General features: G+C 40.6%; 8 protein-coding genes and 6 long non-coding RNA genes across 19 annotated transcripts in view; 6 read left to right on the forward strand and 8 right to left on the reverse strand.

Moving 5' to 3' along the window:
* LOC124278934 overlaps nt 1-2,235 on the reverse strand; it is a 9,175-nt gene extending 6,940 nt beyond the window's left edge. The window contains exon 1 of the long non-coding RNA XR_006899226.1: nt 2,048-2,235. This is a non-coding gene — a long non-coding RNA (uncharacterized LOC124278934). The remainder of the gene's footprint in view (nt 1-2,047) is intronic.
* Nucleotides 2,236-23,149: 20,914 nt separating this feature from the next.
* LOC124278834 lies at nt 23,150-24,013 on the reverse strand. The gene is made up of 4 exons (XR_006899196.1): nt 23,919-24,013; nt 23,770-23,798; nt 23,326-23,649; nt 23,150-23,179 (listed from the first exon to the last, which is right to left on the reverse strand). It is a non-coding gene; the product is annotated as an uncharacterized LOC124278834 (long non-coding RNA).
* Nucleotides 24,014-24,606: 593 nt separating this feature from the next.
* LOC124278825 lies at nt 24,607-27,439 on the reverse strand. 2 transcript variants are annotated; one of them, XR_006899195.1, is made up of 6 exons: nt 27,321-27,439; nt 27,144-27,172; nt 26,608-26,965; nt 25,570-25,746; nt 25,130-25,276; nt 24,607-24,865 (listed from the first exon to the last, which is right to left on the reverse strand). It is a non-coding gene; the product is annotated as an uncharacterized LOC124278825 (long non-coding RNA). The 2 variants fall into 2 exon arrangements; XR_006899194.1 differs by lacking the exons at nt 25,570-25,746; nt 26,608-26,965; nt 27,144-27,172; nt 27,321-27,439 and adding an exon at nt 25,452-25,527 and having other exon boundaries at nt 25,130-25,305.
* A 3,821-nt stretch (nt 27,440-31,260) lies between these two features.
* LOC124278815 lies at nt 31,261-76,851 on the reverse strand. Its single transcript, XM_046714589.1, has 6 exons — nt 76,548-76,851; nt 35,888-36,028; nt 35,609-35,696; nt 32,888-35,155; nt 31,498-31,663; nt 31,261-31,291 (listed from the first exon to the last, which is right to left on the reverse strand). Exons 3-6 carry the CDS (start codon nt 35,664-35,666, stop codon nt 31,261-31,263), a joined length of 2,523 nt encoding a protein of 840 aa, XP_046570545.1. The 5' UTR covers nt 35,667-35,696; nt 35,888-36,028; nt 76,548-76,851.
* Nucleotides 76,852-83,182: 6,331 nt separating this feature from the next.
* LOC124278841 (L-ascorbate oxidase-like) lies at nt 83,183-91,038 on the reverse strand. Of its 3 annotated transcripts, none has more exons than XM_046714636.1 (3): nt 90,913-91,038; nt 87,063-89,122; nt 83,183-85,335 (listed from the first exon to the last, which is right to left on the reverse strand). In XM_046714636.1, the coding sequence occupies exons 2-3, from the start codon at nt 89,095-89,097 to the stop codon at nt 85,187-85,189; spliced, it is 2,184 nt and encodes a 727-aa protein (XP_046570592.1). In that variant the 5' UTR covers nt 89,098-89,122; nt 90,913-91,038; the 3' UTR covers nt 83,183-85,186. The 3 variants fall into 3 exon arrangements, with proteins under 3 accessions (XP_046570592.1, XP_046570576.1, XP_046570584.1); XM_046714620.1 differs by having other exon boundaries at nt 90,908-91,038; XM_046714628.1 differs by having other exon boundaries at nt 90,846-91,038.
* A 12,021-nt stretch (nt 91,039-103,059) lies between these two features.
* LOC124278859 lies at nt 103,060-115,794 on the forward strand. Its single transcript, XM_046714646.1, has 9 exons — nt 103,060-103,223; nt 103,461-103,664; nt 106,213-106,374; nt 107,050-107,214; nt 109,031-109,135; nt 109,873-110,074; nt 111,460-111,722; nt 113,942-114,090; nt 115,610-115,794. The coding sequence occupies exons 1-9, from the start codon at nt 103,194-103,196 to the stop codon at nt 115,710-115,712; spliced, it is 1,383 nt and encodes a 460-aa protein (XP_046570602.1). The 5' UTR covers nt 103,060-103,193; the 3' UTR covers nt 115,713-115,794.
* A 16,107-nt stretch (nt 115,795-131,901) lies between these two features.
* On the forward strand, nt 131,902-156,318 carry LOC124278867. 3 transcript variants are annotated; one of them, XM_046714666.1, is made up of 13 exons: nt 131,903-132,207; nt 147,170-147,287; nt 147,604-147,655; nt 148,745-148,867; nt 149,689-149,765; nt 150,613-150,729; nt 151,313-151,561; nt 151,792-151,854; nt 152,209-152,284; nt 153,451-153,591; nt 153,728-153,775; nt 154,340-154,786; nt 155,088-156,318. In XM_046714666.1, the coding sequence occupies exons 4-13, from the start codon at nt 148,789-148,791 to the stop codon at nt 155,735-155,737; spliced, it is 1,947 nt and encodes a 648-aa protein (XP_046570622.1). In that variant the 5' UTR covers nt 131,903-132,207; nt 147,170-147,287; nt 147,604-147,655; nt 148,745-148,788; the 3' UTR covers nt 155,738-156,318. The 3 variants fall into 3 exon arrangements, with proteins under 3 accessions (XP_046570609.1, XP_046570622.1, XP_046570613.1); XM_046714653.1 differs by lacking the exon at nt 147,170-147,287 and having other exon boundaries at nt 131,902-132,207; XM_046714657.1 differs by lacking the exon at nt 147,170-147,287 and having other exon boundaries at nt 131,903-132,202.
* Nucleotides 156,319-176,777: 20,459 nt separating this feature from the next.
* Nucleotides 176,778-195,655, forward strand: LOC124278906. Its single transcript, XR_006899215.1, has 3 exons — nt 176,778-176,918; nt 189,959-189,966; nt 195,645-195,655. It is a non-coding gene; the product is annotated as an uncharacterized LOC124278906 (long non-coding RNA).
* LOC124278887 (protein rolling stone-like) lies at nt 192,552-214,106 on the reverse strand. The gene is made up of 3 exons (XM_046714676.1): nt 213,970-214,106; nt 195,082-195,200; nt 192,552-194,620 (listed from the first exon to the last, which is right to left on the reverse strand). Exons 2-3 carry the CDS (start codon nt 195,166-195,168, stop codon nt 193,811-193,813), a joined length of 897 nt encoding a protein of 298 aa, XP_046570632.1. The 5' UTR covers nt 195,169-195,200; nt 213,970-214,106; the 3' UTR covers nt 192,552-193,810.
* Nucleotides 201,818-203,833, reverse strand: LOC124278890 (protein rolling stone-like). Its single transcript, XM_046714691.1, has one exon. It carries the CDS (start codon nt 203,818-203,820, stop codon nt 203,098-203,100), a length of 723 nt encoding a protein of 240 aa, XP_046570647.1. The 5' UTR covers nt 203,821-203,833; the 3' UTR covers nt 201,818-203,097.
* LOC124278902 lies at nt 202,161-222,290 on the forward strand. The gene is made up of 3 exons (XR_006899214.1): nt 202,161-202,171; nt 218,032-218,041; nt 222,191-222,290. It is a non-coding gene; the product is annotated as an uncharacterized LOC124278902 (long non-coding RNA).
* Nucleotides 222,291-239,120: 16,830 nt separating this feature from the next.
* On the reverse strand, nt 239,121-243,045 carry LOC124278945. Its single transcript, XR_006899237.1, has 4 exons — nt 242,908-243,045; nt 241,560-241,646; nt 240,342-240,412; nt 239,121-239,235 (listed from the first exon to the last, which is right to left on the reverse strand). It is a non-coding gene; the product is annotated as an uncharacterized LOC124278945 (long non-coding RNA).
* A 20,660-nt stretch (nt 243,046-263,705) lies between these two features.
* LOC124278911 lies at nt 263,706-264,569 on the forward strand. The gene is made up of 2 exons (XM_046714746.1): nt 263,706-263,818; nt 263,920-264,569. The coding sequence occupies exons 1-2, from the start codon at nt 263,710-263,712 to the stop codon at nt 264,567-264,569; spliced, it is 759 nt and encodes a 252-aa protein (XP_046570702.1). The 5' UTR covers nt 263,706-263,709.
* A 175-nt stretch (nt 264,570-264,744) lies between these two features.
* LOC124278923 lies at nt 264,745-265,406 on the forward strand. Its single transcript, XM_046714756.1, has 2 exons — nt 264,745-264,777; nt 264,962-265,406. Exons 1-2 carry the CDS (start codon nt 264,745-264,747, stop codon nt 265,355-265,357), a joined length of 429 nt encoding a protein of 142 aa, XP_046570712.1. The 3' UTR covers nt 265,358-265,406.
* Nucleotides 265,407-282,459: the final 17,053 nt, after the last annotated feature.

Here is a 282,459-nt window from a genome sequence, read left to right on the forward strand (position 1 = left end):
TGGAATGAATAAGAATCATTCGAGGTGGGTTCGAAGAGCATTGCAAGTATTCAATAGCCTAAGCTTCTTACAAAGCTTGAAAAAATTGTTTATTTTGATATTCTCTCTCGGCTGATTCTCCTTGATTCCTGTCGATTCGAAATAAGTGGAAAGAGGCATTTAAGCATTAAATAAAGCATTACCGTTCATCACTTATCAATGATCGTGAATTCGAAACGTTAAACACTGCCATCTAAAACAAAACAAAAGTCCAATAATCGAAGGTGCCGTGCTGAATCGCTCACTGACGATGACATTAACTCTATGAAACAAAACTTGGTCCTCACGATCCCGAATCCATTTTGAACACTGTGTGATGGAACAACAACACCCATTATGGGATCCGTAGTGTCAAACCACACACTGACATGAGAATTGGGGAAGTTGCGCTTAAAACTGACACAGATGGTAGAGAATTTCTTGAGGGGCAGTCGAGGAACATGCCAAGGGGATAATCCTTTGGGTATCGCTCGTTAGATACGTTTTGAAACAACGTACTCGTTGTAAGATAAATGGTATCTGACAGACACTCGTTTAGTAATCTCTATAGAATATTATATTGTAACATAGACACGTAATATCGAACATGTTTGTTTGTTCAGCTTCAGATGCCTCGGTTATATAACTGTTGCAGACTGCAGTTACGACGTTTGCCGTTTGTCATTCTCCTGAATTGGCAAGGACGCGTGAGACCTCAACAGTTACTTTTTGCTTATTTATTTGTCTGTAAACAATGGCGTCTGGACCACAAAATCCAGTGATCAACATTGTGAGCGTCGATCTACGTAACTGGAATACAAAAGACATGTGTCAACCAAGTCAGCGAGTCTGACCATTTGATCCCGTTAGTCGCCTCTTACGACAAGCATGGGATGTTCTAGACCAATTCTAACCCGGATCTTCACGTCTATCAACTGTTACTGCTCAACCTTATCCATAAATAAACAATATTCAGGAACAGCGCTAGAACTCAGGGCTGAGGGTCATTGTTATCTTAGATATAAACTGCAACAAATAAAAACAACTCGATAATGGAATACATCTGATTTATATTTCCAAGGTTTACGAGGATATGCACATATCACAAATTTCTGTATACACAACATATACCACCCATCAAAAGTCTAGACTCACTAGTTTTCATGCAGCCACTTACTTTTCAGGCAACTGTTCTAAACTAGATTGTGCGAAATAGTCCATGGTGTTTGAAGGTACTGTTTACACATGAACTGATGTATTTTAAAACAAATTCGTAACGCTGAAAAGATTATTGTCATGAGTTCAATAAATGATGAAATTCAGTGTATATTCAGAAAATTGGCAAATTCTTAACAAAACATTTCACCAAACACGCAGCTATTAACATGTACGATATTTGCACATGCGTTTCGGCAATTTGATGCATGATCCTCGAGCAATTCATCTGCATTTGGTTTGCAGTTGGTTCCCAAGTAAGTGGAGAATTCATCTTCGATAGAACCACATATATATCCATAACGTATAGTGAGTGCTTTAAGTGAATCTAAACTTTGATGGGTAGTATATATAACAAAGCACAAAATCACTCTGAAGGATATGAGGAATAATATGCACAATTTGATATTGACTAATGTTATAGCGTCACCCTTTCACGTAGTGTATACACTAATCAACGACAAAACCACGTCAGTTCGGGTGTAGCTCTTTCACTGTATATCCAATATGTTGATGACATTCTCAGATCTACCAATAGCTGTTGCCTTGTGCTGAGCAGCAGCAATAGCCTTAAATCTATCGGGGCAAAAGGCAAGGCACGACAGAGGCTAAAACTCGTCCATAATCTGCGAAGAAAAGGTCCATCCGTATTTCAATATCATTAAACTTGGAGTGTTTTTTTCCTGAGCACAGGAATATATTTCAGTCACATCGCTATTCCTAACAGAACAAATCAAACCTTACATCTTTAATGAAAGACAACCTAATAATGTCTGAAATGCAATGGCTAGTGTAGAAAACACACAGTACTCACGTCCGACTGATGAAGTCCAATAAGCGTCATCCGATAGCATCACAGGTAAGTCCTCACACCTGATAATCACAAATGTTATTGATGGTTATATTCGGTTATTCGTATATCAGCGTCGTCAGTCCGAGGTCGGTGCATGCAGCGTAATGCAGGCATACTCAGGTGACTGCTGCAACTGCGTAGAAGCCACCTAATTGTACAACATCGATCCCATAAGCGGGAAGTCATTGCGTCATCCAATGTATTGTCGCGTATTGAGTGTCACCAAGACAACAGCCTTCACGGTGGGTTGTTAACTGAACACCCATATATAGTAACGTTCCTGACAAGTGGATGTCGTTAGCTTGGGCTGGGTAAGGCAGAAAGGATAGGCCATAATTTAGGGCTAGGCCTAGGGTCAGAACAGTTGGGCCTTTGGTAATGTGCGGGTCTGAGATCAAGGCTTAGGAGTTAGGTATTTAGGTATATCTAGGCCTAATGTCAGCTTTATGAAGTAGAGGCGTGGGTCGAGAGACAGGATGAGGAGGAAAACACAAAGGGGAGTCCAACAGACACCTGACACAGGTGGGCTGCCAACAGACACATTACACAGGTCGGCTGCCAACAGATACGTGACACAGGTGGGTGGAAAACAGACACATGACCCAGGTTCGTAGCCAACAGACACATGGGTGGATAAAAGACACATAACACGGGTCGGCTGCCAACAGATTCGTGACACACATTGTGGCGGCCAACAAACACATGACCCACTTCCGTAGCCAACAGACACATAACACAGGTCGGCTGCCAAAAGACACAAGACACAGATCCGTAGCCAACAGACACATGACACAGATGGGTGGGCCAAAAGACACATGACACAGGTGGGTGGCCAACAGACACATGACACAGGTGGGTGGCCAACAGACACATGACTCACTTCCGCAGCCAACAGACACATGACACAGGTCGGCTGCCAACAGACACATGACACAGGTTCGTAGCCAACAGACACTAGGCACAGGTCGGTGGATAACAGACATTATGACACAGGTGGGTGGCCAACAGACACATGACACAGGTGGGTGACCAACAGACACATGACTCACTTCCGCAGCCAACAGACACATAACACAGGTCGGTTGATAACAGACACATGACACAGGTTCGTAGCCAACAGACACATAATACAGGTCGGCTGCCAAAAGAGACACATGACACAGGTCGGTGGAAAACAGACACATTACCCGGGTGGGTGGCCAACAGACACATGACACAGGTGGATGGCCAACAGGCACATGACTCACTTCCGCAGCCAACATACACACATAACACAGGTCGGCTGCCAACTGACACATCACACTGGTCGGTGGCCAATAGACACATGACACAGGTGGGTGGCCAACTCCACACATGACTCCAGGGTCTCCTATCACAGCCTCGGCCAAGGTGAGAAATCTTCGAGACCAGCAGCTCAGCATGAAACATCATATAACCATGTGGTCCTGTACACAGAGCCTGTGGGTCACGAAGCAATTGAATTCAAGCAATGTCGAGCTCGGACAGTCCTTGGATGGGTGACCTTGTTTGGCAGATTGACTCCTTCGTAAGCGTAAACTATGTGTAGCAAATGGTTATGGTTTTGTATGGTTAAGTCAGTCAGTTGGTGATGCAAGTTTGTTTTAACTCAGTTTCGAGAAAGAAGTCTTAACATGTTTAATCAAGAATGTAAAAGATAATACTTCACGGTATGACTCTTATAGAATATACAAATCACTACTCCAGCCGGAGAAATATCTCGTTTTAACATCAAAGAAATTAAGATATCCATTTATACGTTTTAGGTTAGGTTTGATCAACATAATGGTAAACGAAGGAAGGCGTTTTCATATTGAACGATGTAAGAGAATGTGCCCTATGTGTAATATAGATGTGGAAAATGAAATCCATTTTAACTTGAATGTCCTTTTCATAAAGATTTGCGTACGGAATATATACTAGCTGAATATTATCTATGTAAGCCACCTTCATAAGCTTTTAAACTATTTCCTTCATCAACTGACCAGCATGTAATAATAAAGCTGTCGTACTATATCAAGTATGCTCTCATTAAACGTAACAATCTGATAAAAGGTTTTGTAGACCCACCGTATTTCACTACTTGTACATAATTTACTGCCTGTATCATGATTTACTGTTTGGATCACTAATTACTACTTATTGCACCATATGTATAATGTATATGTATAACTCCAATGTATATGGGCCGGAGGCTTTTGTACAATAAACATCTTTGACTTTGACTTGACTCTTGAGAGTTTCTAGGACTTCATTTTCCCCACAACGCAGCACATGTGATACATGTGGTCTCACCTTAGGCAAATGAGTTTGTTAAGAAATTGCCTCTGTTCACCCAGCAGACAATGATTACCCGGTTGGATAAAGTCATGCGACTATAACCTTCTAGCGCCTAACAGGCAGCTTGGTTATCCGGGATAACAAGAATCAGATTTTGATTAAGCGCCGCGGACGATCACTTGGTGTTTGGAGACTGTGCGCTATAGTAGACTGACTTACTGACTGAGTTTGGTTTTACGCCGCTTTTAGCAATATTCCAGCAACATCATGGCGGGGAACACCAGAAATGGGCTTCACATATTGTACCCATGTGGGATTCGAACACGTGTCTTCGGCGTGACGAGCCAACGCTTTAACCACTAGGCTACCCCACCGCCCCTCGTACGCTATAGAAGATGACGTATTATTATTATTATATGTCATCTGCCAACTTTCACTTAAGAAACATCGCCATGCTTCGACCATACCTAACCACTACATCACAGAAGCGGTCGATTCACTTTAAGGTTCTCCTGTACACCTACAAGTGCTACAACAATCTAGCCACGGCCTACTTGTGTGACCTTCTGAAATCCCACACACCTCCAAGGACTCTATGATCCCCAAATAAACATCTACTGACAGTTCAATCTGTAAGAACGGGCACCTTTGGAAAAAGGACGTTCTGTTCAATTTGCATGTTCACTCATACTACTTTATGACATATGTAATAATACGTAACCGGGTTTTAGGCGACTGGCAAACAGGCAAATTACCCCTGTTAATGCCTCTCCCCACATAATATGAAACAAACACACGCAGACATAACACGTTGATTAAACCAAAACTTAACCCTTAATAATGATGCACATTCTTGATGATGAGTACCGAGTGAATAGCTTTGGAGTTTGACCATGTATATAAAAGTGATAATAACAGCTCAGTCTTAATAGAGTAGTTTAATAACGTTGTTAGGTTTTATTTATTAGTGAATCGGTTTGTTTCTTGAATGTAATTGTGGACTGATGTTGCTAGTTTATAAGTTTCAGTATCATTCAATAGGCTCTCACTGTATAGAATAGTTTTCATATCAAATCCTTTGATGTAGAAATATTTTTTATGTCTTAAATGATTACAACTAGGGCACAAAAATATCATGTAATGGATCCTCTGTGGAATGGCCACAAGGACAGGAGGATATTTCAGTCCATCCGCTTATAATGCACTCCTCCACTAAACGGTTTCTTCTCATTTACCCGCCACCTACTGTTCTAGGTGGGAAAACCACTGACAATAGATGTCTCTGAAATTTTCATCCCTGTGAATTAAGATCCCCCAATAGTATTCAACATCAAGTATCACATAACGTATACAAAATTATTACCTACGACGGCGAAAATATCGGAGTTCATATTTTTCATACGATGCTCTAGGGCAAAATATCATGGTCATGATATCATATCATTTGTCATGGTGACGTGACGTCATGAACAATGGTATGACGTTGCGTTCTACATGCGGCGATGGCGGCCAGCCAGCCTATGTTTGAAAGTAGATTTGGGGTTATTTTCCTCCATTTGACGGCTTCGGTAATGAACAGAATTTATCATCTAATGGAGGGTATTATCGGTGCAATAATGCAATCTGATAAACTTGGTATGCAATTTACGCCAATCCACGAACTACTTTCACAAATCTCCATACACGGCATGCGAATCCTAATATTTCATTGTAAACAAAAAGTGACTGTGTTCTTTGATCTGATTGGTTGAAAAACGTGATCAAATGCTATTCGATTCCCGGAAATTTGCTGCGTATTAATACATACAAACATCTCTCACACCATTGTATTGTTACGTCGTCAGCTGTGATGACGTAATTAAAATCATATTGTGACGTAAAGTCCGAATGACGTCACAAATGAGCAGTTCCAGATGCTACCATGGGAGACAGCCGAAACGACCGTCTGATGACATTTCACTGCTGTACCCGTACACGATGTCAATGAGTGCAGACACAAAAACATGTGTGGACCTTTTGGTTTACTTTTGTGTTTACAATGTCGATAATCATCATGTGTCATCACGTCGTCGCGAGTTTACATTGTTTGTAAACAAACATGGCTGCCCCCATTCTCAAAATTGGTGATTCTGTACGAATTGATGACCGAGGTTCTGGAGTCGTTACAGCAGTAATTGACTTTGAAAAACATGAAATGGAGTACTTCGTTCAAATTGAAGGTACGGATTATGAGGTACGACTGAAAGGCAATCTTCTAAGAAAGGTACCAACCAAGGAGTTAGCTATAGGTTTGCACTGCATTAGCGACTAGTCACAACTATATGCCGCCGTCATGAACTACCGTCACCTTGCTGTACCGCTAAAGTGTTCTTACGCGAATGACATTATATGATAAAGATATTAACCTCGTTTGCTTCAGTATCATTAATATCATATTAAGAATAAAGATTATGCATTATGCTCGTCAAAGGCTCGCATAATACAATTTTATTCCTAATATATGATACTAATGATACGGAAACACACTCGGTTAATAATCTCTATATCATATTCGTGCCCATATCATATATATGTTTACGACACTCGTGCCTAAATATCGGTATATCCCTCGCCTCGCTTGGGAAATACCAACATTTAGGCACTCGTGTCGTAAACATAGTATGACATGGGCACTCATATGATATCCTCTATGTAATCAACATTAAGTGTCACTTGGACATAAATAGTATTAAATACTCTTATGATCAGGTTTATTAGTTTATTTATCAGCACATATAAAATATACTGACTGACTGACTGACTGAGTATGGTTTTTACGCCGCTTTTTAGCAATATTCCAGCTATATCACGGCGTGGACACCAGAAATTGGCTTCACAAAATGTAGCCCATGTGAAGAATTCAACTGGCCTTCGGCGTGACGAGCGAACGTTTAACCACTAGGCTACCCCACCGCCCCTATAAATGATACAATAATACATGCAAATATGTGCACAATTCAATAGTCAGTTAAATGGGAAACGGCGATACAATGCACATTTGTGTTTCCTGCAGCAAGTTGCTCGTTAAGATCTACTATTCAAATGGAGATATTGATCTTCTTGCGTGGTGGATTTCGATTATTTACAGACCGCCGCCATATAGCTGGAATATTGCTGAGTGCGGCGTGAACTAAACTCACCCTTCCCCATCGAGAGAAATTGATTATTTACAGAAGATCAGTGTATATATATATGCTGTGCTGACGGGTATGAAGCAATTAAATAGTCAGCATTTTTTTATATAATAAGTACTTACTTTTCAAAATTGAAATATTGATTACATTTCGTTTTCTAAAATATTATTAGGATGTAGTATTGGTTAATTTGTCAAAACTCACAAAGCTCTTGTTTAAGTTAGTCAATGGCCCAACTCGCACTAGGCACCTAGGAATACCATGCTTGTCCAACACTGGACAAAACTATTTGAGCAAACTCAGCAGAAAAAGAATGCAACAAAATGCACCCAAGGACCTTCGCAATGAACAGACAAAATGTTGAATTTAACGTGCAAAACGTACGATTTTGAGTTGTGTGATATCATAGTACCAACATTTGCTTATGTTTCACCACAGTACGGGAATTTAGAATTAAAACGATGTGCTACAGCAAGTTTATTAGAAACAGAAGTTGACGTATAAAAGTGGACTTAATGCACAACTGGTGGGTAAAGTTGTTGAAATAGTAAATATTGTAGTTTTAAGAGCTGCATTAAAGGTTTAAAGTTGTTTTCAGAATGTTATTATTTGATTTATTTTTGTTTGTTGTTTAACGCCACGCTTAGCAATAATCCAGTTATATGGTGGCAGTGTGTAAATAATAGACCAGTCTCACCTATCACACGACTCAATTCGTCAACACTCGCATCTTTCCGTTATCGTCATTCGGCTGGTCTCGGAATGGCGAGAGCTGGTTGCGACATTCGTCACAACTAACCACTTTCCGTAACCTCCAAGAAGTCTCGTCCCCCACTCGATACTTGTTATGTGCGAAAATACGACAAACCAATCAGAACGCGCGTAAATGAGCGCGGTGCTTTGATAAAAATAATCCCGAGTACTTAAATCGTTTATGGCATTATGTCATTGTTTAAAAAATCATGCAAAAAAAAATATATCGTCATATTGAAAGTACGTCAAAGAACGTAGCTAAAAGGATTTTGCTGCCTATTATGAAGTTTTTAATAAGAACCATGCGAGTGACGGTGAGAGATTCAAATACACGCACGTGCGTTTGTTGATATAACTACTCTCATGGGTCCAACTGAGTGTATTTCTGACAATCTTGCGGGCTTGTTATGGAGATTATACGTGCGCTTCGACCAATTTTAGGAAATGTAATTATAATCGCTACCAGTTTCAAAACAATAATATCGTATTTGTATGTAACTAATCAACCTTAATCTTTAACATTGGGCTTATGTTTCATATCTCTGGGGATATTTTAGTCTGACTGTTTTTTGGTCATTCATATTTTTTTCAGCGAATTCATTTAAAATTCCACCAGGGGTGTGACAGCAAGGTTACACGAATGTTCAGTTTGAGAAATATTTTAAAGTCATTTTTGAGTATCTGCTTTGGGATTTAATGTAGCTGAATTTTTTTGTATCTGCTTTATTTTATTTGTATATTCAATAAAACAATTCCCAATTACATTAGAATATGTCTTTAACAAATATGTTTTTCTCCTTCTTTTAGTTGTATCAAGAGGTTTAATTCTTTAAAATAAATAAGTGAAAAAAACCCAAAACAACAACCTAGCAATACAATGTACATGTACTTCGGTGATTTTTAAAAACATTGAAATCAAACAGGGATAGAGTTATCGTTCTTGTTTAAAGTAGTTCTGATGTTCATGCGCCAATATTAAATCCTTCCAGAGGAGCTTGTCCCGGAGTTGGTCGCTATCTCTGAAGGTTTTGTGAGTGAGTAAGTGAGTGATAAGTTTGGTTTTACGCCGCACGAGTTATTCAACTATGTGGCGGCGGAATAATCGAGTCTGAAGACAATCCAGTGATCAACAGCATTAGCATCGATCTGATCAATTGGAAGTTCAACCAAAGAGTTTGAGCTGTTAGTCGCCCTCGACACGGGTCTGCAAGCATGGGTTGCTGAAAACACTCGTTCAGTAGTTTTAGTGAGTGAAGTGAGTGAGTGTTGTCCTCGACACGGGTCCCAAACTTCAGTGTGAGTGTGTGAGTGTAGTGTGTGTGTGTGTGTGAGTAGTTTAAGAAGGGGAGTTTGTAACTCTTCAGTACCTGTGCGATACTGGGACGACGTATGAACTCACAGCACGGTGAATTAAATGCTTACTGCAGTATCATTGTCTGGAGGTCTGGCGTGTGTGTCCTCAGTACCATGTAAATACGCCCATTATTGATGAAATGTTCACAATATCAGACTATCGTTATGAAGGGCTCCTGTACATTTTCTCTGATCACGTTTGAGCCTCGGCATATTTTAGGGTCCACTTCAGCGGATTATAACACACTTCCTTTCCGCATTGAGAGACATTTCTCAGAAGTCTAAGGCATTTAACTATTATGTGCTGACTTTAATAAAGCATTTAAATGGTTTTCCGATTTCTGTCTAATCTGCATATTGATATCATAAGTATGTATAATATAAGGACAAACTTTATGGATAAACAACTTCTTTATTCTGATGATGCGACGTTACAAGGATCTGTATCGAACGTCGCATCATCAGAACAAAGAAGTTATCAAAGAAGCATAAGTACGTACTTTTCAAAATTGACAAATTGATTAATTTCTTCTTTAAAATATAATTATGGTGTGGTCATTCATCAGGCGCATGTTTTAATGGCCCGAGTCGCCCTAGAACTCAAATACCATACCATGTCTGTCACACATTGGACAGGAGAACTATTTTAGCAAACTCAGCAAAAAGATCATACACCAAAATGCACGCATGGACCTTCGCAGTGAACACAAAAATGTTGAATTTAACGTGCAAAACGTATGGTTTTGAGTTACTTGTGTGATGTACTTGTTGGGTAGCAACATTTGCTTATGTTTCATCCCAGTACAGGATTGTACAATTGAAACGATGTGCTAAAGCAAGTTTATTAGAAATAGAAGTTCACATATATAACTGTTGAAAATTGTTGAAACAGTAAATGGTGTAGTGTTATGGGCTTCATTAAAGGTTGGAAATTGTTTCAGTTTCGAGTGTGATGTTTGGATTTTAGGTTTCTTGGTTTGTTGTGACGTTGCGCTCAGCAATATTCTGGCAATATGGCGGCGGCCTGTACATAATCGAGCTTGGATCTGGCAATCCAGTGATCAACGGCATGATCATCGATCTACGCAAAATGGGTACAATGACATGTGTCAACCGGGTCAGTGAGAGTGACCATCCGATTGAGTCAGTCGTCTCTTATGTCAAGCATGGCTGGCTGAAGTTCCAGCTCTAACCCGGATCTCAGTGGACGTTTTGATTTATAGGGATGATCCTTTACTCCACGCGTATTTTAATTTTCGCTCTTACTGTAACAACAATTACAGCTTGCTCGAGTTCAGATCATCTGCACTAATTGCCATCTCCTCATTGTAGGTTCAATCGTATCTTAACAAGGCTCTCTCTCTCTTGAAGTGAGTGAGTGAGTGAGTTTATTTTTACTTTACACTCAGCAATAGTCCAGCTATATGGCGGAGGTTTGTAAATAATTGAGACCACACAATCCAGTGATGAAGAGCCTGAGCAATTGGGAACCGATAACATGTGTCAACAAGTCAGCGAGCCTGAACCCCCGATCCCGTTAGTCGCCTCTTACGACAAGCATTGGTTACTGAAGGCCAATTCTAACCCGGGACCTTCACGAACACCACGTATATGATGAGGAAGCCACTGGTGATGTAAAATGCTGACGTCACTGAGTTGAAATAACGCCAACTTCTGGCCTCTTGGTAGATTCGGACAGCTCGGTTACCGGCAGTAAATACAGGAAGTAAACAACTCAACAAAAACAAGAATTTGTGTTGCAGTGTACGATGTAGGTTTTGTTTTGAAAGCTTACATATGTGATGGGTTCGTTACTCTTGCAGAATGACCTGTCATATTAAATCAAATGAAAATAGAAAAAGAACAGAATCTGATGGATTTTCGGTCGAGATCTAGAACGATATTCAACCTACTTAATGTAGACTATAAAATCACATCCGGTGTATTAGCCTACAGAATAGAACAAATACTTACTCATGTCACCAGTGAAACACAAACCGGCTTTTTGAAAAAAATTATTTTTTTTTTCTTCATTTGCGAAAATACAAAACTTCTCTGGGATTGAGTGCTAATTTTAACTCTGGTTATTTCTCAGAGTTGTCTTAATCTTGGCAGAGGCCTAGGGTGAGTAGACTAGTGGTTAAAGGGTTCTCTCGTCACACCAACAAACCGGTTCCATTCCCCAGGTGGTTACAATGTGAGACGTCTACTGTAGGTGCCCCCCGAGGTGCTATTGCATGAATATTGATAAAAGCGGCGTAAAACTAAAGTCACTCACTCACTAACCTTGGCAGATGTTTGCTTACAGGGGATCCAGTCTCTCCTAATAGTTTCATTATCTGTGCCAAATTGTTGTCAGTCTCGATGAAGCTAAAACAAAAGATCAAAGAATAGACATCAAAAGAGTAGACTTCTATATACTTCAAGATGGAGACCATAATAACTTTACATTAGGTGGCTCAGAGTTAAGCCTTTCAGAACTACCGGATGTTTTTAAAACGTTTGTAATTTACTAAACATTAGACATGAAAAAAGTATGGCGATTCTTATAGGAGAAGAGCTTTATTCAATATTTTGGACCACATGACCAAGAGTACAATTCAATAAACCAAATATAGCACATGGACAGGTGAACAAAATTACAATTTATACAGGTAAATATAGTTTACGATAAATTGCATTATTTTGTCGGAGTTTTACATTCTTTGTTGCAAGAAACTGATTAAACTTTGATCTGGTTGGATATATAAAGTCCGTTTGGCTCAAAAGTGGAGCGATGAATTGCAATCTAACTCGAAAACTAATAAACATAAAATACTCAATGAACGCTGATAATAATCAAAACATCAGACCAACTCTGCGAGGTTTTTGCAGAATTTATGTCCTAAAACTAAAAAGGTTGTTTAACAAACTATCATTAAAATATTGACACAGTTCACTATTTGTTACGATGGATGAATGCAGAGAAAGGGAAATATGTCACCTACGTGTCTGCCGTGATTATGATATTTTCGTTACAATTGCTCATTAGAAATTATATTTTATACTTACTTCTTCGACCTGTGAAGGTCCCGGGTTAGAATTGGCCTTCAGTAAGCCATGCTTGTCGTAAGAGGCGACTAACGGAATCGGGTGGTCAGGCTCGCTGACTTGGTTGACACATGTCATCGGTTCCCATTTGTGTAAATAGATGTTCATGTTGTTGATCACTGGACTGTCTGGTCCAGACTCGATTATTTACAGACCGCCGCCATATAGCTGTAATATTGCTGAGTGCGGCGTAAAACTAAACTCACTCATTCACCCCATCTTCATAGCTGCACTTTGAATCTCATCAGCAATATCACTGTTAAACATTCTACTTTTATTTGTGCATAAGAGGCGAAAGTGTCTCCTTGCTTCATTGTATCTGTTTAGATTTTAATTTGATCTGCATTTACGGAACATATTAAGCCAGTAAAACGTATATCTTCGAGAACTTTTCATCAAACCATTTAGGTTGAATATTCTTTGATTTCGGGAACTGAGCATCACGACATTGAAAGTCATTTCCCACATAGTGGAGAAACTCAACAAGTTTCTCGGTGGCGCCATTGATATCATAATACATTAGATCAAGAAACTCATCTAATATACATCTGGCTGCATTAGACGCTACAGACCTATTGAACTTGTCTAAACCACCATCATTTCACCTGAACTTTACCAGTTTTTCACACTCAACATGTCCATTACTGACTACTTGTCGATTTCCGACGCACACCTGTATAATACATGTACACGATAGAGGCAGGTGGTCATAGTGGACAAACATATCCATAATCAAGTAGAAACAATTAAAGGGGTACTGATCCAGAGCGATTAATGTTTCTAGCCAACAGTCCTGGCTGCAAGCTGGCAGTACCTGCATCCTAGACCGTGACGGACACGGGGACTTGGCTACTGTCCACCTTGCCGATCAGATGCCTTTTTTCAAAACATCCCCAGGAGTTCTTGTCTGATTGTAATAAAGTATCCCAGCAGTGTAGGCTTTTCGGAATTTCTAATGCCTCATGTGTTTTCTACCTCAATATTTAATCATGTCATGTAAAAATATGTCTATTACCTATGATATTAAAAACACACATTTGATTTCTTTCAATCCGTAAACTAAACAACCCCACTTTGCCATTGCTAGAAAAATCTAAAATTTACTTAGGTAAATAGGTATATACTTTTTTAAACTTAAGTACATAAAATATGCTTATATGTCTTTCTTATGCAACAATCAAGTTCCGTTCGTATCCTCAAAACAGTGTCGGTCCATAAGTTTGTTCAGCTAATTAAAATTGCATGCAATACAGCGATTACTACTCCCTTGCTGTAACCCGTGTTTGGTGGTATAAACCTACACATGCTATTTGTCATCATTCATTTGATGGTCAGTTAATGAATTTATAACAGGTATAATTAGTGGTAGCACCACTCAGATTACCCGACAAGGGTTCCCATTTGGCAGTTGTCGTGACTGGAGTAAATACTCATAATTATAAATTAAGGTCTGATGTGGCAAATGTATTACATGTTATGTAATATGTGCATGGAAGTGCAGCAAGAAGGATTTTCAACCGATAACACGCTGATTGATTAATTACTTTTATCTTACACAGCGGATTTGTCAAAAGGTAGTGTTTATGTATGTAGATTTATTAATCTATACTGAATACACCCTGTCGTAGTGCCCTTGTGGAAACGTCCTTCCTTCAAAGGATTAACCGCCAATACATTGATTGATTGCTCATTATTGGCTAACAGAATTATTTTTTTTAAAGAATGGCGGACCTCATGCACTTAGTTGCCAGGTGTGCTATTTTGGGTGACCAATGACTATACACCAATGTGAAAAATCTGAAACGATATTCATGTATCACTTTTACGCATATCAGACTATTGAAAGACACATGACATGGAACAGGATTCTATGTCAGCTGCAGATGAATGGCATATCGTTCCTTTATGTGGATATTGATGGATACATTCCTCGAACAAGGTAATACCCTGACAATGTTGCTATAACTTTTGTCTGTTTTAATTCTTATATTTGCATTTTGTCTTTATTCATTTGTTGTAGCATTCAACAGAATTTGTCGCCGTGAAGTGTAATGAGACAGACAACATACACTAGGTCGCACTTAGGTCGTGTGTGTGAAATATGATTCAACTATCTCTAAAATGTCTAGATATTACAGTCATGTTATAAATTCACTGTAAGTATAAGCAGATAGTGTGCTTGTTATTAAGTTTCAAAATGCATACAAATATGAAAATAAACTAATTTGGATTATAAGATAAAATATAAAGACGTACGTTGACTTGGTTATTTTTCAGTCCTAACATTTTTTACCACTGGCACATGGTTGAAGGGGCGGTGGGGTAGCCTAGTGGTTAAAGCGTTTGCTCGTCACGCCGAAGACCCGGGTTCGAATCCCCACATGGGCACAATGTGTGAAGCCCATTTCTGGTGTCCTCCGCCGTGATGTCAGTCGGTCAGTCAGTCAGACATGGTTGAACTTGTTTTTTTTACTTGTTATCATAATAATGAAGATAGAAATGTTATCGAGTAAAAATGATTTCATCTTTGTTGATCTACACTTATATTATCTATTGCGCTTGCGGTTGGCGCAGCAGAGATCAGGAACCAGTCAAGAATTCTTGGATATCATCCCGGTACTCACGGGAGAAAAACAATAACAAAAGCAACAACCAGTCTACGGAAATTGCTCTGGATCAGTGCCCTTTAAATCAACAAGTCTTGAACCATTGTGTGTAATACATTCTATGGTTGAAGCTTGTTGACAAGTTACATCCTCATTTTAGTTTTGTTAAATGTGTGTGTTACCTCCCACCTGAAAACTCCACAAGGCAAATAGATGCAATTGATCTTTATGATACCCTATTATTACAGATAGTCAAGTATTATTCTCCAGAAATTAATTTTATTTGTGGCGATTTTAACAGTAGATGTGGTAACCTGCTGGACTATGTAGAAGGTGTCGATTGCCTACCCCAGCGTGCAATAGTTGATTCAACAATCAACACCTATGGTAGACCTTTAGCAGACTTCTTAATATCAGCTAATTTATGCATGATAAATTTGAAGACAAAATGTTTGTAATGATTTTACGTACATATCCACTAGGGGTACATCTGTGGTTGATTACTGTCTTTGTCCCCATGACATGTTATATAAGATCGAGAATATGTGTGTTGTTAGGCCAAATGATGTAGCCATTAGGGCCGGGTGTGTTGGGCTGGTAAACCCACAGACGGTGTTAAAGATAGACCACTCAATGTTAACATAGTCTATACATTTAGATATGCCGCTCTGTGACCCTACACCATGTACTCGTCAGCAGCAGACTAGGGTGAAATGTGATACGTCTAATATACCTGATAGCTTTATGCAATCTGATGACAGTTATCGGTCACTTGTGGACATTGTTAATAAATTAGAGTCATCCCAATTTGTACAGGCTGATGTAGACATTGCTTTTAACTCGTTTGTGAATAGTGTGAAAAATGAAATGCACAGTATACTGCCGACAAAAACCATACTCCTTGATTCCCATGCTAGAAACAAAAAGCGTCGCCGTGCTAAGGAATGGTGGACTCCACGACTGGCATTGTTATGGAACGACATGAAAGGCGATGGTATGAGTGTAAGGGGATGGGTAGAGCGAATCTAAAACATGAGTATGTTCTAAAACGGGATCTGTTTGATAAGAAAGTTCAGAAAGCGAAGCGTGACTTCCAGAGAGGCACCTTACGTGAGTTAGAGAGTTTGTGTGAAAGGGATACTTCAGAGTTTTGGAGGAAGATAGGTAAAGTGGGCGTGGGTTTTCAGAGGAAAAGCCTATCCCCATGGAAGTTAAGCTGTCTGATGGCTCCGTAAGTTCAAATATAGACACTGTCTTAGGGACATGGAGAGATGCGTATGCGAATCTACTCAACACTGATTTTAGTTCTGACTGTACACGTGTGCCACGTGACACAAACAGTAGCAGTAACAGTGAGCTCAATATACCTATATCGTTGGGGGAGGTGCAGCGGGCTTTATTGACAGCAAAGGGAGGTAAATCGCCGGGTATCGATGCTATTCCAGTCAAAGTGCTGAAAAACTCTAATTGTTTGTTATTTCTACATAGCCTTTTTAATGTATGCTTTATCGAGGGTGTTGTCCCTTCCATGTGGGGTAAAGGCGTTATCACGCCAATCCCAAAGACCTCCACAGATGACCCCAGGGACCCGCTCGCATACAGGGGTATAACGTTAGCCAGTGCCAGTTATAAGCTTTACTGTGGGGTACTGAACAACAGACTGAGTGAATACATGGAAAGCAATGGCCTTTTACATGATAATCAAAACGGGTTTAGAAAGGGCAGATCTACCATAGATCATGTATATAGTGTTACATCTATAGAAACAAGAAAAAGTATGAAAAATCCACGTTTGCTGCTTTTATAGATTTTAGAAAAGCATATGATTGTATTGAGCGGAATATATTTATGGGGAAAACTCTCACAAAATGTTAGGGTAGGAATTTTTAATGCAGTTATGTCAATCTATGATCACGTCAAATGTTGTATCCGTTTGAATGGTTTTAATACCCCATGGTTTGATGTTAATTGCAGTCTTAAACAAGCTAAGGATGTTTACTTTCACCATTGTTATTCAATATGTATATAAATGATCTGTTGTTAGTTTTAGATAATATGAACGTAGTTGTGAATGTTGATGGTTTAAAGGTTGGTGTTTTAGCATATGCTGATGATTATTTTATTAGCTGAGAGTGAAACTGATCTTAATATTTTATTGGATTGTCTTAACACATGGTGTGATACGAACAAAATGTCTGTCAATGATAGTAAATCCAAAGTTATTCATTTTAGGAATCAGTCCGTTGACAGAACCAGCTGTACATTTATTTGTGGAAATCTAAATCTTGAAGTTGTTGATTCTTATTGTTATTTGGGCCTGTTACTTAATGAACATCTAGATTATTCTAGAATGGCAAAGGCCGCGGCAAGTTCAGCCAGCAGAGCCCTAGTTTTGTTAATCTCTAAGTTTAAGCTCATTGGTGGTATGGAGTACCCAATTTTTACCAAACTTTATGATTCCATGCTGTGGTCAGTTTTAGATTATGGCGCATGTATATGGGGACGCAAAACATGTCATGTGTGAACGCTGTGCAAAACCGTGCAATGCGGTTCTATTTGGGTGTGAAAAAGTTTGCACCCAACGCAGCTGTGAGCGGTGACATGGGTTGGACTCCCCCTATCGTGCGCCATTGGGGCAGTGTTGTCAGATTTTATAAACGTCTTTGTAACCTGGATCAATATCGACTAACGAGCAAAATCTTTCTTTCGGGTAACCACTGGGCTTTTAGAAGAAAAAGAAACCTTAATTTTAAAATTCACAAAAAGTTAGCCAATGTTGATCTTGAGCACTTTATTTCCCCCCACTAATAGTTTTAACTCCAGGTTTATTGTACAAAGCGTTATACAGAAATTATTTGATAGTTATAGACAGGAGTGGAAGGAATTGGTAGGGAATACCTGTGGTCCATCTAAACAGGGAGCAAATAAGCTACGCTTTTATGGTACTTTTAAGGATGTTTAAACCCCAGAATTTTACGTAACTCATCCCATGCCCCGCCCATACAGAAGTGCATATGCTAAGTTCAGATGCGGCACTGCACCAATTAATATTGAGCTGGGTAGATATAACAATATCCCACTTAACGACAGAAAATGTTTTTATTGTAAACACTGTGTTGCAGACGAAGTTCATGTTTTAATTAATTGTCCGGTTTATAGTGATGAACGTGTAAGTCTTTTAAATACTTGTGATAGCCTATGTCAGAATTTTAGTAAAATCTTACTGATATACAAAAAACTGCTTTTATCCTGTCCAATAGCAATATCTGTTTTATAGCTGCCAAAACCTGCCATGTTATTTTAAAAAAGGAGAAAAGCCGTATTATATAACTTTTAATTATTGTTACTCATAATACATGTACATGCAATTTTTTAAGAATTTTAGTCTCTCATAATTCCGTATGGAATGGCCCTCATGTAAATATATGTTCAATTAGTTTGTATATATGTATAACAGGGGTGAGACTTTAATAAATAACCTGTCTGTCTGTCTGTGATAGACCCAGTTTTGTCGCCTTTTTTTCCTACCGTTACCTATATGTATACCCCATAACACTTGTAGTAGAGCCAAGCCATTCATATTACCTGTAGTATCTTGTGTTGCTCTAGTCTCATTTAAACTGTCGGGAAGATACAAATCTGATAATGGCAAAGAGTTCAAATCCCTATCATCTTCCAACAAATAATCATCGTTTGAGCCCACCCTAGAACTGAAATCGTCGTTATGTCTTAAAAAAAGAACTGGGAGATGCTGGTTCGTGTTGCGGTTGTTACAGTGAGACAAAGCACAGTGAGTGTGTTTAGTTTCACGCCGCTTTTATCTATATTCAATATGGGGGGACACCAGAAATGGGCTTCACACACAGTAACCATGTGAGGAATCGAACCCGTGTCTTTGGTGTGATGAGCGAACACTTTAACCACTAGGCTACGCCACCTCCCCCTCAAAATATATTTAAGGTTCAGCACGTTGTAACATATGTCGACGATGTAATCTTTTGGAATTATAATGCAAAAATGCCAAATATGGTTTTTCCATTATTACTGATCATTAAAACGTCATGATGTAAAACAAGGGTTTATTCATCACAACAATACCGGTACAGTGGCCCTCATATCATTTGAAGTGACTGAGTTAAAATTCAAAGGTACATCGGCAGTATTTCAGCCATCTCGAGACCATGAGGGTCATAAATGAATAAAAACAAACTTATATAATATACTTAACTGTCTGCAAAGGACAGTAAAAATAACTAGGATGTCACAATTATAAATGTAAAACTAGTATGAAAATCTAAAACATCTTAACTATGAAAGAGAATACAATATAAAAATCAGGCTATATATTGCCAACAACTGAAGGTAGATCACCATACTAGGAACCATGGGGACTTACTTTTACTTCCTGCATGGGCCCTAGCTGGATTTGTAGCACCCCTATTGCCGTTGGCAAGTTGGACAATTCTAGCCATTATTCAAATGAACATATATTCTACGATTAAAATGTGATGAGATTAAATATACTTTGAAAGACATGCTCTTACATACCCTCTCAGGGGGACAATATTTTTACCATACTTACCACCCCTTTGAGGATACAGCTACTGCCAATCTCAGTTACGAATTGATCTGTTTACAAAACATATAATCAAACGTTTTGTATTCTTTTATTAAATGATAATATACTTTATAAAAAGAATCCTTAATTGGTTTGACATTCATTTATTTATCCCTTGTAATGGAAAAATCAATACAGTCAAGCAGGAGATGCTTGACCGTGATTCTTTCATCACAAGGGATACAAAACGGAGGATCTTCGCCTTTCAGTAAATATTCATGAGGTAAATATTCGTCAAAAGGTATAGACGTTGTCAAATCATTTACGGTCATGAGAGGTATGAAGTCAAAACTCATACAAACGATTAACTTATCATAAATGTACATGCTCATAAACCATTATAATCGTATTCCCTGAGTGAGTGAGTGAGTGAGATGGTTGCATCTCCGGTATATCGTATTTCAGATATAATATCAACGTGGGAACAAAGTGTCAAAGTGACGACGGTCGTACAGATATATTACTTCGATGAAACATACAAACATTGGAGTATTATGACGAGTCAAACTTCCTAATGGGTGAGAGACTATTCAAACCAATGTCAAACAGATCCTGCAGGTAGAAGAAAGTTACAGTTTTATAGTTATGGTCATTTTAAACCTTCTGCATATATTTGTGACAGTCAGATTGTGAAATCAGTCATTTCGCGAAATGGCTGACCCTCTTACCCTGACAAATACATAATAAATATATACACCAACAAATACACATTTATGCGAGCGCACGCACGCATACACACAGGCACACAGACACACGCACTCCCATCATGCCAAAAAAAAGACATAATACACATCTGGTCCACCACTTAACCAGAGACCCGTGAATAAGAACTAACGTTCAGTAACCCATGCCTGTCGTTAAAAGGCGACTAACGGGATCGGGTGACTTAGTTGACACACGTCATCGTATCCCAATTTTAGTAGATTGATGCTCATGATGTTGATCACTTGATTATCTGATCCACAATCGATTATTTACAGACCGACACCTTATAGCTGGAATATTGCTGAGTGCGTCGTAAAACTAAACTCACTCATTCACTTACTTAGCCAAAATACAAAAGATGCCATATTAACAACAACTGCTCAGTTCATTGCTGTACACACAATGCTGTCATTTATATTGATACAATGTTAGTTGGAGTGAGTGAGTTGAGTTTTACGGCGTTCTTAGCAATATTCCAACAATATCACGGCGGCAATGCAAGATGGAGGCAACAAACATTAGGTAACATCATATCCAAAGAGACATACAACCTATACAAGTTCAAGTGCAAGAATACGCACTACTATACGCACTACAATGCTCTATACACCAATACAAATCTATACAATGCTATATAGACAATGACTTAACAACACGATGCTGTCATTCATATTCATATAATGCCAGTTTTTATATACAATGAAGGCAAAACGGCCATATCATGTCATGTAGACACGACAACGAGATACTACAATGTGATACAATTCTGTATACATTGATACAACTCAAAAGTGCTGTATAGACAACGATTATACAACACAACGTTATACAGACAACGACTAAACCACTGCAACGCAGTGAACAGCTATATACAACTTTACAATGCTACACAAAAATATATACACCTTTACAAAACTATACAATGATATAAACATCGATAAAACACTATACAATGATATAAACATCGATACAACACTATACAATGATATAAACCTCGATACAACACTGTACATTGATATAAACATCGATACAACACTATACAATGATATAAACATCGATATAACACTATACAATAATATATATATTCATCATTCTAAGATGCCTCGGTGAAAGATCAAAGGCGTCGACAGTACTTTATCAGACGATAATGTGCACTTTTTTGCATTGCGTCACAATGTAACCGACGTCACGATGCATGTCAGTTGTCATCGCCTCGTACAGCTTATGTAAGTATACTACTCCGTTGCATCCCGTTTCTTGGTTTGCAGTTGCTTCACGCAGCTAACATCACTGGTGGAAACATTACACTTATGTTTCCGACGGTTAAAATGTCTCGATTCGCCTCACAAGTTTTCACCGACACGGTAACGTTCGCAATGTTTACATTCCCCCCAATGCAATCGTGGAATGTCGCTTTACTACTCAGCTTCATCTGGATGTACTGATCTAAACTTACGTTGGTAGTAGAAATGCGACGTTCATATTGCCCCATATGGTTTACGTAAATGACAGATTTAATTAAAATAATTTAGAGAAGTATTTAATCCGAACGTAAACTCTCATCAAACTGCTTATCATTTGTTTTTCTTTGGTAACGTTCGTCCAAACGTAGGGGGGTAGACACGTTAATAGAACAGTGCGTCAGTTAGCCCTGTGCGAGGATTCTTAATTTGGATCACCGACACCGTCGTTTGGTTTCTACCTTATATTAATCGTAATTATCCTTAGAAAGTATTAAATTTGGCATCTTAAAAAAGAAATACAGTTCGCTCTATCACCATATATAGTATAATAGAGCACACTATCGCCCTGAACTATTATAGTTGAAGCAGGAGGACGCTTTATTACACTATACATGGTGGTAGAGCGAACTGTATTTCTTAAATACAATACAAAACAATGTTGTAGACACTACAACGCAGTACACAGCAATATTCACCTTTATAACACATCAATGTTATAAAAAAATTACACCCGTGAAGATCCGGGTTAGAATTGATCTTCAGTAACCCATGCTTGTCGTAAGAGGCGGCTAACGGGAACGGGTGGTCAGGGTCGCTGACTTGGTTGACACAAGTCATTGTATCCCAATTGCGTAGATCGATGCTGATGCTGGTGATCACATGATTGTCTGGTCCATACCTGATTATTTATAGACCGCCGCCATATAGCTGGAATATTGTTGAGTGCGGCGTAAAACTAACCTCACTCACTCACATATACACCTTTTCAACACTATACAATGACAAATACAACACTAACAACGCAGTACACAGCTATATACGCCTTTACAATACTATACAATGATATATATACCTTTCAACACTATACTATGATATATAGACTTGTTAACTGTATACAACGATATGTTCATCAATGCAACACAAAACAATGTTGTATACACTAACAACGCAGTACACAGCTATATACACCTTTACAATACTATACAATGATATATACATGTATACCTTTCAACACTATACTATGATATATACACCTTGTCAACACTATACAACGATATGTTCATCAATACAACACAAAACAATGTTGCATACACTAACAACGCAGTACACAGCTATATACACGTTTGCAATACTATACAATGATATATTCACCTTGCCAACACTATACTATGATATACACCTTGTCAACACTATACAACGATATGTTCATCAATACAACCCAAAACAATGTTGTATACACTAACAACGCAGTACACAGCTATATACACCTTTACAATACTAAGCAATGACATATACACCTTTCAACACTACACTATGATATATACACCTTGCCAACACTATGCTATGATATATACACATTGTCAACACTATACAACGATATGTTCATCAATACTTCACAAAACAATGCTGTGTACAATACCAACGCAGTACACAGCTATATACACCTTTACAATACTATACAATGATATATACACCTTTCAACACTATACTATGATATCTACACCTTGTCAACTGTATACAACGATATGTTCATCAATGCAACACAAAACAATGTTGTATACACTAACAAACGCAGTACACAGCTATGTACACCTTTACACATATTATACAGTTATATATACACCTTTCAACACTATACTATGATATATACACCTTGCCAACACTATACTATGATATACACACGTTGCCAACACTATACAATGATATGTACACCTTGCCAACGTTATGTTATGATATATACACCTTGCCAACACTATACAATTATATATACACCTTGTCAACACTATACTATGATATATACACCTTGCGAACACTATACAACGATATGTTCATCAATACAACCCAAAACAATGTTGTATACACTAATAACGGAGTACACAGCTATATATACCTTTACAATACTATACAATGAAATATATACCTTGCCAACACTATACTATGATATATACACCTTGCCAACACTATACAATGATATGTACACCTTGCCAACACTATACTATGATATATACACCTTGCCAACACTATACAATGATATATACACCTTGTCAACACTATACTATGATATATACACCTTGTGAACATTATACAACGATATGTTCATCAATACAACCCAAAACAATGTTGTATACACTAACAACGCAGTACACAGCTATAAACACCTTTACAATACTATAGAATGAAATATATACCTTTCAACACTTTACTATGATATATACACCTTGCCAACACTATACAATGATATATACACCTTGTCAACACTATACTATGATATATACACCTTGCGAACACTATACAACGATATGTTCATCAATGCAACCCCAAACAATGTTGTATACACTAACAACACAGTACACAGCTATATACACCTTTACAATACTATAGAATGAAATATATACCTTTCAACACTATACAATGATATATACACATTCCCAACACTATGCTATGATATATACACCTTGTCAACACTATACAACGATATGTTCTTCAATACAACACAAAACAATGTTGTATACACTAACAACGCAGTACACAGCTATATGCACCTTTACAATACTATATAATGATATATACACCTTTCAACACTATACTATGATTTATACACCTTGTCAACACTATACAACGATATGTTCATCAATACAACACAAAACAATGTTGTATACACTAACAACGCAGTACACAGCTATATACACGTTTGCAATACTATACAATGATATATACACCTTGCCAACACTATACAACGATATGTTCATCAATACAACACAAAACAATGTTGCATACACTAACAACGCAGTACACAGCTATATACACGTTTGCAATACTATACAATGATATATTCACCTTGCCAACACTATACTATGATATACACCTTGTCAACACTATACAACGATATGTTCATCAATACAACCCAAAACAATGTTGTATACACTAACAACGCAGTACACAGCTATATACACCTTTACAATACTAAGCAATGACATATACACCTTTCAACACTATACTATGATATATACACCTTGTCAACTCTATACAACGATATGTTCATCAATACAACACAAAACAATGTTGTATACACTAACAACGCAGTACACAGCTATATGCACCTTTACAATACTATACAATGATATATACACCTTTCAACACTATACTATGATATATACACCTTGTCAACACTATACAACGATATGTTCATCAATACAACACAAAACAATGTTGCATACACTAACAACGCAGTACACAGCTATATACACGTTTGCAATACTATACAATGATATATTCACCTTGCCAACACTATACTATGATATACACCTTGTCAACACTATACAACGATATGTTCATCAATACAACCCAAAACAATGTTGTATACACTCACAACGCAGTACACAGATATATACACCTTTACAATACTAAGCAATGACATATACACCTTTCAACACTATACTATGATATATACACCTTGCCAACACTATGCTATGATATATACACATTGTCAACACTATACAACGATATGTTCATCAATACTTCACAAAACAATGCTGTGTACAATACCAACGCAGTACACAGCTATATACACCTTTACAATACTATACAATGATATATACACCTTTCAACACTATACTATGATATCTACACCTTGTCAACTGTATACAACGATATGTTCATCAATGCAACACAAAACAATGTTGTATACACTAACAAACGCAGTACACAGCTATGTACACCTTTACACATACTATACAGTTAGATATACACCTTTCAACACTATACTATGATATATACACCTTGCCAACACTATACTATGATATACACACGTTGCCAACACTATACAATGATATGTACACCTTGCCAACGTTATGTTATGATATATACAACTTGCCAACACTATACAATTATATATACATCTTGTCAACACTATACTATGATATATACACCTTGCGAACACTATACAACGATATGTTCATCAATACAACCCAAAACAATGTTGTATACACTAACAACGCAGTACACAGCTATATATACCTTTACAATACTATACAATGAAATATATACCTTGCCAACACTATACTATGATATATACACCTTGCCAACACTATACAATAATATGTACACCTTGCCAACACTATACTATGATATATACACCTTGCCAACACTATACAATGATATATACACCTTGTCAACACTATACTATGATATATACACCTTGTGAACATTATACAACGATATGTTCATCAATACAACCCAAAACAATGTTGTATACACTAACAACGCAGTACACAGCTATAAACACCTTTACAATACTATAGAATGAAATATATACCTTTCAACACTTTACTATGATATATACACCTTGCCAACACTCTGCTATGATATATACACCTTGTCAACATTATACAACGATATGTTCATCAATACAGCACAATTCAATGTTGTATACACTAACAACGCAGTACACAGCTATATGCACCTTTACAATACTATACAATGATATATACACCTTTACAATACTATACAATGATATATACACCCTGCCAACACTATACTATGATATATACACATTGCCAACACTATACAATGATATGTACACCTTGCCAACACTATACAATGATATATACACCTTTTCAACACTATACTATGTAATATACACCTTGCCAACACTATACAACGATATGTTCATCGATACAACCCAAAACGATGTTGCATACACTAACAACGCAGTACACAGCTATATACACCATTACAATACTATACAATGATATATACATCTTGCCAATACTATACTATGATATATACACATTGCCAACACTATACAATGATATGTACACCTTGCCAACACTATACAATGATATATACACCTTTTCAACACTATACTATGTAATATACACCTTGTCAACACTATACAACGATATGTTCATCAATACAACCCAAAACAATGTTGTATACATTAACAACGCAGTACACAGCTATATACACCTTTACAATACTACACAATGACATATACACCTTTCAACACTATACTATGATATATACACCTTGACAACACTATGCTATGATATATACACCTTGTCAACACTATACAACGATATGTTCATCAATACAACACAAAACAATGTTGTATGCACTAAAAACGCAGTACACAGCCATATACACCTTTACAATACTATACAATGATACATACACCTTTCAACACTATACTATGATATATACACCTTGTCAACTGTATACAACGATATGTTCATCAATGCAACCCAGGGCGGTGGGGTAGCCTAGTGGTTAAAGCGTTGGCTCGTCACGCCGAAGACCCGGGTTCGAATCCCCACATGGGTACAATGTGTGAAGCCCATTTCTGGTGTCCCCCGCCGTGATATTGCTGGAATATTGCTAAAAGTGGCGTAAAACCAAACTCAGTCAGGCAATGCAACCCAAAACAATGTTGTATACACTAACAACGCAGTACACAGCTATATACACCTTTACAGTACTATAGAATGATATATACACCTTGCCAACACTATACTATGATATATACACCTTGCCATCACTATACAACTATATGTTCATCAATACAACACAAAACAATGTTGTATACACTACAACTCAGTACACAGCTATATACACCTTTACACTACTATAGAATGATATATACACCTTGCCAACACTATACTATGATATATACACCTTGCCATCACTATACAACTATATGTTCATCAATACAACACAAAACAATGTTGTCTACACTACAACTCAGTACACAGCTATATATACCTTTACACCTGCGCCCTCAGACACAAGGCGATGATAAACGTCATAGTGTTTTCTTTCTAATGCCTTCATAATCGGTGTTTGGTAGTTTGTTTCTTTTGATACACACACCCGTCTGTTGATGTCACATGTTTTCATGGATAGAATGTGTTTCACAATATGTTACCTTCTTCACATGCCACCATCAGACAGTCATTGTTCTATTTTTAGTGTGGGTCAGATCGGCACCATCAGATACTAGGAGATGATAAACATATTAATATACTTAGTTCTCAAAGGAAACGCGACAAGTCCATTTGAATATGAACTGTTATCCCACATTAATATACTTAGTTCTCAAAGGAAACGCGACAAGTCCATTTGAATATGAACTGTTATCCCACATTCATACTTCCTGCCACTATATGCTTTACACAGAACGCTCCAAAGAAACATAAAAGACAATAGCAACGACAGTGGTTTTAAGATCTGATGAAGTTTTCATATTGTGTCCAACCTGAAGAGTCTGCGTTAGACACGTTTAGAAGCTTAAGCTGATAATCGATGTTATCAGTACCTGGTATGACCACCATTATTGTTTATCACATGAGTACACCGTCTTCCTATGGACATGAACAAACGTCGAATGAAAGCACGGGGAATGCTATTGTACTCATTCAACACTGCATTCTACAACTGCCGCCGACTTTGTGGAGGAACTGGTCTTTGACGAGGGCGTCGGTCCAACTCGTCCCAGAGATGTTCCACTGGATTCAAATCTTGACTAAGAGGTGGCCAAACCATTGTCTTGATATGTGATTGGACAAGAATTGTCCTATGATAATGGCGGCGTGCGCGCGGGCATTACCGTGTTGGAGCTGCAACTGTGGTCTGGGTCTAAAGAGCAGGACGACAACAGGCCAAAAATTTCGTCAATGTAGCGTCGTGCAGTTACACCCCGTCCACGACCTTGACCGTTGGTTTGGAAGATTACAGGTGGTACATGCTTTCCCCGGATTATTCCACCCTCACATCATAAGGGAAGGCCCACCCCAGTGGTCCCTTTCCAGAACACGTGGGTCTCTGAAACGTTCATTTCGTCGGCGCCATACTCTCACTCTCCACTCTGCAACGTGGACACAAAAACGACTCTCGTCTGAGAAAACAACGTTCTGCCACTGTGCATATCTCCAATGCTGATGTTGGCGAGCCCATGCTAAGCGCAGACAACGGTGCCGTGGCGTCAAAATCGGTCCAACACAGGTTCTCCTACAGTGTAGCCGGTGTGCTCTCAAACGTCGAAGCACAGTGTTTCCTGAAATTGGTCTGTTGTGAATCCCAATTGTCTGACGGGCTGTAACAGTAGCTGGAAGAAAACGGTTGCGAAGATGTGACGTTACGATGTAACGGTCTTGCCTGTGTGACGTCATTCGTGGCCTGCCATCTCTAGGTCGATCTCTCACCGAATTCGTTTGACTTTGGCGTTCAATCTGTCGGTAAATTGTCGTCCGATGTACTCCCATATGTTGTGCAACGCTGCAACGATGGAACCAGCATCAATCATCCCAAGAGCACGTAGACGTGCTTCATTGCGCTGCAACGATGGAACCAGCATCAATCATCCCAAGAGCACGTAGACGTGCTTCATTGCGCTGCAACGATGGAACCAGCATCAATCATCCCAAGAGCACGTAGACGTGCTTCATTGCTTAGACGAGGCATATTGAACAGCAACAGAAACTGCCCTCGCATCTTTTAAAGGGTTCTTTCTCTCGCGAAGAAAGCTGCGTTTCATTAAATTCACATGCACAACGCGCCGGGGCATGCGTTTATGTGATGCGTTTCTGTATTTTTTTCCATAAAAATGTTCATTAATTAGATTCAGTTGTTACGTCTTATCTAACGTTAAACGTCTTGTTTCAGAAGTTTAATTTCGAAAATTGGTTTCAAAGAACATTTAACATGCACATTCATTATGATTGTGAAGTAGATAAGATAATTTTGGAAATTTCAAAACAAACATGAATGTCGCGTTTCTTTTGGAACTTAGTATATTTTCCTCTTTAAATGTTGTCATGGTTCGTGTTTGGTTAGGCCATCCTCTTCGTCTGTTTTCTTGGATAGGATGTGTTTCACAATAGACATGTTACCTATATCACACGCCAACATCAGTCAATCAGTGTTGTTTGTATCAGTTATGGTCAGATCAGCACCCTCAGATACAAGGAGATGATACACATCATAGTGTTGTCTCTCTAATGCCATCATAATTGGTGTTTGTTTTGACTCTCCTCCTCGCCTGTTGATGTCACATGTTTTCATGGATAGGATGTGTTTCACAATAGAAATGTTACCTCCTTCACATGCCAACATCAGGCAGTCAGTTTTGTTTACATCAGTAATGGTCAGATCAGCACCCTTAGATACAAGGAGATGATACACATCATAGTGTCGTCTCTCTAATGCCATCATAATTGGTGTTTTTCCTGATAATCCTCCTTGTCTGTTGATGTCACATGTGTTCATGGATAGGATGTGTTTCACAATAGATATGTTACCTCCTTCACATGCCAACATGAGGCAGTCAGTGTTGTTTACATCCGTAATGGTCAGATCAGCGCCCTCAGATACAAGGAGATGATACACATCATAATGTCGTCTCTCTAATGTAATGCTAATTGGTGTTTTTCGTGATAATCCTCCTCGTCTGTTGATGTCACATTTTTTCATGGATAGGATGTGTTTCACAATATATATGTTACCTCCTTCACATGCCAACATCAGGCAGTCAGTGTTTTTTTTATTAGTAATGGTGAGATCAGCACCCTCAGATACAAGGAGATGATACACATCATAGTGTCCTCTTTCTAATGCCATCATAATTGGTGTTTTTCCTGATAACCCTCCTCGTCTGTTGATGTCACATGTTTTCATGGATAGGATGTGTTTAACCATAGTTATGTTACCTCCTTCACATGCCAACATCAGGCAGTCTCTGTTGTTTTTATCAGTAATGGTCAGATCAGCACCCTCAGACACAAGGAGATGATACACATCATAGTGTCGTCTCTCTAATGCCATCATAATTGGTGTTTTTCCTGATAATCCTCCTTGTCTGTTGATGTCACATGTGTTCATGGATAGGATGTGTTTCACAATAGATATGATACCTCCTTCACATGCCAACATCAGGCAGTCGTTATTGCACATATTAATAATGGTCAGATTTGCACCCTCAGATACAAGGAGATGATAAACATCATAGTGTCCTCTATCTAATGCCATCATAATTGGTGTTTTTCCTGATATTCCTCCCCGTCTGTTGATGTCACATGTGTTCATGGATAGGATGTGTTTCACAATAGATATGATACCTCCTTCACATGCCAACATCAGGCAGTCTCTGTTGTCTTTGTCAGATTTGGTCAGATGCGCGCCCTCGGATACAAGGAGATGATACACATCATAGTGTCCTCTATCTAATGCTATTATAATTGGTGTTATTCCTAATAATCGTCCTCGTCTGTTGATGTCACATGTTTTCATGGATAGGATGTGTTTCACAATAGATATGTTACCACCTTCACATGCCAGCATCAGGCAGTCTTTATCGTACCTATCAATAATGGTCAGATCAGCACCCTCAGATACAAGGAGATGATACACATTAAAGTGTCCTCTCTCTAATGCCATCATAATTGGTGTTTTTTCTGCGATTCCTCCTCGTCTGTTGATGTCACATGTTTTCATGGATAGGATGTGTTTCACAATAGATATGATACCTCCTTCACATGCGAACATGAGGCAGTCGTTATTGTACCTATCAATAATGGTCAGATCAGCGCCCTCAGATACAAGGAGATGATACACATTATAGTGTCCTCTCTCTAATGCCGTCATAATTGGTGTTTTTTCTGAGAATCCTCCTTGTCTGTTGATGTCACATGTTTTCATGGATAGGATATGTTTCACAATAGATATGTTACCTCCTTCACATGCCAACATGAGGCAGTCTCTGTTGTTTGCATCGGTAATGGTGAGATCAGCACCCTCAGATACAAGGAGATGATACACATCATAGTGTCCTTTCTCTAATGCCATCATAATTGGTGTTTGTTTTGACTCTCCTCCTCGTCTGTTGATGTCACATGTTACCATGGATAGGATGTGTTTCACAGCAGATATGATACCTCCTTCACATGCCAACATCAGGCAGTCGTTTTTGTACCTATCAATAATGGTCAGATCAGCGCCCTCAGATACAAGGAGATGATACACATCATAGTGTCCTTTCTCTAATGCCATCATAATTGGTGTTTGTTTTGACTCTCCTCCCCGTCTGTTGATGTCACATGTTTTCATGGATAGGAAGTGTTTCACAATAGATATGTTACCTCCTTCACATGCCAACATGAGGCAGTCAGTGTTGTTTACATCCGTAATGGTCAGATCAGCGCCCTCAGATACAAGGAGATGATACAAATCATAGTGTCCTCTCTCTAATGCCATCATAATTGGTGTTTTCCCTGATAATCCTCCTCGTCTGTTGATGTCACATGTTTTCATGGATAGTAAGTGTTTCACAATAGATATGTTACCTCCTTCACATGCCAACATGAGGCAGTCAGTGTTGTTTACATCCGTAATGGTCAGATCAGCGCCCTCAGATACAAGGAGATGATACACATCATAGTGTCCTCTATGTAATGCTATTATAATTGGTGTTTTTCCTGAGGATCCTCCTCGTTTGTTGATGTCACATGTTTTCATGGATAGGATGTGTTTCACAATAGATATGTTACCTCCTTCACATGCCAACATGAGGCAGTCTCTGTTGCATATATCAGTAATGGTCAGATCAGCGCCCTCAGATACAAGGAGATGATAGACATTATAGTGTCCTCTCTCTAATGCCATCATAATTGGTGTTTGTCGTGAAAATCCTCCTCGTCTGTTGATGTCACTTATTTTCATGGATATGATGTGTTTCACAATAGATATGATACCTCCTTCACATGCCAACATCAGGCAGTCTCTGTTGCTTGTGTCAGTAATGGTGAGATCAGCACCCTCAGATACAAGGAGATGATACACATTATAGTGTCCTCTTACTAATGCTGTCATAATTGGTGTTTTTCCTGAGGACCCTCCTCGTCTGTTGATGTCACATGTTTTCATGGATATGATGTGTTTCACAATAGATATGTTACCACCTTCACATGCCAGCATCAGGCAGTCTTTATTATGCCCGTCAGTTATGGTCAGATCAGCGCCCTCAGACAGCAGACGAAGATAAACATCTTCATGCCCTCCTTTTGCGGCAAACATAACTGCTGTTCGACTCAATGATGTTTCCTTCTTGTTCACATCGAATAGCTTCAGTGAAATTAAGAAGTTCACAGTTGAAAGATTACCATTTTCACTCGAAAAATGCAAACAGTCTTTCCCACCTGTTACTGTTAAATCGGCTCCTTTTTGTTTTAGGAACTTTAGAATATCAAGGCGACCTCTTTTGGTACAAATCACTGCAGGCGTTAAATTCTCATAACCCATCAAATTAATCAAGGCAGGCCATGTTTCAACCACCTTTGTTGTCAACGCCATGCTTCCTGATTCACACGCATAATGCAAACAGGTGTTTCCTTTCCTGTCCGTCACTGAAATATCAGCACCTTTCCGTATGAGAAAGTTGAACACCTTATGATTTCGGGACTTCGCAGCAATGAGCAGGAGGGTTGTCCCGTCGATGGCATATTCAACATCAAATCCTCCACGTTTACACATCACTGTAACGAGGTGTTCCAAATATTCCAGTTTGTCATGGGTAATACAGGCTACCACACATGTATATAGATCAGGTGCTGTGTCACCCAGTCTTACAGCAACTTCTAAAGACTTGGAGAATAGAAAGTAACTGTAAGATAGGGAAGCCAAATACAAAAAGCTTTCACCAGTTTCTATATCCCTTCGCAGGACAGTCTCACCAATATTATCATTAATCTCTGTCCATAGTAGAGAGGCAATCCTTTCATCCTGGAGAACGGGGTGTTTTACTGTCCAGATGAAGCACCCTTGTCGAATACCTTCCACCAGTCTGTTCACTACCACTGGGTGTAGTTGGGGCGTGATGGAGATCAGGTTTGTGACATCATCAATGTCTGATGACTGTAGACTAATACTTAGTCTCACTCGTTCATACAAGAACTTCAGTGAGCAGTGTTCCAGCAGCAACACGATATTGAGACATCCTACAGCACAGGCTGCAGCATCGTATATGGAGGGGTGGGAGAAAAATGCTATGTGATCCTCGATTGTACAGTAGATCCCAGTAAAGTTGTTGATCTCCTTGACAATGCCTGTCCTTGTACAAAAAGGAACTACATCCTTGACAGCGTCAAACATCACATGTCCAGCTTTCCGTGACTGCAAAGAAACAAGGTTCAGTTTTCCATCAGACAGGATGAGGATGATGATTGCTGCCGATCTATTGCTTTCTTCACGGACAATAGTGTCAAGGTCGCTTCTCAGGTAGGTCAGTGGATGGTTGAAGAATTCCAGCTTGTGCAACTGGAAAACAGCATTGGTGAAAAACAGTCTGCTGATAAGAGGGAATCCAAATATGTTGTGTTTTGAATCTGTGATGATACACATATCCTTTTCAGAGATATCGCATGCAGGATGTTTGGACTTGTAAGAACATAACACACGTTTCTTTTCTTCAGTCGTCAGACAGTCTTTAGCCATATCAAGAACAGCTTCTGCTCTAAGTAGATCCACTTTGTACTGACGTAGTCTGGAACATCCTTCTTTCCAGTTGTATGTCCTAGATGTGAACAAAAGTTTTAGTTTGTAAACAGGGGGTTCTTCTTTGGATTTGTCTTTCCCTTCTTCATCCTTCTTCTTCTTTGAAACCTCAGCATCTGCAGCAGTTTTAGCACGATCATCAACCAAAGCCCTAAACAGTTTATGTATTTTTTCCAAATTTAAACTGAATGTAACAGAGCCAAATATATCGTCAAAAACAACCAACATGTGTGATTGTCGTTTAGAAATTGTATCAACATCAAAGAGTTGAATGTCTTCCACAAACACTGTTTCGTATCCCTGTTGCTGATATTCCTCACAGATCATCAGAGCAATGCTGGTCTTCCCATCTCCTGGAGCTCCACAGATGCTGGCATGACCATACTTCTCAAGGAGTTGTTTAGCTGTCTGGAGGGCATGGATGTTCACAAAATACTTCTTTAGGTGTTCCACCTTGTGACAGAAACGTTCTGTGGGGAAATGGAAATGAAATTATTAGACAGTTAATGTGGTCGGTGTTTGGGTCTGATTCTGGCAATTGATACAAGTAATTGTGACATTTCCACCTTAAGCTCACTGCAGAGGATGAGAGTATCCTGTTACATCGGTCTATAACGAGAATACTCTAAATATTTTAGATCAACTGTACTTTGTTCAGGAAATCCATCATGTCTTCTGAGCAATTATTTTTACGATAAAAGCTGAGAGCAAATCTCCAGTCTATTTGAGAAGATTGTTATGGCTTTTCCAATTAATAAAAGCTTAGTCCCAGTGACCATGCGAAATTGTCCTCTTTTCATTTTCAGGACAAAATAGTTGTGCCCTTTCAGCGGCTACATAAGGGATGGAAAACAGCATAAGAGATGGGCTTTTCGTCATTATCCTCTCTATCAATTGATCAAGATGTTTGTGCAGCATCTCACCTTGTGACAGACATTCTAGTTCCTTGCTCCCCAACGGAGACAGAGACATTGGACGCATTGGTCAAGTCCACCTGAGACACTGGACCACCTGCAACAGAACAAGTTAACCTCTGGTCTCAATTTTCCTGTTATTCTCATACTGTCTAAGCATAAATTCAAACAAATTATTTCACTTGGATCAGTTCTTTCTCACTCAAGCCTATATTTATAGACCATCTGCTGCTAATACTCATGCTTATCTGCACTGCACGCGCGTGACTTTGAGTATGAAATGCTCACTGTAGTTGTGCTGTGTGGCTAATATAGAGGCTGGTTGTCTCCCTTGTTCATTCCTTCTCAGGACTTCAGCTGCTTCCTCAGTAAGCCTTCCGGTCATCTGATGGTCACTTGCGTCAGGATTTCCTTCCATTACTCACTGTCCTGAAGGTAAAGTACAGTTGTAACACCTGTCACATAATTATAACAGAGTACTTAGATCAACCTCAATCTTAATACACAATCAAGGGCTAAATGAGTGAGTGAGTTGAGTTTTATGCCGCGCTCAGCAATATTCCAGCTATATAGCGGAATCAAAGGCTAAAAGAACCATTTAGTGCAACATATAGTCTGTATTTTATTATTGTTTTGATTTGGTTTGTTATTTTCTTATAGTTTTCATGTCCAGCAAGAGAATAATAATAATAAGGGCATTTGTAATGTGTTGAATTCCGCACCACGGATGGGCACGCTCAAAGAGTTACAATTATTATTATTATTACCCCTGATAACCCAAGCTGAGGGTATCTTCAGATTATGACTAGTCCCAGTATGACCACTCCCAGTTTGGCTTCTCATGAACATAAACATATAATGGAGCACTGTACCTGTAGAGCTGATTACTCCCAATTTGTCTACTCTTTGAAATAAACCTATAAGGGAGACTCCCAAGGCCTACTTATGATGATTAGAAGCCAAATGAATCGGGGATCTTGTGATCATTCATTGATATTGGAGATAACTCCTCTACTCGGATTAAGACTTTGTAAACTTATAGTACAGGTTGTTTGTTTTCAAACTTGGACATAATCCCTCCACATTAGACTGACTGACTGGCTGAGTTTGGTTTTACGCCGCTTTTAGTAATATTCCAGCAACATCACGGCGGGGGACACCAGAAATGGGCTTCACACATTGTGCCCACGTGGGGATTCGAACCCGGGGTCTTCGGCGTGACGAGCCAACGCTTTAACCATTCGGCTACCCCACCGCCCCCTCCACATTAGAACCCAAGCTAAGTTTTGAAAACTGGACATAGTCGCATGACTTATCCCACCGTTGCCCGTTTTCTGCTGGGTGAACAGAGGCAATTTTGAACAAACTCACTTGCCTAAGATGAGACCACATGTATCACATGTGCTTCGTTGTGGGGCAGGACTGAAGTCCTAGAAACTCTCAGGAGTCAAGCTGCCAAACACGGTCACCCATTCAAGAGGTGTCCTCGACCAACATTGCTTAATTTCAACTGATTTGTTACTTGTGACCTGAACTCTATGCACAGGACCACACACGTTCATGGCCTACACAAAGAAACACGCAGGATAGCTGTATACTCTGAAACCTGACCTCTGATATTTCATACAGATATAACTATTCAAAGCCTTAGTCTCGTTGTTTAAGTTTACAATACATTTCTTTGTGAGGTTAGCATATTTGATTATCATCAGGAGATTGTCCGGTGACAGGGCATTACCCCAAATATAAGTATATCACTGGCTAATATGCTATACATAAGTGTCTAAGGTGTGATGTGTTTCATATCACCAGTTTGCCCCTTGAACCACTGCCTACTGGCATGGGACTCCAGGCATAATAGATCACTCAAGTGTGTCATAAACAAGGTTTCTTTCAAGTCACATTTGCATGTTCACAGACAAAAGTATTGTATGCACAGGGCATGACGTGACCAGCCCATTGATAGAATCAGTCCCATTGGAAGTGGTGTGTTGGGCAAAGGGAACACGGTTCCTGGCTCCTTTGTCCTCGACCACCAGAATCCCTTCCTCCACCGACACAAGGGCAAACAGGTTGCCCATTTGGTCGCCTTTTACGAACGACAATGGGGTGCTGTTGGCAGATTTTACCCCGGGTCCATGCAGGGGAGAGCTATTAGCCTTACCCAGCACTCACCACGAGTGCCAAAATGATCTCGGATTACTAATGTAAAAAAACAACATACGTTGCTCGAGGAATTCGCTGAGAATACATTATTTAATATGATTGTTCATTGTTATCTAACTAAATGAATTTGATGACCCGTGGATATCATGGACATTGATAGGTCATGTGTGCTATCTCAGCATCTGACTAATGGGGTTTAATTTGAAACACCTGAAACAAACTGACGTGAACAGTTGAGATAGGAACGCGTGTGATAATTTCCCAGTAAGCTATATGTACCTTAGAATATTAAATTGTATGATAACACGTAACATCGAACACGTTTGTTTGTTCAGCTTCAGATGTCTCGGTTATATAACTATTGAAGTCTGCAGTTACGCCGTTTGCCGTTTGTCATTCTCCTGAATTGACAAGGACGCGTAAGATATCAACAGTTACTTTGTTTGTTTCTTTGCTTGTCTGTAAGTAATGTAGTCTGGACCAGGCAATCCAGTGATCAACATTGTTAGCAGCTATCTACCTAAGTGGGATACGATGACAAATGTCAACCAAGTCAGTGAGCCTGACCACCCGATCCCGTGAATCGCCTGTTGCGACAAGCATAGGTTGCTGCAGACCAATTCTAACCCGGATCTTCACCGCTATCAACTGTTACTGTTCAACCTTATCAATAGGTAAACAATATTTAGGAACGCCTGGCTCTCAGGGCTAAGGGCTATTGTTGCTCAAATACAAACTACTACAACTATAACAACTCGACAATGGAATACATTATACATCTGAGGGTTTTTTCCGAGGTTTACCCGGATATACACACAGGGTGACTTTCTGCATATACAACGTATAACAAAGAGTAGTATATACAATAGCGGTACGAGATCAATTTAGAGCTTCATTTATGAAATAAAGCTTTTGTCAGGCCCTTATCTCTCTCCGCTATTGTATATACCATGGTTTGAACCCCCAGTTAACTTCCTGGTCACTATAACCGCGAACCAACACTTTCCTGATCACGTGATGCTATTGTGATCGCCCTATGTCGTGTTGACCTCTAGGAAACAGTTTAATGTGAATCGCCTATGAGCTCTTTGGTCTTCGTGATGAAGGCTTGCCGGGCTTGTTGTATGCCTTGTTCTATGTACTGAATTTTCTCGGCTTCGATGACGGCAGTTTAAGAGAATTGGTTCGAATCTCTTGTTTCATCTCATGGTACTTGGTGAGTTCAGAGAGGACCAAACGAAACTCCTCCTCCGAGATCTTGTTGTCTGTGAGGGCCGTGGAGATATGGTCACTTACCGTGTACAGCTTTGCTTCAGCTAGAACCCTGATCTCGTAGTGCTTCAATGCTTTACGATGCAGTCAGCGGGATGCAAACTTAAACACCAACCCCATCAACCCTGACACCCCAGCTGTTATCTCGATGCCCAGAACTATGGGTGCGGCCACGATGGTGGTCAACAACCCGACACCTACCGCCCCTAGTCCCATGCTGGTTGTCATAAGGGCGGTATCGGCCCCTCCACGAAATTGAAAGCCCTATGGTACTTCTTGCATAATGCTGCCTGTCTGTTGCGGTCTTGTTCTAGTTGGCGTTTTATGTCCCATAACTGCCTCAAGCGGAACCCGTCTACGGTGTCCAGGGTCTTCACTACTTCCTCTACGACTGGGTACAGCCCCATCCTGTGTGTATATAATATATTCAATGAAATATCTTTTAATTGTGTGCCATTTAATCCTTGCACAGTGAATTTGAGGCTTAAAAGGCTTAGATCATCGTACAGGGAAATAGGTGAGAGGCTACAAGGTAACTCTGCATCCACACGAACCCCATAGAGGCTTACTGAGTGGACTATAGAACCCGTTGAGGGGTCTGTTTGTTTGACGATACTGCAACGTTGTTTCCTGAGTATGGAGTAACAGTGTATTGTCACCCCGGGTAAAAGTTGTAGTCCTGTATCACCAAAAAGTACCCCGAGATAGACTTCTATGGCAAGTGTGGAGCCTGGTTTCATAGCCATAAGATTCAATTGGGAATCGGGGCCGTCAAACCTTAAGTCTGAATGGTGTGTCACTAACATGTTACCCGTGTGATCCGGTATTAGACGAGTACTTAGACGTACGAGGTGCCCTTCACGCCGGGCTGATCGAACCCCCTAGTGTCTCCTAGGTCCCCGAGTGTGATGTTGGGTCGATGATCGGCCATTGCCGCCCACCTATACACGTTGTCTTTCAAGTGCAGGACGTACACGGCGTCTTCCTCGTCAGGCAGATCGAACCCCTCCGTGTCTCCTAGGTCGATGGCGCGACGTTGGGGCGATGACTGGTCATTGTTACATTACTATCACAAGATAGTTTCCAACTGTTTTTCTAATAACTTCTCAGGGGTGCACTTCAACCCCATGAAGTGTATGTTGTCGGGTAGGAATATCTTGGTGAGTAATATCGTGTCTGCCACGGTCACAGTGACCCCCTGCAGACTGGTGTGGGAGTCGACACCCACCCGCACATAAACAGTGCAAACCTGATACTGGTGTTGTTTCACCCACCGGAGTTTGATCCCCTTCACGACTTCGACTTCGCGCTGTGGTTCACCTAGGTAGACTTGGATGACCAGCATGGAGTTCGCTGGTAGACTCTCCAGGATGTTGACCACGCCTACGAATTCAGACACCACCTGCAATGCCACTTTTTGCGCCCTGGGCTTACTCGATAGCATATGGGCTGCCATACTGGAGAGTGGGCTGATGACTATGCTACGCCTCTGCATCGGGACGTAAGCCACGAGCAGGGTTCCGTTGTTCATGACTTTGTTTAGGTAGTTGTCTTTGTTCTCTGTGAACACGTAGGGGGAGCCGAGACTAATGTTGAGAAACCAATCGACTCGAGAGGGTAACAACACTTGTCGTCGTCGGTGAACACGAGCGTATATGGCTTGTTTCTGGTGACGGTCGTCCTCTCAACGTCTTCTAAGTCGAACAGTTTGCCACCGAACGATGGGTATACCGACCATCTATCATCACCGATGTGGACTAGGTCAAGCCGAGTGTTGAGGGCCGCTCCTGAGGTATCGACTATATCGCCTAGGGTTCTACCGCTGGAGGGGACTTCAACGCGTTTGTAAATGCTGTTTTTTAAGCTGTAAGGCGTACAGCCTACCCTCTACCCCGGGGTCGTTGAGCCCGCGCGTGTCCCTGTGGTCGGAGATCCCTACATTGACGCATCTCTTCAACCTTCCGTGTCTTTGTGCGCTAGTCATCTTATGTGCAGCGTTATGCTGAGGTATCCTATATTAACACGATTATGCTTTATATCTAACACTGATATTGTCAACTCTGGGATAGTGCCCCGAGTAAACCTCTTGTACTGCCGTGATGAAAACGACTCAGTTCTGCCGTCGGTTCGGTTCTCAGCAGCGTTGAAGGGTGTTCGGCATGAATGTTGTCCGTCGTGCTCAGCTGGCCGAGATGAATGCACAGCTCACGGTACGGGACTAGGTCGGGTAACTTCGTACCCGTGACCGTCATTGTGGGTTTTATCTCGTCCAACGGCAGCCCAAGTGTCTTCGCCAATGGTCGACCGAGCCTCAAGGCCTTTACTCAGTTGTTGGTTAATACGACTGTGCCGTTTGAGTCGTTAATCTTCAGTTTGGTTCCCACGGGCTCGAAGACTTCATCGCTTAGCGAACACACGCTGTAGTAGTCGTCAGTTATGTGATTTGGGACACCACTGACGAACAGCTTGTTGTTGCTGTGATTGATGTTGGTCCACCGCGGCAGGTAGGTGATATCGCAGAGTGTGACTTTGAGGTGACCCGACATGTTATCGATTGCATGTAGCAGCTGAACGGCCTTACCGCTCGTTATCCCTGGAAGTGTCACGTACATATTAGAGAATATGTACCATGATATATTACTTTTAAAATGTACAACCCGGGAGTGTTTACCCTAAGATGGACATAGACTTCACGCACATGAAGATCGTGGTCGACGTGGCTGGGTTGCACTTTGGAGCCCATTTCATTGATGTGTTCGACACTTATAGGCTTTCGGTGACGAACGTCAAGGCAGTCCACGCCTGGTTCAACAACCCGATGCAGTTCTGGCAGAATCAACTCAACTTCTCCGTCTGGTGTGCGATGACTGGGTGTGGCTTGACGTTGACCGACACTCGGCGGGGACCCCTGAGTCAGTCTGTGTTCACGTTCCATGCATACTACCAGGTCAGGCGTATCCTCAAAGAAATCAGCGCCCCGCTTCCACAGGACAAAGCATGGGATGCGGTAAACAACCTGTACGATAGAGGAGCCTACGAACACTTTTGCAATGAATTCGAAGTAGACCCGAAGACGGATTGGTGTTTGCCAGGGCCGAACCACGGGTTTGGTATTTCGTATGATGGGGGGGCGACCCGTGAAAGAAGTCAGTGATGACTTACTGAAACGAGATGTAATACGCCAGGACTTTGCTTTGTCGAGTAATGAATGGCGATATGACCGCATGACCTTTAGAGGTGGTGTTGCTTTCACCGTCCAGAAAGTGGAGCAGCCCACCGCGGACGATTGGAAAATGTTCATGTTGGACACGTCGAAAGGGTTTACTCGTGCCGGTGTCACCAGATTGAACGACTTGATTCGAACGTACGTGTGGGCGCTTGTGGGTGCGCAGACGCAAACGCGTTCCAGCATCATCGGTAATGGGACTGCTTACGATGCTCAGAAACAGTTTGTTGCTAAAGTTGAGGATGCTATCGCCATCCCGGTCGATCTGCCGAGCACCATCCAACGCTACCAAAACGTATTGGAATACGCCCGGTCTAAAGTCGACTACGTGTTCGACGTGGGACTGTACATGGACCTGAGCGACATGCAACTGAGAGTCAATAAAGCAGTGGGCTACAACAATGAAATAGTCATAGCCACGACTGACCAGAAGTTGGGTATCAATGTTGGTATCAACGTGACTCACGTACAACCTCCCACGGCCCGTGAAACGGGCATAGTCGTATCACCCCCGGAGCCCAGTTTTCGGCCCGCACAGCCACAGCCCCTTCCATTACGTGAACTAGCTGAGAACAAGGAACATATCGATAGTAAAACCACGCTAGTCATGGCTGGGATCGCAATCGACCTCATTTGGTTAAAAATGCCTAAGCAGAGACGTACACCAGCACGGCCACGGCAACGATGGCTGCCCACAGGGTTTGCCCGAGCCAGGTGACAGTTTTAGCCAGCGTGCTCAGCAACCAAGAGAAGATGCTACCCAGGATGCCGGGCAGGGCTTCGGCGGCCAGGGCCTCCCTGAGGGATTTCCAGGTGTCTTCTCACCTGTTGGGGGCGTACCTCCACCACCTACACCCGTCAGCGATACAACCAGGGTTGATATGATGAAGCCCAGTGCTGTAAGAACGCTGGCGATGGTGATCCCTTGCTCTCGGAAGAGGATTTGGATCCTGTCAGCCAACGTGGTGTCCTCATTCAGGACTCGATCGATGGTTTCTTGCATGCGGTTGATCTGAGATCGAAGCTGTTTCCGGTTTGAGGAAGCGGATTTCCATCGGGTCCTTCTCTCGTTTTGTAAGTCGCGCAATCGTTCCTCGATGATGGTTTTCAGAGACTCGTCATCTTGCACCTGACTCAGTTTTATTTTCTCGCGAGCGATGTGGGCGTCGAGTTCATTCAGTTTCCCCATACTGTTCACGAGTTCTCCACGAACGGTTCGCAATGCCCTGTCTAGCCCTCGCAGTTCTCGAACAGGAAATTCGAAACCCGGCAAAGGCTTGTTCCAGTACGTGTCTAACAGTTTTTCAATGCTGTCCGACGTTTCTTTATCTCGTTGGGGTGCGTCTCCGGGTGAGGGTGAGTTCGACCCTGACGTTTTGCAGATCATGAACTACTTTGGGTGGAAGTTGTTTGAGTCGTGCCCTGCCGTAATCTCGCATGTTTAATTCATTGTGGATCAGTTGCCCACCATGGCGACTGGCTAGCGTAGACAAGGCAAGCGGTTTTCTCTCGTGTGTTTGCTCATGAGATCGATACTTGAATGAGCTTTCAATCGCAGTGTCCCTTCGTTGTCAATTTTGAACTTGGACTAGTCTAGTCCCAACGGTTCGACGTCATTTTTTATCTCGCCTCAATGAGTTGTAATATTCGTCTACGGTCTGCTTTAAAAGTTTGTTGCTAACGGTGTCGCCCATGAATTAGGTGTCTTCATCGTAATCCCCATCATCGAGCAACCAGCACCCAAATCATCCATCAGAATATCATCCATTATATTAATTATATTAAACCTATATATTTCATGTGTATAACAATGTCATATGGTAGGAAGCTAGACCCTTTCCGGAGATCAAGGGAGCCTCTAGGCATCAGAGCTGTGCGCCAGTCGGTGACAATCACCAACAATCCCAGCAAGATAGACCAGAACCAAATGCTGCTGGTTCGATTCCCCAACCTGGACGAGAACGACCTCATCGTGCCCGGCACGGTTCGACTGGCATTTAACATTACATTGACCTCTGACAACGACAAATGCGAGCTCGTGCGGAACGTTGGTCGGGCCATCGTCAAGAAGACCACCATCAAGATCAGCGGCAACGAGGTGCTGAGCATCAACGACAGCGACGTATTTTACTGCTACACTGACCTCTTGAAAAGCGAGGGAGAACGCGTCAATGGCGTCTACCAAGGCATCAGCAAGTCGACTAGGTTGCCCATCTCAGCGGGTGAAAAGGCCATCCCTGAAGCCTATGGGAACAAGTTCTGCGTGCTGCTCGACTTCGAGTTGCTAACTGGGCATGCGCCGTTTTACCAGGTCGGGCTGGGCGATAGGCTTGAATATGAACTCACGTTTAACGACTATGGCAAAGTCTTGCGTATGCCGAACGGTGATGAAGCCAGTTATGCCATCGACAACATCTCTCTCTGGAGTTCGACATGGTCACTAGCCCGGAGCTGGCCAGGCAGGTTCGAACCCAGTACTCGGGGAAGGTTGCCATCCTCTACGACCGCATACTGCGATATAGAATGGTCATACTGGACAAGAGCGACACGATGTGAAATATCAACCTAAATGTGCCGGCGCGATCGATGAAAGGCGACCTGATCATCCCCGTGGAGGATTACGAGCCCTTCCGAAGGCACAGTGAGAAGTTTTTCAACCCCGAGATCGCAAAGGTGGAAGTGACCATCGAGGGCATGCCCAACCAGCTATTCAGCACCTGTATGAGGGCACACCAGCAGTGGGACGAGATAATGAAGCTGCCGACTAAACATCACCACGTCATCAAGGACCTGGATCTAAGCTCCACGGACGACGATCATTTGCATGGTAGCGGACGCCGCGTCGACAACGGCAGCGAGGGGATAACCGTCCAGATTACTAAGAAGGCTCAACCAGCAGGCAAGTTGAAATTATATCTGTACGTGATTATGGACGCGCAGCTTAATATAGCCTGTATCGGTTATTATATCATTAGAGTTAAGAATCGCTTGTTACATTATATGGAGTGCAACGAACTGCTCGAACAACTGTTGGTTGAGGGTGATAAGCGACCTGATGACGACTAATGGCGACTAATGTAGGACCTGAAACTAATGGCGCTGGTGGTCGGCGGCAAGGCCAAACAATACTTTGGGGACTATGCTCCCGATAAGATTCAGAAACTACCCAAGGTCGATAAGCTGTACGCGAGATACGAGTCCCGGCTCGGTGCCGAGATGACGAAGACTATAGGCTCGACCATGGCACACATCTACACCGGCATAGTGTCGTATGTCCTCCCCATTCCCCCGGAACGCCGTCTATACCTGTGGGAGGACCTCGAGAAGGACCCCTTTATCCAACACGCTTTGAGCGCCATCAGCTGCCTGCTGTACCATAAATACGGTATGTTCTTAGCCCCGGTGACAGCGCCGATCATCACGGCGAAGCATTGCCAATTTAAAGAGGGGAATAATAATCTTAATAGTATACAAGATGGATGCTCCAGTGACGATAGAGGAAACCCCGACCCTGACACAAGTCACCAAGCAGAAGAACCCTAAAAGGGTCGCCGCCAGTAGAAAAGGTGGTTTAGCTAAGCACCACGAAAAAATTATACTCTGTGGATTGCAGGCACAGCGTCCGTGGCAACATTATTTATGTTATATCATAGGCCACAAGCACCAACCCCATCCCCAACCCTAGCCCCACAGGCACAAGTATGGGTAAACCCCCATATTATGTTGTAATTAAATATATGTTTCTATATCGAATACATCATGCCTGAGGGAAAAACGTTCGTTAACGAAGCATACCACGCCACCGTGATCGGCGGCCTAGCTGTAGTATACGCTCGGTTGACCAAGATGGTCCTCAAACAACCGACTATCAAGCTCGACTTCGACCTGCAGGATATGGGCATGCTCATCATGAATTTGGGTATGGCGAGGATGTACTCGTGAAGCAAGGGATCATACCGGGGAATATTTTGAAGTAAATATAGGCATATATAGGATGGCAACGATCACTATGATGGTCGGCAGGGCTTTAGTCAACACCCTGTCATTTTCCGGGAGTAATTACCTGTTCTCAAAATTACGGGAGTCGAACGCGGCCGAGGTAGAAGCGGAACGAAAACGCCATGATATAGCCGTGGAGAAATTACAAGCCGCTCTAACTGGCAAACAGCTCAAACCAATCGAGGAACCCACACTCTCCCAGTATTACGCACCCAGCCCGGGACAAAAGGATCGAGAATTGGCCTTCGTCGTGATAGGCCTAGCAGCGACTGCATTGATCACAAAGCAATTAAGCGAGGTACACATATGAGTATACAATGAGACCTGCCCCGTATCGATGTCAGTACGTGCTTATGGGGAAAACCGAGACCTGCGGTAGGAAATGTAGGATGGAGGGGTACTGTTGTTTCCACAGGAGGTGTTTCACGAACTACACGTGCCACGTGTGCGGTATCGGAGTTAAATGCCATTACTGTTTATGTTAAGCCCACGGGGCAAACGTCATCCGGCATCGACTTATCTACGAGAGGAAAAAGGACTACATAAACGAACGTAGGCGCTTCCTCAGGATGGAGCTGTAGCTCTCATTATTTTTTTACTTAGAGCTGGAGGAGTTACCTCCATTCCCTAGCCAGTGGCCCAATTAAAGACTGTGTGTACACCTAGGTATAATAATGACTGCTATTCAATTCATTCGAATTCCACCCCCGAAATCTTGAAAGCCTGAGAAGCTGGTTAATGTTTCCAGGTAAATGCAGTATTGACGACATCAGACCTCTGATCATTAGCAAACTCGAAGAGGAAATAAACGAACTGGGGCACATCAACTTTCAAATGACGGTTGTTACTACAATGGATGTCTTCAGAGAACAAGTATTGACTGAATCAGCTAATATATATATGTTTATCACCAACGATCTGGAAATAATAAAACGGGAAAGCTATCCTGAGCCCAGAATCGATACGGTTATTCCGAATATAGCGCTGGGCGGGGGACTAGATTCGTGGTGAAAAACTGTCATTTTTTGCCTCCCCTCCATAGCCGGTGACCAAATTAGAGATTGTATACACCTTGGTATAACAATGACTACTGTCCGAGAGCTCAAGCATATTGCGAGAGAACGAGGCATAGTGGGGTACTCTCGATTGAGGAAACCCCAGCTGTTTAGCTTACTAGCCATACAACCCCCACCCACGGTGAAACAACTCTTCAGCAAATACGGGAATATTTGGAACGCTTCACGCACAGGGGTTCCGGGTGGGCCGTGGATAAAATCAATAAACTCTATCTAGTCATAGCTAACTACCTACCGTTCAGAGGCGGATCGTACCTAGACTTGCCAGCCTACTTCAAGAAAAACAAGCCATAGTCAACGTCAAGAACAGAGGTGACGATTGCATGAGGTTAGCGATCAGGTCAGCCTTGTTTCCGGCCGACGTTAATTCAAACAGACCTACAAGCTAAAAAAGGAGCAATGCTAAGGTAACAAGTTTTTAACATTTCACTTGTTTCCAGTATATCCACCACAAAGTTTAAGAGAAAGATGGTAATGCTCTTTCATTACCACTTGTTTTGAATATTTGTGATAATGTTTGGTCTTTTTTGGTGATAATATTTGGTCTTTAGCTTCATTTATATATTAAGGTTGATCATGTAAGAGAATAATTTGACAATGATTTCTCCGGGAGATGTTTAGTTTAATGAGCACTCCCTCGCTTGGCGCCATATTGTTTTTCGCCCTAAAGAGCTGGATGCCAGATAGCACGCGAGAGGACAGACGTCATAAATTTAAAGAGATATATAGATGTTTATTGCTGGGAGACACACTCTTCGGGTATTTGGTCAGCTGTAGAATTTGAATATGATGTTTTTTTTATTATTGTCAAAGTGTAGGTTTTTCATTATTTTGCATTTAAATGTGTGTGCAGTGAAACATACTGAGATTTGGAAGAGTCCATTATTTAGAATACAGGTATTGTTAGACATCAGCATTTTATGTACATTTTCCCTTGTCAAGATCATCTATCGAGTATATTAGAGAGAAGGTGTATATTTGTAGTGTTTTAAATCAGAGTTATTTTCAGTGTATGACCTACATTTCAATATGTTTTGGCCACCTATCACCCCTTTGGTCAAATAGTGTAGCACTTCCATTTCTTGGGAATTGAGAGTCAGAGAAACACTGTTTCCAAGAATTTGCGTGTGCCAGCGATGTTTGTTTACGAGTACATTTAAGTCTTTTCGAGTGTAGATTGGATTTGTAAGAGATGTTATTCAATGTCTTATTATTCAGGGTATGATAGATTATTTCTGGCAGTGTAGAGTTTAATCTCATTATTTTATTGTTCATGATTCTGATCTAGAGAAGCATAGTTATGACGTCGCAGATATTATACCCACACATAATTCATTATATGAGAGATATTCTAAGCGTTCCTATAAGAGATTAAGTGTAAACATTTCTGAATTATAAAGAAGTTATTTATCTGAGTTTTATGAGTGTACAAATGACAAAGAGAGAGAGAGAGTAGATAATAGGGAATATATTGTATACTTATGAGAGATCATTATTGTTTTTAGAACTCCATGATCCATACTTCCTCGTGTTTGGGAACAAACGGTGTTGGAAGACCTCCCACAATAGACTTGTTCTTTGACCTGTGAACCACCACCCATTTTGTTTTCTTATCATTTAATGTAAAATGGCTTTTGTTACAATATATGGCTCCTGTTAGCAAAATTGCAACATCAGTACAACTCCTATTTAATTTGAAATAATCGTTTCCGAGAATCTCTAAAGAAAATTAAATCTGACAGAATAACAACAATCTTCCATTGTTTTGCAGGACAATGTCAAACAATTTGATGTCAAGAATGAATGTTGATGGGCAAAACGGCAAGTTTTCTTTTAAGAATACAAGGTTGTATTCAATCATCTCTGGTAAGTTAATTACCAAATGCAGCATTTTCATCATGACCATAGCAAATTATATATGACAGTAAAGCATCGTCTAATTCATCCTAATTCATAGTCTAATTGAATAACCAACTTGCAATTGAGGATTTTCTTTGCAAATTTTAAAGAAAACTTCCATTCCTTTAGTTGAAAATATAAATTGTTTACACTTTTCGTCATATTTTGTATTGATGCTGTTCATATGTTCACATGCCAAGTTACAGCAGTGAAATGAACCTTTCAAGTGATTGATTAAGCAAATACTTGAATCATTTAAGACAACATATCTTCCATATAAATTTTTCATGTATTTAAATATAAAATTTCAGAATGATGGGAATGCATCCGAAGCAAATTTCAAGAAAGAGTTAGGAACGTTTCTGAAGTATCCACCTGACCGCCAGGCAGGGAGTGGCAGAAAGAAGAGGAGCTGATAATTGTGTTTTTGGAGTTGTTAGTTATTGTGTTGAAAAATCTGAACTGTGGTATTGAAGTTGGTGGCGTAAATGTCAGTTTAATGCTATGTGCAGATGATATTGTGTTATTAGCACAACAGAGATCACCTACAGACTATTTCATGTGTGATGTTTTACATTATGCTTTAAACCACGTTTCTCTGTGTGTGTGTGTGTGTGTTCATAAAGATTTCATGAAAAGTGACTTGTTTTATATGTTGTCTTCAGGTATAGTTCCTGGTCATCTTGGATCCCTTTCATGGTGAAAGTTATTGCATTGTGTTTATTCAGGGGTCTGTCTAATAGCTGAAATTCAGACAAAATGTCTTCTCGGGACAATTTCCACCTTTTCAAGATAACAATACAACAGTAAATAGTTTTTATTAATTTGGAATACTCTTTTCTTCTTACTGGAATTATACCTCCAACTGACATAAAACTTAAATGAACATTATATTGAATGTGGAATTTTATCTAAGTATTTTATCAGGTAAATATTTTAACTGCAATTTTATGTTTGAACACTGTTTATTGCAGGTAGCTTTTGGGGTATTTTAGCTGGATGCATGAGTTTGGTGTTACTTTAGTGTAGTTTAAAGATGAAGTGCGAGTCTATTTACAAGAAAGTGTAATACCTCCCAGACAAAACCACGGAACAACCCATTTTCAACGTTAATAATATGTCAAACCTCAACGTTTATTCCACGTCGGATATCTACGTCTAAAAACACTTTCATATACAACCACGAAACAACCCATTTTCAACGTTAGTAGTAGATATAATGATAGTCCTGGATCAAGTCCAACAAAAGCCTCTGCAAAGCTTTATTTCACAAATAAAGCTTTTGTCATATCTACTACTTCCCGGCCACACGTGGCACTACTGTGTCGCACGTGATACTACTGTACCACTATGTTACGTTGACCTCGATGAAACAGTTTAATGTGAATCGCCTATGATCTCTTTGGTGTTCGTAATAAAGGCTTGCTGGGCTTTTCGTACTCCCTGTTCTATGTACTTTTTGTTCTCGTCCTCGCTGATAGCAGACTTATGAGACTTGGATCGAATCTCTTGTTTCATTTGTTATATTTTGTGAGTTCAGAGAGGATTGAACGAAACTCCTCCTCTGAGATCTTACTGTCAGTGAGTGCCGTGGAAATACGCTCACTTACCGTGTTCAGCTTTGCTTCGGCCAGAACCCTGATTTCATCGTGTTTCAATGCCTTACGATGCAATTTGCGTGATGCAAACTTAAGCACCAACCCTAACACCCCTGCCACCCCAGCTGTTATTTCAATGCCTAGCACTATAGGTGCGGCCACGATGGTGGCTAACAACCCAACACCTGCCGCCCCTAGCCCCATGCTGGTTGTCATAAGGGCAGTATCAGCCCTGTCCACGGCATTGAAAGCTCTATGGTACTTCTTATATAGTGCTTTTCGAGTGTCACGGTCTTGTTCTAGTTGGCATTTTACATCACATAACTGTCTCAAGCGGAACCCGTCTGCAGTTTCCAGGGTCTTCGCTACTTCCTCTACGACTGGGTATAGCCCCATTCTGTGTGCCTATAATATATCTGATGGAATATTTGGGCTTCATTTAATAGTTCATCAGTGTACTTGAGGCTTACAAGACTTAGATTCTCGTATGTGGAGATACGGGAAGGGTCAATAGGTAACTTCTGGTCTATATCAACATCTAAGCAGCTTAATAAGGGGGGTAGTAATCCCAGTGGGTTGCCACTCAATCGTATAGTGATACGGCAAGTTATGAAAACTGCCAATAGGGGGTCACCCCAACGTATTCCCAAGCCAGGTAAAAGTTGTAGGTGTGTTGATCGTAACGGGCTGCCCGGATCAACAAACTTACCCTTGCAAACGACTTCTATGATGAGTGTGGAGCCTGGGGCCATAGCCCTAACCCCTGCTATGGCATCGGGGTGGGTGGCTTTTAACTGGGACCGCCTGGATGAAACTAACATGTTGCCCCCCGGCCAATATGGTGTTTTAGAAACTATCATCCTTTCAAGAGTTGGAATGAAAGACGTGAGCAAGATACCGTTGTTCCTAATTTCAGAGACATAGCCATCTTTGTCTAGTGAGATATAAGGTGCGGTGAGGGTTATGTTGAAGGGCGTCTACCAGGGACTGCCGTATGTACACACCGTTTTTAAAGTGTAGGACGTACGAGGTGTTTTCCCAACCAGGCCGATCGAATCCCTCTATACCTCCTACACCCCCGATTGTGTGATTTTGGGTAGATGATCGACCATTGCCGCCCGCCTATACACGTTGTCTTTCAAGTGTAGGACATATAAGCCACCTTCCTTCACCAGGCTGATCGAATCCCTCCGTGTCCCCGAGGTCGTTAAGCGTAGCTTTGGGACGGGGCCTAGTCATTGCTATAATACTATTACGAGATAGTTTCCAATTGTTTTTCTGATAATCTCTCAGGGGTGCACTTCACCCCCATGAAGTGTATGTTGTCGGGTAGGAAGATCTTGGTTAGTGATATCGTGTCTTCCACGATCACGGTGACTCCCTGCAGACTGGTTTTGGAGTTGACACCCACCCGCACGTAAACAGTGCAAACGTGAAACTGGTGTCGTTTCCCCCACCGGAGTTTGACCCCCTTCACGATTTCGACTTCATCCTGCAGTGGTTCCCCTAGGTAGACTTTGATGATCAGAGTGGCGTTCTCCGGTAGGCTCGCCAGGACGTTGACCACGCCAGCAAATTCAGACACCAGCTGCAATGTCACGTCTTGCACTCCCGGTTTACTCGATAGCATGTGGGCTGCCATACTGGCGACTGGGCTGATGACGACTTTGTTTAGGTAGTTGTCTTTGTTATCCGTGAACACGTAGGGGGAGCTGAGCCTAATATTGGGAAACCAGTCGCCTTGATCGGGTAACAACACCCACTTGTTGCCGTCGGTGAAGACGAGCGTATATGGCTTGTTTCAGGCGACGGTAGTGCTCTCAACATCTTCTAAGTCAAACAGTTTGCCCCCGAACGATGGGTATATTATCCATTTATCATCACCGGTGTTGACTAGGGCGTACCGAGTGTTGACGTCAGCTCTTGAGGTATCTACTATATCACCTAGGGCTCCACCGGAGGGGACCTCAACGCGTTTGTAAATGTTGTTTTTCAGTTGCAAGGTGTACAATTTACCATCTATTCCGGGGTCGTCGAAACCGCGTGTGTCCCCGAGGTCGGAGATCCCCGCATTGATGCATTTTTTCAACCTCATCCCGGGGCCTTGTGCGCTGGTCATTTTATGTGCAGCGTTATGCTGAGGTATCCTATATTCACGGGATTATGATTTATATCTAACACCAATATTATCAGCTCAGGGATGTTGCCCCGGGTTAACCTCTTATACTGCTGCGGTGAAAACGACTCGGTTCTACCGTCGTTGTATTACAGCTTATTGTTGCTGGCGTTGATGTTAGTCCATCGCGGTAGGTAGGTGATATCGCAGAGTGCGACTTCAAGTTGACCCGATGTGTTATCGATCGCGTGCATCAGCTGAACGGCCTCGCCGCTCGTTATTCCTGGAAGTGTTATGTACATGTTAGAGTATATATGCTCATTATATAATAGTTTTAAAATGTACTCCCCGGGAGTGTTTTACCCTAAGCTGGACATAGATTTCCCACACAAGATCGGGGTCGTTGATGAGCTGTATTTCAACGCCCAGTTCATAGATGTGTGTTCAATCGGTATAGGTTTTCGGTGACTAACGCTAAGGTAGTTCATGCTTGGTTCAACAACCCGATGCAGTTCTGGCAAAATCAACTCAACTTCGCTGTGTGGTGCGCTACAACGGGGTGTGGTGTGACAGTGACCGACACTCGGCGTGGAACGCTGAGTCAGTCTGTGTTCACGTTCCACGTGTACTACCAGATCAGACGTATCCTCAATGAGATCAGCGCCCCGCTCCCACAGGACAAAGCATGGAACGCAGTAAACAACCAGTACGATAGACGGGCCTACGAACGTATTTGCAACGAATTTGAACTAAACCCGAAGACGGATTGGCGATTGCCGGGGCAGAACCACGGGTTGGGTATCCCCATCATCCACAACATGCCCCTCGTGGATGCCAGCGAGAAGATGAAAGAATGGGGGTACAAGTCGTATCATCACCTCACAACAAACGAGTGGGATGACCGTTACATGGCTTTCGACAACAGCAAGGATTACCGAGTCTGGAGGTTCGAGCAGGGGGCAGCAGATGACTGGAAAAAGTTCATGTTGGACACCTCGAGAGGGTTCCCTCGTGCCGATTGAACGACTCGATTCGAACGTACGTGTGGGCGCTGTTGGGTGCGCAGACGCAAACGCGTTCCAACATCCTCGGTAAGGGGACTGCTTACGACGCTCAGAAACAGTTCGTTGTTAACGTTGATAATGCTATCAATTCTCCAGTTGATCTCTCGAGTGCCATCAGACGCTACCAAGACGTGTTGGAATACGCCAGGTCGAAAGTCGACTACGTCTTCGATGTGGGACTGTACATAGCTCTGAGCGATATGCAACTGAGAGTAAAAAAAGTGGTGGGCTACAACAACGAAATAGTCATAGCCACGGCGGACCAAAAGTTGGGCGTCAACCCCGATGTTAACACCCCCCACGTCCCACCACCAACGACCGGTGAAACGGGTATAGTGGCGCCAGCCCCGGAACCCAGGGCTCAACCAACACCCCCACAGCCCCAGCCTGCACACGTTCAGGCGCCCAATCAGTAGCACATCGATCATAAAACAGCCCTGGTGGTTGGCGGGGTAGCGGTCAGTTTGGGGCTCATTTGGTTAAAAAATTCCTTAGCCGCTACGTACACCAAACCCACCACGGCGACGATGACTGCCCATAGGTTTTGGCAGAGCCACGTGGCAGTTTTAGCCAGAGCGCTCAGCAGCCATGAGACGATGCTACCCAGGATGCCGGGCAGGGCTTCGACAGCCTTACCAGCCAGTTTAGCCAGGGCCTCCCCGAGGGATTTCAGGTGTTTTTTTATCCAGTCTTTGACGCCACATGTGGGTGTTGGTGTGCCACTGCCGTGGGGGTACCCTCACTCAGTGACACCAATAGGGTTGATATAATGAAGCCCAATGCAGTCAGAATGCTGGCGATGGTGATCCCTTGCTCCCGGAACAGGATTGGGATCCTGTCAGCTAGCGTGGTGTCCTGGTAGAGGCCTCAAACAACAGTTTCCCGCACGGCTGATCTGTGATCGAAGCTGGTCTCGGAAGGAGGAGACCTTTCCAGCCGGGTCTTCCTTTCCTCTTCCAAATTACGTATTCGTTCCTCGATGGTGGCTTTCAGAGACTCGTTCTCCGTTTCACCAAGTTTGACCTTTTCATGGGCGATGTGGTCGTCTATCACGTCCAGTTTGGCCGTGTTGTTCACGAGATGTCCGCGAATGGTGTGCACGGAGAGGATATAACCCTCTCATTTTATGGGCGCCTTATTATTTTTTGATGGTTGGAAGAGTTACCTCCCTTGCCGGCGGCCTAATTAGAGATTGATATACTTAGGTGTGTATGCAACTATGTCTACTATTCGTGAGCTCAAGCAGATTGCGAGACAGCGGGGTGTAAGTGGTTACTCTAAAATGAGGAAATCAGCCTTGTTGAGGTTACTAGGCCTGCAAGCCCCTCCTACGGTAAAACAACTAAAACTCCAAGCAAAAGAGCTTGGGTTGACGGGTTATTCCCACCTGGGGAGAGCCGGGTTAGTCACATTATTATCACATGACCCGTAGCAAAGCCTCCCAATGTAAAACAATTAAAAGCCGAGGCACGCGATTTGGGGTTAGGTGGTTATTCCCGTATGAGGAAACCACAGCTTGTAGAACTATTACGTCAGAATAGAGCTATTGACCTACAGTTCATACCCACTGAGCGCGCTGTAGGTAACTGTTTGAGAGGCTGGCGCATGCATGTTTATAGGAACATAGACATCACCGATATCAAGCCTCTAATCGCTGATAAAGTCAATCAGGAACTAAAAATCTGGGAAGTATAAAGTTTCAAATCACAGTGAAAATGTCACTCGATAAACAGGTGAACGTAGGGGCTCGGGTCACTGAGTACGTTCAGCCTTACTTTCGAGGTAAACAAGAGGTCGTGACTCATACAGAGACTATAGACACATCAATCGATACCAGTTTTCAGCAGATACGAGAATACCTAGAACGCTACACACACATGGGGTCCGGGTGGGTTGTTGATAAAATCGATAATGTCTATCTAGACATAGCTAACTACGTGCCGTTCAGAGGCGGGTCGTACATAGACTTGCCCCCCTACTATAGGAAAAAACATGCCATGGTCAACGTCAAGAATAGAGGAGACGATTGCCTGAGGGTAGCTATGAGGTCAGCCTTGTTTCCAGCTGACACTAATTCAGACAGGCTTTCTAGCTATCCCCAAGATGATGGGCTCAACTGGGATGGTATAGATGAACCAACCCCCATATCCCAGATAACTAAAATAGAAAAAAAGAATGATATAGCCATAAACGTCTTAGGGCACGAAGGCAACACAACAATAGTACACAGGGTCAGTCCGTTGGGTCTGGGTCGCCGCGTTATCAATATATTCATGATCCAGCGAGGCGGAAAGTATCACTACACGTGGATAAAACATCTCAGTCGGCTGTTGCACGACCAGTCGAAACACGTTGGGAAACACTTTTGTGTACGATGCCTGCACGGTTTCAGCCGAGCTGATTTATTAGAATCCCACCGGGAGGATTGTCAAGGTGTGGGGCAGACGGCCATACGAGTCGACATGCCTAAGGAAGGTGACAATATCCTAAAATTCGACAACCACAAGAACCAAATGTGCCTTATGTCATCTACGCCGACTTCAAAGCCTTGGTCAAACCTGTTGAGGTTGCCGCCGGCGGGGCTGTTGGGGGTACCCCAACCACACAGAAAACACAAGAGCATGAGGCCTGTGGGTTTGGATACGTGGTCGTCCGATGCGACGGGGAAACGAAAGCTCCCGTAGTGTATAGGGGTCCCGACGCGGCTGAAAAGTTTCTAAAGTGTTTGCAGGAGGAAGAAAAAACTATCAGGAATGCACTGTATACAGTCGCTCCCATGCGTATGACCAAAGCCGACCGGCTAGCTCACGCCTGCAGCACTCACTGCCACGTGTGTGACTCACCACTGAACGGTGATTCGGTGAGAGATCACTGTGATGTCACCGGTAAGTATAGAGGTGCCTCAAGCTTAGAATCACCCCCAAGACAATAAACATCCGCGTGGTCTTCCACAACTTGAGAGGGTACGACTCTCATTTGATCATGCAGGCTATCGCGAAAGTCGACGGCAACCTGACGTGCATCCCCAACAACATGGAGAGATACATCTCCTTCAGCTTGAATGGCCTGAGGTTCATCGACTCGATTCAGTTCCTCCTGTCGTCAAACGACAGTCTGGTCAAGGCCAACGATACCTTCCCCATCACCGATCGATACACCGACGCCGAGACTCGACCCCTGCTGATGAGGTAGGATGTGTACCCCTACGAGTACATGGATGGCTTGGCCAAGTTCGCCGAGACCCAACCACCCCCCATCAGAGAATTTTACAGCAATCTGACCGACTCGACAATATCCCAAGACGATTACTCGCACGCGATTATCACGACCTGTACTTGAGGACAGATGTACTGCTGCTAGCCGATGTGTTTGAGACGTTTAGGCGGACATGTTTCAAGCAGTATAAACTCGACCCCGCATGGTATTACACCAGCCCAGGTCTGTCGTGGGATGCATTGCTGAAAAAGACCAGAGTTAAGTTGGAATTGCTCACCGATTACGACATGCACCTATTCATTGAGAAAGGCTTGCGAGGCGGGATTTCCATGGCAACCAAACGATACGCGAAAGCAAATAATCAATACGTGAAGGGCTACGACCCGAGCAAGCCAACCAATCATATTCTCTACCTGTACGGCTGGGCCATGAGCCAGTATCTCCCCACAGGGGGGATTCGAATGGGCACATTACGAGGTTGATGTTATGAGCATCGCACCGGATTCGAACAAAGGTTATATCCTCGAGGTGGACTTGGAATACCCCAAGGCATTACACACATCACACAACAGCTACCCCCCTGGCCCCCGAACGTATGAGGGTTAACCCAGACTGGTTGTCTGAGTACCAACATAACTTGTTAGGTGGGCGGGTGGCAGACGTGGAGAACTGGTAAGACTATGGAGAACCTGAGGAAACGTGTGACCGTGAAGCTGGTTCGGTCAAATGAGGAAGACAAGCTCAGGAGACTGATAACCAGCCCGGCATTCAACCGTAGGAAGATATTCACCGACGACCTGGTTGCCCTACACATGAAGAAAAGCCCATCAAATTCAACCGGTCTGTTTACGTGGGGATGAGCATCCTCAATTTATCCAAACACCTGATGTACGACTTTTACTACAACGAACTGCAAAAAAACAGTACGACGACAGGTGTGAAGTGCTGTACACTGACACGGATTCCCTGCTGATGGAGATTCGAACCGAGGACGTGTACGAGGACATGAAAAAACGCCTCGATTTGTATGACACCAGTGACTACCCCAAGGACCATGCCATACACAGCACGGTAAATAAAAAGGTCCTAGGTAAGATGAAGGACGAGTGTGATGGCACGCCCATAGCCGAGTACATAGGTTTGAGGCCTAAGATGTACGCCCATCCTGAAGGCCGACAATGGTGAGATCCGGAAGGCGAAGGGTGTTAAGAAGTACGTGGTGAAACAACACATCAAACACGCCAGATTCAAGGAAGCCCTGTTCAAGACCCGTACCTTCAGGCATAAAATGAACACGCTTAGAAGTGATGGGCATAGGATATATGGACTGACTATAAACAAGACGTCCCTGTCGCCGATGGACACTAAACGTTGGATAGCTATTGATGGGATAAACACGTACGCGTACGGGCATGAGAAAACTGAACCAAGAACATAGGTGTACATAAACACGATACCCTGCCGGGATGTCACGGAACCAAAGAAAGCTTGAGGCTATTTACTACAGCCCGCCGTACATAAGCTGGCTAAAATGGCGAGAGTACCCCCGGAGGAGGCCAAAGCGTGGCTTGAAAAACAAGGCCTGTGGCAGATCTATTTACCGGCACCACGCTACGTGCCTAGAAGGAAGTTCGGTATTAACGGCCAGTCGCTACAAGGAAGCCGGGTGTGGCCGGGAAGTAGTAGATATACTGGTGCGGAATCTAAGGACCTGACAAAAGCTTTATTTGTGAAATAAAGCTTTGCAGAGGCTTTTGTTGGACTTGATCCAGGACTATCATTATATCTACTACTACGTTAATAATATGTTAAACTTCAACGTTGATTCCACGTCGGATATCTACGTCTGAAAAACTTTCATATAAACTTTCATATAACTACTAACCAGGATGTCAAGAACGCTGCTGTTTCTCTGGTCAGGGGAGATAACTCTGTAGTATCACTGGGCAGGGGAGGTAACTCTCCACATTTTGTATGTTATGCGGTCGATAACGTTGATAATAGGTCAAACTTCAACGTTGATTCCACGTCGGATATCTACGTCTAAAAAACTTTCATATACAACCTATTTTCAATCTAATTTTAACGTTGAGGACCAACCTATTCTCAACGTTGAAACAACGTTGATGTACCTGCTGGGTTACTACAGCCCGCGTGGGTACTGGAAAGGAGTGAGCGCCATACATAAGCTTGCCAAAATGGCGAGAGTACCCCCGGACGAGGCCAAAGCGTGGCTTGAAAAACAAGCCCTGTGGCAGATCTATTTACCGGCACCACGCTACGTGCGTGGTGCATTGCCGTACCCAATAGCGTCCACCAGGCCGACCTCCTGTTCCTACCCCACGATAAGAGGTACAAGTATGCCCTAACTGTCGTGGACGTGGCCAGTCGCTACAAAGAAGCCGAACCCTTAACTGCGAAAGACTCGGCCCAGGTAGCCCGAGGATTCGAACGCATATACAAGCGCAGCCCGCTCACATGGCCCACGGAACTGCAAGTCGATCCCGGACGGGAGTTCATGGGTGCCGTGTCACAACTGCTAACTAAGCACGGCGTCCAGGCCAGGCGTGGCGCGGCCGGTGCTCATCGCAGTCAAGCCATAGTCGAGAGATTCAATAGGACTTTGGCCGAGCGCTTATTCGGGCATCAGTATGCGAGAGAGATGGCCAACCCGGGAAAACGATCCACGGAATGTGTAGCGCGGCTACCTCAGGTGGTGTCGGCTATCAACGAAATCACTCGGCTCACCGGCAAGAAACCGGCCGACGCTATCAAACTGAAATCGGTGACGGCCGAACCGTCTGCACCATCGCGTGGGAAGGAGAAACAGATACCCGACCGGGTCCTCGTGAGCACTACAAAATGACTTGGTTTCCTGAAACCTGGAAACCATCCGTATACTGGGTAATTTGGGAATCCAGTTGGTTTCCATTCACTGAAACTGAGTAACTGAGTTTCCAACTATATTCCATTTTGGATTCTTTGATTTTTGCATTTCTGTAAATGGAAACCAACAAAAAAATAAAATTAGATGTTTCTTGTTGGTTTCCATTACTGGAATTTGCAATTGAAGTTTCATTAAATGGAAACCAGCATAAAACCAGAATATGTAGTTTCATGTTGGTTTCCTGTGCACTGTTTTGAACTGAGTAACCTAAAATTTGCAAGTATTTGGCATGAAGTTACCAATCCTGGCATTTCATATGATGGGGAATTTTGAAAATCTAAATAGATGGATGATATTCTACGATGAGTAACAATTTTCACTGTAGTAATGAAAAATCTTAAAATTCAAAAAGTGAAATTTGAGGGAAAAATCGGTTTAATTATGTTTGCCTTAGAATGTGAAAGAGTATAAGCATTTAGGAAGTTTAGTATAATGTAATTCAAACAATTGTCAATCCGGTACATACATTACGGATTTTTCAATAACTAGAATATAAGGGAATTGTAGCCTACTATGAATAGAGGTTGTGAGTAATGTTTACCATTAAAAGCATTTAAAGTTAATATGCTTTGACAGTGAGTTCAAGTACTTGACAAACAATTAGTGTCATGTCATCTGTATGTCGGGGTCTGTGTGTCGGCTTCATTGGGGTTGTCTCGTCTTAACGGGCACCCATAATCAAAATTAAATTGCTGTAGAAGTAATGAGTCGGTAATCCGTGGGCACGCGCGAACTTGTGACATTTTATAAAAGCAATGGTTTTATGTACTGAAGTGGTCATTTTCGTCTTTTATGTCTTATAATCACAACCAAATTGGGTCAGATAATGTTTTCATACCTGCCAATCGAAATGGGATTAGGTATTTTGTTATTACCCACAATGCCCCTACACACAATTGCCGCCATTTTGGCACTTGATCTAATGAGAAGTTGTTTTGAAAGTGGGCCAAAGTGTCTCCCGTTATTAACACAATAGGGACCCAGCACAATGAATTATTCATTCGCTTGTCCATGTTATCTGAATCAAGAAAATGGCAATGCGAGTTACACTAGAAGCTTTGGAGGCTCGGTACGTGAAATCATGAAGACAGGAGCAGTCGTCGATCGCGGATGAAGACAGGAGCAGTCGTCGATCGCGGAGGGAGAAAGGGAACATTCCACGACCATTTCAGGTACAGTGTAAATTTCTTGAATTAAGCAATAGCTCATGTTATGTGTAACGTTTAATGTACATAAGTAGCTACGACAATAAATATGAAATTAAAATTTTAGACTTGATGGAACTCGATAAGCAATTGCGTGTCGAAATGTTGGCAAGAGATGTGGCTTCCTTTACTTAGTCAACTCAAGAACTCGATTGTGATTTCGATCAGGTCACATACGACTAAATGGTTCATGATCGAAATGTATGAAATATTATCTTTGCAAGAACAATATGAACCGGAAATATATCCAGCAATGTCACGACTCAAGACAACTTCCAAACGTATTTAGAAGTATTCAAATATTATTGCAAGAAATCCAATGATTGGAAGTACTATTTTAAAGTTTGTTATTGAAAATTGCTTTTTATATTTGTACCACTGAAAACAATACAGTGGGGGATAGTGAGTCATTTTGCAATTATAGGAATTCTCTGACCAGATTTGGTGCATGGTTAGAGTGAAGTTTCAAAATTCATTGTCTAGTTATTAGAGTTACAAGACAGCCTATGACCAAAAACAGTCGACAATATTTTTCAGCCAACTTTTAAGACATTTATCATGATACTATAATGCTGTTGAGTGGATAAATTGTCAACACAATATTTTTGGAAAATCTTTTTAAAAACAATTTTACACTTAGAATGTCAAGGTATTTAACTCTGAATGAAGATATGTGGATTTTGTTAGAACCACAAAAGAAGTTTGTAAAGAAAGTTGGATATATAGAACGTTTAATAGAATATGTTGGGAATACATCGATGTACATTGCCAACCTAAAATTATATGAACTTGCTAATTTTGCTTCTTTTCATATTAGCATATCTACACCTTGCAAACTGATATTTATTCTTCTATTTTCATGCCTTATTGCTATCAAGAGTACAATATCACTTAGATAGTTCCTGATTTTTCCCTTAATTTCTACATTTCCAGCATTCCATTGGGGCAGTGTTGGAAAAACTGAAGATGACTAACTGATCTTAACCTGCAACAGGTATGTGTAATCCAAACCCTTCAGTAAATGATGTACAAAAATTATCCAAATAATGTAAATCCTATGAATCAAGAAAAATACATAAAAATTACACAACCACTATTTTCGTAACTTCCAACTGGAAATATTTTCCACTTATACACATCTCCTTTCAGAAGCAGTTTGACGGTTTTGGACGAACAAGAGGGTTCGTTCACCTAGAAGAAAAAGAAGTGGGAAAGCAAAGGCCCTTGTCCGCAAAGAACAACAAAAAATTCAGATCTGTAAGTAAATTCTAGTCGTTATCAATTCTAATCTTACACAGGTTAAATTTAAGGAAAACCTTATTTGAAAAAAAAAATCAAGTTAATGTAATTTCTTGAAAATGTACACTGATATTCGAAAGAACTTTCAAAACAAACACTTGTTTAATACGTGCAATGTATAATTAGAAATATGCAGCTAAAAGAGTTTTAAATAGTACATAGTAAAGCGCCAATGTACATTATTTTTGGTCTGGACATATTTCATCTTGCACACATCAATTAACAATTTATTAACAACACCCCACTAAATAGTAGCTGCAAACACATTGTCAATAGCACTATGAGATATTAGTTATGGAGGTCCGCCTATGACCCCATTCAATTTCTTGTCTGTCAGAATGACCCCACATTATTTTTTAAACCCGAAAATTTATTTTCACAATACTTTCAAAATAATGGATGATTCGTAGTTCTATACATATAATATCAAAGCATAATGTATGTAACATTCAGAAAATAAGTTATAGCTTTCACATTAGAATTTCTGGGAAAAATAGGCAATGATAGTATGAATTTAGTGTGCATTCCTAAGAGATGTTATTAATTCAATGTCAATGTTTTCTATAAGTCACAACTGTTATTTAGTGAAAGAAAATCTTTTTTGTCATTCATCAAATGTCCAACCCAAGCTAAGGAAATATGTCCTTCTCTCGCTTGTCTCTCTACTCTTACAAATTTCACTAAGTTCTTCTGCGATTATCACTTTTCAGGTAAAATGATCAGTTTTGATTTATTGAACTTCGTGCTTATTGGACAGTGGTTACTGTTTATTTTTCCTCAAGCTTAAGGAACATTGGACAGTTTTCCTTTCTCCAGCTAGCGATATTGTTGACGAATGCTTGTTTGTACTGATGATTTATTGTTTTCTAACTTTCAGAAGCTGGAAAGCAGGAAGAAGGTCCTGACAACAATTGACTGTCCGGAGAAGAAGAAGCGGAAAGTTCTTTCTCTCTTGGGGAAAGAGTTAACATTTCTCAAATTGGAAAAACAAATAATATGGATTCATCTACATTGATGAGTTTAGGAAAACATTCCATACTCACTGCTATTTATTCCCTTATTGCTTTTAATTATCACAGCAAAAATAACTTGGTTTCCGCAATGCGGAAACCTGGTGGAAAGTGGACTGAAACTTAAGTTTCCACCTAGAATCCAGTGAGTTTCCGTTCTTTTACATTGAGTTTCCGCAATAACGGAAAATTACAATTACCCACTTTCTAAGGGTTTCCGCAAGGTTTCCGTTACCCACACTCCAACAGGTTTCCGCAAGGTATCCGTTACCCACACTCCGACAAGTTTCCGTTGAGTTTCATTAACTTTGAATCCATCAGGTTTCCGCAAGGTTTCAGTTATTTATAAGACTCCAACAGGTTTCCGCAGAGTTTCAGTTACCAACAATCCGACATAGTTTCCGCATAGTTTCAGTTACCAACAATTCGACATAGTTTCCGCATAGTTTCAGTTACCGGTTTCAATTTCAGGTTCACAGGTTTTCATATGCGTTTCAAAGAGCCAAATTTAAACATTCTTCTTTATTCATATCATAAACTCTTGTTAAAAACAATATAAGCAATTTGTTATCATGACATTTACTTAAAGAAAAACAGAATATATAATAAGATTCATTGTTTTATTTTCTCAACATGAATATGAATTAGCATTTAAGGCAAATAAAGATCATACATATAACTAGTAATATAGCACTAAAGGACAGGGCAAAACATTTTGGCATAACTCAATCAAGTTTAAGAAATCATATATCATTTATAACAAAGTAGTAATTTTTCATCAGTTAAACTTTCATTCACTTATTATCTTGAAATAGCATGTTAGATATGAAATTTATTTCTAAAATCATGCTAATGGTGAAAAATAACATTAACATACAGCTTAACACAGTAATAAAACATAGCTGCATCGGACATTTATTTGCACGCCTTGGCATTCAGCCACACACTCTATGTCACAACTATCGCCAAACATCCACTATGATATACATCATACAATAACACAACATACAGCTTACAATACAAAAATAAAATAAAAATTACATTACGAAATTGAAAATAAATTCAATTATATTGCAAGAGTTGGTCAGTTAGCCCAATAAGGGGCATCCCTGGGCGGAGATCCCTCCGGTTGATTGGATGCCTCATCCTCGTCCTCACGTTGGCCATGACGAGAGCAGTGGAGTTGTAGATTCTTTCCAAGTCCAGTGTCGTCGTGTATGCCCTAAGCTTGCTGGACTCCCAGACAAAGGGGACGGAATGCAACTAATTGACGTCATCTTCGTCACTCACGACTGGTGATGTCATGTCTATGGTGAGTGTTGTCGCTACATTTTTCTTTCGTCTATCTGGCCAATCGATAGATGCAAGTCTGTTTAGGCGTTGTGCAAGTTTCTGAAAATGGCAGGTAATAACGAATTACTGGGTTATTTTGATAAATTACTCAAACACCAATCAACAAGAAACTGACAATGCCAAGGATGATTTAAAATGAGTAATGCAAAAGGAAGTTTGAATAAAAGAGAACTAAATTGAACAATCACACTTTGCACTAGTTTTCTCAAAACTCAAATTATGCAAGTCATCACACTTCATTGACCGAATGAAATATCTTATTTTCTAAAGAGGACACACAATCTATACAAAATTTGCTCTGCAGTTACATGCTTCCCAGTCCAGAGGTAGTAATACGTTTTATATATATATATATATATATATATAACGTATTACTACCTCTGATTTTATACCAATAAATGTTATATATATATATATATATATATATATATATATATATATATATATATATATATATGAACATTTATTGCATTTTCTATATAGTAATAATGATACTAGTAATAGATTTTCATCAAATTGCTATATTCAATCTCTTACAGTTCGTATTGAGCCCATTTCTGGTGTCCCCCGCCGTGATGTTGCTGGAATATTGCTAAAAGCGGCGTAAAACCAAGCTCTGTCAGTCACTCGTATTGTTGAAGGCACAAGTATATTCACCCAGTAGTGACTGTATGTTTACACCATTAAGTCTTTGAGGTGTATTTAGAATTGAATTATGCAAGACATGAATGTTTACGGATGACAACGTCTTGTGAAAACACAATGTTTCGGAGTGAATGCTTACACCTGACGAAGGGGTAAGCATTCACTCTGAAACATGTTTTCACATAATAAAGGAGTTGACATCCATAAACCTTGTCTCTACACTATTAATTGGAAATTATTTACTATTTATAATGAAAGTCACTACAGATAGGTCAAAATTACCGTCACATGTTACTGCTGACCATCCTTGATCATTTGTTACACAGTCTCCAGACTCATCATCAGATTTGCTGGAAAAAATAAACAATAACACGTTACTTTTCTTTGCATTTCCCCATTCATTCATTCGAGTTTTAAAAAACCCCTTAAACCTGCAGCGACATTTATACCAACAAGCAAACTACAGATTTATCACTTTAGGTTATGCAATCAGTAAGTGAACGGCCTGACATAAACATCCTGATGAATGAAGTTTAGTTATCTCATGTGACATAACCTTGGAGTAATTACGGTTTTGTAAAATCAAGGGGTCAGTTTGACTGCAATTTCACACAGGTGTGAAGTTAAAAGGTCATATGCAACCAAAAAATCAAACATAATTAAAACACAATTATCACTTATTCATGACATATAATATACATTGCTGGTTATGAAAAAAACATATAAACAAAATTATAAGCGTACAAACGCAAATCAAAAGTGCAAAATTGTGTACTTGGGTTTACTTCCCAAGAAACGAAGCAGCCGGGATACCGAACCCAGTCAGAGCGGGCGGGTGTGCACTCAAGTGTAACGGCTGGTTCATTTGCAGATGTCCTCACGGCTCATTGTGTGTGTATATATAGAGATGTTGGGTTTTGTAAATACTTGCTCATTTTTTTGTGTATAACATTTTGAAATCAACAGACATCATAACATGTCATGTGTTCAAGTATCACACCTGCCTGTCTGTGTAATTACATAATGTGACAGAGACCGAACTCGGGCCATAAATCAATGCATTTTGTTTATGGTGTATAGCCTGATTGGTGTTAAGTTCAAATTGCATGTGGTCAGTGATAGCAGCTGTGTATTGAATATTGTCATCAGCAGACAGGCAGGCAGACACATAGGTGTCAATAAACAAGACATTGAGTTTTGTCTGTGACAAGGACATATCTATATCACAGTTAGAAATTCTGTCAACGCAAATAATGACATTGCTTTTAAGTATCGAACTGAGAAAGTGTCTCGGTAAGAAGAACGTGTGGTGAAATAGACAAATGAAATTATATAAACAGTTAATTTACTGTCATAACATATAAAAAGCTCGCGCCTGTGAGATATCAACAAAACATTAGAAAAATAGCTCACACCAAAGCCTTCACCGAGTATTCACCCGACAACCCGCTTCCAAGCTGCGCGAACCTATTTACTTGCGCACGTGCTATGAGCGCAGCCCAGCTGTTGAAACCCGTTTTCCCCCCGAAAAGTCGGGGGAAAATTAGTGAAACGTTTGAACTCCGATTTCGCGCCTTTTTTTTCATCGCGTTATTTTTTAACTTTATAAGTTGAATTTGCATTTTTGACGAGTTGTTTCGGTAAGTCCATACCGAAGGGTATCAGAATCTGCAAAGTTATGTTTTACGTTGCATGTGACCCTTAAGATTTATTTGGTCCAATTTGAAATCATGATTAAGTTACCGGTTATTCAAATCCATTTGCAAATGTAACTTTAGTATGGTTCATTTTGTGAAAATGTATCTAGGGAAGCATAATAATAAAATATTCAAAGTGAATTTTTGTCTATGTTTCGTAGTACCATAAACACATACCTTCAGTAAGAGAGGGTGATCTTTTCCTCCAGTAGTAGTCGTGACACATGTTTCCTCACAACAGCCTAAATGAATAAAACAAATCCATTAATATATAATCTATTTGCTATATTTTTCAAAATTGTAGTATATTTTTAGATAGACTTATTTTACTTCACCAACCTTAGTTCGAGCAAAACAGTTTATACAGTCATGGGACTTAAATATACGTCCTTCGGCAAAATTCTCATAGACTTGCATGCTATTTTAGTGTAGCTGTGTAATTTTCATTAATTCAGTTTTCCATATTTGGTTGTCAAATTTTGCAGGTTGTTAGGAAATCATCTTGGTCACAGATACATAATATTCCGCATTGTAGTTACATGAGCAACATATATACAACATTGCGTATTCTTTCCCCATAGACCGCCATGTTAAAAATTGCCATAACCATGACAAACACTGAATTGAAAATAAAACGGAAATTATGTCTTTGTAGCTGAGATGATTCATGACCCATGTGCAAAATATGAACAATATCAAACGGATATTAAATAAATTCAAGACATATTTCTAGCTGAACCAAATTAACATGTACTAGTAAGTCGAATAATGCACAGTGACGAATACCTATGGCCAGTGGCTGTAATTCGATAGATTAGCTTGTTTACCAATCCAGATTTCTGTACGTAAAGTAAATAATTCATTAAACGTTATTTGACAACAAAATAAATTGGTCTTACCTGACAGGGTCGTGGTACTGCGAGTTTTTCGCAGCCATTTCCATCTTTCTTTTCCAGGTAGCGAATTCTCTCTTCCAGTGCTTGGAGGGAAACTGAGGCGGCTATGAAAATGGCGTCTCGCAAAGACTCACGGGAAAAACACTTTGTTGTTGTTTTTTAATCTAAATCTAGCATTACAGTTTGACAATATCTTTCCGCGTTATACAATAAAATAAAGATACACTATACACCTAAAATGTCAGCTGTGTGTTTTTATAATGATTTAGGTAGTCTCGCGTGGACGTGATCCTGTCGCCATTGTTTTATTTGTTTACATTGCCGACATCAAAGGTGACCGTGAAAGGTGGAAATGAGCAGATTGAATGTGAGTACCCAAAGTGACAACAGTGGACTGTTATGGGCTTAAGGGTCTTTTCATCGGATTATGGGCACTAATTGCTCCTCTTCAGTGTCAAGCATCAACATGTAGGCCTAGAGATAATTAACAGTGAATAAATCTGAAAACATATTCACGTTACTTTAATAGTCCTGGGTGCCGTTCCACTAACCGATCTTATCTAAGATCAATCTTAGCAAGTTACGCCAATTTTACAATCGTCTTAGCTAAAAGTTACACCCGTTCCACTAACCGATTTTAGGCCGATTGTAGCCGGTCCCGATCTTACGATCCGATCCAAGCTTAGATCGAGACTCTTTCGTGCGAGAGATAGAGGAATGCGCGGTACGCGTTATCTCCCTTTGCATAGTCTAGCAAATGATGGAAGTAGTTTACGAACCAACTGAGTGAGTGAGTGAGTTAAAATTTTAAGCCGCACTCAGCAATAGTCAAGCTATATGGCGGCGGTCTGTAAATAATCTAACTAAGATGCATAGCGTTCATTCTACCATGAATCAAGAAAATACTAGATTCTGATTGGTTGTTCAGAAAAATCAGACGGCATCAATTGTGGATTGACGCTCATCTGATTGTAAGGCCGCTTCACCGCGAATTGACAAATCTTATTGTGAGAACTACTTCCGTTTGACCACAATGATGGCGGATCATAACAACAACTCCATGGATTTTGACGCTGACTTTCGAATTTTCCACATAGGCAATTGGAAATTTTTGGATTAAAAATGCGTTTGATTTCATTGCGCTTCACTGCGCACGTATAGAACACTTCAGCTTGACCACCAACATGACTAATATCAACACAACAGACGTGATGGAAATGCTGATAAAACATTTATTTCAACTCGAAAAATACAATTATATGATTCCTCTCCCACACACACACACACACGCACCCACACCCACACCCACAATTATGAGGGAACCTCACTATCATATTACCTTCTATTATAAATATATTCAAACTCAATTACAATACACAGCCCCAAACATAAACAAACCAATATCTAACATATAAATCAGAAAGCCTATCTATACAAAATATGCAGCAAAACATTAGTTAACATTTACCTACCTGGTAAATGGTATATTTAATTCCGTTTAGAATGGGAAATTTGCAAGATAGATCTAACGGTCTGGCGAAACACCACATTTATGCCACTCATAGTCATACTCCATCATATCCCGTTGCATCGTTCACAAAATAATTCTGCCCTCTGCCAGCTTCCCCGCAAGGTTGTCACTGTTATGTTTGAAAAACGCTTGGACACAGTCCAGTCCCAAACGATGAAAACAAAGTTCCAAGGAATCACAAGTTAGTCGCATGTACACTAAGCAGCAGCACTGTCACCCTTTTGTCGCATGCCGGGGTGGAGGCAGTATGAAAAATCAACAGTCTTTGATGAGTTACCGGTCGTAGGTTGATCAGGAAAGTATCTATCCTTCGATTCTGCAGGGTTCAGATTCGACAGTGAGTCAAGTATTGCCCATTGTCACTTCAAATTTCAACCTTTCGCAAAATGTAAACACTGGCTCGTCCGCCATTTCAAACTGTTGCGTAACTGTCTACTTCGAAGAAAATAAGTAGGTCAGACGATTCCATTATAGTGTGGCCAGGGGAGTACAGTTTCACGGCACACAAAACAATAGGCTGGTTTTCATAGTCGTGTGGAGTTGGGATGAAAAAGAACCCAAGATCTCGGGTATTACATAATTGCATTGAATAAACAGTAGTTTGATTTCTTTGGACAGAATATTGTTATGTTGTAATGTTAAAAAGATACGAACGGCACCTACCGCTCCCTTCACAGACGAGTTCAATTCGCCTCTCGTCCCATGCCGGATTACGCAGTGTCTTCCGCAGAGCGAGGAAGTTCGATTTTAAATGGTTCATGGTAGAATGGAGATAACCCTAGTGTGTTTGAAAATCAGAGACATGCTTTACTGAATTGATGGCGACTAAATATTTCAATTGAAACCTCACGCTACGCTACGCGTTCGGTTCCAATTGAAATTTAGTCGCCATCAATTCAGTAAAGCATGTCTCTGATTTTCAAACACACTAGGTTTATCTCCTAACTAACATGAGCGTTCATGTTAGTTAACGCTATGTATCTTAGCTATAAATAATCGAGTCTGGACCAGACAATCCAGTGATCAACAGCATGAGCATCGATCTGCGCAGTTGGGAACCGATGACATGTGTCAACCAAGTCAGCGAGCCTGACCACCCTCGTACGACAAGCATGGGTTACTGAAGTTCAAAATTCTAACCCGGGCCTTCATTGGTATTTTTCCAACCAAGTGTAAACGTGGAGAAAAAGGCTGGAGCAAAATATTAGGGTAGTGAGCACCTTGGTTTCAGGTGCAAGTGCGTGTGAACGCTGGGTATCAGGCATAATATAATAATAATAAATGCATATTTATAGTGCGCCTATTCCACATCCTGGGGCATGCTCAAAGCGCCATGTACAGATAATTTACACGAGAGCATTTACAGTCGAGATTGTAAGTAATAAACTGAGAACAGGTTTTAAGTCTGGACTTTAAAAATGTCAATTGTGTCAGAGCTTTTGATATGTGCCTGAATAACACGCGGTCTGCCTTTAGAATCCCCCACCAAATATGCGCAGTGAAATCAAACATATTTGTATCTTTTTGCTTCAGAACATTGTTCACTTCACGGCTGTCCCTATTCTTAACCACCATGACGTTGCAATATTGTTGTACAATACAAATGTGTTACACCGACTTGCTCGGTTGTGTTCCCATGACGACAGTGGTCAGACTGGCCTGACATTTGTAAGGCTTCAGTGCAGTGTTTGTTTACATCACAGAAATATACAAATTCATTTCATGGGGGGATTTTAGGGGACGCTCACGGTGAAATGCTCGCTCTTATTTTTCACATAGAATAGGAAAGCCACCATTTTGGTTTCTCTACGATTGATTTTAGCTATCCTAAGTTGGTCATGAGCAACTTAGACTTTGAATCTTAACTTTACGATTGACTTAGGTAAGATTGGTTAGTGGAACGGTATGCCGATCGTAACGTCACGCTAAGATTGGGATTTTATGGGTTTACGATTGGCGTAGGGCTAAGATCGGTTAGTGGAACGGCACCCCTGATCGAGCTTCATGAGTCCTACTCATGAGAACTTGTGTTAGTGACAAATAGGTGATTTTTCAAAACCCTGTCAGGAGTAGGCAATATACGAAAATATTTTTGCTGGACGTAAAACTTCATCATGTAAGTAATTTACCCATTGAGCTCCAAACATGCAAGTGTTTTAGACATGCTTATATCATGTTCATTCTTTTCAGTTCTACACCTAGATATACTATTCCCATGTATTATAAGTTAAATTATCTAATTTTGCAGTATATATTGCTAGCTTATATGTAATGTCAGCTCAGAGTGAGTGAGTTTAGTATTACGCCGCACTCAGCAATATTCCAGCTATATGGCGGTATTTATCCAATTATACCAGTTCATCTGTTTTATCACTTTATAACCATTAAAACAATTATTACATATACTTTACACTCATAGCTTTGTGTAATAATTTGTGTAATCAATTATTAAACCTCTTAGCCTTACAATGCATTGACACAAGTCACGTATAACATTTCTAAAAGAATCAGTTTCAATTTACAGATACGTATTGTGGATCTAGGGACTTGTTGGAGATTGACAAGAGGCTTGGCTTGGTAATCATTTATAGTTACACCCTACCATGCTCCTAATTTCATTAAAGGAAATCTTAAAACAATATTTTTTATTCATCAGCATTTAGTCAAAAACAAGTAAACACTAAATAGATACATAGAATAAATTTCTTTATCTTTGTGAAAAATATAATCACTCAAAATGTAACAGTGCGTGGATTCCAGTGTAATTATAAGTTGATATGTTTTTCAGTTCCAAGAAGAAGACCAGTTTTCTGGCCAGTCGCTTGTTTCAAGGAAACAAGGAATCCGTCTGGAATGGACGGCAGTTTCTCATCAGGTTAGTCGTCAAAGATACTTCACTTCATAGGTTTCACTTAACGACTTCAGTTTGATCTGTCCCTTTGTTATCCATCATATATCAATAATGAATATATTTAATTATTGTATATCAAATATGTAACTGTAACTGAAAGTGAATAAGTTGTGTTACACATTTTACAGTTTTTAAATTAAAGTAAAGGTCACATTAAAAAATAATATTTTTTGTTATTATATTGCTGTGAATGTTTCTTTAGAGGGTTGATAAAACTAAGAAATACCCACGATTTTTCATTCATGGGAAATGTTAGGTTTTGTATGCTTTTCTCAGTTGAGTTGGTCATTTCAATTTGAAATGAATAAGATCACGTATATAATCAGGTGTTACATTCAGTGTTTAAACATGATTCGTATCTATTTAAAATATGTATGTACCGTTTTACCTATTCTTAGATTTCAATTTGCGATTTGGTAGTAGATGTTACCTTGAATATGAGTACAGTAACAGTAATAAATATTACCACAATTTGCTTCAGAATACTGGATTGGCTACTATTTTCTGGTACCAATCAATCAAATAAGTGACATGTCCAATGGAAGATACAATATACATGTATACTACAGATCTTTCCTTTGTGATTGTGAAAAAAATCTTTTGGTTACATCTACAAATTAGTCGTTCTAATTTTATAATTTCATTGTGATCAGATATACCACTGTGCATGTTTTTGAATATGTATACATGTGTTACTTTGGCTGTTTTTGTAGTTTTACTAAGCATTGTATGTATTGTATTTGCAGGATGATGCAGAGTCTGTGTGGGACGATGAGCACGGCAACGATGTTGTGCCAGACATCAACCAGGACTCTTCATATTCACCCACAGATCTTAAGTAGAGCATACACCATCTGTTTGCGGTTGTGGACTGGTTCAAGCCTTGTTGTAATCAACTTGGTTATATTTCCCCTTTCTCTGTGTGGCAAAACAAATGTCTCAACTCAGGCTCTGATTCATATGTACCAGATCAGAGGATTGCTGTCAGCTCAGTATGAGTGCAATAGAAGCTTCATGGTTGTCAGCAAGTTGCCAAGTCTTTACTATGTGAGATTGTTAGTGTGTATATTGAGGCAGCTTCAAATGTACACTTCATGTATATGGGCCCATGACCTTTCATACAATAAACATTTGAATTTGAATTTAAAATCTGTTGAATAAATATCACAGCAAGTATGTTATGCCTGCACTAGTAGACATCATTTCATCATATGCATAAAATGTTGTAGGGTTTTGACATATTTGTATTTGCATATTCATACAGAAGTTGTGTTCTCCAATGCTGAAGATTCCCTCTTGATGTGGCTTCTCTCATACATACATACATACATACATACATACATACATACATACATACATACATACAGACATACATACATACATACATACATACATACATACATACATACATACATACATACATACATACATACATACATACATACATACATACATACATACATACATACATGAAAGTCGTAAATCTAAATTTGTAAATGTGTACATGAAATAAAAACAAACTTATATACCTACCTGTCTTATAAGGACAGTAAAATAACTAGTCTATCACAAATGTACACTAAAAACTGGCATGTAACCATAAACACTTTAACGGTACAGTATAAAAATGGGCTATAGATTGCCAACACCTGAAGGTTGATCAACATAATTTATGCATTATTAATGTGAACTTTCTAAATATCATTTGTTTATCAGCAAATTGTTGAATGTAAATAAACCTATCATGACTTTGTGTTTTATTCTGTTATTTGTCATCCTGACGGTTTTACCATTGTGCAATTGTATAAAATACCTCATTTGGTATGTGTGTTGCATGAAACACAACCTCTTTTCTGGAGGAGCGGGTAAGGGGCCGGCGCAACAGATTCAGTTTCATGGAAACCAGGTTATAAGCTGGGAACTAGGTTGGAAACAACAATAAAGTAAGCACCAGCAGGAGCCTTCATGGACGAGTGGGTAAAGTCCCGACATTGATACCATCCAGATACTGGTGCAAAATGTAGTTTCAGTTGTAATGGAAACTAGGTTATAACCTGAAAACTAGGTTGAAACCTACAACAAACTAAAGCATGTAAACCAGGTTGAAACCTACAACAAACTAAAACATGGAAACCAGGTTGAAACCTACAATAAACTAAAACATGGAAACCAGGTTGAAACCTACAATAAACTAAAACATGGAAACCAGGTTGAAACCTACAATAACCGAAAAAACGGAAACCAGGTTGAAACCTACAATAAACGAAAACACGGAAACCAGGATGAAACCTACAATAAACGAAAACACGGAAACCAGGTTGAAACCTACAATAAACGAAAAAACGGAAACCAGCTGGATCCGGCTTGGAGGAGTGGGTAATGAATCGCACTGGAAACCAGCCGGAAATGGTGCAAAATTCAGTTTCAGTTTTCATGGAAACCACAATGAAACTTTTGGAAACTACATGGAAACCCAACTGGAAATGGTGGTTTCCATGTCGTTTCTCCTCAGTTTCAGTGTTCCGGAAACCAACTTATTTTTGTAGTGGAGGTATCTCTACCAGCCGGGAGAACATGAAAGGGACACTCGGAAACGAGCCACCGACCCGACATGGTCGGTCAAAACTTACAACATAGATAAAATGTTCATCAAAGCCGACGAGCCGTACTTGTACTACTTGAAAGATGGACCAGGGAGAGGTTTCGTCAGAGAGGAATTATTGATCATACCAGACGGCACAATGTTACCCCCACAAGCAAAATATTTAACACTTACCTTGTCGAATAAACCCAATAGTATCCTGTAACCAGCTCATAGGCGTTTCACATTAAACTGTTTCCTCGAGGTCAACACGACATAGGGCGATCACAATAGCATCACGTGATCAGGAAAGTGTTGGTTCGCGGTCATAGTGACCAGGAAGTTAACTGGGGGTTCAAACCATGGTATATACAATAGCGGACAGAGATAAGGGCCTGACAAAAGCTTTTTTTCATAAATGAAGCTTTACAGAGTCTTTTATTGGAATTGATCTCGTACGGCTATTGTATATACTACTCAAAGCACAAAGTCACTCTGTTCGTTTGCCTGATTACTCTGGAGGGATATGATGTATAATATGCACAATTTGATTTTGACTGATAGCGTCAACCTTTCAAGTAGTGTCCACACTATTCCGTGACGACCAACACGTCAATTTGGGTGTAGTTCTTTACAGTACATCCCATGTTCTGATGTCGTTCTTAGATCCACCGATAGGTGTCGCATCGCGCAGGCAATAACCTTAAATATAACAAGACAAAAGATGCTAAAACTAGTCCATAATAAGCAATTTTTGAATCAGCGAAGGAAAGGTCCATCCGTATTTTAAGACCATCAAAATGGAGTGATATTTCCCAGTGAGTGAGTTTAGCTTTACGCCGCCTCTAGCAATACACACACACACACACACACACACACACACACACACACACACACACACACACACACACACACACACACACACACACACACACACACACACACACACACACACACACACACACACACACACACACACACACACACACACACACACACACACACACACACACACACACACACACACACCATTTTTTAGAAGAAATCCCAGCGAGTTATTTACATCCTTAAAAGTTGATAACTTGTACACTTGCTGTAAGTGGACCACAACTGGTTACAGGAATATATTTCAGTCACATCGCTATTCCTATCAGAACAAATCAAACCTTACATCTTTAATGAAAGACAACCTAACAATGTCTGATATGCAATGGTTTGTGTAGAAAACACACAGTACTCACGTCCGACTGATGAAGTCCAATAAGCGTCATCCGATTGCATCACAGGTAAGTCCTCACACCTGATAATCACAAACGTTATTGATGGTTATATTCGGTTATTCGTATGTCAGTGTCGTCAGCCCAAGTGCGGTGCATACAGCGTAAAGCAGGCATACTCAGGTAACTGCTGCAACTGCGTAGAAGCCGCCTAATTGTGCAACTGCCATCCTAAAAGCGGTATGTAGGTCATTGCGTCACCCAATGTATTGTCGCGTATTGACTGTCACCAAGACAAAAGCCTTCACGGTGGGCTGTTAACTGAACACCCATATATAGTAACGTTCCTGACAAGTGGATATCTATGTAGTTAGTGTGGGCTGGGTAAGACAGAAAGGCTAGGCCATAATTTAGGGCTAGGCCTAGGGTCAGACAATGAAGAACAGTTGGCCCTTTGGTAATGTCCGGGTCTGAGATCAAGGTATAGGAGTTAGGTATTTAGATATATCTGGGTCTAATGTCAGCTTTATGAAGGAGATTTAGGCATGGGTCGAGCGTCAGGATGAGGAGGAAAACACAAAGGGGAGGCCAAAAGACATATGACACAGGTGGGCTGCCAAAAGACACATTACACAGGTCGGCTGCCAACAGATACGTGACACAGGTGGGTGGCCAACAGGCACATGACACAGGTCGGTGGATAACAGACACATGACACAGGTTCGTAGCCAACAGACACATGACACAGGTCGGTGGCCAACAGACACATGACACAGGTGGGTGGCCAACAGACACATGACACAGGTCCGTAGCCAACAGACACATGACACAAGTCGGTGGCGAACAGACATATGACACAGGTTCGTAGCCAACAGACACATGACACAGGTTCGTAGCCAACAGACACATGACACAGGTCGGTGGATAACAGACACATGACACAGGTCGGTGGCCAACAGACACATGACACAGGTCGTGACCAACAGACACATAATACAGGTGGGTGACCAACAGACACATGACACAGGTCGGCGGCCAACAGACACATGACACAGGTCGGTGGATAACTGACAAATGACACAGGTTGGCGACCAAAGACACATGACACAGGTCGGCGGTCAGCAGACACATGACACAGGTTGGTGGAAAACAGACACATGACACATATCGGCAGTCAAGAGACACATGACATAGGTGGGTGGCCAACAGACACATGTCTGTGGAAGACAGATACATGATTCAGGTCGGCGGCCAACAGACACATGACATAGGTGGGTGACCAACAGACATATGACACAGGTGGATGGACAACAGACACTAGACACAGGTCGGCTGCCAACAGACACATGACACAGGTCGGTAGCCAACAGACACATGACACAGGTCGGTAGCCAACATATACACATGACACGGGTCGGTGGAAAACATATACATGACACAGTTCAGTGGAAAACAGACACATGACAAAGGTGGGCGGCCAACAGACACATGACATAGGTGGGTGGCCAACTGACACATGACACATGTCGATGGAAAACAGACACATGACACTTTATCTCCTATCACAGCCTCTGCCAAGGTGAGAAATCTTGAAGTTAAGCAACGTCGAGCTCGCACAGTCCTTGGATGGGTGACCGTGTTTGGCAGCTTGACTCCTGAGAGTCTCTAGGACTTCAGTCCTGCCCAACAACGAAGCACATGTGATACATGTGGTCTCATCTTAGGCAAGTGAGTTTGTTCAACAATTGCCTCTGTTCACCCAGCAGAAAATGGGTACCCGGTTGGATAAAGTCATGTGACTATAGCCTTCTTGCGCCTAACCGGCAGCTTGGGTTATGCGGGGTAATAAGAATCAGATTCTGATTAAGCGCCGCGGGCGATCACTTGGTGGACTGTGCGCTACAGAAGATGATATTTTTATGTTTTACAGATTAAGATGAAAATGCAGCAGAGAGGGTTCGGATGATCCTGGCACTGTCAGGCTGGTAAGGCTCATCATTAGCTCAGGGCCCTTGCCCCCTCTAAACGCAGCCCAGACTGCGAATGGGAGTTCTCCCAGGAAACACTGTCTAGTCGAACCCACCAAGAACTTTGCGGAGAATATGAAGGCTCCCCCAACACTGCAGCCTTCTGCATTACCCAGAGTGTCAGAAGGGCTGTGCTCCCTGTGGAGAACCCAGGCACTCTCCTGATATGCGCCAAAGGATCAGGATGTACCAAACCAAGGGCACCGAGAACAACGGGGAGTCTGACGATAGTGTACTTGGGATGCAAGCGAGACATTTCAAAGGCGAGGTCCGCATACTTAGTATACGTTTCCTCAATCTTGCCAATCACATTGGTGTCAAAAGGAACAGAAAATTCAATGATATAAATAAATTCATTGGCTTTATCAAAAAGGACAAGATCAGGTTTGTATATGTTCATCTGCCAACTTTCACTTGAGACAGATCGCCAAGCTTCGACCATACCTGACAAGATCTGCAGTTGAGAAATTAGGTCTGTCCCATATAACATCTAGAATGGATTACTGCAACAGCCTGTTATTCAACATCCCCAAAGAACAAATACATCGCTTGCAGTTGATTCAGAATGCGAACAGTGCGAACGATCTCCGTGTTCACAAGTACGATCACATCTCCCATCACTTAAAGAATCTTCATTGGCTCCAGTTTCATCACGGATTCACTTTTACGTTGATTACACCTCCAAGAATTTTACGTTGATTATCACACGTTGATTCGAACTCAAAGCCATTTACATCAAACCAAACCAAAACACATAATAATGCTAATTTTGATGATGGGATTAAACCAAAAATTAAAACACATAATAATACCGAGTGAAGTTCCTAGGAGTTTGACCATGTAAAAGTGATAATAACAGTTCAGTCTTAATAGAGTAGTTTAATATCGTTGTTAGGTTTTATTTATTAGTAGATGGGTTTGTTTCTTGAATGTAATTGTGGACTGATGTTGCTATGTTATTAGTTTCAGTATCATTCAATAGGCTATCACTGTATAGAATAGTTTTCATATCAAATCCTTTGATGTAGAAAAAATTGTTATGTCTTAAATGATTAAAACTAGGGCACAAAAATATAATGTAATGGATCCTCTGTGGAATGGCCACAAGGACAGGAGGATATTTCAGTCCATCCGCTTATGATGCACTCCTCCACTAAACGGGGTCTTCTCATTTAGCCACCTACTGTTCTAGGTTGGAAAACCACTGACAATAGATGTCTCTGAAATTTTGATCCCTTTGAATTAAGATCCCCCAATAGTATTCAACATCAAGCATCACATAACGTATACAATATTATTACCTACGAGGGCGAAAATATCGGTGTTCATATGTTTCATACGATGCCCTAGGGCAAAATATCATGGTCATGGTATCATATCATTTGTCATGGTGACGTGACGTCATGAACAATGCTATGACGTCGCGTTTCTTCTATGACATGCGGCGACGGCGGCCAGCCAGCCTATGTTTGAAAGTAGATTTGGGGTTATTTTCCTCAATTTGACGGTTTCGCTAATAAACAGAATTTATCATCTAATTTAGGGTGTTATCGGTACAATAAAGCAATCTGATAAACTTGGTATCCAAATCTGATAACTATGCAAATTAGGTCAATCCACGAACTACTTTCACAAAACTCCATACACGCCATGCGAATCCTAAAACGTTAATATTTCATTGATGACGTCGTCGCGAGTTTACATTGTTTGTAAACAAACATGGCTGCCCCCATTCTCAAAATTGGTGATTCTGTAAGAATTGATGACCGAGGTTCTGGAGTCGTTACTGCAGTAATTGACTTTGGAAAACATGAAACGGAGAACTTCGTTCAAATTGAAGGTACGGATTATGAGGTACGACTGAAAGGCAATCGTCTAAGAAAGGTACCAACCAAGGATTTCGATCTATCGATCACAATACTGACGACGAATCCGTTCCGTAAGGTATCAGAAACTGATATTGATGAGGTGATTACCCGCAGTGAAAACAGAAACACTGCCAGGAAAACCCTGCCCGATTTTGTTGTTCTTTTTAGACAGAAAGATATTAGGTGAGGTGAAATTGGGTTTTACGTCGTGCTTCAGAATATTTCGCTTATATGACAACGTGCATGCGTGTGTATGTGTATGTGCGACTGCTTGTACTAGCCCAGACTTAAGCTGGTTTTATAGTGCTAGCCAACTGTGATACCATGCCCAGTGAAGCATGAATAGGACCAACAAGTACCATATTTTAACGTCTTTTGGTATGACGCGGGCGGGGATCGAACCCGCGACCTTCCGCTCTCCGGGCGGACGCTCTAACCACTACACCACGGAGGCGGTCAGAAAGATATTATTTGAAGCATGAGTTATGTTTGCACTGTATTAGCAACTAGTCACAACCATATGCCGCCGTCATGAACGACCTTCACCTTGCTGTACCGCTAAGTATTCTCTTCATATAAATTCACGTACGATTTGCTTCTATTTTTAGAGTAATTTTAAGAATGACATTATATGATAAAGAGATTATTAACCTCGTGTGTTTCCGTATCATTAATATCATATATTAGGAATAAAAATTATGTATTATGCTCGTCAAAGGCTCGCATAATACTATTTTTATTCCTAATATATGATATTAATGATACGCAAACACACTCGGTTAATAATCTCTATATCATATTCGTGCCCATATCATAATATGTTTACGACACTCGTGTCTAAATATCGGTATATCCCTCGCTCTTGCTTGGGAAATACCAACATTTAGGCACTCGTGTCGTAAACATAGTATGACATGGGCACGAATATGATATCCTCTATGTAATCAACATTAAGTATCACTTGGACATATATAGTATTAAATACTCTTATGATCAGGTTTATTAGTTTATTTATCAGCACATATAAAATATACAATAATACATGCAAATATGTGCACAATTCAATAGCAAGTTAAATGGGAAACGGCGATACAATGCACATTTGTGTTTCCTGCCGCAAGTTGTTCGTTAAGATCTACTATTCAAATGGAGATATTGATCTTCTTGCGTGGTGGATTTCTATTATTTACAGACCGTCGCCATATAGCTGGAATATTGCGGAGTGTGGCGTGAAACTAAACTCACTCACTCACTCTTTTCCCTATCTAGAGAAATTGATTATTTACAGAAGATCAGTGTATTTATAGATGCTGTGCTGACGGGTATGAAGCAATTAAATAGTCTGCATTTTTTTATATAATAAGTACTTACTGTTCAAAATTGAAATATTGATTACATTCGTTTTCTAAAATATTATTAGGATGTAGTATTGGTTAATTTGTCAAAACTCACAAAGCTCTTGTTTAAGTTAGTCAATAGCCCAACTCGCACTAGAATACCATAGCCAATAACATGCTTGTCCAACACTGCACAAAACTATTTTAGCAAACTCAGCAGAAAAAGAATGCAACAAAATGCACCAAGGGATCTTCGCAATGAACAGAAAAGTTTTGAATTTAACGTGCAAAACGTACGATTTTGAGTTGTGTGGTGTAGTAGTTGGGTAGCAACATTTGCTTATGTTTCACCGCAGTACGGGAATTTAGAATTGAAACGATGTGTTAAACCAAGTTTATTAGAAATAGAAGTTGACGTAATCCACAACTGGTGGGTAAAGTTGTTGAAATAGTAAATAATGTAGTTTTTAGAGCTGCATTAAAGGTTTAAAGTTGTTTTTTCAGAATGTTATGATTTGATTTATTTTTGTTTGTTTTTTAACGCCACGCTTAGCAATATTCCAGTTATATTGTGGCAGTGTGTAAATAATAGACCGGACAATCCAGTGATCAATAACATGAGCATCGATCTACGCATGGGATGCGATGTCATGTGTCGACCAAGTCAGAGAGCCTGACCACCCGATCCAGATAGTCGCCTCTCAGGACAAGCATGGGTTGCTGAAGACTAATTGTAACCCGGATGTTCATGGGTAATGTGTTTTTATTTCTGGGGGCTATCTCACTTCACACGTATGTTAACGTTCGCTGTTACTGTAACAGCACTTACAGTTTGTTCGAGTACTGATCGTCTGCAATAATTGTCATCTCCTCACTTTATGCCCAATCTCATCTTAGCAAACAAAGGTAGGTCTGAAACGGTGAAGGGTGAAAACAATGATAGAAGCTGGTGGACAATTCTGGACATGCTTGTCTCAGGACATTGTTTGGTATGTGGCAATTAATATCTGATTTGACAAACCACAATAGCGTTACATGTTTGGATGGGGCTTGTCATTAACGAAACCCATCTGATAATTGGAGTATGTTGTTCTTCTATGAACTTGGTTGGCTCAGAGATTTCTTGTCTAAACATTCACTGTAATGAAAACCAGCATCCTTCGCTGCATTGTAACCATTTGACTTTCACTCGATATAAGTCTAGGGGGCGGTTGGGTAGCCCAGTGGTTAAAGCGTCCGCTCGTCACGCCGAAGACCCGGGTTCGAAACCCCACATGGGTACAATATGAGAAGCCCATTTTCTGGTGTCCCCCGCCGTGATGTTGCTGGAATATTGCTAAAAGCGGCGTAATACCAAACTCAGTCAGTCAGTCGATATAAGTCTAGGGCTGTACTCTTTTGAGTAAAATGATACACAGACTCAGAAATACAATCACGAGGTTTAATCCTTCATAATAACATTTCGCATTCATAAAACAGGATTAATATTATGCAATATTCTATAGAAATGTAAACAAAATATAGAAATAAATAATAGTGTATACACAATTACCTAGATCTACCAGATACGTGACATTAGGTTGTTCATGCTACACGGGGTTTATAAAAGCCTCAACGAAAACAATCGCAGGATTGTACAGTTTTGGATATCAATGCAGTTCTGAGGAAACAGGACAAATAGGCTCATGATTATGTCGTGTGTTTGATTACCTAATGAAGTCAGCTGTCAAGCAGAAAACCACTCGGGAGGGACACATAAAACTGCATTCTCAGGGACGGTGGGGTAGTCTAGTGGCTAAAGTTCCCGCCCGTCACGCCAAAAGCACAGGTTCTATTCCCCACATGCATACAACGTGTGAAGCCTACTTCTGATGTCCCCCGCCGTGATATTGCTGGAATATTGCTAAAAGCGGCGTAAAATCCAACTCACCCACTTCTAGGCCAACACACCGAGATGTGCCTTTCTTCCTGATACAATATTAACTAAAGTAGATTGTGATAGTAACATTTCACCCTCCATCAACGTCAGTTTAAAAGCAATCTTATATATCCAGTCTTAATATAGACACATCGTACACCATAGTTACCAGGACGTCGAGAACTATGACTACATTTCTCTGAGCGCCTACAACTATATCAATCTACCTCACAACTAGAAGGGTATGTGATTATTATGTGTACGTTGAAGCCTCTCTTCGTCTCACCTATCATACGACTCAGTTCGTCAACACTCGCATCTTTCCGTTATCGTCATTCGGCTGGTCTCGGAATGGCAAGAGCTGGCAGCGAATGTCCAGCGTGTTGTACGACGAAGGGAGGTAACTCTAAGCACACTACTGCACGGCAATACATACTCTGTTTTTTTAGCAGAGATTTGGTATGGTATTTCATCCTGATCAGACATAATTTTTCCCTTTTAATTTCCGATTTTGTAAATTTGTGAGGTAATATTTATGACCGAACAGATAATGTATTTTCCTGGCCCTCATTTTTTACTTTTTGTCCAACAAATCGAATCGATCTCATGAATATAACATCAACGATGAAAACAAAAGTTACAGTTATGCAACTTAATGAAGGTTAATTGCTCTTTTTCTTTCCTTTGATTCACGTACACTATTGCTAAATCCTGAGAATAACGTGAAACACAAACTGCAAACTGCTGAACTGTAGGAAACATACAAAAACCTCCATTAAAGACAATCCCGACATGAAGGGATTCAATTGTAATTATACCATGCATGCTATTTCAGAAACTTCGTACATATACAGTCACCTTTTCTGGATTTCAGTAGATATCAGCACCTTGGGAAATACAACCAAAACATTTACACATTTCTCTTTCTCTTTCTCCCCCCCCCCCTCTCCAAATAATAATAATAAAAAAATAAAAACATATAAATAGAAAAAATATATATGAATAATAATAGATAATAAAATAGTAATTAAAAAATAAATACAATAAAATAACTAATAAATGAATTAATTAGTTAACAAAATTTAATAGAAAAAAAAGAAACAAACCAAATCACACAAAACAAAACAAAAACGAAACAAAATATTTTCAAATCCTTGTAACCAAGCAGGACAACTTTGTCCATTGGTCCACTGTGCTGCATCGCATGTCGCTCATAATACCAACCCCCCGTTTGTATAGCCAATGTATTATGGCTTGACTGTAGTTGATATCTCCGCGATCGGTACTTGTAGTAAACTGACACACGTACAATGTTTGCGAGTGGTAAGTCACAATCAAAAATATTAAAATAATATTTACGTTGTTTTTAGGAGTGTATGTTCTTTTGTGCGTCAGCTTCCTTTAATACAAAATTGTTTTACACTCACTACTGTGGGTAAACGAGAAACATCAACCCAGCAACCAACACAACAACCACGGCTTCTAATGGAGACAAACAAATGTTTCCTTGTTTTCACTTGCACCATTTGAACATTTTTGTCCTAAACACCCTCACTTTCCTCCTGTGATAGAACACGAGGAGGAGGACGATGAGGGCCACCATCAACAGCAGGCTGATGACGATCAGGGCGATCAGACCTCCACTCAACCCCCTTCGCTCATCTGGAACAGAACACACAATATCTTTTACATGAGCCTGGGAATCGCAAGTCAAGCCAGACAATTAACACAACCTTCACTGGTTATATGTTCCAAACAATTTTCACATAATGCTGCTATTTCAGGGACATCCAAGCAGGACATATGGCGATTTCTTTTCATTTGACAATGCCGTATTTTGAGATAGAAGTTAAACAGACTACGATAAAACACCTGGGACTTACTTTCTGCAAACTCCAATCTTCGTATATTTCTGATTGTCTTACCTGACTGCTGGTCGAACCTCATACATGACATGCCAAAATGAACCCAATGCATGGTGTGCGCACAATAACTCTCAAACATGGCATGCCAAAATGAACCCAATGCATGGTATGCACACAATAACTCTCAAACATGGCATGCCAAAATGAACCCAATGCATGGTATGCGCTCAATAAACCTCAAACATGGCATGCCCAAAAATGAACCCAATGTATGGTATGCATGTGAGTCATATCACGGTATCTCAGGGGATTTGGATGAAACACGCCGCTGAAGTGGCCGCTTGAATGAAACAAAACCTAGCACCGACAGGTGCCAACAAACCTGGTATTATAATGTGCGTATAATGCTTGTCGTAAGAGACGACTAACGGGATCTGGTGGTCAGGCTTGCTGACTTGGTTGACATATGTCGTTGTATCCCAATTTCGTAGATCGATGCTCATGTTGTTGATCACTGGATTGCCTAGTCCAATCTCGATTATTTACAGACCGCGGCCATATGGCTGGAATATTGCTGTATGCGGCGTTAAACAACCAACCAACTAAGATTGTACAGTTAGTCGACACATAGCTTTGACAAGTGAACAACTGAGCGATATGTTAGGGTTAAAGAAATTTTGACTCCAGTGAACTCGGAGTTGGAGAGCATGGTTAACTTTGACATAATCTTGAGTTTTAATTAAGGTGCAGATTAAGTGAGGGGATAAGAAGGTGGGGTGAGAGGGAGGTAGGCTTTGTAGTTGTAATGTGATGTAGTGCTTCGTTTTATTATCACATCACATCGCATCGCATCGCATCGCATCGTATCAGATCATATCAGATCATATCATATCATATCATATCATATCATATCATATCATATCATATCATATTGCAGTTTATTTTACAAATACAACAATCAACCCAGTTATCTCAGAACACGTTTGCAATGCATTGTGTATTCCTTCTTTAGCAATGTTTCCAAGGTTCTACCGATGATTAGTGTAATTCCTAAGTTCGCCCACATTATAATACCAGGTTTGTTGGCACCTGTCTGTGCTCGGTTTTGTTTCATTCAAGCGTCCACTTCAGACGCGTGTTTCATCCAAATCCCCTGAGATACCGTGATATGACTCGGACTGAAACGTTGTTCGAAGCAGGATAGTAAGTTCATTAGTTTACAATGTCTGCAGTGTGTGAAGATCAGTGCCCGCATAACATGTGTGAGGTTTTGAGCATACCATACATTGGGTTCATTTTCTGAGTCAGTGCGTTTAGTTTTATGCCGCACTCAGCAATATTCGTATTTGGGCTACGACGACGTGTGTCAGCCAAGTCAGCGAGCCTGAGCCCCCGATCCCGTTTGTCGCCTCTTACGACAAGCATTGGTTGCTGAAGACCAATTCCAACCCAGATCTTCACGGTTAGATAAATGGTACACATTCCGGGCATATTATGGTGTGACGCAGCCTACAGAGTACTTACTATCGAGTGGAAGTTGAAAGGCTGTGTAGTCTCCGCACACTGGGTATCCATAAGGTTTGGCGGGGAGTTTTGATGTTGATTCGTCCAGTAGCACGGCTAGACCATTTGTGTTGTAAATATCTACCATAGACTGAAGGTACCACAGACCCAGATTATCGGCCTTGAACCTCAACACGACATATCCACCAGATGGCACTACAACTGTGTCCTTCAGAGGAGGGATCCGAGGATTGACTTCCGAAGCTTGCCAGTTCTGCCCAGGTCTCCACCTTGCCCTATTGCAGTAGACGTCCACACACTCAACATCTTGATTGTCATTCAACACTTCACCAGAGTAATCCTGGTACTCCGGGAAACCTTGATGTGCAACATAGAAGGAATGGCCATGGAGATGAACTGGCTGTGAACCCCCCTTCCCCGAGCCTTTGTTCAGCAGGATCATCTCCACGATGTCCCCTTCGTTGATGTAGACAGTATGCATGCAGTAACAGGGGGTTTGGTCGACACTGCAAGGGTCATTACACTCAATTTCCACCTGAGTCCGCTGGGTCAGTGCTGAGACTTTGGGTCGGAGAAACCGAATTCCGTTGACCGATCCAGGGTTACTGTCTCTTCCAGGAAAAGCAAAGTTGAGAAAGAGCCTTTTAGGGTACCTTTCGGTGATAATTTCATCTCTGTTTGGATCAATGGCATATCCGTTAACATCATTTAATGTAATGCATGTCAAGTTCGGCATTCTGGAGAAATATTTGAATGGGCAGTTGAATACTCTACAGGTAAAATTTCCCCTGGGATTACAGGGGTGGTCTGGTATGCTTAGCGATCTGTTTACATTCTCGTCATCGTATTGTAAAATGGCTTCGGCGATATGACGAACGGGTAGATTGACTTCAAGGGTGTCGGCAGTTATCATGTATTCAGTCACATTGAAAGGATTCGAAGCATACAGTAAAAAGTCAATTCGTTCGCCGGGCTGGATTACGAACGAGTCCACTTCAATTCGCTGCAGGTCTTGTCCGTCTGTTGTAATGATGGTTAGGCTGTGACCTGGGATATACACTCTGAACGCGTAGATGGTGGCAGCGTTGATGACTCTAAACCTGTAGGTGTCCCCTTCCTTGACCACAAACCTGGTTAGAGGAGCACCATTATGTCGACCCGTTATCGGATCGTAGTACCTGCCCCGTCCATTGATCAATCCACTGTGGAATTCAAAATTACCAAATTTGGTGTTATCCGATGATCGCGTTTGTTCATATTTAGAACAGTTGGTGGTTGAGGTACAAGAATATGCTGAAGTGACACTCTTCAGATACACCGTTTCAGGATCCAGATCATGATTCCAGTCTTGTAGAAGCATGATGTGCTCAGGCATATCGACTTCTTTTCTGCTCTTTACAATGAGTGGCCCGTACAAACCCAGCCCTGTCTGTCCTGCAATCTGAGAGTGGTAATAGTGTGTTCCTGCCGGATTTGCCTTGAATTTATACTTAAATGTCACACCCGGAAGTATGGGGCATTGGGTGACAAAGGGTACCCCGTCCATCCATGGAGTATTTTTCTGATGGATGCCATGGAAATGAACGGAGACAGTGTCAGCGTGGAGTCTATTAGTGAAGAACACTTCAACCACCTGTCCTTCATAAACAACGATAGGAGGGCCTGGGAAGTGTTCTTTTAACGCTGAATCAGCCATTTGGTCGTGGATGCTGATTACAAATCTAGCCTGCTCGCCATCTGTTGTGATAATTCGTCTGGCCACCGTGTCGTTAATGCGCCAGGCCGTAGTGTCGTTTAAGGGCAGGCCCGTCGTGGCGTTGTAATACGTTATGTCATCGTAGTAATAGAGACTCCCATTCCTCGGGACAACTCGTTCGTCCCCATGCATCATAGTAAGGCAAGGATCAATTGAAAACACGAAGCGACATACCGTGCAGCTGGGTGTGCACTCACGCGAGCACACAGTGTTGGCGTGCAGGAGATGAATTGATGTCCCGACAATCAGACCCAAGAGCAAACAGGCGAAGCTTTTCATGGTGTGTCAAGGTGCCCGTCGTCGCCTGGTGAAGAAACACGGTGACACATTAATACTCAAACCTGTCCGCGCCCTGTTATGTTGAGATGCATGACAGGACAAATGCAACTGCAGAGCTGTCGTGGTTTGATCCTGACATTATGACCTATACTTGTTCCTGTTGTTGATGTGGTATATTACCTGTGAGTCTACGCTTTCTATTACTGTGTCTCAGCTACTACTTTCTGACAACAACTTATAGTTTTCATAATCACAAAATTATGTGTGCATGGACCCTTGGGTTTTACTGTTACAGGTTCAATTGATAAAGTTGACAGTACCTCTACTACTGCTATTACTACCACCATTGTCACTACTACCACGACATCACCACCACGACTACCACTACATGATCGTCACCACTTTCATAACGACTACAGCAATATCACCGTCGTCACTACGACTACCGCTATCTATCTATCCTATCTATCGCCGTCACCGCTACCACTATATCGCCGTCACCAATACCACTACCCCTACATTACCGTCATCACTACCACTACCCTACATCACCGTCACCACTACCACTACATCACCGTCATCACTACCAATACCACTACATTACCGTCAACACTACCACTACCACAACATTACCGTCATCACTACCACCACCCCTACATCACCACTACCACTACATTACCGTCATCACTACCACTACATTACCGTCATCACTACCACTACATCACCGTCATCACTACCACTACCACAACATTACCGTTATCACTACCACTACCCTACATCACCGTCAACACTACCACTAGATCACCGTCAACACTACCACTACCACAACATTACCGTCATCACTACCACTACCCTACATCACCGTCACCACTACCACTAGATCACCTTCATCACTACCACTACCAGTACATCACCGTCAACACTACCACTAATACAACATTACCGTCATCACTAACACTACCCCTTCATCACCGTCACCACTACCACTACATAACCGTCATCATTACCACTACCACTACATCACCGTCATCACTACCACTACCACTACATCACCGCCATCACTACCACTACAACACTGTCATCACTACCAATACCACTACATTACCGTCACCACTACCACTACATCACCGTCAACACTACCACTACCACAACATTACCGTCATCACTACCACTACATCACAGTCATCACTACCACTACCACTACATCACCGTCAACACTACCACTACCACAACATTATCGTCACCACTACCACTACACCACCGTCAACACTACCACAGGATCACCGTCATCACTACCACTACATCACCGTCATCACTACTACTACAACTCCGTCATCACTACCACTACCACTACATTACCGTCATCACTACCACTACCACTACATCACCGTCATCACTACCACTACAACACCGTCATCACTACCACTACCACTACATCACCGTCAACACTACCACTACATCATAGTCAACACTACGACTACATCAGCACTACACTATACCACGAGTTCGGGCCACATTGAATGAGACACCGGGATCTAATACTGCCTAATACAACTACCACCATTACTTCCTTTACTCCAGTCCTAGTGCTTCTGAGACTTAAACCTCAACCTGTTTCAGATTACAACATTCATATCATATATCATGTATATCATATTCAACCTCCTTTCGTTTATTAAACAGTCAATAAACAAAATTCGTTCGGGGAAGACATGTTGCAGCAATGAACGCGAATCAGTTGAACTCACCAAATTTATGATGAAGATATTGCTGAAATGTTTCAAACACAGAACATAAATAGTCAAGTTACCTTACGCCATATTGCTTTCCGTGCAGGTGAATACTCCCTCGCTTGTCAGGGCGGTTTGACTGGTTATTCAGAGAAGCGCTAGCCGCACTCCTCGTGACAAACTATAGCTACCTCCATGCATAATTCACGTTTCAGTCTTTCTATGCTGTCTTTCACCGACTTTGGGATCCGGGCTGTGTTGACGGGCTTCACAAGTCCTGGTTGATCGCGCTCGGGTCCGGATTGTCGGCGTATGAACGACTTTTGATGAGCGTTTTTATTCACGCCATTATATGTTATTATAAAGCTGATCTCTCGAGTACAATTCGCGTCGTAAAGCGTAGGAAATCAGTCCATAAATCTGGATTTATTTTGTTCAATTCTGACATTGATGATTATAGGTATTATGAACACAGAACGCGTCAATTGTATTTGATGTTTTAACGAATGTATAAGATTGCCAGGCTGTACTAACATTGCACGACCAGGGTTAGAATTGGTCTTCAACAACCCACGCTTGTCGTAAGAGGTGACTAACGGGATCGGGTGGTCAGGCTCGCTGGCCTAGTTGACACATGTCATCGGTTCCCAATTGCGCAAATCGATGCTCACGCTGTTGATCACTGGATTGTCTGGTCCAGACTCGATTATTTACAGACCGTCGCCATAAAGCTGGCATAATGCTGAGTGCGGTGTAAAACTAAACTCACTCACTCACTCACCAACATTGCACGACCCGGGTTAGAATTGGTCTTCAACAACCCATGCTTGTCGTAAGAGGCGACTAACGGGATCGGGTGGTCAGGCTCGCTGACTTGGTTAACACATTTCATCAGTTCCCAATTCCGCAGATCGATGCTCATGCTGTTGATCATTGGATTGTCTGGTCCAGACTCGATTATTTACAGACCGCGGCCATATAGCTGGAATATTGCTGAGTGCGGCGTAAGACTAAACTCACTCACTAACCGATTTCGGGAAATTAGATAAAGTTAGTCGACATAGTCTGAAATGTCGGTCAGCTGTAGGATAAAAATGGGTGTGAAACTATACCAGACATGTATGCCTCTCCAAGAGTCCAAACAGATAAGAAGGCGTTAGGGATCTTGGTGCAACAGTCCGGGACTTGTCCAACGCAATGCGATCGTTCTTGTTGTTACTTTGTCTGGCCTCTAACAGCCTGTAAGTAACTCTTGTTACTGCTTGGTGTTGCTAAAACACTTCCTTTATAACGATAAATCATTATATCTGAACGACTGGCCATTTATGACCTGTTTGGCCAAATTACTGTGAAAACTAAGATTTGCGGAAAACTTTGAAAAAGGTTCGGGAAAGTTATTGCAGTTCAGCCAAATGCAAAAGGTTGAATGGCAAAGTACAGTTAAGTCTGTGATCCAAGATAGATAGTTCACCATTTCTTTCCATATGTTTCAACAGGGAAAAAAGGAATTGCAAATATGACGGTATCCTTGCCGCTCATACCTCCATATGTTGGTTGCCTGTTCGCACACTTAAATCTCGTTAATCCTGATCGAACAATTTCCAGTGGAACCGTCGCAATGGGTATAAAGTGATTCCCCACTGTATTCAGATTCAACTTGGGTTACATTATTTTCTTGGACTCCCGAACTAACGGAACTCATTATGTGAATGTTGTTACAAATATGTTCAGATTATCATGATCTACACTTGGGTCAGTGATGACGAATGTTTCGGGGTTTTATGCAGATCGGTTGTAACGGTAAACATTCGCTATGCATGCACATACTATCATAAATGTCAACATTTATGCTATCCCGATAGGATAATTTGATATCACTCTTTATTTGCCAACACCGAAAATATATGGAAACAGTTCTGTATTCTGTAGTTGGGTATGCAACAATACCACTTCATACAAAGACCAGGGTGGGCAGCGGTTTCAGTTTGCAGGGATCCCATACGTCTTGTACAGGTTAAATATATGTTGGGTCCAGATTCTTGTATGGTAAATCCTTTCTCTGACGAATTTGTATGGTAAATCACCTTTTCATGTTTAAAGTCCGTGGTAATGTACGCTCCACAGCATTTACATGCATTTCTTCCAAACATAAAATAATTTTCTTGTGAACGCATACTACATTTACATATGCACATATATGTGTCCATTTACATGAGTATATTTGAAGCATGTGAACAGCACAACGGGCGAAACTGCGCTCAACGAAGTAAAACATATGGTTTGCAAAATCTGCTCTACAACTGAAACTGTTTTTGAAAGATCAGCTGACCAGATTTGCTGACGTAGCTCATGTGCGTCGCCGTGTTCCGATGGTGTGGATTGTTGTCGAACTGCTTTAAGTATCTTATTTCATAAACTGGTCCCAGTGCGATTACATCACATCTACTCTTGAAGATTCAATTATTTACAGATCGCCACTATCTACCTGGAATATTGCTGAGTGCGGCGTAAAACTAAACTCACTCACCCACTCTGTTCATTCTGCTGTCATTATCATCGTTACCGCTTGAGTAACTTTGAGGTAAAAGCGTTGGTTCATGGAAGCCCGGGTTCAATTCTCAGCAGGTGAAGCACATTTTTGTAGTTCCCCTCCGTGTTATGCTTGGATATTGCTAAAATGGTATAAAAACACTTTTCACTCATTATTGCCAAATTTCGCTCCGTTTGAGCTACCACATTTGCTGATGCGATGAAGTCTAGCTGTCGACGAATTTGCCAAGATAAACATATTCATTCAAAGATGTAATAACCCGTGAAGATTTGTGTTAGAATTGGTCCATAGGAACCCATGCTTGTCGTAAGAGGCGAATAACGGGACCAATTGCGCAGACCGATGCTCGTGATGATAATCAGTGGATTGGGGCGGCGGGGTAGCCTAGTGGTTAAACCGTTCGCTCGTCACGCCGGACATGGGTCCGATTCTCATCATGGGTACAATGTGTGAAGCCCATTTCTGGTGTCCCCCGCCGTGATATTGCTGGAATATTGCTAAAAGCGGCGTAAAGCTAAACTCACTCACTCACTAATCAATGGATTGTCCCGTCTAAACTCGATTACTTACAGACTGTCGTATATCTGAGTGCGGCGTTAAACAACAAACAAAACACAACAAACAAACAAAAAACAACAAACAAACAAAAACAAACAAAGATGTAATAGCGTATTAGAGTATTACTAATCTTGTTCCCCGTATGTTTCACATGTGTCAAGTTGACTGACACTCTATCAACTGATCTAGGAGGCTACTGGAGGCAGCATGTCCCAGTGACTGTCACTACAACGGTCGCTGCCAAACCAACACCTGCCATTGCTATGCTGGCTTCCAAGGATCGGACTGCAGCACTGATTGTGGATGTCAAGGCCATGGCACATGCGCACATGGTGAGATGATAAGTTGCTGAAAGGAGGTCATTACACGGAACAGTTTTAAAAACTTTAACCCATTTCTGAGACACGTTAAAAAGCATTACAGTGACTAAAGTATGGGTGATGATAACTTGAAGGACATATACTACCAACTAACCCTCATCCGCCATTCCTCCGTGATATTATAATTATGTCATCAAATATTTTAATGTAAACGTGTATTTGATTTATAGTTTGAAACAATTTATATCTTTAAATTCAACTCGTTTTAGTTAAACAATACATACATTTCGTATGCTCTGTGTGGATTATGAGTAGTAGCAATTCTATGCTCATGATGTCAATCACTAGTGTTTCTGGTCCGGATTCCACCGTTTACTGACAATCGTTATATAGCTGGAATATTGCCGAGTGTGGAGTTAAGCAACCCATTTTCAATCAATCTTTATTTTAGTACTTAAAAAGGCCACAGGCCTGTAGTACATTTAGAGTTTACATGAGTAGATAGAAGTCATTTATATTGTAATATTGATGTAGTAGTATCTGTTAATAGTGAAATTAATGTTCTTACACTTGGATGCTGATAATAGTATGGCTTTAAGTAGTTCGTTCGTATAGTCGTATAAACAGGACAGATTAGAAGGAAAAGTAGTTCATCCTCAACACATTTTAAACCCACCATGTCTTCTGTCGGTTTCTTACAAGTGAGGGGTGGTGGGGTAGCCTAATGGTTAAAGCGTTGGCTCGTCACGCCGAAGACCCGGGTTCGAATCCCCACATGGGCACAATGTGTGAAGCCCATTTCTGGTGTCCCCCGCCGTGATGTTGCTTGAATATTGCTAAAAGCGGCGTAAAACCAAACTCAGTCAGTCATTCAGCCTTACAAGTGAAGATCCGGGTTAGAATGGACCTTCAGCAACCCATGCTTGTCGTTAGAGGCGACTAACAGATCGGGTGGTCAGGCTCTCTGAAGTGGTTGACACATGTCATCGTATTCCAATTGCGTAGATCGATGCTCATGCTGTTGACCACTGGATTGCCTGGTCCAGACTAGATTATTACCATACAGATGGTTGAGTGCGGCGTAAATAAACAAACAAAACAAACAACAACAACAACAACAACAACAAAACAGTCGGTTTTTTGTGTACATGTGTTCTTTTGAACAAGAACCCTGTGAGATCATTACAACTAAAACCATATTGCACATACAGAGTTAAAATTGATGGTAGCATCAGCCTGATTCCTTGTAGTGACCATATTGGAAATATCAGTGATCAAACCTACGTGTGGTTTGTTGCAATGATAGGAGTATCCACATCGCGACTGAAAGCAAAAGTCGACAATGTCAGCGTTGTCTTACTTACCATTCCATGTTTCTCTGATTCCAAGACGGTACCTGCCAGTGCGAGACAGGTTGGAGATGGAACGGAGCTCAGAGGAAGTGTGTATGGGACTGCCATTGCCAGAACGGTTGGTAAAGGTTACCAAGCGCTTTCCCATAGATTTCTATAGCAACGTTATATTTTTAATAAAAAATCCAGGCACAGCTGGCTTTTAAACTAATAAATAACAGAAACCAGCGTAGCCAACTCGTTTTCCGAGTACATTTCAACCCCAGTTCCCCTACATGAAAATATCTGTATTTGATTCGGGTATCAAATCATGATTTGATTCGGGTATCAGAAGGGATATCACATGCATCATATCAGTGAATATATACAAAGTAGCAGCATGTGTTTATTGTATATAAAACCAAGCCATTCTGGCGAGAGGCGAAAATTGCAAAGTTTGCTTTTGATTGTTTTCATTTCGTGATTCTATTTCCGTAGTGAAGGCAATAGCAACGTTTAGATAAGCTTTATACAGTTTATATACAGTACTTATGTACTGCCAAAGCATAATTTCTTACTATGAATGATCCCCAGTGTGGACACAAAAATAGATATGCTTCATTGGAATTTGTATACGAGAACATGGAACTCTTCGATACCATTCTTCTGATCAGAGGCACAATCACTGGTATCCCAGTCCTCGATGATGTTTCAATTCCCTATGACGAGTAGAGTCCCTCAGGCGTGCCTGGATCCGGTTATTGCAGATATGGAGATATTGTAGATATGCCCTTGCTTATGCGTGTCGTCAAAGTGATAAGTGTCTGAGATCTGCATCTCTGAGAGTTTTGACCTCCCCAATACGGGGTCACGGATAGCATAGTCATCTGCATCCTCGATAATCTCCAGGGAATACGTTCCGATAAATCTCCATTAGTATCCTGGATGCATCTACGGTGCGGCTCGATTTGCTGGCTTTTTATCCAATCAGGTGTCTACGCTTGAAAGTTGAGCGTACCAATCGCAAGGTTTCAATCATAGCTCACTTTCGCTTCTTTTATCTAACCGATTAAATTTGGCAACACAATTGTTGCGTAGGTACCCTGAAGAGGTTGACGGAGTTCTTGCATATATCTTTTGAAAGTTTCAGACCTGTCAATTTATCTTTATGTCTGTATGAGTCGCACAGCGAGCAAAGCTTTGCTGCCGCTTGGTAACGGATCATTACACCCCAAACACGTTCACCACAGCACAGTTCACCCCCAAGTCCTTTCACCCGGGTGTTCCACCCCATACAGTTTCACCCCATTTAGAAGTTGTTTCACCCCAGCAAAAAATATTTATATTATTATCAAATATAAAATTGTTTCAATATTTTATTCATCTATGTATAGTGTGGAAACAGCATATTTAGAGTGTTTGAATTATTATATCAGTTCATATTGGCTGTGTTGGATCGGGTGAAGTCCTTCAGTGACGATAGCAAGTAGCTGCCTTGGGCAGGAATGACCTTGTGGAGAGGTCCTTGTCTGTGTACTGTGTCCAGAGGTGAAGAAGCTTCTTGTGGATCTTCTAGAATTTCTGCTTATTGTCTCTTGATAGAAGACCATTCTGAACCAGCCGCACTATCGTTTTTACTTGGTCAGCCTCACTTCTCAAGAGTGGCACACGAACATGATGAGATGAGATGAGATTAGATGAGATATAAGCTTAAGTCCAATGTGCCATCTTAACACAGACACCGTGGCATTTACCTGATTGTTGTAAAAAACATGACTTAATTAGGATTAACATATTTAAGCATTAATACCATTCTCATACTCAATTAGTTGGGGTGATACAACTATTGATTAGGGGTGAAACGACCCCTAATGTGGGATGAATTGACCGTTTGAACTTGGGATGAAACAATCCGGGTGAAACGACTGGGGGTGAAACGACCCGGAACCCGGCCGCGGCCGCTATCTTTGTTAACACTGGCAAGCTCGGTTGTAACGGCTTATCTAAATTGGCTACTGTGAGAAGGCGGACCCAGCAAAGGGAAAGGGAGGTAATAAAATTATTTGACCGAGTCGTAGATTTATCGGAACGTATACCCTGAAGATTATCAAGGATGAGTCATCTGATAAGTCGAATCCCTGTTCGTCAATAACATGTGTCTACGTGAGCAGCATATCCGTGCTCGTAGATTACACGTGGTATACGTCTAAGACCTGCCTTACTTCGGGTTTTCCTCCCTCAATAAGCTGACACGTCGTGGTATAACTGGAATACTGATCAAAGCGGCGTTGAACCCCACTCACTCCCTCACTAATACAATAAGCTGATATGCAATAAACTGAAATTCATTTCAAGGTTGAATCAATTCATTCATGAACTATTGTGTTAAATGCGGTAAAATGACATTTGCGGTAAGCAGAGGGATATATCGCACGATACACCCGCAGTCTACTCTCATATACCTACTGAGTACACCCACATACACCTACAATGTATATCTCATTGGCCTACAGAGTACATCCACATACACCTGCAATGTATATCTCATGGGCCTACAGAGTACACCCACATACACCTGCAATGTATATCTCATGGGCCTACAGAGTACACCCACATACACCTACAATGTATATCTCATGGGCCTACAGAGTACACCCACATACACCTACAATGTATATCTCATGGGCCTACAGAGTACACCCACATACACCTACAATGTATATCTCATGGGCCTACAGAGTACACCCACATACACCTACAATGTATATCTCATGGGCCTACAGAGTACACCCACATACACCTACAATGTATATCTCATGGGCCTACAGAGTACACCCACATACACCTGCAATGTATATCTCATGGGCCTACATAGTACACCCACATACACCTACAATGTATATCTCATGGGCCTACAGGGTACACCCACATACACCTACAATGTATATCTCATGGGCCTACAGAGTACACCCACATACACCTACAATGTATATCTCATTGGCCTACTGAGTACACCCACATACACCTACAATGTATATCTCATATACCTACAGAGTACACCCACATACACCTACAATGTATATCTCATGGGCCTACAGAGTACACCCACATACACCTACAATGTATATCTCATGGGCCTACAGGGTACACCCACATACACCTACAATGTATATCTCATGGGCCTACAGAGTACACCCACATACACCTACAATGTATATCGCATATACCTACTGAGTACACCCACATACACCTACAATGTATATCTCATTGGCCTACGGAGTACACCCACATACACCTACAATGTATATCTCATATACCTACTGAGTACACCCACATACACCTACAATGTATATCGCATTGGCCTACAGAGTACACCCACATACACCTACAATGTATATCTCATTGGCCTACAGAGTACACCCACATACACCTACAATGTATATCTCATATACCTACTGAGTACACCCACATACACCTACAATGTATATCGCATTGGCCTACAGAGTACACCCACATACACCTACAATGTATATCTCATTGGCCTACAGAGTACACCCACATACACCTACAATGTATATCCCATGGGCCTACAGAGTACACCCACATACACCTACAATGTATATCTCATTGGCCTACAGAGTACACCCACATACACCTACAATGTATATCTCATGGGCCTACAGAGTACACCCACATACACCTACAATGTATATCTCATGGGCCTACAGAGTACACCCACATACACCTACAATGTATATCTCATGGGCCTACAGAGTACACCCACATACACCTACAATGTATATCTCATTGGCCTACAGAGTTCACCCACATACACCTACAATGTATATCCCATGGGCCTACAGTGTACATCTGTCAACAGGGAAAGGATGTATCGGGCCCGGGGAGTGCGGCTGCACCTACACGTGTAAATATGGCGCCTGTCGTAACGGTCAGTGTGTGTGTTGGGAGGGCTACAAGGGCGACGACTGCTCCCACTACGAGGCCAGCATGTGAGTCGGATTACAGAATGGTTAAATGTGTCCAGTACAAAACCCTTCTTATACCACACGCATTTCATCTTGATAAATTAATTCTGCACATATTACGAGCATTGTTATTGTCATAAAACGTCAAATCTAGCGGAATATACCGTTCAGCTAATATGATTTTTCTGGCAACAAAGTCAACAAGTAAACTGAGGGAGATAGTATTGCTCAAAGTCACAGCAATACCAGCCATCAGTGAAGATCCGGGTTAGAATTGGTCTTCAGTAAACTATGCTTGTCGTAAGGGGCGACTAACGGGATCGGGTGGTCAGGCTCGTTGACTTGGTTAACACATGTCATCGGTCCCCAATTGCGTGGATCGATGCTCATGCTGTTGATCACTGGATGGTCTGTTCCAGACATGATTATATACAGGCCGCCACCATATAGCTGGAGTAGTGCTGAGTGCGGCGTTATACAAACCAAGCTGAACCGTGCTAGTGCTCGAAGAGTCCTTAAAATACCCAAATGGTCACTGGTACATATCATTAATTTGTATTTCGCTGTGCAGAGCTGCGTCCCTTGCGTGTCTGAGCATGCGTTTGTGTACTGGTGCCGTTGTACAAAGCAACTTTAGTGTTTCGCCAGTCGTAAGTCTATGTTATGGTTTGGGAGTTACCATCACCTTAGCGCAAAGAGACCTTTGTACAGCGACACCCTGATTATGAACCTCTGTGTAAGCTTGAGCTGTGTTTCGCCAGTGTTCAAAGTCCACAACAATGAGCTATTCTCATGCAACAAGCACAGACACCTTCTTACACATCATGCTAAAGAAAAGTGTTAAACTGCTTTTCCTTGCCTAAAAAAATCATTTTACGCCGGTTATACCTTCGAGGGCCTGAACAAATGCTGAGGCGACAATTATATATCAAATAGCCAGCTTCGCCTCCAACACTGAAATCTCTTCAAGTTGGAGGAATAACACAGTGATTACTGTGTTAGCTCGTCATGCCGGGGTTCCGGGTTCGATTCCGACACTGGCACAGTGTGTATAGTTCTTTTCGATTCCACCCTCTGTGATATCGTTAAAGTCTCATAGTGAAAACCCATTCACTCACTCACTCACTCAAACATCCCCGCAGCATGATGAACCATGGCGTGTCAGTGGGGATCAACCTCGCCGACAACGACTACTTCAGTCCCGAGGTGAACTTCGTGGACATCCACAAGCAGTCCCAGAGCTGGCTGACACAGAGGGTGGGAAGCAACGCGTGGGACACCAAGGAACAGAGCCACATCCATTGGAGGCCTGACGGGTACCCAGCAAGTCTGCAGCGTAAGGTCATTTCATTAACATCAAGGGGAGGTGAAAGGTGACATAGGTTCTTCCTCTCCTACAGCCTCGTGCATTCAGTGGACGTTTTCGGCTGCTTGTGCTAGTCACGATTACGTTTTTTGATTTTTTTTATCAATGTATAATTCCTCTAGCGCTATGATTACACAATATGCCATTTAGAAAGTGGTCAAGTGGTCTCAGTAAAGTACAGATTCTAGCACTTTTGTTGAGTTGAGTCCCATCCGGGATTCGAACTCACACCCTCTTCCACTATCGCTAGCCAAGGTAACACTGCGTTCCAACTTTTCTGTTTTTGTGGTACGTCATAGTCAGGGGATCGAACCAGTAAAAAACCAAAGAATCAATAAAAATCAAATCGCAAATGATCTCGATTATTGTTGTTTACTATCTATTTCAGCCAATCAGAAGTTGGTTCAACTTGAAATGCGCGGCTTCGCTTCTCACGAACCCTCGGGGCAATACACAATCCTGTATGACGGCGAAGGGGAGGTAGATGTGGGACTAACAGAGCACCACACTGTTCATGATGGAAAAGGTAACATGCATTGATTAAAGGATACGTATGACACGTGTCATGTCTCCCCAATAACTGAAGTTGTGGTGGTGGAATTGGGTTTAACGTCGTGCTTGAGAATATTTCGCTCATATGACGATGTGCATGCGTGTGTATGTGTATGTGCGATTGCTTGTACTAGCTGGTTTTATAGTGCTAGCCCACTGAGATACCATGCCGCAGTGAAGCATGAATATCCCACTCAGACACATTATACTGACTCCCAGCCGACCAGTCCTTGTTGTACCCATTAATGCCGAGCGTCAGGCAGGGACCAACAAGACGCGGTCGGGGATCGAACCCGCGACCTTCCGCACTCCGGGCGGACGCTCTAACCACTACACCACGGAGGCGGTCCCAATAACTGAAGTGGGCGGTGGAGTAGCCTAGTGGTTAAAGCGTCCGCTTGTCACGCCAAAGACCCGGGTTAGATTCCCCACATGGGTGCAATGTGTAAAGCCCATTTCTGATGTCCCCCGCCGTGATGTTGCTAGAATATTGCTGAAAGTAAAACCATACTCACACACTCATTACGAATAACTGAATACACAGTTACGCCCCTTTGCACTCCGCGCACGTTTGACTCTGATTATGATAATTTCCGCGTCATCCCGATACTCGTCGGTTGCATTTAACCTCTACTGCACACGTCACGTTATTACAAAACTGACTCACTGAGATCTTGATTAGAATTGATCTTTAGTTGCATGTATGATGCTCATGCTGTTGATCACTGGATTGTCTTGTCATGACTCGATCATTTATTGCTGAGTGCGGCATTTAACAACACACAAACAATCTCTGGCTCTCTCAATGCAGGGTGATAGCACATCTGACACAGAATAGTGGGTATCATACTTGTCCAAATGAACACATTTTTTTTATTGAGAGTAAAAATTGGGACTTCAAAAGTGTCTCGGTTGTGTTGTCTGCAACAAAATTTTCAAAGAGTAATTTATGGGTTAATATTTATCATACAGCTCGTCAACCATTCATTTGGCATTAGTGAGTGAGTGAGTTTAGTTTTACGCCGCACTCAGCAATATTCCAGCTATATGGCGGCGGTTTGTAATTAATCGAGTCGTGACCAGGTAATCCAGTGATCAACAGCATGAGCATCGATCTGCGCAATTGGGAACCGATGACATGTGTCAACCAAGTTAGCGAACCTGACCACCCGATCCCGTCAGTCGCCTCTAACGACAAGCATAGTCGCCCTTTGCGGCAAGCATGGGTTGCTGAAGACCTATTCTACCCCGGATCTTCACGGGTCTCATTTTGCATTAGGGGCGGTTGGGTAGCCTAGTGGTTACACTCGTCACGCTGATGGCCCGGGTTCGATTTCCCCACATATACAGGTACAGTCTGTGGGTAAAATTTCTGGAATACTGCTAGTAGCAGCGTAAAATCATTTTCACTCACTCGCTCACCCAAACCCACTCACTCACTCACAACTCATTTGGTTTAAAGGATAACGACAATTACTGAATTGTGAATCATCTCCGTACTTCGATTTTCTAGGTAGGTTAGTGGTCAACATGCCCAAAATCGGCGATGGGGGTTTCACAATAGTAGTTCTGAGAACAAATCCCAGGAACCCGATCCACAACATCCGGGTACTTCCTCCAGGATACGAGTACGTGTACGAGAGGTTTCCCCTTTCATCCCGTCTTCTTAGAGAACCTCAAAAGATTCTCGGAGATCAGATTCATGGACTTCATGAAAACCAACGCCCATGAGGTAAATAAATGCAGTGAAATGGAACATATGCTATATTTGGAATTTAACCATTTTGTAAACATTTAAAGTTTGAACTCCTCATGTAATTCAAAACTCATAGTTTCACGAGGACGATGATCCTCCTCATAATGGTTAAACACGACTTTCACCATATGCAATAATCCACCATAGACTGTATTGAAATAGCTGGAATAGTTGGGAAGAAGAGGATGTTAACTCACTCACTTCACGTTCCAGCCCGAGCCGACGACTTGGACGACACGCCGCAAGACTGACTACTACTCACAACAGGGTCCGTACGGAGCCGCAGTGGAGCATATGATACGCCTGGCAAACACTCTTGGAGCCAACCCCTGGTTCAACATGCCTCATGCGGCAGATGACGACTATATCAGGAACTTTGCACTACTTGTAAAGAAGGATCTAAGGCCTGACCTAAAGGTAGGAATTCTGCTTTACTGAAAGAAATCTGTTGGGTAGCTAGAACTTTGCACTACTTGTAAAGAAGGTGAGGTGAGGTGAAATTGGGTTTTACGTCGTACTTGAGAATATTTCGCTCATATGACGATTGTAAAGAAGGATCTAAGGGCTGACCTAAAGGTAGGATTTGAATACAACCTATTTATCGTAGTGTGCATCGAGTAAATCTTGTGTTTATCCAGGTGTACATCGTGTACATCATGTGTTTATCCCGGTGTACATCCTGTGTTTATCCAGGTGTGCATCGAGTACATCCTGTGTTTATCCAGGTGTACATCGAGTACATCCTGTGTTTATTCAGGTGTACATCGAGTACAACCTGTATGTATCCAGGTGTGCATATCGTGCATCTTGTGTTTATCCAGGTGTGCATCGAGCACATCCTGTGTTTAAACAGGTGTCCATCGAGTACATCTTGTGTTATCCAGGTGTGCATTGAGTACGTCCAGTGTTTATCCAGATGCAAATACAGTACATCTTGTGTTTATCTAAGTTACATCGTGCACATCCTGTGTTTATCCAGGCGTATATCAAGCATATATTGTGTGTATCAAGGAGTACATATAGTACATCCTGTTTTATCCAGATGCACACACAGTACATCTTGTGTTTATTCAGGTATACATCCTGTGTTTATCCAGGTGTACATCGAGTGGATCCTGTGTTTATCCAGGTGTACATCGAGTACATCTTGCGTGAATCCAACTGTATATCGAACACACATTGTGTTTATCTAGATGCCCATACAGTACATCCTCTGTTCATCCATGTGTGCATCGAGTTCATGCTTTGTTATCCAGGCGTATATTGAATACAGCCTGTTTATCCAGGTGTGCATCGAGTGCATCCTGTGTTTATCCAGGTGTACATCGAGTACATCCTGTGTTTATCCAGGTGTACATCGAGTACATCTTGTGTGAATCCAACTGTATATCGAACACACATTGTGTTTATCTAGATGCCCATACAGTACATTCTCTGTTCATCCATGTGTGCATCGAGTTCATGCTTTGTTATCCAGGCGTATATTGAATACAGCCTGTTTATCCAGGTGTGCATCGAGTGCATCCTGTGTTTATCCAGGTGTGCATCGAGTGCATCCTGTGTTTATCCAGGTGTACATCGAGTACATCTTGTGTGAATCCAACTGTATATCGAACACACATTGTGTTTATCTAGATGCCCATACAGTACATTCTCTGTTCATCCATGTGTGCATCGAGTTCATGCTTTGTAATCCAGGCGTATATTGAATACAGCCTGTTTATCAAGGTGTGCATCGAGTGCATCTTATGTTTATCTAGGTGTACATCGTGTACATCCTGTGTTTATCTAGGTGTACATCCAGTGTATATTCAGGTGTACATCGTGCACAACCTGTGTTTATCCAGGCGTATATCGGGCATATATTGTGAATCCAGGTGTACATACAGTACATTTTGTTAATCAAGGTGTACGTAGAGTACATTCTGTTTATCCAGGTGTACATAGAATACAAAGAAATTTAGGCTATCACTAGCAAGATTCCGGTGTTCATGTCATGATTTGTTGATTGAAAGCAGTGGATATAAAAACGTTATAAAAGACGATAGAATATGTACATTTGTACCTGAAATGAAATTGAAGATGAATATCACTTTCTTCTCATCTGTCCATCGTATAATTCAATACGCTGTAAATATATCAAAAGGTATTACTATGTCCATCCAAATATAAAATTCTCTACTCTACTACAAAATTTACAAATTCTTGCCATGTTCATTCACTCTGCAATGTTGTATAGAACAAAAGTTTTATCACTGTGATGGAAATATATCTATTTATGTAATTCCCCATCATAACTGTATATGTACTATAGGCCTGTGGCCTCTTCAGTACGAAATAAAGATTTACTGGTTGATTGATAGAGTACATTGTGTTTATCCAGGTGTACATAGAGTACATTGTGTTTGTCCAGGTGTACATCGAGTACATTGTGTTTATACAGGTGTACATAGGGTACATTGTGTTTATCCAGGTGTACATCGAGTACATTGTGTTTATCCAGGTGTACATAGATTACATTGTGTTTATCCAGGTGTACATCGACTACATTGTGTTTATCCAGGTGTACATCGAGTACATTGTGTTTATCCAGGTGTACATCGAGTACATTGTGTTTATCCAGGTGTACATTGAGTACATTGTGTTTATCCAGGTGTACATAGGGTACATTGTGTTTGTCCAGGTGTACATCGACTACATTGTGTTTATCCAGGTGTACATAGGGTACATTGTGTTTATCCAGGTGTACATCGAGTACAGTGTGTTTATCCAGGTGTACATAGAGTAAATTGTGTTTATCCAGATGTACATCGAGTTCATTCAGTTTGTGTTTATCCAGGTGTACACAGGGTACATTGTGTTTATCCAAGTGTACATCGAGTACGTTCAGTTTGTGTTTATCCAGGTGTACATAGGGTACATTGTGTTTATCCAGGTGTACATCTAGTACATTGTATTTATCCAGGTGTACATCGAGTACTCTAACGAGGTGTGGAACCCTATCTTCCGTCAACACGCCTATGCCATGGAGCAGGGCACGAAGCTGAACCTGGACCCGGCAGGCTGGAAGGCGGGGATGAAGTTCTACAGTAGGAGGGCCACACAGGTGGCAGACATATGGCGTCAGGTAATAACTAAGTGAACTCCACATTACATGTCGTGCAGACAACATCATGAACAGAACTGTCACAGGATGACATGTGAGGTGCATCAAGTTGGCTGCTCTGTGTTCACATACTGTAATCAAATCTCCGCAATTAGTTTTGATGCTGACCCAGCAAAGAAACATACAACGAAAGGCAAAACAAAAATATGCAAAGTCTTTGAACGTCATTTAGAAGTGAAACGCATAAAGGCGAACATTTATGGATGTCAACTTCTTTATTTTGACGAACATGACGTATATTCTTACTCCTTCATCAGGTGAATGAAAAACTAGGAACAGTTAACTATATAAAAACATGCGAAACAACAACAGTGATTACATAACAAGGAAAGCCAGTAGGTTTTGGCGCTGATTGGTAATGGACAAATAGATATATTATTAATCCAGTCATCAATGAGTTACCATGAATAAATTATGTCCAAAGAAAGGTAAAATAATTAATAGAATCCGTACTTAATAATTGTGAGGTGTTTCTGTAAACCAAATAGACCAAATGTTGCAACCCCACCCCTGACCCCTATTGTTTTGAACTTCCACTAAATTCTGAATGAAAACGATCATTGTGTCAAACTGTCTGACTGATTACATTGTTGGAACTATTCCATCCTGTATTAATGAACTGCTCTGGTTATCGAGGTGTACGGATCCATCAGCTCCAGGCTGTATCCAGTGTTCTCCTGGCAGACAGGGTTCCAGGACTACTTCAGGCAGGCTGTCGATGCTGTGGGCAGCAAGATCAGCAGCTTCAAGGCTCTCGCCATCACTGGATACTTCTCATGTAACAAAGTAGCCGATGACCACGTGAGTACATAGTATGGAGTGAGTGATGCTGTGAAAATTTGGTCTGGCCAGACAAGACGTGACAGAACTAGGAAGAGCGAGCTACGGCCTCGATGTAGGATGTCCTCTTATTTGGACCTGTTCTGAAGACGATAGAGGCTCTGGGAACAAGTGTCTTGTTTGCAGTATACCGTACAAAGCCTGTAAACCTACACTAAACACCGAATCCTTTCGCGTTGTTCTCGCAGTTTCAAACTACCCGCACTTGATTAAAATTTCCAAATGCCGACCTGATAGGCTACGCTGCTAGGTCTGATGAACCAATCGGAATGCGCGTTACAAACCTGTCTCATTATATGGTTAGAGATAGGGCCCGAAAGTAGGTTACGGCACTTCGCCAGACCTTATGTTGTTTAGTACTTTCGGTGACAAACAACGTCTCATACCTTTTCGAATGGTCTCATGGTTGTCAGTTGACAGTAACGAACGAATAATCCTTGCAGGAATAACAAATTTCCGAGCTAACCATCCCCACATTAGCCAACTATTACGACTGTCAACAGCTGTGACAGTCAAGCATGGTTATACACTTGGTCAGGTCTAGTAAAATCATTTTGGCGGTCGCGCAATTTGGAACCAGAGCTTGTCACCGGAAATCTGGAACCGGAAGTAAGCTGGACCCCGTCACGCATATCGCAAGTTGACGCGCACAAAGAGAGCCGGGAACCCACGAAGTACCCATGAGGTAGCGCCCTCGCAAGACTTGCAGGCCCTATATCCACAACGTAAGGACCAGTTCCATGGTTTATGATAATGTTTTCGAGTAATTCGATATTGAAATACTGACTGACACGCAAAAGTCCTCAAAACTTTTTGATGGAAAGCAGATCTCCATGTTCATTAAAACTGGCCATGGCTTTAGTAGGAAATACGAGGTATCGCCCTTATTCGTTATACTTTCTCCTATGTCGACGTTTAATTGGTTGACAAATCAATGGCCGACAAAATGAGTCGCATGAACGAGAAGAATAGATTCAAGTGTATGTGTGATAATATAACTTTTATCCATATATAACCATATATAAGCGCCTTTGAGCTGCTGAGCTGGATATCGGCGCTATACAAATGTTAGCATGATGATGATGGTGATGATGATGATGGTGATAACTACACACGAAAGAAAGTGTTGAAAACAGGAAGCACAATTTACATGATAATGATAATGTCTTATAATGTTTTATTGCACATGTTTGTTGGTCAAGTTTGATGTAACGTGTTCGTCCTCATGAATGGATTCGAGGGTAGGCTGTCAATATTGAGATATAAAAACGCAGTTTAATTATTGTGAGCAAAGACCACTCGCAGTTTTAGCGAGTAATTCTATAATTAAGATAGTCGTAAGTTAATGTTAATGTATGTCACTTACGACTATCTTAGCGCTAAGAGAGCTTCGAAAATCTAGGCCCTGGTCAATAGTCAAGTTAGCACCGATGTTGCGACAGGACACCCCTGCGCCATGCATGCCAATAACGTGTCATCGTGTCAACATCTTGCCATGAAACAAAAGAATTACAGCATTGTCGTCGTTTGAATCAGTTTAAAAACCTGTAGTCCACATACTGCTTTTATAAAATTAATACCCAGATGTGCTTGGTACCTTCGCAGCACGTGAACATAGCTTTAATGTGCTTTGTATGTTAGGGTATGGTCGTCTGTTTTGACCCAAAATTTTGTTAATTGCACTTGAATTCAGGTGGTGCTAGATCATTGCTCATTTGTAGTATAGAGCTTATGTGAAGGGCGTGGACCATGTACATAACAAATGTATATTCCTCAGGGAGCTGAGATGATCCACATGTCGATGGCCCAGATACAACAGTACTGCAAGAACGAGCTTCCAGCCATGCAGAAGTCCTTCGAGTACTTCATGAATTTAGCCAAGGTAGTGTCATGGATCTGGTCGTTCTGTCAGTCACACAGTAGTACGTGTAGGAGGTCAGATTTAAAACTGATCTGAAGCAAATATCAACAATAATGGTGATAATGAGTTACCTGAATGATACTTACATGTTGGTAATCGTGCTGTAACATTTAATTGCATTTATATACAGGAATGTAGTTATGCCTCTTTTTAATTTTCGTAAAAACTAATCTTTTAAAAGTATTGCCTGTCGGGTGACATTAAGACACTATATTTTCCTGAAGGATGAGGCCAAAGGTAGAAAGTATTCGCAAGATCAGATCTCTTACATGGTTTCGCAATCTGTCTTTTCAAGATCTGACCAACTGTCATGGGATTTGAATTCTGTGACCTACAGTGTAGTTCTTTAACTTTGAGCTATGAACATGCCTTTACATTTATATGTTAATTGTCGGATCCGTTAATGAAATAATTAAAATAAACCTATTTTACATTTCTATCACTTTATGCAAATGAATCTTCTTCCATCTCATTCCAGTCATTCCGCCTCCTTTAGCAATATTCCAGCAATTTGACGGCGGGGGACACCAGAAATGGGCACATGTGGGGAATCGAACCCAGGACTAGGGACTCCCCACCGCCCAAATCTTACCTCAGACTTTGACCAGAGTACCGTAGTTATACCATGGGCGTAATCAATCGCTGACAACATTCATATGTTCATAACTGAAACTTATCTGATTAATCTCTTTCCATAGACGCACCACTTGCAGTTAGTGATGTACGAAGGGGGGCCGTCAGTGATGCAGAATAAGGTATTTAACGGTGACGCTTCCAACCAGGCCATCACAGACAAGGCTATCGCCTTCAACAGGGACAGCCATATCGAACAGCCCCTTACAGACGTCATGAACCTCTGGTATAGCACCGTCACCCAGAATACCAGCAATAAATACCCAGGTAGGTTCCTTATGACTGAGTGAACGTTGTTTCAAGATGAGTATTTATTGAGTATGGTTTTACGCAGCTTTTAGTAATATTCCGGCAATATCACGGCTTGGGACACCAGAAATGGGCTTCACACTTTGTACCCTTGTGGGGAATAGAACCCGGGTCTTGGGCGTGACGAGCGAACGCTTTAACCACAAGGCTACACCACCGCCCATCGATATGAGTGAAGTAGTGGTGTGTGGCATCAAAATCAGCACTGATCGGCAAGTTTGCTGGGATTTACTGATACATTGATACATCCAGTCCGATCATAATCTATAATAGTCCTTTCTCACCTCCTTCTTGTATTCCCGAGTGTTTGGTAAATTGTTCATGTAACACACTTCCATGTGTTTGTGGACAACACAGCATCTGCAGCCAAATCTCTTGTAGACAGGTCCCCATCAGTCTGTGCTTGCTTTGTTTGTTGTTTCACGCCGGACCCAGCAATATTCCAGCTATATGGCGACGGTCTGTAAATAATCGAGACTGGACCACACAATTAAGTGATCAGCAGTATGAGTATCGATCTACGCAACTGAGATTCGATGACATGTGTCAAACAAGTAAGCGAGCGTGACAACCCGGCCCCGTTAGTCGCCTCTTACACGATACTGGATCAAGTGGATAGAGACAGTTGACATTGTAGATTGCATGTCGTCACATTCTGAATGGATGGGACGTTGAGCTATCAGTGCTGTGGTAGTCTAGTTGTTAGGGGTGGGTATTGCAGAGAATTTTCACACTGCGATATATTGCGATGCGAAAGCATATATTGCGATATGTATTGCAATATATTGCAAATAGTATTTTTAAACAAAAAACTACCTATAATCGAGTTAATGCTTGATATATAAAGCATGAACACAACAAAATCACAATGCTTGATTAAGCTTTATTAGAAACTTTTAATCATGACAAAATATAAATGTAAATAATATTTGGCACAAATGAAACAAGAAAATATCCGAAGATTTCCTGTAAACCGGTTATATTGCGCAGCCCTACTAGTTGTTAAAACTTTTCTCATCACACCCAAGTCCCGGGTTCGATCCCCCAACTCCCTAGAATGCGTGAAGCCGATTTCTGGTGCGGCGGAAGACCTCACTCACTCACTCATTCACTCTTAATCAAGGTCATCTTCCTACAGATTGAAGAAAACTAAATGAGACGTTACACCATACTCCAAAATAGTGAAAGACACCCTTATATATCTTATTGGCATGGCAGATAAACTGTAGTAATGAAAGAATCGGATGGCACTCAATGTTTCAGCGTTATATATAGACAGTGAACCAGATAGAACCTTCATGGCATAAACAGGAAAGACGTTGACAACGACGACTCTGTTTCAGGCGGCCTGTTCAACTACTTCTCCTACACGTCCACCCCCAGCAAGTACGGCAGCTGGGGCATCCTGGAATACACCGGCCAGGACCCCAACACCGTCCCCAAGTTCAGAGCCGTACAGAAGTTCATAACTGACCATTACAAAAATAACGTTCTCGGGCCGAAGTGCAGCTTTGTTAATAATGGGGCGCTGGCCTATGGGTGTTTTCAACACGCGCCCGGGAACTTCCAGTGTGGTCAGACTAGCGACAGTGGCAGGACGTGGAGTGTAAGACTTAATTCCAAATTATTCAAAACATACATTCTTCATTCTATCTCATCCCGTCTGCCACCAAGTAATCAGAAATGTCGTCATCGTTAACTCGTCGTATATTGAGAACATCTCGTCATCTAGTGTAAGGTGAATTGTTTTTGTAGGTGCCGATAAATGAACTGTGGTCTGCAAACGATGATTCGATTCGGTCACAAATTTGAGTTAACAAATTTTCACTTTGAACTAAGAAATACATAAAAACACTCAAATGCTTGCTGTGTCTGTGAATATATTGTAACAAGGTTCCACTTTTACATAAAGCATACCCGTGCTTAGGTGTACTTGTGAAAACATTGAAGCGGTGCCTATTGTGAGAGAATTGTTTTGAGTTATGAGTCGTTGTCCGAATCTTGGGCGCATTCCATAGTATAGTATGACCAGAAATTATTGAGAATTTTAGGAATATGTTTAATTGGATTTCTAGTATAAACAACCTTGACCAGCTATCAAGTGCTTGGTTTCATTCAAGAGAGACAACTCCGTTAATCCTTTTTTCATTAGTTTGTGAAGAGTTATCCCCCTTCGTTTACTTGCTAGCAGACGACATTTTCAGTGATCCTCAGTATGGATGATGTAGAGAGAAGGAAGTTGATTTTAGAGTATTATAACAAGGACATCAGATCAGCTAAAGTGATTTCGAGTAGAACAGGTATCCCTTTATCCACTATTTATCGTGTTTTGAATATTATAGGCCCAGAAAATTGACTGTCAGTGACAGGAGGCGGCTTGGTATTCTTGTTTCTAAAAAATAAACGATGGAGTTTAGAAAACTTAAGGCTGGATATGATTGATGGAGGAACTGTTGCTGGAGACAATTAGAACTGAGCTGCATGCAATGGGTTGGCAGAAAAGTCGAGGAATTCCAGCGCCCAAAGTACAGTCCGAAATTTAACGTGTGAGTTGGCATATCTGTGTTAGGGGCAACGCCTCTCTGTGTATTTGAAGGGAATATGAACACTGAGCAGTCCACAGATATTCTCGAGGGACATTTACTTCCATCTGCTCACGTGTTCTATGGAAATTTTGGGATTTTCCAGCAGGACAACGACCCAAAACATCGTCCAAAGCGTGGTTTTCTGTTTTCAATTTAAATGGATTTGTTTTATCACAAGTATATATACCCAAAGAACTTAGTTAAGCACCCAATGGCATATCTCACGATTGAATGAGCCCCGATCTTAACCCTTTGGAGCTTATCTGGGACATGATTTGTCGTCGTGTGCATTAAAGGGATCCTCCTGTACAGAACCTGACCCAGTTGGAGCCTTGCTGTGCAGTCATATGGAGGTTACACTCGATATGGACCTTGAATCGTGTACGACACGCAAAATGATATTTTGGATGTGGTTTCGGACCCAAAATATGACATTATTAGATTTGCCAAGCTATAGCCCTGACCTAAATCCAATAGAAAATGTTTGGGGACTTATGAAGGAAAGTGTCAATAAGAAAAATCTGACAAATATTGCTGAAATGAAAGAAGAGGTGGTCCGATATTGGGACAGCATGGGCCACAACTTTCTAAGTTCTTTGATAAGTAGTATGCCCCGCCGCATTGAAGCCTGCATTGCTGCCCATGGTGACTTGACAAAATACTAACTGTTCACCTGTCTTTGAATCTGGAGTTATGTTCTGCTAATATTCACATTTAATACGTGAGTAATGAGTGAAAAAAATAACAAAAATTACAATCTTTAAATTCTCAATAATTTCTGGTTGTACTGTATATGAATGCAGGATTATTTCTAATTACATGCTCATTTTCGCAAAACATCAACATATTGAACTTTTGAAGAGTAGGGTTTACATACAATTAGTATTTAGCCGGTTACAACTGTTTCCCAAGATCATCATACATCTGCCACACTAACAAAAATGGAATTCACTTTCGAGGTAATCCTGTTTACAAGTACAGCATGTAATCTGGTCACGAGGGGTTTTATCATATCTTCCAGACACAGTATGCAGTGTATGGGAACTATATCTAAATCATTTACACCGAGTGGTAGTGATAAGAAATCTTAGAAAATAAAAAGAGCCCTTAATCCACGAATCTTACAATTCTAACATCCATTGCCGTAGTTTGCTCTAACGTCGTGCTTGTTGTTTGCAGCATCAATCGAACAATTATAGGTTTTGTTCATTTTTAGTTTTACATTAAAATACTTTTGTAGACTTACCCATCTGTGGGTCAGAAGCACATGGAGTACATGGTCCTTGACGGATTCGACCCCCAAAGTCGTCACCTGTATATCCGCCACGTGAACACCCTTGGGGCCAACACACACCACGTGTACAACACCCAGACACGGTCATGGTCGACGTGAGTTTAATGTTTATGTTTCATCGTTCTACTGAGATCACAAAAACATCTCCAACCGCAAGCTGTCAGATTGAGTTCATCAAATTGTACGCAGGACACGTTTCAAGAAGGCAAACAAATGCTGTCTTTATAGGACATTTACTACATGGTAACACTCGATAAGGTATATTGAATTGGAAATCTGATCATCTGACAAATTGCTGAAGACGATGTTGCTACTCAAATTACCGAACTGGATCAAGGTACGTTCACACGTTGCGACTTGGCGTAATAACTTGTCGCACAGTGTAATCGTCAGAACACCCTTATCGTAACGATGTAAAATCTCACACAGCTATTGCAGCCGAGTTGTAAGACATAGGATTTGTCTTAATTCCTACTTCAAGTCTAAAGCTCTCGGCCTGTCAAATCCCTTAGATGTGTGTTCAACTTAGAGTGACTTAGAGTCACATTGTTTGTTTTGGCATGATATCGGAGACACGATAGTGTGCCTCACAGTCCCATCACTTTCGACCAACCCTTTGGTGAAGCTGAAGCCCTGAATGAAGTAAGTCTTGGTTTCCCCTGGTGCTGAATCTCCCATATCACAGGGGTTCCTTTTCAATTTGAATGGATTTGTTTTATCACAATTATATATACCCAAAGAGCTTAGTTAAGCACCCAATGGCATATCTCACGATTGAATGAGCCCCGATCTTAACCCTTTGGAGCTTATCTGGGACATGATTTGTCGTCGTGTGCATTAAAGGGATCCTCCTGTACAGAACCTGACCCAGTTGGAGCCTTGCTGTAAGTCATATGGAGGTTACACTCGATATGGACCTTGAATCGTGTACGACACGCAAAATGATATTTTGGATGTTCCCATTCACCAATAAATTCAACATTAAACTTTACAGGGTCATACTCGTACAGATATGGTTTTGTATGAAAATCAGTGGGTTTTTTAAAATGAGCATCAACATGGATTCCAATCATTTTGTCGTTTTGTATGAGTCAAAGGATCAGATACGGGTCAGAAAAACAGTGTTTTCCATAGTGGTCAGCACGAAAAGTTTATATACAGGGAGTGCTTAATTAAGTTCTTTTGTATATATTCAAAAGCTACGGCGTGTATATATTCAAAAACTACGTGTTAGTCTGGAGACACGACTGAAGGAGCTTGACGTTACCAGACTAGAAACTGGACGTTATTTCGCCTGAGAATCCAGTTGTGAACCCACACGGATTTAAGCTCTCGTTTCTACATTGATAGCGAATTTGATATATAGGGAGATCTTAACGCCAGTGTCTCATCTTCACTTGACAAATCCATGTTTTGACGTCATGCGTGAGAATCTCGCGAGGTACGAGTTGAATGTGACGTAAATCTACCCAAACACCAAGTCGCATGCTACAATGTTTCGATACATTGAGTTATTTCTGAATATGAAAGGCGTAAATAGGGAGAAATAAATACGGGTTTAATCATGAATAACTATTTTCAAGTGTCTACAACGGCATTCTCTATTTATTTCAGACAAAACAATTTTGCCTACTATCAGCAGGAGTCGTCTCCCACTGTTTTACCAAGAATGCCCAACGGTGTCTTCGGGGGCCTGAACGCTCATGCCAGTTGTTAGAAAAATTGCTTTTAGTTATAAATCACAGAAAAAACGACGGGATAAATTTTCCTGAAATAATATAAATAAACCTTTTTTTATATTGATTTATTTGGTGTTCTTAGAAATAGTGTTTCCTTTCCTTGAATAAGACTTAAAAAAAAACCCGTTTCCATGAGCATTAGAAATCTTGTCTGTTGTACGATTTCGACTAATACCATGACACCACTAAATGATGATGATGATGATGATGATGATGATGATGATGATGATGATGATGATGATACGCTTAATCAACAGGTAAGAATTATACCTCGAATTCGGATTAGAATGTTTTGTTCGCTTGTTTTCTATATTGTTAAACGCTACATTCCAGGTTTTCTTTTATCAACCAAATCGTTACTGTGAGAAATTTAAACTTTTGAAACATATGCAACTTTCTATACAGATAAGTTAATTCCCTCAATACAGGGGAGAGAACGTTGAATGGCGAAGGCGTGAGTTGAGCTTTGTGGGGACGTAAAATTAGTTGGATTTCGTCGACGAGTGTATTTGTGATAACCTCGACTGTATTCAGTAACACTACGTTTAATACGAACACGCATACAACGTTGTCTATTCGAGTAGTTTACTTTATTTGTACGTTTGCTTTCCAGGGAAGAAGACATGGGTTAAACGACGTTCAAGATTATCTCCCTTGTATAGAGAAGTGCTTACTTGAGTGCGTACGGACTAACGTCGGTTCTATTTCAAACTGGTGGACTCACTGATACAGTACTGTGTTTAAATGTTAATACGCCACTCAGGCATTCAGTATTTCTTAACGACTAGTTTAAATAGTATGTGATATATTCCTTGTTGTCATGCTGTCCTCAGCTTTTAAAGTAACAGTTTGTTCCATATTGCAGGTGTAACTTTAAATTCTAATTCAACTTAGTATGTAACACGAGTTCTGATTGGTCAATGCACGTACATTTCCGACCGTATAATCAGCATATACGGTCGCAATTTGAAAACCGATTCACCAAAACCTTTGAATGTATCCCTACACTATTGGGGTAACGCCGCTTTGCGGGACATTGTCATTTGCAGAAGCCATAGGTCAATTAACTCCCCTCTCCAGCTAAAATGGGTGGAATTGTGTTAAAAAAGACAAAACAGTATCATCAATTTTAAGTTCAAACAACTTACTCGCAACGGGCTGTTGACCCAACACTGTTAGATCATGAAACAAGATTTATGACGTCATTATGAAGCGTGACGTCACCTGCTGTGACGTCATTTGACAACAGAACTGATAATGGCCCGTAGTTGAGGAATCAGCGGGCCGCACATTTCTGTAACTAGAGGGCGGTTTCATCATAATTCCGTCTATTTTATCTATAATACTATGAATAATTCTCATTGTCAGTTTTAGTCTGTGTGCACATAATACACGTGTGTAGTTTGAAAAGGTAACTACTTTTTCTGGCGATGGTGTAAGTTCAAGGAGTGATATGATTAACCTTTGATCTAGAGGAACTTTGACCTGGTTTAAATAATGAATTTCTTTCACGAAAAAACAACGTAAAACGAGTTGAATTAGAATGGGGATAACTGTACTGTGTTTAACGAATTGGGGACGTATACTGGTGGTTATACAGCCGCAAATGTAGTTGTATCGGCGACACGCAAGCGGAGCCGATATAACTAAATTTGCGGCTATATAACCACCGGTATACGTCCCCAATTCGTCAAACACAGTACAGTTATCCCCTAATTTTCACACACTCCCTCAGACTTAACAATTTCGGCTGTGATGACAAAAATGATTAAATTAGGGCATACTCAGCAGTCATTTTATAGCTACATGGTATTGTATTTGCAATACTTGATAGTAATACTGCAAAGGCGTTGATGTGATCATTATTGAACCTAAAATGTCTGTATTGTGAGGCAGTGAAACAAGACTTCGGGTGTTGTTATCGCATAGGAATATAATTCCGGTAGACATATCGAGTAGACCGGAGGAAATATCTTGAGGTTGAAATAATTTCCTGTAATGAAATGTTACTGTTCGATTGGTGACAAAATAGTATCAGATTAAAACACTGTCGTGTGGAACAATGATCAGCATCGTGTGGTTAACGAATCTTTTGTGTAGTGAATGAATGACTTTTTCGTTTAGTGTCTAGCGTGTATACAATTATTAATCATTTCCCTAATTTGTATTTTTAGAGAGCATAGCAACACATGCAGAATATTAACTCTGGTATTAAATGTGTCACTTGGGACGTTTAGCGTTAATTGCTTATTCTACCATGGCTACCAAGTTATGATATAACAAACCAGGCTCAAATTTCGAAGTGTAGTAGAGTTAAACACGTATCATTCAGAGTTCAGAAAGTGTCTGGGCCGATTTAGGTCCATAGTTAATCGATATGACCACATTTTCTTGAACATTGATTGTCGTTCATTTTGAACGTAGTGATTCGTCGCTCATTAATTGTACCCGTTCATCTAGTTATATTACTTGCCAACGCTAATAGATATTTAAGTAATATTTATTAATAACACAAAGAAATATTTCGTTTTTTAGATTTCTAAAATATAATAGTAAGTGAGTTTAGTTCTACGTCACCCTCAGCAATATTCCAGCTATATGGCGGCGGTCTGTAAATAATCGAGTCTGGACCAGACAATCCAGTGATCAGTAGCATGAGTATCGATCTACGCAAGTGGGAACGGATGACATGTGTCAACCAAGTCAGCGAGCCTGACCACCCGATCCCGTTAGTCGCCTCTATAAAAAGCATGAGATAAAAACAACATGAGTTTGTCCGTAAAACAACTTCAATACCAAACATCCGATGATCGGAGTCCTTGAAAATAAAAAGGGAGATAAACTCTTGAATCCCTGGCACGCCATGTCCCTCCCCACAGTCACTATACAAGGTGTCAACGTTAACCACTATAAGGAAATGGCGAATGCATGTGGTTATATCCATCCAGGTCAGAATTGCTCTTCTGCAAGTCATGCTTGTCGTAAGAGGTGAATAACGGGATCAGGTGGTCAGACTCGCTGACTTGGTTAACACAATGTCATGTCATCGTATCCCAAATACGTAGGTCGATGCTCATGATGTTGATCACTGGTTTGCCTGGTCCGGATTATTTCCGACATACAGATGGAATATTGCTGCGTGCGGCGTTAAACAACCAACAAAAAACCAGTAATTATGCCTCTGGGTCCGAGAAGATCAGATATGCCTTTAAAACCTCCATTTAAAAAAACCCCACTTCGGTGAGGTGAGGTGAGGTGAGGTGAAATTGGGTTTTACGTCGTTCTTGAGAATACTTCACTCATATGACGACGTGCATGCGTGTGTATGTGTATGTGCGGCTTCTTGTACTAGCCCACACTTAAGCTGGTTTTATAGTGCTAGCCCACTGAGATACCATGAGATACTTCAGAGGGGGTCGCTATCTTATTTAGTAATAATTTTGAACATGCAATACACAAAGTTTGTAAAGACGAAATTGGAAATTTTATTATATTAGACACCACTATTGACGGCATAAGGATGACTTTAGCAAATGTATACGGCCCCAATTCCGATAATCCTCTATTTTACACATCTTTATTTAAGAAAATAGTAGACATGGGCAATGATTCTATCGCGATATGCGGCGACTGGAATCTTGTACTTGATCCATCAATAGAACTTGAAAATTATAAGCATACTAACAATCCTCAAGCCCGCAAGATAGTATTAGACAAAACTGAAGTATTGAATCTTATAGATGCTTGGAGAGAACTAAACCCAGATTTGAAGAAATACATGTGGTGGAAAAGAAATCCACGACAACAGGCTAGACTGGACTTTTTCTTAATAACAGAGAACTTATTTAACATTACTTCAAAAGCCACTATCCAACCGGGCTATAAATCAGACCATTCCGCTATTACTCTTTCGTTGTCTACATGTAAAAATAAAGAAAAGGGCCGTGGATACTGGAAATTGAATGCCTCTTTACTAAGAAACGAAGATTACATTAAAGTAGTGTCAGACTTATTGGAGGAAACGAAACTTGAATACGCACACACTAAATACACAGCCGCGGAGACAAAAGGTATCAGTGATGAAAATATTAAGCTCACTATCAGTGATCAACTGTTTTTAGAAACATTTTTAATGAAAGTCAGAGGAAAAACTATATCGTTTGCTTCGTTCTTGAAGAAAGACAGACAAAAATATCTTAAACGGTTAGAAGAAAGTATTGCCGAAGAAGACGAAATAAGAAACGATTTTCAAAATGTCAGCGAACTGACCTTTGCTAAACTATCCAAGACCAAAATAGAACTCGAAAAATTAAAAGAAGAAGAAATAAGAGGAACCCAAGTACGAAATAGAATCCAGTGGTACGAAGAAGGCGAGAAACCGACAAATTACTTCTGCCACTTAGAAAATAGAAACTATACTAATAAACTCATTAACACAGTCGTAAACGATCATGGCATAGAAATAACTGATGGACAAGAAATAATTAAAGAACAGAAATTATTCTACGAAAATCTTTATAAAGCGGCAGATGAAGTAAGCCCAGAAAGCAAAAGGTTTTTTTTTTCGATCTTGTTACACCATGTTTAGATAAAGATTTATCCGAGGAATTAGATGCAGACATAACCATAAATGAAATTGCTCTTGCCATAAAATCAATGAAAAATAATAAAAGTCCGGGCCTAGACGGTTTTCCTATAGAATTTTTCAAGTTTTTTTGGAAAGATATCAAAACATAGGTTCACCGTTATATTAAGGAAATCTTCAATAACAATTATCTCAGTACAACAATGAATAGAGGAGTGATCACTTGTATCCCTAAATTAAACAAAGACCGAAGATTCCTTAAGAACTGGCGACCTATTTCTCTCTTCAACGTTCTATACAAAATCGTTAGCACTTCTATCACAAATAGGCTAAAGAAGACATTAAATCTACTCATCAATGAAAATCAAACGGGTTTTATTCCAGGACGATGCATATCAGATAACATAAGACTTCTCTACGATATTATGTTTGAAACTAAGAGATTAAATAAAAAAGCTTTATTAATACTGATTGATTTTGAAAAAGCATTTGACACGGTTTCCAAAGAGTTTATTATGATGGTCCTGAATAAGTTTGGCTTTGGGAACAAATTACAGAAATGGGTTAGTATTTTAATGTCAAATGCAACTTCTTGTATTGTACAAAATGGGCATTTATCTACTTTCTTCGAAAGAGGTTGCAGACAAGGAGACTCAATATCACCGTACTGTATTTGTTTTTGTTCGTTGCAGAAATACTTGGGATTATGACCCGTAGTAATGTCGAAATAAAAGGTGTCACCTTAAATGATATCGAATACATTATAGGTCAGTATGCAGATGATACAGAATTATATTTAGATGGATCAGAAACCTCTCTCAAGGAAGCAATAGATACTCTATCAAGCTTTTATAAAATGTCCGGCCTGAAAATAAACGGTGATAAAACAAAGGCGGTATGGCTCGGATCACTCGCTGGAAGTAAGATAAAACTAACCCTTGACATTAATCTAGATTGGCATGCAGGAAATTTCGACGTATTGGGAATAACACTGAACTCTTCGTTGCAAAACCTGTGGGTCATCAACACTAGAAAAAGACTAGACAACATCAAAAGAATTCTTTCAAAATGGCGTAAACGTAATTTGACTTTGATTGGCAAAATTACTGTAATTAAAACGTTGGCCTTATCAACCATAGTTCACATATTTACCTCCCTTCCAAACCCACCACCCGACTTTATCACAGAATTGAACACTCTCTTTTTTAAGTTTATATGGAACGACAAAAAGGACAAAATAAAACGGATCAACCTTACCCGGAAATATGAAGATGGAGGTCTAAGAATGATTGATATTAAAACATTTATTGAATCATTAAAAAATTCATGTCTAAAAAGATACATCACTAAGCAGAAACAATATGTCCTCTCCGGCTTTCGGTTAGACTATATCTTCCACTTCGGTGCAAATATCCCGTTTTACTTGAAAATACAAAAAACCCTTCTGGAATGATGTTCTAAAGGCGTGGAGTAAATATGTAAAGATCCATTCTGTTAATACTGAGGATATCAACCACATTTTAATGCAACCGCTGTGGTTAAATCAACACTTTCGTGACTCAAACTTTATTATAAAAAACTGGTTTAGCAAAGGTATAGTTTATGTAAAAGACCTCTATGATGAAAACGGATTAATCCCATTCATAAACCTAAAAGCATCATTCAATATAAAGGGTACCATACTTGATTACAATCGCTTAGTACTTAACATCCCAAAGGTATGGAGAACAAGACTGCAAAATGCTAAAATAGACTTTTTGCACGTTAAAACCGTCTGCCCTTGGAACGATATTAATAATCATTGTAAAGGATCGAGACTTCTTTATGATAAACTCATCTCAGCTACCAGCTTCCCGAACGTTTGTAATAAATGGGAAAGAGAACTTGATATATCTATTGACTGGAAATGTATTTTTGCAAGATATAGAAAAGCCATAAGTGATACAAAACTATTAGAATTTCAATACAAATTCTTGCATAGAATAATTTATACCAAAAAAGAACTGTTAAAAATGAAAGTGGTTGACTCCGATTTGTGCGCTTTCTGTGGGACAGAAGGCGAAAATATCGAACATGTGTATATAAAATGCCCATATGTCAAATCCTTCTGGGTCGATTTTAGCAACTATGTTAATATAATATTCGGAAGACATATTGAAATAACAAACAATGACATTCTTCTTTCTTCCTGCGTTGATAGTTTATTAACTCATATGATTATTCTGGCCAAACGGCATATATTTGTTATGAACATCAAAGGGTCTAATCCATGCATTAATTCTTTTTAAGTTACCCTAAAAGACGTCTTCACAATAGAAAAATACACTGCTATTAAAAATGATACATTCAGTCTATTCAACAGAAAATGGAATGTACTGCAAAACATGCCTTAACTATTTTGCCCATGTATTAGCGCTCACGTCTATTGCCGTTTGTATATGTTTGATCACCTGTTACTACCAATGTCAATGTTTATCTTGTTGTAAATGCCGAGTCATTAGCTAGAGTTCTCTCTGTTCCGACCGACACTGTATCTTATCTTGAATGTACTTTAATTATGTAACCCACTGAGTGTAATAAAGAAAAAATTACAAAAAAACAAACTTTCCACTGTACAGGATCCAATGTCCCTTGTCGACGCTCAGTGTATGTCAAAGAGGTTCATGGGATGTGGTTATTGTACTTACATAAAATGTACAAAGATAAGTTTGCTTGTCTGTAAACCCACACGTTTGTGAACAAGATGTTGCAGTATTAGACCACACTAACTACCTAAAGTTAAGTCTACATTTCACAAACGTGTAACTTCTACTGAAACCTGCCACCAAACCATGGCCCCGAGTCTGCGTTTCGGAGATGATTAGATATGCTGTTTAACCTTTTTGACATTATCTTCATGTTCATACACTGATGTCTGCTATAAATGTAATAATAACATTTTCAATACTTCTGCTCTAATGGTTTTTTTTTTCTCTCGTCATGCCAGTTTGCGGCGACTTGGACCGGAGAATAAGTAGACCCAACAATCTGTGGTCCATGTTTGTTTGTTTTAACCGTTGGTTACTGTAACCCTGTGTCCGTGAAACTAATGCCCTACTGACCGCCTCCGTGGCGTAGTGGTTAGAGCGTCCGCCCGGAGAGAGCGGAAGGTCGCGGGTTCGATCCCCGACCGCGTCATACCAAAAGACGTTAAAATATGGTACTTGTTGGTCCCTGTCTGGCGCTCGGCATTAATGGGTACAACAAGGACTGGTCGGTCTTCAGTCTGGGCTAGTACAAGCAGCCGCACATACACATACACACGCATGCACGTCGTCATATGAGCGAAATATTCTCAAGTACGACGTTAAACCCAATTCACCTCAACTAATGCCCTACTAAAACGGAGAGAGTATGATATGGAATGTCATTTATCTCTGAAAACAGTTGATCTGACATATCTAGCTTACACTCTCCCTTTATAACTACAGTGTTCCTGGAGATACATATTTCCTTTGCTGCGCATCGTTGTAAAGTAAACAGAGCGGTGACTTCAGAAGTTTATCTAAGGCCAGGTGTGTGTTATAATATGGGTCGACATGTCTATTTTCGTTTGTTAAAGTAAAAAGTTGTTTAAATACTGCTGCCTCCAGTATGGGTGAATACACGAATACAGAAAATGGGTTAAATAGGTTAACGCGCACTCAGCAACATTTCACCTTCATGGTGTCAGTCTGTAAATACTAGTAATTGATTCTGGACCAGACAATCCAGTGATCAACATCATGAGCATCGATCTCCACAATTGGGAACTGATGACGTGTGTCAACGAGCTTGACCACCCGATCCCGTTAGTCGCCTCTTACGACAAGCATGGGTTGCTGAAGATCAATTCTAACCCGGAGTATGAGGGGTTTAACATGCCTCAACCATGCTCGGTATCATGTAATCAAGACTTGACACAGCAAGGGTTAACTACAGTGTTGCACAGATGTTTGACACTGGGGCCTGGAATAATAGCGATAGTACTGTTAATTTTCTATGCATATTACTATACAGTTTTCATTACAATTATATTAGTTTTATTCAAGTTAAGAGCTGTGGATAGTCGTGTTTTGAGCTAGCAAACTAGTGATTGATATTGTGAACAGCACCCTGAATGCGTTGTTTTGTTTCACTGGGTCTGACGACCCGTACGACAAGCAATATGTTACCGAGGATCTACTTTAAACCAGCTTTACGCAGTCATTCTATATACAGTGAGTGAGTGCGTTTAGTTTTACGCCGCTCTGAACAATATTCCAGCTATATGGCGGCGCTCTGAAAATAATCGAGTCTTGACCAGACAATCCAGTGATCAACAGCATGAGCATCAATCTACGCAATTGGGATACGATGACATGTGTCAGCCAAGTCAGTGAGCCTGACCACCCGATCCCGTTAGTCGGTTCTTACGACAAGCATGGGTTGCTGAAAACCAATTCTAACCCGGATCTTCACGGGTCCTTTATACAGTAAAGACGAACCTCAAGTTACAGAATACGTAACGCCGAATAAAACATAGTCCTTTTAAAATATACAGGGACCAGAAGAATGTTGGTTACAAGAAGAATTAGAAACTTGCGACAAGGTTCTTATTAACGCGCTGAAAATGTGCTATCACGCCATTTCACTCATTCACTCGAAGATCGTGCGTCTGGTATGCAGCTGACTGGGTTTGTTCCAGCAACAGTTTGTGAGTTACTGGTTCGACGTCGTTTTGAACAGTAATCAGTATCACGATAGGGGACACCCGAAATGGGCTTCACACATTGTAACCGTGTGGGAAGTCAAACGCGGTCTTCGGTATGACGAGAGAACGCTTTAACCACTAGGCTACCCTACAGCGTTTGTTAGGGACAGTGACGGGGGAGAAGAAGAATTGGCTTCACACATTGTACTCATGAGGGGAAACGAACCCGGGTCTTCGGTGTGACGAGCGAACACTTTAACCAGTCGTCTACCCCACCGTGCACAGCGTGAGTGCAGCCATCGAGTTTGTCAAAAGGTGCTGAAACAAGGACAATCTTATATTCACACCCACAAGCAAATCCTTATATTAAGATGTATGAACGGAAGCAGTTGTGGTTTCACATGAAGTGTAGTTTTCATGCAAAGAAGCACAAATTCTTAACTACGTACTTGGAGCTGGGAATGTAATACTGACGTACGCGGAACAAGATACGGAGCTGGGTCCCGATCCACACAACGTTCGTAACGCTACGACAATCGTAAGCCAATGATAAACTATAGAGTTTCGGCAGGTCGTAACGTTACGAACGCTTGCAAATTTGGATCCCGATCCACAAAGCGTTCGTAGCACTACGACATCCGTAAGCCTATGATAAACTATAGATTTACGACAGGTCGTAACGTTACAAATGCTTTGTAGATCGGAACCCTGGACCCTGATCTTATGACATGCGCGGGAATTACGTTTTCGTTGCTAACAAAAATATTTTATGCTATAGAAAGAGTGGAGGACAGCAAGAATTGGTCCAATGTAGCCCCAAGCCAACATGCAAACTATTTAGTCATGTGGCTCCCCTTTATACGTTTGATCACGGCAAAACTGTATCATTACGAGTTCCAGCTTACAAATATGCTGTTGGTGATGTTGTTTTCTCCGATTGCTCGTTCACATCACAACGGAGGAAGACTTTCGTAATTTATAATCCTGATCCATCACGGAAGCTTTATATCCTTCCTCACCACCATGTGGGTGATCTGTATTGTAGTAAAATATTGACTACTTTTGAAACAACCAAGGACGAAGTGTTTGTTTGTGTGAAGAAACCAGGGTCACGACCATATGTAGGGCATGGGTATTCGCACGAACCAATGGACACGTGTGTAAGGGTGATAAATCATACTCGGGGGGAAAAATCAACATCAGTTTGAATCCGAAGTTAAATACCTTCCTGAGGAAAACAAACACTTGGTTTTGATTTCGTCTGTTTTTTTGTATACGATTGGCTGAAGCCTCTCACATCCCTGTCCCAACATGCACGTTTTTCCTGATCAATAGTCTTTACGATGCAACCGGGGTACGCGGAGAGTACCTCCACCTATGTCTATCGTATCACACAGTTGTTAAAAGGAAATATGATTTACATCCCTAAAAATATTTTTTTTCACTTTCCATGTTTTGTGTGAATATTTTCAAGGCAACTCATGTTGATTCTATTGGCTTTGTGGAACGCGACTAACAAAACAGTAGTAACCGTATTTAATAATACTTGACTGTCTAAGGTAGTATACTGTAGTTTTAATTTTAGCTGAAGATTATGCAATAAGCACCATTGTTATTTACCGATTAAGTCAATGTAACTTTGTCGTCTTGGTGAAATACCCAGAGCATTATTTTTCTCTAAAGTTTCCCCGAATTACTGTATACGTTTTCGATGGCTATTAGGGTTCCAGTTAAAGAATTTTAACTGACGAAAAATATTTTTTCCAGCGTTTGGTTAGTGTAGTGTAGTGTAGTGTAGTGGTTAGAGCGTCCGCCCGGAGAGCGGAAGGTCGCGGGTTCGATCCCCGACCGCGTCATACCAAAAAGACGTTAAAATATGGTACTTGTTGGTCCCTGCCTGGCGCTCGGCATTAATGGGTACAACAAGGAGTGGTGGGCTCGGAGTCAGTATAATGTGTCTGAGTGGGATATTCATGCTTCACTGCGGCATGGTATCTTAGTGGGCTAGCAATATAAAACCAGCTTAAGTCTGGGCTAGTACAAGCAGCCGCACATACACATACACACGCATGCACGTCGTCATATGAGCGAAATATTCTCAAGCACGACGTAAAACCTCACCTCACCTCACCTCACGAATAAAGCGAAGGATGTCTAAACATAAGTGAATATTGTTGTCACAGCCCTACTTCACCTTGACCTGTAGACAAGTCTATAAATGACACACATATATCCTAGAGCAGGGGCGGATACAGGATTTTCGTTTGGGGGGTGGGGGGTGTGCACCCCAAATCCTCGGAACCCTGGGCAGAAAACATGTAGTACATTTGGAACACTCTTGGGGGGGTTGCACCCCCCCTCATGATCCGCGCATGTCCTAGAGCAAATTCCGCCGCCATATAGCTTGAATATTGCTGAGTGCGGCGAAAAACAAAACTCACTCACTCACCCAGAGCAAACTTTAAAACAACCATCCGACTGCCTTCTCCATCTCATCCCAGCTGACCCACTTTACAGCTCCCGAAATCAATAAAGGCCTACTTTGGGATCCCTAGTATTTTTTTAAAAACATGTATAAACCGATAAAGATCCGGGTTAGAATTGGTCCTCAGCAACACAGGCTTGTCGTAAGAGGCGACTAACAGGATCGGGTGGTCAGGCTCGCTGACTGGGTTGACACACGTCATCGTACCCAAACTGCAGAGATCGAAGTTCATGTTGATATCACACCGTCGTTGTGCGGCGACAACAACTACAACCCAGAGACCATTGGCGGACTGTTACGAGGAGCATGGTAGCCAGGACAGCATATGGGGCTAAGGCAGTACAAACACGAGGGTCACAAATCAGCCGTCCGAGTTTTTATAACATAACTTCAAACTTTCAGTAGCCCATGGAGTATATATCACCTTTATCTGACATTAGTTAATTTCAGGGTCATCCCATTGTTTTATGAGTGATCAACAAAATAAAAAATCTCAACTATGTCAATGTGCATATGTTTATCGTATAATGTTGCATCCCTCATTCTACGTCGTTAACGAGATTTCACAACAATGACAGCTGCATGCACGTATAGGATGTCGCAAATACAGGTCATGCATTAACACTGTAAGGCTCTCACGCGATGCTGGTACAGTCAGAGCTAACCTGGGGCCCGTGGGGGAAGCCTAGTAAGTTAAAGCGTTCTCTCGTCACGCTGAAGACCCGGGTTCCATTTCTCAATGGGTGGACATGTGTGAAGCCCGTTACTGGTGTCCCCCGCCGTGATATTGCTTGAATATTGCTAAAAGGGGCGTAAAACTCAACCCACTCACTCAACTTTTGGTTGTACGAACATGCATTGTGTTTGAATTGAAATGAGAGACAAGTATATTGAAGCCGGGCTTCACTGAACAAATCGCGTCTGTTTATTTTCATAAGTACGTCACACTGAAGCAGCAAGTTGTCAGCGACCCGAAGGAACATTTTCGACTCGAAATGGTGGTGGCGTGTGGTCCTGTGCGTAACAAAGTTAAGCAGCTTTGAGCGCGGAGAGTCTTTGGATGGCTGACCGTGTTTGATAGGTTGACTCCTGAGAGTGTCTAGGACTTCAGTCCTGCCCCACAACAATGCACATGTGATACATGTGGTCTCACCTTAGGCAAGTGAGTTTGTTCAAAGTTGCCTCTGTTCACCCAGCAGAAAAGGGGTACCCGGGGGGATAAATCATGTGACTATTAACTTTCCAGCGTCTCACAGGCTTTTCGGATTATCCGGAGTAATAGTAATGAGATTGTAGCGCTTTGAGCGTGCCCCTCCGTGGTGCGGAATCCAGCGCATTACAAATGAAAAACGATCTGTCATCTGGTACCTCTTGGATAATGGTATGACCTCAGATGATATCATATTAAATATGTTCAGTATAGTATAGGTGACTTCCCGTCATAATCAGCATTCATAAATTTGGATTGCTTGATTTATATTTAGACGGGGGCACCCCATTTTAATCTTTCAAAAACATTGTGTGCAGATATTCAAGCTGGCACTGTTTATTTATTTATTATTATTATAGTATATTTATATAGCGCACAAATCCACCCAACTGGTGCATGCTCAAGGCGCTGGTATTTTTTCCCTCTATCATTGGATGTCAATCTCCACGGTACATCGTATTATCAATTTCAACTCCCTTGGGAATATACGACTCTTGCTTCCACTAGGCCCAACGACTTATAGTGGCTTTCTCATCCCAACGAGGTACCCATTCACAGCTGGGTGGACTGGGACACTTAGTCACAGTACTTTGTCCAAGTTCACTGCACGTTGCTGAACCCGCAACTAGGGGTTTGCACGTATTCATGTGGCCACCATCTGGTCATATACCAACGGATTCGTGGGCTCTTTTAAGTGCACAGGGTTGTGTACTGTACACTAGGGGTTGTGACAACACTGAAAGAGTCTGCACACACAGTTGACTCCAAGGTTTTTACGCCCGGTCACAGGTGAGCTCGATCCCGGCACCTCAACCTTGCTGGATCACTAGCCTGGCGCCTTAGCCAGCTCGCCGATACTTCTGCATATCTCAAATACACAAGCTGCAGGTGGTGGTGGTGGTGGTGGTGGTGGTATGTATTCCGCATTAAAAATATGAATGCAAATGAGTCCAATATTCATATGCATGAAAAGTATTTTTTCCTTTTCCTGATTTTCGTTGCTGATATTGTATGATTCATTTATGAAAGTATGAAAGTAACTAATAAAATACATGTTGATACACAAAACAAGTCTGGCGTTATCACACTCATTTTCTGGGACGTAATGTTCGACGTGGTTGACGTAGTGTGTTAGTGAGTGAGTTGGGTGTGAGGCCTGTTTAACAGTCTCTGGTTTATGTCACGGCGACTGGGTCAGCTTGGCAGCTGCGATTCCCGATGCCAATTTACCATTTTTATTATCGCGGTTATAAACATTTTTGGAAAAACTCACAAACTCATGCTGACACACCTCGAAATAAAACCATGGCAAATCTGGGAATCGAACCAGCTATCATACATGAAATCAACTTGTTCAACTCGACCACCCGCTTCAAAAGTAATAGTTAGTCTACAGAGTCAAAAGAATATTTACCAAAGTAACATAAAATTGTGTTTTAACAGAATTGTTTCAGTTTCTCAAAATATTTTAGAAGCACAATGATTATTTCTGCATATATTCAATTTCAATAATAATACTTTCAGTTCAGTGTTCTGAAAATTTTCTTTTCAATCCGAACATGATAGTTACGATGTTGTGTTGATGTAGAAAAGCATTACTGTTAAAGCGTTTCTTATGGGAATGAGTATACAATGCATGCTGGTGGTATGCAAGGACATACGGTTGCCACACCCTTTTACTCATACAAATATATTCCCTTTTATCATCTACAATACAAACGTGTCCTGCCTCATTTCATTCTGTATTAATGTCATGTTAATATGAACCTGGGCATTATGTTGTATAGTTGTCACGTACAGGGGTTACCGAGGTGTAGTTGTCACGTACAGGGGTTACCGAGGTAGCGTTACAGTGTATACACACCCAACACCACCAGGGTGTTAAACCATCATTTCCCATGACACAAATGCATCCAGATAGCTTGTGTAATAGTCAGTCTCGGTCGTAGACAGACAGACAGACAGATAATTTATTATAGTCTCACCTCATTACAGTGATTTATACATATTTATAAAAACACAGATATTTATATATAAAACCCATATCGTATGTAAAAGTATACATGTATAAAATGTAACGAGCCAACCGATACAGGGTTATGAGAGAAGTTCTATAAAGAGACTATTAAAACAGAGATGTTTAAAGCAGGTTTTGGCTCTTGAATATATGACTACTTGGGTAGACAGAATTAAACCGCCTTTCCGACGATCAGCAAAATTATGAACATTTTCTTCAGCTTCTCAGAATTTTTAATTAATTCTTCTCATTCGGGGGCGGTGGGGTAGTCTAGTGGTTAGGCTTTCGCTCGACACGCCGATGACCCGGATTCGATTCCCCACATGAGCACAATGTGTGAAACCCATTTCTGGTGTTCCCCGCTTTGATATTGCTGCAATATTGCTAAAAGCGGCGTAAAACTAAACTCACTCACTCCTCTTTTGGTTTCATGCAGACGACATCATAGTATTACGTGCTCCTCGTCTTCTATACCATCGTAAACGACTGAGAGCTTCGTTTTTCGCGCACGTTTCCAATATCGTTTTCACCTTTTCATAACTGTTCAAGATATGATTATTAAATATTACATACAATAAAATAAATTATGTATATTGTAAATATAAGATCATTTAAATTTATCATCGTAATATCTGACAGTTATGTTCGTTCAAATAAAAAAACACCGCCCAAGTGGAAAAACAACAAAAAACAAAACAACAAAAACAACTTTAAAAAATAAAAATAGATACAACAAAAATCCCAAACAACCAAACCCCAAAACAACCAAACAAAAACATAACACACAATAAAAAGGTAACACAACAAAACATCCAATTTGCAATTTTGAAAAAAATAGTGCAAGATACAATATTTAAAACAACCCCCGAACCCCCAAAACCCCCAAAAACCCCCATTAAAATAAATATCTAAATAATGTCTAATAAAATTACATAAAATAATGTGACCAAAAAAAATCTTGTCCGTGGCATTTTGTGTTCAAGAAACATCTGTCGGTTTTACAAACACAACTGAAATATAATATTCTATATGTCTCTTTAGCACTGGATAACCTTCAATGGATGTGGACAATCACGTGGACCTTCCCATTTGATAACACGGATATGGTGACAGCTCTAGCTTGAGCGGATTTTCCAGGAAAGCGATAGGGCATTTAGTCATGTGTACACTCACACGTGCGTTGTGATATAGATGTTCAGCATGATGCCAACGGCTGAGTGTATTACAAGAGATACCCCACACGTGTGACGGGTCGGTTTCAGCTGAACTCTAACCTGGATATACCAGCTTACTGCGCATGTCTGGATTATTTGACAGCGCGCCAAGATATACCCGAACGCAAGTTTACCTGTCAAAGCGGAGGAGGTTGGGGGTGATGGCTGCCCTACCCCTAACGCTCGCCGTCCTCGTGCTTTCCTTCGTGCTTGGGGGTGCCTCCCTACCGAACTGTACCCTCAGATGTAAGGTAGGTTCATTTGAACACTCTTCTAGGGATCGGAATGTCAAACATGTTGTCGCCACGTTTTTTCAAGGGGTAGAATATAGACGGCTGTACTGTAAGGTGTGACTACCTGTCATGTCGCAATTTGTCCTATATAATTTATGTGGACTTCAGCTGGATGTCGCGTGTCAGTCATTGCTATTTTCTCTAAAGACTATGTATGTGTGTGACAAGACCGGTTAATGTATACATTAACAACCCCAGCTGATGTTAACGGTTAACAGTTAAAGGGCGTCGTGATAACTGTCCTCACTATCTGGATGTCATTAAGAGAACGGTTCGAATTTGTGTATGATTCTTAAATTTTCAAGAGGGTCACATTACTTGCGGATTTAGGCTACAGGACCCAAGGCCTCTGTAAAGAATTTTAATTCTTCTATGTCAGACGTTGCAAATTTGACGCTCCGAGATATAAATCATGTCCGATTTAATTCAGTATTTTGCCATGCATCTCATGTTCCTGTGGACGTTTTTACTAGATGAACAATTCACTTGGCTTTGCATGTGTTTGTGACTTGAAACCGCAGGGGCAGGATACGCTATTCTTTTCGCAAACACCTGGTGTCATCACTTTCTTCATGATTCATAAACACATTCTGGTGATTGGGCCGTACCCGTTAGATTGCTTGTAACTATGGACGGTGTTTTGTCGCTATTATAGTATTATGTACACGTGAGGCTGTAACTACAATCTACTAGTATATCATTATTGGACTCTCTCTCACACATTGTCACCTTGCTGTTAAAATGTTGTAAACTGGGTAATGTGGCGTTAGACCATAACTCCCCTACGCTATTTCATAGTAGTTGATTCATCGGCGAAAAAATAGTTTGTATACATAATAGATTTACATGGAAGGAGATCCTCACTTGTTGGTAATCAGGACATTTCCCACCACGCCAAATATCCGAGATTTGTAAGGAGAATACAAATGGCAGTTATTTCCATCCAGTTTGAGCGGTGGCGGGATAGCCTAGTGGTTAAGGTGTTTGCTCGTCACTCCGAAGTTCCGGGTTCAATTCCCCAGATGGGTAGATTGTGTGAAGCCCATTTCTGGTGTCTCCTGTCGTGGTATTGCTGGAATATTGCTTAAATGTAGCGTAAAATTAAATCCACTCACTCCACTGACTTTGTGCCGCTCCCCCAAACCATGCCCTACAACCTCATTCAAGACCGTCAGGTATGTTCTTACCATTCTCTAAAAATAGCATTACATTTAGACAAGGGCTACAGTACACTACGGTTATATCGAACTCAAAGGAGCCAGTACTTAACTTAGTTCGTCATAACTATAGTTCTTAATACGCATTTCGAATAGAATTAGGAAGTGACATTGTCACCAAACTGTATGTGATATCAGACAATTCATTATTAACGCGGTTTACTGTGTATATTTCACATTTATCCATAATACCTGAAATGGGCTTCACACATTGGGTGCGGGGAATCTAATGTAACGAGTGAACGCCTAAACCTGAATACAGGGAGGCGCATGTGACTGATGACACAACACTACGACGAGAGACGGTGTGTTATTGACGAGTTGGAAGCAGAGCGTGGAAGCTTTTGTTCGAGTTTCTTTTCATACCGTTTTCTGTAATGATACCCTCTTTCACTGTCTTCTCGTTTATGGATAAGTTGTTTGCAATAAACTGTTTAGATTCAACGAATCGTGAATACGTTGAAATGCAGCTTTAGTTACGCACACATTCCCATCACCATCCCTCCGGAAAGCAGGGGTTACAGATTAACGGGGTCAAGACTATGGAACTTTCACTCCTCAAAGCAGTTTCCTTGCTTCTACCGTTAGGCTCTTATTACGACGTAGACCTGAATCGAGTGTTTCAGTGGGTGAGTGAGTATGGTTTTATGCCGCTTTTAGCAATATTCCAGCAATATCACGACGGGGGACACCAGAAATGGGCTTCGAACACTGTACCCATGTGGGGAATCGAACCTGGGTTTTCGGTGTGACGAGCGAACGCTTTAACCACTAGGCTGCCCTGTCATAATATAGCTGCAATATTGATGTGTTCGGCGTCAATCAGTGAGGTTAGTTTAACACCGAACTCAGCAATACTCCATCTATATGGCGGCGGTCTGTAAATAATCGACAATCCAGTTATCAACGACATGAGCATCGATCTACGCAATTGGGATACGATGACATGTGTCAACCAAGTCAGCGAGCCTGACCACCGGATCGCCTCTTACGAGAGTGAGTGAGTGAGTTTAGTTTTACGCCGCACTCAGCAATATTCTTGCTATACGGCGGCGGTCTATAAATAATCGAGTCTGGACCAGACATTCTAGTGATCAACAGCATGAGCATCGATCTGCGCAATTGGGAAACAATGACATGTGTCAACCAAGCCAGCCAGCCTGATCACCCGATCCCGTTAGTCGCCTCTTACGACAAGCATAGGTTACTGAAAATCAGGGGCGGTGGGGTAGCCCAGTAGTTAAAGCGTCCGCTCGTCACGCCGAAGATCCGGGTTCGAGACCGCATATGGGCACACTGTGTGGACACATTTCCGGTGTCCCCCGCCGTGATATTGCTGGAATATTGCTAAAAGCGACGTAAAACCATACTCACGCACTCACTACTAAAGATCAATTCACAGATCTTCACGGGTCCAGTATCAGTCGAACAGTGTTTGCAAGGATACCACCGGGGAGCAGGATGTAAACACTCTTCGTAGCATTATTTCATAATCATTTATAAAAATCCCAAACATTTCTTACGATTTTATTGTTGTTTGTTTTGTTCTATTTGTAAGAGGTCACAAATCAGTTGACGTTAAGTCCTTGGATGGGTGACCGTGTTTGGCAGCTTGACTACTGAGAGTTTCTAGGACTTCAGTCTTACCCCATAACGAAACACATGTGATACATGTGGTCTCACCTTATAGGCAAGTGAGTTTGTTCAAAATTGCCACTTTTCACCCAGCAGAAAATGGGTACCCGGTTGGATCAGTCATGTAATTATTAACCTTCTAGCGCCTCCCAGGCAGCTTGGGTTATCCGGAGTAATAATAATCAGATTGTCTGTGCTTTGAGCAATCGCAACGGATGGAAACACCCCATAACAAAATTAATGCACTTATTATTATTATTATTATTATTTCACAAGAATAAACCCGAACTGATCTTCATCTTGGCTGGCACAAGTCATCGTAATTCCAACTTCTTAGATTTATCGCATGCTACTGATTACTGGATTGTCTTGTCGAGGCTTGATTATTTTCAAACCTCGTCACACAGCTGGAATATTGCAGAGTGCTTTGTTAAACAATAAACGTTAGAGAGATCGTTTTGACGTTAATTTTAATATCTTAATAAAACCTGAACAAAACCCTGATACGGTATCATTGTAACGGTATCAGGTTCACAGGGGGCACCATGAGTCACAGATAACGCCACAACGGAATGTCAAGTTAACATTGAAGTCCAACATCAAATAGTTTGCGGGTCATCGTCACATGACAGGGGTACACCTGTGTGGGGCATACCTATACTCATTGATTGTGTTAGTGACGGGTGTTGCCGGTAGGGTAGGACACCTGGTGTCCGTACTGATATCTACGGACCCATTCACAACTTAGTAACTTCTAAACTGACGTGCAAAAGAAAGTACACACCTGATGCTTTGGTAAAATGTTTTCCTGAAAACAGCGTAATATTTAGAAAAGTGTTTTGATTGCGACTCACAAGTCACAAACATTGTGTACTTGTTGCAATAACACCATAGATATCGTACCCAATTGGAACATTGCTAGCAAAATATTTACGTTGTTTTAATAGTCTCAAAACACCAGGCGTGTACTTGTTTTGTACATCAGTATATTTTGCTGTTTACATCCAGTGACTGAGTATAGTTTTACTGTTTACATCCAGTGAGTGAGTATAGTTTTGCTGTTTATGCCAAGTGAGTGAGTGAGTATAGTTTTACGCCGCTTTTAGCAATATACCATCAAAATAACGACAGAGGACACTAGAAATGTACGTCCAGTGGAATCTGTTTCGTCAGATAATCGATAGTGGTGATGAATTTTGGAATATGTTTGGGAATGATGAAGATGATGTCACGATGACTGAGTGAGTGAGTTAAAATTTATAGTCACATCGGCAGTATTTCAGCCATATCGGGAATACTCATAAAAAAGACGATATAAATACCTGTCAACAAAGGACAGTAAAACAGCTACAATATCACAGATATAGATTAAAATTAACATGCATCTCGACTAAAAACATGACGTCATGACTGAACAGCGAAAATCATAATTTATGTCTGACTGACTGACTAAGTTTGGTTTTACGCCGCTTTTAGCAATATTCCAGCAATATCACGGCGGGGGACACCAGAAATGGGCTTCACACATTGTGCCCATGTGGGGATTCGAACCTGGGTCTTCGGCGTGACGAGCCAACGCTTTAACCACTAGGCTACCCCACCGCCCCCATAATTTATGTGTTCGAAACAATTTGTCGTGAACGTGTTACGATCTGTTGAAAATTAGTCAGTCTGTAAAATGACTGACGTTTTTTTAACTCAGGCAATTTACAAAATATTCTTCACCCATCGACTGAAAGTGAAGCGATAAAAACAAAGGCCGAAGTCAGTGTATGCATTTGCATGTCTACTGTGATGTTTTTAATCCCTTTCATCCCATACAGTCCATTGTACGGTTCCAAGATGGTCCCTACATTACCACATGGGCGTGTGAGAGTGGATAGTGTTCCCCTGTGCATAAGTATCACCGAATTTCACTGAACTAGGTTGGTATGACTCATTGTTAAAGTATGGTTATAGATCCGAAGCGTGCATGTCATTGTCAAGGACAGTCTGTTTACGCTACCTTCAAGAAACTAACACGTCCGTATGTACATGGGATCCAATAACCAGGCTTGCCGATTTGACTGTAGGCTAACATTTAGTCGAAAAATAGGTCATTTATCTAATTTAATAAATATCCATGTTCACGCATCCCTACACTATCTAAGGCGCCGACTGTACACTTTTGAGTGACGTCACAAGCGGCTGACGTCACGTCGGTATTCAATTTAGCTCACACTGCTTTATCGTAGACAAAACTATACTAGTCTTAATTACACTATCCATGGAGATAGAGCAACTGTATTTCATAAACACACACACACGCTCACGCACGAAAGCACCTACACACAAAACAACATATACATATATATCAAATAAGTAAAATTTAATTCAAAGCTGAGGCAATCAAGACGCCAAATAATTATCCTCTTTGGACTCTTTTTCAGTAAAGGAGACGGACTAACTTGCTTGGTTCATCCTCATTTCCGCACTGTAATCTATTTACCTATATCGATGATTGACAGCAATGATTGCATTGTCTGGTACTCAGAGGCCAAGATAAGTTGCGTATCCGGGTAAAATACGCATGGAAAATTTCCAATTACGCATTGAAAAATAATTGTTGCGTACCAATTACGCATTTAAAATGTTACATACGCAAAAGTTTAAAACAAATGTGTACGGAATATATTTATAAAAACCGCTTGCGTAATGAAAAAGACATCGATTGCTATCAAGTTGTACTGTTTGTATAGGACTAGTGTTGTACTGTCAGTGTAGGATGAGTGATTTTTTTATGAAATCATTTCCATTATATTTATGTTGGTTTTGATTAGAAATGACATAAGGCAGAACATACCTGCTTAGCAAACTTACTCAATGACTTAGGTGAGTAAAATGACTGAAATACGCACATATTTGAAAGCTGTGGGTAACGGAAAATGAAATACCCACTCAACATTCATAATACCCACTCCAAAAAATACAGTGGGTACAGTACCTACATGAGCTAAATCGTATCTGGAGCTCTGACTGGTACAGACTCGTCGTTTATAGGCTTTGTAGCTGAAATAGTGATGTGTGCTGCGTCAATTATCAAACACAACGACGATTAGGTGGTGGCTGTGGTCACGTTTTGCTGCTTCAGCTGCCACTGACAACGACTGTATTATGAACTGATGCGTGTGTGTGTATGAGTTATTAGTTTTACGCCCCTTTTAGCAATATTTCACCAATACCACAGCATGTTACACCAGAAATAGACATTGTACCCATTTGGGGGAATCGAAACCCGGTCGTCGGCGAGATTAGCGAACGCTTTACCACTAGGCTACCCCACCGCCCAATCTCTGAACTACATGTAACAGTTACAAATACGGACGTGAGCATTTACTTGTGCCATGACACCTTCAAATTTGATGTTATCCCAATTGCGTAGATCTATGCTCATGCTGTTGATCACTGGATTATCTGGTTCAGATTCGAATATTTACAGACCGCAGCAATATAGCAAAAATGTTGCTGAGTGCGGCGTAAAACTAAACTCACACTCGCACAATTTCATCTTGTGCTCGGTAGTTCACTTGAACGAAGAAAAAATAAAGTAAACTAAATATATAATGAACTCAAAGGACCCACTACATTTCGTTCGTTATAACCAGAAAACCACCCGCAACACATGAAGGATTGGCTGTGCCACGCATGACGTCTCTTGAATCGGTGAAATATTAGATATCTAGCCGATCTTGATAGTAATACGTTCACTGGGGTTACATTTCACGTCTCATAATGGGGAAGCGTGTCTTGTCGACACTTGTCTGTCTGCTCTTTTCATGTTATCAATACAGCTTTTCTTTTTCCCGAGAATGAGAAAACCAGAAATGAATACATCAGCTAGTTTGATTTCAATATGGCTTTATTATGCGATATTGCATCAATAGATATGGAGGCAGAAGACCGCCCTGGCGCACCTGCTGCTGTATTCAATGTGATGTTTCACAAGCCTGACACTCGAGCCCTCTTATCCTCTATTGACTCTCGCTGCTTCTGAATATCAGTTGTTGAAATTTACACCTTCCCGACTTACTGCCTCGACTGACTAGCTGCCATACATCTTCCAAGCTTCAATTTCAGTCGTCAGCCTTTATTATTAGCAGGTTTTTGGCTCCACATATAAGATTATCTCTCTCAAGCCATCTGTCTCCTAGTGTGTCCTTTTGTATACAGATGAGCCTCGCATCTCAGTAACATCCTTTCATTAAGGGTGGTGTCGTAGCCTCGTGGTTTAAGCGTTCGTTTAGGGTTCCCGTTCGAATCACCAAATGGGTACAATCTGTGATGCTGATTTATATTTTCCCCGCCGTCATGTTGTTAGAATTCAGCTGAAGGCTGCGGCGTAAAATGATACTCACTTACGCCTTCGTATCTCAATAAATGTTTTATTTTAGCCCTACGAATTCGTTATTTTCCCTGAGACATATATATCTTCCATTCACATACAGGTTCTTAGTCATGGGTATCTATGATAAAATGCAACATAAGATCTGGGCTGGAAACAACCATTTTGTGACCTATTTTACATGGGTTTTTTTACAATCTACATGGTGCACAGAGTTGATTTTATTCATGTTGATTTCGCCACAAGAAGCCCTTTAAAGAAACAGGCTCAACGCAAAACATTCTTTGATTGGCATTCTAGAAGTTGAGTAGATGCACGTCGCCTATACAGAATAAAGAAGTTGTATATCCATAAAAAATAGTCCTCATCCAACGCTAAACCTTACTGATCAATGCTCTCCGCCACTCGTAAGGTCACCTGTGCACACCAAGTTAACCAAAGCTCAACACAGCATACCTCCCGCCCCAAGATGTAACATTGTGGCTGGCCTATTCTCGAATTTATCCCGATAGTTTTTTGTAATATCCTGAAGTGTGTTTTTTTCATCTGAAAAATTCGAATGATTCAATTCTATCCTTATTCTGTGTTTCGTTGAGTTTATCTAAAAAATACAGATTAAAATGGATTTTTAGGAAAGTGCAAATGTCCTTAGCATGCTCATGGCCTCCATCCAGCTCCAGATCTGTACAGCCCTTCTCTAGCCTACCCGCCCAGGCAACCTCAACAGCCTCAGGTATTTGCTGTCTATTTGCAGCCCACGTCTCTATGACTGATATATTGCGACCCAACCTCACAGTGTAACGTATCTGATTCACAACAGTCCATATTTATGTAGGCTCACCTCGCCAGCGTGCTCTTCTATATGAATACCCCTAGTTGCATTACAACATCAAGTAGGTCATCGCGAATATTTAAGTACGATGTGAGTCGTTTCTCTGGGGATGCATTTACATAATCTAAAACGATACACCGAGTTACCCATATTTCGATAGAAGCGGATTGTTGTCGAGGATATCTTAACATCACCAGTTACGATAAATCGAGTTACCCGTAGTTCGATACAAACTCATTATTGCTAGGGATTAATTAACATCATCTGAAACTATGTCGAGTTAACCATAGCTCGATACAAGCCGATTGCTGGCGATACATTAACATCATCTGAAACGATACATCGAGTTATCCATAGCGGATTGTTGCTGAGGATACATTAACTTCACAATAATGATTCATCGAGTTAGTCATAGTTCGATACGGCAGGTTTTAACTGAGGATAATCTAACATCACCTGTAACAATAGATCGAGTTTCCCATTGTTCGATACAAGCAGCTTGTTGCTGGGTAAACATTAACATAATCTAAAACGATACATCGAGTTACCCGTAGTTCGACACAAGCGGATTGTTGCTGGGGACACTTTAACATCATTTGAAACGATTGTGTTGACGAATTTATAATTAATCAAGCTTCCTTGCCTGATACTTCGCGGTGAGATGTCATGACGAGAGTAAAACAAGATAACACTAAGCCAAAATAGGGTCAAATATTTGGAACGGATAACACGTCGATGATAGATAGCTCCAAATATACATCTACCTCAGCCGTCGCCCCTGGTATGTCCAGGATATCATGTCATCGACTGCATTTGAAGGAGAGGGTGCGTTTAGTTGAGTCTCGCGTGTTGCTTTACACAGCAAATTAGAGTTTGACGTACTGAATTACGTGCAATACCGGCCTCTATGCCTGTGACACTCTCATGAAACTAACCGGTGGAAATACAAATTTAGTAGTGTGGTACTCGCACACTAGCCAGGGGGCGGGTTGGGGGTGGGGTGGGCGGCGGTGCACATAAATGATGAAGTCTAAAGGTTAGAGGGAAACCTTTTCGGGTGAAGGGGGGTGGGTGGAGGGTGCGCACTCCCCCTCTGGATCCGCCCATCCTAGCCCTTAGAATTCTGTTCATCGCTTATTATAACTTTTCGATTCTATTTCGATGAATACCCAGGACCCATTCTCTACCTCAGCCACGTTTTCAGTCCCATTCGAATGACAAACAAGAATCCTGATAGGAATTAGGGAGGTGGCGAGGTCACCTTTCGAAGTTAGCGACCAGGTATATTACCATACTAAATAATGGTAGAATGTCCTTGACGATCGAGGGTGGCTCTGTGGTGTATAAAATCAATCTACGACAATCTCATTTTCCTCGCTTTCGCAGTTCCGTGACGGTCCGTAAAGGCCTGTGCTTGTTGCCACGCTAACCACATTTGCCCTGGTTATGAGTCCGCGTATGTCAGCACCTAACCCGTGTTTATATATTTCGGAGGTCGAAGATCAACATCCTATTAACACCTCACCGACAGCATCGGTGGCTGACAAATTAAATTCTTCTTTCACTAAACCTCGTTATTCCGCACCCAGTTAATCTGGAAATCCCATGATTCAATATTCCAGTACTTTCTCTAATCAGAACGAAGACCCGGGTTCGATTCTCACATGGATACAAAGTCTGAAGGCCATTTCTGGTGTCACCCGCCCTGATATTGCTGGAATATTGCTACAAGCAGCGTAAAACTAAACTCACTCACTCACTTAATCTGAACGATTTCAACGTCTGTTGACGGTACCAACGTCACGTACCAAACCATGCGGTGACAGGTCAGTACAACAAACTGCCACATAAAAACAACCCCAAAAAACCTTTAAAAAAGGGTTTAACAATTTTTAAAAAACCCAAACAAACGCAAACGACGTGCCACTTCAAGCAAGCCTTTGACTAAACTGTTGGGGATAAAAACATAGACTTCAAATTATTGCACAGCTGATATATTGATGAGGAACACTTTTTATGGATTGACAACTTTTTTATTGCAGTGGATGCGACGGTTCGGTGTAGATACTGACACCGTTATCAAGAAAACGGTGTTAGTATCTACACCGAAAAGTCGCATCCACTGTAATAAAGAAGTTGTCAATCCATAAAAAGTGTTCCTCTTCATCATACCAGCTTCTAAATGCCACTTAAGGAAGCTGATACATTCTCGTAGTTACACCCAAAACAACATCCTCGGGAAGGAAGGAAGCATGATAGAAACACGGAGGACGTGTAGCCATTTGGTGTACCCGAAACTCGTCCTTCTGTCAACACGACAATGCTGAGTATCCAGGATACCATGTACACGAATGCATCTACACAAAGCTATTTGATAGCTGTATCTCGTCCAGCAATCAGCCAAGGCTGGTTTTGCTCCATAAGGTCGGAAAGTGTTTCTCAGTTTTGTCCTTGGATTGTCAGTTTGCCTGACATAGCCCGTTGTGACACCATAAGCCATTTGGGTGACGACCCTGCTGGTAAAAGGGGCACGGGGCGCCATTTTATCCTTATTGGTTTTAAAGTTTTAGGGCGACGTGGGCCAATAAGAGGCCTATTTGCGGCCATTTATCCTTATTGCTTCTCTAAAACCGGAGTTTCGCCCCTTATATTTTGTCACTTATGAGTTCTGGTTCATGTCATTGTTTCTCACCGATTTTGCTGGATGCTCTTTCCTGCAAACCCGTCTTCTATGTTTTTCTTCTTAGCCGTGGACATACTGTTAGTTTAGTTGGGAAATCCGTTGGTGAGGTCAGCGTTGAGTCTGTGAGCAGCCTAGCTGGAACTCGGCGCTATAGAAGTAGATTATTATTATTATTATTAGCGGGTCCAGGATGGGTCCAGAGGTAGGTTCAGAGGCGGGTCAAGATATGGGTTCGAATGTGGTTTCAGGGCCAGGTCGAGGTGTCTGTACAGGGTTGGGTCCAGCTGCGTGTTGGGGGTGGATCCAGTTAAAGGGGCAGGCCAATTGATAGGTCTAGAGGCCAGTTCATAACTACCCCACCCTGGTATACTATATCAATATATATATATATATATATATATCTGTTTTAATTAGCTATGAGTTGTGCCTGCAGTTTTTTGGGAGGACACAACGTGTGAAACATATCGTCCGAAGCAATGTTTGCAGGAGAATGGTCCACATTACTGTTAAGCAATCTCACTGGCGTTCTACATTCTATCGGGGCGGTGGGGTATCCTAGTGGTTAAAGCGTTGGCTCGTCACGATGAAGGCCCGGGTTCGATTCCCCACATGGGCACAATGTGTTAAGCCCATTTCTGGTGTCCCCCGCCGTGATATTGCTGGAATATTGCTAAATGCGGCGTAAAACTAAACTCAGTCAGTCAGTCTACATTCTATCAGGTACATAAGACAGCAATAGGTGATGGGTAATAATGCCAGCGTATTCTCTTTACCTCGACTCGCTCTAGTTGTACGTCATTAAAGTTGTACAATGTGTCCTCTTTACCTCGTTATTGCTGTACAATGTATTCTCTTTACGTAGCTGTAGTTGTACAATGTGTTCTCTTTACTTGGCTGTAGGTGTACAGCGTATTCTTTTTATGTCGCTAAAGTTGTACAGTATTTTCTTTACTTGGCTTTAGGTTACAGCGTATTCGTTTTACGTAGGTTTAGGTGTACAGCGTATTCTCTTTACGTTGCTCTAGTTATACAATGTGTTTTCTTTACTTAGGTTTAGGTGTACAGCGTATTCCTTTTACGTAGGTTTAGGTGTACAGCGTAAACTCTTAAAGTTGCTATAGTTGTGCAATGTGTTCTCTTTACGTAGCTTTAGGTTACAGCGTATTCTCTTTACGTTGTTCTGGTTGTACGATGTGTTCTATTTACGTTGCTGTAGTTGTACAATGTGTTCTCTTTGCGTTGTTCTGGTTGTACAATGTGTTCTATTTACGCTGCTCTAGTTGCACAATGTGTTCTCTTTCCTTATATTTATTTGCACAGCGTATGTGTCTTTTCTTCGCTCCAATGTATTCTCTCAGTACTCTGGACGCCACACGGTTTCAGGAATTCGTAAAACTCTTAATAGAATTAATAAAATACCAATGCGTAGTGAAATGACAAGCACGTATACAAACGTCTCCAGTCTGCTGCGTCATGCTGCTCACCACGTACCCAGCTCATTTGTCCCTGCCACCCGTATCGACTTACATTTTATGTGGGGCACCTGTTTACTACATGCACGGTAGAGCGAGGTGACCCTCCCGCATGTGATATAAAGTGGCGCGTAAACACAAGATGAGCTGTCACACTAACAAAGGACAAAAAACCCGACTAACCTGTAAACAACACGTTGGCTATCTGTAAATTGTTCCCCGGGAAAGGTTTAAAACGTATGCATGATCCTCTCAGAGAGAGCACATTCGCTGTTTTTGTTTGTTGTTTAACGCCGCGCACAGCAATATTCCAGCTGTGTGGCGGCGGTCTGTGAATAGTCGAGTCTGGACCAGACAATCCAGTGATCAACAGCATGAGCATCAATCTACGCAATTTGGATATGACTGACTGACTGAATTTTGGTTTTACGCCACTTTTAGCAATATTCCAGCAACATCACGGCGGGGGACACCAGAAATGGGCTTCACACATTGTACCTATATGGGGATTCGAACCCGGGTCTATGGCGTGACGAGCCAACGCTTTAACCACTAGGCTACCCCACCGCCCCAATTTGGATATGATGACTTGTGTCAACCAAGTCAGCGAGTCTGACCATCCGATCCCATTAGTCGCCTCTTACGACAAGCATCGATTGCTGAGGACCAATTCTAACCCGGGTTTTCACGGCTGGGTATAATTACGGAACGTTGTTATGGATAACTATGATGTCTTTGGTCTAACGCCAGATACAATATACTTGCAGGGAAATATCGACATGTGACCCTCCCTCAAAGCAGTTTGTTTGTTTATTGTTTGCGCTGCATCAGTGAGTGAGTGAATATGATTATATGCCGCTTTTAGCAATATCCCATCAATGCACGGCGGGGGACACCAGAAAAAGGCTTCACACTTGTACCCATGTTGGAAATCGAGCACGGGTCTTCGACGTGACGAGCGAACGATAGTGCGCTGCATCAAGCAGTAATCTAGCTGTATGACATTGGTGTATAAGTCTCGAGTCTGGACCAGACCACTCAGTTGTTGTCATCACGATCATCGATCTACACTTGTATGAACACCATCAGCGAGCCTATCCGCCAGATCTCGTTAGTTGCCTCTTAAGACAGACAGACCCGGTCTGTTTGAGGCCTGGATCTTTTCAGTCCCATCAAATCATTATAACGTCTGTATTACAAAGGGTGTACCGGTTTACACTGAGGCGAATTATCCCACGCACAAAAGACCATCCCTATATGAAGTATAACATACCATACCTGCACGACTACCTTTTCACTTGACTAGGTTACAAGAAAGCTCTCCTTGTCTATTCAGATGTTCTCTTACAAACCACTTAGGTACAGGTTTATGATTATAACTTAAAGGTAGATATGTGACACGTTTATTGAAAAACCTATAAAGTAACATCCACCCGGCCTTGGAAAAACCATTAACTTTGTAGTCATTGTAGTAAAGTATGAAATAATGCCACGTTGTCCTGTATACAATGCACAGGTCGCAAATCGGACGAGGTCGAGCAACACTTTTGGCGAAAAGTTGGTGGAAGTGATCATGTTCGGCAGCATGAATCCTGATAGTGTTTAGGGTTTCGGATACTTCACGTGAGGTGTTTCCTTAGTAAAGTGTCTTTGTTCGAGTAGGACTCTATTCATTAAGCAGTGCCTTGGTACTGTGAATCTTCTAGCGTCTCACATGACGTTGGTATACTGCCAAGGATGTTGAGAATAAAAATGGAGTGCTCACTGTACATTGATCAACTGACCGGGTTAACAATGCAGCACTGTCAACATTCTTTAAAAAGTGGATTTGGCGCATGATAATATGCGGACTAAATTGAATTTATCAATGTATGCTACCTGTATTTTGCAAAAGTCCATTTTTGAAGAACTAATGTAAGTGAAACTGGATGAACAGCTGTTTGAACAACAAAACTGTTAATAATGAGTATAAGTCCTCCTGAAGCTATTCGCAGTATGTGCAAACAAAGTTTGTTCAAAATTGTAAGCACACATGAAGCCGGTGCATTTACAAATATACAATGACTGTCGAAGAAGTAGTGGTGTGTACTCCATTTATATCCGAGTATTTTCAATGGACGCCATGTGGATGTCACAAACGTACACCAACATTACCGTCCCAGCAATCAGCGTGACATTCTACGTTTGACATTGTACATTAAGAAATGGATACATGATAGGAAACAAATTCAACAATATACACTTGCATGTTATAATAGTCTTAACCACAATGGGGGCGGTGGAGTAGCCTGGAGGTTAGAGTGTTCGCCCGTCAAGCCGAATGCCCGGGTTCGATTCCCCACATGGGTACAATGTGTGAAGCCCATTTCTGGTGTCCCCCGCTGTGATATTGCTGGAATATTGCTGAAAGCGGCGTAAAACCAAACTCACTCACTCACTTAACCACAATGATCTGATTAAAAGGAATTTAATATCACGGTACTGAGTCTGCTATGTTTATATTCCAGATGAGAAAACATTTGATGAAGTTAATATAGATATAAATATATACCATCAATAACAGAGAATAATCAGTCTCGATTAACAGACAAAAGATTTGTACTGATATTTATTATTTATTTAGACAATGAGAATATACAGATAATCAGTTAAGGGATGCTGTTGACCCACTCTTGTCTATTTCTTTTTTCATTTATGCAGATTGAATCGGTCAAAAAATATTTGTAAATTAATACGGATCAATGACCGAAGTATTTGTTGGTCAAAACTATGACTATTGTGGAGAGGTTCTTCGACGGTGCTTTAATATGTTGTCAAGGTAACGAACTCATGGTGCCTTACACCAAACTGCAGTGTGAGTGAGTTGGGTTTTTCGCCGCTTTAGCAATATTCCAGCTATATCACGACGGGGGGACACCACAAATGGGCTTCACACATTGTATCTATTTGTGGAATCGAACCTGGGTCTTCGGCGTGACGAACCAACGCTTTAACCACTAGGCTACCCAACCGCCCCAGGTTAGTTCTGTCTGTAGAAGCGTCAGATGAGAGCCTCAACAGAGTTAATGCATGACCTGTATTGGCGATATCCTATGCGTGCATGTAGCTGTCATTGTAATGACTTTGTTTTTCAGCATAAAACCTGCCGTGAGAGCAAAGGGAGGGTATCCCCAGTTTATGGTGAAGGTATGTACACATTTATTGTTAGATTTAAGGCCAAAAGAAAATATATTTTCATCTCTCGTAAATTATGTGTTTCTTCGTGTCCAAAGAAGTTATAGAGTTCCTAATCAGGACAGTGACGATTTCTGGCTACTTAGTTCATTTTCCTGAAACGAGAGTCAAAATTGGTACAAAACCAAACAAAAGTTGAAAATTGTTTAAAATGGATATATCTTTGCTGATTGTCCTAGTCCCGACTAATACCGGTTATACGGTGCAAGCCCCAAGTACCATACGGTAGTGTTCGTCCCGCCCACATATGGTGGGTGACTTCATGACTACATCAGTTTTCATTCCCTTTATACATCAACGATATACACGATATACCATTTGATGAACGTAGCTTCATATGGTGGGATCAGGGGATCGAACCACTTACCATCCGTTTTCCGACAGACACTCTATCCACTGGACCATCATTCTTCTTGAGTTTAATATCCCCCGCAACGCGTTTTGCTGGGGGTATTATTTTGGACTCCGTCCGTCCGTCCATCCGTACAAATTCGTCTTGTTTTTGCGTTTCCATGGCAACAACTTCGATTTTGACTGAACTTGGTATTGGTGCTCTTTTCAGGAGCAGAATTTTAAACTGTTCTAGGTTTCTTCACCAAAACTTGGTACATAGATAGATCTGCTGGTGAACCGGTACCTTTTCGTAGTTTTGGACAACTTAATAAAATATTTTTTTGTATTTCTACGGCAACAACTTTGACTTCGATTGAAGTTGGTGGTAGTGCTCTTTGCCGGAACAGAATTTAAAACCTACCAATGTAACATAGTCATAACTAGTTGACATATGAAGATTATTTTATCATTGCGAGTGATATTGATGACGTTTTCTTCTTGTTTTTCTTTGACTAGGATTTGCAGAGAGTGAAATTTCAAGCACAGGGATGAGTGAAGCAACTTTTGTCCGACAATTAGTTCAGGAAACGTGTTATCTTCACTGCTGTTAATAACCTTTCTGTCACTTTCCTATTAAGCTTTACAAATCTCAGTCAATCTCAAACCGTTTATGATAGATTAAGCAGAGTTGTATTTGTTTTCCTTCAGTATGCAGAGGTCTGGCACTGAAGTCGAGACTGAGCGGTACCACGATGCCATTTCATCTGGGGTTGACTGAAGATCCCCAGAGGAATATGTTGATCATCAAGTGGAAGAAGAAGCTCCTATCGCGTGAGTAGACGTTTACAATGCCAGTAAAGCGAGTCACTGTGTAGATGAGTGAGTGAGTGAGTGAGTGAGCGTTCTGCTTTAGTTTGTGAGCAACCTGTGTGAGTTTCAATCAGGGATGTGTCAGCATTCGGCAGGAATAAGTAAGCTTTCAGCAGGAACGGATGGGTTTTAAGTAGGAATGGGTGTGTTTTCAACAGGATTGGATCAGGTTTTCCTAACAGGAATGGATCAGGTTTTCCACCTGAATGGATTGGTTTTCAGCAGGAATGGATGGGTGTTTCCACTGTATTTGGAGTGGGTATTATGAATGTCGAGTGGGCATTTCATTTTCCGTTACTCACTGCTTTCAAATACGTGCGTATTTCAGTCATTTTACTCACCTAAGTATTAAGTCATTGACTAAGTTTACTAAGCAGGTATGTTCTGCCTTATGTCATACCTAACCAAAACCAACTAAAATATAAATGGAAATTATTTCATAAAAATTACTCATCCTGTACTGACAGTACAACACTTGTCCTATACTAACAGTACAACCTGATAGCAATCGATGTCTTTTTCATTACGCAAGCGATTTTTATAAATATATTCCATACGCATTTGTTTTAAACTTTTGCGTTTCTAACATTTTAAATGCGTGATTGGTACGCAGCAATTATTTTTCAATGCGTAATTGGACATTTTCTATGCGTATTTTACCCGGATACGCAGCTTATCTGGGCCTCTGGAGTATTAACCATTAATCTGTCCTACCGCCAGACACAGTAAGAAAAATCAACCACAAGTATACGCTGACATTAATGGCGAGTTACTTCTTACAGGGTCCGGAAATGCGTTGTTATACATACCTTTGGCGGCGAATGATTCCGGAATCTGTTTTAACATCACAATCAATTCGGTAAGCATATGCCTTCTATATATGATGTAATGACTCACAGTAATCTTGCATATTGGCATGATTCCTTGATTATGAGAGGTATGATATGATATCTGATAACAAGCCACTTTCCATGGCATCTTGATGATGGTAGTATTGTGTGATCTTACTATGACTTTGACGAATGGGGAATTGAACTAACAATGGCGATATTTGAATAAACGCATAACTTTATGTAGAACTGTGATGGTATATTTTAAGCATTTTCAAAATGACAGACAGACAGACAGACAGACAGACAAGTTTATTCAGTAAAAGGCCACAGGCCCATCATACAGTCATTTGCATATGATATAGATAGTTTAGTGCACATGCTGTGTAATAGGAACATTTCTAATGCGCTGAAGTACATGATACAGAAAAATACTGACATCTCTTATGATACAGTCATTATGTGTTTTCATAATGTTAATAAAAAATTGGCATTTGGATCAAAATCAGTAAAATATTTCTGAACATATCTTAACCTTAAATCAGAAAAACGTTCACACTTAAGGAGTACATGGAATTCATCTTCAATAACATTTTTGTCATCCAATTAGCAAAATAGACATAGTCTCTCGTTGTAATTAACTTTATTGTATCTTCCAGTTTCAACAGCTAAATTAAAATTACCACATCTAAATTAAGAGAGTGCAGATCTGAGATGTAAAGGAATATCAGAATTTAAATACCTTTTGAAAATAAATCATTTGAGTGACTGTGATATGAAATATTTCGAGGTGAGATTTAGAACCTATTAACCAACACACATATGTACATTATAGTACACAGTCAGATAAACTGTTTGATGCATTTTGTTATTCAGAAAAGATACAAACATAAGAATCTGAGGCTTCGCTGCACGGATGCAGACATTCTAGATGTGACGAACAAGAGGTTCCTGCTGGTTGATGAGGATGCTAACCCAGTTGCAGTGAACAAGGTAGGTTGCTTATCCACGTGTAATTCAGGCATCTGTATAAAATACTTGGAATTAGACCCGTGAAGATCCGGGTCTGCAGCAACCCATGCTTATCGTAAGAGGCGACTATAGGTTTCGTTGACACTGGTCATCGTATCCCGTTTGCATATATCGGTACTCTGGATGATCACTGGATTGCCTGGCCCAGACTCGATTACAGACCGCCGCCATTTAGCTGGAACTAATTGTATGTAAATTATAACTTAACATAGAACTAATACTCAATCATATGGGGCGGTGGGGTAGCCTAGTGGGTAAAGCGTTCGCCCGTCACGCCGAATGCCCGGGTTCGATTCCCCTCATGGGTAAAATGTGTGAAGCCCATTTGTGGTGTCCCCCGCTGTGATATTGCTGGAGTATTGCTAAAAGCGGCGTAAAATCAAACTCACTCACTAAATCATATTTTGGTTCAAACAAACCTTAACAGAAACGTATTTTTGTTCATTTCCCAAGAAACAATTCTAACCTTCAAAGTCATTGCATCATGGTGTGATGCTATCGATGATCTCTTTGCTGTCATACTTCATGATGTGTTTATTTACAGCCAATGCCGGACGCCGAGTCATTCTCTGAGCCTGATAAGACCTGCGACTGTTGGTCTGTGGAGGACCCACACCAGAGGATGCAGGACTGCTGGTCTCCGGGCTGGGTGCAACTGAATCCCGTCGAGAACAAATCCATGGAGGTCGACGTTGTGTGGAATCCATGTAACACGTCCAGGGAAATAATTGTCATGATTGGACCGAAGGACTCGCACACAACCAGCGACGAGGCCACGATCCCTACTTACAAGGTAAGACTTTTCAATAACGGACTGGAAGGTTAATAATCTGCCTTTGATTCCGGAACCAGACTTAAACTAGATGTATTAACATCCTACAGGAACCTGAGGACGTGGCTATTGCTTAACGCCGAATGCGATTTTCATAACGACTTAAGTTTATATTGTGTAGGTTGTGCTACACGTGTATGATTGTAAATATTCTGTAAATTGTACGTGTAAATTGTTCTGTTATTCAACAGTTGCGGGACTGTCTTCACAGTCAAAAGTTTATTATCAAGGAGCCTGGAGAATACGAAGCTTGGGTAATTATGAAAATTGTATATATGACGTGTGAAAAATACGTTTGTAAACATTTCTGCGAAAGCTAGAATTATATATAGGTACACTAGACAAAACGGGCAGGAGGGTCCAGTTCGATTCCCCCACGTGGGTACAATATGTAAAGCCCATTTCTACGTCCCCCACCGCTATATTGCCGGAATACTGCAAAAAACGTAAAACCCAACTCGCTCACTACATATACATTATTTCTAATCCACATAACTAATTCATGAACATGTTACACAAAGGAGCTCAGAAACAGATATGCAAAGTTGCTGTAAATCGGTAAATGACATTAATACATGCCGAGTTCTCTCCCTTGTTCTGTGAAACAGGTTGGTGCTTTAGGATGCGAGTCCCCTGTGTACGTTAAGAGTGCAGCTCTTCTGATGCCATATAAGCCCAATACCGGTAAGTTATGTTCCTTGATTTTGTAGAAATTGACAAAAGGACCCAGTTTATTAAAAACAACTTCAGTAATTTACTACATTTCGCTAGAAAATATTATACCGTGTTCTTGCTTGGCAACGATATTAGGAAAGGCAGCAACCCGTGCTTCTGAGAGGCGATTTACAGGTTCGGGTGGTCAGGCTCGCTGACGTGGTGAATGTATGTCAGATCGATGCTCGCGATGTCAATCACAGGATAATCTGGTCCAGACTCGATTATGTACACTCCGCCGCCATATAGCTGGAATATTGCTGAGTGTGGCGTTAAACAACAAACAAGCACATAAATATAAGAAAAGGTCACTATTACAATAATATTATATTCGTTGTTTTTGTTTAATTCTAATATATATAATAGTATTTATTATCCGCTTATTGTGTCTACCTTTGCCAGCGAGCCATAATGTATCTGTAGATGGATGTATTGGTAGATCTAACCTAGCTGTCACGTGAAAACAACTGTAGTAAACTATCTCTCTATTTTACATATGTCTGTACTGTAAATTTGTTGACACTATGAAAATTATTTGGCAATTACTTCGGGGTTAATGTCATATTTGAACTAATTACTTGACATTTTCTGCCATGCTGTCATCATAGAGAGGTTTCATATTTTATAACCTGTCACATAAGCACATAGTAAAATAGCTCTCTAGTTTATATATGCATGTAGAAGAAGAATGAGGACTATTTTGTGGACATGCAACTTCTTTATTCTGTATAGGCGACGTTTCGACATAGATTCTAATGTCGTTGTCAAGCAAGTGGTTTTTCTGAAAAGGCGACGTTTCGCCATAGATTCTAGTGTCGTTGTCAAGCAAGAGTGAGTGAGTGAGTTAATATTTCACGTCACATCGGCAATATCTCAGCCATATCGTGGCGAGAACAATCCAGACAATAAAAGGTGAAAACATTTGGAAGATTGTCAAGCAAGAAGTTATATATATGCATGTCCAGTTAATTTGTTTACTCTGTGAATTTCTTTTGGTAATGAATTCAGGGTAATTATCATATTTCATCTAATTACTTGACATTTTCCTCCGTGCTGTCACCATAAAGAGACCATGTACTTAGGTTTCATATTTTGTAACCTATCACCTAAAAGGGCGAACATTATTATCATTTCAGTTCCTGAGAATGAGGTTTTCCGAGCGACTGTTCAGCCTGATGAAGGTTCAAGTCCTCCCTCAATCAAACTTGTGGTGGTTTTGGTTGGAGCATTTGCGTTCATTGGAAGTCTTTCCCTGGGCGTAGCATGTTTTATAAAACGTATGTATTACCATGGTTACAGCTTTTTCCTCATACTTACAATGATTACATTTTTTGTAATCTTTAGTAAATTGCCAATAGTACATTTTACCACTACGATACGAGTAGTTTACTGATAGTGATTATCTCACTTCAGGTCCGCGCCTGGCTCCAGTGACAGACCCTGAGACAGAACCACTTACAGGTAGGACAGATTCTCTGTTGTTGGTTTGGTTAGTTAGTTTGTTGTTTAACGCCGCAATAAAAAAATATTCCAGCTATATGGCGGCGGTCTGTAAATAATCGAGTCTGGACCAGACAATCCAGTGATCAACAGCATGAGCATTGATCTATGCTATTCGGGATACGATCACATGTGCCAACCAAATCAGCGAGCCTGACCACCCGATCCCATTAGTTGCCTCTTACGACAAGCATGGGTTGCTGAAGATCAATTCTAACCCGGATACATAAAAATGCATGCTTGTTTGCTGCCTTACAGAGCACATGAAAAAAACCGAGTGAGTGAGTGAGTTTAGTTTTACGCCACTTTTAGCAATTCCCCAGCAATATCACGCGGGGGGACCCGGGTCTTCGGCGTGACGAGCGAACGCTTAAACCACTAGGCTACACAACCGCCCTGAAAGAAACAAAACCGTTAGTCACTTGGTTTTAATTTTGTGCAGGAACTTCAGATTGCTGAACACCCATTCTAACCCGGATCTTCACGGGTTTCTCTGTTGTTTAACTAACCCCTTGTCGTTTACAGGGAAACCAACATATACAATTGTCAAGGGGTCTGAGGAAAAAGTAGTAAAGACAATAGCTGATACCTTGAGACAAGCATTGCCCGGATCTGACAACAATGCCATCACAGCTCAGGACTTAACACAACGCCAGCCTTCCATGAATGACATCCAGATAGTTGTCCTTCTACAGGACATACATGCCCATACGAAGCTAGGAAACTACGGTAACAGAACAGTCATGCTGCAGTTGGACTATACTCGGTCGGACATGGAATCCCCCTTGGTAGTTCACGTGCCAGAGACTATGGATCATCCGAGTTTCACCGCAAGAAATAACCAATCAAAACAGTCAGTTGGGTTGAGCCTGTCCGATTTCTTGCAAGGGATGGAGACAAGGTGCAGTCTTACTAGCCCTGAGATGACTGGGCTCGAGGAGGAGGTGAAACAGCTCTCCAGATACAGAAGGGGTTTGTATGATGGAAGTGCATATGTCTGCGTTATTGTGCAACAGCTTCTGATTTCAGTTTTCCTTTGTCTTCTAAAATGCAGTAGAGATATTATATATGTTTTGAGTTAAATATGTAGTTGTTTTGAAAAAATGGAACAACTACTAGAAGATCTTTTTAACTGTAAGTTTGAACTCTTGATAATTATATAAATGCATTATATGTTGGAAATAATTTTATATTTTGTAAAATAATAGTAGATTGGTTCATGAAATATATTTCATTGGATTATAAGAATTTAAAAAAATGTTTTTTTTCACAGATGAAATCAAAAACATCTTACTCATATCTGGTTCTGATCATCAGTTCCATAGAAACGCATGTCATGAACTTGCTGAACTTTTACGAATGGTGGGCAAGACTGTGATTGACCCACACGATGGTGTCGGCAGAAAAGGCATGAAGGAAATTGGTCCACAGGAATGGACAATGAAGCAAATACATAAAGCTGACCTCATACTCATTGTTAGTTCAGATAACGTGTACAGACTAGTTGACTGTTATGAAAGAGAAGAAGCGAGTGGAACTGTGGAAGGCGTGAGTATCTGTGTTCCGTTGTGTCTCAAACAATTGTCAAGGGGGAATGTCACTGGAAAGACAGCTCTTGTAACGTTTGGCTATGGATCTGGGTATCTTGATAGAATCATTGACATGTATCCTCAACTGAGTCGCGACATGAGATACTGCTTAGTGGAATCGAAGTCTGGTGCCTTCCAGGAGGAGCGGGACCAATCACATGCACTGCATTTGTTCTTGTGCAGAATGTCATCAAATCAGACTCTCGTCGATGGTGCTTGTGCTAGTAGACATTGTGAACTCTTCTTCGGGAATATTCAACAGATGGCGGCTGCAATGGTGGAGGATTCAGACTCCCTGATAACCAGACACAGCTCTATGGAATCGTTTAATTAAAATTTCTAAGTGTGCAATTTATATTTGTTGGGGTAGCCTGAGTCGAGTGGCAGCTAAAGGATGATTTCTAACGGAACTCACAGTTCGGTTGTCTCGAAGCAGGAGCTTGGTCGATAGGAATTCCAAATGTATGTTCATCATATTGCGGTTATGTTGAACAACGGAGAGCTTGAAGTATTTCCGTAGATCCCTTTAACACAAATGGTGTCTGAATTCAGTCAACTCCCAGGAGTGATTGGTGAGTCGAAATTTAAAGTCACCTCTCCACGTATTCAGCCAAATTGTGACTGGACGGGTTTTTACATTACAGTACACACTCCATACACATTACCTTTGCATTGCCCATCCTGAAATAGACCATTGCTTAGTCGCTGAAATAGGTTTTGAAAGAAAAACATGTAGTGACGATATCGTAATTTATCTTGCCTCACACATAAGTGTCCATTTCTGATTGGCCGAGCGCTCTTCTACTATTTTCTATGTACCCCGCTGGGAATGCCGAACTCATTTGGTACTTCGTAGTAGTAATTCTTTATCTCGAATAACATTGAATCAGGTCATTCGTGACCCACTCGTGTTATTCCGGGACAAGCCTTCTTGGAGGTTACGGAAAGGGGAGAGTGGTGACGAATGTGAATCACGTATGATGTACGGAAATTACCTGTGTTTTGCGAATGCAAATCGATGTAAGGGAGATAACTCTAAATTCTTTTTCTTGTCGTCTGGTACTCCATACTGTGATCCGATACCCGCGTTTCAAACAGTTCAAAATTACCATTGAGGTGTTCGGTAAGATAAAAACGTTGTTCACTGATCCCTCGGTGCCCGAAGGGCAAGGGGAAGACAAAGAAACATCGAGGGTATATCAGCCCGTGTCCCCCTCGAGACCAGTGAACAACATATAATGTCATGAATGTATTCATAGTGCAGACTGTGACATTTTCATGTTGTTTCTATATATGTGTTTGTATGAAGGGATTTTGTCCATTTATCATATCATATGTAAACACAAATTCTCATATAAATGAATACACATTGCCTTCTTGCCCGCTCTATGTATATTCGAGAACCTTTCTCATTGTCATGCATTTCTCACACACTGCACTACGGTCGCTGGTTGACGTACACGTGCTAGATAATGTGTTGTTTCATAGGTTGTTTCATAGTGTCTAGTTTCATATTATATGTGTCTAATAAAGGAGGAAACATTGTTAGTTCCTGTGTTATGTATTATGTCAAGTCTGTTGTGTGTCATGTCTGTGCTTGAGTACTTGGTGTTGATTTCTTTGCTTTAGGTCGTGGGCTTCTTGTCAGCGCGAGATTGAGCATTTTAGACAACTCGAGTGCTTTGTTTCTGTGCGAAATTACGTTGTGTTTTATCATGAGCTCGAGCACATTGCGCCAGTGCGTGAGTGCGTTTGTTAGGCCATGTGCTCTAGTATATTATGTCATTTTGTTGTATTAGGTGGTTTATGCTAAAACGTTGTACTGCTATTCCAAAGGCATGTATGAAAATGATTAGATTAAGATTTTAGGTCAGGTTGACGTCACTTAAGTGACGTTGCCGTAACACTACCGGGTTAAAATGGGGTGACGTCAACATAGTCCTTACACACGTTGCCGTAACACTGCCGCATTACAATGAGGTGATGTCAACATAGTACTTACACACGTTGCCGTAACACTACCGGGTAGCAATGAGGTGACGTCAACATAGTACTTACACACGTTGACGTCACACTGCCCGATTACAGTGGGGTGACGTCACCATAATACTTACACACGTTGTCGTCACACTACCAGGATACAATGAGGTGACGTCAACATTGTACTTACATACGTTACCGTAACACTGCCGGGTTACAATGAGGTGACGTCAACATAATACTTACACACGTTGTCGTCACACTACCGGAATACAATGAGGTGACGTAAAGATTGTATTTACATACGTTACCGTTACACTGCCGGGTTACAATGAGGTGACGTCAACATAGTATTTACACACGTTGCCGTCACACTACTAGGTTACAATGGGGTGACGTCAACATAGTACTTACACACGTTGCCGTAACACTGCCGGGTAGCAATGAGGTGACGTCAACATAGTACTTACACACGTTGCCGTAACACTACCGGGTAGCAATGAGGTGACGTCAACATAGTACTTACACACGTTGCCGTACACACCGATTACCGGATGTCAACATAATATGAGTTGACGTCAACGGGATAGTGAGGTGACGTCAACATTGTACTTACACGTTGCCGTAACACTACCGGGTAGCAATGAGGTGACGTCAACATAGTACTTTACATTACACACGTTGACGTCACACTGCCTGATTACAGTACACACGTTGGGTGGTGACGTCAACATAATACTTATACACGTTGCCGTCACACTACCGGGATACAATGAGGTGACGTCAACATTGTACTTACATACGTTGCCGTAACACTACCGGGCAGCAATGAGGTGACGTCAACATAGTACTTACACACGTTGACGTCACACTGCCTGATTACAGTGAGGTGACGTCAACATAATACTTACACACGTTGCGTAACACTGCCGGGTTACAATGAGGTGACGTCAACATAATACTTACACACGTTGTCGTCACACTACCGGGATACAATCAGGTGACGTCAACATTATACTTACATACGTTACCGTAACACTGCCGGGTTACAATGAGGTGACGTCAACATAATAGTTACACACGTGGTCATCACACTACCGGGATACAATGAGATGACGTCATTATTGTACTTACATACGTTACCGTAACATTGCCGGATAATAATGTGGTGCCGTCAACATGATACATTCGCACGTTGCCGTCACACTACCGCGGTGACGTGAACATAGCACATAATACACACACTGAAAAGCTATTCCAATTACTGAAACTTAATTATATTGGCTCAATGAACAAAATTTTACTTTTCTACTATTTTTGGCGGTGCCACGCCACATATCTGCAACATAAATTCTCCGTACATCTATATTTCTCTTGGTACATGCCATTCGAAAACATACCTCTAGACACCCATTCGTGACCAACTCGTGTTGTTCGGGGTCAAGCCGAATACCAACTGGTGCCCTCTGGAAGGATTTCATATCAGCGCATGATCATCAGAACCATTTCAAACAAGAACGATACCTCAAATCCTGTTCCATACTATTGCACTTAACATCACCGCATCACATGTATATTGTATTGCTGTTTTGTTTTTGTTTTTATGTATTTATTTTAAATTCTGGTACAAAACGCTGGAGTACCTACCCCTGAAGCTACATGTACATCCCCGGGCCCACAACTGTGACGACGAAACCTTCTGGCAGTTGCTCATGGGTCGTCCACAGAGTGTGTGCACTGATGAAGAGGTGCTCTTCCTCTTCCACAACCTCTCCGCTGTTTTCCTCAAGTCTGCAATGTCTGCATACCAGCGCCTCATCACTATACAAAGTGTAACCATCAACTGACATTGAAGTCATACCTAATGAACACTCATTCTATTTTCTTAACATGAAACTTTCAGTGAATCAAAACCTCTTACTTTGTCTTTACATATTCCCAATCAACATCCAATCTCCAATCCAATGGAGGAAATATATATGATGATGATGATGAAGATGATGATGATGATGATGATGATGATGATGACGAGACTAGAATACCCCCAAAGATTTGAAATATATAGGTAGCCTAAAGGTTAAAGATTAAAATGGATCAGTTATTTTAAATATTATTATTGTTTTGATTATAAATAATAGCGTTATATGTGTATTTTGTAAAAATGTTCTAAATCGCACGTACAATCTACAAAACAAACCCGCAAGATCGTCAAAATCAATTCAAATGGACCCACTTTCGTTATGTAAACAAACGGAGGTGCGTGTTTGCATACCGTTCATGGTAGCATCCTAATTAAAAACTTCACACGAGGCAACATAATTCTGTTAGCAACGTGCTTTGTTGTTTCAATATGAGGATATACATTTTCATGCTTTTTTTTTAAACAATGCCATAAACGATTTAAATACTGTTTTTATCAAGGCACCGCGAACATCACGCGCGTTCTGACTGGTTTGTCCTCATTTCGTACATAACATGAGGGAAACCGTTACTTTCAGATGATGACGATAAAGGCATTCGATAAGCAATCACGGGAACCAAGCAGAAATGACTGGCACTGAGATTTGTTTGACACGCTTTAAAAAGGAGTGAGTGAGTGAGTTTAGTTTTACGCCGCACTCAGCAATATTCCAGCTATATGGCGGCGGTCTGTAAATAATCGAGTCTGGACCAGACAATCCAGTGATCAACAGCATGAGCATCGATCTGCGCAATTGGGAACCGATGACATGTGTCAACCAAGTCAGCGAAACTGACCACCCGATCCCGCTTTAAAAAGGAAGCTGATATATCACTACGACAATGTAAACATTCTCCATTTGACATGTGAAGGAGGAATATTGAGATAGACAAGGCCTTTCTTCACAAACAAAATTGTTGATAGTGAAAATGTGGGCATGAGAATGCCGGGATTTCCGGAAATTGCCAGGAATTCCACATGCTACTTCCCAAAAGGGGAATCAGCTAGGGTCCATACAGGTAGCAAAGGCACTGTAAGTCCCCATGGTCCCTAGTATGGTGATCTACCTACAGTTGCTGGTGATCTCCAGCCCGATTTTTATATTGAGTTGTCCATAAAAGTTTGTCGAATTTTACAGTTTCATGCTAGATTTAATTCTCTATCTGTGATAATCTAGTCATTTTACTGCCTATCGTTGGCATGCTTGTACAATTTAATTGTGTCTATTATTAATTTATAACTTTTGAGTAACGATGTGGCTGAAATATTGCCAATGTGACTATAAATTGTAACTCACTCACTCACTCTAAAAGGGGCCAATTAGATAATAATGGATGGTGCCATCAATATCTTCCTATGTGTTGGAGGAGCTGTTACGATTGTAAAAGGTGTTCCTACACAGAAACTCCCAGACACCAATAGATGAGAAAATGATGCAATGAAACAAGCGATGATTGCTCACTGCCATGCTCTGATGACAAGAAAACATTTCCAAACCTGTTTATATTGGTTTCACTTAAAGGTACATTCTTTGTAATTATGAATATGTAGGTTAGATCTAAATTCATCACACACTCATCAACATGCATACACAAGCATATATTAAGTTTGGTGTTTTTTCCTAAAACAGGCCACACACATCAGTAGCAACAAAATGTTATCATTCCGAGAGATCGATTCATGAATGTGGCGAAATATTATCAACATTTAACATCACTCCCAGTTAACAATAATTCAATATCTTAATGCAAAGAATGTGTGTCTTTGCTATTTAGGATTTTATGGTGAAATCGTCGAAATCGACAAACAAGATAAAGGTGAATGACTGACAAGAAGCATTGAACTGTCTCTTTACAAAGTCAGTTGAAATTCCTTGATGTCCTTTCGAACTGCTGCAAGCATATTAGACAAGCTCGTTAAACAAACTGTTAAGAAATACACCAACAACGATATCATGAAAATCCTGCATATTTAATTCTTGTCTTTGACGTTGTCCTTGTTGAAGGAGGAGCAGATCTGTCACTACTGGGTGACAACAAAGAAACTATCCTTCACGTGGCGTGTGATGAGGGTAATGTTGAGATAATCAAGTACCTTCTGACACATGAAATTGTGGACATCAACAATCGAGATAATGAGGGTTGGACACCAGTAATGCATGTAGCCTATAATGGACAAAAGAATTTATTTGACGTTCTTGTTGAAGCAGGAGCAGAACTGCCACACGTGAGTCATCACAAAGAAACTATCCTCCATATGTCTTGTAAAGGAGAAAATGTTGAGATAGTCAAGTACCTTCTGGCACATGCAAATGTAGACATCAACAGTCGAGATGAGGACGGCTGGACACCAGTAATGCTCGCTGCCGTAAATGAAAGTGATGACGTGTTTCATGTACTTGTGAAAGATGGAGCCGACCTAGATGATGACAATAACATCATTCTTCATTTGGCCTGTGATCACGACAGTGTTGAGATAGTAAAGTACCTCTTCAAACTCAAAATTGTGAAACGGGAACGACTGCACGTCAGCAATGATTGCAGCACGTGAGGGACATGAGGCTATCTTCTTCTTCCTTGTTGGGGCTGGGGCTGATCTGACAGTTATTAACGATATCGGTGATAACATCCTAAACCTGGCCTGTAAAGGAGAAAGTGTACAGATAGTGAAGTATGTTTCCACACGACGCATTGTTGAGGGGCCGTACAGAGCGGACAACCCAAGTTGAATGCAGTCTCTGTCAATCGTGTAGAAATTTTGAGAAAAAACTTCTTGCGTCATGTTCCTGATAAATCCACACTGGACTTTCGTATTGATAAGATTCAAATGAAACAGAGGTATTAAGCATTTTCCAGGAATAGACATCTCAGTATGGCACCAGCAGTGCTACCAACCTTGATTATCTATTTTTGGTGCACTTAAACTGGAATTTCTGGCTGGAATCCAAAAATCAAAACGCATGACTTCAGCATTGTGTTGATTGATGATTTCATTAAATTCAATCAGTGCCTAAAGTGAGTGAGTTAATATGTAACGTCACGCCGGCAATATTTCAGCACTATATTGACAAGAACATATTTGACGTTGAAATGAAATACGTGTATATTATAAACCTGTCGAAAAAGGACAGTAAAACAACTAGCTATCGCAGTTAGAATTCAAACTAGCAAGTTAAGTTAAAACTAATAGTACTATTTCATCAGTACATGATATAAAACAGGCTTTAGATTTCAAACAACTGAAGATAGATCACCATACTTGGCTCCGTGGGGACTTAAGGTACTTTTGGATGATGCCTTGAAGCAGAAAGCAAAAAGAAATCAACATTTTGAAATTTAACCAGCTAAAAGTAAATCAGCACTGTTGAGAAATTGTCACAGTGTAACTACCACCTCCTACCTATAAACATTATAGACATTAGGTTATTTGATATCTAAAACAATTTACATGTGAAATACTTGCTATTTAAATGAGTTTTGAGTTGACTTTTTAAGACGGCTAAAACGTGTGAACGTCAAAGCTAAATTTTGTTGATTTTGTACAGTCCAAAGTGACAGTATCATCAGCTTGGACAAATGGCTCACATTAGCACATAATAACGACAAACATGGACTAAGGCCTCAAATAAGTTTTGATTTTCACAAATGATATGACTTACATTGGACATAAAATGACTGGTGATATAACAGATAATTCAATCTGAACCTAAATACAAACGCTAAATGCACCATGCAAGATACTAAAACAAAACGAAAGTGTGGAAGCACTGCACACATAAAAAACATACACAAAACAGTATCCAAACCGGAACAATCTGAACAATGCTCATATACTGAGTCAAAAAAGAAACTTCACATTCTTTCTTCAGGGCACTATAAAAGAACAAGAGATTGTAAGATGGTTAAATTGTTATTATTTCATTGACGAGATCTGTGTGATGTACTCGATACACTGACAGTGCCATAATCAGTTCCATTAGGCTACACCGCCGTTCCCAAACATGGGTATACAGAATGTCAAGTCACAAGAATAAAAATGCGAAATTTCTCAGTTCAATATCATGTATGGCCGCCCCGCGCATTCACCACTGCCAAACACCGTCTCCTCATCGACTGCCTGATGCTTGTGAACACGTGGTTGGGGATTCTGTGCCATTGCTCTTGCAAGGCAGCGCCAAATTCCTACAAATTCTGAGGTTGGTTCCTAAGACCACGAAGCCTTCGCCCAAGTGCATCCCAAACGTGCTCTATTGGATTAAGGTCAGGGGACCTCGATGCCAAAACCATGGCATTGATTCCAGCGTTTTGAAGGAAATTTCGTGTCAACATCGCGGCATGCGGCCGAGCATTATCATGCTGGAACTGTAGACCTGGGCCATGAGCCGCCATGAAAGGAACGAGTTCAGGGGTGAGCACCTGGTCGCGGTAAGCAGCAGCTGTGAGGTTTCCACGGATGACCAGAAGTCGGGAACGGTTGTTCCCACAGGAAGCACCCCACACCATGCAACTTCCGCCCCCGAATCTGTCGACTTCCTGTACACAACATTAGGCATACCGTTCACGACTCTATGCCTGCCGTCCGCGAATCTGAGGGTAAACCTGGATTCATTGCTAAAGACGACTCGATTCCAGTCTCTCTGGGTCCATCAGAGGTGACGTTGGGCCCACAGCAGACGTTGACGTTGATGAAACGGCGTCAATATTGGCCCACGATATGGACGTCGAGAATGGAAATTGGCAGCCCGCAACCGATTTCGAATGGTCTGTGAGGACAGTCGACCTCTAAACATCTCAGCCCTGGTTCGTGTAGCCGGCAGAAATCTGTCACGTAGGTGACGTAGGACGATTTGACGGTCTTCTGCTCGTGACGTCACACGTGGACGACCCGACCTTGGGCGATCAGAAGTGGTGCCAGATTATTGGAGACGACCTCGCAAGTCATACACAGTACGACGGTTGCATCCCATTGCTCTTGCGATGTCAATAACTGATCTTCCCGCTTGCAACATGCCAACGGCACGTTCACGTTGCACATTTGACAATCGTGGCATTTCAAGTACCGTTAGAACTGTGGTTTAAAAGTGTGCTTTTTTCAATTCTTGAGGCCAATGCAAACACGTGCATATGAAGAAAACTTCGATGCGAAGATCACTTGATAGACCGCACGTGCAAAACCTGATTGGGCACTAACGTCATTTGCACGACGAATGGATGGGTTTGAGTGGGTTTTGCTAACGTTTTTCTAGAGTCGAAAGATAGGGATCCCATTTCGGATACAAAGATGTATCATCAGAGAAAAATTATTCATTATTTTTCAAATTACATTTTGTGAAGTTTCTTTTGACTCAGTATATATAGTCATCAAACGTGCTTTCACTGAACTGGTAAAAATGTTAAACATCATAACATTCCTCATGACGAACTATTTAACACCCAGATGAAGACACGTGTGAAGACCTATTCTTACCCGGAGCTTCAGGGGTGCCATGACGTAATGAACCAAACACAAAGAAACGGCGGGGTAGCTGTTTGCCACTGTTTATTAGTTTATATTGACATCTAGGAAGTCTGACATTCTTACAGAATCAATACCATAATAGTGAGAAGTCATCAGACATCTGGTTGGTACAAATATGGTCTTACGTTATGACACGTAGTTTGGTAAAACATACCATTCATAAAATTACGGATGACAAAATTCAGGTACATTTCTTGTTGCAACAATATCATCAGAATTATTCAAATGATTCATAAGCCTATATTTTTATCATTGTGCACACTGAAGAGACAGGTGTCCAGATATAAAGTACACGTTGTTTTTATGAAAATATGTAAATGCTATAGATCAATTAACATTTAAATTGATAATGAGCCTTCGCGCAATGGGAGATTAAAATACAAAACCTGAGGGGTCGATGGTGTAGCCTAGTAGTTACAGGGCAAGTGTACACGAAAAAATCATTTTGTTTCTTACATGCATCAAAATTCAGTTTTAGAATAAGTACTTATTCATTTTTTGGAAATATGCACTCATCTTTATCATATTAATAGTTTGAACCTCAAAATACCTGTGAAAATGGTGCGCCGTTATGAAGCCTTCGATTTCAGAGCGAAACAGGCCTGAGTTACCGCCCTTAGATATGACGTAATTGGTGCCACTCTAACTGGTAGCTGGTCTTAATCTAACGTGAAAGACAGCCAGTACCAGTTTACTGTCATAAACAACATGGCCTCGGACTCGTCGTCTGAAAGCGAATAATTTTCACTGAATCAAGAAAACGTCCAACCATAATCCTTTGAACCGACACGGGCTAATTTTCCTGACTTCAAAATAAAGACGAGATACGATCATGTGGAACCTGGTGAAGACCTTTTTGTCTTCAAAGCTTGCGTCGTGAAGCGCAGAGTCTGACTCATCCAGACCACCGTGGTAAGATCATAATATTTTACTTCTATCTAAATATAGTACATTTCAAAATATTTATTTGCAGTGATGCTTGCTATGCCTGAAGACCAGCACTCTTCGTTTGCTTTTCGCCTTGTCCATCCCTTGTGTCAGTGTCATCAAATATAAATGCCTGTCCAAATAATAATTGACGATAACGGTACACATGCATTATACCGGATACCTGCCTGCCATATTTAATTAGGTCACGTGATGCTTCTTATATTGAAAACCGCGCGCGAGCGCAGGAAGGTGAAAAATTATAAAACTGATATGAAAATAACCCCCAAATTTGAATTCTCTGACCCACTTCCGGTTTCAGTAACCTAAACTACGAATTAAAATATGAGCGTAATACGTTAAAAGAATTGAACGAAATGATTAAAAAAAAATAAAATGCGCTATGCCTTCTCGGAAGCGTAACTGTTTACTGTGGGAACGTTCTACAGGTAAGTGGTTTATGATTGGTCCATTCCTACGTTACGTCACTACATCGTAACCACCTTATTTGGTCAATGTACAACTTCTAGTACTTTGTGCCTGCGTTAAAATGCGACTTTGGGATGTTTATCGGTTGAGTGAGGACAAGGAAGAACTGTTTCGGGTTTTTTAGAAGAAATGGATTAATTGGAAATTGGGAGGGGAAAAAGTGCGGCAAGTGTGAGATTGGGACGTTTTATTGTGCACGGACAAAAGTTACGGCACAGACGGGAAGTGCTGGAAATGTAACAAAAAAGCATGTGGGAAAAAGGAAGTTCAATCGGTGGAAGGGCAGTGGGTATTTGGGGGAATTGACAGGGTTAGTAAACAGTGCATTTTCGCTTGTGTGGACAAGAGGGACTCGGCAACGTTGATTCCCATCATTCTCAAACATTATAAGGCCTGGAACAACCGTCATAAGTGATAGCTGGCGAGCATACACTTGTCTTCGGGAGGAAGACTTCACGCAGCTGACTGTTAATCATTAATAATTAACTTCAAAGATCCCGAGACAGGTGCCCACACCAATACGATAGAGTCATCCTGGGGCGCGTTAAAGCGATCCCTGTCTAGAACAGGTACGACGAGAGAACTCGACTCCTCTTATTCTGAGTAATTCTGTATTCGAAGGAAATATCTGACCGAGTCAGTGGATAAGTTTGCAGCATTTGTGGACTTAATAACAAGAGTATACAAACCACACGCGAAAGACTCAGGACTCGTGTCAGTCAGACGCCCCCTCCCACCGCTAAACGTAAATGCGAACGACAGTTTGGATGACTTTGTGTTGTAATGGTAAGTGCATGCCGATTTTTTTATTGATGAATAATGAATACCTTCTAATAGAGGGGGGGGGGGGGCGGCATCCCCCACCCACCCGAAAACTTCTGAAAGAAAACACCGCTTCGCGTAAGTATCCAATATGGCGGCATAAACAGATTTCCTCGTTGCTAGGGGCTTTAATGCGCAACTATTAGCGCATCCCAAGAAAGGTTCCTTTCGGTATCCTGTATAATGCATTCTTTCCGATGATCACTCTCCTACCCAGAGTTCCATGCGGCAAGCCAGCATAGTACCTCTGCCACAGGCGAGAAAGATGTGACGATTCGTCACATCTTGCACCGTTCATTCAATATAATGTGACCGCCTCCGTGGTGTAGTGGTTAGAGCGTCCGCCCGGAGAGCGGAAGGTCGCGGGTTCGATCCCCGACCGCGTCATACCAAAAGACATTAAAATATGGTACTTGTTGGTCCCTGCCTGGCGCTCGGCATTAATGGGTACAACAAGGACTGGTTGGCTCGGAGTCAGTATAATGTGTCTGAGTGGGGTATTCATGCTTCACTGCGGCATGGTATCTCAGTGGGCTAGCACTATAAAACCAGCTTACGTCTGGGCTAGTACAAGCAGCCGCACATACACATACACACGCATGCACGTCGTCATATGAGCGAAATATTCTCAAGCACGACGTAAAACACAATTTCACCTCACCTCAATATAATGTACATATTTCTTAACAGTTTCTATTTTGACGAGTCTACACATCTAATTAAACATCTTTGATAGAATGGGTTAGTTTCACTGGGAAGATATCCTAAAACATGTCACACTATTTCGATTTGCGTAGCGATCCTTTGTTTACGTAGGTTGTACGGCTCCACATGCTGTCATCGAAGCCGACGGGGAGCAAACGATGCAGCCAGTTTGATATCTAGAATATGTACTGTCATTAATCTTACTGTCGCAGTTGTGGAAGAATATACATGTAACAATGTAAAACATTGTGAAGAGCACGCCGAGAAGCTTGCGTAAGGCCAGTCTCTTCTTATTATGAATATGCGCGTTTGTTTACAAACAAGAGAAAAAGTCCGGTCACGTGATATGCAAATTAGCCTGTGGCAGTGATGTTATGCTAAGTCATCACTGCGCCGGAGTGTGTCCGATGATAACACGTACAATTACATTCTACTTCACATGCAGTTTACACTACAGTAGTAGTATTGCCGTTTTCCTTGAGTAAAGTGCGCTTTTTCTTCCCCAAACACGTAGTTCTGATTGTTTCGTTTTCAAACGCAGTCATTACCGCGGGCACGTAATACCGGAGATTTGTTTACAATTTTGACAAATCAGACAAATAAATATGCAATTTTATCATGTGAACACCACGTCTGATTATAAAGAGTATGCATTGTATATGTCGCTTTGTGTTTGCAATGTGTTTTCATAATTTGGTGGTTACATGAATTTCTGTGAAACCGCAGCACATCAACTTTCCGGTTTACCGTGTTTTCTGACCAAAACCAGGATCACAGTACGACTATGAACGAACTTTAGTTTACAGATAACGTATATTTTTTCCATTATTTATATCACTCTATAAACAACAAGTTGCTACGTCCAGCTTATATTATGGACATCTTACCTGAGTAACACGAAAATAGGGCACACTCCCCTGACAGTGACATGTTTTGTTTGTGAACAGGTACATTCATTGATCACTAGTTATTAGTTTTTCTGACCATTGACTATCTTTTAATGAAAACATTGTAGTAGCTCTTGGAAACTGTTGAAAAAGTTCTTCATTCAGATATGATACCTAAAGGCAAATATGAATTTATGTCCCAGGCAAAAACCAGCTTCTTCATGAGTATATAAGTCAAATAATATATCAAAGTAAAATTATTACTCACTCAATAATGTTACAGGTGCACTTGTGGTCACTTCGTTCACATGCACTCTGAGGTAGAGGAGCTATATGTTGTCAGGATGTTGCTCCAATCAGGGAAAAGCTTGATACATCAAATCACAGCTGCATTACTTCTCACCCTGGCCTCCATGATGTATCACTAAGCAAGTATAGTATGGAGGCATACTACAATGAATTCATTGACAGCAGTGAACCCCTAGGTGATGATGAACCAATACACAAGTAATATACCGAACACTGCTCATTATTTCAAAAATAATTCTTTGCATTCTTTAAACAAGATACAGACCATGTATTTCTAGATGGATTTGAAAAAAGAGCAATTTTTCCCATTTCCATAATCTTGTACTTCCAGAGAAATAATACAAGAAAATTAGTACCTCAAAAGCCTTATACGGGTAAATCGTGCTACCCTTTTGTTACTCGAACCTTCATTTAACTTTTTCTGTGTATCTATCTTCATGAGATATCAAAAGCAAAACGACACAAGTTTCAGGCAAAAATATATTATATATGTAATATACATTTCTTTTCATGGAAAATTAAAGTCTTTCATTTATTTGACTCTACATGACATGTTTTAGATACTGTTTATCAAGGAATAAACTTATAGTGTATCTGAAAGTATATCATGCAAAACAAACAATGCTGACAAGTGAAATAAACCTCCAGTCAAATATATCATTAATTATTTGACAAGTTATATTAAATGAAGCAAAAGTAACCAGCACCCCCTGCCATTTGTCATTATTTGCTTATAGTGAAACTGTGAAATAGGCTCTTATGGACATTAGGTAACATTGTATTTAATTCAGAACCTGACATTATGCATCTATAAATGTTGTTTTTGCCAAGCAAGGCTTCTCTTTACCACTCCTTCTGGCAGTAACTGTTTCAAATTTGACCTATTGTTAGTCTAATGAATGAAGTTATTGATGAACTTTATCCCTGTTGTCATCTACCATATTTTCTTCCTCCAAAGTGACGCCACCCTTTCATCAGACATGCCACTATTAAGCAGACATATTCTTGAAATACACAAAAACCTCCCCACTAACTAGAACCATACCTTTCATACTCTTTATCCAAATGGATGAAGTATTTTTACAATTTTTAAAAGTTCAGCCTGTTGAAATGGAGACAATGTATGTGTACTTAAAATCATGTTCATATTTTTCTGAATCTATCAACATCTGGCCTACAGAAGATTTACGTACTTGATTTGGCAGAAATTGGGAAAATATCATCGCAAGGTGATTCCTTCTTGTGTTGTCCATGTTATACGTGCAACATTTCCATCAAATGTATATACTGGTTTCCTTTATTCTCACTAGCATAAATAATGTTTTAATGGAAACGAGTTTTATGGTTTCGGACAACGATTCGTTTTTCCCGTTTCTTACCATGAGTTTCAGTCATGCAGGGTGGCTGATGTTCATTTAGGGAGTTGTCAGCGAGGGCATAACTTGGAAATTCTGTTCTAATGTAGGACACCTCCTGTAACAGCTCGCCAACATATTCTGAAACAGTAAATACCAAATATACATTACCGGCTACATGTCATTGTAAAAAAATGGAAAAGTCCATCATTGCGCAATATGTCTGTGTATAATAGGAAAAGTTGAACAATTTCATGAAAGTTGCACATTACTAATTTCATACCATACGTTGGATTGTTATGAGAGGTTTAGCCGTAGCCTCCCAGTTTCTGCTCTTAGGATGTAAGACACTCCAGTTCTCGTCTCCTGTTTTGGTGTGTGCTTTCAGTCGTGTTCCATTCTCATTGAAGTGAAGGACAGACATCAACAACCTGTTACAGTATTATTATTGTTACAACTGTAATTTCACCATTGGCTGTTTTATATGATGGCATACACAAAATATAACTAAGGTTAACAATAAAAGAAATTCAAAATTCTGATTGCAGGACCGAGACCATGGTATTCTTTATTATTGTCTCTGGGTGGGTTACCTTAAGAAGTAATTCCTATCAAAAATGTGAGGCAAACTGGTTATGACGAATTGTTATCCAGTGAATTTAAAAAACAAAAAATCATTGCTAGTAAGTCAGTACATACCTTGCTTTTATACCATTGTAATGATAATGGTAGAACTTTGGAGCAAAGTGACATATGACACTATGAAATCCTTCAAGGTGTGATGTTTGCCTATGGGGTGACAGTTTGGCTACATCTTTCAGAAGATATCTGGACTTTAGAATGCTTTCTATCTCCTTGTAAGCTCGTGTTCCTGAAGAATAAATTCATGCATTAATATATTTTTTGTAAAATGAATTCCATTTCTGTCTTCATTATCAGTGACGAACATTTCTAATCCCCGAGCAATATTTGATTTTGTGAGGGGTCAGTTGTACATAGGGAGGTGACTGAGTGGGCAAGATCAAGGAAATGGAAAGATGGGTGTGGGTTTGTAACAAACAATGATGCTGAAAAGGGAGAGTTTAGTGTGATAACCCTTATAATTTTTACAGAAAATTCAAGTTGGAATGTCAGGCTGCACATGAAAATGTAATATCATACATTATGATATTGATTGGTTAATTTTACATACCAGCAGGTATCCAAATTCTATCTTGAATTTCTCCATGCATACAAGATGGAAAGGTTTCACTGTGACCACTATGTATGTTAGCTAAGTGGTTGCCAATCGACAACCACTTAGCCAGCACCTCCTCAGCATTGCCATTGCTGGTTGCAGCACACCAGTACATATGATTGGAAATGGAGTGTGCCCACAAGCTGATTATTTCCAGGCCTTTCTTCTTGTTTACTTTTTGAAGTTTCTTGTAAATACCTGAAAGTATCAAATGCTGCTGGCACAATGGATCATCACTTGTTAGACTGACTGACTGACTGAGTTTTACGCCGCTTTTAGCAAAATTCCAGCAACATCATGGCGGGGAACACCAGAAATGGGCTTCACACATTGTACCCATGTAGGGATTCGAACCCGGGTCTTCGGCGTGACGAGCCAACACTTTAACCACTAGGCTACCCTACCGCCCCTCACTTGTTAGAAAAAAAAAAGTTATTGAAGAATACTTACCTCGGAGTGTGTTTGTTAAGGTTAAGGTGATGTAATATATTTGTCGAATAACATTTTATATATATTCCACTTTCTGAAAAGCATTTTTATGCCATAATTGTGTCAATGACACCAAATACGTCTGATCATGATATGATGGGTTTTAAAAAACTATCCACCTTTAGCTACATGCCATACATCAAACCAATCAGGAATGTCCACACTAGTTTGGTTTCAATAAGTTATTTGGCTTACAAATTTTATGTGTAACTGGGAATAGTAAGAAGAATTGGCTGATACACATTATGAAATAGAAATGTTTCACTGTATTTGATATATTTAACACCAACATGTCTTGGAAGAAAAGTTGTATCAATTTTATATAGGCTTATGTATACAAGATTGCTGTTGTTTGAATCTCATGGGACCAAATTTCCTTCTCGAGTCATCCTGTGTATTTATGAGACGAATTCGTGTAACCGGTATTCAAATGATGACAACTATAACAGGGAATGGTCGGGCCCGACAGGTACTTCGAGTTATGCATAATATTCGAGACACCGGCATTCGACTCATCGGGATTTGACTATGTATGTGTTTAAGTATTACAGCTAAGTATTGAAGTTTTAGCAATATTCCAGCAAGATCACGGCGGGGGACACCAGAATGATGCATTAGAAGTATACAATTATTCATAGTATGTTTTGACAAACAGCAATTAGCATGATATGTTATGACAAACAGCAGACTAACATTAACAACCGCATGTAATTGATTAACACGTGATACATAATGGGAAGACGGAATTTGGGGACTAAGGGCAATAAACAGTACTGTGATATAGTAAAGATACATTGTCATGTTAACCTCGGTGCCAATTATATCAGCTTACAATAATTAGCTTTGGGGGAAATAGTACGTGAAACGAGCGACGCACTATGCATCTCTACAAATTATTTACAATTACAAGCAAACGAATTTTCGTTACTGGCTGACAAAAATTTGTATACACAAAATTTGCATTCTGTTATAAAAAAAATGCATTCAAACCATCTAAAAGCAGACTAAAACATACTCGGTACTTTTGTCGTAATACTTATGTGGAAGTGCTCTCACAATTTAACATCCCAATACAAATCATTGTATTGTCATCAAGGAACCTACAACAGAGGAGTACGCGCCTGCTCTCAGCATTCTTCACTATACGTTAATGTCCCGTACAGAACACCATAGTAACGCGCTATGGTTTATTGGCTTTGCAAAGTATAAGCTTCACAAGTGACAAGTCTCTTGTTCTGATAAGTCGTGTTGTGACAATGGCGAAGTTATTCCTGCTCGTGGCGTTGATTGTGCTTTCGATATTTGCAATTACAGAGGCACAATTCCTTTTTAGTGAGTATTTGTATATCAGCATTAATGATTAATCATAATAAACCATAGAATAGTAAAATATTACGAATATGTAACGCCGTATAATTAGAATAATTCGTTTCACAGGTTTCGTGAACTTCATAAGTATATGGACATTTTAACAGTTGTTTTATAATATTGCCATAGGTTGCCCTGCCAACTGCCGAGACACCACCTGCTCCTCCGTGGGCTGTACCTCGTGCGACACCGGCTACTGCCTATACTACGACATAAGCAGCAAGTGAGATGAGACAGATGATTGTTGATGCATGGATATCTAATATTACCAAAAAGGGGCAACATGGCCAGATTTTCGAAACAATTTCAACCCTGTCGTAGTATATTTTCGAATTATCTTTGCCTAAGATGTCGTATGATTGCCGCAAATCTAAGATCTCTCCACGTCCGTCATAGGTGAATCATATCTTCATCCAAGATGAAAGCCTTTTTCGAAATATATAGACTAACTATTCTGCTTTACGTATGACATGTTATGTTGTTAAAATCCCAAAACCCCAAAACGTACTGGAATCAGTACTTTACTGAGAAGTTGTAATCGCAAGTATTCCATATGCTGCATTTGACCACTTTCTAAATGGCAATGTGGAACTATTCATATGCAGTGTCCTATCTACGATGCTACCTGTTTAAATTCACTGCACTCTGATCTACGTAATTCGGTTTGTGCGACAGATTTGGCATATGCGTCAATCAGTGCCCGAGTGGAATGCACTGTACTGTCTTCATGTGTTCTCGTAAGTAATGTATGTCTCTTTGTGCTTCGTTTGTACATGGTGAAATGGGTAGAGGAGGAGGGTTGGGTTGCGAAAGTGAAGGGGGCGAGGAGTGTACAGGATGAGTGAATTATTAGATTTAGGAGCATATAATATACTCCATATTTATGCAAGGCGGTTGACATTGTTTTCTTGTCCAATACTATCTCGAACATAAAGGCTAATTGGCACAACCACAACACAAAAAAGCCAATGTAGGAAAAGAGCTATTTACTATACTGAACATCCTAAAAATATTTGGAGATTTCTTCCAAATCTATGAACCGAAATTAAATACACCGGGTTGTTGATATGAGTTACGTGGCTGAATGCGTGTTCTCGTAGGCTGAGTGTGAATATATCTTTGCTCCAATCGAATCGATTATTTATAGCTTGTCCTTAAATAGCGGAAATATTGTGAAATAAAGCAGCATCCGCCAATTCCCATGACGCTGTAAGACTGAATGTCACCACCTTTTCTTTGTAGAAGATCGAAACTAACAACAGTGTGCCGGAAGTGTGGAAAGACAAAGGAAAAACGGAACAGTTTACGATTGTAAATCTATGACTGCGATTTGATATGTGTAATCAATCGATGAATATATTCTTGCAATAGGAACTCTTCGTTTTGACATAAATTTCAGCGGCAGATATATAAGTTAGGATTTGTTACTATTGATTATGGAGATATCCAGATGATTCCTATTCACCTACCGGCTATGGTAAAGAAACAGAACTTGGGAGGTGAAGAGACTACCAGACTATCGTGTCCACCTCCAAGCTTGTATAGCGCTAATCCACTGAGACACCATGACTCATGGATGCCTGCGCTGTGTTTATGGACTTCCGAAGCCGACGGGAGGTGGCCGAGGCTGTTCAACATACCAATAAATCCATTTTAAATTCTCCCACGGACACTTAACACCTCCATATGACGGACTTGCAACAGACGTTTTTGATGAATATTCCATTTATCAATCAACAATAACAGTAACATTGCGAAACACACGTATGTGTAATGTGAACACAAGACGTCTGACAGCCCAAGCACATCGACAAATAAGTCAGATTCTTTACGATGAATTACGGGATTCTTGATGCTCTCTGGACGTTCATTACATTTCCCCGAAGCAACGGATCTGAACGATTTATCACAAATATTTTAACCTAGAACATCAGATGCTGGCGATCTATAGCCCGTGTTTTATATTGTATTGTCTTCTTTAATTACACTGTTTTAGTTTTACATGCTAGTTTTATGTTCATATCTGTGATACTCTAGTGTTTTTACTGTCCATCGTCGACAGGTTAAACTCTTCACAAAGTTATCATGTTTGTATTGTATAAATTGTTTTCGTCACGATATGGCTGAAATATTGCCGATGTGACGTTAAATATTAACTCACTCACTCACTCACTTGAACCCAGAACTTTGCAGTTGCTTGGAAACAGATCTGAGACAACGGCCCAGTTGATGGCACCCCAGCTCACACGTGTCATCACTGGTACACTGGTAGAACAAACCCCAGTTTTGTGCTCAATGTGTGCTAGTGTTAAAAGATTACCACTATGGGAATCTTAAGGTCTTTCGTCAGCGTTCAAATTTTGTTGACTTGGTAATCATATATGTAACCTCAGTTTGAATAAGTAGGCGCCTGGGGTGATCGTAGCGCTAAGGTGATCGTAACTCCGATACTTTATGCCTGGTTCACATTTGCGCCCTGCAATGGGTCTTTGGCACCCGCAAACTGCCCGTAGCACCATTTCCGTGCGGTCGCCGTGCGGCGGCAGGCGTGGCCGTACGATTATCGCACGATTCTGCGGGCGCCATAGCCTCTACGACTTTGCTAAACAGCAAAGTTTGACAAATTAAAAAACAAACAAACGGTAAGCCCGTAGCCCGTAGGTGACATCGCGCGGTGATCGTACGGTAAACGCACGATTGTTTAGTTCCAAACATTCGTACGGCGATCGTAGAATCGTGGGATATTCGCACGGCTACCGCGCGATCACCATGCGGCCTCTTTACGGTGCCCGTGAAATCACATGGACATTCTGCAGTCATCCTTCGGCAGCCGCATGATGTCCGTGCGGCAGCCTTGCGATGGACCAATCATTTTTACCATGGGTATATACATTAGCAATCCCTACCAGTTCTTTATACAGTATTTCCTTTGTCTTAGTTAATGAGAGAGGTCCAAGACAACAAGATGTACATGGTAAACCGATCTCCGCTCAGCCTCCACACGGGCTCTGTAGGTTATACTACACTAAATGAGAATCGCTTGCTCACTGAGCGAGACGCGTATTTAAACAAATGAAGAGATAGAGACATGTGACAGCTGTGATTGGATGAAATAGTGTAAGATGTTTATGTTTTTTAAAAGCATATCCAACCAGCAATTAAAACTGACCATAATTTTAAGCATTCAGTGCTGTCATTTTCATCACCATGACTTATGCTTATTGTGTGTACAGATATTTTCCAGTAGGTGACATTTGGTGCGGAACTGGGGTTGATGTGTTCCGCTTCCTGTCCCCGCAAAACGAGCCGGACAAATTGGCCTGATATTGTGTTTTTATTGTAGTTTAAAGGCCAGAGTGTACCCATGTGTACATAGAATGGCTGTTGATAGCTTGTCTATTTTTAAAAAAATTATAAGGTTACTATAGAAGTCTATAGGAAAACATTTGATGGTGTGTAACCTGTACGATGTCCGTGCAGTAGCTGCGGAGACCGCACGATCTCCGTACCCTCTCCTTACGATTTCTGTTCAGCCCCAATGTAGTACCTGTCCCCAACGAAATCGCACGATGCCCGTAGACAATGTGAACACAAACGTCGTACCCGCGGTCACCCACGATGCCTTAACTGTCGTACGGAAAACCGTAGACTACGGACCCCTGATGTTTGTGATGTGTGGTGTCAGCAAGCAGCTACAGTACAAGTAATCCGAGAGGGTGCCAGCCGAGGAGTCAGAAGATTGCCAATTTGGACTATAGTCTGAAAATAGGACAGCCACTGAACAGTCTTTTAAAAAACACACAAATAAGATACATGTTTGGTATGAGTGAGTGAGTATGGTTTTACGCCGCTTTTATCAATATACCAGCAATATCACGGCGGGGGACACCAGAAATGGGCTTCACACACAGAACCTATGAGCGTGGCGAGCCAACTTTTTAACCAGTGAGCCACCCCACCGCCCCTTGTTTGGTATGAGAAATCGTAACCTCGACTTCTTGAGAGATTAAATACAGTTAATTTCAGTTTGGTTTAAACTTGCTACTAATGTACATCAAAATAAAATGCCAGTTATAATTCACAATGTTTTATCACAAATGCTAGAAAATAATATGTATGCTTCACCGTGGCTTGCTAATATTAAACGTATTTATTTATTTATTTATTAAATACGGTATATTTGTTTTTCTTGTGTATTGAGAGTCCCGGGAACGCTCAATTCAGTGTTCACTGTAGCCTGACCGTTCCCGCGAAAGCGACACCTAAATTGAGGAGGTTTGGTTCTTTACTGGTTAGAACGGCCACATGGATTCCCCACATGGGTGCAATGTGTGAAATACATTTCCTCTCTCCCCTGTCGTGATGTTGCTGGAATATTGCTAAAGGTGGCGTCGTGCCATACTACCATACTCACTCACCCACTCACGTATAGAATTGATAGGTTGGTTTTATAGTTTTAGGGCGACGTGGGCCAATAAGAGGCCTATTTGCGCCCAACACATTACTTGATTTAATAAACAATCATAGGTAATTTCATCGCCAAAAGGAATCGTTTAGTTAAGATAAAAGAAACGACAACACTATATATATATATTAATATTAATTTGGGTAGATGTATACGTATGTCGAATAACCTCTGCTTTGTGTTACGGATTAAAAACCTTAAGTAATCAGTTCCATTTCTGAAACATGAAATACTCATTCATTAAAAAAGCAGTAGGTTCAGATGACAGAGTGTTAAAATGATTTAAAACCACAGAACTAAATCTGTCTACGCCATTCGAGAGCCTGTCTAGATTACATCATATTTTCCAGATGACGAGACAAAATCTCAAACTGCCCGTTGCACAGACCCATACATGATATTGGGGCCCAAAACTGTTTCTAATGAAAATACATCATCAAACTCAAGTACAGCACCTCTGAGATTATGTCTTATCTTGTTATGCCCAGGGCATGTAATTAGATAGTGTTCGTTGTGTTCAGGCGTCTCCAAATTGCAATGGCCACATTTAGAAGAGACCGTCTTATCTATAATACTCCTGTAAGCATTTAGTCCACAGTGTCCAAGTCTGAGACGTGAAAGAATAACCTCATCACGCCTTTTACGACGACGAATTTTATGACCAGATTTTAGTGATGGTCTAAGTTTGTACATATGTCGGCAGGTAGTACCAGTATCCCACAACTGTTGCCAACTCCTTGTAACAGATTTCGATAAAACCTTTTTAAAAATCTTTAGGGATTGGTTGAAATATAAATAAATCAGCTTCAGGAAACTGTAACCCGGATTTGGGCAAATTATCTGCAATCTCATTCCCATGTTTGCCAACATGTGCTGGGACCCACGCAATGTCGCATGCAATGTAAATATAGAATTGATAACCTGGATGTGAAGTAGTCTCCCTTGATTTGTTTGTTTAATATGAAACCTCTGCACAGTGCTCGCCTTCACTAACAGCTCCCCGTTCTAGTGGGCACCTCTGTGAGAAGCTCCACTGTGTCGTGTTGAATACATGGCTTCCTTCCAATCATTGCTTGGCAGAATACTTTCTGGAACTCCTACTATGCCAATATCGGATTCGAAACCTCCCCGCCCCCTCCGTCTTGTCTTCCGTCCATCTCCTTGCAGGCCTGTTACATACAAAATAGCTCTCCGAAAACATTAGGGTTTCCTCCTGTTTCAGTCACATCGATGCCTGGATTCAAGTCGGACCTCGCGTCCTGTGATACTTGCTGGACATTCGCGAATGCAGTGACTTGTTAACGAGAGCGTATAATCTTGTTTGAAAGTTTTTGCTCCAATCTAGTTTCACCATTGTGTCTTACATTTGACTCACTGTCTCCCCTCATTTGCTTATAGGCTTTATCCCTATCCTTGGTTTTCATAGCATATACAATAACATGTGGAGTTTTCGTACTTGTGTAAAACGTAGGTTGTGCTTGACTTATGCTCATGTGTATATTGCAGTGAAAATGAAGGTATGGTTTGACGTAGTTGACTAACTTAATACATGTAGCGATGAAGGGGACTCAGTACACAACACACTTGTAGAGATGGCTCATTTTTATTGGTTGGTAGGCAGATGATTTGTACATTGTCACACAACAGTTTGGTGAAAGCAAAGGTAATATATTATGCGTAGTGTCACAACTCATTAATTGTTTAAAAGTCACCACAAAGTAAAATGTTTACATTAAAACCCTTTACCATAACTAATTCAATCCTTGGGTATAGGCCATGCTGACCACATATACAATCAAGATTTTTGTTCGTAATAATCTTACCAAAGGTCAGAACCAAGAAATAGTCAATGCGGACATGGAATACGATAACACGCGTTTCTAGCTGTGGTGTCTCATCCACAGGTGTGTGAGAAACAAAACAACAACATCCTCAGCCACGACACCAATATCAAATAGCAAACATAATCACAACCCAAGCATGAAAGTTACTTCAACCACAATATTTGTACAACACGTATTTCACCACTTTTAATATTGAAATAATAACACCCATTGAAAGTCTTCACCATTTACGAAATATTTTTGGTGACATTTGTTTTTATAATTACAGTCAAACCTAAAACAGTTCACAGAAAGTTATTTCACCCACTTATTTAATAAAAAACGGTCACCGATTTTAATATTGAAATAATAACACCCATTGAAAGCCTTCACCATTTATTAAATGTTTTTTTGTGACATTTGTTTTCATAATTACAGTGAAACCTGAAACAGCTCACAGAAACTATGTGGCAGTACTGCTTGGACATGTAGCACCATGTGACAGTACATTCAGTGAATAGGTGTTACGTAGTTACCATTTACCTAACAACCTGAACCCAAAACTGCATTGAAAGAGTGCCAACGAAAACAAAACATGTATAAATTCTATTAATGGTTACTGAACAGAAAAATAGTATTTCCTGTATGAGCTATACGAAGGAAACTGAATGTAACTAGCAGCACAGTTGCAGCAAGAAGTCCATTAAGTTGTGGTGTTCCTGAAGTGGTTACTGTCAGGCTCAAGCAAATTGTGAGCCAATGAAAGCTTGCTACATTACACTGTAACATAAACAAAGATTTTTTTTCTGAAACATACATATTCTTACGCAAACATAAAAGACGGACAAATCGATGTGTTTGTGGTTATCTCTGCAATATTCCACCTATATGGTTGCGGGCCAGACAATCCAGTGATCAACATATGCACAGCGACTCACTCAACGCAACTTTCTGGTGGTGAAGGTTGGAAACGCTCCATAAGTCTACAGAACGTTTGGCTCAAAAGCGGACCGATGAAGTGCAATCTAACTCGAAAACTAATAAACATAACATACGCAATGAAACGCTGATCATAATCAAAACATCATATCCACTCTGTGAGGTTTTTGAAAAAAATTTGTAGTAAAAATAATAAAGTTGTTTAACAAACTATCATAAAAATATTGACTCAGTTCACTGTTTGTTACGAGGGAGGAGTGCAGAGAAAGGGACAGCCAGGTGTTCGAGAAGCACGTTCACAGACAAAGTTATTTATTCATTAACCTGTGCTGTGCCTTCTCCATCCGTTCTCGAACACCCGGCTGTCCCTTTCTCTGCATTCCTCCCTCGTAACAAATAGTGAACTGTGTTAATATTTTAATGATCGATTGTCAAACAACTTTTTTATTTTTTAGGACAAAAATTCTGCAAAAAACCTCACAGAGTGGGTATGATGTTTTGATTATGATCAGTGTTTCATTGAGTATTTTATGTTTATTAGTTTTCGAGCTAGATTGCAATTCATCGGTCCGCTTTTGAGCCAAGTAAACTATAGTAAGTTCACTCTGAACAAAATCTGGACTAACAGTACATCAGTAATTGTTTGATCGGCATACTAGAAGTTGGTGACTCAAAAATGAAACATACTTAACTTTATGGATGACAACTTCTTATTTATTGCACAGCGCGACGTTTCCATGTAGATTCTTACATCTATCAAGCTAAAGCTGAATACAACCAGATGCTGTTTGTCAAAACATACTATATATACCTCTCATCAACGAGAACACATGTCCGTGCCTCTTGCAATCCTGGAATCCAGGAAAAGACGGGCAAAGAGAAATACACTGAGCGGTGAAACAAATGTACCCTAAAATCCCCGTTTCAAAGATTAATCATAAATTTAATCCATTAACATAAACAATTGTGTAACATCGTCCTTGTACACCCCTTTCCACATTGACAAACGTAAGTAAAAACTAAACCTAACTAAATATGGTGACCATCGATGCAGTTAGTTTTGGCAAAATCAAATTTTAAAGGAATTCGGCTCAAAAGCTCGATCATGTCGAGCAAAAGGGAATGATCTTTCAAGGAGGATTCCAAAAGGCATCTTGTCTCTCGGCCACACTTGTTAGGTGTAAACATTTAAATTTCGCACTTACACGAATTTTGTCAATGTGATGTTTTTAGTGTCCACAATACTCGAGGGGCATATTCTCATTTGATGTTTTCCGGTGTCATGTGATTGAGTTGTTTCAGTCTCCTAAACCGGTTTATCCATGTTCTAATAACCCTGCTTGACCTTGTACTTCTTTAAACGAAAGTGGTGTAAGCATGAATGTATAACGTGTAGACCTACAACACCCATCATAGCCCCGACAATCACTCCAAAGGTTAGCCAAAAGTCGTCCAAGTCAAGGATATCTGGGTATATGACCTTGTCGTAGAAGAACCACAAGCACAAGGTGAAGATGATGTAGAGGAGGCCATACAGGAACGGCCAAATGACAGACCACCAACGTATTTCACGGACAGTGACGATGGAGTCAAAACCAACAAGTATTGTATCAAGAGCATGGACGCTGATGTTTGGGTATGCACTGCATTTGTCGTCTCTGGGACAGATGTTGACATAATATGCGATTGTCACAAATGGTGCATGTACAAAGACGATACTTGTGAATATTTCAGAAAGGTGGAGAAGTGACCGCTTAATTTTATGTGTGCCCTGGTTGTCTGTTTTAGGCGTCAGTGTTGTCTTTTCGTCATCCTTTGTTGACTCTTGGTCTGATGTGGCATCTGTTTGACGTCCTGGGTCCGAGTCTTCAGTCCTACGATTCAGGACTGCCTTCACGAAGCTGATGATGCTTGAGATGCAGAAATGGATAAGTACCGTGATGTGGGACCACGTTGACAGATACAATTCTTTGTTGTGCGTGTGTTCTGCCCCAGTATACCATTGAACGAGGCTCACCACAGCGTACAGAAACACTGCCAAGTGGTACAGGAAGTGCAGTATGAACCTTCCACGTGGTGGAAGGAGTCTGAACCATGCCTGTAACAGATTGTACAAATAATGTGTTAACCGTATATTAGTTAGAGATACACCTGCATCTAATTTAAGAGTATATGACCTATACACTGATAAGTGAGTGAGTATGGTTTTACGCCGCTTTTAGCAATATTCCAGCTATATCACGGCGGGTACACACAGATAAGAAACCACTCACGTACAAAACTCAATTCGGATACTTTTGCCATCATCTTAAATATCCAGCTCTGATTCAGGTAAAAGCTTTTTAACATCTGTTTTACTCTTAACAGTTATTTTACTTCCCCGGACAAATTAAATTGTTCAATACGCCAACAAGTTACGGCCCAAGACTTAACATAACCGTTCACGCCGGGGATACTAAAATTGTTCAAAAAACGAAAATGTCATAACAGTTTTGGGCCAGAATTTGTTTCACATATGTTCATTTTTAGATTATAAACCTGGAGCACTCCGGTGTAATATGTTTTATATAAACCTTCCGGTGATAAGTTAACTGCGATAGGTTACGACGTTTAGAAATAGAGCAGTTTTAGCAGAGATAGTGTTAGCAGAGATTGGTGTATTTATCCTCCTTGTTTGTCGCTTTGAAGAAGCCTGCAATGACACCGAAAACCTAGTTCATAAAAGCCAGAGGGGAAGTACCTAAAATACGGGTTTAAACCGTAAGCATCATTTTGTCTAGAGGAATTGATTGCTTGTCCAGTATTTCACCCACGCACTTGGCAAACACAAAGTGGAACATCAGGTGGAACATTGGGCGTTTTGGGTGCCTGTTTGACACCTTTTACATTCGAGCTGAACATTTTCATTGGCATCAGCATTAGAAGTGCCCTTATGAGTATTCATAATTGCCTCTGTTCACCCAGCAGAATATGGGTACCCGGTGGGATAAGTCATGTGACTGTAACCTTCTAGCACCTCAGAGGCAGCTTGGTTTAGCCGGGGTAATAATGAACAGTCTATTTGTATACGCTTTCGGCATGCACTTTGCTAAGGATAAAAATTAATTTGGTTTTGTTGCCGCCGGTAAGGATCCGGATTTTAAGTGGTCCCGGCCGGTAGTTTTGATCCGGGCGACTAAGGTCGACTAGAGCACATGGCTGGTGTAACTGCGGTGATTCATTTTTGTGCAAGGGGCCAAGAAAATTTGTAAGTGTATGATTATTATTTATATTGATGAACATTGTTGATAGGGTCACAAAGCGTATAAGTTTGATGAATTTATATGAGTTTGGAATAATTTCAGGTTTGTCATGTCAGGCACGTGGGTTCGTGTTTCATATTTTCGTTATATTTACAGATACATTGCATTAATCTGAGTAGTCAAGATATTGATTTAGCATTGTAAATTGTTCAGCTGTATGTAAATAATTGTTTGTTTTATTTATACAGTTTGAACCGTGTCAAGTTCAATTCTACCTACGCTTGTAAAGAGTCTGGACAATAACCCAACAAACGTACGTGTTCAAGATAAAGGCCCGACTATGTTTTAATCTGTGCAATACACTTGGTGTATGGAAGTTAGCGCTATAGAAGTACTCATTATTATGTATGGTTGTATTCCTCGCCTTTGATTATTAAGCTTTCTGAACAGGGGCGGTTGGGTAGCCTAGTAGTTAAAGCGTTCGCTCGTCACGCTGAAGACCCGGATTCGAATCCCTACATGGTTAAAATGTGTGAGGCCATTTCCGGTGTTCCCCGCCGTGATATTGCTGGAATATTGCTAAAAGCGGCGTAAAACCATACTCACTCACTTTCTTAACACAAACCACAACTAATCACGGATACGTTTTTACGTCTAAATAAATAAACAAATAAATAAACAAAGATAACCATAGGAGCTCGCTGACGCCCTTAAGCTGTCACCGCCATTTTAGGGCAAAGGAAGTTGCCTCCCTCCAACTGTAATCCGCCTTTCCTGAAGATGTTTGCCATTGTTACGCCACATTGATTATAACCTATTTCTCTGTTCTCAACGTTGGGGTTCTCCTACATTATCATTTCTCCTCTGGCAGCCACCACTCTCTCCCGGTTGTTTTAATGGTGATATATATTTATGCAATAATTTTAATCATTTGTTGACATTCTCATGTCATGTGAAAGAACTTGTAGTATTAAACTACTGTGTTAAGTCATCTAATGTTTGTCACAGTTCTCTACTTCTGGTATTGCCCATTGTATTAAATTAATTTATATATTTTGCATAGTGCTTTCCTGTGGCATAAACAACTGAATAATGTGTTCCAAACGCTTTGTTTTCTACCAAACCGTGAAGATCCGGGTTAGAATGGTCCTCAACTGTCCACACTTCTCATATTAAGCGACTAACGGGATCGGTGATCAGGCTTGTTGATCAGTCATCGTTGTATCCCAGTTGCATTAATCAATAAGAATGATGCCAATCACTGGATAGGCTGGTCCAGCTTCGATAATCCATAGACCGTTGCCATATTGCTCAGAGCGTTAAAAAACAAACAAACAAACACGCTACACGTACAAACTGAATATGCAGCTAATAGCGTGGACAACATCTACGTATACAGCATACGCCACTCACAACGTCAAACACGTGGTTAATTTGTCATAAAATCTCGATATGACGATCGAACATACACAACATGTGTTGTCCATCACACCAAAGTATCAAGTCATGCATTCTCAAGTATAACGCAAATAACGATCGAACTCGCGCAAGCACGCGCGCACACTCGATGCTTTTCATTGTATCCCATTTGCGTTGATCGATGATCCACATGTGTGGCCCAGACTTGATTATTTACAGACCGCCGTCATATAGCTGGGATATTGCTGAGTGCGGTGTAAAACACCAAACGAATCATCATCATCATCATCATCAACAACAACAACAACAACAAAAATAATTCAAACACAAATAATTGAAGACGACGTTTTCCATTGTTCAGAATGTCAGATGTGATCTTAAGCAACCTAGGATTTTTCATCTTTAGACAGAGCATCTGCATCTCTCCATACAATGCCGTTGAATATTATATACGAAGCACATACGGAAACTGTAATCTGGAACTGTATGTGTACACAAATACAGATTTATACAGAGTAATAACTGAATTGAATTTAACACTCTTGCATGAACTACGTGACGTCAGTGGTTTCGGCATGGGTACCTACAATATACTTGTGTATGTGCGTGTCGATAAGCTTATCGTGCAGCACATGAATGTCAAAAACTGCTGTCAAATGGGAGTTGAGATTGACATCCAATGATCGGGGGGAAAATAAAGCGCTTTTGAGCAGCTGAGATGGATATTGGCGCTGTACAAAATTAGCATAAAAATTTGAGAAAGCTACATTTTGTAACTGTTTGCAGCGTGCCAATTCCGCCAGATAAGGTTCGTGAGTTTCAGTGAGTGAGTTCAGTTTGACGCTGCTTTTAGCAATATTCCAGCAATATCACGGCGGGGAACACTAGAAATGGGCTCCACATATTGTACCCATGAGGGGAATCGAACCCGGTTCTTCAGTGTGACGAACGAACGCTTTAACCACTCTAGGTTACCGTACCGCTCCGAGTTGCAGTTAGGCAAGCCATTGTAAAAGCCTTGAAGTTCCATGCCCTTTTGACAGACCCTTTATCGATGCAGTTCAGCTATCCCGATAAAAACCTGAATTCCACAAACTCACATTCACATTCGAAGCAGATTGCACGATTCAGATGAAAGTTATATCCATGGATAGCGATCATAACATTTGGTTACCTAATAAGACGAACTAAAATGCCGCTTTATCAGTCTGATACTGAACTGAGTGAAACTTTGAATGGTTTAGAAACTGTTCAAATTAAGAACCTTAAACCTCAAAAGATCATGATCGTTTCATAAGGATTTAGTACATAAGCTCTTCGGAACTTGGCAGCAGACTGAGTGGCGTTTTCAACATTTGGAATATGCAGACTTGTGTCTTCCTGATCCATATGTCCGTACTATTAAAATTTGCTCAATGTTTTGCGTCGTATCTGTGTCCATTGAGGCTGCATTGCTGGAATGCTTCTACAAACTGATAACGTGACTGTGTTTATCAACATGTACTATTATCTTACCTCACACATAAATGTCGCTTTCTGATTGGCTGAGCGCTCTTCTATTATTTTCAATGTACCCCGCTTACAAGCGAATTACATTTCAATGTACCCCGCTGTCAATGGCAACTCATTTGGTACTTCTGGTAGTAATTCTTTATCTCAAATTACATTGAATCAGGCATGATGTACGGACATTACAGATGTTTTGCGAATGCAAATCGATTGAAGGGAGATAACTCTAAATCTGTTTTTCTTGTCAGCAAAATCTAGCGATGGCTACAAAAATATTTGTACCCGTGCTTCAAACAATTCAAAATTAACATTAAGGTGTTCGGTAAGATAAATACGTTGTTCACTGGTCCCTTGGGGCCCCGAGGCTGATGTACCCTCAATGTTTGTTTATGTACAAACAAACCTTCGTGCTCAGGGAACATAAACAAACATCGAGGGTACATCAAACCACACACCCCTCGTGACCAGTGAACAACTTATATTACAAACAAGAGACGCATAACACAGAAGTCTGTTGCGAAAATGTTGTACTTTCAAACAAGTATAACTCGTCCACAACTAGACTTTAGAACATGATTTTTTACATACGTTTAGAAGAAGGAAATGTCTATACAACCAAGTTGATAATTTTAGATAACGGACACGTTGAGCACGATGGAGACGACGTAGCACGGTCCCGACGTCGGATCTCCTGGCTCTCAGTCCAATCTCTCTCAACCTGTTCCGTACAGTTTGACCGGATATCCTCCGAAGTCCAGGCTGCCTGGCTGCTGTGCCTTCACCCGTGGCAGTACGATCACGCAAATGTAGTACCCGGATGTGCCGATCTTGGGCTGCAGTGATGAATCAAGGTCTGCCTGTACGGGGGACGGTGTTTGTTATGCTTGTTTGATTGTAACGAGCTGCAAGCCGTGATATCGTGCTCAGACTAACATTCAGACGCATGGCAACTGAAGATTGATAATCTCCAGCGTGCATTCTTTCAATGGCGATGTTCCCTGTCGCAGCATCAAGACGTGGCGTAGTGATTTGACCTTCAAACTCCATGAACACGAATGCCGATTTCCGAAAGTAATATGGATGTTTATAGCCAGACAGTGCAAGCTCTTTGCTGCACAATTTCAACAGGAAGGTGATTTCTGCTGCCTTGTGGTGATGCCTTTTTAATCCTTGTAAGAAATCTCATCAAAATCAACAATTGCAGGTAAAGTCTATTTTTCACTTGTGCAATTGTACAAAACCATTTATCAACACTTTTGTTACATATTGTGTTCAAAGAATCGTCAAAATAGGTAATTAATCGATTTTTACAAATGCGTTTCTTTTTTTTGTGATAGTATGTAGTCTACATATCCAAAATATTGACCACTCATTAGAAAGGAATTGTTTTCCATGTAAGAAGTGCCTATAAATATGTGTTTCATCACTTTTGAACACGTTTTTGTTTTGTTTGATCAAATTAATCTTGTTATCCATCTTTCTGTTCCTTTCTGTCCTACTCTTTAACATTAACTTATGAATTTTCACTTTAGCTGACGTTTTATTTTGTACGTATTTTATTAATCCATTTTTGACGTTTGTCATTGATAGCTCCGCGAAATTTCAACAAATTTAAAGTTTACCTATCTTGTCTGGGTTCAGTATATTGATCACGCCTAAGACCCGGGTTCGATTCCCCACATGGGCACAATGTGTTAAGCCCATTTCTGGTGTCCCCCGCCGTGATATTGCTGGAATATTCAATAGCTAAAAGCGGCGTAAAACTAAACTCAGTCAGTCAGTCAGTCAGTATATTGATGTTTATTACAAGTTATTACTTTTCTTTGCTTCTTTGAAACTGAATGGTATTCCTTCTGTGTTTTGCAACAGCATTAGTATAGCACTACTACCAGTAGTAGCAGCAGCAAAATTTAACATGTATGTAGAAGACAGTATTAGACTTACCGATTTATGCAATATTGAAGATCCGAAAATCTCTGTTCTCACAGAGTCCTCCAGTGGTTTAAAGAAGAGTTTGAATGGTGAGGCCATTGCAACCAATGTCAGCATGTACAACGATACTCTTCTTAAGTACCCGTGGGGACGTCAGTGATTGGACAATTAGATCACGTGTCTCTGAGTCTCGCCCCACGCCATACCATCGACCAGTTTCTATTGGACGACGTATACCCTTTCTACATCGTGTTAAGCTTACTCTAAGGTTTACAGGTGGTAATAGGCATGGTTCAATGGTATGTAACTACTTGAACATGCAACTATGAATGCTATTTTAAGATGACCTTTGAAATCTGCATTGGAGTTACTCGAGAACACGACACTTTCCGAAATATTATAAAAGCATTTTATATTAATCTTTTACAACGACCGTACGATTTTTTATTATATCCACGTGAATCACGAGTAACATGTTAGTATATTTAAAATAGAAACTATATTTTCGCCTAAATTGTTAATGCTTACTTATTACACAAATATATCTTGGTGTTCTTTTTAAATGCAATCTGATATAGTATGGCGACATAGCCCATGCCATTTATTTTCCTTGGTGGCAGGAACTTGATTTCAACTCATTTAGTGTGGTTAAATGTACAGATATTCCAACAGTACATTAAAAATGTTTACGTCCCGATACCTATCAATACCCCCGAGTTATTCCAAGCAGCAGAAGTTCTCTGTTTGAGTGACAAGCAGTTATAACAGCTGAATAATCAATGCATTTCACACGTCTCACCTTGTCTGTCGTCAGTGGATCCTTCTTAAAGAACCATTACCACTTTCAGGGATTTTTTTGTCAAAATACGATTTAAGAGGAAGACTTAGTGTTACAATTATCACCATAATTTGTAATTTGTTCACATCAGCTGCTTAAATTGCAGTTTGTGGCTCCATTTCATTCGTGGTAATATCGTATGGATTATATACTGAGTCAAAAAAGAAACTTCACAAAATGTAATTTGAAAAATAATGAATAATTTTTCTCTGATGATACATCTATGTATCCGAAATGGGATCCCTATCTTTCGACTCTAGAAAAACGTTAGCAAAAACCCACTCAAACCCATCCATTCGTCGTGCAAATGACGTTAGTGCCAAATCAGGTTTTGCACGTGCAGTCGATCACGTGATCTTTGCATTGAAGTTTTCTTCATATGCACGTGTTTGCATTGGCCTCAAGAATTGAAAAAACACTTTTAAACCACAGTTCTAACGGTACTTGAAATGCCACGATTGTCAAATGTGCAACATGAACGTGCCGTTGGCATGTTGCAAGCGGGAAGATCAGTTATTGACATCGCAAGAGCAATGGGATGCAGCCGTCGTACTGTGTATGACTTGCGAGGTCGTCTACAACAAACTGGCACCACTTCTGATCGCCCAAGGTCGGGTCGTCCACGTGTGACGTCACGAGCAGAAGGCCGTCAAATCGTCCTACGTCACCTACGTGACAGATTTCTGCCGGCTACACGAACCAAGGCTGATATGTTTAGAGGTCGACTGTCCTCACAGAACATTCGAAATCGGTTGCGAGCTGCCAATCTCCACTCTCGACGTCCATATCGTGGGCCAATATTGACGCCGTTTCATCAACGTCAACGTCTGCTGTGGGCCCAACGTCACCTCCGATGGACCCAGAGAGATTGGAATCGAGTCGTCTTTAGCAATGAATCCAGGTTTACCCTCAGATTCGCGGACGGCAGGCATAGAGTCTGGAGACGACGTCGTGAACGGTATGCCCAATGCTGTGGTCAGGAAGTCGACAGATTCGGGGGCCGAAGTTTCATGGTGTGGGGTGCTTTCTGTGGGAACAACCGTTCCCGACTTCTAGTTATCCGTGGAAACCTCACAGCTGCTGCTTACCGCGACCAGGTGCTCACCCCTGAACTCGTTCCTTTCATGGCGGCTCATGGCCTAGGTCTACAGTTCCAGCATGATAATGCTCGGCCGCATACCGCGATGTTGACACGAAATTTCCTTCAAAACGCTGGAATCAACGTCATGGATTGGCAATCGAGGTGCCCTGACCTTAATCCAATAGAGCACGTTTGGGATGCACTTAGGCGAAGGCTTCGTGGTCTTAAGAACCAACCTCAGAATTTGCAGGAATTTGGCGCTGCCTTGCAAGAGCAATGGCGCAGAATCCCCAACCACGTGTTCACAAGCATCAGGCAGTCGATGAGGAGACGGTGTTTGGTAGTGGTGAATGCGCGGGGAGGCCATACACGATATTGAACTGAGATATTTCGCATTTTTATTCTTGTGACTTGACATTCTGTATACCCATGTTTTGGAACGGCGGTGTAGCCTAATGGAACTGATTATGGCACTGTCAGTGTATCGAGTACATCACACAGATCTCAGCAATGAAATAATAAAAATTTAACCATCTTACCATCTCTTGTTCTTTTATAGTGCCCTGAAGAAAGAATGTGAAATTTCTTTTTTGACTCAGTATACTACACCGATACCTTGTTTGTTCTCAACCAGGTTTGGATTGGTTGTTGTTTAACGCCGTACTCAGCAATATTTCAGATTCATGGCGGCCCAAATAAAGATGGAGTGGAACTCTGGTGTCATATAATTTGAATATTGATTCAGCTTCACGATTTGCTTTGCATTTTGGAGTTGTATCAGTTGTGTATAAATGGAAAGTGTTCAGTTAGATAAAGGAGTAATGGTGCTTCCAGTTTCGATTCCATTTTCGACAAATGCTTGAAGTATTCTTGAGCAGCTTTTACAATGCTTAAAGGTACACCATTTACATTTGGGACCATTAATGTGACAGCTGTTGTCCCAGCCAATGTAGGATTCCCATATTCCTTTTTCGCGTTTTTCTTGCAAAATGTGTCTGAAATTTTTCTGTTAGTTTGGATGGAGAAGGGAAAGTAAGTAACCTTCATAATTTTGTAATATTAACCTATCAAACACATGCTGTATCGGCAGTTCTATTCCTTGGTATCGATGTGCAGTAAATAATGGGCGTTTTGCAGAGTTGAGTTCCCATGCAGTAACAATCCCAAACAAGTGTAGCTGACAGGTTGCATTGTGTTATCTTTTTCCCAAACACGCAAATACCATAGGGTAATTATACCATGTTTTTCCTTGTGCTTGAATGCATTTTGTTATCTAAACAGGTTTACCTAACTCGCATAGTTTCTGATTCAGTACACAATTTGTGAAACCTAAATATATGTATAATGTAATACCAGACTCAGTGGTATAGCGGCTTTACAAAATACCTGCCAGCGCAGTAGGCCTAAGACCACGGTATGTTACGTTGTGAAAAGCGTAGTTTTTATTACACTGCAAAGAAGACAATACTTCGCAGAAGATAACTGCGTTCTCGTGTTGACAGAGATCTAATTGTGCATAGTGGGGTATTGTGATCACGACCAAGCTGCTTTCTGTAACGCTCACCTGGTTGAATGTCTAGTGAGCTTACGTGGTAGCCAACTGTGTAGGTAAATACCTTTTAGGTAAATAACAGTGACTGAATTAAGTTTTACGCCGTTTTTTAGCAGTATTTCAGCAATATCACGTCGAGAGACACCAGAAATTGGCTTCACACAATGTACCCACATGGGGAATCGAATCCGGTTCTTCAGCGTGACCAGCAAACGCTTTAACCACAAGGCTACCCCACCGGCCCAGGTAAATAACATTGACACATCCCTTTGGACCCATCTACTGGAAAAGTTCTGCCAGCGATTGTCGATTACAACATGAGTTTTTTATTGTGAATGAATGAATGACAATTTATTTGCATGGCGCCTAATATCCAGGTTATTGCCTGCTCAGTGGCGCTTTACAGAAACATTACACAGTGATTAAAAACAGTGATGCTTAAAAAGACAGCAAAAGCTAAGATGATGAATCAGGGGTGATCGAGGATTCAAAGCTAAAATATTGCCTGAAAAGGTGTGTTTTAATTTTTTTCTGGAATGAATACCTTGATTTTGCAATGTTCAGTTCAGCTGGAAGTTCACTCCACAACACTGGGGTTGCAACTGCAAAACACCTTTCCCCCATTTTAGTGGTGGTTCTGGGGATGGCAAGATCATTCAAAGCGCTGCTGGATCGAAGAGTTCCATTTGAAGTTTTGTACGAAATGAGGCGTCTTAGATACTTTGGAGCAGTGGGATCATTCAGGGCTGAATACTCAGTAAAGAGAAAACAGCTTATAGGTGACTCGTTGCTGTACAGAAAGCCAATGCAACTCACGCAAGATTGGTGTGATTTCACAGTGCTTCCTGGAACCCGTGGTGACTGACTGACTGAATTTGGTTTTACGCCGCATTAAGCAATATTCCAGCAACATCACAGCCGGGGACACCAGAAATGGGCTTCACAAATTGTACCCATGTGGGGATTCGAACCCGGGTCTTCGGCGTGACGAGCCAACGCTTTAACCACTAGGCTACCCCACCGCCCCGAACCCGTGATGAGACGAGCAGAGCAGTCCTGTAGATGCTGTAGGAGTTTGATGTTTGAGTTTGATGTTCAATAAAGCAGTGAGTTACAGTAATCAAGGCGGGATGGGATACTAGCTTGCACAAGAGTATTCAGACAAGCCACAGTCAGATACTTCTTGATGTTGCTGATATTATAGAGACAGAAAGAGATAGAACGACAGAGGGATCTCACGTGGGGTTGGAAAAAGAGGGATGGATCAAACATCACGCCGAGATTCCGTATAGCTGAGCTGTGACTAACAGAGCTGTCGCCATTGGTGATGCGGGGGTGGGGGTGGGGGGACGTTGAGTCGTTGCTGTGAGCCAAAAATCATGAATTCGGTTTTTCGTCATTCATTTTCAGAAAATTGGACTAAACCCAGGAGCGCACCTCTTCGACACAGGTCTCTAGCTGTGTTTTCAACAACATCACAGACATAATATATAAGTGCAGTTAAGGCAAACCCTATCGGCAAGACTTGGACCATCATAGTATGTCCCTATATTATTTATCGTTTAAACTCGAATAGGTTCTTGGTATTTTCTATTGTACAGATAAAGTTTAAGTTTGTAGATTCCAAGGTGAAGAGCATGGAACAACGTAATGCCAATAAAGGCACCAACCAAAACACCAATTGTCAGTCCTGGTTTGTTCCAGTTCAGCACAATGCGGTAGATAACACGACTGTGATCGGGCGCCCAGAAGAATACAGTAAACATTACGTAGATAAATCCAAAGATGAAAGGGTAAACTACGTGGCACATTCGCACTGGGCGTCCGTTGACGATGACATCCACGACGATGAAAACGGTGTTCAGAGCGTGGACGTTGATGTTGAAGTATCTCCCGCAGGTGACATCCTTCGGACAGATTACTGTGTAGTAAACGCCTGTCACAACGATCGCAAACACAAAAACAATATTGGAAAGTATCCATGATACTGGAATGGTCACGTGTTTCAAGAAGTGGTCCCGACACGTGATCCACTTGTTGCTGGTGTTGTTTTCAGACATGTTGCTGGCGTCGTCGTTGAGGATGTCGTTGGTGTCGGGTAGACCGTCCTGGTTCGAGAAGTCCTCATCACTTCGTCTATTCCTCACAGCAGAACGGGATTGCAGACAGTACACTGATACATGGTGAGTACATACGATGAGTGTGGACAGTAGGAAGTGGAGGAGTACCGTACAGTAGGACCAGGTGGTGAGGAACACGCCGACATCGTACTTGGGAACAGCTGACTTGTACCACAGTGTGAATGCATACAATGAGTAGATCGTCACTACCCCATAGAACAATGCGAGGGCTATGGACGGGCACCAGCTCCACTGAAACAAATCAATAATGGAATGATCATTTTTCAAGTAACGATACACCTGATAAATAATTCATTGGATGCTGAGGTTCAGCAGTTGGGGATACGGGTTGGTTGTGAATGTTTGTGCCTTATGTGTCAAAGTATATTCTAACAAAGAGAAGCGACAGCATCATTTCTATAATCAAATAAAACACCCCTAAAGGCAGAATCTTTTGCACGTTCCACCAAACATGAATTTCACTTATACTGATAGCAGTTATTTAGTGTACATATAAACAAACAAGGTCGAGAACAAGAACTGGGGCCACATGTGACCTGTGCACGTGACATGTCATACCCGACATATTCCACACGTGTCGTTATGAATGCGCGTGTATTCACAATCCCCAAAATAACGTTAGTAGAGCTCTGATACGTTTGTTAGGGAGTGTATGTACTGTACACGTATGTGGGTTATGTAGACACTCTTACCTGTGATTTGGTGAAGGGTTCTATTTTCTCGGGGACAGGAGACAGTTGCCTCACAAACAAACGCAGCCTGCTCTGTACTTCAGCCATTTTGTACAAACGTCAGTCACGGCAATATGCACCTGTGAATTGACATGACACGAGACCTTGAACGCTCAGGTATTTCAACAGGAAGGGGTTCTCACCTGCCATAGAAGTCTAAAGAAAGCGTCTCATGTTTACGTGTGAATACACAGGTAATGTCACAGCCAATGATCTGTAACAGAGGCAGTGTTGGGTCATAAAAAACCGGGTCCACATGCATTTCATGCCAAACTATGCCCCCCATATTTTTACAAGCTGGAAATTTTTTTAGGGACCATAATAGAGAATTCAACACAAATTCAAGCCTCTGGTAACGTTGAAAAAATAACATGATCCAAAAAATCCAATTTTTTTAATTCATGTCACTCAAAAGTGAAAGTAGAGGCAGTCAGGCTGTTATTAACAGCCAACATGGATTCGAATCAGCGGTAAGTTGACAACATACATTGACATTACAGTGTAGTCTATACAGTAACATGTAGTTTACAGTAATAGCCATATTTTAAGTATAATAGGTGCTGTTTGATTTATTTATTGAAAATCTAAACAATAACAATAAGACACGATTTCAAACTCATACATTGGCAGTGAGAGAGCTTGTTTTATCTGAAAGCCGAATTCATGTATGAAATAAGAATGGCTGCATTATAATACCCCCGCTACGACGTAGTCGCTGGTATATAGCGCTCAGCCCGTCCGCCCGTGTGTCTGTGCGTCCGTGCGTCCGGAATGGTTTCTCTGAGCATAACTCAAAAACTATACCACTTACAAACTTCAAATTTGGCATGGAACTTACCCTTATGGTGCCATTGTGGGTTTTGGCTTTCAATTGCATGATGCCAAAATTGAAAGTTTTCCTAAAATATTATTTTGGTATTCAATAATGGTATTGAAGGCGATCAGACTATAAGCAGGGGTATGTGAGCTGTGCTCACTTCTGCCTTGTTATTGAATGTAATTATAATATATTTATAGTATAAAACTATTGCTTTTCAGTACCCTATTGTTCTATTTGTCGGCACCCAAAATATGATTATCATAAACAAAAAATGACAGTGACTCCAATTTCTTATTTTTCAGATATTTAAGACCAAATATAAAGAGAATAAGTTATTATAAAGACCTTCTTGTGAAGTATTCTAAAGCTGCAGACAAGGGCTGGGACACTCTTTGTGGAGAAATTGCAAAGCAAGTGAACTCGTCTGTCCTTTTCATATATCTCCTCTCTCCACCCCACACCCCACCCCCCGTTATCAATTTCGAAATCTTGCCCCCCCCAACTTTTAAACTGTTCCTACGCCTATGCATGCATTTCATGCCAAACTATAGATAGAGTGAATATTATTATCAAAAAATATCCTGATATTTTCAAACAGAGGTTTAGGCCAAAGCAATTAAGTTTTCTTGAATTTACCTGAATTACTTGATTGACAGTGGAGTGCGTTTCATATTATAGGAACCTGTATAAATCGTAAAATTAGCGACAACCGATTTCAATATTCTTATCTCCGATATCGCATATTCAAATGAGTTTAAATTAGCATATTTGCATCTGCAAATATCAATGTGACGACAAATTAAAACCTTTTCTGAAAACTATATTCGACAACGTTAGTCGTAAACAAATCGTATTTTCGATGTCATCACATCGTTTATTCAAATGACACTATTACATTTATTCCAACGTGTCATGTCACGAAAATTTCAGAATATAACACATGATTTATGAATATTCACCAGTCCTAATTTCAAGTGTTAATGTTTAATATTTTCGACTCTATACTACATAACGCAGGTGTTGTATTCCGTAACGTGTACGAATAAATCATGTAGCTATATTAATCAGAGCAGGGTTTACACCACTTTCATGTATAAACCCTGGCGAAATTTGACAAACCGTTTCTTCTACAAGTGTTCCATTCATCATTTTCAGCTCAATATGACGAGAGAAAAACGAAAATTAAGATCGCGAAATGTAACTTCGTTTTGCTAGTAAGGGCAAAGGTCACCGGATGTCAAAGACAGACGTTGTCTACCAGAAATCTTTGTTGAATGTTAACAGTCTTTCAAATCCAATTAATGCCTATTTAGTATGATTAATCATAGCTCATAGGAAAACAACTTTGAAAGCTATACTTTCTGAGGCAACAAAATTATATAAATTTTGCTCCTACTTTGAGAACAAAAGATGTGCTGATTACCTGTTTTAATGTCTAAAATAAATACCAATTTTGAGTGAAATTAATTCACATAGACGATGAATATTTCTTGATTCCATTATTCCAAATTTTAGGAAATCCAATTACCATAAATATAGTTTCTACACTAGACGTGTTTTCATTCGTTTCATTGAACTACAGGTCCGCCATCATGAATTGACATCTACAATTATCAGAATTGTCCATCTTGTGTCGATAGACACAGAACAATAATATGTGATTGTTATGACATTCTGACATTTTATAATATCATCCCGTGTCAGAACAGTATTCGAAAAACATCGACCGCGAAATCCATCACGACTTCGGATTTGTGGGAAAAAGATCTTACGCACCGGCGGCAATATTGCGAAAAGAAAATATACAATAAAATGACAACTACAGTTTATACCAATTAACAGTAACCAAGTGAAGGTGATGTAAAAGTAAATTACACAATATATTTTGGATTTCACGGGAATCTGAATCTATTTAGAAAATGTATCAATGGTAGCTCTCCAACTCGTGCATATTTTACCTCGATGCGCTTCCGGTTTCATCAAGGGAATATACAGTTACAAATACTGTGATTAGTTTTCATGATCTGCATTATTTAGATATTGAATCGTTTTGTTAGGATGTATATAAGTTTAGATTCTGCTTATGAACTCGTATTTTCAAACATTCATCGTGTCTTGTCACCTAAACAAATTAGGCCAAGCGTGTCACCTACGGCTGTCAACAATGTCAATGTTAGAAGGTTTATAAACTCGCTAAATATTCCCCTTTACATTACAGTTGTCATTAATTCCAGCGAAAATAGTTGGGATGACACAACTTTATGGATGATCAACTCCTTTATTTCAACAATAGCGACGTTTCGGTATAGGTTCTTATACCGTTTTCAAGCGTTTTCGTCGCTATTGTTAAAATGAAGAAGTTGATCATCCATAAAGTTGTGTCATCTCTATACCAGCAACTTCTAGAATGCCACTCAAACAAAATAAGAAAATAGTTGGATATATTAATCAGATGGGAATAGTGTTTTCGCTACCACGATGCATGTGGAGTTGTTTGTTTACCGCACATGATCGTTCCTATGCATCCAATCCGCGATTTATCATTGAGATTGTTTTAGTTTATGATTAATTAAACAAGCAGTTGCTATTTTTTTAGAAAGTAGGGAACTTAAGTGTTTTCTCTCCACCAAGGAACAAAATTATTGAACACATTGTAAAAGAAATGATTTCATTATGAAGATAATATATTAGACTTAGTACCACTCGACATGAAGTGCCTGAAGTCAACAATGGCCAATGTTTGTGGCTGTGTGCGGAGAAATTTGGGGGATACATTTTAAATTCGCTGACTTTTCGTGCTAAGGTACATAAACAGTTAGTACTTACAGCTTTATATTTAGTAAACTGTGAATTCATGCATTCCATACATATTTGAAACGTAAATCCTACTTGGTCAGTAGTTATTGTAAGTTTTAGTTGGGGGTGTCATTATGCTGCTCTCCTGTCGAATGGGTTCGACAGCAGCATTGATAGGCCGCACCCAGCATTACGCCAGCAATATCACGCAGCCTAGACCTTATACATATAATTTGAATAACTTGCCATAATGTAATGCTTTTGAACCATATAATTTAAATATGTAAATATTATTATTCGTTGTCGGAAAAAGCGAGCCTTCAGACCACGCACCCCAGTGTCACCCCAACCCCTACCGACCTAACGCACACACACACATACACAGTTTAGTTGAATAAACTACGTGAATAAATGGACCGGGAGTGGAACACGTGTATTGGACAAAATCTCAGGAGTTGATACGAGTCGTGAAAGGATCAGCTGACTCAGGGTTTGGTGCCCATGGTGGATCCTTGTGTTTCAGCACCAAAACTTTCACATCGGGCTTTTCACCCAAGCCAAGCTGGCACGCCCTGCCAGAGCGACACATATATTGTTCCACATAAATTCAAAACGTACGTATCACGCACTCAAATACACTTCACAGATTTGAATTCAGTGGGAATTTTCCAGTTTCTTGATGTCACCCACTATCATCTTAGACAAGGCAAAAGTACTGAAAAAGATCTTTCAGAATTGGGCACATCGTAAATTTCGCCATTTTCGTAATCGCGATTCACCTTGTTATTGTTTAGTACGTTTAGAAATGTAAAAAGAACGGATAATTATTTGGAGGATTGAATTTTTGAAAATAGAATATTAATTATCACTGAAATCAGTTTTTAATTAAATCAGCAACCGTAATAAAAATTCTGAAACGTCGCCGATAAACCTGGAATCGGTTAAGATGTTTTGGAAAATACATGAACACAAAAGCCCAAGTGAACTTTTCGCCATATTGGATATTGCATGGTGACAGATCGATCACGAAGGCCGGTCATGTGACGCCTATTACATCACGTATATTTGACACTCTGCGACAAATGCATCACTGAATTTCTTATACATCTTACAACTAAATACCAAATGATCTTTGTCACCAAATCCAAGGGTCTAAATTATATCAAATGAAACATTTTAGGCGTGAATACGAGGACAAATTCAGGATTTACGCGGCGTAGCATTTTCTCAAATGTTCAGACATCTAAGGGTCTATTCGTAGCATGCATTTGGTAAGTAAGTTTAGAATTTGCATGTGTCGTAGCAAGAAATAGGAAATTGAACATAGGTAACAACATAGTGATTTAATTAATATCAAATGAATTGTCAAAAAGTTTCCGTGCAGCGTGACGCCATGACTCACGCAGAATGACAACGGTAAATTTCGGCATTTCTGACTTCTTCTCTTTCTTACAATGAAAACCTTAAAAACAAATAACAATAGACTGCCAGAATCTTTCTCTATAGTTACCCCCACATAGTTATAGACACACGTTCCCTGAAACACAGGAACGCCCCTCGCAAAATCCTGCTTACCGACACTACCGAACCCTCCATTTAGGAGATAAACAGCATGTGTTGGCCAATTTCCGGGTGTTATTGAGTATTTGAAGCACGGGAATTCATTTGGAACCGACGGCGTCACATGATGTTTATCGACATTGTAAACACAAAAGTAAACCAAAAGGTCCACACACGTTTTTGTGTCTGCTCTCATTGACATAGAGTACGGGTACAGCAGTGCAATGTCATCAGCCGGCCGTTTCAGCTGTCTCCCATGGTAGCATCTAGAACTGCTCATTTGTGACGTCATTCGGACTTTACGTCACAATATGATTTGAATGACGTCATCTCAGCTGACGACGTAACGATACAATGGTGTGAGCGATGTTTGTATGTATAAATACGCAGCGAATTTCCGGGAATCGAATACCATTTGATCATGTTTTTCAACCAATCAGATTAAAGAACACGGTGACTTTTGGTTTACAATTTTATTAGCAATCGGTCATCGACAGTGATGTCATATGTCAACATTGTTGTACATATTTTGCAATTTCTTTGAGGTGAAGATCGGTTGAATAAGACTAAACATAATCATCCTATCTTGTTGCTTAAATAGTATACTATGTAATTTGCGTGGCCTTCTTATATTTTTTCAAGAAAATAATTTCATTATCTACCTTGCCCTGTTCAATATTATCATATGTGGATATAGGCTATACATGTTTATCTTGTGAATGTTTTGGTTGTTTGAACAATATTTACATGAGAATTGACACATCTAGCATAGAACACCATATTTTTAAACTTTACACAAGTGTTAAAAGAGTGACTGAGTGAGTATGGTTTTACGTCGCTTTTAGCAATATTCCAGAAATATCACAGCGGGGGACACCAGGAATGGGCTTCACAGTGTTAACAGAAGAAACGTAGGCATAACTGCAACATATAGATCAACGTACATTAGCTCTTAGGATGTGCAACTCGCCATAGAAAAATCATATCTTAAAAATATATTATATATTCTCGTGTTTTGAAATATTCTTTTTCATTTACGTTGAATTGATTCATAAAATAATTTTCCAACGTTAAAATACACATTCAAACCTTCTAATTGTTTATCTATTCAAGACATTATTTAAATGGTAAAATCAGTAATTACATGTTCTGCCGAAAGAGCGTCAAAGTCTTACAAACAAATCGAGAAATTTTATACAATTAATGGAAATTAGGAGAGATATATACTAATCAACGTACCGTATTTCCTCTAATAAGCGCACGGGGCTTATTGTTTCTACGGACTTCCAGACCCGGCGCTTATTAGAGGCCCGGCGTTTTGCCCTTACTGGGTGTAATTACGGTAATTGTTAGTGACCTGATTTACCCCCAGTGCTTTTCAGATATCCGGCGCTTAGTAGGGGAAATACGGTACCAATGACGTCTTCCTCTGACGTCGTAAAACACAATAAAGCAAGCTATGACGTCAACTTATTATAGATGATGTACTGTTTTCTATAATTTCATTACAAGAAGAAGAAGAAGAAGAAATGGAGTTTATTACTGTGTCACATGCTGAATTACAATAAACGACATTTCATTGTTCCAGGGATTTAAAATCAGCATCCGGCCATATGGCCTATGAGACAAACATCACAGTTATAAACAAAAAATCACTGATAGTAAAGTCACACACACACGCACGCACAAACACACAAGCCCAGACATATAGACAAACGCACACACGCACATACAAAAGACATTTGAAGACATGGCTAATACTCTGTTAATAATGACGCAAGAAATGCATGTACACATGCAGGAGATTATGGGGATCTGAAAACTAATTTACATGCTGGATAGGGTAATCCAACTCGATATTACGTGCTTTCTCATGTAATACCATGTCATAATTTCTTATAAATTGTATTACTACCAAAACGTATCCGGTTACAGTGAGGATGTTTGTTTAGGAATAGTTTTGTTCATCGTGAACAAAACATCACGACAATACAGTGCCCGCAGCAAATTTGACCTGACTTTAAGCACTGCGTAGTACTGCCTCCTTATCTTTATACGGCTGTGACCTCTCGGTCGTCGTTTGACGTCATAGAGGAAATCCATTTTCGTGATTTATTGCAAGTAAATTTGCACATACAGTGTATAGCGTTATATATAAGTACATCAACCCATTTCACATATATCTGGAATTATTTTGTTCACTTTCTCTAAAGATGGCAAGTACAAAAAATCTTCGCACAGTGCTTTAGCGGTGTCCGATGAAAAGCTGAGAAACGTACTGTTTATTAATGCACAACGCTGCTAAGTATTTGCTAAGCATGTTGTTGACACTATGACTAACATAAACAGTTCATACGTTGAGTTAATTTGTTTTGTTTTTGGTTTGCTTGTTGATTTACTCTGATTTCATCAGTTTTTCAAAGTATATGACGGCGGTCTGTAAATGATCGATTCTTGACCAGGCAATCAAATGGCAATCCAATGATCAACAACATCTACCCAATTAAGATACGCTAACATTTGTCAACCAGGTGAGCCAGTCTGACCACCCGTTAGTCACCTCTTACGACAAGCATGGGTTGCTGAAGACCAATGCTAACCCAGATCTCCTCGGGTATCGCCAAGATTGTAAACGTATGACATCTGTGTAAAACCCTTGTCACTCCTGACCACAAGAATAAAAGAGGATGTGATATATTGTATGAGAAGTACTGATAAGAATCAGTGTTCGCAGGTCAATTCAGACACTTTGGAAGCACGGACCTCTTTAACCTCGAGGTGTCAGTATTATAGTTTGCCTATTAACTCTCTTTACCGTATACTTTCCTGTAGATGTACAGCCGAAGTTGATAAAGACCAAAGTATACAACTTGCAGTATAAACACAAGCACAGATATGCCCAACATTATACCAACGGTGGACCCGGGCGTGGACCAGTCCAGTATATATTTGTAAATGATGGCCTTGTCTGTAGCCCAGTAGATGAGGCTGAAGATCATATACACCGCAGCGTATATCAACGCATGGATAAAATGTAAGATCCGGACAGGTCGTGCGGTGATGAAGGTGTCCACGATGACGAAGACTGTGTTAAGGCCATGGACGTTCAGATTTGACAGTGTCATTCCTGATGAAGGATTGTATAACGCACCGAAGTAGATCGACGTCACAATGATGCAGGTATCGGAGGTGATGTTGGCGAGGATCCAGGATATCTTGGAATACCAGGGTGTTGTATTTACGGGTTGAGCCTCACTGAAGTCTGGAGATTTGGATTCTGATTTTGATCCACCAGTGCCTATCTCATTGTCAGTTTTAATGGCACTGTTTTCATGACTTTCCTTCCCCGTGTCGTGGTCGCTGTTGGTCGTAGTTTCACCGACGTTTGCGGAGGGGGCGTTTTCTGACGTTGGGTGTGTTTTGGTAGACGTCCCGGCATGTACATAACATACAACAGCAACAACGAAAGCAATGAAGAAATGTAATGTAAGAACCAGGTATGACCAGTTGGTTAAGTACACCATTGGATTGAACACGGGTTCTATTGATGGTCCGTCGCTGCTGTTGTCGGTCTCGACTTCTGCCAGCGTGTAGATGAGGGCAAACAGTGTATATCCCGCAGTCACTAGACGGTAAATCAGATATATTGGACGGGGCCATCTCCACTGAAAGTAGACATTTAAACATACATGAAGAGACTTTCAGTGTTTTTATAATAACGTCAAGTGTTACATGCAATGATACAATAATGTTGTTCTATTCGCAGTATTACGAACAATGCCAATATAGATGAATTTATACTATTAGAATTTTGTATCCGATAATATATCATTTGTTACCCAGAATGTTTTCCAATTCGTTACTCAAATTGTTTTACAATTCGTTACACAATTGTTGTGAATGCTACACTGTATGGGAAAATTGAACATGTATAGTCTAATAAGCAACACTGTCATACGTTACGAAATGAAAGTTTCAAAAGTGTCGAATGGTTTGCTTCCAACCCCAGTCAGAAATTCACAGCTTAATCGTTCGTGGATGAGAAGTATGAACAGATGAGTGGCCCAGGTACATGTACGCCTAAAGAGTACAACACAATCTCCCAGGCGATAACGAGAAGTCCCCCAAGTGCATTCTCTGATCAATAAACTCGCCATCTAGTGCCCCATCTCACTGTGGAGACGCATGCATAAATTATTCTAGTGCATACATATATTACTCTAGGTGCATGCATATATTACTCTAGGTGTATGCATATATTATTCTAGGTGCATGGATATGTTACTCAGGGTGCATGCATATTTTATTCTAGGTGCATGCATATTTTATTCTAGGTGCATGCATATTTTATTCTAGGTGCAAGCATATATTATTCTAGGTGCATGGATATGTTACTCAGGGTGCATGCATATTTTATTCTAGGTGCATGCATATTTTATTCTAGGTGCAAGCATATATTTCTCTAGGTGCATAACTCTGGATCTATGCACATAACACTAATGATAACATAAGTTGGTTAAAAAAGACCATTCAACATTGACTGAGTGATGTTGGGAACTTCAAATACACTAGTATTATTAACGCAGGCTTGGGGGACACATTGTTTGGCTGGCATTTCTCGGGGGGTTGACAGATGACAAAGTGGACTCCGTTATACACTAACCTCCCCTTAAAAGCTAAAACAGACATCTCTACAGTCGCCAAACGAGCCTTCTACCTTTCTCCTGCTGTGGGCGTTTCAAGTGTACCATCTGAATAATTTTATACAGTTTAGTTGGCCTCTTATTTACTTGGCTTCCATTGTGCGTTCTCTGGTTACAGTATAATCCTTTTGTTGTTATAAGGTAACCTACAGTCTACCATCGTTACTTCCTCGTACCTATGATAATTTTTAAAGTTACTCCGTCATAAACATTCTGTACCATGTTCTACACTCACTCTTGCTTGACAACGGTATATACAGATCTATACCTAAACGTCGCCATTGCATCATAATAAGAAGTTATCCATAGAGTTTTACCTATATTGACGCACATATAGGTTTCTTGTTGACCAAGTACTCGTGCTGCTGTGTCACGACAACAAACATTGGCCGCACCTATTTATGCATAAAGTCAAGTACTTTTTGTGTACTTTGCAGTACTACAAAACATTCACCCATTTCTCGGTGGATTTAAGAAATGACTTTCGAGATTGTGTGAGATCATTGGTGTATAAGCCCGAGTGGGTGTATAAATCTTTGGCTGATTTTGCATGGAGACGACGTTTTAGTGTTATGTGGTGCAGGAAGGCGATATGTTAGTGTTACGTGTTACAGGAAGGTGATGTTTTAGTGTAACATGTTACAGGAAAGCGACGTTTTATTGTTAAGTGTTGCAGGAAGGCGATGTTTTAGTGTTAAGTGTTGCAGAAAGGCGATATGTTAGTGTTACGTGTTACAGGAAGGCGATGTTTTAGTGTTAAGTGTTGCAGAAAGGCGACGTTTTAGTGTTACGTGTTACAGGAAGGCGATGTTTTAGTGTTAAGTGTTGCAGAAAGGCGACGTTTTAGTGTTAAGTGTTGCAGAAAGGCGACGTTTTAGTGTTAAGTGTTACAGGAAGGCGATGTTTTAGTGTAACATGTTGCAGGAAAGCGACGTTTTATTGTTAAGTGTTGCAGGAAGGCGATGTTTTAGTGTTAAGTGTTGCAGAAAGGCGACGTTTTAGTGTTACGTGTTACAGGAAGGCGATGTTTTAGTGTTAAGTGTTGCAGAAAGGCGACGTTTTAGTGTTAAGTGTTGCAGAAAGGCGACGTTTTATTGTTACGTGTTACAGGAAGGCGATGTTTTAGTGTTAAGTGTTGCAGAAAGGCGACGTTTTAGTGTTAAGTGTTGCAGAAAGGCGACGTTTTATTGTTAAGTGTTACAGGAAGGCGATGTTTTAGTGTAACATGTTGCAGGAAGGCGATGTTTTAGTGTAACATGTTACAGGAAAGCGACGTTTTATTGTTAAGTGTTGCAGGAAGGCGATGTTTTAGTGTTAAGTGTTGCAGAAAGGCGATATGTTAGTGTTACGTGTTACAGGAAGGCGACGTTTTATTGTTAAGTGTTGCAGGAAGGCTTATGTTTTAGTGTTAAGTGTTGCAGAAAGGCGATATGTTAGTGTTGGCGTGTTACAGGAAGGCGATGTTTTAGTGTTAAGTGTTACAGGAAGGCGATGTTTTAGTGTTAAGTGTTGCAGTAAGGCGACGCTTTAGTGTTAAGATGTTGCAGAAACGACGTTTTATTGTTAAGTGTTGCAGAAAGGCGACGTGCTTTAGTGTTAAGTGTTGCAGAAAGGCTACGCTTTATTGTTACGATGTTACAGGAAGGCTTATGTTTTAGTGTTAAGTGTTGCAGAAAGGCGACGTTTTAGTGTTAAGTTGCTTGCTGAAAGGCGACGTTTTATTGTTAAAGCGTTGCAGGAAGGCGATGTTTTAGTGTTAAGTGTTGCAGAAAGGCGATATGTTAGTGTTAATGCGTTACAGGAAGGCGATGTTTTAGTGTTAAGTGTTACAGGAAGGCGATGTTTTAGTGTTAAGGTTGCAGTAAAGAGGCTTACGTTTTAGTGTTAAGGTGTTGCAGAAAGGCGACGTTTTATTGTTAAGTGTTGCAGAAAGGCTTAATGCGTTTTAGTGTTAAGTGTTGCAGAAAGGCGACGTTTTATTGTTACGGTTACAGGAAGGCGATGTTTTAGTGTTAAGTGTTGCAGAAAGGCGACGTTTTAGTGTTAAGTGTTGCTGAAAGGCGACGTTTTATTGTTAAGTGTTACAGGAAGGCGATGTTTTAGTGTAACATGTTGCAGGAAGGCGATGTTTTAAAGTGTAACATGTTACAGGAAAGCGACGTTTTATTGTTAAGTGTTGCAGGAAGGCGATGTTTTAGTGTTAAGTGTTGCAGAAAGGCGATATGTTAGTGTTACGTGTTACAGGAAGGCGATGTTTTAGTGTTAAGTGTTGCAGAAAGGCGATATGTTAGTGTTACGTGTTACAGGAAGGCGATGTTTTAGTGTTAAGTGTTACAGGAAGGCGATGTTTTAGTGTTAAGTGTTGCAGTAAGGCGACGTTTTAGTGTTAAGTGTTGCAGAAAGGCGACGTTTTATTGTTAAGTGTTACAGGAAGGCGATGTTTTAGTGTAACATGTTACAGGAAAGCGACGTTTTATTGTTAAGTGTTGCAGGAAGGCGATGTTTTAGTGTTAAGTGTTGCAGAAAGGCGATATGTTAGTGTTACCCGTTACAGGAAGGCGATGTTTTAGTGTTAAGTGTTGCAGAAAGGCGACGTTTTAGTGTTAAGTGTTGCAGGAAGGCGACGTTTTAGTGTTAAGTGTTAGGAAGGGACGTTTTAGTGTAAGCGGTTACAGGGAAAGCGATGTTTTAGTGTTAAGTGTTGCAGAAAGGCGACGTTTTAGTGTTACGTGTTACAGGAAGGCGATGTTTTAGTGTTAAAGTGTTAGAGGAAGGCGACGTTTTAGTGTAAGCGGTTACAGGAAAGCGAAGTTTTAGTGTTATGTGTGTTACGGAAGGCGACGTTTTAGTGTTGTTATGTGTTGCAGGAAAGCGAAGTTTTATTGGTAAGTGTTGCTTGAAGGCGTTTGTTTTGGTGTAGTCAATTTTGACAAAATATTATGTTTTAGTGTTGGGAATTTTTGTGATGGGTATTTGCAGGAAGGCAACCTTTAAGTATTGCCATGAGTATGTGCAGGAAGGCAACGTTTTATGTTAGGTATTTGCAGGAAGGTGAATATCGTTGTGCAGTATAACATCGGGAATATACAGTACCCTTGTGTTACTGCTGTTGTCTGCCTTTAACACGACCCTACGAACGCCTAAACTAAAACTACTGCACTGCTCATTGTCCTTTGGGCAGGGGAGAAATTAGCAGGAAGGAAAAAGCCACTTGTGGACATTGTTGTAAACATCAGATAAATAATCGCCATAACAACCGCGTGTCTTAGATACCTACATTGTACATGTATTTATTGATAGTGATTAGATATTCTGTAATGTACTGTAGAGTTCTTATGCATTGACTCCCTTAAGTGGCATTTAGAAGCTGTTATGTTGAAGTGGAACACTTGTATGGATAGACAACGTAAAAGTGCTCCACTCCTTATACATTGCACTAAAAATTGTGACAAAAAGGTTTTACACCAACTGTATTGTTATTAACGTTAGGTGGGAGGGGGGCGGAAGCGTTACTGTTGGGAGTTAGGTTTGTTTTTATTGTTTTGTTTGTTTGGGGGATTATTTAAATTATTAGTATTTTTGTCAGTGCTGATCATTGTGTTTTCTTGCCAATACTTCTGTCTTTCCACGCTTACCAAATTCTCATCCATCACTGTAATGTTATAATTCTAACAATGAAATCATTTCATTTGAACAATATTTAAATTATATTCATGTTTCATTTGAAAGTATATAAATATATAGCGTATCTTACCTGAGAGATCCCAAAGTATTCAGGGTGATGAAAATTCAATCCGAAATTACACAGACAAAACTCATTCCGGACGACAGAACACATCGTGGTGCATTGGGCAATCGGGGTGACTGTGTTTGATCATGGGGTGGTATAATCGATCACGAACTATGACATGAAATGAACAATATACCCCACAAGTCACATGCGCAAAAGGGACCAATATATGGAGCATATTAAGCACGATGACAAACAATTCTATAACAGAGGTTAATGGTTGTTAAAGTGTTCAGTTGAAGAACCCAGACCACTCGATAAGTGTGCTTATGTTGGCCGTGCTCTACATTCGTCTCTCATTGCACCGTTCTCGTCCATATTGTAATGGTAAACAGATGGTATAGCCTACCCTTTCAAGCAAGTTTGTCAGATATGGAAAGGGAATTATTCTATAGCATTGGTAACGAATGATAATGTATTTTCGTGCATTATGACAAGAATGTTTCAATATATTGGTAAATATTGTACATATTCTACCGCGATATACTTTTATCTGCATAATGAATGACATTACGTGTAGATCATATCATGACAGCTTCCAATATCGACGAATTCATTTCGTTGATTACAGTCATAATGTACGTGTAATGTTAAAGGTTAATGAAAATGGGTTGAAAGAAGTAGACACGACTATTCACAGACGTACGGCTGTTGTACTGCTGAAAGCTGCGTCAAGCAAGGACATACTCACATACTGAGTGAGTGAGTGAGTGAGTGAGGATTTATAGTCACATCGGCAATATTTCAGCAATATCGTGACTTTGAAAACGGACTATATTGAACACTCATGAATGTACAGTGTTTCCATGTTCAGTGTTGGTGAATTGATTTTCTTCACGAACATTCGAGTTCGTGTTGACGAGGTTGAGATGGGATGTTATGTTTTGATGAGTTAAAGTTTTATTACAGTCACTGTAATCCCCAAATGTAAATTTAGACGGTGAAACGGCGTTAATAAAAGCGACAAATTTTGACCATATCATTTGGATGTGTTTATGAGTAATTCAGTTTCAAATCGTTACGGCACCAGGTGTTTTCGAAAAAGACAAGAGTACCCTGCACTATCGGTGGTACCGAAAATAATACAGCTCAAAGAGCCGTGCAAGGATCGAGATATCACTGGTTCCGTTACGACGATGGCGCACACGAGGTCGAATTTGTTTCAGTGAAACATAATGGAAATTAAGATGAGATTCCTTGGTATTTGTTTGTAATGTTCACACTTCATACATTTTGAGTAAATTACACTGTTTTACTCTTTCTTTTGTTAAACTCCGTTTTTGTATTAATTGGTCGACATGAAAATAGGAAACGAAATACTGGAGGGTGAGTACATACATAAGTCCTTCATAACACAGTTGGAGTGAGTGAGTGAGTGAGTGAGTTTAGTTTTACGCCACAATTAGCATTATTCCAACTATATGGTGGCGGTCTGTAAATAATCGAGTCTGGGCCAGACAATCCAGTGATCAACAGCATGAGCATCGATCTGCGCAATTGGGAACCGATGACATGTAACACAGGTGGAAGAGATTTCAGGAAACTGAAGGGTACCCACTGACACTTGCTGGAGTCGTTGCACGATGACAACCCGACAACAGATTATTTCCTGTGCCCATTCCTGAGTGAGAGAATGATTATGGTTTTGGCAATACTCTTGCAATATTCCACAATATGAGATATCAGGGATACCCAATATGGGCTTCACACATTTTACCTACCTGGGGAATCGAACACGGGATTTTGGCGTGAAAACCGGAGCTTTCTAAAAAATGTTTGAAACCTTTCTTTCACACCTGTCATGTGTACATGTTATATATTTCCCAAGCTTCGTATTCTCCAGACTCCTAATAGTAAAATTTTGACTGCGAAGACATTTGCGCAACTGTGGAATAACAGAACAAAGTATATTTGGTATATTTTATCATGTTATCATACACGCGCAGCACAATCTCTATATTTTACTCAGCTTGGGAATCGAACCCGGGGCTTCGGCAACACTTTAAATACTAGGATCAATGAAGTGAAGGTGGGTAGATTAATGTAATGTGAAGAATGTGAATGGTTTAAGAGTGTTCAAATATATTCTATTTCAGACTGAAGGGTCAACTGGCCATTCACCAGTCTTGAGGTCAGACTTCTTACCGTGATATGACATGTTTGCACGTCCGATGTAAGTCACATAATAACAGGGCTTTCAAACAAATAGAACAAACAAATAGATTGAAGATCGATGATGGGTTCAATTAAACAAAAATCAGCTTTGCTGACATTTAAGAAGGCGTTACCTTCAAGCACGTACCCCATTAGTCTAAACAAGTACTACAGCGGTTCATGATCTTATACATATAGGGTCCTAGCTACGGAATTTCGTTTAGTGTTATACCAGGGAACTGGATATTTAACACAACAATAGCTATTAGTGAAGAGAAGCAGGGCACACGATTAATAATGTGTCTCACAATGCACTTCATATACTTGTAAGTACAAATCCTATTATGCAGGGATAGTAAGAGTAGGAAACACGGTGCAATAATATACAAAAGCCAAAAGTAACTGTGACGTGGAGTTTTGTACACCCACAAAACGTTATATGGATTTTATATGAACTGGGGAGAGTGGTGATGATAGAGAGAGTGAAAATTAGCGTAACCATTAGGGCTGCAACGATTCACCTAGACCTCGATTCGATTACGATATTGGACCATCGATTCGATCATATTCAATTAGATTCTCCACACAAGTAAAAACATCAGATTTCATTTAACTCCCAGAGTCGGCTTTTTAGCGTGAAAATCCATAATCAACTTGGCGATGTCTATTAACAACATTTCTCATTGGATAATTAGCCTGGCGTCAACCAATCACGTTTCGCCTTATTTCAGCGCTCGAAATTGCTCGAGTTGGAATCAAAATTACGTTCTCGCTGTGTGGAAATAATTTAAATAGGTATTCAAATATCGAATCGAAATAGTGATAATGGTTGTCGAAAATCGAAACTCAGGTGTCATATTCGATTTTCGATGAATCGAACCGAATCGTTGCAGCCCTAGTAACCGTCATTGTTATTTCTTGTTTTGGCAAGAAATAAAGAACATTCAAGGAATGTTCTCTACAAAAGGGCATACACAATATTCGAAAGTGAAATTTCAGGAAATTTTAAATTAAAGTTTGGTCGTTTTCATTCGATTTCACCATGTCACCATTAAGGAAGACTGGCAGTTGGCAAACTCGAGGAATGTTCGATTCCGTCATCTCACAGTATGATATCATGTCAGTTCAACGTTCACAGGAACACCATATCAACTGAACTGTCAAGTCAGAGATCGACCCCGTAGAGTTGCCCACTAGTGACAATATATAGTTTTGATAGAAACGGATAATTTCTGTTTACTGAAAACGAGCCCCTGTGAGAGGGGAGATTCACTACCTGAGTAAATGTGGACGAGGAGTTTTGAGCAGAACAAGTACCCGAGACTCTATACATGCTCGTCATATGAGCGAAATATTCTCAAGCACGACGTTAAACCCAATTTAACCTCACCTCTATACATGCACGCACAAACACGCGCACACACACACGCGCACACACACGCACGTACGCGCTCACACACACACACACACTCGCAAACGCTTGTGCTGGTCAAAACTCCTTTGTGGACACAAGATCGTTCAATACTCTTACAACAGTTCTTCAGACGTATTGAAAGAACACCCGAGTTTTCATAACGTTACACAAATCTTTAAGTTAACATTACCAGGTCAACTATAGTACTATGAACGTTACATTATTTTGGCAAACTAAGAAAATACCAGGAAGTTTGTTATCACCATTCTGAGTATCTGTTTCTGCAACAGGTGTGTTGTTTTACGAATACCCAAACACTTAAGATCGTTTATAATACATAAAAATCTTCGATTGTGTCCAGTATAACATTTTGGCTTCATCAACAGAATATTTGACAACAGAATCGACAGAATCTGAATACAGCATCAATAGCAGCTGTCAATGTGTGGGGAAAAAAACTAAGATAAACGTACTTTCTCTGACTACATAAATGTTTTGTTTTTGAATATACACAACATCTGCATCTAAATACTTATAAAAATACCTACAGTTATCTAACTGTACTATATCATGCAAGGTCCCCTCTTTTAAATAGTTAAATATCTTTGTAGGGAGAGATATGTACATAGTATGCCTGTTTACCAATCTAAATTCTTTTGGAAAACATGTATTCTTTAAATATATGTCTCGTTATTTGATTTACTTGGCGATTTGAATTGCAGTATCAATGTCCATAGACTATCCGACACACGTTGTATTGTTGCCATTACATTAGCAAGCCTAACGTCGCCGTATTGCTGAAACAATGCCGACACGACGTCAAATTTTAACTCACCCACACAGCAAGTCTAACGGTTTTCTATGACCACCAAACTTGCAGCTGAGCATGCAGTGCAATTATCAGGCGTTGTCAAGCATTGTATTGCTTGATGTCCTACATTTCAGTTATTTTTAAGTCCCAGGGTACAGAATCCTTCAGTCATAATTATATTGACACGTAATACGTACAGTTATACAAATTAGCAAAGTGCTTCATTGAAAAATGTCACTAAAAATCTGAACACCGAGAGCAGGGAGATCATGTAATTCCGTTTCAATTTCCTTAACCTTAACGTTTACTGCATAATATATGTGTTAACACAAGCTGTTATAGCATTGAAAAATGAGTCCGAGTTGAAACATGAAAAACATTGATTTTAGACAAATAAATCCGAAGGTTCACATGAATAATGCCTTTAGCATAGCCAGACCCACTCGGTATATTTACGGTAGGACAAAGCAGGTGGCAAGTCTGACCTATATGCTAGACAAGCGTTTGTTATTCAAGCAATGCAAGTCACTGTAAATCGGTATTACGCTTTCTTATCGAATCTTAGGCCTGAGCCAGGATAGGTGAAGTAGTACCATCAAATCTGTAGTGTGCCATACGTACGTGTACGTAACACGGACGTACGAATGACCATGGTAGTATACACTGTGCAAACAAGCCACTCGTGATTACGGGTACACCCTGTTACGACATGTTAGACAGTGCGTGGTACAACTGCACTACCCGTATCGAGGTCAGTTATATGGACGTATATTTTGTGAAGTATATCTGGGTTACACTAACCTTTACACTATCGTGGGCGTGCCCTGTCTCAAGGCTGGTCTTATCTCGAACCTTAACAGCTGTCGAGGACGGGATGACGAGACATGAGAACTGTTATAGCCTATCCGGATACAAACAAGGACTTGTTGCTCCTCAATTTACATGGAAGAGTTGTCTGCCTTACGTAAACAGTGATTATTACGGAGTGGCGGGTGTCCGTTTGGGAGTTCAAATCCATGATTCGTCCACCCTTGTTTCAAATGGAGACTCCACGAATAGTGCTGTTATCTAATGGTATTCAGTTAAGGATAGCGGATGAAAGGATGACTTTCAGAAATACTAGTTAATATTAATGTCAGTGTTAATTAATAGCGCTTTGCAACCATCTACGGGGCGGTAGGGTAGCCTAGTGTTTAACTCGTCAGACCGAAGACCCGGGTTCGATTCCCCACATTGGTACACTGTGTGAAGTCATTTCTGGTGTCCCCCCGCCGTGATATTCCTGGAATATTGCTAAAAGCGGCGTAAAACCATACTCACTCACTACAACCATCCACAGTACCGGACAAAAGAAAGCATACACACATTTGAGTCGGCTTTAAAAACAAACAAAAAAAAGAAATGGTTCTGCGATCGGGATGTATTTCATACTTCTATCATAGTTGTGTTTAAAACCTTTTCACTGTTTTGGCAACGTTTACAGCTTGGTGACGTCACGATAACGTTCGGTTAGATTCTCTTTTTTTATTAGCTTAGGGACAGATGTTACATATCCGATACATAAGTACATATATAGCGAGATGTTACACTGCTACTATGTGAATACAAATATATCCATTTCACATAGAGATGAAGATATTATCCACGGATGTGAAAGTAACATCCTCGGAAATTTACAGCATTTGCTTTATGTACTATATTGAAAGATTAGGGCAAATATAGGATAAGTACTAGAAGTGAAAATATGGAAATAGGTAGAGGAAAACATGAGAGGGGGAAAGAGTAGATGGGAATGGAGGGGAGAAGACGGGGGAGGGGGCGTGTTGGTGGCTGCGTGTTACGCTGTAAGTGTCGGCATCAATATTGACCATTTATTTTTTAGTGTGGTATTGGCGGGGCCGTAAATATATTTTTCATTATTATAACTTGCTTGATATTTTTTATCAAACCTTGGAAATGCAAATTTATTTTTTTATGTTTACACGTATAAACATACAGTTTGAGAATGTTATACAAATGGTTTAACAGAAGGCTTTGATTGGGGTCTCCAAGTAAGATAATTGATTTAGAATTTTTTTTAATTTCGTCTTTGTTGTTTCTTCAAACCATATTCGAAACTGTCTCATCAGATTTTGAGTTTTCCTGCAATCATAGAAAACATGTTCAAGTGTTTCTGGTTCGTTCGGTTAGATTCAACGTGTATACTTTCTTTTGCCCGACAGTTAATATATTGTTATCTCCAGTGATGTCTAATAATCACACGTAAACTGTGTGTGTTGTCTTTTTAATTTTGACGAGACTTGTCCATTTCTATCCGTACGGTCAAAGACAGGGGAATATACAGCTGGTGTCTGCGTTGTGACACGATTGCGTCTGGGAGAAATACCCCATTCCGTCATGTATACAACAGTTGGATGAATGAGTTTAAATAGGTTCACGTTTGTCAAGAGGGTATTTTTTCTCAAGAATGTGTGTTTGGGGGAAAGAGGTTGAGGCTGGGGTTGGGGCTGACGTGCGGGAGTGGTGTGTGTGTGTGTGTGTGGTGTGTGTGTGTGTGTGTGTGTTCTCGATCTCCCAACATTTTGGACCGTAGAACAACACAGGGATTTAGTGGCGTGTAGGCCCTATTATTGTAAAAGGGGTGGCAGGTTTCCCGGTGTTGGGGGACTTGGTCAATTGTATAGCACAGGGGTGGTAAGCTGTATCATGGTTTATCGCCATCACACAAAACAGTACAGATTGAACTTGAGTTGATTTTTTTTCATATAATTTTTCATAACCTATGAGAAATGCACACATAGCAGCACTTATTTTGCCAACCCTCTACACTGTTAGATTTTCACGACCATGCTTATTCTGAACAAACACCACATGTACTTGTGCATTTGCCACCATAGCATTTGTGACTGATAGAATTCCATTACCCCTATATGTATACCATCCTTAAGTCAATTGATCCTTAATGTGGTCTCTGAAAATTGATGAATATTGTTCTGAAATATCAAGTTATGACTGACAGTGATTGGTGAACCGGAAATGATTCGTGACCATGTGTGACACTGATAAGGGGATTAGTATTACAGCAGTGAGAGATACTGTGATGGGTGCCTGACACCCCTAAAATTGGAATGCTCCAACTAATCATGACAATTCATATATTTTTGTTTGTGCAAACAGAAAATGTTTTCTCACTCGTATGTATTATTTACTTATTTACGTATGTTGTACTATGTTTCTGCGCCCTCTTTTAATCATTCAAGTGTCACTCCTTAATATTACGTATCACCTGGCCTTACCAAGTATTCTCAGCAGCGGAAGCATGCGCAGTTTCCATTACATACCTTGCGCATGCGCACACATTGTTTACTTCCCACAACCCTTTCTACTTCCTTCTGCTCCAAGTCATGGCGCTCGCAACATAACAGCACGTACATATTTGCTACCCGCCCTCCCAATCCCAGGTGGTACTCTTTGTTTATTCCGTTGTATGTACATATTCTTTCATAGTGCCTTATCTTCCATAAAGGGGCGCTGGGGTAGCCTAGTGGTTAAAGCGTTGGCTCGTCACGTCGAAGGCCCGGGTTCTATTCCCCAAATGGGCACAATGTGTTAAGCCCATTTCTGGTGTCCCCGCCGTGATATTGCTGGAATATTGCTAAAAGCGGCGTAAAACTAAACTCAGTCAGTCAGTCAGTCCATAACATTACAATGTGTCCATGCTCAGAGTATTGAAGCTGACTGATGCTTCATGTAATTCCCTCCCAGGTTATCAACAGGATCCGCAGATCCTCCTTTATATTCCATGTCCGCAGACTGGATCTCATTGTCAAGCGCCGCAGCGCTACCCACATCCCCTCCCACAGCGTGCAATTTGTTTTCCTATTCTGTTGTATGTTAGTATTCATTCATAGCGTTTTGTTTTAATCATCTATAACATTACAATGGTCCCATGCTTAGACTATTGGAGCTGACTGATGCTTCATGTAATTACCTCCCAGGTTACAACAGGATCCGCAGATCCTCCTTTATATTCCATGTCCGCAGACTGGATCTCATTGTCAAGCGCCGCAGCGCTACCCCACCCCTCCCACAGCGTGCAATTTGTTTTCCTATTCTGTTGTATGTTAGTATTCTTTCATAGCGTTTTGTTTTAATCATCTTTAACATTACAATGGTCCCATGCTTAGAGTATTGGAGCTGACTGATGCTTCATGTAATTACCTCCCAGGTTACAACAGGATCCGCAGATCCTCCCTTATATTCCATGTCCGCAGACTGGATATCATTTATCATCCGCCGCAGCGGCTTCACGCCACTCTCGGGCTGGTACCCAACTAACACTGGGTCGGGCAATTACCCACTTAACACTGGATCCTTATCCCCAAGTTTTAAACCAGAGCTCAGGTTACAAGCGGGTCCGCAGACCCCACTTTAGCAATCAGAGTTCGCAGACTCCACACACCTCTTCGTCCGAGCCGCCGCAGCGTTCCAGGACGGCAACCTAACTCTCGGTCATCCCTTCTTCAGTTATCAGTCAGTTGTGCCAAATCATTTTTTATTAATAAAACAACTGTTGTGTTAAATTGCTTGTTGTGTTGTGTTTGCACAAGTTCCTATTGTTCTCCTCCAGACTGAACTTGTTGTTTTAGGAAATGTTGGGAAACCGACGTGGGGTTTGGGTAGGAAGTGGATGATCATACTGTCTGACTGTCATCATAAGCTGAGTCCAGTATGTTTGTGTTTCAAATATATATGATGTGTCTAGACAACTGTCAATATAAGCAGATCGTTTTGTAAATAAATTTATCACTGAGTATGTATGCTGCGGGTATGGCGGTCAGTAAAAGAGAAAATTACAATCAGCATACTAAATGTACTGCTAATATACTCATGTACTATTACTAAAGAAGGGGTCAACCTCAATATTATTTTACTTAAATTACAGTGGACCTTGTTTTCCGTTAACTTATTTGGATTCATAATTGGAAACCACAGACACGTATCGCATGTATGTGTGCGCGTGCATGCGTGCGTGTGTGTATCTGTGTGTAAGTATTCTATAATATAATTATGATTTAAAACAGGCACGCATAACTACGACATCATCATTCTAATAAGATGTTTGTCTCCGACTGCATAAACTCCCTTTGATTGAGAGTACAAGCAGTCGGAGCAGTATATCTGCATCTTGCATCTCCAAAACGTATGTAACCGGGCATTTCCGAGTAGCGAATATATACTGGACTCGCTGTGTTGGAAATAGTTTTCACCTAAATATCATGAGAGACGCATAGCTCTGTGAAATGACGGCTTCAAATATCTTCTTGTCGTGTAATGCAGCATTTGGCCTGCACGAAACAACAATGAAACCGTCTTAACAGCTTGACACTAAAGCCGAACCATTCTAGAATGGTGATCATGACAACAGGTTAACTCACACCACATGCATTCGCCATTTGCTTTTGGCGGTTAACGTTTGCACCTGGTATAGAGGATTCAAGGATTTATCTCCCTTGACATCTTCAAGGACTCCGATCATCCGATGTTTGATATTCAAGTTATTTTTCGGACAAACTCATGCTGCTTTTATTTCATACTTTTAATTTTAGAAATCTAAAACCATGAAATAATTCTTTGTGTTATTATTAAATGTTACTTCAATATCTATTAGCGTTGGCAAGTAATATAACTTGATGAACAGGTACAATTAATGAACGACAATCAACGTTCACGAAAACGTGTTCATATCGATTAACTATGGATTTCAAAATCGCACTCAGTATTCCAGCTATGCGGCGGTCTGTAAATAATCGAGCCTGGACCAGATAATCCAGTGACGATGAGCATCGATCTACGCAATTGCGATACGATGACATGTGTCAACCAAGTCAGCGAGCCTGACCACTCGATACTGTAGTCTCCCCTTACGACAAGCATGTATTGCTGTAGACCAATTCTTACCCGGATTTACAAAGGCTTCTTAATGAATACAATTTTCGAAGCGTTACCTGTTCTCAGCCTCACGTGGTTGCATCATAGCAGTCACAGTCCTTGTATCCCTCCTCGACCACACACTGACCGTTACGGTGGTTGGCGCACTCAGTTCCAGCTATATGGCGGACCTGTAAATAAGCGAGTTACACACATTGAGTGAAGGGGTATGAAGAGAATCCCATTTCAGATGAGGTTTATTGCTTTGCGAGGAAATGTGTTCACTTTACGTCCCCCCAAAAAAGAATGTGGTGTGTCTCTGATGTGTTGTTGATTTCCAGTACGATGTTTTATGTTCACTCTCGGAAAACAGTCAACATCAACGAAAAAACAGTCTCATCTCGAAACAGGTTCTATTAGTGGTAAGGAGCAAAACAAAGATAAACATTATACGACTAGATCACAGAATAATGATAAAAATAATGGCATTCAACAGGTTCATTTAAACTGTTGTTTAGTAATAAAACACCTTACAAATTCTAGAATGAAAAGGTTTGGGCTGATAGAAGGCGATTTCCATCAGTTCTATATTCCTAGTGTAAAGTACATTCTTACCACTGGCAGTTAAAACCTCTCAGACAACTTTGACCAAGATGATTTGTTAAACGTAACTGAAACGACTTGAGACGAAGTTGTCGATAACTTGGATTCTGTCATTTGTAATAGATATACACTACTTCTGTTACAAACATATATTCTTGAAAAAGAATGACTTGTAAACAATCACAGTCCGACGCTTTGAAGAACGGCAGAAGTTTGGGAGACAGAGCGGTACATCGAGTTTACGGCATCTTTTGTTGTCAAATGACGTCACAGCGGGTGACGTCACGCTCTATAATGACATCATAAGTCTTGTTCCATGACCTACCAGTGTTGGGTCAACAGCCCGTTGCGAGTTGTTTGAAGTAAACTTACAATTGAATTTATGATACTGTTTTGTCTTTTTTAAACACAAATTCCATCCATTTAAGCTATAATAGGGGAAAGAATTGGAGACCTAGGGCTTCTGCAAATGATAATGCCCTGAAAAACAGCGCTACCCCTATAGTGTAGGGATACATTCAAAAGTTTTGGTGAATCGGTTTTTAAATTGCGACCATATATGCTGATTATATGGTCGGAAATTTATAGCATTGGCCAATCAGAACTCGTGTTACATACTAAGTTGAATTAGAATACATTAAGACATCAAAGTGACTGCACCGCTTGCTCTCCATATGGCTTCGATAACAGTACGTGGAGCCGTACAACCTATTTAAACAAAGGATCTCTACGCAAATCAAAATAGTGTTACAAATTTTAGGATATTTTCTCAGTGGAAGTAAACAATTCTATAAAAAGAGGTTTAATTAGATATGTGGACTCGTGAAAATTAAAGCGTAAAAACACATAATTATACAGTGTATTGAATGAACTACATGTGCAAGATGTGACGAATCGTGACATATCTCTGGCCTGTAGCAGATGTACTATGCTGGCGGCATGGAACTCTGGGTAGGAGAGTGGGTGAAACTGACTGAGAATCACTTGGGAATAAATAGAGGATATTCCCTGTGTCTAGTGAAATATGGTGCATCTGTCATCTCGTGACGAGCAGTGTGACATTTTCACCAGTTTCGATGCTCAGATATATCATTTTTCACTAGACAAAGGGAATATTTATTATACGCTTCCAATTTTGTTTAATTAAACTTAAACATTATTAATCCGAGGAAATTTGATAAAGGAAATCCAAATTCTCCAAACCGTAAACTAAAGACTGTTCACCTGTGTTTAGACATAGTTCTGTATGCGAAAATACTTTAGAAATCGACACAATATCTGTATTAGTTGCTATCTTTTACTTATTGCAGTTGTATGAAAAGGATCAGCACTTATAATTATATCCACCTAACGATCCTTCTGATCTTAGCGTAAGCGTAAAAACATTAGAACCACAAACAAACATAGCGAACCGAAAGAAAGGGAAAAGCGCGATTGAGAAAAATTGACTATTAACTGTGACATTAATTAAGAAATACACTTCGCTCTACCACCATGTATAGTGTAATAAAACACACTTTTGCCCTGAACTATTATAACGTTAAAGCACTCAAGCGTCCGAGTGCTTTAACGTTATAATAGTTCAGGGCAAAAGTGTGTTTTATTACACTATACATGGTGGTAGAGCGAAGTGTATTTCTTTCTAAGATGCCAAATTTAATACTTTCTAAAGATAATTACGATTAATTTATGGCAGAAAACAAACGACGGTGTCGGTGACCTAAATTAAGAATCCTCGCACAGGGCTAACTGGCGCGCTGTTCTATTGATGTGTCTTCGCCCCCTACGTTCAGACGAACGTTACCAGAAAAACAAATGATAACAGTTTGATGACGGTTTACGTTCGGATTCAATATCTTCTTTGAATTATTTTAATTACATCTGTCATTAACGTAAACCATATGGGGGGCAATATGAACGTTGCATTTCTACCCCAGCGTAAGTTTAGATCAGAACATCCAGAGGAAGTTGAGTAGGTCAAGCGACATTCCACAATTGCATTGTGGGAATGTAAACATTACGAACGTTACCGTGTCGCTGAAAACTTGTGAGTCGAAATGACACATTTTAACCGTCGTAAAACATAAACGTAATGTTTCCGACAGTGATGTTAGCTGCGTGAAGCAACAGCAAACCAAGAAAGGGATGCAACGGTGTAGTTTACTGTAGGAGGCCGTACGAGGCGATGACAACTGACATGCATCGTGACGTCGCTTACATTGTGACGTAATGTAAAATGGTTCGATTACGAGGGGCAGCACTAGAATGGCGCAGTGACGGGATAACGTCATTCAATTGTTACGTCATCAAAAACTATACCTTCATTGTCTGATAATGTTTTTTTTTTTTCGATTGTTCTAACCGCTAGGCATCTTAGAAGCATAAATACAGTTATGGCCGCTGTCAATCGAGTACATGAAATGTGTCCTGAACAGTGGACTCGACGCAACACAGCGAGGCACAGTAAAGCATAGTCGAGCTCGGTTAGGTTCCACTACAAAATATCAGTATCACATGCTCTTTGAACGAGAGCCGTATGAAACAAGTGAAGAGAGACTGAGACATGTGACAGCTGTGATTGATGAAATAGTGTACGTTCTAAGATGCCTAGCGGTTAGAACAATCGAAAAAAAAATACATTATCAGACAATAAAGGTATAGTTTTTTGATGACGTAACAATTGAATGACGTTATCCCGTCACTGCGCCATTCTAGTGTGCCCCCTCGTAATCGAACCATTTTACATTACGTCACAATGTAAGCGACGTCACGATGCATGTCAGTTGTCATCGCCTCGTACGGCCTCCTACAGTAAACTACACGGTTGCATCCCCTTCTTGGTTTGCTGTTGCTTCACGCAGCTAACATCACTGGTGGAAACATTACGTTTATGTTTTACGACGGTTAAAATGTGTCATTTCGACTCACAAGTTTTCAGCGACACGGTAACGTTCGTAATGTTTACATTCCCACAATGCAATTGTGGAATGTCGCTTGACTACTCAACTTCCTCTGGATGTACTGATCTAAACTTACGCTGGTAGTAGAAATGCAACGTTCATATTGCCCTATATGGTTTACGTTAATGACAGATGTAATTAAAATAATTCAAAGAAGATATTGAATCCGAACGTAAACCGTCATCAAACTGTTATCATTTGTTTTTCTGGTAACGTTCGTCTGAACGTAGGGGAAGACACATCAATAGAACAGCGCCAGTTAGCCCTGTGCGAGGATTCTTAATTTAGGTCACCGACACCGTCGTTTGTTTTCTGCCATAAATTAATCGTAATTATCTTTAGAAAGTATTAAATTTGGCATCTTTAGAAAAGAATATATTTTCGCCTTACCACTGTGTATAGAGTAATAAAACACACTTTTCGCCCTGAACTATTATAACGTTAAAGCCCTCGGACGCAACCGTCCTCGTGCTTTAACTATAATAGTTCAGGGCAAAAGTGTGTTTTATTAAACTATACATGGTGGTAGAGCGAAGTGTATTTCTTAAATGTTTATGTGTTTTAAAAAGCACATCCAACCAGCAATTAAAACTGACCACAATTTTAAGTATTTAATGCTCTCATTTTTTATCACCAGCACTTATGCTTATTGTGTGTACAGATATGTTCCAGTAGGTGACATTTGGTGCGGAACTGGGGTTGACGTGTTCGCTTCCTGTGCTCGCCAAACGAGCCGGACAAGTTGGCCTGATATTTTGTTTTATGGTAGTTTAAAGGCCAGAGTGTACCCATGTGTACATGGAATGGCTGTTGATAGCCTGGATATTTTTAAAAAGTATAAGGTTACTATAGAAGTCTATGGGAAAACATTTGTTGGTGTGTAACCGTTAGTGCCGTGCACTGAATGATTCGGCGACCAGCTGATTGACACGAGTTATCTGGGAGGAGGCTGGTCGCTGATCGCTGGAGATTGGTCATCCTATGCCCAGGCTTGCTGACCAAAGGCATTTGACCAAATTCATTATGTTTACATTACCATTTATTGTGTTGTGTAACTGAACTGAACACTTCGTTGAGCCACGAAGTAGTTCCGGCAAATGATATTTAAAAAATAATAATATATTTCTGTAACTGCAGTAAAACGTCACTTTTCTTAAACCCAGAAATGTCAGTCTAGTATAAGTATCAAGTATATAATAGAAAGAGACATTTCAGGATACACAGGAAATTCTTACACCTGTTTCGTAACATCAGTATTGCATACATGGTCTTAAAATACACAATGAAATATACATGCTCTTAAAATGCACAATGATATATGCATGCTCTTAAAATACACAATGATATATACATGCTCTTAAAATACACAATGAAATATTCATGCTCTTAAAATACACAATGAAATATACATGCTCTTTAAAATACACAATGATATATACATGCTCTACAAATACAACAACAATGATATATACATGCTCTAAAATACACACACGGGCGGTGGGGTAGCCTAGTGGTTAAAGCGTTGGCTCGTCACGCCGAAGACCCGGGTTCGATTCCCACATGGGCACAATGTGTTAAGCCCATTTCTGGTGTCCCCCGCCGTGATATTGCTGGAATATTGCTAAAAGCGGCGTAAAACTAACCTCAGTCAGTCAGTCTTAAAATACACACAATGAAATATACATGCTCTTAAAATACACAATGAAATATACATGCTCTCTGAGTGTAGCGTTAGTCATGGATGGTTGTACACCTGATCAGTTTGCCATGATATAAAGAGTCACTGGTTCAAGGTGTCCAGAAATGGCTGAATTAAGACTCTAATTCGCCCTAAAAAAACTTAATTCTTAACAGTGCCACTACCATATATCGCGATTGGTGTCAACCGATTTCAAATCACCTTAGAACGAGTTAGGACTCGTTTCTCTCCACTAAACAATTTGTTTATTAACAACATAAACGATATAAGCGCACATGACCCTGATCTCTTTTTGAACCACTTTGACTGTAAGATAATCTTGTGCAATGTTTTCTCCATAAAGCCAAATTGTTTATGAACCGCATAAAAGCAATAAGTCAAGACACATAAGAGTGGCCTTGACTTCCTTTCTGAAACCCTTTGACTGTAGGTAATCTTGTGCCATGTTGGTATTTGGACCTGTGCGTAGTTTGCCTGATCGGTATTTTCTATTTATGTTTATATGTAATGTATCCTGTAGGTATTTCGTCAACACCGCCCTGTCACCTGCTATGGTTCTCAGTGATAAAACCGTTAAAACTGTCGCGGGTTCAGGCCTGAGTCTTGCCAAGCAGACAAAATAACGGTCGGAGACCCTTGTTCGTGTGAAACATCTTGTTTATTGCCTGTGAATGAAATACAACATTAGAAGATGTTGTGTCAGCCATACATGTGTGATGGCTGACGGATGACAATTGAATGTCAATCAATCAGGCATATTAATTATTCAATTGATAATCAAATAGCACAGTGACATACGTTATAATTATGATATCAATTGAATAATGTTGATTGTTTACATGATGACGTCACATAAAGCTGATGCATCATATTATTGCTAAAATATATACAGTTGGTGTTGATAATAAAAGGTTTATAAAATATAATATAATTATACTTTCACACACTGTCTTACGTGCTTGTGCTTAAGTTAGTAAGGATACGCGATAGATATGTTTACTTTATGCGCGATCGGTAACAATATGTTTACTAACTTAAAATACTTAACTGATAATAATTAGATATTTAGCACTATGAAATAGAGAAAGGATATAGAGAGGGTGCTTACCTGTGAATGAAATACAACATTAGAAGATGTTGTGTCAGCCATACATGTGTGATGGCTGACGGATGACAATTGAATGTGAATTCAAATTGTCATACGTCACAGGTGTAGAAGCCCGTGCTTTGGTGGTGAGCCAAATACGGGTAGCACGTACAACTCCCCTATATCAGACAGTGGAGAAGCAGCCTCTGATGGAAAGATAGAGAAATAAAAGGCTGTCGGCGACATGTTTCCCCTTTGGAAAATGTTGTCCCCAACATTTAGGACACCACCAATGATAAGAGTCATTGGACAAAGGAAATGATGCCCCAACGAATGATAAAAATAAAACCACGACGCTTGCAAAGACTCCGCGTCTTGGGAAAGAAGAAACCAAACACTGAAATATTCCTTCCGGTCAAAACCATGGAATTCTCAATGGTTCTTAGACTTTGAGATAAGAACAGGCAAAACCAAACTGAACAAAGAGAGCCACAAAATGCAAAAAATATTTACAATAAGCAGTACATCACACAAAACTTCCTCCTCTTCTGTATCTTCTCTGATGGTCGATCCGAAGTTGATGATCCATTGGTTATCTCTCATCCAGGCTGGACGGTTCCTGAAGTCGGGTAGGCCTCCCCAACTCTGGAGCGTCGGTGTGGGTAGGAGATGCATGTTGACCATCCTCAATGACATATGAGAAACAGCAACATCCTCTGTCTGCGCAGGTGAACATGGGTTCGACGTTGAAGCCGGACTTGAGGTGTTGTCATGGGAGATAACTGCCTCTGGATAGTGCTGTGGAACCTCTGGCAATGCGTCGGTGACTCTTGCAAGAGAACGTCCAGTAGATCCAGGTGACAGTGTTGTTGAGACTTTCGGGAGCTGACATCGGCGGGTTGATCACATGAGATGTGACCACGATCAGAGATGAAAGACTCTGATCCAGCAGCTGAGAGGACATCAGTTGCACTTACCTGACTCCTGAGTCTTGGCAGCAGCAGTATTTCTTCCTCGCTGTCATCTTCGGATTCATGTGCAGCTGGGTAATCCTTCACATGAGGGAAACAGACTTCTTGCTGCGTGGGTAGTCACGTCTTTGTGTAGGCAGAGCTGGCTGTAGGGAAACAGATTGGAGTGGTAGGAGCATGTTGCGCTGTAGAGACCCTCAATGGCCCCTTACCACTCTCTCTTGCTTCACAGTGTAGACAGGAAAATCAGGATGATGTACACTTCCTTGCCCCACTCATTAGCTTCTTTTCCTGTGAGTCCAACCAGGCGCACTAACACTCTGTCATTGGGTTGAAGAGGTGATTCTATCACTCTCTTGTCATAGTTCTGTTTGTGGCGATGACCAGCTTTTCTTCGATTCCTTAGAGGCAATGCTATAGGCAAACTGTAGTCTCTTTTTCTCAGGTTCTGGGCATACTGAGTGTGCGTTGTTTGTCCTTCTCCAAGGCTAACTCCGAGAAAGGCATCCACAGGAGTCGAGGGTGTCTCCCAAACATGAGGAAGAATGGTGTGTATCCTGTACTCCTCGTGTCTGGTGGCGTTGTATGAGTGTACCAGTGACGGAACGTAGGTCTTCCAATCACTTTTCTTTTCCTCATCGAGAGTGCGCAAACATGTTCATCAAAGTCTGGTTAAACCGCTCAGTCATACCATTCCCTTTGAGGATGATATGGTGTTGTTCTGGTCTTCCTGATTCCGGTTAACTGACACAGTTCCTTGATGATATTTCCCTCAAAGTTTCTCCCTTGGTCACTGTGAAGTTTGGCTGGGAAACCATAATGGACGAGGAAGTTGTCAAACAGGACTCCTCGCAGTTGTCTTGGCGGATTGGTTGCGAGTTGGGATGGCGGTGGCATAACGAGTGAAATGGTCTGTTATAACGAGGATGTTCTCATAGCCTCCCTTTGATTCCTCAAGTTTCAGATAATCCAAGCACACAAGTTCCATAGGTTGTGATGACTTGATGCTGACTAAAGGTGCAGCTTTCACTGTAGTCTTGGACTTGCGTCTGATGCAGTTTCCACAGTTCTTCACATATTGCTTCCACTTCCTCGGACATTCCAGGCCAAAAGAACCTTTGACTTAGCTAGATAAGGGTCCTGTCTCGTCCTTGATGTCCAGAGTCATCGTGGAGGGCTTTCAATATATCCGTAATCTTGTGATAAGGTAAGACAAGTTGCTGTTGAGGTTCATCTGTGCCTTTGACTTGTCTGTACAAGATCCCATCCTTGATTGATAATTTGTCCTAGTCTTGGAGTAGTCTTCTGACAATAGGGATCCTCCAGTGAACGTTGGCGTGCTGTTGGTTTTTTACCTTGCTTGACTAGATGGAGAACACGCTTGAGATGCTTGTCACTGAGCTGCTCCTTCTTCCAGGACAATGAAGTTGGAGTCAATGAAACAACATCTTCAGGACATACAGCTTCTTTGTTGAAGGATAGGTATTTTCTATTTATGTTTATATGTAATGTATCCTGTAGGTATTTCGTCAACACCGCCCTGTCACCTGCTATGGTTCTCAGTGATAAAACCGTTAAAACTGTCGCGGGTTCAGGCCTGAGTCTTGCTAAGCAGACAAAATAACGGTCGGAGACCCTTTGTTCGTGTGAAACATCTTGTTTATTGCCTGTGAATGAAATACAACATTAGAAGATGTTGTGTCAGCCATACATGTGTGATGGCTGACGGATGACAATTGAATGTCAATCAATCAGGCATATTAATTATTCAATTGATAATCAAATAGCACAGTGACATACGTTATAATTATGATAGCAATTGAATAATGTTGATTGTTTACATGATGACGTCACATAAAGCTGATGCATCATATTATTGCTAAAAATATATACAGTTGGTGTTGATAATAAAAGGTTTATAAAATATAATATAATTATACTTTCACACACTGTCTTACGTGCTTGTGCTTAAGTTAGTAAGTGATACGCGATAGATATGTTTACTTTATGCGCGATCGGTAACAATATGTTTACTAACTTAAAATACTTAACTGATAATAATTAGATATTTAGCACTATGAAATAGAGAAAGGATATAGAGAGGGTGCTTACCTGTGAATGAAATACAACATTAGGGAAGATGTTGTGTCAGCCATACATGTGATGAAAGTTGACGGATGACAATTGAATGTGAATTCAAATTGTCATACGTCACAGATGTAGAAGCCCGTGCTTTTGGTGGTGAGCCAAATACGGGTAGCACGTACAACTCCCCTATATCAAACAGTGGAGAAGCAGCCTTCTGATGGAAAGATAGAGAAATAAAGGCTGTCGGCGACATTTTCCCCTTTGAAAAATGTTGTCCCCAACATTTAGGACACAACCAATGATAAGAGTCATTGGACAAAGGAAATGAAGCCCCAACGAATGATGAAAATAAAACCACGACGCTTGCAAAGACTCATGTCTTGGGAAAGAAGAAACCAAAACTGAAATATTCCTTCAGGTCAAAACCATGGAATTCTCAATGGTTCTTAAACTTTGAGATAAGAACAGGCAAAACCAAACTAAACAAAGAACCACAAAATGCAAACACAAAACTTCCTCCTCTTCTGTATCTTCTCTGATGGTCGATCCGAAGTTGATGATCCATTGGTTATCTCTCATCCAGGCTGGACGGTTCCGAAGTCGGGTAGGCCTCCCCAACTCTGGAGTGTCGGTGTGGGTAGGAGATGCATGTTGACCATCCTCAATGACAGGAGAAACAGCAACATCCTCTGTCTGCGCAGGTGAACATGGGTTCGACGTTGAAGCCGGACTTGAGGTGTTGTCATGGGAGATAACTGCATCTGGATAGTGCTCTAGAACCTCTGGCAATGCGTCGGTGACTCTTGCAAGAGAACGTCCAGAAGATCCAGGTGAGTGCTGTTGAGACTTTAAGGAGCTGACATCGGCGGGTTGATCACATGAGATGTGACCACGATCAGAGATGGAAGACTCTGATCCAGCAGCTGAGAGGACATCAGTTGCACCTACCTGACTCCTGAGTCTTGGAAGCAGCAGTATTTTTTCCTCGCTGTCATCTTCGGCTTCATGTGCAGCTTGGTAATCCTTCACATTGAGGGAAACAGACTTCTTGCTGCGTGGGTAGTCACGTCTTTGTGTAGGCAGAGCTGGCTGTAGGGAAACAGATTGGAGTGGTAGGAGCATGTTGCGATGTAGAGACCCTCAGTGGCCCCTTTACCACTCTCTTGCTTCACAGTGTAGACAGGAATATCTTCATTGGGCTGTTTCAGGATGATGTAGACTTCCTTGCCCCACTTGTTAGCAAGTTTGCTTCTTCCTGTGAGTCCAACTAGGCGCACTAACACTCTGTCATTGGGTTGAAGAAGTGATTCTCTCACTTTCTTGTCATAGTTCTGTTTGTGGCGATGACCAGCTTCTTGGATTCCTTGGAGGCAATGCTATAGGCAAACTGTAGCCTCTTTTCTCAGGTTCTGGGCATACTGAGTGTGCGTTGTTTGTCCTTCTCCAAGGCTAACTCCGAGAAAGGCATCCACAGGGAGTCGAGGGTGTCTCCCAAACATGAGGAAGAATGGCGTGTATCCTGTACTCTCGTGTCTGGTGGCATTGTATGAGTGTACCAGTGACGGAACGTAGGTCTTCCAATCACTTTTCTTTTCCTCATCGAGAGTGCCCAACATGTTCATCAAAGTCTGGTTAAACCGCTCAGTCATACCATTCCCTTTGAGGATGATAAGGTGTTGTTCTGGTCTTCCTGATTCCGGTTAACTGACACAGTTCCTTGATGATATTTCCCTCAAAGTTTCTCCCTTGGTCACTGTGAAGTTTGGCTGGGAAACCATAATGGACGAGGAAGTTGTCAAACAGGACTCTCGCAGTTGTCTTGGCGGATTGGTTGCGAGTTGGGATGGCGGTGGCATAACGAGTGAAATGGTCTGTTATAACGAGGATGTTCTCATAGCCTCCCTTTGATTCCTCAAGTTTCAGATAATCCAAGCACACAAGTTCCATAGGTTGTGATGACTTGATGCTGACTAAAGGTGCAGCTTTCACTGTAGTCTTGGACTTGCGTCTGATGCAGTTTCCACAGTTCTTCACATATATTGCTCCACTTCCTCGGACATTCCAGGCCAAAAGAACCTTGACTTAGCTAGATAAGGGGGTCCTGTCTCGTCCTTGATGTCCAGAGTCATCGTGGAGGGCTTTCAATATATCCGTAATCTTGTGATAAGGTAAGACAAGTTGCTGTTGAGGTTCATCTGTGCCTTTGACTTGTCTGTACAAGATCCCATCCTTGATTGATAATTTGTCCCAGTCTTGGAGTAGTCTTCTGACAATAGGATCCTCCAGTGAACGTTGGCGTGCTGTTGGTTTTTTACCTTGCTTGACTAGATGGAGAACACGCTTGAGATGCTTGTCACTGAGCTGCTCCTTCTTCCAGGACAATGAAGTTGGAGTCAATGAAACAACATCTTCAGGACATACAGCTTCTTTGTTGAAGGATAGGCTCTCAGCTGCTATGCAAGGAGTGTGGTGAACCTGGCAGATGGCCTTGATAGAGGTTGGTTCTATGTGTGTCTCCTGGCTAACAGAGTAGTCTGGCCTTCTTGATAATCCATCAGCATCCATGTTGGTATTTCCAGCTCGGTATGTGATGATGAAATCGTAGGTTGACAAAGCAGCTAGCCATCGGTGACCAGTAGCGTCGAGCTTGATGGATGTCAAGAGATACGTTAGAGGATTCTTGTCAGTCTTGACCTCGAATTTGTTACCGTAGAGATACTCATGGAACTTGTCCTTGACTGCCCATTTCAGTGCCAAGAATTCCAGTTTGTGAGCAGGGTAGTTCTTCTCACTTTTCCTCAGACCACGACTTGCATAAGCGATGACTCTCATCTTCCCGTCCTGCTTCTGATAGAGCACTGCACCAAGTCCTTCTATACTGGCGTCTGTGTGGACTTCAAAAGGAAGAGAGTAGTCGGCATAGGCTAAGATCGGAGGTGACGTTAGGTGCCTGACTAAGGTGTCAAATGCTTCCTGGTGTTCATCGTTCCATTTCCAATTGGGATCAGGTTTTGCGTTCCTTCTCTTCTTCTTGGGTTGTCCAATCAGGAGATCATTCAGTGGCCGAGCAATTCTGGCGAAGTCCTTGACAAAACGGCGATAGTATCCAGTAAAGCCTAAGAATCTTCTGACTTCATGGACATTAGTTGAGTTGGCCAGGTCGTCAGTGCAGAGACTTTCTCTGGGTCTGTTTCTATTCCATTGCAAGAGACTACATGTCCTAGATATGTCACTCGGTCTCTAAACAGCTCACACTTGGATGGCTTGAGCTTGAGTCCATTGTCATGGAGACGTTGAAATACTGCTTCCAAGCGTTCCAAATGCTCATCAAACGTTTTGGAGAAAATGATGACGTCATCAAGATAGATGAGACATTCCTTCAGGTTTAGGTCTCCCATGCATTTTTCCATCAAACGTTGAAACGTAGCTGGGGCGTTGGTAAGGCCAAACGTATGGTGTCCTATAACTGCCATCGCGTGGCGCGTAAAAAGAACTCCAGCGTCAGGGCGACGTCGCCCACGACGTCGCATAAAAGACGACGACGTCGCTTTGTAAAATATATTTTGGCTACAAAAATAACGGGCGACGTCGTGAACGACGTCGTGGGCGACGTCATGGGCGACGTCGTGAGCGACGTCGTGGTCGACGTCGCAGGCGACGTCGGACTATATCGAGTGGTTATCGGCCTCTGAACGTGGCTGACCAAGGTTACGTCTAAAAGAAGAATCGTTAAACGAAACAGGATTTAAAACGCAAAAAATGCTTCAGTCACTCCCGATAAACATTTCTGTCGACCCGAAAATGTTTTTACACCTATATCCAATCAAATACCACCCTAGAAGGCCACTGTTCATTGTATGTAAGGCATACCCATCTGCAAATGAAACGATCTCTTCCCCACACTCTAAACATAATCACCGCCACTATTGTTCGGTCCGGCATACCTCGGGCCGTCAAAAGCAGCTTAAACCTCACACATGTATCTTGAATTGCGTTTTAATTCACAGATTAGTATTACATCTACCTATATATCACTTTTCCAGCCCCTTCTCTCCATTTTCACCCGTGAAGGTCCGGATTAGAAAGTGCCTTCAGTAACCCATGCTTGTCGTAACGGAGCGGGTGGTCAGACTCGCTGACTTGGTTGACATATGTCATCGGTTCCGAAATGCGCAGATCGATGTTCATGCTGTTGATCACTGGATTGTCTGGTTCATACTCGATTATTTACAGACAGCCGCCATATAGCTGGAATATTGCTGAGTGCGGCGTAAAACTAAACTCACTCACTCACTCACTCTCTATTTTTTCAACATAGTTCAATCAAAAGAAAGTTTTCTGTTGGCCCCACTTGGTCGGAGCTGTCAAAAGCAACTTAAACCTCGCACATGTATCTTGAAGTCTCACAGATGAATCCTAGATTCTGTTTACATCCAATGAATATAGTTATATCTATCTAAATACCACTTTATAGACCCAGTTTTCTTTGTAACATCACAATGTGGCATTTAGGTAGATATAATACTGATCTATGGATTTAAACACATTTCAAGATACATGTGTGAGGTTTAAGTTGCTTTTGACAGCCCGGGCCAAGTCGGGCCGAACAGACTGAACACTTTTGATTGAGGCTATTTTGAGGGTGGGCAGACAAGGGCTTCACTTTAACGGAGCAGTTACCTTTACATGTGGCATTTTGTAACATTTCAATGTGATATGTAGGTAGATATAATACTAATCTATGGATTTAAGCATAATTAAAGATACACCTTGAGGTGTTAGGTGCTTTGACGACTCGAGCCAAGCCGGACCGAACGCTTGTGACACAGTGTGTTTGTTCAGAATATATAGAAATGAAGGCTGCACTTCGAGCAACGTGTTTGCTTAAAATACTACGCTTTGAGACTCTATAAAGAAGTATTTAGGTACTAGTAGATATAATACCATTTTGCCTTCATGTGTACTAGCAAATTTAAGCATATGCATACGCGCTGGCTATCGGATTTGGGCTGGTGTTGTTTACGGTTTAGAATACAATGAAAACACATAAGAATGTGTGTTTGTGTAAATGTATACTTTCTTTGATCCTTTATAACATATTACAAAAGGTTGTGATTTAGTATATTTCTTTTAACATATATAATCATGTCATAATTTCCCATATAATATGGGGAGCAAATTATTTCGAAGCCATTGAAAATGTCCATGCATCTTATTTTAAAAGATTTCTTACAGAAGGTATATTTGCTTCCAATAAAGCCATATACTTGGCGAAACAGGATGCTATAACATGCATATTGAGAGTCAAATGAGAGTTATTAGATACTGGATTAAACTTATAAGAATGCCTGATTATCGCTACCCCCTATCAAAGCTGTCAAATATTGTTATCACTGGATAAATGTGGAAAGTATTCATGGGCTTCAGATGTGAGAAATATGTTATTTTCAAGCGAGTTTTCATGTTTGATTTAAGCAAAATGTTGGTGATAAAAATGTTTTGTCAACATTTAAACAACGAATAAAAGATATATATTCACAGTTGGTACGCATCAGTCAATTCATCCAGTTTTCTTAGTCATTATTCACAATGTAAATCGATGTTCGGACCTGCAAAATATGTCAGTGTTCTTAATGATAAGTCCCTTTTAAGAATTTTTTGTAAATTTAAAATCTCTTCATGCCTTAAAAATACAACGTTTTAGAAAAGATAATAATACATTGAAGATTTATCATGTTCTTATTGTTCTTCTGGTAAAACTGAAGACGAACGACACTTATTATTAGTCTGTAAGACTTTCTCTGCCTGCCGAAAGAAGCATTTAAAATGCACTAATGATGCCCCACAAACGATATTCAATGTAATTTAATTCTAATAATGCTGATATTATTAAATCTGTTGCCATTTTCATGAAAACATTTGATGTCCATCCGTAAATCACATGTAAAATCATAATTTAATGTCACGTGACCAATAGTTGTAATTGAGTAACTTCAATTGTACTCTGGGCCACTGGGCCTTAACTACTGAATAAAGCCTGTGTGACTGTCTGTGTGTCTATCTGTCATTGTCCAGGTAATTCCATCAATGTCGGGTGGTTATTTGCAAGCCTGAACTTCAAGGTATCTAGTCGTTCCTCCAAATCTCTGTAATTTCTATTTGGGGTCAGTCTTTGGCCGGCATTGTACTGAAGCATCTTTGCCTCGTTCAGTCCCTTGTTCATCTTCCAGGAACTTGGCCATCTCGAATAGGGTGGGATGTTGTTTTACCACAACCTTCATGAGACGGCTATGCCAATTGCAACCCCGGAGGTTGTTGTTTGTGCGGGGCCGTCAGTATTTTGGTACAGTCGAAAAGATTCACTTTGACTTCGCTGTGTACAGGTCCGTGGTTGTGGTCTCCAGGTACTTGGGAAATTATGTCGTTCACTGTTAAGACTGATATGCAGTCGTTCTGAATGCATCTCCACGAGATCCATTTTCCCCTTTCTTCTTGTTCACAATAAACATATAACCATTTACATATATGTATGTTCCACCACGAGAAGTATAAAGAAACCTATTGTGCATTTTCCATAACTGAATTTGTGGAAATGATGATGAAAAACTGTCAATTCCAACATTCTTATAGCTTGCACGTTTATGTAAGAAATTGAATAACTCACTACTAATGAACTGAGTGAACTAAACTCACTCACACTAAACCCGCTGGTTCACATGTCAACCCGCTGGTACAAAAGTCATATTTCGTTTCCTGAGTGGAGACATTTTACATTTTGTAGAAAACCAGTGTTTTGATCCTTTAAAACAACACCGTTTTCACAACATCAAGCATCAACTAAATTTGACAGAATATTTTACTTAAGGTGTTCTGGCGCTACCCTCGATTGGTTTACTTAAATAAGTAGTAATGTTGAACATGAAATCAGTGATTAGAGATCAATAGCAGTACAACTGCACCACAAAAGGTTATTCCCCGATTTTCCAATATAACAATTTCTAAACACGACGTCGCCCGCGACGTCGTGGGCGACGTCGACCTCGACGTCGTGGGCGATGCCGCCTTCGACGTCGTGGACGACGTCGATTTTGTATTTTGTCGTAGATCTCTTGTGTATTTCTGTCTTTTACGACGTCGACGTCGACGACGTCGCGATCTTTATGCGACGTCGTGGGCGACGTCGCCCACGACGTAGTTCTTTTTACGCGCCACGCGATGGCAATTATAGGACACCATATGGTATGGTGATGGTTCTTGCTGAGAGGTTGCAGATTCGAACAGGAATCCTTTGAAGAGTTACCATGTTTTCCAACATCTACAAGTCTTGGGCATACTGAAAGTCCTGTCTGTAGATCAGAATCCAAGTCGAAGTGCTCGGTAACTGCTGTTGTTCTTCCGGGTTGATGTCGAACAAGTCCATAAACAGTCATCATCTGGTTTGGCTCAACATGAATAGAGGACTCTATTTGTGGATTACTTGGACTGATGATTTCATTAGAGGTTTGGGACCGGAGAGCTGTAACCCATGAAGGAGGGATGCTGCTGTTGACTGGTTCCAAGTAAGCTTCTACCTGATCTATAAGGTTGGTGCCGATTACCAAAGGGACTCTTCTGTTGTACTCCGTGTCACCAGTTACAACAAGTAGTGGTAGTGTGAAGTTCTTGTTGATAAAAGGGATGTAGATGTTAGCCTCTATGTATCAGGTGGAAGGATGTTTTCACCTGCTGCCACATTTCCACTTCAAAGTCAGTGAGTGCCTTCAACGGGAGGTGACTTAGACTTGACTTGTGATATCCTTCCGATACAGTGGAGACTATGGATCCAGGATCAATCAAAGCTTCACAATCCAACTCTTCGATGTTAACTGATGCCTCATCTGCCTTGGGTTTCTATCATCCTTTGGGTGGTCACTGGGGGCTAAGAGTCTCTCAGCCTCTGCATGCCCCGCTGAAGTAGGCTGAATCAGTTTAAAGCTTCATTTCCTCTTCCTCTGCCAGTGCCTCTTCCTCTTCCCTCCCCTGCCTCTGCCTCGAGACCGTGATGGTTGCAGAGGGACTTGTCTAGGTGGGATTCTCCTTCTGGGATTCCAACACTGGTTAACCGGTCGAGAATCTGTTGTAGCATCTGGTTATCAGACGTTGGTTTCCGGTGAGCTGTCTCCAACTTCTCCAGTCTCTTGGTGATGGAAGTGGAGTTGCTCTGAGATATCTGGTGGGGAAGAAGTGGTAGATCCTTCCAAAGCGGGCTGCATGAATCCAAGAGTCTGTTGTGGGCTTAGATTGGTGCTACGTGGCGGCCGGGATCTAACAGGTTGAGGTTGGAGAGGTCTCTGTCTGGATTAGCCTGACTGTTCTGTAGCAAGGTTTCGAAAATCCATTGTTGAATAGAAGGCATGTCGTGTGGCATCCTTCTTCAAGTGTGGATTCCCAGTCCAGTCCAGAATCTATTCCTGAGCATGGCATTCCTTCATGGATTATCCATGTAGGCTCCTCTCGTCCAACGAACGTTGAAGGCAAGTCCTCCAATCGTATCGCCTATGATGCTACTGGATTCCCTCGTTCCTGCTGTAAGGTCTCAAGTGAAATTCCTGGAAGTAGGGATTCCGCTGTGACAATGGTGCCATGTGGTCCTTCCAAACGCTGCATCTATGTCTGTGAGATGGTGGCATACTTCCCGAGGGATACAAGAGACGAGCAGCGTCCTCTGAAAGGATTTCCCGGACTGGCTTGGAGTGAGTGCTGGAAGAAGGCAGACTCTCATCCTTCCGGCAGGCAACGGACTTCTGAACTTCCAATTCCTCGAACGTAGTCCCTCCCTTTGGAATTGGATCTCTCACCTGAAAACAAGGATATGCGAGGTGGCTGCTGGTATACAGGTACAAGGCTGAGGAGGGTAGAGCTGATTTGGAAATTTGGCGAAGGAGTTTGCGTAGGGACACAAGAAGGAAAAAAACTAGGAGTGCGAGGGCTAAAGGAAGTAGCGAATAAGGTTTGGCTCTGATGTGGTGTGGTGAAGTAAAAGAAGTAGGTTGTATGTTCAGCTTCCCAGTCTCTGTAGGCGATGACAATATCCTAGCTTCATCCCTCTCTGAGATCACTTCGATCTCACTTCCCAACCTTCACCTCCTTGTGCCAGCGGTAACGGTACTATGAGTGATATATGTACATACCGCGTATGCAATACTAACACATGTGTGTCAAGCATAAAGTGAAAATGTAAGTGTAGGTTGCAACTGATGTTTACAAGAGGTAATACTTATAGTGTACCAAAATGCGTACAGAAACGTAAACACCAGAGAATGCAAAAAATATAAACCCCTAGCTGTCAACCGAAAGTGAACCTAATAAATAGACACCAAGGGCAATAATAAGAGTAATAAAATTACTGGATGAAGCAACGCAAACAATCCCAGAAAGAACAAAAACAATTTCAGCTGAAATGGAAGCAAAGGGAGGTAATCGCCAATAGGACAGGCGAGGATATAGGACAGAGAGAGAAGAATGAAGACCCTAAGTTCTTGATAAAGCCATGTTTAAGGTTATACAAAAGTGCCTACAAACGCGCGAACACGGTGAACAACGAGATAACTGACGAGTGCGATAACTGTTATCAACTGATCAAGGGTAATTGTTCATCTGTGAATATCTCAAGGGATTATCTGTGATGGACATCTTTGACATTTTATCATCAGAGACTTTCATATACTTCATAGACATTTCTACATTGTTTCACCTATTTTACATTGCATTTTATACATTGAATTCTTGCTATATTTTGTCTCTTTGTATTTCTGTACACTCTTGCTGTGATAATATTGATTGTGCAAAATAATATAGTTTAATGGGCGATAAACTTCAAATCAGATGAGGAATTCCCACCATTTGCTAAACGTTACTTTAAATTCCTTTGTAAGATCACCTCAAATCAGGCTCCTCGGCTAATCGGGTAATCTCTCGGCTAAATGTAAATTTTGACGCACACAGCTATCTCCTTCGTTCGTCTTTGTGGAATGGTTATATTCAGTCTCACGAAACCGAACCTACGATCTTTCATGTATCATACATCGAATTTCAGAGCCAAAATAATGTCTTGTAATTTTGCTCTTTAATTTTCAATCCTAAAAGTAGAAGTAGGGGCTGCGGGGGTAGCCTAAATGGTTAAAGCGTCCGATCGTGACGCTGAAGACCCAGGTTCGATTTCCTACATGGATATATTGTGTGAACCCATTTCTGGTGTCCCCCGTCGTGATATTGCTGGAATATTGCTAAAAGCAGCGTAAATCATACTCGCTCAGTCAGTTCACTCACTCAAGTCAGTATGATGGGTGTAGAGGTCAGCATGACTTATATCCATATAAGTCCGGACTAGTATTAATAAACGCGCGCACGCACGCACACACACAGAGACTAGCCACACACAGGCATGTACGCTGCTATGTAATTAAAGTGTAACAGTTTTGAACGCGATATTAAGCTCCAGTCCACCTCTCCTGTCGCGTTTCCATAGGGTGAACGGAGATGTGTAGAACTCCCGCATTAGGCAGTAAAGTAACACATCACTGTATATCCGTGTCAATAGATCATCTCTAAATGATAAGTGTTTAATGCATGAATTTATGTAATTATTTTATTCAATAATTGAATACTTATTACAAAGAGTAACCAATGCCAGAAGCCCAGGAAGATGTTCCTTTTTCTTTCTTCACTTCCATCACCCCTGCTGTTTGACTACAAAGAAAGGACAGAAAACGAAAATAGAATGGTATTTTATGCCGCAGTAAGCATTAATACGGAGGAATAGGGAATTTGACAACCCTGTTCTGAACAAAATGTCCAAATGTCTTTTGAAGGATATTCTGTGGACTAAACACTATTTGTCCAGGTCCTTGGTTTTGAATTCATTTTACAACGTTATTTGGTATATAGTATCTGGGTGAGAATTAGTATTTGAAAAGCCAGTATTTCCGATCAAACGTCTCCTATAGACGTGTAGCATGCATATCTCCACCATATGAATATGAAGATGTCGATGCGGTGCAGAACCATAGAAGCATTGATACCAGATAACAACATCTACGAGTGGACAGTATGCTGCAGCACACGAAACAAAATCGCACGTGCTTCATGCGCCCAAAGAGTTGAAACAAAATTTGAGAGAAGCCCATTGTAGATGGGTAGACGTATTGCAATTCGGGAACAGGGTTTTAGGTCCGTCTCAAGACAAACTGTGGACAAGAATTAAGTCGGCTATGTTTCCATTACAATGTTCAACCTGTCCTGAAACTGAAACAAGTAAACGTGTGACTGGACAGTGATGATTTTTGTGTGTTGTTTAACGCTGTAATCAGCAATTTTCCAGCAATATGGCGTCGGTCTGTAAATGTTAAGGTCTGGACCAGACAAACAAGAGATCAACATCACGAGCATCAATCTACGCAACTGGAGATACGATGACCTGTTACAAGTCAGCGAGCCTGACCACCCTATACAGTTATTCGTCTCTTACAACAAGCATGGGTTACTGAAGATCAGTTCTCACCGGATCTTCATCGTTCTGGACATGAAAGTCTGTAATTACATACTATCCTTTGCCGGTGTACATTATGAACATGCCAGATGAAGGCTGTAGCATATTTGAGTAGTTTTTTGCCTCAGGTCCTACGAACGAAAGTGGTTTGGGGACATGTTAGATGTCCCAAAGCATTCGTGACCCACTCGTGTTATTCCGACAAGCCGAATAGCTGTTACGGAAAAGGGCGAGAGGTGACGAAATGGTCCTGAAGTAATGAGATGAGAAGAAGGTTCATGGACATCAACGACCTTGGAGAACTCACCTTAGACACAAAAACGGTAGTAACTTTGACAGTACTTTCCAGCCGGGCACTTTTGCACGCATTTGAATTGTCTGTGGGACAAAATGGATACCCTGTTACCACCAGTAGATTGAGACATGTTATAGTTGATGTCATCCCCCATAATATGAAGCCTCATGTGTTACGTTAAGCATAAAATGTACGAATACCATAACACTGAATACCGTTTATACCGTATAAGAAATATTAATATTGAATATATCGGTTTCAAGAGTTGTATTCAGTGGTGACAGTCTTTGAAGTTGCCATTAACTTACTACCATATTTGTTACGGTCGTCATTAAATTGCCATCTCCTATTTTGATAGTTCACATATTACCTAGCCGCCAATAACTGCAAAATTGCTGATGTGGGCTTAAAGCAACATTGATTCACTCACATATTACGTATTGTACTTGAATTTCACCACTGTCTAAACTCACATCACCACTATCATTTCATCAACGTGATGACGTAATGACGGTATGTGTAGCAGTCAACACTGTTGCAGCTATATCGAGGCATTATGTACTCGAGTGTAAGCAGGCAAAACACTGGTTGATAGAATGAACAACTTGGTAGCTTCCTGGCACGATGACTCACGGCAAACCGGGTCACACAGTAACAGGGCAAGTCGACTCTCCACATGCAATGACGGTATGGTAACCCTGGGGTTAAAACCTCGCTTGTTAATCCTGAGGCCCGGATTCGAGTGAGTGAGTGAGTTAAGTTTTACGCCACATTCAGCAATATTCCAGCTATATGGCGGCGGTCTGTAAATAATCAAGTCTGGACCAGACAATCCAGTGATCAACAGCATGAGCATCGATCTGCGCGATTGGGAACCGATGACATGTGTCAACCACGTCAGTGAGCCTGACTAATTCGATCCCGTTAGTCGCCTCTTGCGACAGGCACGGGTTACTGAAGATCAGTATTCTAACCCGGACCTTCACGGGTCCCGGATTCGATTCCTAAATGAGATAAAAATGTGTGAAGCCTATTTCTGGTGTCCCTCGCCCTGATATCTCTCTTCAAGCATTAACGGTGAGGTGGCCTTGTGGTTAAAGCGTTCGCTTGTCACGCCTAAGCCTCGAATTCGATTCCCAACATAGATATGATGTGAGGGGCCCAGTTCTAGCGTCCCTCGTCCTGACATTTCTCGACATGCAGGGACTGGATATCTGATGTTCTTCTTACAGGCCCCTCCTGGTTGGCGCAGTAGCCCACGTCACAGTTTTGATATCCCATGAAGGTGCACTGGCTCTGGCTACAGTTGGGGACAGTCTGCGGGCAAGTGAACACCAATGATGAATAGTTGTATGGACAGACGAACAGCTCAGTCTTGTAGCCAAACAATAAACGTCTTATAAAGACAGGTGGATGTTATAGTTCTAGGTGATTATTGAGGTCACTTCGCAAATGTTCTTATAGGGAATGTACACAGTGAGAGATCTCAATATAACCTTAAAAATATAACCCATTAAACTGTATCAATATATAATAAATAGAAGAACTACACCTGAACGCTACCGTGGCGTCTCTGAATATATCACCTGTCACAGGGAAACTGACAGCAAAACTATATTTTTGTTTTGGCACTGGTTAGGTTTCAGGCAATCTTGTCCCAAGACGACGAGATGTCACAGTTACAAGTTTTACCTGGGAACGTTGTCACAATGTGCAGACGCAGGGCGCGTCAGGTAAAACTAATTATGTTGCAGATAAGGGAGTGATATATTCCTTTAAGACAGCCTCAGTTTTGTGTGGTAGTACTGAGACTGGAGACTGGTACCACGAGAAGCCCTACAGATTGTTCTCATTGCGTCTACATTTCACCTTTCCTACCCCAATGCTTGTTCTTGTGAACAATTACCCCACACCTGAACACTGCAGTCGAATACGGCTAAATATATGAAACCTATATATTTTCTAACGTTGCGTTTTTGAACAGGCGGTTTTGTAATATTTAATCAATATGGTCGTCTAATTGACCTCATCTGGGAATAGTCTCAACTGACCTGTTTATCTCCCCAGCAAGGAATTACAGTATCTGGTCCCGACTTCTCGAAACAAACTTAAGTCTGAGTTTTGACTTAAGTTAGAGTTTTTACTCAAATTTGAGACAATGCAGGAAAGTGCATTTCCCAGAATAAACTGAAATCGATATTAAACTCAAACATAGTAAACAATTTGAGTTTGGTGGATAGATTACTTTTTTATTTTACAAATGCACTTGAGTTAAAATTCAGCTGTTTCTTATTGTCAAACTCACTTTGAAATTTGAGTAAAAACTTAAGTTTGTTTCGAGAAATCGGAGGCTGATCTCTTATCAGTACGATTGTCCAACTGAAAAGATTTAAAGTTTAATTGCGCATTTGAATTTTTGTAGGACTTCATCTTGCAGCGTGAATATTGCGTAGATTAGCGGTGTAACACATCACCATTATGACTAGAGTACGATATAATGGTGAGATCTCATTTACACATCAACTTGTAGGGATTAAATAAAGTAAGTTAAACAAACAAACAAAAGACGTGTACTTACCTTCAGCCGCAATGACCGCTATGGAGAGGACAGTCAAAAACACCACAAGAATTAACTTCGTCATTATCGCTGGAAACTTGCCACAAATGAATCTTCTCACAAGCTATGCTACTGTGGCACGGCAGATCGTCGTTTAAATAACGGCCTTTATTATGGAAGGCTGTGTGGGACATATACCCATGTTGTATTGCATTTTAATTGCATCATTAAAAGACGTAGAGATTAGGTATATATCTGTTGTCTGTTTTTCAAAGGTTAAAACAGGTGGTTATTGTTTCATATGATTGCATAATGTAGGGTTGCACTTTTACTTGTTGAATCTGGACAGTTGGGTAAGTATTAGCTCTAGAGAAGGTACACATGTCATCGTATCCCAATTGCGTAGATTGATGCTCATAATTTTGATCACTGGCTTGTCTGGTCCAGACTCGATTATTTACAAACCATCGCCTTATACCTGGAGCATTGCTGAATAAGGTGTTAAAAACAAAACAACAAACAATCTAAAGAACGCGTCTAAGAAAAGAGAATGTGTACACGAAAAATCTTGTTTTCTGATATGACACAAAATGGAATAATTTTAGAATTAGCTGATATCAGTGTTTGGAAATATCAACTTTTTTTTATCTTATAACGTAAAACTCTCAATATAAGTGTTGAAATGTCGTGCCATAATAGTGAGCGAGTGAGTATGGTTTTACGCCGCTTATTCAAGCAATATCACGGCGGATACGCCCTAACAGGGTCTTAGTTTTCCTAGCTAAACAGGACAGAATTACCCCCTTAGATTATGACGGAATTGGTTACAATTTGATTTGGACTCGTCGCCTGTCTTGTCCCAAAGCAAAAGACACCACAGAGACGTTAATCGCATGAAAACGTATTGTAAAAGATGCATTATAATTGAAACTGTAAGCCGAAAGATACATTCATCACGTGTAATTTCATTAAGGTGGATAACATTCGTCTGAATCTTGAGAAGGAAAGTACTCAAGAAAACACATTGTTTGGCCAGAAAGACCAAGATGCAATTGTTATACCTTTATTTGAACTGTACATGTTCTCTGAGAATACATTCTAGATGTCATAAAACCTATGCCTGCAAAACCTGTGTTCTGGATCCAATACCGACTGCTCTTGTTAAAGAGTGTATGGATGTTCTCCTTCCAACCATCACTCACATTGTTAACAAGTCCCTCAAAGAGGGTACAGTTCCTACAGCATTCAAACAAGCCGTTGTCAAGCCACTTCTCAAGAAGGATATCTTGATAAAAATGAACTGAAGAACTATAGGCCTGTTTCGAACCTGTCATTCATATCAAAGGTTCTTGAGAAATGTGTCTCTCTAAGGCTACAACAACATCCAAAGAACAACAGTTTATATGAAAAATTCCTGTCTGCCTACAGATTCGGGCACAGCACGGAGACGGCTTTGATCCGAGTTATGAATGACATCGTAACTGCTGTTGATGAAGGCAAGGTGGTAATCTTGGTGTTACTAGATCTTTCATCAGCCTTTGACACCGTGGATCATAACATTCTCTTAGGAATCCTTAAACACGACCTTGGCATTACAGAGATTGCACTTGCATGGTTCAAATCCTATCTAGCCGACCGAAAACAGTCAGTGGTTGTAAACAGCTCAACATCAGACTCATGTGATCTTAACTGTGGAGTTCCACAAGGTTCTATATTAGGTCCGATCTTGTTTACTCTGTATACTCGATCGCTCAGCAGGATTGCAGACAAGCGTGGTCTACAGTAAAGATACACTACACTAAAGATATATATCGGATTCACGATTGGGAATGCAGATACAAGTGTGATCAAGGTTCAACAATGCTGCAGTGACATCAAGCAATGGATGCTGTGTCATCGACTAAAGCTCAATCAGGACAAGACAGAGGTCATGGTAATTGGCACAAAAAAAAGCATCTACAACAGTGCAACGGTATTTCCCAGCTTGCCATTGGAGATTCCGTCATCACCCCATCAGCAAAATTGAAGAATCTGGGTGTACTGTTTGACCAACAGCTGAACATGAACCACCATGTTACTCATGTGTGCCAGACTACAAACTATCATCTCAGAAACATCGGGAAGATCGGTCCATACCTCACCAGACCTGCTGCACAAAAACTGACTGTTTCCCGTATTTTATGCAGATTGCACTATTGTAATTGTTTACTTGTCAATACCACTAAAGAACAAATCAAAAGACTTCAAACCCTTCAGAACACTGCTGCCAGAATCACATCCAGAACGTCAAAGTTTGACCACATTTCCCCAGTACTCAAAGAGCTCCATTGATTGCCAGTTTTCTTTCCGCATTGACTATAAAATACTTTTGTATGCGTACAAGTGTTTTCACAAAATTGCTCCACCGTACCTCACTTAACTACTCAACACCTATCGTCCTCCGAGACCTCTCAGATCACGAAAGCAAAAACTTTTCACCATTCCAAAAATTCAGACCTCAACTTTTGGCAAGAGAACATTCAAATATGCAGCTGCAGAAAAATGGAACTGTCTACCCGAAAACTTTATATCTGCCTCTTCACTTGAATCCTTCAAGTCACAATTAAAGACTGTTCTTTTCTCCCAGGCGTTCCCTTGCTAAGCGCACAGAGCATAGGACTGTGAATGATGCGCTATATAAATTCATGAATTATTATAAACCTCGAGTCAATGGGAATATCAAACATGTATACGAGTAACAATGTTTACTTAGATATGACATCAGTATCGGTACGCACCTTTCACAAAATGGAGTGTTCACTTACACGAGTATCGGGAACTTCTGAAGGAAACTTTCGTGGATTCATCAGCTTGACTCTCCATGTCTACAAATGATAATGTCTCTCTTAATAATGAGACTTTTATTTCCCTGAATCTTTGCTACGATAGTCTCCCCATGCATATTCTACACATTCAGCCGCAATCTTTGCATAGGTGTTACTATAAATTTTCCTCAGGTCGAGATCCACAGAACGGTCCTTAAAGTATTCCATACTTTCAAGATTACATTGTGTTGGGTTGTTCCAGAATACGCTTAACTGATATTCTTTTTCACAACTACGGCTTCGTGAACATGGCTAGATGGTTATCTAGCGAACATAACTTCTCTTTCTCTCCGTTATTTCGTTTCTACCTCCCCCTCTCCTTCTCTCCCTCTGTAATATATAAACTTTGCTGAGGATCAAGTCTTTACTTCAACAGAAAACTATGATGTGGGTTCAAATTTGGTTTAAATATGTAAGCTTATTGTAAGCATGGATCCTAGGTTTTAGTATGTCGTTTCATCTTGTGGATCCCACACCTGCTATTGACAGGTGTTGTGTACTTATCAATGCCTCGTTCCATGTTTTGCGAAATGGTTGAATGGTGCCATGAAAACCATTTTTATGGTTACTCATGTATCAAGCGCATAAGGTTAGATTAAAGTGACTATTTGCCTAAAGATGGGTTACCATATTATTATTTATCCAGTTTGAATGGATACAATTTCAAATTATAAATCTACGTTTAAGTAAACTTGTGAATTTTTTTTTAGATCCTTAGCAAAGTGTGAGTAGTATATAATTAACAAATTGCACTGCTCATAAATGTAGATCACTGAGTATATATGTATATAGTGTAGAATGATTGGTACTGTATAACTACTAGATATGTACTAGTATTAAAGGCGTATGTAAACAAGGCATGGCACAGGTCCCCAGTTGAAGTAAACACTGTATATATGTAATTGCTACTGGCCGTTTAACCACTAGGCTACCCCATCACCAGACCTAGAGAGAGAAATATATAGAGAACTTGGTACATTAAGTTGTACGTTCGCGTTAATCTTCATCATAAGTGAACGTTAATGGGGAAAATATATTCAACTTTATTTTGAACTTCATTTGTAAGGATGGGAAAGTCACATTAACTCGGTGCACCTAGTGGCTGTAAGTTGTATGATCCCTCAGGGAGTTGAGATTGATAATACAATGTGCCGTTTGATCTGACAACCAATACAGTCAAAGCCCCTTTGGGCAGCGAGCCGGATATTGGCGCTATACAAAAGTTAGAATAATAATAGTCGAATAACTGAACAGTACCACAGTGAACATCCATTTGAAAGGGCGGTGGGGTAGCCTAATTGTTAAAGCGTTCGCTCGTCACGCCAAAGACCTGGGTTCGATTCCCCAGATGGGTACAATGTGTGAAGCCCATCTGTGGTGTCCCCCGCCGTGATATTGCTGGAATATTGCTAAAAGCGGCGTAAAACTAGACACACTCCCTCCATTGGAAAGGCTGAACTGTGGTCACCGGACGCCCCTTTTAACCTACTGCACCGCTTATCATTCACCGTGTCACTACTTTTTACACAGATCGGTGTCAATTTTCACCGAGTATTCACCGGACAACCCGCTTCCAAGTTGCGCGAACCCATGCGCACGTGCTATGAGCGCAGCCCAGCTGTTGAACCACTTGAATTCCCCGAAACGCTGGGGAAAATTAGTGAATCGTTTGAACTACGATTTCGCGCGTTTTTTTTCATCGCGTTATTTTTCAACTTTATAAGCTGAATTTGCATTTTTGATGATTTGTTTCGGTAAGTCCATACCGAAAGGTATCAGAATCTGCAAAGTTGTGTTTTACGTTGCATGTGACCTTTAATTTGGGTATTTTGTATTAACTGCACAAATTGATAGTGAGTGACTTAGCGTGGGAGTAATGTTCACGACGGGGTGACAGCAGAAATGTGATTCACACATTGTACTCGTGTGGGGATTCGGACCAACAGAAAAGACCTTGACCTTGACCAAGTTAATCTTGACCACCACGCAATGTTAGAATTTGACCTTTGTGTACTTAGTCGGATCAGTATTTTCCATGCATATCTAATCTTATCTGTAGGCATTTTTCAACTCCACCCTGCCATTTGCTATAATGGTTCTCAATGATAAACATATAAAACCGTTAGAAAATCAAATGAATTACTTTCCATATCATCTGTAAGCGTCAGGGCGCCATGTTGAAGCCGTGACCTTGTGTTTAAAGCGTTCGCTTGTCCCTTCCATGGTGTGAATATGTGAAGTCCGTTTATGCTGTCTCCTGTACTGATATCTCACGAGGAGCAGATATGTTTACTTTGTCTGATCAGTATTTTCCATGCACATCTAATCTAATCTGTTTTTGTTTTTTTCTTTAACTCCACCCAGTCACTTGCTATGGTTCTCAATGATAAACACATAAAACCGATAGGAAATCAAATGAATTACTTCCATATTATTTGTAACCGTCAGGGCGCCATGTTGAAGCTGTCACCCACCTTGTGTATAAAGCGTTTTCGCTTGCCACTTCCATGGTGTGAATATGTGACGTCCATTTCTGGTGTCACCCGTACTGATTTCTCACGATAAGGAGAAATGTTTGCTGTATAAAGGTTGTAAAAGTATTGAGGAAAATGAAATTGTATCCGAGGCAAATACCGCGAAACTGACGTTCAGTTGGTTTCACGAACAGCCGCTGTAGTCTTCCTTGTGACAGTATAATGAGTGGGTATAAGTCTGTGTTGGTCTCATGAACACCCGCAGTAGTCTCCCTTGGTTTCCTCAAGCCAGTATAGGTTACACACCACCAAATGTTTACCCATAGACTTCTATAGTAACCTTATAATTTTTTTAAAAATAGGCAGGCTATCAACAGCCACTCCATGTACACATGGGTACACTCTGGTCTTTAAACTACCATAAAACAAAATATCAGGCCAACTTGTCCTGCTCGTTTGGCGAGCACAGGAAGCGGAACATATCAACCCCAGTTCCGCACCAAATGTCACCTTCTGGAAAATATCTGTACACACAATAAGCATAAGTGATGGTGATAAAAATGACAGCACTAAATACATGTACTTAAAATTGTGGTCAGTTTTAATTACTGGTTGGATGTGCTTTTAAAAAAACAAACATCTTACACTATTTCATCCAATCACATCTGTCACATGTCTCTGTCTCTCTTTACTTGTTCGGACAGGCTCAGCGAGCAAGCGATACTGATTTAATGTAGTGGAACCTATAATGAGTGGGCAGATGTTGATCCCCCAGCATAATATACACGACATAAGTCTAGACTAGGACAAGCAGCACTCTTCCTTGCGTGTGTAATAATTTTGAACGCTTTGTTCTCTGCACGTATCAGGTTACGTTTCCACTGGCGCTAGGTGACTAGCGAACAAGGAGGTGTTCTCCGTATTGAGACAGCTATTACCTTACATCTGTGTACTATATTATTTCCAAACCTTGTGTTCAATACCTCACTTTATTCCATGATTTAATCCAACAGTTATACAGATCAGCTGTCAATAATAACCAGTGTCAGAAGCCCAATATTCAGAGGTTCCTTCGGCTTGTCTTGAATCTGACACCCGTTGTTTGCCTCACTCGTCTACAAAGAAAACACAAGGACATAAAACGTGGTTCTAACGACTCAGGGTGAATCAACGAATGGTATTTTATACCGTTGTCAGCAGTATTTCACAGGAATAAGAAGCAAGAGAAAGCAGCGAATGTGGTATATTAAGTTGTCACTTCGTTACAGAGACAGAAACAGTGTTGATGGAAAACCACACGTGTCTGTATATTTGCATGTACTTCGCAGTACACAAGACACAGACGTCTTGAGAGAAGAACACATTTCAGATTAGGAACACTTATCGTAATAACGTTTAATGTTTGCAAAAGAATCTTTTCGATTTTCGTCTTTGATTTCAGTGTTTGTTTTCAAGTAAGCACCATTTTATAAACTTTTTGTAATGTTTTCGTCATATATTATTTTAAGTGTACTTTGTTTTCCCGGATGTTCACATTGTGAATATGCCGGCGAAGGCGTTAATTAGTTCAACAAAATACATAGGCACTTCTTGACACACGTGAATTTAGACATGTTATCGTAGATTTGAACGGCATAATATATAACTTTATCTGTTTATTTAAATTAAACATGCGCATCTACTAAACTGTTAAAGAAATAACATAAGTTAGAGTGAGATTTTACGTCGCTTTGAGCCATATTCCAGCAATATCACGGCACGGGACACCAGCAATGGGCTTCACTCATTGTACCCATGTGGGGAATCGAACCTGGGTCTTCAGCGTGACGAGCGTACGCATGAGCGCACATGTCAACTTTTGAGGATTTGATTAGAGTGAGAAACAAACAAACATCCATATACTTACTGTCACCGAACCACACCGTCTTTACATTTCACAAGCCATTTATGTATCCGTGTTTGTGTGGAGTATCCTTTAAAATATTGATATACTTTGGAATGGTGAAAGGGACACATTTCTTGGGTGTATTGTATCATAGAAAGTAGGGATCGAGCATGATTATGCATTTGGTGGTGGTCTGTCAAGGTTTCATGTGTGAAATTTCATTTGTGATATGATTGCGTGTATTGCCATTTTGTGTGGGTCATCCTTATTGTACAATCCCTACACCCTTCCCAACACTACAATTATTGTTCGCATCATGCTTAAACTTTCAAACACAGACATACGACAGTCGTAGCGCTGAGATCCTTGTGTTATACGCTGGAATTGGTAAGTCAGCGAGCCTGACCACCCGATCCCGTTAGTCGCCTCTTACGACATGCATGGGTTACTGAAGATCAATATTCTAACCCGGACCTTCACGGGTAGTTAGCTCTTTAGAAGGTGGCTTGGTTGATACCATATCTGTGAGTGAGATGGTTGTCACGTGGCACATGCAGTACGTGGTGGTGTTGTGAGGCTGTGAGGGTTGAAGAAACGGCTGTGACGGGAATGTTTCTGTCCATGCAAGTATCTATGGCTATCATGTCGTTTTGTTAAATACGTCATGAAAGAATAATGCCTCGCCTTGGGTTTGTGGTCTTATTTGACAAGTCGGATAATGTCACATTCTCAACTTTAGAGACAATTACTATGTATTAGAAAGAAACCTGGAGTTCTGAAACTTTTTTCCAGATTCAAAGGTGAATATACTGAAAGTGGTCCCTACAGTATTCCGTACGTTAAAGCGCACACGCCGCCGAATAGGTGCAGGTCATTGATAAGTGTCTTGTACCTATCAGATATCTCCTGGTTTAAAACCTTTACTAATCCTTTACTCCCTGGTTCAGAATATAGTGGAAAGGCCCATCGGGTTGAAGTACCCTGTAGTACCTTCCAGAACACTGCCCCTCATCACTATCCACAAAAACAATAATATCCTCTTAAACATGTAGGGGAACTTCATTAATGGGGGATTTACCGAAGTCAATCAATGCTGATATGATAATAATGAATGTTTTAGGGGGCATCACCACTTGCAGTTCCTTATAACATAGTTGTTTGTACAGTAATCGCTCTTGAAAGATGATTGGTGCATGACATGAAATTTGCATGCGTTCGATTTTCAATTTCAAACAAAAAAAACCTGGCTAGAAACAAACATTAGCAACTGTGTGATGCAGGATGATTGTCCAAATTATCGACCTTCTTGAAAACCGTCATAATTAAGAATGACACCCCATGCACGTGCATGGGGCTACTGCGTTATGAACGTGCATCCCATGCGGTGTGTTTAGAGGTGGTGATGAAGAGAAATGGTGGTTCGTTCATAAGATGCCTGTCCTTGAAAAGTTTGTGAGCGCTTATACTTCCTATCAAAATTGAAATTCAGTTTCCTCTTCTTGTTTTGAAAAGCATATTATACTACACTTGGAACAATGTTACACAATGAAAAACACTGCCACATAAAACATCCCTCTCTGTCTTCCTCTGTCTTCCCCGCTCTTTGTATCTCCCTCTCTCCCTTCTTCTCTTTCTTTGTGACCCTGTCTCTCTTCTACATTTCTCTCCCCCACCCCCTCTCTTTCTTCCTCTATCTGTTTCTGCCTTCCCTTCTTGTCTCCCAGTCTGTGTCAGAACGCTGTCTCTGCCAACCTCTCGCTCTGTGACAAATATGGTCATGAATGCACTGCTTGTTAGATACAATGATACTATGTTTCACATATAGTATATGATGATATCAATGATGCCAGTACAGTATAACTACTTAACAGATATCTACAAGATTTTAATGTTTACTAAATGTCAGAGGAGCACGCTCAGGTAACATGGTGCGATTCCCAGATAAGACTACAGCCAGAACAAAACACTTGGTTGTAGCTAATTTGGGTCAGATGTCAGTACTACGTGTTACACTCACCTCAAGCAGGGGCGAGCTATTTTAAGAATGTATACAGAGTTGAGTTTGTAGAGCACCTGTCTGCCTCTACAGTAAGTTATACAGAAGGTTGCAGTGTTGGGGAGTCTTGGTAGGTTCGACTGGGCAGCGCTTCCCAGAAGACGTTAATTCTGTGCTAGGTTTACGTTTAGTGACAGCCTAACCGGTCTGAGTATGCCAGAATCACCCCATCCTCGTTTGTTCCACTTATGTATTTTAATCCGTTTAATGGTGGTGGTGATGATGATGACGATGATGATGATGATGGTGATGGTGATGGTGATGGTGATGGTGATGGTGATGGTGATGATGATGATGATGATGATGATGATGATGATGATGATTCAATTGATCACAGGCCTGCGTGTTAAACTAAACCAAAACTAAAATGTTGCTGATGTTAACATAATGTATTCACTCACTACGAATGGTCTCATATTGGTCCTGGTGAATGCGGCTGTACCCACACATGTAAATACAGCGATTATCGTAACGGTCAGGACCTGTGAAGGTCCGGGTTAGAATTGATCTTCAGCAACCCATGCTTGTCGTAAGAGGCAATTAATGGGATCGGGTGGTCAGGCTCGCTTCCCCATCTCAATTGCGTACACCGATGCTCATGCTGTTAAACAGCAAACAGACAAAATATCAGCATGTGTGCGATTTGTTACCTGTCCATATCGAAATTGAAACAGTAAATTAACCCATCATATATCTGGAATATTGCCGAGAGCTGCGTAAACAACAATCAAGCAAAATATCAGCATGTGTGCGATTTGTTACCTGTCCATATCGAAATTGAAACAGTAAATTAACCCATCATATATCTGGAATATTGCCGAGAGCTGCGTAAACAACAATCAAGCAAAATATCAGCATGTGTGCGATTTGTTACCTGTCCATATCGAAATTGAAACAGTAAATTAACCCATCATATATCTGGAATATTGCCGAGAACTGCGTAAACAACAATCAAGCAAAATATCAGCATGTGTGCGATTTGTTACCTGTCGATATTAAAATTGAAACAGTAGGGTAACCTATATAATCTACTAGAAAGACTACAAAAACACAAAATAGTACTACAATAAACAAGGAAAATTAACTAAGTTAACAAAGTAATACACATTACTTCAGAGTTATTACAGTACTAGTATATGGCGCAGTACTATATTCAATGGCAGTACGATGACATTTCAAAGTACAGTACTATAGCAGTAATTGCAATAATGTTCGCGATGATCACCTAGAGCAGCAACAGTGGTCAAGCTCACAATAGGACTACACATGATGTGCTGCAATTAGCTGGTCTTAGTGTAATGTGAGAGGCATGCCGTTGAAACTGGTCTTCAGTAACCCATGCTTGTCGTAAGAGGCTTCTAACGGGATCGGGTGGTCAGACTCGCTAACTTCGTTGACACATGTCATCGTATCCCAATTGCTTAGATGGATTCCTATGCTGTTGATCACTGGATCATCTGGTCCAGACTCGATTATCTACAGACTACCGTCATATTAATGTAGCTGTAATATTGCTGAGTGCAGCGTTAAACCAACCAACCAACCAACCAGCTTTTGTCGCCTGACAAAATCTTCTGAAATGTTTCTGTACTGTGCTGGAGTGGTTTATGCAGTCCTAGAAGATTCGAGAGCACCTTTGATCCGAAAACCATCTAAATTTAGTTATATAAACATTACTATCGCAAATCCTGAGTGTGTGAGTAAGTATATAGTTAACGTCACTAAACGTCATAAAAATGAATAGATTTAGAGAATAAGTGAATCTTGACAGAAACAAAGTGACAACGTGTAACTTATTACACTCATGCAGATGTTTCGTAGTTGTTTTAGCAGCCTGCGTGCGATGTGATAGGGGTATTGAGTTTTAAAGTCTGGTTCAAGATTCTTGCACTGGTAATGACGTGCACGTGTGTGTGGCTGCCTGCACTAATCCGTGACGTTCCTCTCCCCGCACAGTTGCAGTATCGAATATACCACATATGTGGTCCAACATGATATGATTAAGTGTAAGTTGTGCTCTACATAGCTTGTGACTGTACATGTGCATTGTGTATGCATTTAACAATCAATGTATGTCGTAACAGGTGCATATTGTGCAATTTGTGACACCTTGCAGTTGACATCTCTCAGTCTTTGTCAACCATTGGTTGACAAAAACGTCTTTTGTCAGTTCTGAAACCTCGTTCCATTTTCTGACATAGTGTGATAACCAGCAGTAGTTATGTCGCAGGAACACCTGTTCTGTTCTGTGGCCATGTTTTGGACACCACACGGCCACGTGAAGATCCGGGTTAGAAATAAATTGGTCTTCAGTAACCCATGCTTGTCGTTAGAGGCGATTAACGGGATCGGGTGGTCAGGCTGACTTGATTGACACATGTTCATCGTATCCCAATGGCGTAGATCGATGCTCATGCTGATAATCACCGAATGCTCATGCTGGTAATCACTGAATCGTCTGGTCCAGATTCGAGTATTTACGGATGGCTGCCTACTGAAGTTTGGTTTTAATACAACAGCACCCACAAATTCAGGATTTACATTAATGATGTAAAGAGGTAGAAGCTATGCAGGAATTACATACATCGATGTCACTAAACCTTGTCATACATAATTTTAAAAATGCTCAACATTCTACTGAATGTCATCGCGCCCCAACACTGTAAATAGATGCTCATGACGTCAGTCACTGGATTGTCTGGTCCGAGTATTTACAGACCGCCGCCATACAACTGGAATGTTGCTGAGTGCGGTGGTTAAACAACAACAAACTACAGTGTGTACTTCTATAGGCCGTCAGTGAAATGCAATGTCTCCTTATCGGGATATAACTGTGATACCCGTGACCCTAATGGTGAACAGCCATTTGACCAGTGCTCTAGCCAAGGATAACCATGAAGCAAGAGCTGACACAACAGTATATCAACACGTTCTAAACGAAAATTTAAATATTTCGACAATAACAGTTGGAGGGTTGTAAAGTCAAAATTACATTTTATTAAACTGCTTTTGTGCACTTTGATGTTTGAGTATATTTGCGTCATTGAAAGCATTTCTTACAAGAAACAATACCTACAGATTAGATTACAGGTAAGAAAATACATATGTGACAAAGTACACACGGGTCACGCAACGTAGACAGCGTGCTAGATTACTTTGACATTCACGGGTCTCATTTGTGAGGTCAAGGTCATTTTGTGCGCCTAATCTTATTTGTTCACAAAGCTCATACACAAAATGGTAACTTAAGACTTTTATTGACAGGTTAAAGTCTTTTAAACCATTAGAAACCGAGTGTCACAAAAGGCAATGGAAAGGTGAAACCTAAGCATGTAAAGAGTGAAGCAGTTGTGACCCTATTTCAGCCATTTCAAGACACAATTAAAACGATGTTCTAATATGTTTTGGTATATACTGCATAAGACAATTACAGCAAATACACAAACCAAAGTGATAGGTACAAAAACATTTTCAATATACCAAAATATACTTTTACCACAATATTTCTGGGCCAATATACATTCTCAGTGACCACTGCTTGATGTAAAATTATTTGTGAACATCAATACCAATATGTTTTTCCGATGTCTCGTGTTAAATAACACACAGACATATGGCACTAATGATTATAAGAGCATGTTGTCATAATGATGTTGTCATGGAATTCTTGTATTTGCCGAGCGTTAGCGAAGTGACACATGAATTCTTACACGAGTCTCCCAGTCTTGACTTTATGTCTATGTCACCTAATTCATCACCTCAGAAGAAAGCAGAACAAAACATAAACATACAACTGGCTCTTTGTAGCCGACATAGTCTTATCTTCGCCTTAGACATGGTTCGTCCGCCCGGAGCGCGGAAGGTCGCGGGTTCGATCCCCGACCGCGTCAAACCAAAAGACGTTAAAATATGGTACTTGTTGGTCCCTGCTTGGCGCTCGGCATTAATGGGTACAACAAGGACTGGTCGGCTCGGAGTCAGGATAATGTGTCTGAGTGGGGTATTCATGCTTCACTGCGGCATGGTATCTCAGTGGGCTAGCACTATAAAACCAGCTTAAGTCTGGGCTAATACAAGCAGCGGCACATACACATACACACGCATGCACGTCGTCATATGAGCGAAATATTCTCAAGCACGACGTAAAACCCAATTTCACCTCACCACCTTAGAAATGGTTCAGAGAGGATATTTGGGCAATTGTGAAAGCTGAGAAAACACGCAGTTGGTTAACTCTATCATAGAATCAGGATTGTAACCATAAACGTTAACATGTGTTCTCACACAGAACATGAATTATTGGGAAAATGAAGGATTTAAACTTTTTGTGTTTTGTAACGCTTATTATCAGCACGTGGTATATGACATCTGTAAACGTGTACTGTTTTTATTGTCCTTGAAAGTATATCAGTTGTATCTTGGCTTAGATTTAAACCACATCTGCGAATCCAATGTGCATCGATATGGAGCTGGCTAACGTAAACATACACTCACGTACCATCATATTGGATGGGCTTGTTTAATCTCCATTGGATAACATAAGCCTGTTCCATGTTGTAGTACTTCACTCTTGCTAGACAGCGTCATTGTAATCTATACCGAATCATCGCATTATTATACTATACAGAAGTCATTATCCATAAGGTGTGTTATCTTTATTGTCCAAAAGGGAGAGTTTCTCGGCAATAGGTAGTGAATACATGCTGTTAACAGTCAGCTGCATTTGTGTTATCATATGCCGGTCTGTGATCAGCTGAATCATCATCATCATCATCATCATCATCATCATCACACCACCGTCACCACCATTAAACGGATTAATAATCTATATGGGGTGATTCTGGCACACTCAGGCAGGTTAGGCTTATTATCAGCTCACGACGCAGACCGGACACACCATTGAACCAAGTAGTGTATCTATCATGTAGTGCATTACGACTACATTTGCTACACACAGAGGGGGAGACAGAGACAGAGGAGACATGGACAGAAGGAAAAGGAGAGGGAGGGAGAAAAAAAACAGATAGAGGAGGAGGGAGAGGGGGAGAGACAAAGAGGAACACAGCACCAAAAACCGGATAGTAAACCATTGAAATATACGTAAATACAGTAGGAAATACATGCCATGACCGGGTTTACGTATGTTTTCAGATATTTCCTAACTTCGGGCATATATTTCATATGAATCTATACCTTTGAAACATATGCTCATCGTACATTTTCGTATGCACAAGCACCTCGTTCATGTATGCCCTGACCGGATTGTCAGGGATTTCCAAATATGAATTGCAAAACAGACACCCCGGTAAATACATGATCATACAGCATTTCCAATGCATTCCTTTGAATTTCAGTGGGTGCTGAAATTTCCGATTTCGTTCTAAGTTAACTGGGGTTGGAAACATGTGAATTTACTTAGGTGGGGAAACATGTAAATTTTCAAATTTGCAAATGTTTACACACCTTAGATATTTATGTATCATACCGGATTTCAGGGGTATGTATATGAACGGTTCATACACCATCATGTTACCTGTATTCAAGCAAGATGATCATATGTTTCCATCATGTCAATTACTTGGCTCATGTAATTTCACTTTCACACATTTCAGTACGTTTGAAATCAACGTTCACATGACCTCAATATTCTTATCACCAAAGAGCCTGACAAAGAAAGCGGTATTACGCAAGCTAACACGCCTTATTAAGCTGCACTCGCTCTTGCTACCAGTATCAGTTACGCCTTGTCTGTGGAGTTGGCAAATCTTGTGAGGTGCATGTTTCGAGGGATTGAAAGGTTCAGTGGTGAACAAAGGGCGATGCGTTGCCCCTTTTGTCCTAGCAAGTGTCCCTAGCTGCCCCAAAAGAATAGCACTTTGTCTCTCTTGGAGCCCAGTCAAATATGCTACACGAACCAACTCGTAATTTCTTAAGTCGAGTAGCGATTATGACCGGATAGCACAGGCGGGCGCGTTCTCTGAGTATCTCATAGACATGTTGGATCTCAGTGCCTTTTGTGAAATTCGTCTATATTGTCCTGTTTAAATTGACGATCCATAACTCAGATTGCGAGTAAATATCACGTAATTAATTGTGATGTCGCATTGCTGTCAATTTCCCTGTCGAAGAAGTCATTCTCACAAGATGTATATTCCCTTGTTTGGAGAAGATCTGTGGCTATTACGTCCCAGTGTTGCTAAACATCTTATAGGCCTTTAGTCTGACACAGACGCGGACATCGCATGTTCAGGTTCTGATCTGACAGGGGCTGAAAATATCATTCCGACATGAATACAATATCTCAGTGTTTTCCTAAGTAAGTGGAGATCTTTCTACAACATTGGAAATAACTGTATCGTTGTCCTTCTGATATTCCCTCGAACGAAAGCTCGACCCATTTAGGGTACAATGTGTAAGTTACAGAATTGTAGGGAATAGTCTTAAGACTTTTCTACTTGTACCAAGATTCTTCGAACTTGTAACAGTCGTTTGAGAAGATAAAGGGTAGTGCGCGATGTATATGACGGACGCATATGGAGAACGTTCGAAGAACTTTATAAATACAATAATAGAAATACCGGTTATGTTTACAACGCACCTTCAATCTGATAGCCAGAGGGATTATTGTGAAAGATCGCAGTATGTATCATCATAAACAGGCCAAGATAAAAGTACATGTCATTCATCTCCACATTATATCCCTTTTATCGACACGGGACATCGTTGTTACAGGTAGGGCAAACACTTTCTTCTAAAGTATCTGCCGGTTTCACGCTACATACATGTGTTCAGATTATCGAGAAAACTAGCGACGCAAATTCTCCTCCATCACACCAGAGACCACATAATCTATCATATGGCCTTTGATCACACATATAATTGTATAGATACCCAGTGTTTATTGATCGCGATGAAGCAACTTATAAAAATTTACAGCCGACAGTATCATCTGCATTACTCTCTTACATAAGGTGAAATATCACAGGGTTGTCATGGTAACGATAATTTGGCATACTATTTATTGTGTTATTTTTTAATCTGTGGTTAGAATTTAAATCAGTTTTGACGTGAGCATATTAAGAAAAGAGAAACTGTAAAACGAAATGCATTGTAATCGAACCTATAGGCCTTTGTAAAAGCGAGTTTCAAGCCACCTACATAAAAACCTGTTTTCATGATAAGTATCTGCTAATCCGTGGCACGATTCCGACCATATCATGGGCATGTGTTTGTGAATCATAATCAAATAGTGGTGTTACAAGGAGTCCATGCCGCGTCAACAACACATGCAAACAGGGGCGTAGCTACCATTATAAAAACCGCTCGAGCATTCACATGATCTTTGCTAAAAATAATTTATAGTAAATTACAGTAAACAGGTTATTCTTCATATCATAGCTTTCGGTGATGATTGTTTTTCCATCGACATGTATGAGGATGTTTTGTTACAGTCATGATTATAAGTGAATCATCACTGAAATGCAGTTGTTTATTTATCATTTATTTATCAATTATCTTAGAAAAAACACCAAATACTCGATGTATGAGGAAATCACACTTGAATTTCCATGGTGGTAAGACTTCCGTCCGTAATTCCCATCCCACCCCACCCCTCCCCCTTAAATTTTAACGATGAGGAAAACTTTCTTTGAGTGGCATTTATATGTCTTTCAGTATGTTGAGATTAAATAAACAAAACACGTTAAAACTCATCCTTATCGGATGAGGAATATATATTCAGGTGATATGATTTGACTGGAATGAAATTTAAGGGGGGATACAGGCGGAAGTCTTTCCACCATATTTTGAAGCTATTGAAATCATCAAACGTCAAACGATCAGGTCTCATAAAAAATGAAAGTTGGGCAAGCCCTCAATACCACCTAAATATAAGGTGGTTGCAGCCCATATTGCTTACACGAAAAAAATGGCTTGCTACGTGCCTGGCAAACGCACGAGAATTGCAATACTGGCCTCTAACCACTGATTCTCCGTGACCTGGAGACACATGTGATTGAGCATGTGTTGGGACGTCGTCTGTCATACAGACCCTGAAGCAAATATATCCAAGCCCACGCAAGTCTACAAGATGTGGCAAGACTAGATTTCCACAGCTTCAGGAGAAAGTCTTAGGGCTCCTTTTCCTTATATAATATTCTTTTTTTTCTATCAACTTTTTTTCTGTAAAATATGTTCATATCAGAGACTAGTTGTTAATCTAGTTCTGACGGGTAGAAGACAAAAGACAAAATGGATACTAGTGCTGTTACATTTTTTAATTATATATAAACATTCGTCCTTGGCTCGGAATAAATGTATATTTTCCACCAAATGTACATTCGGAGGATATCGAAATCTAGGTTAAGCTATTTGAATCATATTTACAATTAAAAGACCCAAACAATGGTGTGTTGTCCACATTTTTGGTTTTCCATAGTCACAGAACGATATTTTCTCCCCTTCCGTCTCTAGGAAAACTCACTGCAGGGTTCGGGTTAAGGAGAGCCATACCAAACACCCACAGCTGGCGGGACCAACATCTCCAGTAACATTTACATCTGCCAACGCTTAATTCGCACGTGGTGAGGCAATAAGCTAATGAGGCTAAGGGTCCTGTACCATGTTTGTGAAAAATCTATGATGCCTTATATGAAGTCTATCATCTAAGCAAGTCTAGCTATGTATGGCGTTAAGTCACTGCTTGAAGAAAGGCTCCTTTAGAATTTTATCTGGTCAATATTAGTATTTCCATCATATCGGAAATTACATAGACTAACGCTTAGTGTCTGAATATATATAATTTTGATAGTAACAAACAAGCCCATTTAAATTGAGCCCCAGGGAGACACGAGATTCAGTCCGGCTAGCCATGGCAGCTCCAGTTAGCTATAGATATGTTTACTTTGTAACCCGACCCCAAAAGTGAATTAGGGTTCTTGCAGATGTTAACAGACCCTGGACCTGAGGAGATCTAGACTTGCTTCATTTAAGGCTTTAGCATTGCACAGAGGGCTTGGCAGTAGGGGAAATAATGTGGTTCAGGGACTGTGAGACAGACTAAACAGTAAGGAAAATAATGTGGTTCAGGGACTGTGAGACATACTAGAAAATGCATGGCAACCTACACTTCATTGTTCCTATCACTTTAAAACACAAGGGTTATTTCCTTTGCGTTAACTGACATGCTTTCGGTGTCAAATTATTTGGAACTCCAGCCCAAGGTGGTGTTATGCTGTCTGGAAATATGGCCTTTTTGTAATGCCATAATGATAAGTGATTGTTGTACATATGATGTTTTTGAAGGATAATATCAGCGTACTAATACTTTGCACGTGTTTCCCCCCACTCTTTCCATACCTGTGAAAGTTAACTTTCCAATATATGCCTGTGTCAACGCGTGGTGTACGCGTCAACTGGGGAATTAGCTCATAATTAAGATGAAGTGTGCTTTGATGAAGACGAAGGCATAGTTGAGTTCAAACTTCTTTAGTACATGACAAACAAATGCACAAGACATACATGTGGGAGAGCGGAGTACCTGCTCAACCACAGGGCGTTTCCAACGAGCGGCATTATCCTGCTCGTGGTCGTCCCAACAGACAGTCCAAATACGGGACTCGTACTCCTTCGCTGTCTAGATGTGAGCATACTAAGTATATATACAGTTTTTGACAACAATGGTCAGGCGACGACTCATCAATGGACAGACAGAAAAACAATAGTACTTCCTTGACCAGTTGATATGATGGCAGACACGGCCAAGGGGGATTACCAATGGAGGTTATAAATGTCTTATACAATAATTAATGGGCTGACAAGTCAATTTACAATGCGGTAGTGATAAGGATGTACAGTAGTGATTAAAAAAAAAGCTTAGCGTCATTTATATATTACAATAAAGTCTCACATGTCTTGAGTACATAGTTTTGGACTTTTTAAATATTTGGACGATGGCTGTCCTGACTTAGTCACTATAACAACTTCCCTCTGCTCCGTAAAGCTTGGACCCCAAGCTTAAATAAATTGAGTCCAAACTGATAAGAGTGAAGCTATATAAATACCAACAGCTCAGATCAGTAAATAATCACAAAGGAACAATTCTTAAAGTCATTGAAATCTCGTGCAACAGATATGCCTATGCCATGACAGTATAGGAGTGATCATCTTGCCAGTCTGATGTGTTGTAATGTACATTTCACATGCAGGTATTTACTGCATTGGACAGATTCAATAAGCATTCATTAAAAAGATATTTGAAATTAGGGGTGAGATAGGTCTGGGGTGAAGTAGAGTGGCCGTCTCTATCTCCTAGCACTATTAATAACATCTACGTGTTAAGGTTGAGACCTATCTTATCCCATTGCTAAATTACAGTTGTTAGTGAGAAGAAAGATTTTTAGTAATAAGCTAGAATTGAGAGTTTTAGAGGACCAGTGCCAAATAATGACAATACATGTAATTAGCGTCATAAAAGTACACATAAACATCTCAGCAAATATTTCACATTAAGAAATTTGAAACCAGGAGTCTAACTTTACCGCGCGACTCAGACGGTACTTGTGGGTACTGTTGCCCGTTTAAGTACGATGGGTGCTCTTCCCGTGTCTGTGACGGAGCTTGCCCATATAGTGTGGGTGCTATGCCCAATAAAAAAATAATAATCCTACAATGGGTGCTATAGGCCACTCTTAATATTTATGCATGTGACCTTTGACCAATATCAAAACGAGGTCATACCCGCGTAATCAGCGAATCGTGATGGCGACGAAATCCGGGAGCGATCTGACGGCTGTCCCGTCTCTCACATTTTCCTTCGTGGAGACTTATATACAGATGAATAGCAGAAGTGCCGGGACTTCCCAACTGAACAAAGGCTTCAAATATTATAGTGAAGGGTTCATTTATAATTTGCGAAGTAAGTTTCATTCATCAATTTCCAATGTTGTAAATGGTACAGTAGCGATCGCAATATGGCTGTCAATGTCATTATGTCATTGCTGATTTATGATTGAAGAAGGCTTATTTTCCTCTTGACATGTTATCATATTGACTTCACCCTGAAAATTACGGGACATACGTTAATTATTATGAAGTGCAACTGAAAAGCTGTTTTTGAACTACTTTAACCTAAGTTCCATCATGTCAATAACCTAGGCCGTAACCGTCAGATAGTTATTAGATCTATGTAAAATTCAAATGATGTTATTTCGTGTAACATTATTCCCTTGTCTTGTATTTTTTCACCTGTAATCGGGTTTTGGCAGCATCATGTGATGACACATCTTGCGTAATAACAGCTCGTTGTTACCGTTCCATGAAGAAAATGACTCGCCACACAATATAACTGTAAGTTGGGTTCATAGTATTGTCAAGAAAAATATTATCAGTCTGATATCAGAATATATATATTATATATTATTATATATATATATATATATATATATATATATATATATATATATAAAATATAGGAACACATATTTTGTAAAATATCTCATTTATGTTAAATTGTGATAGCCTAGTACATTCATTTCACTCAAGTACATGTACTATGAAATGCAGGTCACCTTAGAGAGCAGTCCAGTGGTTAAAGTGGTCAGCGCCAGCTGCAGCTGTGCCATAGGTCAGAGCCAGTGTTGTGGTCATGTGACAGGTATGTCATTAGCCTATTTCAATGAATAATAAGTAATTTCTGTATATATTAAACTGAGTATCTGATTTCATTGTTCCTGAAAATATGTTTTTCTTACACAGGTGTTTTATATCTGGTGGCCCACTATAAGCAGAGAGGAATGAAGTCCATCCCACAGGATATTGCCAAGACCTCCATGCCACAGACATGGCACATCCCTCGCCAGGACAAAATATCCGGTATGTCAGTACCAGAGATAAAGGTTTCTGGATACAAGAGTGATGGAGAGGACAGGCCAGTGAAATCAACCCTTTACAACCCCATTAGGTCTACCCTTCCACCATTGGAACCATTTTTTTCATCCCTGAAGTTAAATCATCCTGATCTATCACTATTAACAACAGTTCCACAGACTGATGAGCCAGCACCACCTTTTGTAAGAACTAATTTTGGATTGTTTCCTAAGGGTAGCACCATCAGCCATCAACAGAAATTATCTGGAAATTATCTGATAAACATTGTGGATGGATTTTTTCCTGATTTGCCCATTAGTGCTGAGCAGACAGGAGAGAACAACTACAGCAGTGTGCTGACAGAGAGTCAGACAACTCTGCTAGACTCACTCAGTGTCAGTCAGGATGAGGCTGTGGAGATAGAGAAGGCTACCAGACTCCAGGCGCAGGACAAGAAGTGGGTTCGTCTGAGACGTCACAGGGTCACAGCTTCGAAATTGGAGAAATTTCAAAGCGTAAAAAAGGTAAACAGAAAATAAACCTAATTAACATTAAGTTTTATGTCATTAATTTCATTAAAAGAAAATGTTGCACCCAAATCCATTACATTACAAAAAAATAATAATAAAATTTCAGAACCAGAGAAGTTTGCAGAAAGACTGAGATCTTCTTCTAGGACCGTTCTCACAGAGGCAATGAGAGAGGGCATTGCCAATGAGCCTTTTTGCAGTAGAGGCATATGGGAAGGTAAACATTTCAGATTGATTAAATCATATGTGTAAATGGATCAACTGAATAAATGTACATGTGTATATGTAATTAACATTGAATGTTAATATTTGGGATTAAGGAGAGTAATCTCAACATACATAATAAATATAAAGAAGTGTACACATGTGCCTATATTTAAAATTGTATGTTGATATTTCAGCTAAAGGAGGGCAATGTGAATATATATCCCTGTGGGATTGTAATAAGTCCCAGAGCAGCATGGATGGCTGCTTCTCCAGACCGGAAGGTGCTAGACCCCAGCTCCAACCCTCCTTTTGGTCTACTGGAGGTGAAGTGTCCAGACCTGCGGAATAAGGACCTCTGTGATCTGCAGTACCTCAGCCTGAAGGACAATGGCCAGCTTGCTCTTAAGGCAACATGTAACTACTATCATCAGATCCAGATGCAACTGGCAATGACTGGTTTGAAATGGTGTGATTTCTTTGTCTGGTCTGAAAGGCAACACCATCTCGAGAGAATTGACTTTTGTCCTGAGAGCTGGCAAAGGGTGAAAGACAAGGCAGATAAATTCTTCTTTGATTACCTTCTTTCATAGTTTCTGTACTACTATGTTAGAAGTCATTTCTCTGATTATTTCAATTACCAAAAAATCAGCAATATTCTTAACATCAAGCTAGATGAAATCATATCAAGTTTAATGCATTCAGAAAATACAAGAAAATCAACTTCTTTCATTGTTTAATTGATAAACATATAATGTGAGGTATATATTTCATATATACATCAAACATGTTCTCTGTTCATAACACTTTGTGTATTGTTATTAATCATTCAGAAACAAAACCATGCAATATTGATCTAGTTCACTGCTTATTAGAAATTCTGGCATTGTTTAAAGAGAGATACTCACAATTTCAGCATATCCTAATTCTGAGCATTTTACTTACTACCTGTGTATATTTCAAAACATTGATATCTATAAAATGTAAAAAATCTGTGTATTTAACAAAATATACAGTCGATGAAATATTACAGATTTAGCTGTAATCACATTTATTAATTTATATTCACAAGTTTTTTTTGAGCATTTGTCATAAAACTTTTATTACAGTAGCATTTATTCAACAGAATCAATAATGACATCTTTTGACAATCTAACAATTTAAATGTAACTTTGTTACCACAACATAATCTTATCTGTAATACAGACAGACAGACAGTATTCATTCAGTAAAGAGGCCCTCGCCCATAATACAATCAGACTGACATTGTTTTTAGTGGGTTCGCAATACAACTTTGCAGCTCTATGTCCTGGAGTTCAGTTTCTGTACATGGTATAAGTATAGGCCAAGACTGTATATGACAGCATCATTTTTGCTTTGCAAAAGATTTACGACAGAGTAATGAGTAAGTGGTTCTTTAGTGAACTTTGTTATATATTTCTTTCTAGGTATATCATAGGTATTACAAATATATAGTACATGATATTCATTTTCTATATAATGCTGACCTCTGGTTTTACAAAAAAGGACATAGCCCTTCGTTATATTCAATTCCATTATACCTGCCACATTCAACAGCCGTATTAAATTACTGCATCTAAACCTTGATATAGCAATTCTTATATGCACAGGGATATCACAACACAAATATTTTTTAATATTTAACAAAGTTTTGAACTCCTTGTAAAATATACATTAAGAAGATTCACTAATTGATGAGAACCAAGACTGTTTTAAGTTATCACCTAGCCTTAGCTTGAATAGATACACAGAATATTCCACATTTCCAATTTCTTGGCTTAGCCAAGCATAACCAAATCCATATTGAAACAGGATGTGTCTAACTCCGGTTACCCAGGTATTATAGCCTAAGCTATCTGGTGATCTGAACATGTAATACAAATTTGTATTTTGAAGTTTTCAGAAATTTATTTAATTTGAGTTTTTACTATGATCATAGTTTCATAATAGGTCCTGAATCTATTATAAACTCTGATGAAAACTAACTAACACTGTAAATAAATACTCTGTTATACCATTAGTGTCAATATGATGTATATATTATGTTCTCATAAAAATGCAATACAAATTTCATGCTAATCAACATTAAACCTCAATCAGTTTTCTTTCATTTCTTTTTTATCAAAGGTCCTTGAAAACTTGATGTAATGCATGCTACAGTCCACAACTGATTAATGCTGCCCAGTTCAGCAAGAGAGACTGTAGAATCAAACAGGTGATTCTCTTTAACCCTTCTGATCAGTCTTTCTACATGAATCCTAAGGGATGCAATGGACTGTGTCTCCCATACTTCACTAGGCGTGAACTGTCCAGAGGAATACAGAAATGGAGGAATGTTCAGACCAACACCTTTCTCACTCAGTATACTGGCAATAGTAAAACCCTTATCAGTCATAACACTGTCCCCAGGTTCCAGCAAATCTAGAATGCCAGACAGTTTAGTTATTTCAACATCTGACATGACACCTGTGTACAGATTGGATACAAAGGTAATAGCACCATTTGGGGCAATGCCAATCAGACCTTTCAGAGTGCAAGAGCTCTTGTAATGGGAGTAAAACATGGAATTTAACACCAAAGCTGAGGGAATTTGGATCCTGAGCTCAGTACAATCTAAAATGACTCTTGTAGATGGGTAAGTTATCTGAAATTCAGGAGGCATGTGTCTGTCTACTGTCACTCTGGAAGGCCAGATAGGAACTGATCCAAGAACAAAATAGAGAAAATTTGCCCAGGTGATAATTTTTCGACTAACAGTCGAAAATATGGCAGTTAAAACGAACAGCAAGATCCTGTTCTGGTAAACCAAGCCTAAGGCGTACAAAAAACATGAACATTTCATCAATAAGGGCCATATTTCTTGGTCTACCTGCAAGAGAAATGGCATTTGAGCATGTATAATACATACTGCACATATTGGAGGCACTTGGTTTTACAAAGTCAAAAACTGTTTGAACAATTTATAGCTACGAAAAGATGTGTAGTACTGGATCATATCATCATTTCCAGCAAATCTTTCCAGTCCAAATCTCTCAAGGGTGAGCTGTTCTTTTAACAAATCTTTCTCCTCCTCAAGCTCTTGAATTCTTTTAGAAGCACCTGTGAATCAAACAGACTGATATCTGTCTGGGTCTGAGCTGACAACTGGTGCTCACCTTCAGCATGAGGGTCACAATCTGACATGGAGTTTGCATTTTCAGAACTGAAAAATAAAGAATTTACTTTCAGTGGAAATCAAATGTTTGTATACTTCAACATTTATTCATTTCTAAATATTATGATGAGGTATGAGGGTCATCAGTGATTATGAATCCTTCATCTGAAATTTAATTAGATGGAAATACTTTAAATTAATGGATACACAAAAAGAAAAGACATCTTTAGTTAAAGAGCATTTGAACTGAAGTAGTGCTTACACATCTACCAATTTGTTTCTAACTCTTAAACTGACCTTTCCCATGAAATAACTTGTTTTGGCATCAGTGGATGACGGATGGCTGGTGCTTTTCTGGACTTCATATTTTCCAAGTTCCAAGGAAATATGGATGGCACAGATCCTTGCTGAGGGTCTTCCTTACCGGTGTGTACTTGTAGTCCTCAGGCCGGAAATGCTTTGAGCAAACAACACTCTTCCTGGTGATCTAAATTTAAGTGAAATTAAAATAAGTCTACTGTCATTATAGATTTTGAGCTCCAAGATTTAAAAATATCTCTTTTTTTAATAGTTACAATAAATAGTTGTGTATATAAGTGATTCTATAATAATTCTTCCTGGGTCCATCTGCCATTGTTTCAAATAGGACCACGAAAGGCTAATGTATGCAATCGTCCTGGTAATTTAGTAACACGAAAGGATAGTTGAAAACAAATTTGACATGCAAAATGCTATCATGTAGTTGTTTGAGACAAAATATCTTTTGTCTTATAATCTGTTTGACAACTGCAGCCCGATAATATATTCGTTGCTGTTTGGACGACTCAAATTCTCGAGATTTAATTTCGAAAATCCTGAATGAAAATTTTAACCTACCGTAAAGAAGGGTCCTTCGTCCCGACGAATGGCAATTATCCATCTCCTTCGCACATCTTCAGCCTTCGGAAATGTGTGAAACGAAAGTGAATTGTTGTATCTCGCATCAGATGTACACTGAGGTACAGAGCAGTGATCAGCTGCCATATTTGCGGTGGTATAACCTCGTTTTGGAATCGGTCAAAGGTCACATGCATAAATATTAAGAATCCGCCCTATACACTTAATACATTATGGTATAGATAAGAAGATAGTAATGTACTGGTCTGTGATCTAACATACCTGGTTGCACTTATCAACAATAACACATTGTATATCCTGAACGGAGTCCATTTGAGAACACACAGATAAGTAAGTCCTGATGAGTTCTGTTGTACACAATGTCCATCTTGAAGAAGTCCTTGAGGTATTTTCTGTATGAATACAGGATCTCCATAATGATGGCTGTGATCAGATCTCTGTGGGAGAGACACATGTACTTGCTTGGACTGTGGTATGTTGCTGTTTCATCCTTAACTTGTAGGTTGTCCATCAGGTGGTTTCTGTATGATGCTCCATTCAAGATGGCGGCGTTGAGGATCCATGTTGATCAAGACGCTTGAAATCTCTTCAGGTAGATGTAGAACTTGGGGAATCATCCTTGATACACAATGTTAATGGTAGGCACATAGAGAGGTTTCCAAGATCGGGAGTAAACTAAAAAGTTACTCTACCCGGATTCTCCACCAATTTGTCAACGCGTGGTGTACGCGTCAACTGGGGAATTAGCTCATAATTAAGATGAAGTGTGCGTTGATGAAGACGAAGGCATAGTTGAGTTCAAACTTCTTTAGTACATGACAAACAAATGCACAAGACATACATGTGGGAGAGCGGAGTACCTGCTCAACCACAGGGCGTTTCCAACGAGCGGCATTATCCTGCTCGTGGTCGTCCCAACAGACAGTCCAAATACCGGACTCGTACTCCTTCGCTGTCTAGATGTGAGCATACTAAGTATATATACAGTTTTTGACAACAATGGTCAGGCGACGACTCATCAATGGACAGACAGAAAAACAATAGTACTTCCTTGACCAGTTGATGTGATGGCAGACACGGCCAAGGGGGATTACCAATGGAGGTTATAAATGTCTTATACAATAATTAATGGGCTGACAAGTCAATTTACAATGCGGTAGTGATAAGGATGTACAGTAGTGATTAAAAATACAGCTTAGCGTCATTTATATATTACAATAAAGTCTCACATGTCTTGAGTACATAGTTTTGGACTTTTTAAATATTTGGACGATGGCTGTCCTGAATTAGTCACTATAACAACTGTAAGAAAATACTGTAAAGTAATGGGATTGCTGAATTTGACCACCGGAGGTAGTGACCACAGCACTCTGGTTATACTGCATTGGGAGAGGACAGAGCTTGGCAAGGTACCAATAAATATGCTCGTCATTTAAACCTTTATCTGATATTTGTGGAATGTGATTTTATAATTGAAGATGCTTCCTGCACCTGTAGCCCCAATATAGATGTTGTTAGTCGGTGAATCTTCCAAATTACTTCGTCTCTTTTTATCAATTGAAATTAAGATCTTTACTTTTATCAAAATAATATATTTTCAGTCTTAATGTGCCTTTGTCGGGAATCAAACACCGATTTTTAACCTGACAGGCGAACGCTTTAGCCACGAGTGTACCCCATCATTCATTGATACTGTTGGTACATTTATTATACATTCAAGATTGAACCCAGTTTTGTCACCATATATCCTTCAGTTTTTATGTTAGTGACATGATCTGCACACTGATAATTTAAAAGTGGAATATAAATAATCCAATTTAGTTTTTCATTGATCTAGTAACTTTCAGTTTCTGTTTCCACGAAATTCTGTACGAAGGTACTTTTAACAGTTTCACCCAAATAACAGTAAAGCATACAGATAATACGTTTCGGTACTTTGATAGATTTATAAGTACATATTATATTCCATGATATTGAGATACCAAAATGATTAACATGATTATATAATGTATAACAAATTAGACAGCAAAAGCAAAAGCAAAAAGAAAACATGAGCAACATAATGCTGTCAGGTAGTAAGCTTCAATAATTATCGAAACTGCTTAGTTATGAGCTAAATGCAATCACTACAATTTCCTAAAGTCTGCCCCAAGAGATGGAAACAAAATAGGTCTAATATAAAATTATGAGCTAATTGCAATCACTACAATTTTCTTTAGTCTACCCAAGAGGTGGAAACAAAATATGTCTACATTTTATTCCGTCGGGTAACTGAAATTGAGAAAACGTCCGTATGGAATAATACCTGTATTCCGAATCAAAAGAGGTCACACCAAGTATGTGCATGTTCACACATTTACAAAAGTAATTTACACCGGGAATCATTAATACATTGTAATCATCTTTTATGAAAGTATAGATAATGAAGTTTGTTCAGTTATGATCAGTCGGATAACTCATACAAGTGAGCACTAAAATTAGGGACCTACCGGTTCATGTCTGTGTGAACACATTCGTCTAGATCTGTGTTTTATTGTAATTAGCAGTGTCTCCTTGTATAGCATATATAAGAAGTGTACCTAAGGTCAGTTATTTAAACTGTTATGTAATTTCCATTACAAAAAGTATAAATGATATTACCTATTGGTCAGAAAGACTTATCAGTACCCCAACACCGACCACCGCCACCGCCACCGCCACCACCCCCACCCTTGGCCTACCCCATGCCACACCCTCTCCCTCGCACACACACGCTCCCCTAACATACATATCGCTCTGGCCCATAGACCCGATATTTGAACCTTTTAAACAGACACCATGTGTATGTCAAGAAAGACACACACGTTATTAGTGGTGCTCAGTCATGGGTATCACTTCACCATGTGTTACTAATTATCTCAGTACATTATGGCGTGGTCGGACGCGCTAACGAACCCTATGTGACAGTTACATTACAGCACCATTGAAATACATGTTAAAGTAGTGCTAATCTTGTAACACTATACTTACACATTTCCAACCATTTACGCATGTATAAAATATATGACAAACCTAACCCTGGTTATACGAGATTTCAAGGGTATTGAAATGCATGTCCTACAATCACAGCATTTACATATGTTACACATGTAAGGAAACACATGAAAACAATGGCCAGATTTACACACTTGTGAAATACATGTAAATGCAGAGTTGAGTTTTCGTTTATTTTAACACCCTTTTAAACGTGTGTAAATCTGACGGCCAGATGATACGTAGATTTCACACGTTGTTCATATGGCCGCCGGATGAAACGAGTATTTCCTGACGTTAGTAAATTTGACTAATACAGTCATTTTGTGTGGTGGAAGAGAGCGAGGAGATAGACAAAGACGGAGGAAGAGAGAGAAGGACACTTAAACAAAGAAGGAGAGTGAGGAAGAGAGAGAGAGAGAGAGGAAGAGAGCGAGGAGATAGACAAAGACGGAGGAAGAGAGAGAGGGACACTTAAAAAAGGAGAGAGAGGAAGAGAAAGAGAGAAAGAAAGAGAGCGAGGAGATAGACAAAGACGGAGGAAGAGAGAGAGGGACACTTAAACAAAGAAGGAGAGTGAGGAAGAGAGAGGAAGAGAGAGAGAGGAGATAGACAAAGACGGAGGAAGAGAGAGAGGGACACTTAAACAAAGAAGGAGAGTGAGGAAGAGAAACAAAGAGGAAGAGAGCGAGGAGATAGACAAAGACGGAGAAAGAGAGAGAGGAAGAGAGAGAGGGACACTTAAACAAAGGAGAGAGAGGAAGAGAGAGAGAGGAAGAGAGCGAGGAGATAGACAAAGACGGAGGAAGAGAGAGAGGGACACTTAAACAAAGGAGTGAGGAAGAGAGAGGAAGAGAGCGAGGAGATAGACAAAGACGGAGGAAGAGAGAGATGGACACTTAAACAAAGGAGAGAGAGGAAGAGAGAGAGAGGAAGAGAGCGAGGAAATAGACAAAGACGGAGGAAGAGAGAGAGGGACACTTAAACGAAGGAGAGTGAGGAAGAGAGAGAGAGAGGAAGAGAGCGAGGAGATAGACAAAGACGGAGGAAGAGAGAGAGGGACACTTAAACAAAGAAGGAGAGTGCGGAAGAGAGAGAGAGGGGGAGAGAGCGAGGAGATAGACAAAGAAGGAGGAGAGAGAGAGGGGACACTTAAACAAAAGAAGGAGAGTGAGGAAGAGAAACAAAGAGGAAGAGAGCGAGGAGATAGACAAAGACGGAGGAGAGAGAGAGAGAGGGAAGAGAGAGAGAGACACTTAAACAAAGAAGGAGAGAGAGGAAGAGAGAGAGAGAGAGAGAGGAAGAGAACGAGGAGATAGACAAAGACGGAGGGAAGAGAGAGAGGGACACTTAAACAAAGGGAGAGGAAGGAAGAGAGAGAGGGAAGGTGTTATGTGGCAGTGTCATTCATTGTGTAACATTGTTCCAAGAGTAGTATACTGTTTATGTGGATGGTCAGTGAGGGGTTGTGGTGTGTTTTATGTAGACAGAGTTCTGGGAGGTACTACAGGGTACTACCACCGTATAGGCGGTTCCACTATATTCTGACCCAGGGAGTAGCAGAATCTTCTGGAGAGTTAACTCTTGCCACTCATCTCACATTTCATCTCAAGTTACAAGAAGACCAGGAATTGTGTGGAGATCATATTTACCCTGGATACTCAATTATGCAGTAAGGTGGATATTACCACCTCTGACTTTATTGCTATCATCACTCAATTTGAATATACTGGCTCTGAATATACTGCCACTCTACTTTGTACTACCACTGCCATACCTTTGTAGTGATTTGTCTTCATTTGTAAACTTAGTTAATTTTAGGATACATTTGTTAATAATATCACATTGCCATTTTGTTTGTTTGTTTGTTTCGCACCTATACGCTTTGTACGGACTGATTCCTGGCTATATTTTCGTTTCAACTTGGGAATCAACAGGTGATAGAGAGGTTATTATGTTTGTGCGTCCGTTTGTATCCCTACCTGTGTGTTTGTGTGAGCAGGGGAAGGGGAAAGGGGTGTACACAAGTAATTAGGTTATTGATATGCCTCTTCGTTCTCTCAGGATTCTTTCTACCTAACACTGATTTACTCAGTTCTTATATTCTGCCTCGTGATTGGTTTATAACAGTCGAGTATTTACATTACCGATTACCTACATATTGTGTTTTGTTTAACTGGTGACTGAATCGTGTCTTGTTTATATAATTCTGAAAGGATTCAATAAAGGATTAAAACCAGGCGATATCTGATAGGTACTTGATGATGAATGATCTGCACCCTATATGGAGCAGTGTAAACCCTATATCATGTATGGAATCCTGTACGCCGGGACCAATTTCAGGATCTTGACCTGTGCACGTGGAAACAGTTTCAGAACTCCGGGTTTCTTTCTAATACATAGCAGTTCTCTGAAGTTGAGAATGTGACATTATCCGACTTGTCAAATAAGACCACAAACCCAAAGGCGAGGCATTATGCTTTCATGACGTATTTAACAAAACGACATGATAGCCATAGATACTGCATGGACAGAAACATTCCCGTCACAGCCGTTTCTTTCAACCCCTCACAGCCTCCACAACACCACCACGTACTGCATGTACCAAAGCAACTTACTCCAAGACGCCTAACACTTACCCAAATTCCAGTGTATCACAAGAGGCATAGCTACGAATGTTTAATCTTCATGCGTATGATAATCGCCAGCGCTGGGAACCGTTTGAGGAAACGGTGTGAAGGATTGTACAATAAGGATGACCAACACAAAATGGCAATACATTATGCAATCATATCACAAAGAAAAATTCAGACATTCAACTTTGATAGACAGACCACCAACAGGAAAACATGCATACGCTTGATCCCTACTTTCTACGATGCAATACACCCAACAAATGTGTCCCTTTCAGCACCCCATAGTATCTAGTTTTTTGAGGAGGGTGCTCCCCATACACGGTACATAAATGGCTTACCGCGAAATGTAAAGACTCATTCTGTGACAAGCTTCCAGCGATAATGGCGAAGTTACTGCTTTTCGTAGTTTGGCTGCGCTCACCATTGCTGTCATCACAGTGGGTGAGGTTCGGTGACAGTAAGTATATGTTTGTTTGTTTCCCATTCTAATCAAATCCTCAAAAGTTGACATGTGCGCTCCTGCCGTTGCCTCTTTACTTTACAAATTACGTAAGCACGTTGCCCTGTATCCCTGTACAAATTTCAAACTGGACAATCGTAGTGATAAGATGTCCCGTTCTAATTACACTTTGTATACATAGGAAATATACAGCTGAGTTGCAGTTATTCCTGTGCAAGATCTATCAGAAGAACATTGCTCTATTTTGTACATCAACATTTTACTGGGTTTTCAAATCATAGAACGTAATTATAGCAATGATAACAAGTGTACGAGATAGGCCGTTTCCCGTTGGCTCGTGGCAAGTAGAATTTGTGTCGGGCCGTTTTTCAAATTTGTATTGTTAATTTTCGACTTCAGCAGACATTGAATGGATATGATTACAAGTCATGGTTTTATGATGAAAACATCTATCCACACAGTTGTATTAAGGTGTGTCTCGTCGTGTACATTCCTTTGTCAGAAATGTTTGCAGAGTTACCTCAGTACTTACTTCAAAACATTCACATCAAGCCACTTTAATCTTTTTTATACGAGTACTTTGCCCTTTAGTTAGAAACTCAACAACCAGTAAATCCGCTGAAACTCACTTCGCCATTATTATTCCTAGGGCTGGATATTGCTCTGATTCACATATTGCGATATATTGCTATAATTTAAGAGATATTGCAGTACATATTGTGACATATTGACTGGAAGGTTTCTGTCCATGTGCGTACATCATAAGTTCATAATAGCCTCTGTGTGCGACATCATCTTCTTAGTTGCTGTTACACCATACCTTCAGGCTGCCAGTCCCCATTGTGTATGGCTGTATGAAAATGGTTTACACATACATAAAATCACTGACATCACTGATACCAGAGCACCTTTTATTGCTATGGAAATCAAGGGTAGATTAGTCAAAGGGAGCTAAGTCTGAATGACCCAATATATAGCAGAATCTGAACCATATCGCGATAATCGTATCGCGAGATACTGTAGCGGTATATACCGGTTTACCGGTAATATTGCACAGCCCTAATTATTCCAAATATTTGCCGCAGGTTGTCCCCCGAACTGTCGTGAGACCCAGTGCTCCTTTCTGGGATGTTTGGACTGTGACCTGGGATTCTGCCATTATTCCGAGGAAGGAACCGGGTGAGAGGAATACAGCAGATATCTCTGCTTCTCGTTAGATATCAGAACGAGACTTCAAAATGGACTCTACATGTGCAAACTGTGGAAGTGGCAAGTGAACGATTTGACCAAAAGATCGCCTCATCGCCATTGCCTGTCGGATACCAGGACGAGGGGACACCACAGATGGGCTTCTCACAGTCTTTAATGGCTGTTTCAGGAAATAATGACAAGACAGTCGAAAGTTCACCACTCTTGCAAATCCAAGTAATTGATATATTCAGGGTTATGGTTTGGTGGTGGGGTAGCCTAATGGTTAAAGCGTCCGCTCGTCATGCTGAAGACCCAGGTTCGATTCCCCACATGGGTACAGTAATGTGAAGCCTATTTCTGATGTCCCGTGCCGTGCTATTGCTGGAATATTGCTAAATATTGCTCAACTCAATACTTAAGTTATTTCTTTAACAGTTTAGTAGATACGCATGTTTAATTTAAATAAACAGACAAATTTTATATATTATGCTGTTTCAAATCTACGATAACATGTCTAAATTCACAGATGATGAGTGATCTACAGATGGGAATATGCTATATATTTTGTCCTTCAGTAAATTCGTGCGTCAGAAGCCCCCTTGCAGGAATGTACTGTGAAAGTACCCACCGCCTCTGTGTTAACGGTAAGTTCTCAATAAACCTCATGTACATTCTTCTCATCGCATACTTCCTTTTCGGTACATAAAACATGTCCTGCATACAGTTTCGTTTGTAGAATCTGGAGGTAAAGTATCTCATTTCGTGTATTTTCTTGAACTAATTGGTACCGCCTTCACCGGCATATTCACAATGTGAACATCCGGGAAAACAAAGTGCACTTAAAATGATATATGACGAAACATTACAAAAATGTATAAAATGGGTGCTTACTTGAAGAAACAAATCGGAGAAACACTGAAATCAAAGACGAAAATCGAGAAAGATTCTTTTCCAAACATTAAACGTTACTACAATAAGTGTTCTAATCTGAAATGGGTCCTTTTAACTGTGTCTTCTCTCAAGACGTCTGTGTCTTGTGTACTGCGAAGTGCAGTGTATGTTATAGTCTATATATATGGTTACATCGAAGATATATTTCCCATAACTTAAGGGAACCATCTGCAAATCGTGCATCAGTTATTTTAAAAGCATGTAAATATCGTGAGATGTGAACAACTGCGTTTTTGTGTAAAGTTTTGTTAAGAATTCGCCAGGGTTTTCATCACTGAGTTTCATCATTTATTGAACTCATGAAAATATTTGTTTCAACGTTACGAATTTGTTTTACAGTACATCAGTTTATGTGTAAACAGTCCCTTTAAACATTATGGTAATGTTTGGCAAAATGTAGTTTAGAACAGTTGACTGAAGTTAGTGGCTATACTTTACACTAGTTAATTTAAACTTTTGTTCGGTAGTATACTACCCCACATTTGCTGCTTTCTCTTGCTTCCTATTCTTGTGAAATATTGCTGACAACGGCATAAAATAACCATTCACCCTGAGTCGTTAGATCCACGTTTTATGCCCTTGTGTTTTCTTTGTAGACGAGTGATGCAAACACAGGGTGTCAGATTCAAGACAAGCCGAAGGAACCTCTTGAACATTTCATTGTGCCTCTGATTACTGGTTATTATTGACAGCTGATCTGTATAAATGTTGGATTAGATCAATGAAATAAATTGATGCATTGAACACAAGGTTTGAAACGACGATTTAGACACAGGTGTATGGTAATAACTCGTCTCAAAAGGAGAACTCTCCTTGTTCGCTAGTCACGTAGCGCCAATGGAAACCTGGTACGTGCAGAGAACAAAGCGTTCAAAATTATTGCACACACACACAAGGAAGAGTGCGCTACTTGTCCTAGTCTAGACTTATTTCATATACTAGTATATTGTGCTGGGGAATTAACATGACATGCCCACTCATTATACTGGCAATAGGGGAGACTACTGCGGCTGTTCGTGAAACCAACTGACAACTTTTATACAGCAAAATAGCTCTGCTCCTCGTGAGATATCAGTACAGGACACATCATAAACAGGAGACAGCATAAACGGACTACACATATTCACACCATGGAAGTGACAAGCGAACGCATTTTACACAAGGTCACGGCTTCAACATGGCGCCCTGACGGTAACAAATAATATGGAAAGTAATTCATTTGATTTCCTATCGGTTTCATGAGTTTTTCATTGAGAACCATAGCAAGTGACTGGGTGGAGTTGAAGAAATACGTACAGATTAGATTAGATATGCATGGAAAATACTGATCAGACAAAAAGGTCAAATTCCAACACTGGGTGGTGGTCAAGATTAACTTGGTCAAGGTCAGGGTCATTTCTGTTGGTCCGATTCCACACACGACATTAATGTGTGAATCCTATTTCTGCTGGGACGTAATACTCTTGATCTCTGTTGATCAAGTCTATAGAAGGCTGGGTTTCTATAGCTATGAATACACCGTGAAAATGAAACAAGTGTTACATATTACACTGTCTTAGTATTTAATTCCTTTTGTTTGATATTTAACGCCTCGTGAAGCAGTATTCGGCGGTCTGTAAATAATCGAGTCTGGACAATCCAGTGATCAACATCATGAGCATCGATCTACGCAACTGGGATACGATAACGTGTGTCAATCATTACAGCGAGTCTAGTAGTCTAACGACAAGCATGGGCTAAGTTGAAGACTATTTCTAAATCGGATCTAGACTGGTTAATACTTTGATATTTCCAATACACTTTAGAAAAGGGGTTTTAGTCCCATCCATTATTTGCACCCACAAATCGCCAAATACAAAGTCAGCGATCCAACAACTTGTCCACGTACTTTGTGGAACTTTGTTGCACTCCTCTGATGAATGTTATGTAGCTCATGGAGGAAAATAATTCATTATAATCTTCACCATTGTCTGAGTTAAAATTTATTCTTTTCTTCTCCTGTTGTTTCTGGTGTTTTAAAATTCAGGGACATAATTTGATGATGAAGAATGTTTGGCAAGAGTTCCCGCCAATTTTATTTGCTATGTCAGCTCTTTTATTAGTTGAAAGAGATTATCACCATCCTTCAGATGGTGTAGGTAGGATTTAGGAACCTTTGCCCTTAATTCTTTGGACTCATGTTCCACACCTTGGACATAGGTGTACGTGAGTTTCATTTTGGAAACATAATTCCTCCAAGACTGACGCTTATTTTGTTTAAAGGCACGTCGAGCCTTGGCATTTGATATTTTAACTTTGTCTAAATTATGGACTGTAGGATGTTTGCGAAAATATTTTTCCGCTTTCTTCCTGCACTTTCTGGCCTGTTTCTACATTCATTATTAAACCATGGTTTACGTATGTGTGGGAGTTGCAGAGGACTGTGGAATTGTTTTGTCAGCAATGTCATTTAAAATATCCGAAAAGACTGTATAGGATCTTCACTGTTCCTAAAAGATCATGCGTAATGTGTTTCAACACACATAGTCTTATACAATGACTTCAGTCAGCCCTGGCAAAGTTCCTTCTGAATACAGGTGGATCATCACCAGGGTTGATGTTTTTGAGAATGGTTGGGAAGTGATCACTCCCACATAGGTCATCATATGTACCATCCATTCAAATTCATTATATAAGGTTGAATCAGTAAGTGATAAATCCAGGGAAGAATATGTTCTCGCAGTTGGATGTAAATAGGTGGCTGAATCGTCATTAAAAATACATAAATTGTTATCGGAAATGAAATCCTCAAGTATTTTACCTTTAGTATTAAACTGTGGGCACTTCCCCAAAGAGGGTTGTGTCCGTTAAGATCGCCCATAATGAGACATGGCTTCGGAAGTTGATCATATAAATTTTTGAAGATCTGACAGTCGAATGTCAGAAGAAGGAAGGATATACAAGCTGCACAGAGTCAAAGCAATGTGCAAGGTCAGCCGAACAGCTACAGTTTGAAGATTGGTATCTCAAGAGATACAGGGCTATGAATAATACCCTGGCGCACCAAAATGGTAGCACTTCAGTTGCTTTATCTCCTGGAGGGAGAAAAGGAGCGATAATCAGTATACTGTCTCAGATTAAAGTTATCAGTATTTTAGATAAGTCTCTTGAAGACATAATGCTGCTGAATGGATGGTAGGGTTGTTTTTTGTTTAGCTTTCTTTCTTTCTTTGCATTTGCACTTGATGGTTGAGACAAAGACGTTTGAGATGAATTGCCAGGCAGACGGTCTGTTTGGCTTCCCTGACGTAGATTTAGTGACCGGGGTGGAGATTGAGTGACTGCAGCCGTAAGTTACAGTAGCTGACACGATATAGTTTCTCTGACTCTGGACCTAGTCAAGTCAATCTGACAGGAAATAGAGGACGTTGCTACGGACTGTGTAACTGCAGCAGAATATGTGAAAGTGGATGGAGTTGATGTTCCGTCCTGATAACATTTTTTGCCTCAAAGCACGTGAAATATTGTTTTCACACTTAAGTCTCATGATTTTGGACTCCTTTTTGCCACACAGGGCGTTGTGCCCTGGATGGAAGCAGGATGCTGACCCCTCACAGTTTGCGCACTTGTGATCTTTCTGACAATCTGGTTCCTCATGGTGGTCTGAACAACGGGGACACACCAGAGAGTTACGACAAGACTGTGATCCGTAGCCAAATTTCATGACATTTATAACACCGGAGTGGATTGGGGACATACACCTCCACCCCCATGTTGAAATATCAAACGCTTTAATTGATGTTTGGAATATGAGACCGAGCAAACGTCAAAGATACGTATTGGTGTTAATGATAACACCATCTCTTGACTGTAACAACGCGTTTTACCGCCGTCACTGCTCGTTCTTTTAGTTCTGTGGCAATGTCCTCTTCACTCATGTCAGCTTAAAGACATCTGGCTCTGTCACGAACGATGCCGCGACAGGAATTTAACGTTCTGTGCACAGACACAGCAAAGCCTCAATGTTGGCACAAATGTTTTGATGGATAACAAATTGACAGATTGCTGTTTCCGTGGACACTCCACAAGAAGTGAACCACTACGAAGACGGAATTGGCATTCTTTACTTCACCACAAATACCAGATACAGCCGCTGAAATGGCAAACGGATTTAATTTGATTGGCAGGAGATCTGCAGCCTCAATGACTAAAATCGTGGCCAAGAATCACTGTCAGAAGAATTTGTTACAGATGTTTACGGATCTAAATCTTTCTTTTCACTACAAGAGATGAACCAGCATGTGATAGTGCCATGGCGAAAGGAATGATTCAACACCCCTTCTCCCCACCCACCATGGAGTGTCAACAAGGACGGTGTCAATATGCATCGGATAGCGCCCAACATGCTGACACCAGGGATACAGGGGCGTTATACTTCGAGAGAATATGACATGAATAGCATGATATTTATCTACCAATTTAATGCCAGACTGGTTCGGCCTTGACAAGAAGTGGGGAGACATATACATTACCCGAGAGGTCAACATCACCACAGATTGGCCGCGGGCCACCGCCTTCTGGCATAGGACTCTAGGCGATTTAAAGAGTTATTAATAATTTAAACATTAGAAAATAAAAATTCCCAAGACACAATCATAATTTATTGTGCAAAATATAACCACCATGAACAGGGCTTTGACGTGACCAGCCGATTGATAGAAACGGGCCAGTTCTACCTCCCGTCTAGGTGAAGTAGGAGGGCCAAAGTGGTGTGTTGGGCAACAGAACACGGTCCCAGGATTCCTCATTACTGTCCCTCAACCACCAGAATCCCAAGGTCCTCCGACGACACAGGGGGCGCAACCCACGGCAAACGGGTTGGTGGACCAAATATTCCCCAGGTCCACAACCCAGGGTTGAAGGGCGCTTAGCGTTACCCAGCACCCACCACGAGGAGGTGGCCTTCATGGGTGCCACATAGCCAGAAAGGATCAAACGCACGTGGAGTCAAATCGAATAGTCAATATCGCGTGCTTGACCGCCATTTGCATTGAGATGGGCAGTTCAACGCTCCCTCATTGAGCCAATAAGCGTCCGAATAGAGTTCTTGAGGATGATATTCCACTTCTGCAGTAAGTACAGCCTCAAGTTCCCGGATGTTTCAATTCGTTGTCGCCGCGAAAGACTTTGACCAATTTTTGTCCCGCACGCGTTCCATGGGGATACATCCGGCGACCGTGCTGGCCAACGAATAACCCGGATGTGTTGCTGGGCCAGATTCCCTGCAATGCAAGAGTCTTGGCTGTGACGTGCCTTGTGCCCTGTCCCACGGAAGCATGGACATCTCGGCAGTGATTGAAGAGCAAGATACGCAACCGAAATCCAGCTACCGAG

This window comes from Haliotis rubra, unplaced genomic scaffold (genome assembly GCF_003918875.1).
Source record: "Haliotis rubra isolate DU_JTF1 unplaced genomic scaffold, ASM391887v1 Scf1064, whole genome shotgun sequence".
Taxonomy (NCBI): Eukaryota; Metazoa; Mollusca; class Gastropoda; order Lepetellida; family Haliotidae; genus Haliotis; species Haliotis rubra.

What these genes read in the sequence shown, in the direction of transcription:
- LOC124278911 (XM_046714746.1), top strand. Translation starts at nt 263,710, where the DNA reads ATGTACTATGAAATGCAGGTCACCTTAGAGAGCAGTCCAGTGGTTAAA. An exon ending in GTGTTGTGGTCATGTGACAG is followed by an intron (nt 263,819 to 263,919) that starts GTATGTCATTAG and finishes TTTCTTACACAG; the next exon opens with GTGTTTTATATCTGGTGGCC.
- LOC124278887 (XM_046714676.1), bottom strand. Translation starts at nt 195,168, where the DNA reads ATGGCTGAAGTACAGAGCAGGCTGCGTTTGTTTGTGAGGCAACTGTCT. An exon ending in AACCCTTCACCAAATCACAG is followed by an intron (nt 194,621 to 195,081) that starts GTAAGAGTGTCT and finishes GATTTGTTTCAG; the next exon opens with TGGAGCTGGTGCCCGTCCAT.
- LOC124278923 (XM_046714756.1), top strand. Translation starts at nt 264,745, where the DNA reads ATGAGCCTTTTTGCAGTAGAGGCATATGGGAAG. An exon ending in CAGTAGAGGCATATGGGAAG is followed by an intron (nt 264,778 to 264,961) that starts GTAAACATTTCA and finishes TTGATATTTCAG; the next exon opens with CTAAAGGAGGGCAATGTGAA.
- LOC124278815 (XM_046714589.1), bottom strand. Translation starts at nt 35,666, where the DNA reads ATGCGTCCAATGTCTCTGTCTCCGTTGGGGAGCAAGGAACTAGAATGT. An exon ending in ACTAGAATGTCTGTCACAAG is followed by an intron (nt 35,156 to 35,608) that starts GTGAGATGCTGC and finishes ATTTCCCCACAG; the next exon opens with AACGTTTCTGTCACAAGGTG. An exon ending in GATGTTGGCATGTGAAGGAG is followed by an intron (nt 31,664 to 32,887) that starts GTATCATATCTA and finishes CATGTGAAGGAG; the next exon opens with GTATCATATCTATTGTGAAA.
- LOC124278841 (XM_046714636.1), bottom strand. Translation starts at nt 89,097, where the DNA reads ATGAAAAGCTTCGCCTGTTTGCTCTTGGGTCTGATTGTCGGGACATCA. An exon ending in CTTTCAACTTCCACTCGATA is followed by an intron (nt 85,336 to 87,062) that starts GTAAGTACTCTG and finishes GTTCTGTTCCAG; the next exon opens with ATGAGCGAAGGGGGTTGAGT.
- LOC124278890 (XM_046714691.1), bottom strand. Translation starts at nt 203,820, where the DNA reads ATGGTGTACTTAACCAACTGGTCATACCTGGTTCTTACATTACATTTC.
- LOC124278867 (XM_046714653.1), top strand. Translation starts at nt 132,040, where the DNA reads ATGTCTGGATTATTTGACAGCGCGCCAAGATATACCCGAACGCAAGTT. An exon ending in ACTGTACCCTCAGATGTAAG is followed by an intron (nt 132,208 to 147,603) that starts GTAGGTTCATTT and finishes TTTGTTTTTCAG; the next exon opens with CATAAAACCTGCCGTGAGAG. An exon ending in GCCATATAAGCCCAATACCG is followed by an intron (nt 152,285 to 153,450) that starts GTAAGTTATGTT and finishes TTATCATTTCAG; the next exon opens with TTCCTGAGAATGAGGTTTTC.
- LOC124278859 (XM_046714646.1), top strand. Translation starts at nt 103,194, where the DNA reads ATGGACTTCATGAAAACCAACGCCCATGAG. An exon ending in ATCTAAGGCCTGACCTAAAG is followed by an intron (nt 103,665 to 106,212) that starts GTAGGAATTCTG and finishes GTATTTATCCAG; the next exon opens with GTGTACATCGAGTACTCTAA. An exon ending in TACCAGCAATAAATACCCAG is followed by an intron (nt 110,075 to 111,459) that starts GTAGGTTCCTTA and finishes ACTCTGTTTCAG; the next exon opens with GCGGCCTGTTCAACTACTTC.